This window comes from Macaca thibetana, chromosome 11, assembly GCF_024542745.1.
Source record: "Macaca thibetana thibetana isolate TM-01 chromosome 11, ASM2454274v1, whole genome shotgun sequence".
Lineage (NCBI taxonomy): Eukaryota > Metazoa > Chordata > Mammalia > Primates > Cercopithecidae > Macaca > Macaca thibetana.
The window spans coordinates 97,586,750-97,808,569 of NC_065588.1; the positions used below are offsets into that span (position 1 = coordinate 97,586,750).

A 221,820-nucleotide genomic window follows, 5' to 3' on the forward strand; every position below is an offset into this window, starting at 1 on the left:
GGTGACACAGAAAATGTTGATGCTATAATGCCAACAACAGTTTGAAAGTGTTCTGTCCACTTTCTCAACTCTGATTACCTCCTCAATCCATGCATATTTCGCTCCTTTCTTCCAACTAGACTGTACTTATCAAGGTCACCAGTGACCTTCACCTTGTCAGATCCAGCAACCACTTCTCTATCCTCGAACTTGCAGTATAGTTGGACACTAGCTCTGCTTCTATGCCATAACTAGTCTGTTTCTACCTTACTGGCTCTCTTTCCCAGTCACAAATGCCTCACACTTGAGGTATTTAGGTATATTTAAGTCACATCTGCAGCCCAGACTGCTACAGTGACCTCTGTACAACAATGTATCCAATTGTCTACTTAACATCACTCCTGGACAAAAATGTAAGCATCTCAGACTAAGTATTTCCAGTCTGGGTGTAGTGGCTCACCCCTGTAATCCCAGCACTTTGGGAGGCCAAGGCAACAGGACTGTTTGAGTCCAGAAGTTTGATACCAGCCTGGGCAATGTAGCAAGATCCCATCTCTACAAATAACAATAATGATAATAAAAGAGCCAGGTGTGGTGGCACATGCCTGTAGTCCTAACTACTTGGGAGGCTGAGGTGGGAGGCTCACTTTAGCTCAGGAATTGGAGGCTGTGAATACTTTCAAATAATTATTAATACTATTATTGCCTTTCTTGTTCGGCTCCCAGAACAGTACCTGGTCCACAGCGGACTCTGAAGAAATAGTTGTTGAATGAATGAATGAATGTAAAATGGGGGAAATAATTATATTTTTAAATTATTTTTTAAAATTGTACATATATATATAACTGTACAATTATGCTTAACAATATGCTATGTGTAGCCATTAAAGGCGTGGGAAAAACACCAAACATTAACAGTGGTTGTGTGTGAAGTTAAAAGATTTTTCTTTAAAACTCCTTCTCTATTTTTCAATTTTATTTACAGCATAGTGGTTAAGAATACCAAAATTTAGAGTCTGAGTGAAGACTACCAGTTACCAGCTGCACAACCTTGGTTTCCTCTTGTGTCAAATTGGCTTAAAAACATACACAGTACCGGCCGGTTAGTGGTGGCTCACACCCGTAATCCCAGCACTTTGGGAAGCTGAGGCGGGCGGATTGCCTGAGCTCAGGAGTTCGCGACTAGCTTGGGCAAAAAGGTGAAACCCCGTCTCTACTAAAATACAGAAAAATTAGCCGGGCGTGGCGGCGTGCGCCTGTAGTCCCAGCTACTTGAGAGGCTGAGGCAGGAGAACTGCTTGAACAAGGAAGGCGGAGATTGCAGTGAGCCGAGATCGCGCCACTGCACTCCATCCAGCCTGGGTGACAAAAAAAAAAAAACAAAAAAAAACAAAAAAAAAAACTATCTATCTCTCTACATATAGAGAGATAGATATAGATATATAGATAGATGCAGTGCCTGCTTTGTATTAACATCCCTAATAAGCTTTACTGTGAAATTATGGATAAAAGGATCTTTGCACGGTGCAGGGTACATAGTGAGGGACAGTAATGATGATGGGACAGTTGATAATGATGACAGGTATGCTTTATTTTATAATGAAAATACATTTATCTTCTAAACCTTTACCAATGGGTGTGAAAAGAACACCTCCCCCAAACGCCCGCCCTTATGTGCGCAGCCCCGCCTCCTGTAGGCCCCTGCCAAAGGCTGCGCCTGCTCCGTTCTTTTTTTCCGTCCACGTGACCCACTCAGGCTCCTCCTTGTCTCCAACATGGCGGCGCCCAGGGGCTCAAGTCGCACGTGAGAAAGTCTGGGCATTTGGGAATCGGAGAGTACCGCCTGTGAGCCTCTTTCCCCTCCTTACTGTCGGTTGCATCCCTTCGACCCTCCCGAGGCCGTCGCGGGCCACTGCCCCTCTGCAGCCATGAAGACAAAGCCCGTTTCCCACAAGACGGAGAACACCTACCGGGTGAGCGCGGGAGGTTGGGCAGGGAGCCGCGGGTCTCCGCTGCTTGAGTCGTGAGACAGGCTTAGAGCTAGACTCCAGGGGCCTCAGACTTCTGGGCCGAGTGTGCCATTTGCCCGGAGGCTCCGGCGAAAGAGGGAGACTCTGGATGTAGTAAACATGGGTTGAGGGAGGAAAGAAGTTTGGACAGCAAGTTTCACCCATATTTTATGGTGTCTGGCCAGTCCTGGGAATTTCTTGTGGTCCAGAATTAAATTCACTATTCCAGGAGATTGCTTAGGACAGATTCTCCCCTGGTCTTTTATCTTTAAAGACCGAATTGGGCGAGCTGGCTGGCAGTGAGTGATTCCCAGCTAAGGGCAACTATACAGCGCTTTCTCTGTTGGCCCCTTGGTAGATAGCTTCCAGGTCTTCGTTAGGATACAATCACAGGTCTGTATATGTTTAAAAACACTTTTGTTGCAGCGACTTTGCTAGGTCCCCATGCTTATGGGAGGGTATGAAACCTAACAGATCTAGCGAGACTAATTGCCAGCATCCACCTAGGCTCATCAGTCTAGCAATGGAAATTTTATTTGAAATGACATAGCTGAGAGAAATTATGCAAACAGAAGTATTCATTATCTTTGAATGGTGCAGTACATTTGTTTACGGCCCTATGTTTTTCAGTTTATTTTTCCACTTATCCTTTGTGATTAGAGATGCCTACATGCAGCATTCAAATAGATATTAAATATCTGATAAATATTAAATAATTATGTATCTTAAATATACTTTCCCTTCCAGTTTCTTACATTTGCTGAACGACTGGGGAATGTGAATATTGATATTATTCACCGGATTGATAGAACTGCAAGCTATGAGGAGGTAAGAGAATGTGATACTAGCCAATCTTCCAAGTGTTCATGGTGTTTTAGTTTCTTCTGTTAGTAGAAGTGAATTGTTTTTCAAGGTATTCCTTTTTGGGCATGAAATGCATTAGACCTGTGCTGTTTCATACAGTAGCCACACATGACAAATTGGATTTAAAGTAAGTTTAAAATGTGAGTGCTCAAATGTGGCTAGTTGCTAACATATTGAATAAATACAGAATTGGAACATTTTCATCTTTGCAGAAAGTTCTGTTGGGTGAAGCTCTATTAGACAAGTGACTTGACTTTCAACTGACTTTTGTGATTCTAGCCTCTCCCTTTCCCATATGCATTCCAAGCACTGCTGCAGATCCATATTCCTGAAACTGTAACTTTAAAGTGATTTTGAGCAAGCCCTTTTCCCGGGACTTAATTTTCTCCTTTATAAAAATAAAGGGGCTAGACTACATAATATTTTCCAGTTCTAACCATACTCTGACTCTGTCATCCCTTTATTTTATTTTTATTTATTTATTTATTTTTATTTTTATTTTTTTTTTTGAGACAGAGTCTCGCTCTGTCTCCAGGTTGGAGTGCAGTGGCGTGATCTTGGCTCACTGCAATCTCCGCCTCACAGGTTCAAGCGATTCTCCTGCCTCAACCTCCTGAGTAGCTGGGATTACACATGCGCACCACCACACCCAGCTAATTTTTGCATTTTTAGTAGAGACTAGAGATGGGGTTTCACCATGTTGGCCAGGATGGTCTCACTTCCTGACCTCGTGATCTGCTCGCCTCGGCCTCCCAAAGTGCTGGGATTACAGGTGTGAGCCACCGCGCCCGGCCTTGTCCTCCTTTTATGCAGAAGTCTTTTTCTGCATCATGTCATTATTCCTCCTAGCCTTTTAAGGTCCTGTGTAACATGCCTATGCCTTGGAGGTCCAATCTCAGTTCTTACTGTTCTTCACTTTACTATAATCAGACTCCACTCACTGTGTCTTTGAATGCATTATCTCCACCATGTAAATTCAATGTGTTAAATGATGTTGTCTAGGTGAGCACATTGTGCTTTGGGAACTCATAGTAAAGGGAACCTAACCTACATTCTTTAGGGGTGTAAAAAAGGTGATCTAGATGAGGTGACACCTGAATTGAATCTTTTTTATATAGGTTTTAGCATGGTAAAGAGGACAGGAAAGGCTCTTCCAGGCTGAGGGAGAAGCCTATATAAAGGAACAGAAGCTAGAGAATGCATGTCACATTCAAGAAACTGCAAAGCAGTCCAGGCTGGTTATAGGTGTGTATAGGGTGTTTTTTTTGTATTCATGGTGACTGGGATGGGGCAAGGAGGCAGCTGGTGAGATAAAGCTGGAGAGGTAGGCAGGGATCATAAAGGGCTTCATATGTCAAGCTAAGTTGGAGTTTTGTCCTGAAGCTGTAGGGACTTAGAGTTCTAGGACTGTAAGCAGGTCAAGCTAAGTTGGAGTTTTATCCTGAAGCTGTAGGGACTTAGAGTTCTAGGACTGTAAGCAGGGGAATGAATGACATGATCAGGTTTAAATTTTCAATCTCTCTGACTTTAGTGTGGAGAAAAGAGCAGGACTGCAGTCCTGCATCATGTCATGATTCCTCTGCTAGCCTTTTAAGGTCCTGTGTAACATGCCTTTAACTTGGAGATCCAATCTCAGTTGTCCAGTTGTGAGGTTTTGACTGTGATCTAAGTAAGAAATGATTATGGTAGCAGCAATCAAGATAGAGAGAAGAGAAGGATTCCAGAGATACTGAGGAAGTAGAATGAATGGATAGGACTTGTGACCTACTGGGTTTGCAGCAAGGAAGACAATGAGGTTAAGGCTGAATGGTTGAGGATGTTACTCATCAAGATATATTTATAGGTAAAGGAGCACAAGGTTGTAAAGATAAGATAATTAGTTCCATTTGGGACTTGAGTTTGAAATACCTGTGGCCATCCAAATGATAGTGTCCAAATGATAGTGTCCAAATGATAGTGTCCAAAAGATGTTTGTATATATGGATGTGGAGTAAAGATGTTTGTATATATGGATGTGTATATATGGATGTGGAGGTGAAATTACAGATTTGGCATTTAGAATATGGTTAATAGTTTAAGCTGCAGGAGAAGTTGAAAATATCAAGAGGTAGAGTGTTAAGGAGGCAGAGAAGACAGCCTGAAATTAGAATCCTGGACTGGATAGTCCAGAATGGCCTCTGTCACCTGTCTGACAGTTGGCTGTGGCTTGTTGATCTTGGTTCTTTTCTTTTCATGGCCTCCTATTCCCCGATAAGCTAGTCTAGGCTTCTTTTCATGGTGGCAGAATCTTTTCAATAGACTGAAGGCAGAAGCTGTCAAGGCCTCATAAAGTTTCGCTTTGGTCATCACAGAGTCATTTTCATTGCATGTTATTAGTCAAAGCGAGTCAGGAGGCCAGGCCAGATTCAAAGGGTGAGGAAATAGACTCCGTCTCTTGGTGAAAGGAGCTCCAGAGTTACCTTGCAAAAGGACGCAACATGGTCTCTCACACATCGCTGACATGTGCCAGGTCTGTGCTAGGGTAGAAATGCGTTCTGCATTTAAGTTTTAAACTCTGTTGCATATTTTCCTTCTGCCTTAAAGGACATGAAAACAACAACAAAAAATTTCTGTTATTTTTACTTTTGAAAAATAGAGACAGGATCTCATGTTGTTGCCTAGGCTAGTCTCAAACTCCTGGGCTCAAATGCTCTTCCTGCCTCAGCCTCCCAGTGTTGGGATTACAGGCATGAGCCATCGTCCCCATCCTAAAACAAAATTTAATGGGATTCTCTTTCTTTTCTGCCTTTTTTTTTTTTTATTTTAGTTTCTAATTTTTGTGGTTACATAGTATCTATTCTGCCTAACTATTGATTTTAAAGATTTCCAAAGAACAGTTTAGGATTTTTTTTTTTTTTTTGAGATTGTAGATTTGGCATGCTGTTTGCATATGTGCTTATGTGTTTATTATCTCTTTTTCTCTCTCTCTCTATAAACACATATTTTTATTTTTATTTCAACTTGGATTTTAGATACAGGGGGTACATGTGCAGGTTTGTTACATGGGAATATTGTGTGATGCTGAGGTTTGGAGTATGGATCCTGTCACCCAGGTAGTGAGCATAGTACCCAACAAGTAGTTTTTTTTAACCCATCCCCACTTACTCCACCCTCTAGTAAATCCACAGTGTCCATTGTTCTTATATTTATGTCTATGTGTACTCAATATTTAGCTCCCACTTATAAGCGAGAACATGCAGTATTTGGTTTTCTGTTCCTATGTTAATTTGCTTAGTATTATGGATTCCAACTGTATCCACGTTGCTGCAAAGGACATGATTTCATTCTTTTTTATGGCATATAGTATTCCATGGTATATATGTACTGTATTTTCTTTATACAGTGTACTATTGATGGACACCTGGGCTAATTCAATGTCTCTGCTATTGTGGATAGTGCAGAGATGAACATACGAGTGCATGTATCTTTTTGGTAGAATGATTTTTTTGGGGGGTATGCATTTATTTATATATCTATACACACACACACGTATACATACATGTCATACGTGTATGATAATTTATTGGCTTTACCTTTCAAAGTACAAAGTAATTGATACCATGTTAACAAGTTAAGTAACAGTGGTAAACTTATGAAAAGCCCATTATCTCACTCCTCCCACCCCTAATTCCCAAGGAAGCCAACTCTGACAGTTCAGTATAGTATTCTTCCATACTGTCCACTCATGTTCATACGTGCAAACATTTATAGAGGGTTTTGTTTTTGTTTTTGTTTTTTAAGGAAAATTGAATCCTACCATACCCTCTCACTGCATAACTTGCTTTTATCGTTTTGGGGGCATATCATCAGTGTGGTTCTAGTTCAATAGAGATATAACTCTTTTTAGTAGCCACATAATACACCTTAGTATATATAGACCACAGGATATGCCAACCATTTTCCTATTGTCAGATATTTTAGGCTGCGTAATGTTTCCCCACACTGTAGTTAAGCTGAATAAACATCTTTTACTTCTAGGCTTGCAAACTTTATAAGAACTACCTGGGTCAAAGAGTATAACTCTGTTGAATTTTATTAGGAATGCCATATTACTTCTTTATAAGGTTGTAGTAATTCATATTTCTAAAAGCAGAATGAAGAAACTGTAAAGAACCAACACCTTATTCTTTGCCTAAAATTATAAAAAAACACAGAAAATAATTTTCCCTTACTGGACAATATATATAGGCTCCAGAAAATTATTTGCTGCAACCAAATCAACAAAACAGTATTTTATAAGTGATCTATTGATAACTTCTGATTGCTTTTTAAAGTGTGTTACTTAATGGCATTTTAAAAAACTAAAAGGAGTTTTTAAACTCTTCAGTATCATTGTCTTAAGATATTAATGTATCATTATTCTACTTACCTTGATCATTGCTTTCTTAGAGTTATTTGATTAATGGACTGCTTTAATCTTGACAGGAGGTTGAAACCTACTTTTTTGAGGGTCTGCTGAAATGGAGAGAATTAAACCTCACGGAGCACTTTGGTATTTTCTATTTTGTTTCTATTTTATTCACCCATAGTTTGCACTTTATATGTTCCTTACAGCTGAATAGTTGTGTGATAGAAAAGAACGTATTTTTTTTTCCCCCACTCAGGAAAATTTTACAAAGAAGTTATTGACAAATGCCAATCATTCAATCAGTTGGTCTATCATCAAAACGAGATAGTTCAGAGTTTGAAGACTCACCTGCAATTTAAGAACAGTTTTGCCTATCAGCCCCTTTTGGAGTAAGTAGCATCTTGAGAGAAAGCTCATAACTCTATTTGTCTGATTTTTCAGATTGTGTTTCAAAGCTACATATGCCTCAGATCAGGTGTTCATAATTTAGAAACAAGAAGGATGTTCCTTTTCTGTTAGGAATGGGTACATTACCATAAAGTAGAATCTTGGGGTATAATTTTGCTTTTGTTATGTACTAAAATAATCCCATTTTTCTTTGACATTATAGGAACAGTTGGCTACAACTTGTGATGGAATGTAACTTCTTGCCTGATTTCTTTGCTGAGGTCTTAAGATTTAAAGAGTTTTATAAATTTTCAGACTTGAATTAGAATTATTTTTATTTAATTAATCCTATGATCGTAGGCCACCTAGTATCGTTAAGTAGATTTGCAGCCTTTTAAAAAAAAATCCACATAATCAGTTGCTTCTTTTTTTTAATCCAGTTTGGTTGTACAGTTGGCACGAGATCTGCAGACGGATTTCTACCCACACTTTCCAGAGTTTTTTTTGACTATCACCTCGATCCTGGAGACTCAGGACACAGAGTTGTTAGAATGGGCTTTCACCTCGTTGTCATATCTTTATAAGTACCTGTGGAGACTGATGGTGAAGGACATGTCCAATATATACAGGTAACCGCTTTCTCTCTCTAGTACGTTTTTTAATTGCCTGCTTCTTTTTCTCTGGCTTCTCTCTGACTCCAAACCACTTTGCCAGCTCAGTGCCTAATTGTTTTCATGTACAAAGTTGATGCTCCAGCCAAAGTGGTCCACAATTTTGTCTGCCATTCTGAGTTGCCATAACCATCTCTCCTCTCCAGCTACTGAAAGTTTACCCACCCGTGAAGGCCTGACTTGGTCCTTACAGCCTCCACAAACAGGCACCTTCGCTAGAAGTATTAAAAAAACTTTATATTCTCTATCCTTTTGGCATTTTTTAACCACCTGTGTCACACAACTTTTGCCAGAATTGTTTGGTTATAATGTATTGCCGTCCTCTCTACACCTGGTTTAAGCGAGGTTTAAGACAGGCTAAGAACCTTTTTTAAACATTGACATTTCCCCAGCCACTAATACTTCCTAAGCTGAAAGAGACACTCAGTATTTGTGAGTAAACGTGGACAAGGAAAGAGAATGAATTTCGTAGTAGCCTTTTGTTTAAAGTAAGCAAAGATCGTCTTACTATCTGTTTAAGTCTGGGGTTTGGTGGGATTTTCCACTCGGTCTTCTGGTTGTTTTCATGTTCTGTAATTGCCACAGGAATGTTTAATATCAGTCATCAGCTTCTTACCCCCCAAAAAATGGTGTGTGTATTGTATGGTATGGGACAATAGACTTTGTTTTATGCCACCCCTTTCACTCAGCCCACCCTTCTCTTTTAGGAACTTTGAATGAAGAAAGAGAAAGAAATCTTTTTCCAGCTTTTACTAGTTCCCAATGAAGCTTTTGGTAAAATATGTTAGAAACCAATATTATCTCATTAAACAACCAACAAAGTCTTTGGGGAATAATTGATTTAGTTTTGTGATTTCAGCTGTCATAAAAACTGCCACTTTTTATGTCTCCTAAGTCAGGCTCTTCAGTTCTAAATTTATTTGCTTTTGGTATGACAACTTCAGTAGCTTGGCTATTTTCACTTGCATATTACTGAAACTGAACTCAACACTTATTGTTAAATCAACTCCTCTTATCTGTACATTCATTCATGTGTTCAGTAAATAGGTGTTGAGTGTCTACCGTATGCCCGGCCCTGTTTGGTTGCCCATTTTCTATCATTAATACTAACATTCTTCCTGTCTCCGAGTTTTGGCATATCAGAGACATCATTGACCCAGTTGTCTTCAGAGGTGTCCACATCCTCTTGATTCTGTCATTCACGCATTTGCTCAGTGAATATTTATTGGACACTGTCTGTATGTCAGGCGCTTGAGATGCAGTCACAGGTAAAACAGATAAAAATCCCTCTTCTCACAAAGTTTACATTTTAGCAGGGGGAGAACATCTTGGGCACATACCCGGCAAGAAGTTGTAGGTGGCCAAGCAGCCTGTATAAGGGCGAGAGTAGCTAAGCGATGTCAGAGAAGCAATAGTAAGGGGCCAGATCATCCAGGGCCCTGTGGACCGCTGTAAGGTCTTCAGCTTCATTGCAGGGACTTCTGAAATGTCTACTGAGTTCATTCCTTGCCATTTCCCTCTCCTTCCAGTCTCTTTCATGCCTGTTAGCCCAAGCTTGTATGACTTGAGCAGCTTTCTGATTGAATAACCAGACTCTTTCCTCCTTTATTTTATCCTGTATGTTGCTGCCAAATTAATCTTTCTGAAAATAGTCCTTTCTCATTCAGCCAACATTTATTAATACCTGCTGTCAGCAAGGAACTATTAGGTATTGGGGTTATGGCAAAAATTGGAGAGATATATTCCATACCCTTCTATCATTAGGGAGACCAAATTTAACAATGTGATTACATATAAGTAATTATTTAGTTATGGATGCATGGCTGCTTGACCTTGAGCAAGTTGCTTATGCTTTCTGCCTCACTTTCGTTATCTGTAGAATGGGGGGATTATAATAGTACCCATCCCATAGAGTTATTGTGCTGACTAAATGGAGTAACACAGAGTAAGTGCTTACATAGACGTAAGCTAGACCTGTCTACCTGACCAACTTTATCCACAGCTGCCCTCCTCTGCTGTATCATATTTTCTCTTTTAGATGGACCAGCCTCCTTGTCATGACCATGATCATTTCCGCCTGCCCCATCTTAACTCTTGCTTTTATACCAATAATATGGATTGTGGTCCCCACCTAATTCTTCTTTCATTCAGAGCTCATTACAAATTGCACCTTTTCATGGAGTCTTGTTCGTAAAACCAGTACCGCCAGTCCTAGGACTCTTAATGTCTGTGGTCAAGTCTTCCTTTCAACATGTGGGTGTCTCCATAAATGAATGAGATTTTAAATTTGTTTGATACCTGCTGTGTATTCCTGGCATACTTAGCACATTGTTGCCCATATTGTTGACATGTAGTATGTATTTATAAAAATTATATGATTAATGAAACATATCATATTTTTTTTTCATGTATAGCATGTACAGCACACTCCTGGCTCATAAGAAACTACATATAAGAAATTTTGCTGCTGAAAGTTTTACTTTTTTGATGAGAAAGGTTAGTCTGATATTTTATGTTTGTTGCTAATCATCAAGAATCTGATGAATAGGCCTCACTTTGGGAGGTCGAGGTGGATGGATCACCTGAGGTCAGGAGTTCGAGATCAGCCTGACCAACATGGCAAAACCCCATCTCTACTAAAAATGCAAAAATTAGCTGGTCATGGTGGCGTACACCTGTACTCCCAGCTACTCGGGAGGCTGAGACATGAGAATTGCTTGAGCCCAGGAGGTGGAAGTTGCAGTGACTGATATCACACCGTTGCACTCCAGCCTGGGCGACAGAGCAAGACTCCATATCTCTCTCTCACACACACACACACACACACTAATAATAGTAATAATAATCTGATGAATGGAAGTAGATATCTTTTAAAAATGTGGTTAGTATGGGCTAATTTTATCTATGTATCTGTATATTACTTAACAGAAATCTGTTACTATTTTGAATTTATCTCACAGTAAGACTTATTTGTTGCTCACAAATTGATGTGATCTAATTTGGGTCACTATTGTTATTTAGGTTTGTGATAGCTTTCAGTGTGTATATGTCAAAAGTGCTGTCTAATTCAAGTCAGTAAATACATGAACTGTGACATTAATAAGAACTTTTCTAATAGTTTCCTGGAAGTAACTGGTAGCATGGTGTCATTTGTGTTTGTATAAAATGTTCATAGTAAATTTTAGAGGGTTTTTGTAATAAAAACATTAATATTTATTTTATTTCATAAAATACAAATACTTTACTGTATACAATACAAAATACAAATTTATTTACTTTAAAAGATAGAATGTTGACTTCTGTAGTTTTTTGTAGTACATATCTTCCCATAATACCAATGAATTCACTCTTTTGTGTGACATTCCAAGTGAGAATACACTGTTAGAGTAGTTTGAAATCATTACAAATGTCTGTTCCTTTGACAATTTTTTCCTACGTATATTTAAATAAGAATATGTAGAATAGCAAATGAGAGTTCTTCATTTGGATATGTTTATGTTTGTGAATATAATTTTCCATTTCTACTTTACATTTTAGGTCTCTGATAAAAATGCACTTTTCAATTTAATGTTTCTTGATCTTGATAAACATCCAGAAAAAGTCGAAGGTGTTGGACAGTTGCTCTTTGAAATGTGCAAAGGAGTTAGAAATATGTTTCACTCCTGTACAGGCCAGGTACACAACGGGGAGGGGTTCTTAGAATCTATGTGGATGGTTGAAACAGAAAGTAGAAAAGAATGAGGCAAATGATGTGGAGGGAGGACAACCTAGAATAGATAGAAAGCCCTGGATGGGGAGTGTTGGGTGTTCAGTAACAATGCTTACCCAATGTAGGCCTTGGACAGTGAGATATTACTTACAGAGTCATTGATGTCTTCTTTATTTTGGATGCTAGGGGGTAAGATAAATTGATTAATGGGCAAGGGCAGGTGGGGAGGGAACAGTTGTAATGATAAAATTCCCATCCTAGTTTAGAAGTTCCTTTTGGGACACATTATTAACCATCAAAGTTGCCATATCCTTGACTATTACAGGCCTGATTTTTAGCTAATGTAATCACAATGGTGACTCACAGAGCAATACTTGAAAATAAGAGTTTATATATTAATGTTAATGACTTGTATTCCCACAGGCAGTGAAGCTAATTTTGCAAAAGCTAGGACCTGTCACTGAAACAGAAATTCAACTACCATGGATGTTAATTGGAGAAACACTCAAAAACATGGTCAAATCCACTGTATCCTACATCTCTAAGGAACATTTTGGTACATTTTTTGAATGTTTGCAAGTGAGTTCTAATCTTTAAGGGTGGGTTTTTGATAAGGAGTCTAAGAATTTACCCTTTCTGCTCTCAGTTTTGCAAAGCACTCCTAGAAGTTATATTTTATAATTGTTTTATTTATACTTCTCTACACATACTAAAATTTTCCTTCCCTCTGCCCTCGTGCTATTTTTTATTTGATACGATATCTTGAAATGCAGTAGAAGACTCTGGAGCCAGATTGCCTATTTGAATCTTGACCCTTCCACTTACTGCTAGTGTGACCTGGGAAAATTATTTGAAATCTAGATTTCCCAGTCCCTTCATCTAATAAATGGGGGTAATAATATTCTCTCCTTCGGGGTTGCTGTGAGGGTGATGAGTGAATACTTGTAAAGAACTTAGAACGGGCCGGGCACAGTGGCTCAAGCCTGTAATCCCAGCACTTTGGGAGGCCAAGGTGGGTGGATCACCTGAGGTCGGGAGTTTGAGACCAGCCTGACCAACATGGAGAAATCCTGTTTCTACTAAAACTACAAAATGGCACATGCCTGTAGTCCCAGCTACTTAGGAGGCTGAGGCAGGAGAATCACTTGAACCCGGGAGACAGAGGTTGCGGTGAGCCAAAATTGCGCCATTGCACTCCAGTCTGGGCAACAGGAGCGAAACTCTATCTCAAAAATAAATAAATAAATAAATAAATAAATAAATAAACAAACACTTAGAACAGTGCACTCAGTCAATGTTAGCTGTTACCATTAGTGACTCCTGGTAAATGTGGCTTTTTCTTCCAAAGCAAAAGAATGGGAAAAGTTGAACTGTCACACAGTTTTTATTATTGTATTAACAGTTGAGTTTGATACTTTATAGTTACTCTCTCTGTTAAATTCTTTGTTTGCAGGAATCACTCTTGGATCTACATACAAAAGTAACAAAAACTAACTGTTGTGAAAGTTCTGAACAGATTAAAAGGTTGTTGGAAACATACCTTATACTTGTAAAACATGGAAGCGGAACAAAGATAACCACGCCTGCTGATGTCTGTAAGGTGAGTTCCCAACTTGATATTCTCAAGAGTCTGTTTTTTAAAAGCTGATTACTGAGTATACATTGTTTTATCTTTCTGCAGGCGTTATCTCAAACACTGCAAGTAGCCAGTCTCTCCACATCTTGCTGCAAGACCCTCTTGGATGTAATTTCTGCTTTGATCCTGGGTGAAAATGTTTCCTTGCCAGAGACTCTCATCAAAGAAACCATAGAAAAAGTAATTTACTTCCACAAATATTAATTGAGCAGTTAATAATATGTTTAGCATTGAGTAAACCTTCTGAGGGATACAAGTGAAGTGTGACAAAGGCTCTGCCCTCAAGGAATTTATAATCTTGTTAAGGAGATGGGAATTGCATGCAGTAATGTAAATAAGCAAAATGTGGCAAAAGCTAAATCTATACATATTCTGCAAATATGTAGAGCTTACCGTGTGCTGGGTATGAGCTGGGTAATCCAGGATGAACAGTGATGCCTGTAGGTTTTGATAGTTGTTGGAGAAATGGAGCCTGGAACTGAGTAGTTATAGTCTAGCCAATGTGTCTATTAGAGATATATTGAATTGTAACTATTACTTCTGCCTGGGGTTGAGGAACAGAGAAAGCTTCTCAAAGGACTTGTGTTTGGGATAGTCCTTGAAGGTTGAAAAGCAGTCTGCCAGTCAGAAGCAGGGTTAAAAATACTGGGAGAGGGAACAGGAAAGACTTGTGTTCATAAATGTTTGCAGTCTGGGCACATGGACACATGATATGACATGATATCAGCAAAGCTCTGGCTTGGCTTTGAAAAGTTAGGTTGGGTTTTATCCTGCATTAGTGGAGGACCCTGAAAAAATTCCAAGCAGGGATATGATTTGATGAGATTTGCGTTTTAGTGAATTTGGAAGTGGGATTGAAAATAGAAAGGTTGGTGATGTTCTTTCTAGCTTAATGGAGCGCTGCAGTACACTTTGAGGGAAGATATACAATCATGCTGTTTGCCCTTTCATAACTCACTGTAGCTGCTTAAGAGTTGAGCAGCCTTTAGGCAGAGCCCTGTGTAATCAGCAGAAGCCCTTTGTATCTGTGGAAGCACCTTTGGAGAAGGCTGGGCGATTGGACAGAGCACTAAGTGAAGTGTGCCTGCCATTCCCTTCTATAGCTGCTTGCTAGGGGGATGTAGAAGTACTCTCTGTGTGCTTACATTAATATTTTTTACCTTGGTCACAGATATTTGAGAGCAGATTTGAAAAACATTTAATTTTCAGTTTTTCTGAAGTCATGTTTGCCATGAAGCAGTTTGAGCAGGTAAGCAAGATACTAAGTTCAGAGTATTTTTAAAAACAAATCTATCACGAAAAAATGATCAAATTTGAAATCCTGTTATTTGTTTGTTTTTTGAGAGGAACAGGATAAGTGCTTGATGTTTTAGTCAATATGTTTTTTAAAGAAATTATATTCAATTCTAGATTACTTGTTTTTTAAATAATCCTTTAGGTAGTTACAGAACCATGTGGTAAAATTGAAAAAACAGTTTAAGAAACTTCTATGTGATTTTGAAGCATAGAAAATAGTTTGTGAAACAATTTGCACTGGCGGAAGTTTGCAAATTGATTTCATTGCTCCAGTTATAGTTTCCCCCACTGAGTGTGGGAGAAAACGTTCTTATCTAAACCTGGATTTATTTTATTTTTTTCTCTCCCTTCTCATCAAACACTTGCCCCTCCTCCTAACTAGTAACCCTACAGTATACTTCATGGAAACATGTCTCTGTATCTGTCCTCTCAATATTCTTCCTTTTAGCCTTTGATAATATATATTCTCATTTGCCTAAAAAGAACACTTTTGTACCTGTCTAAGATCTGTTTCTTTCAGCTCCATGAGAACACTTCAGCTGACTCTGTTTAACAACTGTGTTTTTCCTTTCTCCCCTGTTCCCTTTGGTCTTTTTTTTTTTTTTTTAATCTTATTTTTATCCAAATACTACATGTATGTGTGTAGTTTAGGAAGTCAAACCAGGTTAAACAGCAGTCATTTCTTTTCTGTTCCCATTTTATTAGCAGCCATTGGATCTAATGATTTTTAGCTATTTTTTTCTTTTCTTCCTTTTTTTTTTTTTTTTTTTGAGACAGTCTCTCGCTCTGTCACCAAGGCTGGAGTGCAGTGGCGCAATCTCGGCTCACTGCAACCTCCGCCTCCCGGGTTCATGCCATTGTCCTGCCTCAGCCTCCTGAGTAGCTGGGACTACAGGCACCCGCCACCACGCCCAGCTAATTTTTTGTATTTTTAGTGGAGACGGAGTTTCACCGTGTTAGCCAGGATGTTCTCAGTCTCCTGACCTCTTGATCTGCCTGCCTCGGCCAGCTATTTTTTTCTTTTATTTACTTTATACTTTTAAATCATCTGAATATTCTGCTTTACCTTGGTTTGCCAGTTTTAGTTCTCATGTGCAGACTTCCTTGTATGGCAGATGGACTTTAGTTCCTTTATACCTCTCATGCTCCCAATAGAATTATATCACAAATTTTGGTTGAGTCCATATTCAACACATACTTATATAAACAAGGAGTATTTTATGATTACATGACCTTTTTGTATACATTCTCATTTTTCTTTCTTTTTTTTTTTTTTGTCAAGACATAGTCTCGCTCTGTCACCCAGGCTGGAGTGCAGTAGTGCCAGCCTCCACCCCCCGGGTTCAAGTGATTCTCCTGCTTCAGGCTCCTGAGTAACTGGGATTACAGTTTTGCGCCCCCACGCCTGGCTAATTTTTGTATTTTTAGTAGAGACGGGGTTTCGCCATGTTGGCCAGGCTGGTCTCGAACTCCTGACCTAGGTGATCCGCCTGCCTTGGCCTCCCGAAGTGTTGGGATTACAGGCATGAGCCACCACACCTGGCCTCATTTTTCTTAGAGTTTATAATTACCTCATTCTTTAAAAACTGGAAATTGTTTTCTTTGAATAGCGGGCCAGCGAGTCTGTCTTCCAGCAGCTTTGTAAATGTCCTTCACATGACAAAACTGTCAGATAATTTAGCAGCTCAGTTTTTCTTTTTCTTCCTTCTTGGAGACATTTCTCCTGGAGCAAGTCCAGTCTAAATGCATTGCTTTCTCTGCCCACTGCACAAATGTTGTACTGGGACTTCCTTTTGCTTCTCTCTCGTTTCCTGGGTTCCGTGTTTTTCTCTTGTTATAGTTTAGTCTCTAATTTTGACGGAATTTATTTTTCATAATTTCCTGGGGCTGGGGAGGGTTCATGGAGATAAAATATTGAGATTTAATACATCTGAAAATGTCTTTAGTCTCTCCTCACACTGCATTATTGGTAGGCAGGCTATAGAATTCTAGATTCTAAGTCATCCCTCCTCAGAGTTTTTAAGACATGGCTGCACAGTCTTTAGCTTCCATTGTTCCTGCGTAGAGGTCTAATGCCATTGTGATTCTTGATCCTTTGTTTTTGGTCCAGTTTTTTGAATTGTTACAATCTTCTCTTTATTATATCTGTTAATAAGTGTGTGTTTTTTTTTCTTAAATTTAGCTATTTCTACCAAGCTTTCTGTCATATATTGTGAATTGCTTCCTAATTGATGATGCTGTAGTCAAAGATGAAGCTCTGGCCGTTCTGGCCAAGCTCATTCTGAACAAAGCGGCACCTCCCACTGCTGGCTCGATGGCAGTTGAAAAGTACCCTCTGACTTTCTCACCGCAGATGGTGGGGTGAGTGCTAAGTTTTTATTCCTGGAATGATGATCAGATTACCCATTTAAATATAATATATCAAAAATACTGTAAAAAAATGAAGATCTATATGTAACTGGAAGGATGTCCGTGATAAATTGTGTGAAAAAAGCAAGTTGTAGAGCTACACACATAGTATGTATAGTATGATCTCATTTTGCAAGGTAAAGCAAAATGTGTGTATGAACATAGAAAAACACATAGAAGGATACACAAACCTCTTAACTTTGTTTACATCAGAAGGATGGTAAGGGAAAGATAGAGGTGACTTAATTTTTTAACCATTTATTGTAAAATTATTGTAGATTCACGTACAGTTGCAAGAAATAGTACAGAGAGGTTTCATACACTCTTCACTCAGATTCCCCCATTAGTATATCCTGCATAAGCATACTACAATATCACAACTGCAGAACTGACATTGGTGCAATCCATAAATCTTAATCAGATTTCATCAGTTGTATGTGCACTCATCTGAGTTTGTATACATATATAGATATATAGCTGTATGCAGTTTTATCACGTGTTGATTTATAACCATCACCAGAGTGAATATATGGAACTGTTCCCTCACCTTGAGGATTCCTCATGCTACTTTTTAATAACCACACTCCTGGCCAGGCGTAGTGGCTCACACCTGTAATCCCAGCACTTTACGAGGCTGAGGCAGGTGGATCACGAGGTCAGGAGATCGAGACCATCCTAGCTAACATGGTGAAATCCCATCTCTACTAAAAATACAAAAACTTAATGGTGGTGGGCGCCTGTAGTACCAGCTACTCGGGAGGCTGAGGCAGGAGAATGGCGTGAACCCGGGAGGCGGAGGTTGCAGTGAGCGAGATCGCGCCACTGCACTCCAGCTTGGGCGACAGAGCGAAACTCTGTCTCAAAAAAAAAAAATTATATACCTTTATATTGTTTCAGTTGTTAAGTGTCATGGATTAATTTCTTAATTTCATTCAAAATGACACCCTTTAGAAGTTAAAAACAAAGCTTATTTACACACATGAGAAGATTTATAGTATCATGTCTCAAATAGTTAAGTGGGTATGTGTCTAGAAATTGTAGCTTAGGAAACCAGTTCCCTTGTCTTTTCTTTGTTTTTATAATTAATCTTCTTATTTATCTTGGAGTAGTTAGACCTGTTGTTGAGTTTTTGGTTTGCTCTGAGGCAGAATTGATGGGCATTCCTTGAGTTTGTGCTGAATACTCGACTTTGAAACATCCATGGAGGTGGGAGTAACTGTCCCACAGTCATACAGCAGAGCTAGATTTTGAGTTTGATCAGCTTGAGATTCTGGAGGAACCTATTTTCTTTTTTAAATGTTTTATTTATTATTATTATGATTTTGAGACCAGGTCTTGCTCTGTCGCCCAGGCCAGAGTACAGTGGCACAATCACGGCTCACTGCAGCCTCGACCTCCAGGGCCCAAGCTATCCTCTCACTTGAGCCTCCCAGGTAGCTGGAACCATAGGCACGCACCACCATGCCCAACTAATTTTTTAATTTTTGTAGAGACGAGGTCTCGCTGTGTTGCCAGGCTGGTCTCAAACTCCTGGACTCAAGTGATCCTCCTGCCTTGGCCTTTCAAAGTGTTGGAGTTATAGGTTGAGCTGCTGTGTTTAGCAAACTCATCTTAACACTTACTTATATCTTCTGTCTACCTTACAAGTTGCTTCTCTATTAAAATATGCCAACAGCATCTTGTTGGTTTTTAAATGTATTGAATTCTGATTCCTGAGGAATGGGTAGTGAGTGACTCCTATAGAATTATTCCTTTGAAACTTTCCTCTTGATTTGTCAACACACAAGCCCATCTCCAGCAGGCAGATTCCTTGCACCTGCCAAAACTGGGTTCTGTGCAGGGGCAGTGAAGCTGCTTTGTTGTTTGGCTTCCATGAGGTGAAGCTAAGGTTCTAACTGAGACTGGGTGTCAGACTTTCTTACCTCAGCATCTCAGCCATCTCAGATCCTCCCAGGAAGGTGGCGTGTTAAAATAAATAAATAAATTTAGACGTGCTAACTCACGGCAAGTACTCCCACTTCTGTGTTTCTTTCTCTGCAAAAATACCCTCTGCTATACCCCACGGAGATACGGCATATGTGAATGGTCACCTTTGTTTTGATTCCTTCTGTGAAGATTTTAAAATCATAGTTTGAATGTTACTAGTAACACTCCATCTACTCATCTCACCAGTTTGCTGTGAGAAAAAATAAAGATAATAAATGTGAAAAGACCCTTTAGAAGATAAACTTATTGTCATTTGACAACTACTTAACAGTGTCAGGCACTGGACACTGGGGTACAACAAAGAATAAGAAAAAAGTTCCTCCTTTGGGGGAAGAGGAATGTGGTGAGACAGGTAAGCAAATAAGCGAGATGATTTCAGATCGTGGTAAAAGAAGACAAAGCAGTATTGAGAGGGAGAGTGAATGCAGAGGGGTCACTATTCCTTTCCAGGGGACGTTTGGTCCAATTTTAAGCGGGGAAGGATCCAGCCTTGCAACGATCTCGGTGAGAGACTCTCCAGACAGAAAGAAAAGTTAACTGCAGAGACTCTGGGACAGAAATAAGCTCAGCATGTTTGAAGTACAGAAAGAAAACCTCTGTGGGTAAAGAGCAAGGAGGAGAGTGGGATGAGAGGAGATGGAGGTGGGCAAGGGTCCGATCACAGAGGGCCTTACAGGATGACGTAAGGAGTACGGACTTCATTGGTGGAGCCATTGGCAGGTCTGGAAAACGGGAGTGACGTGGCAACTAATGACTCACTTTTGTTTTTTAAAGCATCTCAGTATTTCGTAAGATTTTTGCAGATTGTTGAGTCATGATTATTACTAAAAAGACTATATATATCAAGATGTGGTGACTTTAAGGAATTGATAATTAAATTAACTTAATTATCTATCATGATTTCCAAACACTAAACATTCTGGTAAGTATGAAACAAAAGAGAATGTAGCTTTTTGGTGAATTTTTTTTCTTTTTCTTTTCTTTTTTTCCTTCCTGCCCTTACCTGACTGTTTTTTGATGAATTTTAATGATGAAAAGGGCACAAGAGTAAAAACCTGATATTCCACTTCTATTGCATAACAAGCTAACCAAACTGGAGTTGGAGGATAAATTGTAAAACAAATCATTTAACTTATGATTTCTGTGATTTTTCTTTTGATTAGATTTTTGTCTTTCAAATAGGACCGAGGTATAGCACACTGGCAAAAATAAAAAGAGGCTAACAAGAGTAGTACCAGAGTCACAGATATTCAAAACAGAATGTCATGTCGGAAAATGTCATTGAGCGACTGTGTATCTGGTCAAAGCAGCAGGAGAAAATTACTTAGATATCATAATCATGTTAGTGGCGTTCGTCAACTTCATCACAGTAACTCTGCAACATCATTCTACATTTGTGGATAGTAGTAAAATTCATGTCAAAAAGGAAAGGGAGAATGGACGAAGTCAGTTCATTCCAGTGAATTGCCAATCAAAAACATGCCCAGGAGCACAGAATTGAGAAATCATACTTAAAACTAGAAGAAACTTGGTTTCAGTTATAAAGCAAATTAAAATAGAAGTGAAAGGAAGTAGAGCCAGTGGAGCTGAAAAAGCCTCTTACTGAAAACTCAGTAAATGACTCACATTTATTTAGCTCAACCACCACCACCAGTTCCTTCCCTCTAATGCGCCACAATGGTAAGAATCCAATTTTATTTCAGACTTCAGAGGGCAACAGCGATTACATTCTCTGTTATTTTAAACATATATGTTTTTTTTTAACCCTTCAGGTCCTATATAAAGCAGAAGAAGACTAGATCCAAGGGAAGAAGCAAACAGTTTCCAGTATTGGACCATCTTTTATCTATAATTAAGTTACCCCCAAATAAAGATACTATTTACCTTTCACAATCTTGGGCAGCCCTGGTGGTGTTGCCTCATATTAGGTAAGAAAATAAGCTATGTTTAATTTTGAAAGAGATAACATGCTGATTAAAATATGTTAGCCATTCCTTGCTGTTCTCTGAAACAAACCACTGAATGCCACTTTGAACTTTTCCCTTTTTCTCCCACTTGGACAGACCTCTTGAGAAAGAGAAGGTGATACCACTCGTCACCTGCTTCGTAGAGGCACTCTTCATGACTGTTGATAAAGGAAGCTTTGGGAAAGGTCAGTTACAATCATCATGTGTTTTCTTCTCTTCTTTTCTGGCGCACTCAAAGTAATTGTAAACACATGGGCTATTAGAGAATAATACTTACATTGTGTTCTGGCATAACCCCCTGGATGATAAATCTGGAAGAAACGAGGATATGGTGGGTGTGTCTCACTTTTACCACATAATGTGGTGACTGGGTCACGGTGGCTTGAGCATAAGGAAGGGGACATATCAAAAGGATGCCATGGCTTTGAAGGCCATTTGTTTTAGAGCCCCATACCAGATCCTATTTCTCATCTCCCACGTACATCTGACTCCTAGTATGCACCTTATGCTCCAAGCAAATCCATTTGCTTACCCTGAGAAAGATACATTCTTTTACAACTGTGTGGCTGCCTTTGCCTATGTGTTTCCTCTGCATGGAGACCTTTCTAGGTCTTTGTCATTCAGTGAACTCTTGCTTATCTTTCAAAACTCGGCTCAGGCACAACACCTCTAGGAAGGCCTTTATGACTCTTCAGACAGAATTAGACTACCCTGCCCAAAACACCATTTCCTATTGGATACTTACATGTCTCCCCCACTAGCCTGCAAACAGCAAATCAAAAGCAATTATTTAATATTTTGTTTTATTCTAATGCAGAATTTTTTTAAAAATCACGCGTACATAGTGGTCATTCATTCACTTAAATATTAATATTACTGTGCTGCATTCTGTGTTAGATACTAAGCAGATGTATTAGAGAATAAAGTGAACTCACCACATGTCAAGTGCTCTGTAGCCATATGTGACTGGTGGCTACTGTACTGGATTGTGGCGACATATTAGGACAAGTATTTTTATCATTGTAGAAAATTCTGTTGTACAGCGCTGATCTAGAGCTTAGAGCAGGGACTGGTAAAATCTTTTTGTACAGGACCAGACAGTAAATGTTTTAGGTCTTATGGGCCACATTCAGTCTTGGTGGCATATATATATATATATATATATTTATTTATATATATATTTATATATATTTGTATATATTATATTATATATATTTATATGTATTATATATATTTTTATATATTATATTTTATATATATATTTTTTAAACAACCCCTTCAAAATGTAAAGATCATTTTTAGCTTGCAGTCCATATAGAAACAGGCTGCCTACCAGATCTGACTTGCAGACCATAGTTTGCTGACCTCTGGGCTAGAGACATAGTTTGCTGACCTCTGGGCTAGAGACTAAATGAGTGTTTAATTATCATTAATTATGCTGGATACCATGGCTTAGACCTGTAATCCCAACACTTTGGGAGGCTGAGGCAGGAGGATCACTTGAGGCCAGGAGTTCAAGACCAGCCTGGGAAACATAGTAAGACCCCCCCGCCCCCACTCTCTTTAAAAAAATAAGGCTGGGTGTAGTGGCTAACGCCTGTAATCCCAGCACTTTAGGAGGCCAAAGTGAGTGGATCACTTGAGGTCAGGAGTTCGAGACCAGCCTGGCCAACATGGTAAAACCCCATCTCTACTAAAAATACAAAAATTAGCTGGGTGTGTTGGCACATGCCTGTAATCCCAGGTACTTGGGAGGCTGAGGCAGAAGAGTCACTTGAACCTGGGAAGTGGAGGTTGCCGTGAGCGGAGATCACACCACTGCACTCCAGCCTGAGCGACAGAGCAAGATTCTGTCTCTAAATAAATAAATAAAATCATTAATTGAGTGTATTATAGGTAGTAGCCATTAAATATGTGACTTCTCATAAACTTGAAAAATAAAATCAACAAGTTTTATACCAAGATAATTTCTTAGCTATTGATAAATCCAAGCCTGTACTCCTCAAAAGTCCTAGTTTTGATAACGTCAGTGAGTGGGACCATTATACTTGGTACTTATTTTGGTTAATGGAACATACATACATACATTTTTATTCTCTACTTCTGAGTATTTATTTATTTATTTATTTATTTTGAGACTATCTTGCTCAGTCACCCAGGCTGGAGGGCAGTGGCACGATCATGGCTTGCTGCAGCCTTGACCTCCCAGGCTGAAGCAATCTTTCCACCTCAGCCTCCCTGGTAGCTGGGACTATAGGTGTGAACCACCATGCCCAGCTGATTTTTAATCTTTTATGGAGATGAGGACTCACTGTGTGGCCCAGGCTGGTCTTGAACTCCTGGCCTCAAGTGGTCTTCCCACCTCAGCACCCGCAAAGTGCTGGGATTACAGGTATAAGCCACCATGCCCAGCCTTATTTTTCTCAAGAAAGGTAAAATATAGGATTTGGAAACTTCTCTTTTCTGTTTCTTTCTGTTATATTTAGATGTTTGACAGGTAATTCTTTGGAAGGCACGAATTCACTTTAAGAACTTCCCATAAGTAGCAAGTATTTGATAAATAAGGTATTTGATAGTTACAATGTCAAAGAAATAAGTAATGTGGTTTCTCCTGTTTTTCTGCCCTTAGGGAACTTATTTGTTCTTTGTCAAGCTGTAAATACTCTACTAAGTTTGGAAGAATCTTCTGAACTTCTTCATTTGGTTCCTGTGGAACATGTGAAGAATTTAGTATTGTAAGTAAACATCTTCCAACTGGCTTAGTGATGAATAAAATATAAAAGCCTCTATTGTGAAATCTTGGACACGATGAAAATCCCCTTGATCTATTTTATACCTGAGTTGTATTCACATAGTGAAATTTAATATTGATTTAGATCCTCCAGTTAAAATAAGTACATTTGACACAGTCTTTAAATACAGATTCATCTTTGTAAAGGGTGTTTTACTACGTGTGTAGATTAATGTGGTCAAGTTTGAAGGGTTTGTAATTCTGATCATTCCCAGCTGTAACAAGGCATGGTGTTGACCTTTTATAACTTATCTAATGGTTCCAACAGGAACATTCCCACTCTTGTTCGGCCTCAACTTGGCGTGATCAGCATTTCCAAAAACTTCCCTGTGTTCTTTTTACTACACACAGAAACCATCCAGTTTCTTTTTTGTTGTTGTTGGTTTGGTTTCTGTGTTTGCTTTTTAAGAATAGTTCAGCCAGCCTTTGATTTTGGTAGTAGCACAGAACCATTTGGGGGGAGTCAACAATGTATCTTTTCTAAACTGTCAAGACTTGCTGCTTTTTCCTGAAGTCTACTCCATTTTATTTCAAAGTGTTTTAAATATTTATTCATGCACTTTGTTCAGTAGTTAATCATTTGCTCTTCTCACATGCCAAGCCCTGTTCTAGGCACTGTGAAACATAGTGAATAAAACAGACAAAATTCCCTGCCTTCTTGTAGCTAGTGTTGTAGCCAGAAGAGGCTCTAAATAGAATAAGTAAACTGTATAGCGTGTTAGGAGGTGCTAAGTGCTGTGAAGAAAAACAAAGCAGGGTCAGGGGACAGGGAGAGTCCAGAGGTGAGGGGAGCGGTTGCAGTTTTAAATCAAAATGATCTTACCAAGGAGGAGACGCTTGAGCAGAACGCGGAAAGCAGTGAGGGACATAGGCCATGAGGATACCTGTGGTCTGGGCTGCTCCCTGGGTTCCAGACCTGGAGGCGACATGAGTGCCAACGCTTTGTGGGTGTGGTGGATACCTGGCTCGAGCAGCAAGGAGAGGTCATGTTGGCTGAGCAGAGCACAAGAGTGGGGGTAGGAGAAGAGGACGTAGAGGTGGAGGCAGTAGACCTCCTTAGGTCACCACAGGGCCTTGGCTTTTACTCTGAATGAAAGGGGAGGCCATGGGAGGATTTTTGGCAGTGGAGTGACTTTGACCTAAACAGAATCACTCTGGCTGCTATGTTAAGACGAGACTGTAGGGGAATACTATAATAATCCAGAATCTCTTTGCCTTTCCAAATCTGGGTGAAGTTGGCATTTCTCCATGGTTAATTGTATTGGTTTAAATTAACTTCCTTTAGAGAGGATTAGTTCTTTGACATCACCACATTTACCGTATTACATAGTCTCCCTTTTAAAATCATTCTGTTTAAACGTCTCGTACTTTCACCCTTGGTATAAACAATTGAAGGTGGCTGTAGAAGTTGAAACAAAAGACACACATAGCACAGAATGGGGCCCATGTTCCCCCTGGGGAAGGCCAGCTTGCCTCCCAGCCAGGTGGCTCTTAAGCCTTGGAGACACAGAGATGTCCAACAGGAGTGGCTCTGGTTTTGAGGGCAGGGGCATAAGCTTGCAGAGTAGACACAGGATTCTGTTCTCTTTGCTATGCTAGTGAACTGATGAGCACCTAGGTTTCACAGCCAAGACGCCTGGTTTTGAGTCTTGAATCCACCACTAACTAGCTCTGTGGCCTTGGGTGACTTAGTTAACCTCAACTTGATTATCTCTCAAAAAGGGATAGCGAAGAAAAAAAGGAAGGAATAGAAATCTCACCTTGTAGGGATTAAGTTGTACAATGCATGCAATAATAGTAATAAACAATTGCATTGATTATGTCCTTACGCGCACGTTATGTACATTGTTTAATCTTCACAACAACTCCATTATGTGTGGGTACTGTTATCAGTATAGATGGGGGAACTAAAGTTTCAAAAGAAAGCCGTGGTCTGAACTCCTGATGAGTCTCCTTTCTTCCGCTCTTGCCCTGCTGCTTCTAGGTGTAGGACGTGCCACTCTTTTGCTCCCCACCCTCTAATACAGTGCTTCTCAACTGGGAGCAACCCTGGAGACTTTCTGGCTGTCACAGTGGGGGCAAAGAGCACTGTTACTGGAATCTAGTGGGTGGAGGCCAGGGATGCTGCTGAGCCCCCTGCAGTGGGCAGCACCGCCCTCCACCACAAAGAGTTCTCTGGCCCAAAATGTTGGTAGTGCTACTGTAGAGAAACCTTGCTCAAGAGGTATCCCGTCTCACTCTGTATAAAATCCAGCGTCCTCATCATGTTCCTCGGGGCTCTGTATGAGCTAACCCCTGGCTACTTCTGACATCTTCAGGCACTCTTCCTTAGCTCAGTTCCAGCTGAGATGGTCTCCTCGATGTTGCTGCAGACAAGCACACCTCACAGTTGGCATTGCAGTTCCCTCTGCCTAGAATGCTTTTCCTTCAGATACCCTTTTAGCTCACTTTTTCACTTCCTTCGGTCTCCTCCTTTTAGGAGCACCCCTGTATCAAATGGTGCTTCTCTTCAGCCCCACACCATCTCCCCACAACTCCCTGCATGCAGTCTTTGTCAAGCCTTTTTCCCCTGGTTTACTTTTCTCCATGTCACTCATCACTGTCATAGTACTTATTTATTGGCTGCTTTCACCTACTAGAGTATAAGTTCCAAGAAAAGAACTTTGTCTTTTGTTAACTGCTCTATCTACAGTATCTAGAAAAGTTACAGTACATAGTAGGTATTCAGTGAATATTTGTTGCATAAGGATGGTACTAAGAGGTTAAGCAACTTGCCTGAGGTTACACCGCTCATGAGTGATGGGGCTAGATTCAACCCTGGGCTGCCCTACCCCAGAGCTCGTGTGTCAGACCACTTGTCTCTACTACTTTCCTCATTAGCTTGGTGCCTGGCACATGACAAACACTTAATAAATATTACATATATATTTTTTTTAACAAAGACTCTGTGTGTGTGTGTGTGTGTGTGTGTGTGTGTGTATATCTCATATGGCTGTCATTTACAACTATGTGGATTGAAGAGGCAACATTGGAGTCTAGCATATTCTACTCCCTCCTCTGCCTGCAACCAGCTGTGTGTCCTTGCATACGTCACTCATTATTGCTAGGCCTCACATTCTTCATCTATGAAGTGAGCCAAATGTCCACATGAGACTTTTGCCTGTTACCTTTTACATTTTCTTCATCAGTGATCATTTTCCGTGGCTTATACTATAGTCTAGATACTCTGGGTCATATGGTGCAGTTTGGGTCTAATGAACGTCTCGTTGCAGAACCTTTCCTCTGGAGCCATCTGTGTTGCTGTTGGCTGATCTCTATTATCAGAGATTATCCTTGTGTGGCTGCAAAGGGCCACTTTCCCAGGAGGCTTTAATGGAATTATTTCCCAAGTTACAAGCAAACATTTCAACTGGTGTATCCAAGGTAATGGTGTTTTGCGGTAGTGTGTCCGCAGTCTCTCTTCTCCTGTTTCTATATGGACTGCAGTGATTTTCAGAGCATCTTAGTTAGAAAGTGTTGCTGTGGAATGATTTCTGTTTAAAGCAATGATTCTTAAATGTTGGCCTGCAAACTGATTGCAGTAGGATTAGTTAGAGAGATTAATAAAAATACAAATTCTGGGTCCCTACCCTCAAAGATTCCAATTCAGTAGGGCTAGGGTAGAACTGAAAAATCAACAGTTTTTTTTTTTTTAAGTCTTCTAGGTGGTTCTCCTGCTCATTTAGGTATGCAGAAATACCTGAATATTGTACATTACTTAGGAATAAAAATCACTAACTTTAATTGAATTGTCAGCTTAATCAACTTCTTAGTACTTATTTACAGACATGGTTATAGTGTCATAGTTCAAAGAAACTACTAATTGTTCCGTGTACTATTTTAACTAGGTGTTGGTTGGTGTTGAATATGAAATAAGGGCTAGAATAGGCACGTATTACTCTGGTCAAGTGGTATTTTTTTTTAATAGTGTAAAACTTAAATCTTGCTGACTATGAATCAGTTTCTTTTTATGGTAAAACTTTGGAATTTGAAAGATGCCTTTTACTTTCTCCAGATTCGGCTTTTGACAATAAGGATCCTAAATCATTTTGATGTCCAGCTTCCGGAATTAATGGAGGTATTTTAACTGTTTGAGTGGATAGGTTTTAAAAAATATATAGTTTTACATATTATTGTAGTTTCCAAAATGATACCTTTGCAGAAAATTAACACATATATATCTATCATAAATTTTTTTTTTTTTTTTTGGTAACTCTTACTCCTGTCTACCCATAAAGTCACCACTGGAAATCCACTGTTAATTGGTGAATATTCTTTCAGACTTTTTGAATACACACACACACATAATTTAAACAAATGATATCACGGGGTTTTTCCATATGATTACCTCTTTATCTACCTTATACCTCATTTCTTTTCTTTTTACGGGGTCTCACTCTGTCACCTAGGCTGGAATGCAGTGCGTGATTTTCGCTCACTGCAATCTCCGCCTCCCAGGCTCAAGCGATCCTCCTGGCTCAGCCTTCCAAGTAGCTGGGATTATAGGTGCCTGCCACCACACCTGGCTAATTTTTGTGGTGTTAGTAGAGATGGAGTTTTGCCATGTTGGCAAGGCTGGTCTCGAACTCCAGACCTCAAGTGATCTGCCCACCTCATCCTCCCAAAGTGCTGGGATTACAGGTGTGAGCCACTGTACCCAGCCAGTGTCTATCTCATTCCTTTTGAAGTTTGAATACTACTCCACAATTGAAAATGTCTTATTTAGCCATTTGCTTGTTGATGGATGGTTAGGTGGGTTTTGCAGTTTTTTAGGGTTTCAAACAATACTACAGTGAACATCCTTATACAGATATGTTTATGTAGGGAAATAGTTCCATAATGCAGTTTACTAGGAGTAAATTTGTGAAGCGAAAGCATGTATATATTTTTATTTCAACAAATGTTGCCAATCAATTTGAGTGACTTGAGAATGATTTTCCTGTTTTTTAGTTGTCATTTATGCACTAGACACTAAATTATCTACCAAGAAGGAAATGGTATGGGGAGAAAAGAATCATTTACCAAAACAAAAGTGTTGCTTATTTCATTAAAAATATTCACATATTCCAGTTTTTCTGTTTTTAGACCTTCGGTCACATTTAATGTTCGTTTTGGAAAATCAAAATACTGACTGGTCTTCTCCATGGTTTTCTCTGGTTATTCAGGATGATGGGCTCTCAGAACGGCAGTCTGTCTTTGCTATATTACGCCAGGCAGAACTTGTTCCAGCAACTGTGAATGATTATAGAGAGAAGCTTCTTCATTTAAGAAAACTAAGACATGATGTGGTGCAGGCTGCTGTCCCTGATGGGCCGTTACAGGAGGTAAAAATAGTGTTCTTTTTTTTTTTTTCCTTTTTAATTCATGCTTTAAATCCTATTTTGGGAAGCATACCAAGTAGTCACCAAAATAATAATAATAATTTAAAAATAATAAGGGAAATCCCCAGTTCTCTTAGATGCTTTGAGTTAAATAGCTCTGCCAGCTTTTTCAGTAGTAGGAATAATTTAGTATTCTCTGTTTCAGGTGTGAGCCACCGTACCTGGTCATGTTAGTACCTTTTTAGGAATGAGTAAGCAGGGGCTCATTGAACCTGAGTAATGCAGATAGGTAGGTAGATAGGTAGGTAGGTAGGTAGGTAGGTAGTGGCAACAGGAGGACTCAATGTCAGGTTTAAAGCCTGTTCTTCACTAGATTTTTTTTGCTGCTGCAGAACATCAGCCCTCTATGTATTTTTGTTTTTGTTTTTTGTTTTTTTTCTTTTGAGACAGAGTCTTGCTCTGTCACCCAGGCTGGAGTGCAGTGACACGATCTCTGCTCACTGCAAGCTCCGCCTCCCAGGTTCACGCCATTCTCCTGCCTCAGCTCCCGAGTCACTGGAACTAGAGGTGCCCGCCACTACACCCAGCTAATTTTTTTGTATTTTTAGTAGAGACGGGGTTTCACCGCGTTTAGCCAGGATGATTTCGATCTCCTGACCTCGTGATCCGCCCTCCTCAGCCTCTCAAAGTGCTGGGATTACAGGTGTGAGCCACCACACCCGGCCCAGTCTTCTATGTTTTATATCAGGGTTTTCATTCCGTGACCCTTGAAGATACATCGCAGACCCCTTTGGGAGTAAGGCCAAAAGGAGGCATTCTCCCTTCAGTCAGAGCAGTTCTTCTCTTACCTGTTTTATGTGTTAGGATCTTCTGTTTCATTTGGAAAAAAGACTGCTGCTAGAATATATACAAACACCACACCCCTAAATAATAATAAAACCACCAGTCTGGATGGTGCCTCCCTAGCACATTACTCCCTAGTAATAATGACCCTTATTCCAAAAGGTGACTGGGAAACTTTGGACTTTCTGACTGAACTTGCAAAGCCTCAGTCATTCACATCATGTTTCCTTGCGTTCTTTGGCATGTGTGCATTACTGACTACTGTTAAAGTTTTGTCTTAATCTGGCGACAGCAAGATTTGTTAGAAGGGAATTTAATCATTAATCAAATCTGTACATTTAAATGAATGAACACCTGGAGTGAATTTGAATACTGTATTTGCTGCAGCGATTCTTTATATTTTAAATAGTGAGTGACATTTTGGGGAGAAGAGGAAAATTAGTATACAGTGAATTTTGGATTGGTGCCTGCAACTTTTTTTCTTATCGCATAGGCTTCTTTCCAAACCTCAGGTTGTCCAACTTGGGATGTTTGCATTTCAGTACTTCTGTATTGTATTTCATTACCCACTATTAAACTAGTCTCCTGTAATTGCAGGTGCCGCTTCGTTATTTGTTAGGCATGCTGTATATTAATTTCAGTGCACTCTGGGATCCTGTTATTGAACTCATAAGGTAAACATGGGTTAAATGGGATGAAACTATTATACTTTAATTACTGCAGAATGATGGGGCCCAGATTATACTCCTCCTAGGTATGATTTAAATGAATGGGTATATATGGTATTTACAGTACTTTAAATCCTTTGTGAGACAAGGTGAATTAAAAATAAACATGAAGAATTCTCTCTTATGCCACATCTTCAGTAGTTCCATTGTTGTATGTGTGTCTCTGTGTGTGTTGAAATAACTTTGGAGGAGTTTCTCTTTTTGCTTTTTATGATACTTTTGTGTTCTTAAAATTTGTTACAGCAAGGAAGTATAATAGTTGCATAATTTTATTTCTATATATTGAGTCACTGAGCCATACTTTAAAAATAAAGACTTTTTCAAAACCTTGCTGTCTAGCATCCAAAATCCCTTTAGCCCCAAAAAGCCTTCAGTGGTCACGTAGAAAATACATGTTATAGGCCGAGTGCGGTGGCTCATGCCTGTAATCCCAGCACTTTGGGAGGCTAAGGCAGGCAGATCACCTGAGGTTGGGAGTTCGAGACCAGCCTGACCAACGTGGAGAAACCCCATCTCTACTAAAAATACAAAATTAGCCAGGCATAGTGGCGCATGCCTGTAATGCTAGCGACTCAGAAGGCTGAGACAGGAGAATTGCTTGAACCCGGGAGGTGGAGGTTGCGGTGAACCGAGATTGCGCCATTGCACTCCAGTCTGGGCAACGAGCAAAACTCTGTCTCAAAAAAAAAGAAAAAAAGAAAAGAAAATACTCATTATGGCTCGTGTAGAAATCTGTCTTCAGACATTTGTCTTCAGATAATACACACTCACTTTTTTATCAGATTGGAAATATATCATGTGAGGCCTTTCAAAACCCCAACGATTAGTTATTCTTATTTGACAGAATAGGAGAGTTAACATTTATAGACCAATCCCTTTACAATTTGAAACCAATTTGTCTACCTTTACTACCCTTGTCTACCTTTTCCTACACTTTGTCTACCTTTTACTACCCTTCAAAGCCATCAAAACCAATGTGCCAAAAGCAAGATTCTCCCAACATCAGCTTCATTATTTTGTTTATTATACTTTCAGAAGAGAGAATTTGACATACGTGTTACCAGTAGCACACTGTCAACAGCGTTGGTTCTTCAATTACTGAATGTCATGAGGCATTCTCCCTAGTGGCTGGGCTGTCTTCCTGTTGGGTACCTCTTTCTGTTTGGAAGGACAGAAACAACAACATACCTGTTGGTTTGTTTTCTGAGTAGAGTCAGTCTGCAACATACACAGTTCATGTCACATATAAAGTTTATGCATACTCTTAGAAAATTAGTGACAGAATATTCGAGAGTATTGTTGCTAGGATATCAAACTACATAAGCACTTTATGTGATCCATCTAATGTCTCCTTTTAAGTTCTGAAAAGTATGTTTCATGTAGTTAGTAAATGTTTATTTTGCCTTTGTGTTAATAAGTGTATTTACATTTGGTGGAGGGAAACTCACTATTTTTAAGTTAGTTTTGAACAAACTGACTTTTCTCTCCAGAGGGCTCCTTCTTTTCTTAATGGATCTTATTCATGCCCCATGCCCCAGTTTTAAAACTGTGCCTTTAAAAATTATTTTCTCTGGCCGGGCGCGGTGGCTCAAGCCTGTAATCCCAGCACTTTGGGAGGCCGAGACGGGCGGATCACGAGGTCAGGAGATCGAGACCATCCTGGCTAACACGGTGAAACCCCATCTCTACTAAAAAAATACAAAAAAAAAAAAAAAAACTAGCCGGGCGAGGTGGCGGGCGCCTGTAGTCCCAGCTACTCGGGAGGCTGAGGCAGGAGAATGGTCTAAACCTGGGAGGCGGAGCTTGCAGTGAGCTGAGATCCGGCCACTGCACCCCAGCCTGGGCGACAGAGCAAGACTCTTGTCTCAAAAAAAAAAAAAAAAAAAAAAAAAAAAAATTATTTTCTCTTAAGGATCTACTTATATTTTTAAAAATACTCTTTAGTGCTTTATGACTATAAAAATAATTTGTGCTCAGTGCAGGCATTTTGAAATATATAGAAAAGTGCAAAAGGTGTTTAGGACTCCACACTGAGGGATAACCTAATTAACATTTTAGTTATATCCTTTCACTCTTTTTTTTTTTTCCCGTGAGCAATCTTAAAATGACCGTTCCACACTTTTTGTTTTGTGATTTTTTTTTTCCATAGTTCTCATGCACACGAAATGGAAAATAAGCAATTTTGGAAAGTCTACTATGAGCATCTAGAAAAAGCAGCTACACATGCTGGTATGTAAGGGGTTGTGAGGAGGCTGCAAAGAAAAATGGTTAACTGTTTTGTTTTTACTGCTTAATTACTCACGAAATTGAAAAACAGAGATGAAACGTATATTATCTTGATAACTTTTGGGAGTGACATTGTTTCCTTACATTATAGAGAAAGAAATATCCTCTCTTGAGGAAATACTTAAGATAAATGTTGATATTTGTTCTGGTGGTTTTGACAACTTTCTTGCAGAGAAAGAACTACAGAATGATATGACAGATGAGAAGTCCATTGGAGATGAAAGTTGGGAGCAGACCCAGGAAGGAGATGTTGGAGCTCTTTATCATGAGCAGTTAGCATTGAAAACTGACTGTCGGGAAAGACTTGACCACACCAACTTCAGATTCCTGCTCTGGAGAGCTCTGACAAAATTCCCAGAAAGAGTAGAGCCACGGTCCAGGGAGCTTTCCCCGCTTTTCTTGAGATTTATCAAGTAAGTTTCCTCTTCTAAGAATATGTCCCTGGTGGGGCATGAAGAAGAGAACATGAGAAGCATTAACCTCCCAAAATGGGCTGAGTTCTTGTTTTTTTGTTTTTTGTCTTTTTTCTTTCTGCTTCCAATCCATTAGGCTGAGTTATTTATACATCTGTCACATTTTCAAATCATTGGCGCAGCTATAAATCACTGGCTCTATCAGATAACGACTAAACCAATTTAGTTCACCATTTAATTTTGATCTGAATCACAATTTAACCAGCACACCAATGGTATTAATAAAAACGTCCAGGTTACAGTATAAGAAGGGCCACATTGACTTTGATTCATGTAGAAAGGCCTTATTGTTTCTTGCCCTGTTATTCATTACTTTATTGCCTGCCTGGGGCTTGAGGATATTTTCCAGTGACCCAGCACCAACACTGCTTGGGGCCTCTTGGTGTTTCTGCCTATGATGCTGAGGAATAACAAGAGTTTTCTGGAGCATTGTTTTGTTTCGACTGGATATGCTATGTGAGAGTCTGATTGTATTAAAATTAAAGATGAGGGGTGTGGTGTGCAGCACATTACTAAGTAATACATAAAAAGCATGTTTTACTATAGTAGTTTCCTGGGAAAATGCTGTAGGGTTAGGTCAAGCAGGCCATAAACCACAACATGCCTGGCTTGTTCAGAGAACAGCAAGATCTGAGTGGTTCTAGCAGAGTGCTCCAGGGAGGACATGGTTGGAGGTAAGGGCAGAAAGTCAGCAGGACACGAAAGTGTATAGGCCTTTAAGTGAAAGGAAGGACTTTGGCTCTTACTTTCGGTGAAATGAGAAGCCATTTGGAGGTTTAAGCAGAAAGCTGACCTGACCTAAGTTTTCTTAAGGATTTTTATGGCTGCTGTGTTGAGAATAGACTGTAGAATGACATTGGTAAGAGTAGAGAGACCAGTCATGAGGAGATTGCAAGTCCAGGCAAGAAGTGATGGCGACTTAACCAAAGTTATAGCAGTGAAGATGGGTCTTTTTTGAATGATTTCAATTCGATACATTTATGAAAGGTTGCAACTAGATCAGCCTGTGAGATTTGCCGCAGATGTGGGATGGGTGTGCGTGGTGGGGAGTGGGACAGGAAGGAGGGAGGGAAGGAATGGGGGAGCGACAGAATCAAGGTTGTTCCCTAAGACTTTGGCCTGAGCAACTAGAAGAAAGTTCCCATTTACTGAGATGGGAGGAATGTAGGAGTTGCAAGTTTTTCAGGGAGAATTAAAAGTTCATTTTTAGATGTTTTAAGTTTGGGACACTGAATAAATAACCAAGTAGAGTTGTCATGTGGAAAGGCATTTAATTTAGAAGTTCAAACCTCAAGGGAAAGGTTTGACCTGAAGATAACAAATTGGAAATTATCAATATATGGATGGTATTAAAGATCAAATAGGGGAATAAAGTCATCTAGAGCATAACTGTAGGGGGAAAAGACTTTCGGGGACTGATACCAATATTTCGAAGTTGGGAGATACGGAACCAGCATAGGAGGCCAGGAAAGAGTGATAGAAGAAGAAACACCACTTGGTATCCTGGAGACCAAGTGAAGAGACTAAAGGCGGCCGTAATCAGTTGACTCACATGTGTCTGAGAAATCAATCAGTTGAGGAATAAAGTGACCATTGGCTTTGGAGTGACCTTAGAGTGACCCACATGAAGGTGACCTTACTGAGTTGTTTTGATTAATCTGATAGGGATGACAGCCTGATTAAAATAAGCTGGGCCAGGCACAGTGGCTCATCATGCCTGTAATCTCAGCACTTTGGGAGGCCTAGACAGGTGGATCATGAGGTCAGGAGATTGAGACCATCCTGGCTAACACGGTGAAACCCCGTCTCTACTAAAAACACAAAAAATTAGCCAGGCGTGGTGGCGGGTGCCTGTAGTCCCAGCTACTCGGGAGGCTGAGGCGGGAGAATGGCGTGAACCTGGGAGGCGGAGCTTGCAGTGAGCTAAGATCACGCCACTGCACTCCAGCCTGGGTGACACAGTGAGACTCCATCTCAAAAAAAAAAAAAAAAAAAAAAACCTCAAGAAAGAGGAAAAGAAAAATGAAAACAGCAAGTTTTTGTAGTGAAAAAGAAGCAGAATAGGGATGTAGGTGGAGGGAAACGTGGGGGCAGAGAGGGAGCTGTTGTTGTTGAGGTTAAGACAGTGTTGGCTGGGCACAGTGGCTCACACTTGTAATCGCAGCACTTTTAGAGGCCTAGGTGGGCAGAACACATGAGATCAGGAGTTCAAGACCAGCCTGGTGAAATCCTGTCTCTACTAAAAATACAAAAATTAGCTGGGCATGGTGGTGTGTGCCTTAAGTCCCAGCTACTTGGGAGGCTGAGGCAGGAGAATCACTTGAACCTGGAGGCAGAGGTTGCAGTGAGCTGAGATCGTGCCACGGCACTCCAGCCTGGGCAACAGAGACAGAATGAGACTTTGTCTTTGCTCCCAGAAAAAGAGTTAACAGTGTGTATGTATGTGATACCAGCGTAAATGATCCAGATGGGAGGGGAAAATTGGTAATGCAAGAAAGGGTAAAAGGGCTAGAACCAGCCAGGCACGGTGCCTCACACCTGTAATCCCAGCACTTTGGGAGGTCGAGGTGGGCAGATCACAAGGTCAGGAGTTCAAGACCAGCCTGGCCAATATGATGAAACCCTGTCTCTACCAAAAATACAAAAATTAGCCAGGCCTGGTGGCCTGCACCTGTAGTCCCAGCTACTTGGGAGGCTAAGGCAGAAGAATCGCTTGAACCCAGGAGGCGAAGGTTGCAGTGAGCTGAGATCGTGCCACTGCATTCCAGCTTGGGTGACAGAGTGAGATTCCATCTAAAACAAAAATAAAAGGCTAGAATCATGTCTTCAAATAGGTAAGAGGAGATGGATACAGTGCATAAATTCAAAGGTTTGCATGAATAATTCATTCTGGCAAGGCACAAGCAAAGATGTAGCAGGTCAGTAGATATAGTGGCAGAAGAGCAATGATTTTCTCTTTTTCAAATAATTCTTTGGGCATAAATTTATAGAATAAGAATGATGTTTAGCTTTTTTTGCTTTGTTTTGAGGGTTATATAAAATAACGTTTATCAGTTTTTTGAATTACAAGGGCTGTACATATGCCAGCTGGCATTTGTGGTATTAGTAGCATATAAACTTCATACCGTGTTAATTTTCCAAGTTTTTCCCTAAAGAATTAGTTTACCGCATAACTTAAGGATAAGATCTTACTCTAACGGTACGAGATGCTGTGGGGTAGAGGTAGAAACAGGAGCCTGTAACAGGGAGTGGGTCTCTGAGTTTAGAAATATTTAGAGACTAAAGATACACAATTCTAAGAAATGTTTAAATTAATACTGGTTGGCATGGATTACCTGTAAATAATACATTTATAGATGATCTGAACTAATGAAAAACCCAAATGTCACCTTGAATTATGACTTTGAAGTATATTATAGGCTTTTTATTTTTTGGCTAGCAATTTATATTTCTAAATATGTTTCAACTAATTTGTGAATCCCTTGCAAACATTCTCTGAGATGAACCAAACCAGGAACAAGAACAAATGACTAACAATGGCAACAGCATGCTAATAAAAGGTTATATTTAGTGAGTACTTACTGTGTGCTGGGCCCTCTGATAGATGCTTTATGTGAATTGTTTTATTTAATAGATGAAAGAGTGACATGCTGTTCATGGAGATAAAGGTTACAGAATGTAATATATGGTTGATTAAATGTTGCACGTATAATAGGTATGTTATTAAGTGGATGATGGCGTAGTTTGTAACTTGCAGAAACTTTACTTTTTTCATTCATCCAGTTTTTGATTTATTAAGTGCTAGATTCTGCTAGATGAAAATACCCAGTACCATAGTGTCCCAGCCCTCAGATTGTAGTTTAATGTTATTGATCTGGAGGTTAACTTAGGCTAAGCTAGAGTTTCTTTTAGGAGGGTTGGTAGGGCGCTATCCTATTTTATCAGTGTGTTTTTGAGTGAGGACTTGAAAGCCATCCAATCAGTTTCCTAGCATCTTTAGCCCAGTGCCCTGCATTCAATAGACAACAAAAGGTTAATTGTTTGGATGAGTGAATGAAAGTGACACAAACTAATACATTAAATGACAGACTTCAAGATAATATTCATTAATTGCAACATTGGACTAAAAATAAAGGATGAAATTTAATAAGAACAAAGTGAATACTGTATTAAGCTTAGCTGCACAAGCTAAGAAGAGATAAAACATAAAGACTCATTGATTTTCATTACATGGACATTCAGTTTCAATCTTTGTCATGTTGTGGCTGCTCAAAAAATTTCTGGAGATGGTAGTTCCATCTGTCTTATCAGTCCATACCTGGAGGACTAAGTTTTGTGGTGCTATGATACTTTCAAGAGAACTTTGGCAAAGTAGAATGTATCTGATGGAGAGTGACCAGCACAGTCCTAATGCTATACGTTAATCATTTAATATCATACATCCCTAACTCCTCATCCCCCAGTGATGGTTCCAGAGACAGGGAGGCTGATTTCCACTTAGTCCGAAATAGACATTTCAAATATTTTCAATAGTATAACAGTGGAATGGGCTATCTTCTACAGTTAGTGATTGGCTTGTCAAATAGCATACTAAAGAAGGGCCAAATTAAAAAAAAGAGTAATATTGTGGAAGCTTGACTAAGGTGCCACTGATGTCTCTTCAGTGTGGGAATCTGTGAGCTGTGGACATCTCTCATGAGCAGAATCAGGACCTTTCAGATTGGTGTGCATTCTTTATCAGTCTCCCGTGACTTTCTTTCCACGGTAGCAATGAGTATTACCCAGCAGATCTGCAAGTTGCTCCAACTCAGGATCTGCGGAGAAAAGGCAAAGGGATGGTGGCAGAGGAAATCGAAGAGGAACCTGCCGCAGAAGATGATGAAGAGTTGGAGGAAGAGGCAGTGCCCCAGGATGAATCCTCACAGAAGAAAAAGACAAGAAGAGCCGCAGCAAAGTAAGTTCACCATTGCTGAAAGATCACAGATCCACAGTTCTAGGAGGAACAGGAAGAGGTCTCTATGGCTTTATACAAAATCAACTACTCAGATAATTATTTACATAAGCACTACATCTTCCTGGGATTTTCTTTAACAGCCTAAAACTGTCAGTCTTCCAAGTTTTTTTGTTGGTTACTTATTATTAGTTTTTTCTTGGTTAACCACATAATGTTAGTTTGGGGGACTTTTGAGAGTCGTCTAATTGTAGCTCCTTTTTATAGATGAGAACTTTGGGACCTGGAGTGTTTGGATATTCTTTTGACCTTTGTCGTTCACTTTCCCAGCATGAGGGTATTGTGTTTGCATCCTAGGGGACCATGTAATGGAACATCCTTTTTCTTATAAATAATCATGTTAGCGCTTTTTTTTTTCCTTCCACCTACCTTCCCACCATCCTGTTAGCACTTTTCTCTGCTTTTTAACTTGTCTCCTACTGATTACTTTTTTCTCATGCTGTTGTTATACTCTCTTTCTTATTCTCTTAGTTGTTCTTTTACCTAAATTGTTAGAAACCTAGAAGAAGTGATCATGCTTTTAGAAGTTACTTCAGCTTAGTTGATGATTGAGTTGACTGTCTCAGGTCTCCTGGATTGGTGCAAATGTTATTTTAACACTTTAGATCTCAATCTGATATGCCCATTTGTTGCGTATTTCCCTCGAGCCATTTATTAGTTCATCCATTCAATAACTGTATTGAGTACCCTTTGCTAAGTGCTGGCGTGCAGGGATGAATTGTACAGAGCCACTGCAATGCAGGAGTAATAGTCAATCCTGCCTGGGTGAAATATTTTTATAGGAGAAATATTTTTAAAGAAGGTATTGGAGCGCAGTAAGGAATTCCAGGCGTGGTGGCTCATGCCTGTAATCCCAGTACTTTGGGAGGCCAAGGTGGGTAGATCACTTGAGGTTAGGAGTTTGAGACCAGCCTGGCCAACATGGTAAAACCCTTTCTCTACTAAAAATATAAAAATTAGCCAGGCGTGGTGGTACACGCCTGTAATCCCAGCTACTCGGGAGGCCGAGGCAGGAGAATCACTTGAACCCAGGAGGCAGAGGTTGCTGTGAGCTGAGATTGTGCCACTGCACTCCAGCCTGGGCCACAGATCGAGACTCCATCTTGAAAAAAAGAAAGACCCAGGGAAGGCCCTCTGATGCTGAAAGATGAAAGTTTGCCAGACAGCTAGAACAAAGAAGGTCTTGTCCACTAACAGAAATAGTGTATGAAGCACAGGGGCAGGAAAGATTACTGCCAGCCTTCATGTCACTATACAATACTCTCCCCTTATCCATGGTTTCACTTCCCACGATTTCAGTTACCCATGGTCAACCACAGTCTGAAAATACTCAGATATATTTCTTCTTCCTTCTGGTGAGCAAGAGCCATTGGTTGCCTAAACCTGGACCTCTGTTGCCTGACATCTGTATTTACGTTATGTGAAAGTGAGGGAGAATATATTCTACTACTTTTTGTCTGCCACGTAGAACCTAGACGAGGAATAATTCCAAAAATCATCTGAGTTCAATTTTGGAATATTTTACTATTTTGGTTACTTTCTAATTTTTGTTCAATTTAAACCATTCTGAGCATACACTGAATGATTTTTTTGGTGTGGAGAACCTGAATTTTAGGGACAGGACTGCCCGAAATATGAGATTTCTGGAGAATAATTTCCTAAATGTAAATAACTAAGTCTTGTTTGTATAATAGTGAAACTATAGGCAGGGTGTTTGAAGTTCTATTCAGAATAAAATTGTAGATAATGTCAGTTTAAGAAAATGATGTCAATTCTTTAAATCTGTAACACTCTGTTTTGTTTTTGTTTAGGCAATTAATTGCTCATTTGCAAGTTTTCTCTAAATTTTCAAATCCACGGGCCTTATATCTGGAATCCAAATTATATGAGTTATATCTTCAGGTCAGTAAAGTAAACTCTTGGCACTATAATTCTTTGTGAACTTTTCTCTATCATTTTCTTTGTCAGAGTAGCTTAGATTTTCAATAATTGCTGAATAGGGCCTATGTCTACATTTTAAGTATTAAAGGCTTTTTTTTTTAATTAATAGACATATTTTCTGTTATCTTGAGAAACAATTTTAGCACTTACTTAGCTGATTTTAAAAGCATTTTGGGTGACTAAACATTGACTGGCTGTGTTAACAGTGAGAATAGCAAACCATGAATTATATCATGGAAATTAGCTCTTAGAAGGGAGTAGGGTTTATACAAAAAAACAAGTGACTACTTTTCCCTTCTAGTTTAGTGAGACTTCATAAAGGACTGGGATTTCAGGATCTATTATAGTCCATTGCAGTCATAATTATGTGGCCCTGAATTTCAGATAAGCTTGCAGAAAAAAATTAATGTTGGGCCGGGCACTGTGGCTCATGCCTATAATCGCAGCACTTTGGGAGGTCAGGAGATGGAGACCATCCTGGCTGACACGATGAAACCCCGTCTCTACTAAACATACAAAAAATTAGCCAGGCGTGTTGGCGGGCGCCTGTAGTCCCAGCGACTTGGGAGGCTGAGGCAGGAGAATGGCATGAACCTGGGAGGCGGAGCTTGCAGTGAGCCGAGACCACGCCACTGCACTCCAGCCTGGGCAACAGAGCGAGACTTCATCTCAAAAAAAAATTAATTAATTAATTAATTAATGTCAGAAACGAAGTAAGCATTGGATGTCATTCTAAGCCATCTGGGGAAACAGATTCTTTTTTCATTTGGATGTTTTTCTTGGCATCTTATTGACTATCATTACCTTCATAGGATAAGAGATTTTCCTTAGTACATGACCAGCCCGGTTGGCTTAAATCCAGATTCACATAGAGAATTGGCCTCACCAGCCTGGACACAGATGCTCATGTCTGTAATCCCAGCACTTGGGAGGCCAAGGCGGGCAGATCACCTGAGCCCAGGAGTTCGAGATCAGCCTGGGCAACATGGTGAAACCGCATCTGTACCAAAAACACAAAAAATTAGCCAGGTGTGGTGATGGGCGCCTGTGGTTCCAGCTTCTCAAGAGGCTGAGGCAAGAGAATTGCTTGAACCCAGGAGGTGGAGGTTGCAGTGAGTTGAGATCGCATCACTGCACTCCAGCCTGGGCAACAGAGTCTCGGAAAAGAAAAAAAAGAGAGAGAGAGAGGATTGGCCTCACCCAAAAACTGGTACACCCCAGGGTATGACTGTGGGATGCAGGTGTCAGAGAGTTTTGTTTCCGTTTTTTAATTTGCACATATTCTGTTCATCTTTTTTTACTTCCAGGAAAATGTGAAGCTGTTGTTAGCAATCAGGTTTGGGTCTTGTCTAAAACTTTAGAATTTAGCAGATCTCATTTAGCAAATAACCACAAGTAAATTGCTGTCCTATGGTATATGTATGTATGACTTCATTAATTCTATAAAATATTGTTCTTAGTTGTTGTTACACCAAGATCAAATGGTGCAAAAAATAACCTTGGATTGCATAATGACATATAAACATCCTCATATCCTCCCTTACAGGTAAGTTGCTTGAAACTGAAAGAACTGCTATCTCTTTGGCTGATTTTTATATTTCTGCATAAGAGCTTCTTCTAGAATAATTTCTTAAAGGCCTAGGAAATTTCCCTTTTTTCTGAGGTCATCATATTTCCAAGCAAGAAATGAAAACGAGTAGTATATTTGTTGGGTTGTTCTCCATAGGTACTAAAATAGAGAATGTTAATTTTTAAAATGTGTTGTAAATATTATGTCATTTTCCTCTTCTTATTAATATAATGCCATAAAATCTTGGTGGTTACTTAGAGAATCAAAGTCACTCTAAGAACTGAAGAAAGCTTTTTGTATCATGCTTTTTTGAACAGCTGAGTTATGGACAGAATCTAATCTTCTCTAATCCATTATACCTTTTGAAATGTGAAAATCTGTCATTTTAGGAGGTTTTTTTTAGGATTTTCCTTTATGGATATCAACCAGAATATGTACTATATACCTTATTTTAGTTATTACTCTGTGTACATATTTCACTCTTTCATTATTCAAAAGCACTGTTGATAAAATGGTGATGTGTGCTATTCTCTGTTTTTAAAGGGAAAACTTACAAAGGTTGCTCGAAGACAGAAGCTTTAAGGAAGAGATAGTGCATTTTAGCATTTCAGAAGATAATACTGTAGTGAAAACAGCCCACCGAGCAGATCTATTTCCTATTCTGATGAGGTATTTATGCTGTTTAAACACTGATTTTTAAAAAGTTAATAACAAACACAATTGTGAGTGTAGTATTATGGTTCTTTCAACAATTGTAATAGAATATTTCATTTTATATTTTCCTTTGATTGCATTTTCTTTGGAGATGGGGTCTTGCTCTGTCACCCAGGCTGGAGTGTAGTGGCATGATCACAGCTCATTGCAGCCTTGACCTCTCAGGCTCAAGTGATGCTCCCACCTTGGCCTCCCAATGTGCTAGGATTACAAGTGTGAGCCATCACGGCCAGCTGCTTTTTTTTTGAAATGTACTTTTGGGAGAAGTCAAATTGTTATAGAGACTAATTTTTGTTCCTAACATAAAGAAAGATCTTTATTTATTTATTTATTTATTTTAGAGGGAGTCTCACTCTGTCACCCAGGCTGGAGTGCAGTGGTGTGATCTCAGCTCACTGCAACCTCCACCCTCTCAGGTTCAAGCTATTCTTGTGCCTCACCCTCCTGAGTAGCTGGGATCACAAGCGTGCTCCACCATGCCTGGCTAATTTTTGTATTTTTAGTAGAGAAAGAGTTTCACCATGTTGGCCAGGCTGGTTTCAAACTCCTGATCTCAGGTGATCCACCTGATCTCAGAGATCCCGCCTCTGCCTCCCAAAGTGCTGGGATTACATTCGTGAGCCACCACACATGGCCCCTAATATAAAGAAAGCTCTTACCATAGTATTGTAATAATAATATTAAAATTGAATTTAATATTTTCCTAAATTTTACTGTTGAGATACAGTAGAAATAATTCACTCCATTTTCCAAATATCATGTGATATTTAATGATGTTATTATTCTGTTAATTATAAATGGTAGAGCACAAAGATGATCCATAAATAATACAAAGTTTATATATGCTGGGTATAAAGAAAAATGAAGCTTAAATCTTTCATCTCACCAGCTCTGGAATGATAGGAATTGGAAAGATCATGGGATTGGGATTTAACAGAGATTTGCTTTTGTTCCAACCCTGTACTGTGTAGTTCTATCAGATAGGGAAAGTTTTTTAGATCCACTGGGCTTCTGTTTCCTTAATAGGAGCTGGTTCAGTTGTGCTCTGGAGACTCTGCTAGTACTTGTCTAATGGCTCTCTTTAGTTCCATTTGTAGCCAGCATCAAGATTCCATTTATAGCAAGCTTTAAGAACTTTACTATAATAGACATAAAAATATTTGAGTCAGTGAATATACAAAATTACAATTATTGGTGGATTACAGAAACAAAAATAGCAGAAATCATCTTATATTTTATAAAATGTTTTATAACCTTTTTTCACTTAATATTTTACAAGAATTCTCTTAGATCATGAAATGTTTCAAAATGTGATTCTTCATCATATAGACAAGCCATCATTTACTTGTGTCGAGCATTTTGCCTGTCTGTAGTTTTTGTTGTTTATTTTGTTTTTTTCAAAATAGAAAATCTTACATTGAATACCTATAAATCTTATTTGATTGATGGATTAGAATAGATTCTTGATAGGAAAATTGATGAAGATTTTTAAACTTTTTGGTGTCTATTACCAAATTGTTGTTCAGAACTACTTCTTTTCAACCACAAGTTTGAACCACTTTATATTCCTACCGGCAGTAGAATGCCTGTTTCATACCATTCCAACACTAGGCTGTTGTTTGTTATTATTTTTTGATTGTTTTAATTCTTGCTAATTTGTTGGTGATAAAGGATATCATGTTGTATGACTTCACATATTTTAGATTTACTAGTGAAGATGAATTGTTTTAAAAGATTATGGGTCATTTGTGTTTATTTTCTCATGAATTTTTTTTTTTTAAATGTCTGACAACCTGTATTTTCTAAAAGCAGGTAAATGATATTCCTCTCTGTTTTCATCTCATTCTGTTTGTTTTAATTTGATTATTTTATTCATCTGGAATTTATTTTGATGTATGAAATGAAATAACACCAACATGGTGAAACCCCGTCTTTACTAAAAGTACCAAAATTAGCTGGGTGTGGTGGCACGTGCCTGTAATCCCAGCTATTTGGGAGGCTGAGGCAGGAGAATCACTTGAACCCGGGAGGCAGAGGTTGCAGTGAGCCGAGATTGCGCCACTGCACTCCAGCCTGGGTGACAGAGCAAGACTCTGTCTCAAAATAAATAAATAAATAAATAATATTTTTTTTAAAAAGTCCAACCTTTCTCTGCTGATTTGAGAGCCATATGTATTTATTTCAGAGACAGGGTCTGTCTTTGTCACCCAGGCTGGAATGCAGTGGTGCAAACACAGCTCACTGCAGCCTGGATCTCCTGGGCTCCAGCGATCCTCCTGCCTCAGCTCCCCAAGTAGCTGGGACTACAGGCACATGCCACAATGCCCAGCTAATTTTGTTTCACTATGTTGCCCCGGCTGGTCTCAAACTTCTGAGCTCAGGCTGTCCACCTGCCTTGGCTTCCCAAAGTGCTGTGATTACACGCGTGAGCCATCATGTCCAGCCAGAGTGCCACTTTTTTTTTTTTTTTTTTTTTTTGAGACGGAGTCTCGCTCTGTCGCCCAGGCTGGAGTACAGTGGCGCAATCTCTGCTCACTGCAAACTCCGCCTCTGGGTTCACGCCATTCTCCTGCCTCAGCCTCTCGAGTAGCTGGGACTACAGGCGCCGGCCACCACGCCTGGCTAATTTTTTGTATTTTTAGTAGAGACAGCGTTTCACCGTGTTAGCCAGGATGGTCTTGATCTCCTGACCTCGTGATCCGCCCGCCTTGGCCTCCCAAAGTGCTGGGATTACAGGCGTGAGCCACCGCGCCCGGCCCAGAGTGCCACTTTTAATATGCACTAAATATCCATGTATAATTGACTCTTTCAATCGGCTTTTGATAGCTTTACATTGATCTGCCTTGTTCCAATTCTGCACTGGTTTGTTTATAATAATAATCATAAAGGACTTAAATGCATTCTTGTATATATCAGAGGAAGTCATCTCATTAGTCCTTTCTTTCCAAAATATTTTGTTTTTTTCTAGAATCTAGATGAGCATTTGCTTTGGTTTTCCTAATTTCCCCTTTTGATTTGAGGAGAAGTTGCATTAGTGTTTGTCTTCATTTATTCAAATCATTCCTTTTTTGTAGTCTTTCAATAAAGTCTTTTCATTTTATAACGATGTTTCGTTGCTGTAGAGGGAATTTTCCCTCTTACATTTTCTAGTTTATTTTTGCTACATAACTGATTATATATAAAAGCTATTGATTTTTGTGTTATTTAGCCATCCACATGACAAAACTTTCATTAGTTTTAGTAGCTTTCGTTGCGTTTTCTTGTATTCTCTCTAACCAAAAAATCACAAATGATAATAACAGTCACAGATTATGTTAGTCCCCTGTTTACAAACCTTTTGACATCTCATTTTACTCAGAATGTAATAGAAAGTCCTGACTACTCCCTACAGGGCTTGATATGGTAGCTTCAAATGATATCTATAACCATATTTCTTCCTGTTTGCCACCTCTCTCAGAACCCACTTTAAATTCTTAGCGCTTGCTCATCCGCCTGCATGGAAGACATGACAGCTGACACCTCTTACTCATTTGGTCTCATCTCAAATGTGTCATTATCAGTGATACCTTCTTCAAGTGCTTTGAGCCTCTGTGACTGGCCAAAGCTTTTTTATACTGCTACTACTAAGACCTTATCTTTTTTCACTGTGTTGACATATGTACTGACAAGGCAAAAACAATGGTGGGTAAGACTCCTAGTACCCTAGCACATAAATCAAGACAGTGGCACCAAATTCTACTAGTCATTCTTCATTGCCACATATTTGGAGTTATTTAATAAACAAACAAACAAACACAGTTGATGAATCTTGACCCTGAGTACATGTATTTGATAAAGTGGGAAGAATGCATAAAATACTTTTGCTGTGCATGGGCTGTCTCAGTGAATGGCACCTGTGTGAGTATTTGATGTACAAGCTGAACTAGCTCCTTTTCTTATTTGTAAGACGTATACACTAGGATTCTTTTCACAGGCATTTTCTTGAACATGAACGCAGTGAGCCTGCCACTTCAAGGAAAACAACTGACAGCGTTTATTTCCAATAACTGAATTCTAGCATTCAAGTGGAAATTAGGATTGGAGAAAACTTTTATTTGGTACTGTGAACCTGACATCTTCCCAATGCTTAAAGACTTTTCTGATGAGATGATTAGTAATATTAACAAATGTTAATAAACAAATTTCTTTTTTTGGTTTGCAATGAAATGTGTCAACATTTGACATTTCTGCATAACTTAGTAAACCAGTATTTTCCAAGTAACTGATGCATGTAATAGAATGGTGTATGGGTAAAAGATTCATTCAAAGTGCAAGATACATGGATTTTAGTGTAACAGAGTTCATCAAGTTTGTTGATGGGGTTTCAGATTCCACATGGCAGCTAATCTTTCAACTTGTTGAGCTTTGATGTAGTATCAAAATGGGATATCTACAATTATCTGAAAGTTTAAAAAATATTTCTCCCTGATTCAACTACCTATCTATGTATGAGGCTGAATTTTTTTCAACCCCAATGTATTATAATAGATTGAATGTAGAAGCACATATGAGAATCCAGTTATCTTCTGTTAAGTCAGACGAAAGAATAAATAAAACAATGCCACTAGTCTCACTAGTTTGCAGGAGTAGGGTGGACATTTGGAAAATATAATTATTTTTATTACAATGTTATTGATGTTAACATGTAATAAGTTTATTGTGAATATTTTAAAATGAATTAATAAACCAATGTACACTTTTAATTCCTCAGTTTTAAATTCTAATACAATAACTATCAAATAGGTAAAATTTACATACACAAAGTCTTTGGAGACCTCATTAATTTTTAATAGTGTAAAGAGATCCTAATATCAAAAAGTTTGAAAACTATTTTTGATTTTTGAGTATTAAGTCAGTAAGTTTTTTATCATGTTAAGAAAGTAGCTTTTATTGTTCTTTGGAATTTTATCAGTAGTGGATGTTAAATATTATTAGAGTGCCTATTGAACATGTATTAAAGTTATTATGTTAACTTTTTCCAGGAACCATTCATCTGTATTGATCTAGTAGATTTTACTAATGACTCTTCTGGGGCAATCCTTATTTGGTTTTAGTGCAGCACTGGATACTATAGTTACAAATGTTGTGTTTTATGTTTGTAAGCAAGATTGGCATGTAGTTTTATTTTTGTTCATTAACCCTTCTCAATATCACAATTATGCCACATTCATAAATGAGAAAAGACTGTTTCCCACTTTCTCTCTGCTATGAAACTTCATAGCATAGAAATTATTTTCTTCCTTGAAAGTTTAAAAAGCCCACCTGTAAACTGTATTAGCTTCAAGTTTTCCAATAAGTATTGGTCTCTGTGGGTTTTTTTTTCTTAAGTTCCTTTTGTTTATTTTTGTGGTTTTTTTCCTGAAAAGTAGCTTTTTCATCGAATTGTTTCCAGCTTCCTTAATAACTTACAATTGTCTTCTCTTATTTTATTCCCTTTTAATCTATATATTCTCATTTTCATTTTTTCATGATTAGACTTACCTTTGATTTGCCTATTTTTTCTCCCATAACAAACCACCTTCTGGCCTTTGTCCTTCCTGCTTCCCTTAGCCTTGTTTTTTCTTTCGTTTTGTTTCGTTTTGTTTTAATTTTTGAATTTTTTTATAGAGACATGGTCTTACTAAGTTGCCCAGGCTGGCTTTAAATTCCTGAGCTCAAGTGATACTCTGGCTCAACCCCTCAGGTAGCTGGGACTGCAGGCACCCATCACTGCATGTAGCTCTCTTAGCCTTATTCTGTTGTTGACTTTTTTCATTGTCTATGTTAAGTATCCGATTTCTGTTTTCATGTTTCTGTGTTTCATAGTATATCCATTTAAATCGATTGAGTTGCTCTTCTAGCCTTTTAGGCAAACAAAACAACTCATATTTTAGAATTAATGTGCAAATAAATAATGTGCTTTTGTCTTTTCAGAATTTTGTATGGGCGAATGAAAAATAAGACTGGGAGTAAAACTCAGGGGAAATCTGCTTCAGGCACCCGCATGGCCATTGTCCTGCGATTCCTGGCTGGGACCCAACCTGAGGAGATCCAGATATTCTTAGACCTGCTGTTTGAACCTGTGAGGCACTTCAAGAATGGTAACTATCAGCTACCTCTCACTCTAATACCTGTTGTCTGCGGTGGACTTCTCACATCTCAGGCTACATTCCCCACGCTCCTGGGCATCTTTCTAACAGGGTTGTTCCTCTCAACCTTGATGGCAATCTTTCTGCTGAAGTGCAGTTCATTTTAAACTTCGATTGAATTGCATGAAACTGACCATTGGCCCTGTGGATTATCGGCACTCTTGTGTTAGAGCCCCTGATGAGAAAATGTGTATTTTTATTGCATATTTAGGCTGTTTGAAAAATGGTTAATACTTACTCCTATAGTACAAAGAATAGGTTTCTTCTAAGAAATTCAAAGCATACTGCAAGTTGGTGTTAATTGTTTGGCATTTATTCATTCCCTGAGTCATTCATCTATTCAGTAATGATTTATTGAATACCTCCTGTGCCCTGGACACTCTGTTAAGTTAAAAATAGAAAAGTACAATCTCTGCCCTCAACCTCGTAGTTGAGATGAAATGGATGTAATCGTGTATACATTGAGCTAGAGTGCTCTGTGCTATGTTCTTTGGTATGGAATGTCAGTAATTATTAATAACAGTAATGACTAACATCATTTTGAGTACTTACTTTATGCCAGACATTATGACAGACTCATTTACTTATAACTCAGTTGATCCTTCAGACAACCAACCACATGAGCTGTCATTACTTGACTGTCCCCGTGTTACACATGAGGAAACTTAGGTTTAGAAAGGTATTTCACCCGTGGTAACTCAGATGAAAAGTGGTAGAGTTGGGATTCGAACTCAGACCTTTCTGGTTATGAAAGCTCTGTTCCAGTCCCCAAATTGCTTTGCTTGAGGCCAACATAGAAAATTATTTATAGGGTATTCTGTTGCATTTGTTTTTGTATTTTTTCTATGATAATAGTTCAGCTGTTAACAGGTTTTTCATTCAGTATAATATTGCCCTGTAAAGGAGGTTGGCTCTGATGAATGCCAAAAAAAAGTTTCCATTCAATGTATAACTCCCATTGTAGGAGGATAGGTATAGATGCTACTCTTATGGATGGCCCATTTGGGTGTATGAATCCATAAGCTCATGACCTCATATCAGATGGTTTGGAGTAAAGGTCAAGCAATAACAATTTGTATCTTTTTAGTAAGTTTTGAAATTAATATGGCAGCAGCTGTTTATAAGGGACTCTGATTTTATTTATTAACCAGGGGCTATAAGAGAAATAAAACTTGATTCTCAGCCTTCAAGGAACTTGTAATACAGAAAGGTACTTTTAGTGAAACTGCCAAACTCAGCAGAGCTGAGTGAAACGGAGAGTAAGAAAAGTGTATAGAAAGTTACCAGATGGAGGGCCGGGTGCGGTGACTCATGCCTATAATCCCAGCACTTTGGGAGGCTGGGAGGCTGAGGTGGGTGGATCACCTGAGGTCAGGAATTCGAGACCAGCCTGGCCAACATGGTGAAACTCCAACTCTACTAAAAATACAAAAACCAGCTGGGTGTGGTGGTGGGTGCCTGTAATCCCAGCTACTCGGGAGGCTGAGGCAGGAGAACTGGCTTGGACCTGGGAGGTGGAGGTTGCAGTGAGCCGAGATCGCGCCACTGCACTCCAGCCTGGATGGCAAACTGAGACTCTGTCTCAAGAAAAAAAAAAAAAAAAAAAAAAATTGCCAGATGGAATAAGAAACTTAATTCATAACTCAGGTTTTGAGGGATAGTGTAAATAAGTTGGATGAGAATTAGGCTTAGAGACTTAGTTCTGTTGCAGATTTGTTACCCTCTTATTCCTTAGTCTCTTCTTCTCTAAAATGGGGGTAGTTAAACCTGTCTTATGTGGCTCATTGAATATTTGGTAAGAACCAAAAGGAGATAATATAGAAGAAAAGTGCATTGTTATCTATAAATTATGACAGTAGAAAATACTGTATTATTAAGGGAAATGGAAATAAAACTACAATTATAAATAGTAACAAACTAATATGTTACCTTACATGACCTCTCCTCTTTGTTTCACTAGGTGAGTGCCATTCTGCAGTCATTCAAGCAGTAGAAGACTTGGATTTGTCTGAAGTTCTTCCTTTAGGTCGTCAGCATGGTATCTTAAACAGCCTTGAGATAGTATTGAAAAACATTAATCATCTGATCAGCGCATACCTGCCAAAGATTTTGCAGATACTGCTCTGTATGACGGCAACCATATCACACATCCTTGACCAACGAGAAAAGGTGAGAGATTCGCTATAGATGCTTTCTTCTTGGGCTCATGGGTGTCTATGTTGTCTTGGGCATTGAGTTGGGCCTGATTTACTAACACTCTCCCAAGTTCAATCCTTATACAACCCTTTGAAAGTATCTTCTTAAAACAGTCTTCCACGTAGTGGGACTCTTTGCTGTTATAAATATTTACTTATGACCAGAAAATGCAAATTATATCAAGTGTATATTTTAAAAAGAGATGGATTCGTAGTGAGTGGGTTAGTTCTCTGTTTCTTAGGAATCCAAGTCAAATGCTTGAGCTGATATTTCTTAGATTTTAATTCTAAGAGCCTAGAAGTATAAGGTATCTTCCAACTCTCATTTCTCCAGGATGGCTGGAAAATGAATAGACCACTGTTACCATCAGCACTGTTATTTTGAGAGTTGCGTGGAAGTCTTTAAAAAGTAGAGATGCTTACCTACAATAAGTGCAGTGTTTTGAGTAAATATAAATAGTAAGATGGGGCAAAACAAACCAGCTGGCCAACTGCCAAAAGGTGCTCAGGAAGTGTGTTCTAATTATATTCAAGACAATTTATGTTCTGTTGAAATAGATCCGTGGACATGAGTGAACTCTTTGGAGTTTAGGGAAATAGTCCATAATCTTTTTTTTTTTTTTGAGACAGAGTCTCACTCTGTTGCCCAGGCTGGAGTGCAGTGGCATGATCCCGGCTCACTGCAACTTCCGCCTCCCAGGTTCAAGTGATTCTCCTGCCTCAGCTTCCTGAGCAGTCCTTAGCTGGGAGTACAGGCGCCCGCCACCACGCCCGACTCATTTTTGTATTTTTAGTAGAGACAGGGTTTCACCATGTTGGCCAGGCTGGTCTCAAACTCCTGACCTCAGGTGATCCGCCCACCTCGGCCTCCAAAAGTGCTGGAATTACAGGCATGAGCCACCGTGCCCGGCCTCATAATATCTTATGGACTGAAGGCTTCTGGGAGAAAATGCAACTTGAAGTAGAGCTCCAGACTCAGATTTCTGCTGTTGACTCTCAGTTAATTCCAAATAGGCACAGTTTTAATTTGGCCAAAATTTATTTCATTTGATTTCTAGATATGCCCAGTGAACTGCCTGTCAAATATGATCATGATAAGTGAAAATTGACTGCCAAAATTTTAGGCTGCTGGTTTGGGCTATGCATGGATGTGAATCTGTTTTAGCAATGAAATTATATTCTCTGATAACCAAGATGCAGAGATTTAGAACACTTCTTCCATTTTGGTAGTCACATTTTGTTTTTCTCGTTCTTTCATTCATTTCTTCAGTAAATATTAATTGAGCCTCTACTATGTGTCAGGTACTGTACTAAGCACTGGGAATAGTCAGCAAAGCACACAGACATTTATGTTCTTTTATTTGTTCATTAAGTACTTATTGAGCACCTACTGTGTGCCAGACATTGTTCCAGGGAAGGAGTGAGACATGTGAGGACTCAGTATATGGGGAGAAAAAGAATGAATGAATAAATAAATAAATAAATATACACATAATTAAAATAATGTCAGAGGCAAGTACATTCTGGAAGGAAAATAAAATGAGGAGACCCTTCTGCAGGGTCCTGAGGCTCATTCTCGGTGTAACTCTCACCTGTCAGTACTCTGCCCTGTGAGTTCTAGCTGCCTTTGCCTCCCCAAGTTGCCCAGCTCTGTCTCTTTATCTTGGGGTCAGTGGACTCTGCCTGGGCTCTTGCTTCCTGCACTGAGGCCTGAAAACTCTCCAGGCAGTAAGCTAGGGAAATCACAAGGCTCATTTCCTTTGCTTTCCGCCTCTCAGGGATCACTGTTCTCTGCTGCCTGATGTCCAACGTCTGAAAATTATTGTTTATATATTTTGTTTACTTCCTTAGTTGCTTAAGAGAGGAGGGTAAATCCAGTCCCTTTTACTCCATCTTGGTTGGAAGTGCAAAACCACTATAAAGGAGCAGGCAAAACAGTCCTCAGACTAACACAGGACTGGAAATAGCCTACATCCCCAACAGCCACAGTAGAAATCCCGTAATACACAATACACCGGGGGAGAGTCTTTGGAAGATGTTGCCTCAGTCATGGATCCAAATTAGCACTAGAATAGAGGCTGCTGTGGGCTCACTTTAAAAGGTCAAACATTTTTCAAGTTTGATCCCAGAACAAAGCCCAAAATTTTAAATGATTAAGTGAAAATAAATTTCACAATGTCTGACATGCAGTCAGACATTACCAGGCATACAAAGTAGGAGGAAAATTTTACCCATAATGAAGATAAAGGGCAATCAATAGAAGCAGATCCAGAAATGACACAGATAATAGAATTAGACAAGGAGGTTGATGCCACCACTTTGGGAAGCCAGGGTGGGAGGATCACTGGAGGCCAGGAGTTTGAGACCAGCCTGGACAACATAGCAAGACCCTATTTTTGCAAAAAGTAAAAAATTAACCAGGCTCAGTAGCACACACCTGTACTCAGGAAGCTAAGGTGAGAGGATCACTTGATCCCAGGGAATTGAGGCTGTAGTAGGCCAAGATCAAACCACTGCATTCCATCATGGGCAACAGAGTGAGACTCTGCCTCTAAAAAAAAAAAAAAAAAAAATTAGACAAGGACATTAAAATAGCTATTATAAAAACACTCCATATATTAGAGAAAGTAGAAGAAATCATGAGCATGTTAAGGAGAGACATGGAAGATGTGCAAAATTTAATGTAAGATGAGGAAATATTATAGAAAGTGACTAGTGTGGGGGTGGATAGGTGCTTCATTTACTAGGATGGTGAGGGTCCTCTATAAAAAGGTGCTCTTTGAGCTTACACCTCACCATGAGAAAAACATTTCAGGCAAAGAAAATGACTAGTGCAAAATCCCTGGTTGGGAATGGTCTTGACATGTTGTAAGAATAGACAAGGCTGTGGTGGCTAGAGCACCAGGAGCAGGAAGAGTCATGTAAGGTGAGGATGAAGAGGTAGGTCGTATGGGCTCTGTAGGACCTTGTAGGCTATGACGAGGGGGTGAATTTACTTCTAAAGATAATGGAAACTGCTGAGAGGCTCGAAGCAGGTGAGTGATAAGGACTGTGTAGTGTTTTAAAAATACTGCTTTGGTGGCTTTGTGGAAAAGGGACTATGGGAGGCCAAGAATGGAAGCAGAAAAGAGGTCTTAGAAAGTTCTTTCTCTGTTAAATGAGAGCATAATAAGGGCCACGGGAAGAATTAAGTGAGAACCTGTTTATGCCTTGTAGCAAGTGATAGTGACTTTATCTGTATATGAATATATTAAATTTTGAAAGGTTTGCCTGTGTAGTGCCTTCACATTTTTGGTTAACTTAGAAGTTACTTAGTAATACAGCCTCCCTCCCAAGTCAATAATCAGTAACTCGAAGGATCATTTATGCAATATCACAGTTCATTAGTTAATGAGATTTTAAGCTTGTTGACAGATATGAGCTTTCTTATATTTTCCTTTGAAATTCTTGGACCCATCTGAGGAATTCCTTAGTGAGTTATTGCACAGTAGTTTTGCTTAAGTGAGTTAATGTTCTACATTTATGTGCTTCAGCTCAGTTATATATTTACTTTTTTGTGTCTTTCCTTCAGGGCATTGATCGGCATTGAAAGATACTTGAAAATTGTTGGTTTTGGGGTTTTTTTTTTTTACATTTAAGCAACAATGTAACTTGTAAACACACACAAACTCAATCATATTGACTGTTCCTCTAGGAATTAAAGTGTATGATTGCTCATTTTCAGGGTTTTTCTCTAGTTTATTCAACAATTATTGAGTAAATTGGGCAGCTGGCGCTTTAGTTACAGAAATGAATAGAACATGCAGATTGTACCCGATGGGAAGGGTGGTTGGTGGGAATGGGAGACGGGTGGGGAGTGTCTATTTGATACCATGTTTGCAGTTGTGAGCTTCATATTTCCTCCAGATACCATGTTTTTTTCAAATATCAGGGATGATTTTTATCTTTCACTAAACTTGATGCAGCTGATAAAAATATTGCTAGTTGAAGCAGAGCAGAATGACTTGTAACTACATCACCTGTGCTTGCTTACTGTCAATTCCTTTGTGACTTGTATAATAAGATAATGAGCTAAAAGTAGACCATATGTGAGATACCGTGATTCCTCAGGCTTGCTCAGCAAACTAATGACATCCTTGTTCATATTTACTTGAATTTAAAATGTGCTATATCAGATTCAAATACTTCTGTTGGTCAGATTATCAGATTTTCATGATACATAATTTTCCTATTAGTTTTCTTCATGTTATCTTGGCCGTAAGACTTGATATTCACTGTATGAGAGCATTTGTGTTGTCTTTATAAATTGCAAGGTGACTTTTAGGTTTTAACGTAGGTAATTAAGGTGATATATAAAAATAAATTATCACTTTTATGTCTAGAGCCCACAGTTTCCTAATCAAGTGGGAAAACGAGCAGGGGTTGAATCTTCTCCCTTTTTTTTTTTTTTAAACTTTCTGTGCTAGGGCAAAATCCCTCTGAGGCCCTTGTCTCTCCTCTGCTTGGCCTAAAGCTCTTCATTCTTTAGTACCCAGTAGAAATCTGCCTATTCCATGAAGCTCTGTCCTGAAATTTGTAGTAATTCCTCCTACTGAAATATCTTTGGGCCAGGTGCAGTGGCTCACGCCTGCAGTCCGAGCACTTTGGGAGGTCGAGACTGGTGGATCACCTGAGATGGGAAGTTCGAGACCAGCCTGACCAACATGGAGAAACCCTGTCTCTACCAGAAATACAAAATGAGCCGGGCATAGCGGCACATGCCTGTAATCCCTGCTACTCGGGAGGCTGAGGCAGGAGAATCACTTGAACCCAGGAGGCGTAGGTTGCAGTGATCCCAGATTGTGTCATTGCAGTTCATTCTGGGCAACAAGAGTGAAACTGCATCTCAAAAAAAAAAAAAAAGAAAGAAAGAAAAAAGAAATGTCTTTGGCATTTTCAGTCTCTTACATACATTCAATAAATTTGCCTTTAATAAGATTTTCAGTTGAATTGAGGTCACGACCGTGGCTGGCATGCCACTGGAGCCATTAGTAGGGACTCAATAAATTGTCCTATTCTGAGCCTGAACAAATTGGCTGTGAATTTGTGATTGTATAACTCACAGGGAAGGAGATGCCAGTGGAAGTAGCAATGTTCGTTATTTTAAAGGTTTGCTTTTACTTCACACTCATTCCAGCCTCTATGCCTCTAAACAGACAAATCATATTTCTTTCTAAATTGCATTTTTCTTTGAACTATGTATGCTGAAATCTTCCTATCCCTTGATTCAGTCACCTCATCCTCTTGCTGTACAAAGTATTTCACTGTATGGAAAAGTCACAAATTCCTCAACTAGTCCCCTAGGCTAATTTTAACAAGAATAATTTATAACTTCTAGTCTTATAAAAAGTAAAATAGTAAGTATGAAAATACATAGAAAAATGACTTTCATTTGAAATGAAGATTTAATTTTTCCCCAAGAAAAAAAAAATTTTTGCTTTGTTTAGAATTCTCTATTCGTGGGAAGAAATCAGGATTTTACTTGAATAAAACAGTAAAACAGTATAGACTACAAAACAACTATTCCAGTTGTAATAATGTTTTTTCTTAAGGATAACTAGTGTGACTACTAGGCAGTGATATTGTTTTAAGACTCTGCTTTCTTTTCTTGTTCAATGAGAAAAGTAAGACAATTTGCTTGGTTGGTGTTCCCATATAAATCAAGTCAACAGATTTAGTAATAGGATTTCCAGTTTAATTCTTAGCCACCTGAGTAAGAGTGCCTCTCTGAGGAATCAGGGATAAAAATGATATATATGTATTTTTTAAACAGAAGATCTTTGTTTTACAGATACAGCTGAGATTTATTAATCCATTGAAAAATTTAAGACGTCTTGGAATCAAAATGGTAACTGATATCTTTTTGGACTGGGAATCATACCAGTTTAGAACAGAAGAAATTGATGCTGTGTTTCATGGTGCAGTTTGGCCCCAGGTAAATCTCGATTTCTACATCTGCCTGTATGCCTTCTGCTTTTTCCTTTATTACTAACTCACCAACATAGCTACCACCCAGACATGAATGCTTACCTGGGTCTTTTCTTTTACATCGAGCCCTTCTTTCTGGAAGTTTTTAGAACACTTTTCTTTGCCTTCACTACCACCTAAAACTCAAGAGTTAGTTTCTGCTACACCATAGCATTTATACTTAAGGCTCAACTGAATATGAATGTGTCTCTTTAGCAACTGTAACATAACTTTTTTTTTGAGACAGAGTCTCGCTTACTGCAACCTCTGCCTCCTGAGTTCAAGAAAGAGATTCTCCTGCCTCAGCCTGCCAGGTAGCTGGAATTACAGGCATGCACCACGATGCCCAGCTAATTTTTGTATTTTTAGTAGAGATGGAGTTTCGCCTTGTTGGCCAGGCTGGTCTTGAACTCCTGACCTTAGGTGATCCACCTGCCTCGGCCTCCCAAAGTGCTGGGATTACAGGCGTGAGCCACTGCGCCCGGCCTGTAACATGATTTTTATAGCACCTCACATAGCATTGCCTCTGGCTTTTGACAAGCGTGAGGGAAAACACACAGGTGTTTCTATTACAGACTTCCTATTTTGATTTCTCTGGTTGTAATCCCTTGGTGATGATAACTGGTATAGGTGTAGACTGAAGGAGAGATTTGATTTTAGGAAATGTTTCTAAGTGTTGGAGGTCCCAGTCATTTTCAACACTCTGAAACTTAAAATACCATTTATTTTCTAGTGTCTAGTACTTCCATGCATCACCTTTGCCATTTTTCCTGTGTATATGTTCTTTTGGATCTCTTTATACTTTTTCTTATTCTGTCATTTGGATGTTAATCTCTGTCCCTTGTCTTTTTCATCCTCTGCTGTGATTTCTGTGCTTGTTATTTGTGGTTTTTCTATAATTTGGTATATGTATTTGGTATTCTGTTTTTTACTTTGTCTCCTAGATCAGCAGGCTTGGATCTGAGAGTCAATATTCTCCTACTCCTCTGCTGAAACTGATCAGTATCTGGAGCAGAAACGCAAGGTATAACCTTTCTTTTTTCCTTCTTTAAAAGGGGCAATGTTTTAGACAAATCTGGTTAAAGCAGTCCAGGGAACTAATAATGTAATTTATGGTCTTTCCATACAGTGAACTACTTTTGATACAGTTAAAGAGAATGAGGCAGCTGAGTAAAAGCAAGGAAAGATATGAAAATACATAGTTTAAAGAAAAATATAGCCATGCATGGTGGCTCACGCCTGTAATCCCAGCACTTTGGGAGGCAGAAGCAGGATTGCTTGACCTCAGGAGTTCGAGACCAGTATGGACAACGTAGTGAGGTCTTGTCTTTACTGAAAATCAAAAAATTGGCTGGGCATGTGGCACATTGCTGTAGTTCCAGCTACTTGGAGGCTGAGGTGGGAGCATCACTTGAGCCCACAAAGTCGAGGCTACAATGAGCCATGATCATGCCACTGCATTCCAGCCTGGGAGAAAGCGAGACCCTGTCTCAAAAAAAAAAAAGATAAAAAGATAAATTGCTAGACAATATATATAGTGTGATGCAGGAAGGTATGTGTCTGTGTATATAAATATGAAATGAAATAGAAACTGTCCAGAAGGACATATGAGAACTATTAACAATGTGGCCATAGCACATGGAGGTTTGGGTGGAACAAAGCAGGGAGAGGAGAGTTTTCATAATACATCTTTTGGACTGTTTGAATTTTTTATAATAATTAAAAAGTAAAAATAGGTAAAATAACATCTTACAAAGTAAAGAAAATTTTAGAGTATGTATTACAGCTAAAACTAATACTTTTTTGGTAATTTTTACAGTTTGATTAAAACTTGAAAATTTTAAGTATTAGAGTTGATAGAGATGTTCTTCTAATATATGTAATAATTATGTCAGCAGTTTGATTTGGCCTGGCATAGGGAGAAACAATGTGAAACACACCAGATAGTTATATCATCACATAAATATTATCATTTTCTGCATGCTTGCTTAAAAATAAATGCTGACTTGTAATTGGCATTCTATGTGTTTTTCCCAGTTCCCACTGAAAATCAGGAAAACCTCACAAGCTTTCTAGATTTTCTAGACGATTGCCTTCTTTGTGAAACTCCATCTAAATGTACATTCAGCTCTCATGGTCAGAAAAGGTTTTATTATTGATTCAGTGATGTTAAAATCATAGTCTTGGTTTTTACAAGATTGGAATCATACTGTATAACTGGCTTTTGATTTTGTTTTTTTCGTGTATCTTTATGTCATGAACATTTCTTCATGTTATTAGTCTTCAAAAACAAACCAAAAACCTTGACATTGTCTTCCTCAGGAAAACTTGTCTATTTTACTAATAGTACGTTGTCTACATTTATTCCCCAATTTGACACAGCAATTTTATATCTTTATCATTGGACATTTGTAAGGGACACTTCATAGGCATACTTGAGAAATGTTGTATGTAGTTTTGTCATTTCCATGCAAATAAGGCATGAAGGACTTTCATCCAGGAAGACTTTACAATAGAGATTCATTTTCATATTCATTGGGGCCTTATTCAAGGTATTGAGCCACATTGTTGGATCCACTTCATTCTTTTCTGCAATTTCTCATGTTTTGGTTGGGTAAATAGAAGCCACATAGCAATGGAAGAGAACCTCTTTTTCCTTTTATACTTAAAACTTACCTGAAAGAAATCTCTAAAATTGTTGACTTCCCTTGGAATCCACATAGCAATAGATATGCATATGACGTTGTGTGTGGAAGAATTAACGAATGAATATTTCAGAACCCCTTCAATGGGAATGTTACCTTTTAATAAAAAAAAAAAGATTTTGAAGTGTAGTTCCTGTTTACATAGTGTCAATGAGAAATTAAAACAGATTTTTCATCTATAGAGAAGTCTAGCATTTTACTAGCTTATAAGTAAGTTTAAATTTTCTCAGAAATTAGGTGAACTCAGGGCAGCAAAAACTTACTAACTAGGGTGAGCATATACTTTTTTGTCCACATTGAAAAACTCCTGAGGATGAAAAGAGATGTAATAAATAAGTCAAAACAGCCAGTGTAAACCGGGACTGTCCCAGACCCCTTTCTTAGCTGCTCTGGTTCTAGTCACTGCAGCCCCAGCATAGCACACAGTCTCTTCTTCTGCATGCTCCTTCCAGCTCTGTAAGGCCCTGTCATCACATACTGCCTTTGTTGTATTCATCTGTCTTCATAACTTATTATCCACAGCTCCTTCAGGGCAAAGAGGGTTACACATCTTCATCCATGTGTAGTTGATGATCATTGCATGTTGTTTGAGTGATTGGAATTGCTGATTGAGCCATGCACGTTAGCATGTAGCATGCTCATTGTACTGTGGCAGCAAGTTACGTTGGTCAAGGGAAAACAGTTTGGTCGCTGGGAAGTTGCATTGTATCCGAATGGGCTCTTGCTAGGACTTTACCTGCAGTTGAAAGCAGTTCTCTTCCCTTTTCTGCTGGAAAAAGTTTAAGACAACAAAACAACATAGTGATTAAGAGCACAGTCTCTGAAGTCACACTAACCTAGCTTCAAATCCTAGCACCACTGTGCGTTCTTTTGGTCAAGTTGGCCTCTGAGCCTCAGTTTCATCACCTGTAAAATGGGTATAATACCCATTTATTGGTGAAGACCCACTTCATTGATAATAGAGGTGATAATATATAATATAAAGTGCCTTGTGTAGAGCCTGCCCTTACTATGCACAATATTTGTTGGACAGAAAGATGTATGAATATAACCTCTTAGAACTTTTCTGTCAGTTTGTCAATGCTAAGTATGTTAAAGAGCTCAAGCTCTTCCCGCCCCCTGACCCCAGTGATGATGAATTGAAAAAGGCAAACTATCTGAACTGTTTCTGTTTGACCTTCCTAGTAATTGTTAGGATTGCATTTCTGACTGAATCAGCTGCTGGTTTACGCTTGGCTGGAAAGCCTTTGTCCCTCTGCCCTTGTTGGTGCATTTGCATTAGGAAGGACATTTATAACTTTCATGTGAGTCTTTCATTATTGGGGATGGATTCATCCCTGTCTCCCAACATTTTGAGTGTTCCATATCCTGATCAATAAACGTTTGTTTGGTCTGTACTCCTAACTCCTGTGTTCTAGTACATAGGGTTTTATGTGAGTGTTTAAACATTCACGTTCTAGAAAGCTTATAATTGAAAAGTAGTCTGTTTTCAGTAAGTCTCTTTTAGAAAGAGCTTAGACATTGGAGTTTGATTGTGATTCAAATTTCAGCTCTACTATTAGCTTAGTGGCTTCGGACAAATCTGTTTTCTCATCCATAATGTGGGAATAATGATACTACCACATAGAAAGGTTATGAGAAATGAGAAATATATGTAAAGTGCCTAAGTAATATGTTTGTAATGTAATACTTAGAATTTCTATTATCCATCGAATTTTAGATTTAATGTAATTCCCCTTTGAATAATCTTATTAATGTGGAAACACACACACATGCACATATATATTTGTTAAACTCATGGTGAAAATTCATATGGACATGTTTTTAGAAGTGAACACATTGAGAATAAGATGATTACTACAATGTTTTATCTTCCAGGTATTTCCCTTTGCTGGCTAAACAGAAGCCTGGGCACCCAGAATGTGATATCCTGACCAATGTTTTTGCAATTCTCTCAGCAAAGAATCTTTCTGATGCCACAGCTACTATTGTAATGGACATAGTTGATGACCTTCTTAACCTTCCAGATTTCGAGCCCACAGAAACAGTTTTGAACTTGCTGGTAACTGGATGTGTATACCCTGACATAGCAGAAAACATAGATGGTATGTATGATGACAAAGCAGATAATTCTTAGACTTCTGATGTAGCCATTGTTTCCTCAGAAGAGAAAAAAGATCAGTATAATCTGACTCACTTGAGAGCATGTGCTCATAAGTTTCTTTTCTCTGGGAACTAATACTAATTTATATAAACTGAATTTTCTTTGCAGTTATAAGAATAGATTATTTACTCTTCAAGAAGTCTCAACTCTCCTCCAGGAAATTATGAAAATGATTTCTACTGTCATGTCTCTACATTCTTCTTACCATATTATCCCAAATAATTCCCTTACTATTACCAAAAAATGGTTTAAATAAAGCCTCAAAGGTCTCTTAAATAAGTTCTTGATTTAACTAGTAATATAGCTATTTTGAGTAAGAAGAAAGTTGTTTATTTAGAATCAAAATTTAACTAAATGTTCATAGTGGTTGAGTGCTTTTCTTATCATCGTGAAGATTTTGTACAGTTATGCCTTAAGAGAGTTTATTAAAATCAAAACATTAATCATTATCTATTTCAGAGTCTATCACAATAGGAGGAAGATTAATTCTACCTCATGTGCCTGCAATTCTTCAGTATCTCAGCAAAACCACAATAAGTGCAGAAAAGGTGAAAAAGAAAAAGAATAGAGCACAAGTCAGTAAAGAGCTTGGCATTCTTTCAAAGTAAGTGATATGTTGATACTTAAAAGATAACATTACCATCCTTGGTTTTAACTTTTTAAAAAATTATTATCTTGGCCAGGCGTGGTGGCTCATGCCTGTAATCCCAGCACTTTGGGAGGCTGAGGTGGGTGGATCACCTGAGGTCAGGAGTTCAAGACCAGCCTGACCAACATGGCAAAACCCTGTCTCTGCTGAAAATACAAAAGTTAGCTGGGCCTGGTGGTGGACACCTGTAATCCCAGCTACTCGGGAGGCTGAGGCAGGAGAGTCACCTGAACCCAGGAGGCGGAGGTTGCAGTGAGCCGAGATCGTGCCACTGCACCCCAGCCTGGGTGACAGAGTAAGACTTTGTCAGAAAATGAAATAAAATAAAATTTTTAAAAATTACCTTGTTTTTCAGGTGTTTGAACCTGGCAATACAGAGCTAAAAAGTTTTTTAGTATTTTTGAATCCCCTTTACTTTTAAGTTAATGCAGAATTCCCTTTCTCTGCTGGAATACTTACTAGAAACCGTTCATAGCATCTTTGTTTAATAAAATTAAAGGGAACAGATTTTTCAAAATCCTAAAGTAGACTAATAGATTTGTTTGTTTAGCCTTTGTGTATTTTGAGTTTTGTGGAATTACGGTTTTTTACTCTTTAGTGTAATAATAAAAATAATTAACTTGAAAGAGCAGATTGTTCTGTTTTTTGTCAGGAAAATCTCACAAGGGTTTTTAAAGAATCTGTTTGGCAATAGACCTAGGAGTCTGTTGTGATTTTGGTAAAGGGAAAGGTTGATAAACCTGAATGCAAGAAACAATTCTATCTTAATTTTAAGTTGACCATTACAAGGCTTAGTTGTTGAAAATGTATTTTTTCTGTTATTTAAAACAGTATCAACCAAAAGTGATCTGTTCGAATCTTCTAGAAACTTCTTTGCAATGCTTTTTAAAATACTGTTGTATTTCTAAGTTATGCAGAATGGGAAATCATACTAAATACACTCATTAAATTTCATCCTAGGCTATGTGGTAGTAGAAAGATAATGAAAGGAGATTAGGTACCAGAAAGACCAGAGTTTGAAAGACCTGCTGTACTTCTTTCTAGCTGTGAGACGTCAGTTTCTCTGAGTTTCAGTTTTTCTCTGGGCATAATGAGGCTGACGATTCCTATATTGCAGGGCTATCGTGGGTGTTAAATTGAAATACTGTACATAAACCCTTAAGTCTTGGCACTTAAAAATGTTGTTTCTTTGCAAAATAAAGCAATTACTAATTGCCAGATTACAGGACTGGAGTTCACTCTAACCCACCTATTCACCTGTTCACTGTAACCCACACAATCAGATATTGCAAAATAAATAGAATAGTAGCCATGAGCTTGATGTTGGAGAGGAGTAAGAGTAGCACAGCTAAGTAACTGAGGTAAACTTTTTATACATGCACACATCCTTAAAAGCTAGCTGTGTATTGGAATGCTAAAACTGTGTTTTAGTCACTGATGTTTTTCTACAAAAAGTTTAACTTCTTAGAGAAATATTCCTGTATATGGTCCTTACATACTTGTTTTTTCCTTCTTTAGGATCAGCAAGTTTATGAAAGACAAAGAACAAAGTTCTCTACTCATTACGCTTCTCCTTCCATTCCTCCACCGTGGCAATATTGCTGAGGTACAAACTCGTAGGACACTTACTCTGTCTTTAGAGTAGCGCTTTATCTCTAGGTTTACTTGCGAGCAGCACTTTTACTGGCTAGATTTTGTGATGCATTTGTTCCAAGGAACTTAAAAGACTTTATAGAAATATAAAAATTAGGCCAGGCAGAGTGGCTCACGCCTGTAATCCCAGCACTTTGGGAGGCTCAGGTGGGTGGATCACCTGAGGTCGGGAGTTCGAGACCAGCCTGACCAACATGGAGAAACCCCATCTCTACTAAAAATTCAAAATTAGCCAGTGGCACATGTGGTGGCACATGCCCGTAATCCCAGCTACTCGGGAGGCTGAGGCAGGAGAATTGCTTGAACCCGGGAGGCGGAGGTTGCTGTGAGCCCAGACTGCGCCATTGCACTCCAGCCTGGGCAACAAGAGTGAAAATCCATCTCAAAAAAAAAAAATTAATTAATTAAATAAATAAAATTTTAAAATGAGAGGGAAAAGATTAGGACAGACGCTAGGAATGGGGGCAGGCAGGCAAGAAAGTGGAGACGTCATCATCTACAACAATAACAAAGTACTAGCCCCTTTGTTTCCCTTGTTTAGCTTCTGATTCATTTCAGGCGTTTTTCTTTCTCTAACAAGCCTGGAACCCAAGAAGTGCATTGTGTAAATTTTTTTTTTTTGAGATGGAGTTTCACTCTTGTTGTCCCAGGCTGGAGTGCCATGGCACAATCTTAGCTCACTGCAACCTCCGCCTCCTGGATTTAAGCAATTCTTCTGCCTCAGCCTCGAGTAGCTGGGACTACAGGCGCCCACCACCACCCCCAGCTAATTTTTTTGTATGTTTTGTAGAGACGGGGTTTCACTATGTTGGCCAGGCTGGCCTCGAACTCCTGACCTCAGGTGATCCGCCTGCCTCAGCCTCCCAAAGTGCTGGGATTACAGGCATGAGCCACCGTGCCCGGCCGCATTGTATAATCTTAATTGTAGATCACAGTGGCAAAACGGAATAAAAATCAGACTTTTAATATTCAGACACAGCTAAGTGTTTCTGGTATGATTTGCAAACCACAGTTCAGTCTTAGTTAAGAGTCCTCCAGTGGCTCATGCTCATTTGTCAGACTCAGTAGTGATACTAAACATTTCTCACCACACAGTTGTTCAATTTAGAAGACCACAGATCTGTGGACAACCAGAAGTGTATACAATTGGCCCTCTGTATTCACATTTCCACATCTGTGGATTCATCCAACCTTGCATGAAAATATTTGGAGAAATAACAATGTAATTATAAAAATGATGCAAATTTTAACCAGCTGGGCGTGGTGGCTCACGGCTGTAATCCCCGCACTTTGGGAGGCTAAGGCAGGCAGATCACGAGGTCAGGAGTTCATGACCAGCCTGGCCCATATAGTGAAACCCCGTTTCTACTAAAAATACAAAAATTAGCCAGGCATGGTGGCATGTGCCTGTACTCCCAGCTACTCAGGAAGCTTAAGCAGGAGAATCACCTGAACCCAGGAGGTGGAGGTTGTGGTGAGCCGAGATCATGTCACTGCACTCCAGAATGGACAAAAGAGACTCCACCTCAAAATGAATAAATAAATAAAATAAAAATAAAAATGATGCAAAGTTTAAAAATGGAGTATACAATGGAGTATACATATAAAAATGCTATGTAAACAACCATTTACATAGCATTTACATTGTATTGGGTATTATAAGTAATCTAGAGGTGACTTAAAACATACAGAATGGTGTGTGGGTGATATGCAAATACCATGCCACTTTATATAAGGGACTTAAACATCCTTGGAGTTTGGTATTTTTTGGGGTTCTGGAACCAGTCCCCCTTGGATACTGAGGGACTACTGTACTTCAGCAAGCTCATTTTCTTGTATCTTTTTTGATTAGACAATAGAAGAAATTATGTTTCAAAACTACATATATTGCTTATTAGAATTAAAGGAAGAAACTGGTTCACACATTCTTAAGGGTTTTACATTAAATTAAAATGCTAAAATCTTTTAAAAGATGATAAAATAATTTTTCCAATTACTACTTTCATACCTTATTTGTAATTGTTTTCTATGTTGTGATATATTAAAGTATAATTTGACCAGTTTATAACTTACTGAAATATGACTTCTCTTAACATTTCTTCTCAAGGATACAGAGGTCGATATTCTGGTGACAATACAAAACTTGTTAAAGCATTGTGTGGACCCTACAAGCTTCCTCAAGCCTATAGCAAAACTTTTCTCAGTTATTAAGAACAAACTGTCAAGAAAATTGCTTTGTACAGTTTTCGAGGTCTGTACTATTCATTTTTACTCCAAATCACCCTTTTAAAAAAATGTAATTATGACTTATAAACCATATTAGGGGCTTTCTTCATGCCAGGGTGATGTTTTTATGCGAATTTGAGTGGGGACAGGGAACTGAGGGGAGGAGGGCAGAAAAGTTAAGGTAATACACTGTTTTCTTTCCTTTCAGACTCTTTCTGATTTTGAGAGTGGGTTAAAATATATTACTGATGTTGTCAAGGTAAGAAAGAAGGGTTCTCTTTGGCTTCAAAAGTATTATCATTTTTGTTTACTTAAGATTTACATACCTTCATTTATATAATTTCAATGACATTTCTTATAGCTTAACGCCTTCGATCAAAGACATCTTGATGATATCAACTTTGACCTTCGCTTTGAGACTTTCCAGACGATCACCTCTTATATTAAAGAAATGCAAATTGTGGATGTTAACTACCTAATTCCAGTTATGCATAATTGTTTCTATAATCTAGAGGTAGGTTATTATAGCAAAATTCATAAATTATTTTTTATTGTTCTGGTAATACAGCTGCCTAATACAGTGACCTAATCTTTAAATTTGTTTTTTGAGGGGGGACAAAGGTTTTTAGGATTAAATTTCGTCATGTGAAGAATCTTTTGTCTGGCAAAACACTTATTCTTACGATTGGAAAGGCAAATATTGTGAATAAAATAACACATATGAAAGCATCTTGAAAAAAATCAAGAAGTTACGTATTAGAATAGGGAAATCCATAGAGATGAAGTACATTAGGTCACTAAAGGCTGCAGAAAGGGAGGAATGGGGCGTGATTTCTAATGGGTATAGGGTTTCTTTTGGGAGTGATGAAAATGTTCTGGAATTAGTGGTGATGATCACACAACCTCCTGAATATACTAAAACCCATTGAATTGTACATTTTTTTTTTTTTTTTTGAGACAGGATCTTGTTCTCAGCCAGGCTGGAGTACAGTGATGTGATCTTGGTTCACTGCAGCCTCCGCCTCCGGGTTCAACCAATTCTCCCACCTCAGCCTCCTGAGTAGTAGCTGGGATTACATGGGCGTGCCACCACACCCACCTAATTTTTGCATTTTAGTAGAGACAAAGTTTCATCATGTTGGCCAGGCTGGTCTCGAACTTCTGACCTCAGGTGATCTGCCCATCTTGGCCTTCCAAAGTACTGGGATTATAGGTGTGCGCCACAACAACCAGCCAAATTGTAAATTTTTTAAAAGGGTGAATTTTATGGTGTATCAGTTACATCAATTTATAAACACGTAACTATACTAATTGAAAATTATCCCTTTTTTATTGAAGTTATAAGAGAAATAAAAAGTGTTTGGATTATATTAAGTGCTATGTTGCTGAACTGAATTAAAATCCAAAAATGCAGAAAATGAAACCTTTGATTATTGTTAACTGTGTAGTGGCATCAGTGATCTCTTTGTGGCATTTATAGTTATTCATCTAATATTAAGGATTATGTAATATATGAAAAAATAATCTCCCCATTTTATGCTCATTCTTCATAATCATGTCAAAACTCAGCACAAAAAATTCTAAGTCACTGCCTGGCTGGCTGAGTCAAGGAGACCTTCCCTACACTCACTTTGACATTCTTCAAACCACAAACTCTAGAGCAGCCAATTCTGTCATTTTCAGTAATGACCTGATACTGAATATTGAAAACTGGCGGCCGGGCGCGGTGGCTCAAGCCTGTAATCCCAGCACTTTGGGAGGCCGAGGCGGGTGGATCACGAGGTCAGGAGATCGAGACTATCCTGGCTAACATGGTGAAACCCCGTCTCTACTAAAAATACAAAAAACTAGCCGGGCGTGGTGGCGGGCGCCTGTAGTCTCAGCTACTTGGGAGGCTGAGGCGGGAGAATGGCGTGAACCCGGGAGGCGGAGCTTGCAGTGAGCCGAGATCACGCCACTGCACTCCAGCCTGGGAGACACAGCGAGACTCCGTCTCAAAAAAAAAAAAAAAAAAAAGAAAGAAAACTGGCTTCTGGAGCAGCCAATTCTGTCATTTTCAGTAATGACCTGATACTGAATATTGAAAACTGGCTTTAGTGAACCTTTTAGACTGCCTGCTTTGGGAGGTAAAACTAATTAACAAGGACATTTCATAGTGCTCCCTGAAATTAAATGACACTTCTTGGGAAGCATGGTTTTTCAGCCATTTACAGTATTATATTCCTCATAGCCCCACATTTGGTTCTCCCTTAGGTATGAAGTATTTGTGGGAACTTGCTTAGTAGGCATTTTTACAAGCACGGTGACAGAATTTTGTAGATGCTTGTACTGGGAAGTAATATTCCATATTGTAGTTATTATAGAATAATTTGGGTTTTTTTTTCTCTTTTTTTTTGCAGTTAGGAGATATGAGTTTAAGTGATAATGCCAGCATGTGCCTGATGAGTATCATCAAAAAGCTAGCTGCCTTGAATGTCACAGAGAAAGACTATAGAGAAATTATCCACCGTTCACTCCTGGAGAAATTGAGGAAAGGTCTGAAGAGCCAGACAGAGGTATGTAACTTTGTCTTTTAGGCACTACTGTCTGAGGCTGTGTTTTGTTTTGTTTTCCCACATTTGCTACTGTTGTATAGAAAAGTAGTAAGGCATAGTGCATTTAATGAGAATACTTGATTGAGTAAATAGTCACTAGACTTTTAATGGGAGTGGCACTAGAAAGGAGAGCAGTCACGTTTTTCTGTTTTTGTTTTTTTTTTTTTTGAGATGGAGTCTTGCTCTGTTGCCCAGGCTGGACTGCAGTGGCGTGATCTTGGCTCACTGCAAGCTCTGCCTCCCGGATTCAAGTGATTCTCCTGCCTCAGCCTCCAGAGTAGCTGGGATTAGAGGCACGCGCCACCACACCCAGCTAATTTTTGTATTTTTAGTAGACATGGGGTTTCACCATGCTGGCCAGGCTGGTCTCGAGCTCCTGACCTCAAGTGATCCACTCGACTCGGCCTCCCAAAGTGCTGGGATTACAGGCGTGAGCCACCATGCCTGGCCACCAGTCACTTTTGATCTAATACAGCTGTCAGGTTTTTTGTTTGTTTGTTTGTCTTTTGAGACAGGGGCTCACTTTGTTGCCCAGGCTGGAATGCACCACCGCACCTGCCTGATTTTTGTATTTTTTGTAGAGATAGGATTTCACCATGTTGTCCAGGCTGTTCTCAAACTCCTGGGCTCGAGCAATCCTGATTTTTTTTTTTTTTTAACAGTGGAAATATTTTACTTTTTAAAATTTTATGTCTTTTTCTGTTTCCTCATATTCTCTCAGAAGCAAATTCTTTTTAAAATAAAATATTTTTTTCTTCACTTCATATTTACAGAGTATTCAACAGGATTATACCACGATACTTTCCTGTTTAATTCAAACCTTTCCAAACCAACTGGAATTCAAAGACTTGGTACAGCTTACTCATTACCATGATCCAGAAATGGACTTCTTTGAGAACATGAAGCACATTCAGGTAGAAGACAATTCTGCTTTTCCTACCTATGAAATACTTCAAACAGTTCTGCCTCATTTGGCAAGACGTGTTTTAACTTTCCGAAAAGGTTTAAGCTTCTCTTTCCTTAGCCTTTATGATCATCATTGAAATTTGTATTAAGATGATCATTTCCTGGATTCTGATTTCTTTGGTGGTATCACAAACCACAGTTAATAATAGTGTCGCTTTTCTCTGCCTTTTCCTAAGAAGTGTAAATACTTTGGGTTCACTGTTAAACAAATGCTATGGATTCTATCTCTGAAAGCAAATCAAGGCACAGGTGTTTGCTCATGTAACACATAGACTGTGCTTTTTTTTTTTTTTTTTTTTTTTTTTTTTTGAGGCGGAGTTTCACTCTTATTGCCCAGTCTGGAGTGCAATGGCGCGATCTCAGCTCAGTGTATCCTCCACCTCCAGAGTTCAAGGGATTCTCCTGCCTCATCCTCCCGAGTAGCTGGGATTACAGGCATGTGCCACCATGCCCAGCTAATTTTGTATTTTTAGTAGAGATGGGGTTTCTCCATGTTGGCCAGGCTGATCTCGAACTCCTGACCTCAGGTGATCTGCCCACCTCGGCCTCCCAAAGTGCTGGGATTACAGGCATGAGCCACTGCGCCCGGCCACTCCTTTAATCTTTTCATGAAAAGAGAATACAATACTAAAATGGAGCTGTTTGAAGGTGAGATTGTTCAGTAACTAATTCATATTTTATCTAACTCATAGATCCACAGAAGAGCAAGAGCCTTGAAGAAACTTGCAAAACAACTAATGGAAGGCAAAGTTGTTCTGTCTTCTAAATCTCTTCAGAATTACATCATGCCTTATGCCATGACTCCAATTTTTGATGAGAAAATGCTCAAGGTAGGTCATTAGATCTAGAAACCAAGGACCCTCTTCCCATACCATGACACCCTTTACCAAAATATAGATGGAGTTTGTGTTTATGTTGATGTCACCACCATAATTAGAGGTTTAGAGTAGTTCTAAAGCTCTTAGAACTGTTCCTGACACATAGTAAATGCTATCTAAATGATGGCTATTATTTGTGTTTTTTTCTATTATTAGCTCACAAAGGCCCACCACAAAATATTCTTCCTCCTAGAAATTATCACATTATTAAAATTGCATACTTTTATTTTTGTGTCATAGGACTTAAATCTGGTTAACTACCCTAGTGAGCAGTCATTATTTTCGCAAATGACTTACAGGAAGTGAAATGAAATAGTAGTTATCATTAACACCGTACCAGGTACCAGGCACTATTTCAAGTGCTTCATTCTCACAACAACTCAACCCTCTGGAGTAGGGTAGAGACTATTCTTCAAGTACTATTTTACAGGAGAGCAATCTGAGAAGAAGTGAGGTTATATAACTTTCTCAGAGACGCCCAGAGTCAGAACAGATATTCGAACTTAGGGCTGTTTTAACCTTTATATTATACAGTGCCTAGAATGGTACCTGGCACATAGTAAAGACTAGATAAGTAATTATTGATTAAAAAGATTAATGAGGTCAAGTGCAGTGGCTCACACCTGTAATCTCAGCACTTTAGGAGGCCAAGTCAGGTGGATCACTTGAGGTCAGGAGTTTGAGACCAGCCTGGCCAACATGGCAAAAATCCGTCTATACCAAAAATATAAAAATTAGCCAGGCATGGTGGTGCATGCCTGTAATCCCAGCTACTCAGGAGGCTGAGGCAGGAGGATCACTTGAACCCAGGAGGCAGAGGCTGCAGTGAGCTGAGGTTGTACCACTGCACTCCAGCCTGAGCAACAGAGCAAGACTATTTGGAAAAAAAAAAAAAAAAAGATTAATGAAAGGTGGTATTAAATGATCATAGAAATTCAAATCTAATTGCAGAAATGTCAGGATTTGGGACTTAAATTTATACTGTTGATTACATAGCCTTATACAATAGTAGATTTCCTCTGTTGTTTCAGGGTATTCAAAATGTTTAAAAGAATTATCTAAGTAGTTAAAAGATAGCTCCCTTATATTCTGGTTTAAAAAGCTAGTAAGCATAACCTAACTGTTTGATGCCATTAAAATATGAATGGCATGTAGACAAGAAAAAAAATAAAGTATACTTAGCTTTGGTTGGTGTTCACATGGTATCTCCTTTTTTTGAGATGGAGTCTCACTCTGTCACCTAGGCTGGAGTGCAGTGGCGCGATCTCAGCTCACTGTAACCTCCACCTAGCAGGTTCCAGTGATTCTTCTGCCTCAGCCTCCTGAGTAGCTGGGATTACAGGTGCCTGCCACCACGCCCAACTAATTTTTGTATTTTTAGTAAAGATGGAGCTTCACCATGTTCACCAGGTTGGTCCGGAACTCATGACCTTAGGTGATCCACCCACCTCAGCCTCTCAAGGTGTTGGGATTACAGGCGTGAACCACCGTGCCCTGCCAGTATATCCTTTTCTAGACTTATATTTTTAACCTAATTATGACTTTACATTTAAAGTTGGTTTCTTATTGGTAGCTTTTGACTGGGTCTTGCTTTTTATCCAGTCCAACAACCTTTTAATTGGTATTTAGACCATTCGCATTTAATATGATTATTTATAAGATTGTGTTTTGATCTGAGTCTTCTTATTTTCCATTTGACCCCATTTTTTCTTTTTTTCTCTTTATCTTTTTTTCTGTTGGATTAATTATACTTTTTTGAGATTTTATTTTATCTCTATTGGCTTATTAGTTATTGAGGGATTTTTGCCATAGGTTTTTGCCTCTCCATTCATTTTAAACTACACAGTACATTGTTGTCATTTTTGCTTTAAGTAGTCAATTATCTTTTAAGGAACTCTTTGAAAATAAAGAAAAGGTCTTTTATATTTGCTTACACATTTATAGTTTCTGGTGCTCTTTGTTTCTTTGTGGAGTTCCACATATTCATCTGGTATCATTTTTCTTCTTCTAATTATATTTTTAAAATTTCTTATTTATTTGTTGTGGCAGGAAACAAAGGAGAATTTTTGTTGTTGTTTGTTGTGTGTATGTGAGTTTTTTGTTTTTTTGTTTTTGTTTGTAGAGACAGGGTCTCCTTTGTTGCTCAGGCTGGTCTTAAACACCTGGCCTCAAGCAACCCTCCCACTTCAGCCTCCAAAGTACTGAAATTACAGGCATGAGCCACTGTGCCTGGACTTCATTTTATTTCTGACAAGAGGACTTCCCTTAATTTTTAGTCCAGGTCTACTAGCGATTCACTCTTACAGCTTTTGTTTGTCTTTGCTTGTCTTTGTTTTTGCAAGATAATGTTGCTGGGTATAGAATTCTCGATTGATAGGTTTATTGTGTTTTTGTTTTTGTTTTTTCCTTCTAGTACTTCAAAGATGGTGCTCAACTGTATTCTGGCTTGTATTATTTCCAATGAGAAGTCATTCTTAACTTTGTTCCCCCGAATGTAATGTGTTTGGGGGTTGTTTGTTTTTGTTTTGTTTTTTTGTTTGTTTGTTGTTGTTATTGTTTGGCCTGGCCCTTGTAGACAGTTTCTGGATTTTTTTATAGAGTTTTTTCTTAACTGCTTTTAAAAATGTATCTCTTTACCTTTGGTTTTAAGCCATTTGATTATGAGTACCTTAGTGTCGTTTCTTTTATGATTCTTGTGCTCGGGGTTCATTGACCTTCTTGAATATATAGATATGTAGTTTGCATAAAACTTGACAATTTTCTTTTCTTTTTTTTTTTTTTGGAGACAGAATCTCACTCTGTCACCTAGGCTGGAGTGAGAATGTCACTCTGCCACCCAGGCTGCAGTGGCACAATCTCTGCTTTCTGCAACTTCTGCCTCCCAGGTTCAAGCAATTCTCCTACCTCAGCCTCTCTGGTAACTGGGACTACAGGCATATGCCACTACTCTTGGCTAATTTTATTATATTTTTGATAGAGACGGGGTTTTGTTATGTTTTCTAGGCTGGTGTCAAACTCCTGACTTCAAGTGATCCATCCGCGATGGCCTCCCAAAGTGTTGGGATTACAGGGTTGAGCCGCTATTCCCAGCCAAACTTGGCAATTTTCATATATTATTTCTTTAAATATTTTTGGGTCCCCTTCTTGCCTTTGGAGACTCCAGTGTACATTATTAGGTCACTTGAAGTTGTCCCATAACTCAGAGGCTTTTATATTGTTTTGCTTTTTTCATCTTTTTTTTTTTTCTGGGTTTTATTTTGTTTCATTTTTCTGCTGCTCTGTCTTCAAGTTCACTAATCTTTTTATCTGCATTGTCTAATCTGCTGTAAATCCCATCCAGTATATCTTCCCTCTCAGAATTGTCTTTTTTATCTCTAGAAGTCAATTTCATCTTTTCAAAATATCTTTCATGTCTCTCCTTAACATTCTTATGCTTTTCTCTCACTTCTTTTATTTTTCTAAGTATTAAAGTTTTAACTACTTATAACCATATGAGAATTTTATAAATTATTGCCAAGCCTGCTAGAAAACTTGCACAGGGTCTCGCTCTGTCTCTCAGGCTGGAGTGCAGTGGTATGATCATAGCTCACTGCAGCTTCAAACTCCTGGACTCAAATGATCCTCGCACCTCAGCCTCCCAAGTACCTGGGACTCCAGGTGTACACCACTGCATCTGGCTAATTTTTAATTTATTTTTTGTAGAGATGGAGTTCTGGCTTTGTTGCCCAGGCTATTCTCAAGTGATTCTCCCACACTGGCCTCATGAGTAGCTGGGACTACAGGCGAGCGCCACCATGCCCAGCTGTAATTTCTTATTAGGTGCCAGACATTATGAATTTTACCTTACTGGGCGTTGGGTACATTAGGATGTCTTTAAGTATTCCTGAGAATTATTCTCAGATGCAGTTAGATTACTTGTGAATAGTCTAATTCTTTAGAATCTTGCTTTCAAGCTCTCTTAGGGCAGGAGCAGCCTTTAGTCTATGACTAATAGGGCCCTGGTACTGAGATACTACCATTCTAAGGACCTAAATACCCAATGCCCTGTGTAGCATGAGGTGTTTCACTCTGGCTGATGGGACTGTGAACTAGCCTCAACCTTATATGGTCTTTGATGATTGTTTTGCCTGTTCCCTTCTTTGGTTCTTTTCCCGTGTCTTCCTTACTCACGCTTACTGCTCAGTACTCAGCCGAAGACTCAAGGGGCTTGCTCTGTGCAGCTTCCCTCTGTGCAGCTCTTCTCTCTGGTGCTGTGCCCCGTGGACTCTAGCTACCGTAGCCTCAACCCTGTCTTCTAACTCAGGAAGACCACTGGGCTCTTTTTGGTTTCTCTTCCTGTGCTGCAACTTAACAGTTCTCTCCACAGAGTAAATTGGGGTAATTATAAGCCTCACTTTATTTATTTATTTCTGTCAGAGATCACTGGCCTGCAGTGGTTGATATCCAAGGTTTGGAAACTGTTGTTTCATGTATTTTTTTTTTTTTTTCCAAGATGGAGTCTCACTCTGTGGCCTAGGCTGGAGTGCCGTGGCATAATCTTGGCTCACTGCAACCTCCGCCTCCCGGAATCAAGCGATTCTCCTGCCACAGCCTCCTGAGTAGCTGGGATTACAGGTGCTCACCACCATGCCCAACTAATTTTTGTATTTTTAGTAGAGACGAAGTTTTACCATGTTGGTCAGGCTGGTCTTGTACTCCTGACCTTGTGATCCGCCCTCCTTGGCCTCCCAAAGTGCTGGGATTACAGGCGTGTGCCACCGCGCCTGGCCTGTTTCATGCGTTTTGCCTGCTTTTCTAGTTTAAGGTCTACAGGTAAATCCACTCTCTGTTTTTCATCATGGCCTGAAAGAGATGTCTCTGAGTCAGTGTACTTTTTTTTTCTTTTTTTGATAAAAGTTGCAGGGTACATGTGCAGGATGTGCAGGTTTGTTACATAGGTAAACATGTGCCATGGTGGTTTGCTGTACCTACTAACCCATCACCTAGGTATTAAGCCCAACATGCATTAGCTATTTTTCCGATTATCTTCCTCCCCTCGACCCCCACCACCCACAATGTACTTTTGAGGACTGAGTAGCACAATACATAATTTTTGTCATTTGTCGGTTTTTCTACATTGAATTTATTTCATTTGCTTTCTGTAGTCTTGAACCCATTAAGGAGGTCTGAGTGGAAAATAGTCCAAAATATGTTAATAGCCTTTAAAAGATGATATAATTCCTTTAAATGGATAACATGTTTTCCTAGGGTTAGAGGGGAAAATGAGCATAGTTTGGGCATTCTTTCTCTTCTGTAATTACCGAGAACCTACTAAGTTTTTCAATATACTGAGTTAGCCTTGCATTTTATTAGCAAATCCTTGTTCTGCATTGATACTCTGGATTTATTTTACAGCATGAAAATATAACTATTGCTGCCACAGAGATTATTGGAGCCATTTGCAAACATCTCTCTTGGTCAGCATATATGTATTACTTGAAACATTTCATTCATGTCTTACAAACGGGACAGATCAATCAAAAACTGGGTGTCAGGTATGGTCAAGCTTCTTATTTTTGTTTTGTTTTTTAAATGTAATTTTAAAAATATTTTCTGAATTAGTCTTTCTGTATCTCAATTTACTTTTATCTTGTATTAATAAGGTTATGCTAATACCTGTTAAAATTAAAAGTGCTAATAAAAATAATTTTAATGTTTATTAGTGTTTAAATTTCCTCTCCTTTTATAGTCCAATGATATTAATAATCAAATGAACATTTCTGTGTACTTTTTTTTTTTACAGTTTGCTAGTAATAGTGTTAGAAGCATTCCACTTTGACCACAAAACTCTTGAAGAACAAATGGAAAAAATTGAGAATGAAGAAAGTAAGTTTCTTAAACTTTTTTCGTTTTGTTGTTGTTGTTGTTGTTGTTGTTTTTTGAGACAGAGTCTCTCTTGGTCGCCAGGCTGGAGTGCAGTGGCGCGATCTCAGCTTACTGCAAGGTCCACCTCCCGGGTTTACGCCGTTCTCCTGCCTCAGCCTCCCGAGTAGCTGGGACTACAGGCGCCCACCACCACGCCCGGCTAATTTTTTCATATTTTTAGTAGAGACGGGGTTTCCCTGTGTTAACCAGCATGGTCTCGATCTCCTGACCTCGTGATCCACCCGCCTCGGCCTCCCAAAGTGCTGAGATTACAGGCGTGAGCCACCATGCCCGCCCCTTAAACTTTCTTAAACAAGATTTTCATCTTATTCTTGGATAGTTTATGATAATGAGTAAAGATGGTGACAGTCAACTTATTCCCTTTGTCTGCTCTTACTAGCAATGGCCAATTAATGAGTCAAGAGGGAAGCTAAAATGAATGGTTTAAGTATTCTTGGAAAACTATATAACAGAAGAGAAGGCTAGTCTAAATTGTATCAGTGAAAAAATGTGAGCTGTAGATTATTAATATAGAAATCCAATTTTATCACCTTCTTGTGTGAAAAGAGCATTACACAATAAATAGAAAGAAAGTGTAAGAAAATAAGTAATTAAAAATTAGAGCAGCAATTGGTGGAAAATCAACTGGATACAATAGAAAAAAATCAACAAAGTTAAAAATAAATAAGTATTTGAAAAGATTATAAATTGGGCGAGGGACAGTAGCTCACAACTGTAATCCCAGCTACTTAGAAGATTATAAATTGGCAAATGCCTGACAAGATTGATCTGTAAAAATAGAAGATGTAATAAACATTACTAGGAATTAAAAAGGGTCACAATTAAGTCAAAAGGTATCCTTGTATTTATAAATTTGAATACTTGGCTGAGATGTACAAATTCTTAGAAAAATATAATGCAAAAACTGACTTTAGAAGAAAATAGAACATCTAGATAGATTTCTAACCATTAAAGGAATTGAATGCACAGTTAGGCTGGGGCATGGTGGCTCACGCCTGTAATCCCAGCACTTTGGGAGGCCAAGGCAGGTGGATCACTTGAGGCCAGGAGTTCGAGATCAGCCTGGTCAACATAGCGAAACCCTGTGTGTACTAAATATACAAAAAATTAGTTGGGCACGGTGGTGCACACTTGTAATCTCAACTACTCAGGAGGCTAAGGCACGAGAATTGCTTGAACCCAGGAGGCAGAGGTTGCAGTAAGCTGAGATCGCACTACTGCGCTCCAGCCTGGGTGACAGAGCAAGACTCTGTCTCAAAAAAAAAAAAAAAAAAATTGAATCTGCAGTTAATCATCTGATGAAAACACCAGGCACAGATTGGTTTATAGCTAAGTTTTACCAACCATTCAAGGGGTAGATCATTTCAACCTATACCAGCTATTCCAGATGATTGGAAAAGAGGAATCCCCACTAACTTGTAAAATTCTTGTAATCGCATACCAGAAACTGACAAAGACTCTATGGGCAGTTGGCTGTCATTAGGATTTTCATGCTCATGAATGGAGGTGCTTTATTTGGTTAAGACGTTCCTGCCCCCCAAGCCTCCCAGTGGGTTCCCCTATTACCCTGTACTTGCTGTTCTGTGTTCTTTTATAATCAGCAGTTTATTTGTCTCTCTCATTAAACTCTAAACTGTGAGAAAGCAAAACCCATAGTCCTCTCATTTACTGCTCGTTCCTCAGCACTTACCTTGCCTGCCCACAGTTGCTGATTAGATATTTTTTATCGGAAGTTGGATGTTGGTGGGAAAAACTGCTTACCACAACTTTGTGGTTTCCTTATTTGATTTAAGGTGACTTTTATTGTTTATTAAACATAGATGCCATTGAAGCAATTGAGTTACCAGAGCCTGAGGCCATGGAATTAGAGCACGTGGATGAGGAAGAGAAGGAAAATACATGCAAGAGTTTGTCAGACCACGAACAGCCGGGAACCCCTGATCCAGCTGACTCTGGAGGGACATCAGCTAAAGAATCCGAGTGTATCACAAAACGTGTCTCTTTCCTTCCTCAAAACAAGGAAGAATTAGAGAGAACAATTAAAAATATCCAAGGAACCATAACCGGGGATATTCTACCCAGGCTACATAAATGCCTTGCATCTACGGTAATAACTTTATCTGGGGTCCAGCAGGTCTGTGTGAATTCTGGTGTTGGTGGAGCCCTGTCACACTGAGGCTCTTAGTGATTATTGATTGATTTCAGCTTTTAGATTTCCTTTTCTCTCAACACTTCACAATTCACCCCTCTACTCTTATCCCTTCAACTTCAGGCTTATCCTGCTGCAACTAAGCAGTAACACTCATTCTTTATGATTTTGATATGGTAAATAAATGCTTTTCCATCTCCAAAGTAGTTATTAAGAGACTCCCGTGTCCCAAAAAGGTTATTAAAAATTAGAATATGTTTCCCTTTCGTACTTTTTGGTCAGTTCTGCACTATTCAAAATTCATCTTTCTCTTAGTTAACAGAGATAATATTTAGCAGTGCGTTCTCATGAAGCCAAAGCCTTTCTTTCCTTCTCAGGGTGAAACACGGGTTGGCCAACAATGGCTCAGGGACTAAATCTAGCCTGTGGCCTGTTTTTGTATAGCTTTATTGGAACACAATTACCCATTTGTTTACATAGTGTTTAGTACTGACTTTTTATCACAACATCAGAGTTAAGTCAGAGCCCATAAAGCCAAAAATACTATCTGGCCCTCTTCAGAGAAAGTTTGGTAACTCCTGGCATATAATATTGATTTATATTTTTGTATATTTTGTATATTTGTAAATAAACTTTTATTTGAGGCCCTGTATTTATATATACTAACAGCGTCACTCAAACACTTGACTGTTCCAACTGATACACATTTTATATGAGTTTCCTATACTGCACAGCAGTGAAAATCCACACTGGTGAAAATTTGGCTTTATTTTTTTTCTGATGGCTTCTTTGAAAAGTAGAACATTCTTACTCCTGTTATTTTTATAATTTTTAGAGAGCTATCCTCAAATTAGAGATTTGGTTTATTTTTAAATAAACTTAGAAATGGGCTTAAGATCTATAGAAAGAGCTGCCTTTCTTTTCTTTCTTTTTTTTAAATGATCATCCATCCTTCTAGAAAAATTTGTCTTTCAAATACAAGGTTGCAGTGTTGGTAGATCACTGATCCATTTACTTTTATTTTAACTTAACCTAAATGTTTCTTGCAGACTAAAAGAGAAGAAGAACACAAGCTCATCAAGTCAAAGGTTGTGAATGATGAGGAAGTGGTTCGCGTTCCATTAGCGTTTGCCATGGTTAAACTAATGCAGTCCCTTCCACAAGAAGTTATGGAAGCTAATCTGCCAAGGTGTGTTTTGTAACAAATTAGAAGTTTAGTGAAACTCAGAAATTGCTGCTTTTCTTCCTTGTTTTTGAACCTCTTTTGTCAGGAAGAGGAAAAGTACTGTCATAACTTGCTGTGGTTTAGAGTCTTAACAGGGAAATTTGAGTTATGAGTAATTAAGAGACAAAAGGATATGTATATGTTTAATTGCTTCGTTTATTTGATTAATCATTTTTCAACTTCTCATTTTCTAGTATTTTGCTGAAAGTGTGTGCCCTACTCAAGAACAGAGCCCAAGAAATCAGAGACATTGCACGCAGCACTCTTGCGAAGATAATAGAGGATCTTGGTGTGCACTTCCTCCAATATGTTTTAAAAGAATTACAGACTACCCTTGTCCGTGGATACCAGGTAAATTGCATCTTGTGCTTTATATTCAAGTTCTGTTGGAGTTAAAATATTTGCAACTTGAACACTGCAAGTTATGGAACTTCGGGCCTGTCTTTAATCAATTTGATCCACTGAGACACTGAGCAGTAATATTCAAAAGTTTCTAATTAGTATTAAGGAAATCTGTTATTTGAATAGTTCCTATATCTGATTTTTAAAAGATCCTCATAGGCTTGGGTTACATGACCTATCTTTTTCTCTCAAATTACTTCATATCAAGCTTTATATTCTCTGAGTTCTTAATATAATTATTTTTGAATGTGTATTGACTGTGTTATCACTGGTATGAATAATAAAGAACATACACATTTGTTTAAGAGTTGGAATATAAAATGTAAGTTATAAAATAAGGGGCTGGGTACGGTGGCTTATGCCTGTACACCCAGCACTTTGGGAGGCCAAGGCAGGGAGATGACTTTAGGCCAGGAGTTCAAGACCAGCCTGGTTAACATAGTGAGACCTCTTCCCTACAAAAAACAATAATAAAAATAACCAAGCTTGATGGCACATGTCTGTGGTCCCAGCTACTCAGGGAGCTGAGGTGGGAGGATTGCTTGAGCCTGGAAGGTCAAGGCTGCAGTGAGCTGTGATTGTGCCACAGAACTCCAGCCTGGGCTACAGAGTGAAACCCTGTCTCAAAAAAATAAAATAAGAGCACCAAGTGGAATACGCAGCAGTCCGAGTGGTTATGTGGTATCTAGCCCCTTGCTGCTCCAACCATGGCGCCTGGACAGACAGTATTTGCAGCATCTGGGGCTTGTGAGAAATACAGGATTTAAAGGTCCTACACCTGACCTACAGAAACTGCATTTTCATATGATCCCTGGGTGATTTGAAGTTTGAGGAATGCTGTAGCTTGTTCTTTTCAAGTAAGCAGCCATGTTACTTGTTGGGTTGGGGATGAAGAATGATGCTTGAAGAAAACAATTTTGGTACCATCTATATGATTAAGACTCCTGGTAGTTAGCTTTACCTTGTACATCCTAGTTTGTTAATGGGTAAGGTTCCTAGTCTATAGACTGTAAATCTAACACACTAAGAAATGTCATATTCATTTTGACTATCTTTCTTTGTATAGATTTTTAGTAGTTGCTCTATAGATTACCATATATTAACTTAACTTTCAAGAGTCTACTGAGAATCAGTGTTTTACCAATTCAAGTGGAATGTAGAAACCATATCACCCTGTAGGTCCCTTTGCCCTTCACCCTTTGTATTATAGCTCTTTATGTATTAACATCTCTGTATATTGAAAACTTCATTAGGCAGTATTACAATTTTTACTTATAATTGTCACACAAGTTCTCAGCACTTAAGAGGAGAGTAGTCTGGGCCAGGCGCAGTGGCTCATGCCTATAATCCCAGCACTTTGGGAGGCCGAGGCGGGCAGATCACGAGGTCAGGAGATTGAGACCACGCTGGCTAACACTGTGAAACCCCGTCTCTACTAAAAATACAAAAAATTAGCCGGGCGTGGTGGCGGGCGCCTGTAGTCCCAGCTACTTGGGAGGCTGAGGCAGGAGAATGGTGTGAACCCAGGAGGCAGAGCTTGCAGTGAGCCAAGATCACGCCACTGCACTCCAGCCTGGGTGACAGAGCGAGACTCCGTCCCCACCCCCACCCCCCCCAAAAAAAGAGGAGAGTAGTCTGTTCTACCTAGAGATTTACTGTTTCTGCTGTTCTTCCTTCATTTCTGAATTTCCACACGTCTTTCTAATATCATTTTGCCGTAGTCTAGAGTGTGTCCTTTAGCAATGCTATGGAGCAGGCACGGTGGGAACAGATTCTCTTAGTTTTCTTCTATGAATGTCTTCCTTTTACCTTCATTCCTAAAACATATTGTTGCTGGATATATAATTTCACTTTAACGGTTCTTTCTTTTTAGCTGTTTAGTTCTTTCCTTTAAAAATATTGTTCTACTTCCTTCCAACCTGTCTTTTCTTTTTTTTCCACATCAGGCAGATAATGCCCAACTATTGTAACAAGGTTGAAGGAGACACATCTCACACATAAACACAAAAACCCCATCATCACACTTACAAATTATGAAGCATCCCTTCCTGCCTTTCTGATGAGTTATTCAATTTGTTGCCCCCTTCTTACTAATGTGCTGTTTATCTTGGGCTGCTTTAAAGGCTTTGCCATTATTTTTCAGCAGTTTGATCATGATGTGTCTAAGTGTGGATTTCTTTGGGTTTACTCTGTGTGGCATTTGCTGAGCTTCTTGGCCACATTTGAAGACGATTCAGCCAGTATTTGTTTGTGTTTTTGTTTTGTTTTGTTTTGTTTCTGGAGACAGAGTCTTGCTCTGTCACTCAGGCTGGAGTGCACTGGTATGATCTTGACTTACTACAACTTCCATTTCTCAGGTTCAAGCAATTCGCATCCCTCAGCCTCCCAAGTAGCTGGGATGACAGGCATGAGCCACCACGCCCAGCTAATTGTTTTTGTATTTTTAGTAGCTATGGGGTTTCACCATGTTATCCAGGCTGGTCTCAAATTCCTGGCCTCAAGAGATCTGCCTGCCTCGGCCTTCCAAAATGCTGGGATTACGGACATGAGCGACTGCACCCAGCCCCAGTATTTTTTAAAATAAATTTCCTGCAGTGCACTCTTTCTCCTCTCCTGGGACTCCAGTGAAATGAATGTTTGTTTTTCTCCCACTGGTTCCTGAGGCTGTATTCATATATATAGATACATTTTTTTTTTTTTTTTTTTTTTTTTTTTTGCTATTCTTCCACTCTGTTCCGGTTGGATAATTTCTTTCAGTCTATCTGCAGGTTAACTGACTCTTCCCTCTTTCATATCTTTCTGCAATTGAGTTCATCCAATGAGTTTCTTATTTCAGTTTTTGGGTTTTTCAGTTCTAAAATATTCATTTATTTTTTCTTTAGATCTTCTATTTCTTTGCTGACACTTAATTTTTGCATTCGTTTAAGTCTTTCTGCTAGAAAACTGGGGCTTTATTTTTCCCACTCTGCCATGTGCCTCCTGCAGCTGTGCCCATATCAGGGGCCAAGCAATGGCAAGACAGAAACAGAAAAGCAACTAGACTAGGCCAACCCTCTCAGAACTATAGTTCCAATGAATGTAGAGGAAACTTCCCCTCCCAGAGTTGTAGCTCCGCCCGTCCCCATTTCAAGGCCACTGCCACCACCACAGCATTGCGAGACATGGTCTATTGGGAACTGGACATACAAGGAGGAACACATCTCTGTTCTTGAGGATTCATGCACACATTTTTAAGGAACACCTGAGGTATTTAAATGAGTAGCCCTTTTTTTCTGTAACCATCTGTTCTTCAAATCTATCCCATTATTTGTTAAAATAACTAAATTAGAGTTGAGAGAACAACTGATTTCAGCTTTAGTATTGATCATGTAGACTGTACCAGAATTGTTCTCTTTGAGCATCACTCGTCATCCTCACCGCCACCGAAAGGATTTTTTACAGTTATAGGAAAGTTGGGCACAGTGGTGTGCACCTTTACTGCCAGCGACTCAGGTGGCTGAAGTGGGAGGTGAACACCTTGAGCCCAGGGTGTTCAAAGCCAGCATGACAACATAGCAAGACCCTGTCTCTCTCTCTCTATATAAGTTTCACAGCAAACATTTCAAATACAGATGCTTTTTGACTTTTTTGATGAGATAGTGTCCCAGTAAATCCATCATAAAGTTGAAAAATCATAGATCAAAACAATGTAAGTTGGGAACCTGTCTATATATAAAAGTACTTAAAGATCACAAGTAGAGGCCGAATGCTGTGGCTCACACCTGTAATCCCAGCACTTTGGAAAGCTGAGGTGGGCAGATCACTTGAGGTCAGGAGTTCAAGACCAGCCTGGCCAACATGCTGAAACCCTGTCTCTATTAAAAAATATGTATATATAAAAATTAGCTGGGCATGGTGGCACATGCCTGTAATCCCAGCTACTTTGGAGGCTGAGGCATAAGAATTTCTTGAACCCAGGAGGCAGAGGTTGCAGTGAGCTGAGATCGCACCACTGCACTCCAGCCTGGGCGACAGAACAAAACTCTGCCTCCAAAAAAAAATGAAGGATCACAAGTAAGTACATAAGAAACTATGCCTTTAAGACCCAATCTATGTTTTGACAACTAAATGTGTTTCCTTAGCCTATGACCATTATCTGATATTTACCTTGATAATTTCACAGCCCTAGAAGCAGCATAAAGAATTCAAAAAGCTTGAGAGGCAGGATAACCTGTTGTAGAGCCTGAGACTGGTTTCTAATCTTCACTCCACCAGTTCTTATCCATGACCTCTTTGTGCCTCAGCTTCCTCGTCTAAAAACTGCTCATAATGTAGTACCTACTCCATAGATTGGCTGAGTGAGGCTTAAATGATGTAATACATGCAAGGTATTCATACAGTACCTACCCTGTAGTAAGCGCTCAGGAAACATCAGCTTGGTTGCTATGGGGTGCAAAAACTTGTTTCCTTCATAACCTTTTATTTACAAGCTTTGATTACATTCAACATGGGCAAGCTCCTTAATTCACAGGTTGGTCTTCTTTTTTTAAAGTTCAAGACTCTTGGCCAGGCACAGTGGCTAACGCCTGTAATCGCAGCACTTTGGGAGGCTGAGGCAGGCAGATCACCTGTGGTCAGGAGTTCGAGGTCAGCCTGGCCAACATGATGAAACACCACCTTTACTAAAAGTACAAAAAAATTGGCCAGGCATGGTGCTGAGTGACCGTAATCCTAGCTCCTCGGGAGGCTGAGACAGAAGAATCTCTTGAACTCGGGAGACGGAGGTTGCAGTGAGCCGAGATCGCGCCATTGCACTCCAGCCTGAGCTACAAGAGCAACACTCTGTCTCCAAAATAAATAAATAAATAAATAAAAATAAAGTTCAAGACTCTTGTGCCTCTCTTTATAAATCACTGGCCTGGTTTAGTCCCAACAACAGATCTAAGAATGGTAGTGTGTTTCTGAACACCTTTGGTACGAAGTGATCATTCGGTTATAAGATTTTAGATAGTGAAATAACTGTGTCATTTGTGGAAGCTTCTCCTGGCAATAGAAGACATATAAACTCTGAGTGTGCTCTTTGCAGTGCTTCCTAGATCTGATGTTTTCCTAGTGTGACACTGTTAACATTCATATTGTTACTGTGCATCTTACCTTAGGTCCATGTGCTGACTTTCACTGTTCACATGTTGCTGCAAGGCCTCACCAATAAGCTGCAAGTCGGGGATTTGGACTCTTGTTTGGATATAATGATTGAGGTAAGACTTACAGAAATGAATTCTAATTTTTTTTAAGTGGGCAAATGACACAAAAAAATCAGTTCACAAAATAAGAAATAATAATAGCCCATAAAAATGAAAATAATGTAACACCTCATCTTTTAGATTAGCAGAGGTTTAAAAAGCTAAGACTAAAGCGAGATGGGCACTCTGTCACTGCAAGGAGCTCATCAATTGGTATGATCTTTCCGGAAAGTAAGTTGCCATTTTGTATCAAGAGCTTTTGAAATGAGAAAAGATTTTCAGTCACATCTAAGAATCTATTTTTAAGAAATAAATTATGTTCACAGGAGCTTTATTTATAATACAGTGGGAAATTAATAATAACTTTTAAAATTGGGCTGGATGCTATGGCTCATGCCTGTAACCCTAGCACTTTGGGAGGCTGAGGTGGGCAAATCACTTGAGGCCAGGAGTTCAAAACCAGCCTGGCCATCATGGTGAAACCCGTCTCTAACAAAAATACAAAAATTAGCCAGGCATGGTGGTATGCGCCTATAATCCCAGCTACCCAGGAGGCTGAAGCAGGAGAATTGCTTGAACCTGGAAGGTGTAAGTTTCAGTGAGCACAGATCATGTCACTGCACTTCAGCCTGGGCGACAGAGTGAGACTCTGTCTCAAAAAAAACGAAAAGAAAAAATTGGATAGTGTGCTAATTTGGAGGCTACAATTGTGAAGAGAATAAATTTGCCACATAAGTTTTTGTTCATTTATTTTAAAATGTAGACACTAACATTTTGAATCTCAATTTAAATATTTACATTAGACCAGGCACAGTGGCTCACGCCTGTAATCCCAGCACTTCAGGAGGCTGAGGCGGGTGGATCACTTGAGACCAGGAGTTTGAGACCAGCCTGGGCTGCATGGTGAAACCCCATCTCTGCTAAAAGTACAAAAATTAGTCAGGTGGGGTGGGAAATTCCTGTATTCCCACCTGCTTGGGAGGCTGAGACATAAGAATTGCTTGAACCCAGGAGGTGGAGGTTGCAGTGAGCTGAGATCACACTACTGCACTCCAGCCTGGGTGACAGAGTGGGACTTTGTCTCAAAAAACAAATAATTAATTAGATTAATAATTAGATTGCAAATATTTTTAATTTGTTATTAGAGTGTAAATAATTAATTGGATTGCAAAGATTCTGAGAACTTCTTGAAGGGAAATTAAGCTACTCTTTGGTGCATCAAAAAGAAGTAACTGTCTATACAGTCATACAATTATATATGTACATCTGTGAAGGATTTTTCTTTGTTTCCCATTAGTATCAACCTTTAAGTGTTTCTTATGTGTTTGTTTTTTAAGTAATTGATCCCTAAATTGCATTGAAAACAAGTGCATTCTAAAAGAAATTTCTTCCATCTAATTTGAGCCCAGTCCAACCTGCATTTCTTTGATTAGGACATGTCAGGGCCTCTGTTCAGTAACTGCTTATGTTGGCATATCTTGCTGAGTGCACATTATTGCCATTTGTCCTTTTTCTTCCAAAGATTTTTAACCATGAGTTGTTTGGTGCTGTTGCTGAAGAGAAGGAAGTAAAGCAGATCCTCTCCAAAGTCATGGAAGCACGAAGAAGCAAAAGTTACGACTCTTATGAAATCCTGGGCAAGTTTGTAGGAAAAGATCAGGTTACAAAACTTATCCTTCCCTTGAAAGAGGTAAGGACTTGAATGCAATTCGGGAGATCACAGCATTGGAATCTCATGAGTTCCTAAAAGGAATGATGCGGGGCAACCTGAAACACTGTTCTTGATCATGCATGATTTCCTTAGGTGCTAGGGCTCTAGGACCATATGGCCAGTGAGTGCTTTGATTCAAAAGTCATAGTCCCCAATGTAAACCATGAGATGAGAAAGAAAGGCAACAGGAATTGAGTGGAGATGAATATTATAGCTGGGTCGAGTCAGCAGCTAAGAACATGAAGAAATCCTGAGGCACACAAGCCACATAGTGCTTATCTCTGAGGTTGAGGTTATAAGTAACATTTCTTTATATGTTATGTCCGTGTTTGAAATTTTATTAAGAATTTATTTTAGGCCAGTCATGGTGGCTCACACCTGTAAATCCAGCACTTTGGAAGGCCAAGGCGGCAGGAATTGCTTGAGCCCAGGAGTTCGAGACCAGCCTGGGGCAATATAGCAAGAACCTGTCTCGATTAAAAATGTATATTTACATTTACCAAAAAATTCATTTTAATTATGAGTAAATAGATATTAGAAAGCCTTTGGACACAGGTTGCCACTTCCAGGTTGCCAAGAGGAAGAAAACTGGCATTTATTGACATATTATATTCTAAGCACTGCTACATTCTCTCTCCTAATCTGCACACCCTGTGAGATTGATGGTACTTCCATTTTACAAGTAAGAAAATTCAGGCTTGGCAGGCTTGGAAAGGTAGAAAGGAACATGGTTAAAGAGAAAAGTCAGGATTTAGTTCCAGATCTTTCTGATCCAAGTTCACATTCCTACCATGGTTTCATTCTGCCTCCTGAAGCTCAGGGACTGTAATTTACCCACCTTCCTGTTGATTTCTGTGCCTATTGCAGAGGTGAACGTCAGTAAATGTTATTGATTTATTGGTTTTGTGTATTAAAACTAGAGCAAAGAGCGCTATCTATTGACATTTATTACATTAGGTCTAAATGTTCTGGTGCTAGATGAACTCCATAATTGCTCCTAGAATGCATTTAGTTTTATCTGAGCCTTATCTAAGAATGTTAGATACATTTTGAGGATGAAAAAGAGTCAGCAGAGCACATATATCCGTGATGTATATTACAAAGTCCCTCCAAGGTATTGAGATTTATTAATACTATGTTTCATGCAAGATAATAACTCTGAAGCACCGAGTATTTCCTGAGGTTGCTGATCCTGGTTCCCATTAGGTTCCTCTGATTTGGCCCAATAATTGATATCAGACCCTTAGGCTTGGCCACGGCAGCACTTCATTCTCGTGGTTTCCTATGAGGATTGAATACATTTTGTTGATTTTGTGTGTGTGTGTGTGTTTGCCGCCTCTAAGTTACTCCTGTTAATGTACCAGGAGAGTTGATGTTAACTTAGAAGTCTCAGATCTCTGGCATTGTGCCCTGAGGCCTCACCAGCAGAGAACAGGGAGGGAGTGGAGGAAACCCCGAGGCTCACAAGCCTGCACAGTGGTTCTTCCTGGGGTTGAGAGTATAGGTCACTTTCACCTTATATGTTATATCTGTGTTTGAAATTATGTTAAGAATGTTTTTTAATTAAGAGAAAGCCAAACATATATTAGAAAGCCAATATGTAAAAGAAAACCACCATTATGACAAATCAAAATGCATTTCTGTGTCATCTCAGCATGACATTTGTGTTTTGCCTTTAGATCTTACAAAATACCACAAGTTTGAAACTGGCTCGAAAAGTTCATGAAACTTTACGCCGAATCACAGTGGGATTAATCGTAAATCAGGAAATGACGGCTGAATCCATTCTATTACTCAGTTATGGTTTGATCAGTGAAAATCTTCCCCTGTTAACAGAGAAAGAAAAGTAAGTTGGAAAAAAAAAAACCTGTCATTTAGGTCTCTGCGTCTGATAAGCCATTCTGTGGGTTGTTTTAATACTTTGCTTTAGTAAAAAATAAAATTGTATCCACCTGAGTTCTCAGATGGTACTTTATGGTGTGGTACATTTCAACATGAGATTTTCTCATAAATGAGGTAGCTGTGACAGCAGACAATTATGTTGGCATTTCTCTGATACCATTTTGTTTTAAAGATTTATTGGTTCAAAGATAGGATAGATTTAAAATCTGTATCTTGTATTCTGATTAAACAGAGATTGAGACCTTAAAAGATGTTAAAATATCTTAAAAGCCGAGTGCGGTGGCTCGTGCCTGTAATCCCAGCACTTTGGGAGGCTGAGGTGGGCAGATCACCTGAGGTCAGGAGTTTGAGACCAGCCTGGCCAACTTGGTGAAACCCCGTCTCTCCTAAAAATACAAAAATGAGCCAGACATGGTGCTGGGCGCCTGTAATCCCAGCTACACAGGAGGCTGAGGCAGGAGAATCATTTGAACCCGGGAGGCGGAGATTGCAGTGAGCCGAGATCGCACCACTGCACTTCAGTCTGGGCAACAGAGTAAAAAAAAAAAAAAAAATCTTATATATTAGTAAACTTCCTTTTGTTTCTGTGGTCTAAGAGAGACTCATTGGCATTTATTTTCAGAAATCGAACAAGGGAGTGTCCTGCTGTTGATCTTAATGTAAATATATTGTCCTAGTAACCTTAATCAATAGCCTAATAATCTTCTGTGTCTCATGGTTTGGGGGTTGGGGGGGTGCAAAACCCGAGCAAATGGCACATTATTTAGTGCTGGGCTGTCGTCACTTTAGAAGGGCCACTGTGACTTCTTGGAATGCAGCTGACAGTGTTCTTTCCCCTCTTCTCATGTCACGTGATTGACAGAAATCCAGTAGCCCCAGCACCAGATCCACGTCTGCCACCCCAGAGCTGCCTTCTGCTTCCCCCAACTCCAGTTCGAGGCGGACAGAAAGCTGTTGTGAGCAGGAAAACCAACATGCACATATTTATTGAATCCGGGCTTCGGGTAAGAATTAACCTTAAAATGAGGCTTGCTACTTTCAGGGAGTCTGCACCTTTTAATCTTCTGTTGAATTTCTTTTTTTTTTGAAACAGAGCTTCGCTCTTTTTCCCCAGGCTGGAGTAAAATGGTGCGATCTCGGCTCACTGCAAACTCCCCCTCCCGGGTTCAATCGATTATCCTGCCTCAGCCTTCCGAGTAGCTGGGATTACAGGCATGCGCCACCACCCCAGCTAATTTTGTATTTTTAGTAGAGACGGGGTTTCTCCATGTTGGTCAGGCTGGTCTTGAACTCCCGACCTCAGGTGATCCACCTGCCTCGGCCTCCCAAAGTGCTGGGATTACAGGTGTGAGCCACCACGACCGGCCTTCTGTTGAATTTCTAGTACTGCTCACTTCCATTGGAAATGCCTTACTGTAAATACATTTTAGATTTTTTTTTTTTTACAGGTGCATTGGTCCATTTACTATTTATCTCTTCCAGCACTTACATTAAAAGATGTAACTGTCCCAGAATTAATGATTCTGCTCTAATATGTATTAAGGTCTTACTAGTGCTTTGCCCATGAGCCCCTCTGAACTACTTTGAATTTTTTTAAAAGACGGTGAGTGGCCAGACATGGTGGCTCACACCCATAATCCCAGCACTTCGGGAGGCTAAGGCAGGAGGATCACTTGAGGAGAGGAGTCTGAAACCAGCCTGGGCAACGTAGCAAGACTCTGTCTCTACAAAAAAAAAAAAAAATTATTTTTTAATTTGCCAGGTGTGATGACATGTACCTGTAGTCCTAGTTACTCAGGAGGGTAAGGTGGGAGAATCACTTGAGCCCAGGAGTTTGAGGCTGCAGTGAGCTATTATTGCACCACTGCACTCCAGCATGGACAATATAGTGAGACCCTGTCTCTAAATAAATAACAGTAATAATAATGAAATAAAAGATGGTGAGCTTTTAAAAGAACAAATCTGATCATTTCCTTTTTAAAACCCTTCATTGACTCGCACTTTTCTAACACACGTTCCAGCCACCGTGGCTTCCCTCCCCATCTAGAAAGTCACCATACTCTTTCCTGCCCTAGGAGCTCACCACCCACTCTTTGCTCTACCAGATTCCCACAGAACTCTCAAAGCACCCTACCTGTACATGTCATTATTTCCTTAGAGTCTGCCTAAGATCCATCAAGGCAGAGACCATGTCCATCCTGGTTGTTGCCATGTCCTGCGTACTGAGCCAGTGCCTGGAATCACAGTAGATCCTGAGAAAATGGACTCTGGTAAACAGACGTAGCATCTCAGCTGCACAGCAAGCTCTCACCTTGACTTACTGAGACCCTCTCAGGCAGTTTGTCATTCCTTAAAAAAATTTTATCATTTCAAATAGAAGTATCTTAACATTTGCTTTTCTCTAAAGGTCATTTCACATTTACCTAACTCATCTGGTCTAATGGGCAACTAATGTGAAATATCTTTCTGAACCCTGTTAGCTGCTGCATCTGAGTCTGAAGACTTCCAAGATCAAGTCTTCAAGTGAGCATGTCCTGGAAATGCTGGATCCTTTTGTGTCTCTCCTCATAGACTGCCTGGGCTCCATGGATGTGAAGGTAAGCATCGGTTTGCACTCTGCACTGGAGCATTTTCTCCTTCAGAGGAACTATGTTTTGCAGAATACCTAATGGTTATGCTTGGGCTCAAGCTTTATGAGATGATTGAGGTTTTTTTGTTTGGTTGGTTGGTGGGTTTTTTGGTTTTTTTTTTTTGAGACAGAGTCTAGCTCTGTCACCCAGACTGGAGTGCAATGGTGTGATCTTGACTCATTGCAACCTCCACCTCCCAGGTTCAAGGGATTCTTCTGCCTCAGCCTCGCCTCAGCCTCCCAAGTAGCGGGGACTACAGGCGCACATCACCATGCCCGGCTAACTTTTGTATTTTTAGTAGACACAGGGTTTCATCATGTTGGCCAGACTGGTCTTGAACCCCTGACCTCAGATGATCCGCCCACCTCGGCCTCCTAAAATGCCGGGATTACAGGCGTGAACCACTGTGCCTGGCCGAGATGATTGAGTTTTTAAAGGGATTTATGACATCATGAACCACCACTATTTGCTACATTAAATCACTTCCCAATTTACTAATTCTATAAATTTGGATAGACTTAAGAGTTTTAAAAGCCCTCCTAGGTACATTAAGTATTTCATTTGATCCTCACAACTTCATGAGGGTGAAGGATTTTGTCCCCTTACCAGTCATCATCATTGTCACCTTTGTTACTATGACTGCTCCATGCTGTGAATCCGAAGAACATTATTTCTGATCCTCACAACCCTCCCTGAGGCATATATTCTTACTATTTCTGTTTTATAAATGAGAAAATTAGGGCGAGGGTCTAAGTACAGGTCTAGGCTATGAACCTAGGTCTGTCAGACTCCAATACCTACACAGGTCCCATTTTTCTCATATCACCTGCTTTACAGATGAAGGTGCCGAGAGGTTAAGTAACATCTCTAGAGTCATCAGTTGCAGAGCTGGGATGTAAGCCAACGTCTTTCTGACTGCCCAGCTCGCTCTTCTGTGTCTTAATCCAGCCTACTGAGGAGCTCTCAGCAGCCAGAGCAGCACAGGTATTATTAGATAGAGCTGAACTAGCTGATCCAGGTGCTTTCAAAGGTTTGGCCTTGGAGGTTCAGGGAGCTCAGCACACTTTTTCCATATCTTTTGCAATAGCACTGAACTATATGAACTGTTAGTCAGTTGTTCCTATGCTTAATTTCTGAGTTAACCATCTGCTGCGTAAGTGCAGAGATAGTATCCTTTTTATCTTTGTATTTATAATACCCAGTAGAGTGCCTTGTATACCTAATTCAAGCTTAGTAAGGGTAGATTACATTGAAGTACCATTCTAGAAAACATAAAAGTCATTTAAGATGTATTTTTCCAAAAAGAATTGTAAAATTGACCAACCTATCCAAATCATATAACCTCCATAAACCCCTATCAGTAGGTTAAAAATATGGCCGGGCTTGGTGGCTCGGGCCTGTGACCCCAGCTCTTGGGAGGCTGAGGCAGGAGGATTGCTTGAGCACAGGAGTTCAAGACCAGCCCAAAAATGTTTAAACAAAGATTAAATTATGAAAAGAATATGGTGCCTTTTCTTATTTCCTTATGATCTACCATCATAAGGATCCATTGTTACGGATAAGCAATAAATTCTTCTACAACCAGGAAATGGAAACGTCTTTGTCTTCTTACATTTTGGGCACAGTTCTTCCAGAGTGGGCTGGGCTTAGCATCTTATTTATTCAGCACAATCATTTAAAGAGTCTGCATAGCCTCAGGTGCTGGATTGTTGGATTCGGTCACATCACAAGTTGGTGGTGTTTTGTTTTGTTTTTTTCAGGTGATCACGGGTGCTCTACAATGCCTCATCTGGGTCTTGAGGTTCCCGCTACCTTCCATAGAAACAAAAGCAGAGCAGCTGACAAAACACCTCTTCCTTCTGCTGAAGGACTATGCAAAGCTCGGGGCTGCCAGGGGCCAGAACTTCCACCTGGTGGTCAATTGTTTCAAGGTGAGATGTCTTCACTTGCACTTGGAAAAAGCCAGGATGGAGCCGGATGCAGTGGCTTACACCTATAATCCCAGCACTTTGGGAGGCTGAGGTGGGAGGACTGCTTGGACCTAAGAGTTCAAGACCAGCTTGGTCAGCTTAACGAGACCCTGTCTCTACATTAAAAAAAAAAAAATTAACTGGGCATGGTGATGTCTACCTGTAGTCCCAGCTACTTGGGATGCTGAGGCAGGACGATCACTTGACAGGAGTTAGAGGCTGCAGTGGGCGATGATCACATCACTGCACTCCAGCCTGGGTGACAGAGCGAGACCCTGGCTCATAAAAAACTAGAACCAGGATTAACATCAAAGTTAGTTTTCCCCATTGCCCTTTGTGGTTATGGCCAGAATTTTTTCCAGAGCAATTTGCCAAGGCTAGAGGGCTGGCATCCTGTGTGGAAAAGCATACTTGTGTGTTGTGTTAAGTCCTTGTCATTTCACTGGATCCCAACTGTGGGATGTGCTGGCTGTTAACATCACTATTGTAACTCGCAGTGTGTGACCATACTTGTCAAGAAAGTCAAGTCTTACCAGATAACTGAAAAACAGCTCCAAGTTCTACTGGCCTATGCTGAGGAGGACATTTACGATACTTCAAGACAAGCCACTGCCTTTGGTCTTCTGAAGGTATGGTGTCACCAGAATGTTGACTGTTACAGTTATGAGCTTCACAGCAGGTATTTTGAACACATGGATCATGGTGTTTTGATTAGCTGTAGACTTCTGAAATTGAGTAATTTGTAAAGATTATTATGATTTTGGTGGGTCAATTACAGGCAAACATTTGCTTATGAAAAATGTTTAAATGTGAGCTCTGTATTAACATTTCCAGGGAATTCTGTACAAATACAGGTATTATCTTTTTATTTATATGTTTTTCTTCTTAGTGTAGTAAAATGTACATAACATAAAACTCACCATTTTTAAAAATTCACAATTTTTACCAATTTGAAGTGTGCGTTTAAGTGTTGTGTGTTCTTTGTGCTTAAGTGTGTATCCTTTTTCTTTTGAAGTTACTTTACTATGTTTGAAAATTTCCTGTGATTGCTTTAGCATCAATTCTGCTTCCATCCATCTGCAGCAGAACACATGAAATGAGTGTGTCTTTTGTGTCTTAGGCAATTTTATCAAGAAAGCTGTTGGTCCCAGAAATCGATGATGTCATGCGGAAAGTATCCAAGTTGGCAGTCTCTGCACAAAGTGAACCTGCCAGGGTCCAGTGCAGACAGGTTTGTAGAGAGCACTTATCCCCATAGCAAGGGCTGGGCCCTGCCGCGTCTGTCTGACAGAGGTGTCAACATTGGCTGAATTCTGAAGACTACCTTGTGTCATGTTGGTGCTTTATGCTGAGACTCGGGCATCCTGGTGCAGGAGGTTAGGGGAGGCTTTTCTGGGGACTGACAGGCCGGCCAAAATTTGAAGGAAGAAAAAGGCTTAGTTTTACCGGTGAGAGGGCAGTAGAGGCTTGAGGTGAGTGAGAGGCTAGCTTGGTTGAGGAGCTCAACACAGGTAAGTGAATTGAGGGGTGGGGAGCCAGGTTGGGCAGGCCCTTGTGGTCTTGTTAAAGATTTTGGGCTTTGTTTTTTTGGTTTTTTTTTTTGAGATGGAGTCTCGCTCTGTTGCCAGGCTGGAGTGCAGTGGTGTGATCTCAGCTCACTGCCACCTCCGCCTCCCATTTTCAAGCGATTCTCCTGGCTCAGCCTCCCGAGTAGCTGGGACTACAGGCGCCCGCCACCATGCCCAGCTAATTTTTGTATTTTTAGTAGAGATGAAGTTTTACCATGTTGGCCAGGATGGTCTCGATCTCTTGACCTTGTGATCCACCCACCTTGGCCTCCCAGCGTGCTGGGATTACAGGCGTGAGCCACGGCGCCCGGCAGGGCTTTTTCTAAGAATAGTAAGGAGCTATTTAAATCCTTAGGGAGAGGAGTGACAGGATCAGGTTTGTATCTATACATCTGTCAATATCTAATTTTATGAGCACATACTGTGCCCAAGGAGGTGGAAAGGTCTAAGTTGGAAATAGGAACTCAGGGTTGCAGGTGGATTTGGGCTGCTGAGGAGGCCAGGAAGGGAAGATGCATGTCTCTGGAAATAATTGCTTGGCTACTATTAGGAAGAAGAAGGGTCAACTACTATTAAGCACTAGCTGTGTGCCTAGCATTTTAAATGCATGACCTCTGTTTACAAGTACCCTTCAGAAGAAACAGTATCCCCATTTTATGGCTAGGGAAAAGCAGGCTTTGGAAACTTGAATGATGTCACTTAGTTCTCACGGTTTATTAATAAAGGAGGCTAGATACTACAGTGGTTTGAAAGTGCAGCCTTTGGACACAGACTAGGCATGGAATTCTGGCAGTGTCACCTGAGCAAGTTTCTTATTGTCTCTGTACCAACTTTATTCCCTTCAACTAGAAAGTGGGCTATTATCACGTACTTCCTATGGGAATGATGAGATTTAACTGAGAGACACTGAACGCAGTGCTTGGCACATAGAGGGTTTATAGTAAATGCATTATCAGTATTGATATTATCACCATGTTGTTACTCTTGTTGAAGGGGAGATACCAGGTTGGACCACAGTCCGTACTGTGGCACACCTGTCACCACCTGTCACAGAGAGATCAGCTTCCAACCTGTGGGCTTAGATTTGAAGTCTTAAACTACAGTGCCAGTGGCGGGCCAGGACTTGCCTCTGTCAGGCACCATAGGGCAGGACCAGATAAATGGTGGGAGAAATGAAAGGTCACAGCTGGTATTGACGTTATAGGCAGATTTAGCTGGAGTCCATTGGAAAGCCTGATTGATTGCCATTCTTGAAAGTTTTTATAACCTACCAATGAGTTCCAGAAAGCAGCTTAGGAAACAGGAATATTGGAGACGAGGTCCAAATAATCATCTGTGTGACTTTTGTTCCAGGTTTTTCTGAAATATATTCTTGACTATCCCCTGGGTGACAAACTGAGACCAAACTTGGAATTCATGCTCGCCCAACTGAAGTAAGCTTAGCTGTTAACAACGACGGGCGGAGGGCAGTTTCTTCTTTCACTTTAACATGGCGGCTGTCTTAAAAAGGACGAGGCCTAAGCATAATGGTGCATTCTCTGAGCATATTGTTATATGACTCATTAACTCGATAATCAGACATTGTGCTTGGCTTCATATAGCCTTTCTCTGAGTTGCTTTTCAACCTAGTTTAACTGTTGATTGTCCTAAGAGTCCACTTAGGAGAATGTTGAAATCTGACACAATTGCATTTAAAACTGCACAATGGTAGCTTAATGGATATATACAAGCATTAAAAGTAGGGAAACAGAACATTTTCCATTTTTTAAAGAAGTAAACTGACACCTTGATACAACATTTTACATTTTTTAATAATTATTGGTAAATTTAGAAGATACTAACAAATCCACCTAATGTCCTTCCTCTAGTTACGAACATGAGACCGGGAGAGAGTCCACCTTGGAAATGATCGCCTATCTCTTTGACACGTTCCCTCAGGTACTGTGACCCCAGAGATAAGCCCCGTGACCCCCGGAAGTCCTCAGTCCCCCTTTGCTAGAGCATCTGTAGGAATTCCGTTCTGAGTGCTCACACATGCCTCTTTTCTTTTAGGGGCTGCTCCATGAGAACTGTGGAATGTTCTTTATCCCTCTTTGTCTAATGACGATCAATGATGACTCTGCCACATGCAAAAAGATGGCATCCATGACCATCAAGTCCCTACTTGGTAAAATCAGCCTCGAGAAAAAAGACTGGCTGTTTGATATGGTTACCACTTGGTTTGGAGCAAAAAAGGTGTGCATTGCTGTTAGTCACAGTTCAGTGACAAGTATTAGCTTTGGGGATCATAGTTTAAGTAAGAATATATGTTATACACTGTTGAATTGGTTTTGTTCTCCACATAGTGTTATTTTTGTCTGATTATGCAAATAGTATATTCTTAAAGTTTCCCAAAGTGTAAGAAGTTATAGAAAGTAATATAAAAATCACCTGTATTCGTACTATGTTATTGTTAGGAAAGTATTCCGCTACATGAATGTATCATAAATTACTTAACCAGCTCCTAATGATGAATACCTTTGTTTCCAATTTTACATATTCGATTTCTGAAATGTAATTTTCATCCTTTTATCCACTTGGTACCTCTCCCACCATCATTGTTGGCCCATCTTTGTGAAACATAAACAACACATGCCCTGTGTTAATGAGTAACTTGTTGCGTACCCACTTAATGTGGGGTGGGCATGAGACTTCTTTCCATTTCCTTTTCATTGAAAATGGAAAAAAAAAATATTAAAGTACTCAGTGGATAATAGTAATGCCTCTTTTTAAAACGTTATTCTTGAGTGTAAAAATTTCCCCACATTTTGTATATTGGCCATCAAAGCCTCATAATTTACTGATTTCTGGCATCAGAAAGAAATGTATATTGTCTCTGAATGTTGAGGACAAAATAATGCCCACCTTTGTTTTACAGTTTCAGAAAAGGCCTCCCAAGTTCTCTTGACATTGTCTTGTGGTTTATTTTTGGTAGCGCTTAAATAGACAGCTTGCTGCCCTGATCTGTGGCTTGTTTGCGGAAAGTGAAGGAGTTGATTTTGAGAAAAGACTTGGAACGGTCCTTCCTGTGATTGAAAAGGAAATTGATCCTGAAAACTTTAAAGATGTAAGTAATTTGCTAGGGAATACAACTTTTCTGACTTAGAGTTTTACTTGTGGTGATGTAGCTAACAGATTAGATATTAGCTTATAGGTTAAATATTTATATTTATAGCTAACTGATTAAATATTTGTGTTCAAACAGTGTCTTTTATCCTAAAAGCAAAAATTCGGTGTAGTTGGAACTTAAATGAGCGCTATAGCCAGGCATGGTAGCGCATGCCTGTAGGAGGCATGAGGCAGGAGGACCGTGCCACTATACTCCAGCCTGGCTAACAGAGCAAGACCCTGACTCAAAAAAAAAAGGGGGGGGGGCCCGTTGGGAGATTAGAATTAAAGTATCTTCATGGTATATGAAGATCAAAGGTTCTCAACTCGGGCAATTTTGCCCCCCCAGGTGACATTTGGCAATGTCTGGAAACATTTTTTATTGTCACAACTGGAGGGTGGAGTTGCTACTGGCGTCTAGAACATAGAGGAGCTGGGATGCTGGTAACATCCTACAGTGCCCATGGCAGCCCCCACAGCAAAGGATCATCTGGCCCACAATGTCAGGAGTGCCAAGAGAGGTTCCGAAACGGGTGGATTTACATGCTGGAGTAAAAATGTCCATCAGATACTTTCAGATTGTTGTTTATATTGATTTACATCTGTCTTGTTTTTAGATCATGGAAGAAACTGAAGAAAAAGCTGCAGATCGCCTTCTGTTTAATTTTCTTACACTGATAACTAAACTTATCAAGGAATGTAATATTATTCAGTTTACCAAACCCGCTGAGACTTTGAGTAAAATCTGGAGTAAGTTTTCCTTTTTTATTTAAATCTAAAAACAAATACATTTGTTGTCATAGAATTACTGAAAGTAGATTTGAGAAATTCGAATATGAATACTTCAGAAAGTATACAATGTCAGGAAAAGAGTGCATGAGAAAAAACTTAAAAGGTTATTTCAGAGTGATTACAGTGAAAATATTTCCTTCTGAAAAAAAAAAAACATACCTATGATTTCATAAGTAATACTTTTCATTTATAAAAGAAAGAATATTTATTCTGGGGAAATAAAAGGAAGTGAAAAAATTCTCAAAGTCCTGTTTGGTAGTTAATAATTTCAGATATGTGTCTCTTTTTTTCCTATTTATTTATTTTCCCTCAGGTACAACTGAGAAGTAAAAACTATATATTTATGGTGTACAATGTATTGTTTTGATATATGCACTTGTGGTCTATATTTCCATCCAGTCTTTCTTTTGTTCAATAGGCATAGGGTTTTTTTTTGAGAGGTTGTTTAGTTCCATATAAACTTTGATATCCTGTTTGTACCTGAGTAAGCATATTACTATCTATAACACACCTAGTAGATATCTTTTTAAATAGCTATATAGTAGTCCGTTATGTACATATGCCATTATTTACTACATGATTTCACAAGTTGTCACACAATTGTGCATCACCTAACAATAGAGATACGTTCTGAGAAATATGTCGTTATGCGATTTTGTTGTTTGAACTTCCTAACAGTATACTTAGACAAATCTAGATGGTATAGCCTATTACACCCTTAGACTATGTGGTCCAGCCTATTGCTAAAAACCTGTACAGCATGTACTGTACTGAATACTGTAGGCATTTGTAACACAGGGTCTTTGTGTATCAAAATGTAGCCAGACATAGAAAGGGTACAGTAAAAATACAGTGTGTATTTTTTTTTTAATGAGTAGTGCCAAACTGTTTTATAATCTTATGGAACCACTTCTTTTTTTTCTTTTGTTTTTTTTTTCTTCGAGACAGAGTCTTGCTCTGTCACCCAGACTGGAGGGCGATGGCACAATCTCGGCACACTACAACCTCCTCTGCCTCTCAGGCTCAAGTGATTCTTCTGCCTTAGCCTCCCAAGTAGCTGGGATTACAGGCACATGCTACCACACCCGGCTAATTTTTGTATTTTTATAGAGATGGGGTTTCACCATATTGGCCAGGCTGGTCTTGAACTCCTGACCTCAGGTGATCCACCTGCCTCGGCCTCCCAAAGTGCTGGGATTACAGGCGTGAGCCACTGCGCCTGGCCAGGACCACGACTTATGTGGTCTGTTGTTAAATGAAATAAAGTATTCACCTGGTTTAAGAGCCAGAACTCAGATTTTGTGAGAAATAACAAGGTTACCATATGACCTACTCAGGTGTGGCTTCATTGCAACATGGCCAGATTATTACAAAGATTCGTATAGATCAAAAGTAAAAATATGTCTATGAAATATAGCAGCAAAGACTAAAACTGAGATATGACATGGTTAATCTATCCTGTTCCCCAACACCCACATTATAAAACTTTTTTTTTTTTTTTTGAGACAGAGTCTCGCTCTGTCGCCAGGCTGGAGTGCTGTGGTGCGATCTCAGCTCGCTGCAACCTCTGCCTTCCAGGTTCAAGCGATTCAACTGCCTTAGCCTCCTGAGTAGCTGGGACTGCAGGTGCGTGCCACCACACCCAGCTAATTTTTGTATTTTTAGTAGAGACAGGGTTTCACCATGTTGGCCAGGATGGTCTCCATCTCTTGACCTCCACCTGCCTCGGCCTCCCAACTAGGTGCTAGGATTACAGGCATGAGGCATGCATCCAGCCTAAAACTTTTTTCTTTTCTTTTTCCTTTACACAGAGGAGAGATACAGCAGGGAAGGGGAAGTTTGGGGCTCAGTGGAGTGGTGGTCACTGGGGAGGGGTCACACTCAAGGCCAGTGTTTTTTTGAAGATAATTTTTAGACCATTAGTGTAGTCAGACTTTTAATTTGCTTATTTAGCATGCCCATCTTTCATTATGTGTTTAAGTTCTTTATAAGCATTGGAAAATAAGATTAATACTGTCTGTGCTGCCTCCTAAGAACTTTGTTGATGGTTAAATGAGATCATGTTCATGAAAATGTTAGGGTCTGGGCTGGGCATGGTGGCTCATGCCTATCATCCCAGCACTTTGGGAGGGTGAGGCTTGCAGATTGCTTGAGCTCAGGAGTTCGAGACCAGCATGGGCAACATGGCAAAACCCCATCTCTACAAAAAGTACTTTCTGAGTACGGCGTATGGAGAATGGCCATGTAGCCAAAAATGCTGAAGAATTAAGAGTTGGAAGGTCAGATCAAGCTGGGGCCCAGGCCTGGCTCTGCCTGTTATAGCTTAGCATGTCACACAGCCTCTCTGGAACACTTGTTTCTTCATCTGTGAGATAGAAATTATAATTCCAACATCACAGAATTGTTATGAGATAATACATGTAACACAATTAGCCCTGTCCCTGGCATATAGAAAACCTTCAGTAAGTAGATGATAGCTTTACAGGCAGCTACTTGGAGCCACCAATTCTACTGATTAGAAACAAGCCTATACCTATATACATACTTATATTACCTTAGAAAATGTAACTGTTGGCCAGGCGCGGTGGCTCACACCTGTAATCCCAGCCCTTTGGAAGGCTGAGGCAGGTGGATTGCTTAAGGAGTTTAATACCAGCCTGGCCAACATGATGAAACCCTGTCTCTACTAAAAATACAAAAATTAGCTGGGTGTGGTAGTGAGTGCCTGAGTAACAGTTACTCAGGAGGCTGAGGCAGGGGCATTGCTTGAACCCAGGAGGCAGAGGTTGTAGTGAGCCAAGAGTATACCGCTGCACTCCAGCCTGGGCGATGGGAACGAAACCCTGTCTCAGAAAAATTAAAAAAAAAAAAAAGAAAATGTAACTGTTAATGTCACCTTACCTCCCTTGAATCTGAAACTAGTTCTTATGAAACTAGTCTGTTTGTACCCCAGTAGAGTCATTTAACCACTCTAGGAGTTGGTTTTCTAGTCGTTTCCAGTGCCTCTTCCACCTCACTTCTCTCTAGCTTCTGTGGGCTTTTGGGAAGCAAGGACTATTTGTCTTTTTCTAAATTGATGCCTAATTATACCTACTTATGGGGTATCTATGATATTTTGATACATGCATACAATGTCCAGTGATCCAATTGGGGTAACGAGAATATCCTTCCCCTTGAACTTATTATCTTTTTGTGTTGGGAACATTTCAAATCTTCCAGCTATTTTGAAATGTGCAATACATCAGTGTTAACCGTAGTCACCCTACTGTGCTGTCTAACATGAAACTTATTCCTTCTATCTAATTCTATTTTTGTACACATTAACCAATCTCTTTTCATCTCCTGCCCCCACTTCCCAGCCACTGACCTATTTTGTTCATATTTGGTTCCCCACTCCAAACACATAATACTCTGTAAATGCTTCACTTCGTCATATTTACCTCTAAACAATCAGGAAGGCCATTTGACATCCGTGAATGCTTTTTGGTTTCCTTAGGTCATGTGCACTCTCACCTGAGACATCCACACAACTGGGTGTGGCTCACAGCAGCCCAGATTTTTGGATTACTCTTTGCCTCTTGCCAGCCAGAGGAGCTTATTCAAAAATGGAATACCAAAAAGACTAAAAGAAACCTCCCAGAACCTGTAGCAATCAAGTTCCTAGCCAGTGACCTTGACCAAAAGGTAAGTTTTCTGTCAAACCTTTTCCTTCCCTCGTGACTGTAAGACGTTCCTTCTGGTTCATGTAACTATCTTTGAGCCAGCCCTTGGGAGAAACTCTTCCAACCAACAATTTGTTGTACAGGTGAATCAATAGGAATATTAGTCACTGGAGAGGGGCACTCTCAAGGCCAGGGTTTTTTCAAAGATAATTTTTAGACCATTAGTGTAGTTAGACTTTTAATTTGCTTATTTAGCATGCCCATCTTCCATTATATGTTTAGGTTATTTATTTATTTTTTTTTTCCTTTTTTGAGGTGGAGTCTCACTCTGTCACCCAGGCTGGAATGCAGTGGTGTGATCTCGGATCACTGCAACCTCCGCCTCCTGAATTCAAGGGATTCTTCTGCCTCAGCCTCCTGAGTACCTGGGATTACAAGCGCGTGCCACCACGCCCAGCTAATGTTTAAGTTCTTTATCAGCATTGGAAAATAAGATTAATACTGTCTGTCTTGCCTCCTAATAACCTTGTTGATGTAAATGAGATCACGTTCATGAAAATGTCAGGGGCCAAGCCAGGCATGGTGACTCACATCTGTCATCCCAGCACTTTGGGAGGCTGAAGTGAGCAGATCACTTGAGCTGAGTTTGAGACTAGCCTGGGCAACATGGCGAAAACCTATCACTACAAAAAATACAAAAATTAGCTGGGCATGGTGGTGTACCCCTGTAGTCCTAGCTACTTGGGAGGCTGACACAGGGGGATCACCTGAGCCTGGGGAGGTCAAGGTTACAGTGGGCTGTGATCATGCCACTGCACTCCAGCCTGGGCAAGACCGAGATCCTATCTCAAAAAAAGAAAGAAAAGAAAATGTTAGGGGCCATGATATATGTGTCTCTGGTTTCCTAGGTCCTAACACAATTTCTCACTCATAGTGGAACCCCATAAATATTGAATGAGTGGAGGGTAGAAGGGAAGAAAAGAGGAAGAAAAAAATATTGGACTGTTGCAAAGTGCCCTACTAGTAATGTAGAGGATTGGCCGGGTGCAGTGGCTCACATCTGTAATCCCAGCACTTTGGGAGGCCGAGGTGGGTGGATCAGCTGAGGTCAGGAGTTCGAGACCAGCCTGGCCAACATGGCGAAACCTCATCTCTACTAAAAATACAAAAAATTAGCCAACTGTGGTGGTAGACGCCTGTAATCCCAGCTACTTGGGAGGCTGAGGCAGGAGGATTGCTTGAACCCAGGAGACAGAGGTTGCAGTGAGCCAAGATCACTCCACTGCAGTCCAGCCCAGGCCACAGAGTGAGACTCTAAAAAAAAAAAAAAAAAAAAAAAAAAAAGTAGAGGATTATTACCTGTTTCTCCCCAGACTGTGAAACTATCCCATTTATTTAGGATGAAATGCTTAGGGCAGGTAGAAGGGAGCAGTTACACAATTTCTGGTCATGAACCTTTCCTCTCCAAATCTATACAGGTGGTCATTCAGAGCAAAATCCAGTACATTAGTTGTATTACAGTTATTTAGTTTTTTAAAAACAATCAGAAATGTCCTATGTCTGTCTTGTCTACCAATGTCCATTTTCTTTTCACAGATGAAAAGTATCTCTCTCGCTTCTTGCCATCAATTGCATTCCAAATTCTTGGATCAGTCTCTAGGAGAACAGGTAAGAATTGTAGTTCTCCTAGTTTAAAAGAACGGGCCAGCTGGGCACCGTGGCCCGCACCTGTAATCCCAGCACTTGGGGAGGCCGGGCAGCCAGATCACCTGAGGTCGGGAGTTCGAGATGAGCCTGGCCAACATGGCGAAACCCCATCTCTACTAAAAATACAAAAAAATTAGCCAGGCATGGGTGGCAGGTGCTTGTAATCCCAGCTACTCGGGAGGCTGAGGCAGGGAGAATTGCTTGAACGTGGGAGGCAGAGGTTGCAGTTAGCCAACATCACGCCACTGCACTCCAGCCTAGGTGACAGAGCGAGACTCTGTCTCAAAAAGAAAGAAGGGGCCTATTCTATCAACAGTCTAGGAATAGGCTTACATTTGTTATTTTGTTTTGTTTTGAACCTATCTTAATGCTTGGGGGATTAGATGAAATACAGACATACACTTATATATATGTTCAAATACACATATGTCTTGTCAACTCTGGGTCTGTGTTGGGATTACTCTTTTCTCCATTTAAAATTCCCAAATAGGGGTCTGGGTGCGGTGACTCATGCCTATAATCCCAGCACTTTGGGAGGCCGAGGCAAGTGGATCACTTGAGGCCAGGAGTTCAAGACCATCTTGGCCAACATGGTGAAACCTCATCTCTACTAAAAAGATAAAAATTAGCTGGGCATGGTGACACATGCCTGTAGTCCCAGCTACACGGGAGGCTGAGGCAGGAGAATCTCTTCAACTGTGGAGGCAGAGGTTGCAGTAAGCTGAAATCTCCACACTGCACTTCAGCCTGGCAACAGAGCTAGACTCCGTATCAAAAAAAAGAGAGAGAGAGAGAGAGAAATAGTTATTTCCATGTAGAATGGCTGAAGGAATTTAATGGAGGTAGAGGTGAAAGCTGTCATTAAAAATGTAAAATGGGGCTGGCGTGGTGACTTACACCTATAACATTAGCACTTTGGGAGGCCGAGATGAACAGATCTCTTGAGGCCAGGAGTTTAAGACCAGCCTGGCCAACATAGCAAAACCCTGTCTCTAGTAAAAATACAAAAATGAGCTGAGCGTGGTGGCCTGTAGTCCCGGTTGCTGGGGTGGCCGAGGCATGAAAATCGCTTGAACCCAGAGGCAGAGGTTTCATTGAGCCGAGATCGCACCACTGCACTCCAGCCTGGGTGACACAGTGAGACTCTGTCTCAAAAAATACCCAAAAAACAAAACAAACCAAAAAATGTAAATGGAGGGCTTGGAAGGAAATTGTTTACTTATTCTTTGTGACTTTAAAGGGTAGAACTAGTCCACATAGATCAAAGTTACATGGAAATAGGTTTGGATGCCCTATGAGGGAGAACTTAAGAATGATCTAGGCCAGGCGCAATGGCTCACACCTGTAATCCCGGCACTTTGGGAGCCTGAGGCGGGCGAATCACCTAAGGTCAGGAATTTGAGACCAGCCTGGCCAACATGGCAAAACCCCATCTCTACTAAAAATACAAAAATTAGCTGGACATGGTGGCGCATGCCTGTAATCCCAGCTACTTGGGAGACTGAGGCACGAGAATCACTTAAACCTGGGAGGGGGAGGTCACAGTGAGTGGAGATTGCGCCACTGCCCTCAGCCTGGGTGACAAAGTAAGACTCTGTCTTTTAAAAAAAAAAAAGGGGGGGGGGGCATGATCTAAAAATGGAGGCATCATCATTTAATAGTTTTTAAATAGTTGTAATACCTAGATTGTTTTTGTTTTCTAATTGTAGAATACCTATTTTAGCTTATGCTCTACTAAGCCTTATTTATTTCAAAATCAATGTCCAATTTCTTCCCCCACCCCGTTTTTTTTAAAGGTTGTTAAGAATTTGTTGTTTGTAGCCAAAGTCTTGTATTTACTGGAACCTTATTGTGAGGATAAGCAAAGTAAGATAAAAGAAGACCTGGAAGAACAAGCAGCTTTAGGAGATGGCGTGGCCTGTGCAGATGAGAAGGCAGAGTCTGACGGAGAAGAGAAGGAAGAGGTGAAGGAAGAGCTTGGCAGGCCGGCCACACTGCTGTGGTTGATCCAGAAGCTGTCCCGGATCGCAAAACTGGAAGCTGCTTATTCACCGAGAAACCCCTTAAAGGTGCGATGAATGCACAGAATGACTGAGAGTAGTCATTTCTCTGTAAAAAGTATTTTAACGGTATTAGTGATCCTAAGTCCCTAGAAACTTTACCTTTGAACCCTAAACTGCAGCAATAACATCCGTCCCAAAATAGACTGAGCCCTGTTTTCTAAATTCATGCTGTGTCTATGATTGAGTGCTAAAGATAAATATTTCAAATGAAAAAAAATTATCTGTATTTTCAGAGAACATGCATCTTTAAGTTCCTCGGCGCTGTAGCAATGGATCTTGGGATAGACAAGGTAAAGCCGTATCTCCCAATGATCATAGCTCCTTTGTTTCGAGAACTGAACAGCACCTATTCAGAGCAAGGTAACCCTGCCTCGTCTGTTCTCCTGCCTTTTGCAGGATTTCTAACTTCTCTCCTGAATGTTTCCTTCTTCCTTTCTGTCCTTCCTCCCTGCCAGAGATTTATTTTTATTTTTATATATTTTTTAATTATATATTATATACTTATATATGTTTATATTTTTATATATACACACACATAAATTTTTAAAAAAGAGAGAGAGAGATGAATAGTGGTCTCACTATGTTATGCCAGGCTGGTCTTGGTCTCAAACTCCTGGCCTCAAGCAGTCTTCCAACCTCAGCCTCCCAAAGTGTTGAGACTACAGAAGTGAGCTACCGTACCCAGCCAAAGTTTATTTTTAAAAAGAAAACTTATGAGATATCAAGATAATTAACAAATAGGCATATTTGTATTATATTTGATTGCCCTCTTCTGTATGCTTTCTGCTGTCCCAGAAAGAATGTTTCTCACATAAAAGATGATGCTTTATCCTTAACATAGATTAAATAGTCAAAGAAAACTATGGTTCAGGGTGGTTTTAAACCTCAGAGCACAATGAATAATAATGAACGATAAAATGTCATTACATTCTCATCTTAAAAATTGTGGGCTAGGCGTAGTGGCTCACACCTGTAATCCCGCACTTTGGGAAGCCAAGGTGGGAGGATCAATTGAGCCCAGAAGTTCAAGACCAGCCTGGGCAACATGGCAAAACCCCATCTCTACAAAAGATACAAAAATTAGCTGGGTATGGTGGTGTGCACCTGTAATTGCAGCTACTCGGGAGGCTGAGGTGGGAGGATCTCTTGAGGCTGTGAGGTGAAGGCTTCAGTGAGCCGTGATTGCACCACTGCACTCCTGCCTGGGCAACAGAGTGAGACACTGTCTCAAAAACAAAACAAAACAAAATTATAAGGCAAAAATATAAGTATTATCATTTTTATATGAAATAGTTTTAAAATATCATTTTAACATTTCTTCTTTTTCCTTGCCTGATAACATTTCCCTCACTTATTGTAATTGTTGGTAATAACAGGTAAAGAGGGAATTGGAGGCTGGAAGGAGAGGAGGTAAAGTGAATGTTCAGAGTTTAAAAATAAAACAAATGAAGCAAATGTCGAAGCAAGAGCTGTTACAGTCCTACAACCTTGAGAGAAAGTTTGCTCACTCTTCGAAAGGAAAAAGCAATGGTAAAGGTTGAGGCTGCTGACAAAATCAGGTTCAGGTGTGCTTTGGTTCAAGTCAGCCAACATTTAATGAGCACCTAATATCTGCCAGGCACTAGGGATTCAACAGCAGGAAAGTTTTCAAGAAGCTTGTGATCTAGAACAGATGTCCTGAACTCCCGTGAAATTGAAATTGGGGGTGAGTGGCAGAGAAGGGTGGGAGATACAGCTTTTTTGTCAACTGCACAAAGGAGGCTTTGACATCCCCCGCACCCCCAAAAAAAGGTTACTGTGGGCAGAGCTAAGCCTCTGTGATCCATCATGGATTAGAGAGGGAATCTCTTACTTTTCCCCCTATCTGCAAGAGCTCAGCAGGTAAACAGAGGTAATTCAAAACGTTTCTGTCAAGGTCCCAAGTTACTTTAACGTCTTCAGGGCCAGGTTTCCGTTGGGAAGTGGGCCTCGTGTTCTCTGATTTCTTGTTGCATCCTGGGTGAGGTGGTGGCTGGAGTGCTGTGTCTAGCATTGCTGGTTTCCCCATCCCAGGAACATAGAGGCTAGTTTTATATCAGTGTTTAATGTCGAAGTAATGGTGATAATGCTGCAAGAGTTTAAATTATTTTTGTTGTTTTATTTGGTTTCTTGCCAGATCAATAGCTGGATATAAATGTTGTACATATTGTTGATTTTGTTTGATTTTGTTGATTCTGTTGATGTTCAAATGTGTCCTTTCCTACCTGTCTTTACTCTGATCATTACTCTTTGTGTGTGATTAGATCCTTTGCTGAAGAATCTATCCCAGGAAATCATAGAATTACTCAAAAAGCTGGTTGGGCTTGAGAGCTTCTCATTAGCCTTTGCCTCTGTACAGAAACAGGCTAATGAGAAAAGGGCACTCCGGAAAAAGAGGAAGGCCCTGGAGGTAAGTTTGCTCTTTGAAAATATGGCATGTTCACTGGACTTGATAACTACTAAGTGTGCATGTTTGTGTCACACACTCAGGGAGGATCAAGGGTTTGAGTGGTTGGGGAAAATTTATAGCTGGGGCTTCAGATTTTCTTTAATGAGCATGTGTTTTTTACATTTATTTCTGTATTTGATTCTTACTGGTTTAACATTTACTTTAAAAGTAATATAAAATTTCTATTCTCTTTTCCAGTTTGTAACTAATCCTGATATTGCTGCCAAGAAAAAAATGAAGAAACACAAAAATAAAAGTGAAGCAAAGAAGAGAAAGATAGAGTTCCTGCGTCCAGGCTATAAGGCCAAGAGACAAAAAAGTCACAGCCTGAAAGATTTAGCAATGGTGGAGTAATGTCTCCCTGTGCTGATACAAGCATGAACTTTCTGGAATATTCTTCTAGTCTGAAATGACAGCAGGCTGGTGGGGGGGTTCCTTTCTTTTTTTTTTTTTTTTTTTCAAGACAAGGTCTCACTCTGTCACCCAGGGTGGAGTGCAGTGATGAGATCACAGCTCACCGCAGCCTCCACCTGGGTTCAAGTGATCGTGTCACCTCAGCCTCCCAAGTAGCTGTGCCCCCCAGGCACACACCACCATGCCCGGCAAATTGTTTGTACTTTTGTAGAAACAGGATTTCGCCATGTTGGCCAGGCTAGTCTTGAACACCTGGGCTCAACTGATCCACCTGCCTCGGCCTCCCAAAGTGCTGGGATTACGGGTGTGAGCCACCGTGCCCAACCAGGTTTTAATTTAAGTTAAACTTTGGATAGGTTGTATAATATATAGTTTAATGTAATCATGCTCATATTTTTTAAATAAATAAAACACTTTATACTACTACTGGGTCTTCACTGTCTAAAAAGCATGTGACACCAAAGAGTTTAAAATATAATTTATAAATAAAAAGATAAATTTTTAAATAGCAAGAAAAAATGTAGAAGTTAGCAATAATCAGACAAAAGATTTGCAAATACTGCTATATAGTATATTCTAAAATTTTAGGAAAAGGCAGTAAGAAAGATCTGCACAAATAGAGAACTATAACCATGTTCATGGCTAGGAAGATTCAGGACCATAAAATGCTACTTTTTCCCAAGTTGATCCCTTTGGTTAAGTGTGTATCTAAGCAAAATCCCAAGAGTTATTCACGTTAACCCAACAGGCTGATTCTAAAAATTATATGGAAGATATTAAGTCGAGAATAACCATGACACTCTTACAAAAGTAGAACAGGATGAGGGGCTTGCCCTTTTGGATATCAAAAGTAAGACACAAAAACTATCTATAGAGAGAATGTGTAGTAAATCCTTCTTCATTAAGAACTTCTACTTAGGAAAAGACACAAACTGGGACATGGCACACAACACATACTGTTAAACAATTAGTAGTACCAGGACACACAATGAATATTGATGAATCCACACAGACAATATAGTGGAAAAAGTGGCAAAAGAGAGAAATGAGCATTGCACAAAAGGAGAAACATAAATGGTCCTTAAACACTGTTAGCTGATATGGCTGTGTCATTTTTTTTTTAAGTATTATGGACTGCTTGGTAAGTAGTCATAACATTGAGACCCCCAAGTGCTACCCTGGCTACATGAAGTCGTTAGATTACATACCTTCTCACACCAGAAGTTAAAGAATACCTGGACTAGTCGGAGTCCTACTGTACTAGCTATGGCTAGTTGTTAAATTGTTTGAGTCACTCCTATATTCAGCCTCATCAGTAATTAGGAAAATACCAATTATCACCAGAATGAGATTCCATTTTGAAACCATCAGAATGATAAAGCTGACAATACTAAGTGCTGACAAGCATGGTGGAGCCATAGGAAATCTTATAAACCACTTGGGAAAGCAGTTTGACATTATCTTGTAAACCTGAAGACGGTTATACTCCCTGATCCCGAGTTCCACTCCTAGAGAAACCACGAACCATGGATCTGAAGAATGTTCATGAACCATTGCTAAAAGTCAAGAACTAGAAGCAATCCAAATGTCCTTCCACAAGAGAATAAATAAAATGGTATATTCATATACTGAAATACAGTAGCATAAATCAGCTAATTACATATATATCAATAAAGATGATATTCTAGAAACAATGTTGAGTGGGGGGAAAAGAAAAATAGTTGAATACCACTGTAATAAAATTGTGTGTACATATATGATAAATCTAGAAAAAAATTAACGATTTCAAAGTTGCAGGATACAGGGTACTTGTGCGAAGGAACAGAATCAAGGGAGAAGCACACGGTGGGGTTGGGGGACTTAAACTGTCCTCATAATGTTCAATGTCTTACATTTGGTGCCAGATTTCGAAGTTTATAATGCTTCATTACATTACTTTCTGTACATAAAATATTTCCTGATAAAAACATTTTCTAATGTTCGGCCAAAACCACATTTGTACTAAGTTATTAGTACAAAGAAAACAAGTGGTTTCTTTGAAACTTTACTTTTAAGGTTTACTATTTACAACTAAAATGGTAATAAGACATGCTTATTTAGAGGTGGCTAAAGTTGTTTCTGTTGTTCAACCGTATAGCATCTTTTGCCTCACTCTATACTTGGTGTGGAAGAAATATTCTTTAGTGCCCCACATACTTGGGGACATATGGAGTGGAAAATCCACCCTATGTGCCAGGCACTTTGGATACATTTTGTTTAATCCTAGTATTCCTGAGAGAGTCCTACAATTGGTTCCTATTTTACAGATGAAGAAACTGAGACTCAGAGTAAACAACTTGCCTAAGGGTGATACAGGATGTAGGTGGTACAATCAAGATTGAAAGTCCATGCTTTGAACTGGGCACGGTGGCTCACACCTGTAATCCCAGCACTTTGGGAGGCCAAGGCAGGTGGATCACTTGAGGTAAGGAGTTCGAGACCAGCCTGGCCAACGTGATGAAACCGTCTCTACTAAAAGTACAGAAATTAGCCGGGCGTGGGGGCACAACACCTGTAGTCCCAGCCACTCGGGAGGCTGAGCCAGGAGAATCGCTTGAACCTGGGAGGCAGAGGTTGCAGTGAGCCGATATCGTGCCACCACACTCCTGCCTGGGCGACAGTGAGACTCCATCTCAAAAAAAAAAAAAAGTCCATGCTTTATAATTTGTAATTATGGGCTAAGAATGAGATAGCATGTGGCATAGGAATCAAATGTTCATTCACTTAAGCACCTGTGCTTTGATATAGTGTGTATCTCAAACAGGAGTTCTCACCCTTCTAAGGGCTTCGTAATGTGTCAGAAGGAGGCCATCTTAGAAGACTGACTTTAATTCATCCTAAGTGACCTAAAGTAAATGCATGTATTGCTTTCGTAAATTTTTTTAAAATAAAACAAAATACCAAGGCAAAGATCAGAAAGAACAAATATATCTGGGATATTGAAGACGTCTTTGTTTTTAATCAATAAATATTTATTGAGTGCCTACTGTGTGCCAGGTGCACCTGCACCACACTAGATGCAAGGGATACTAACAGTAAATAAGATACGGTCCCAGCCCTCAGAGCTTACATTTCAACAGTTTAAAATGCATCTCAGGTATTTCAGATAACAGAAGTAATTCTACCACTCTCAATTTTTTTTTTTTTTTTTTTTTTTTTTTGTAGCAAGATACAACACAACCATAGGCCAGAGTTATAAAATAGCATGTCAGAAAGAAACATTTGGTATCATTTTTCCAGGTCCCATTTTACAGAAAAGAAACTGCAGGAGTGGCCATTTGCACCTATGTTCTAATTTCAAGTTTGGTGCTTTTCCCATTGCCAGGCCTCTCATAAAACAATATTCAGATTTGCCATGTAAGTATCAATATCCAAACACTGGTAGCATACCTGTGCAGTTGTCTCCTGCTAGACAAGGACCATATAATTTATGGCTTGTTTAAGTGTCCACTCTCTTTATCCCACCCTATTCTTTGTGATAAACCAGAGGGATGAGGCTTAATCAAGTGCTGACCTTTGGGGCAAGTTCATGCCCTGGGATTCAAGATGGCTACATGCCAGGTCTGCCTGCCGGACCTTACTTCCCATTTTCTGCAGTTTTCCTGAACTGCCAGGAGGCAGCTGTACAAGCTTTACAAGCCTCAGGCTGTAAGTGAACTTGTTTTCTGCATTTTCCAGCCATGTGCCACTGACCAGAAATGAACTCAACTATAAATTGCAAAGGGGCTACTTGTCAAGATGACAAATATCTATCGTACTATTTCAACTATGAACATACTTCTGAAATGCCATATGCCAGGCACCACACCAGATACTAGGGACATAAATATGAAAAAGTCTCTGCCCCTCAGGAGTAATACTGGTTGTACTGGAACACTTGTAGCTGAAAGAAAATCTCCAAAAAAGATTTCAGAGACTAAAGTAGGAATGGGTGCTGGAGAATGAGCAAGAAGGGTGAGAGTCCCGCAGGTGAAGGGAGAAAGCTGCAGAGAACGAATATAAGCCTGGAGAACGAACATAAATGTGAGGGGAAGAGGTCAGAGGCCAACACTGGAAGCACAGTGAAGGCCAAGAAAGGAACTAATGTTTCCGAGACCTGCGGGGATCCATGGTATTAAGCTCTCAATACCAGCACCTAATTCTTAAACGCTGGTTTTCCAACTTAAGTGAAAGAAATTCACCCGTTTTTAGCAATTATGAAGCACTATATTTACTTCTGTCACATTAGTTAATTCTGAGGTGGACTGGGTAATTTGAAAAGCTCCTTTGAACATGAATTGTTTTTAAACTTACAATCTAGCAATAAGCCTAATTTTTAAACCAGAATGCTTCATTTCCCCCTGTATAATCAGTAAGATTTTGATTTTTAACAAGTTTACATGTTTGAGTGTAACAAGTTTACATTCAAAAAAGACCAAATATTGGACATGGTAGATAAAAGGAATGAAAACCAGTAAAGACACCTTTTATAACCTGAAAATAGATTTTTAAACCTTCCTTTCCTTTAATGTGAAATTTTCTCTTTAATGTGTTATGAATTCCATCAAATATAACCATTTAGGATTCTTTATAGTATGTCACTGATCACTTCTACTAGTATAGACAAGTAAGTTTATAGACATTATTTTGAATGTAACTGCTTTAATTAGCGTAATTTTATTAAAGAGTTAGACTGTGTTGTCAATACTGACATTTTTGGGAATATATAGTATAGTTTATAAGTCAGGCTTCTGAACCAAAAGTTTTACTTTGAGCCTTATCCCCACCTTACTAGCTAGCAGGTGACCTTGGGCAAGCCAACCTGGGTCCATGTCCATACAGTGAAGAATCATAACCTGTCCTACCTACTTCACAAGCTTCCTGTACAGATCAGCTAGGTCAACATGAGATTTTTTTTTGACAACTGTAAAGTACTATAAAATGACAACTGCAGATAAGTCAATGAAGTTAACCATCAAAATAATATTCATGCCTAAAACCAAAAGCTTTTAAACAAAACAGCTTAATAAAAAGTGGTCAGATAAGCAAATAAAGATTATATTATACACACTATGTTCCTCACCTACTCTACTGAGTCTAATCTTTGGAAAGATAATTCATTTTAAGGGGGAAAAAATCTGTTAAGATATTTTTTAGTATTTATACAAACAAGCTGCAACTACTATTCAAAAATAGGTTTTTTCATCCAATAGGAGTACATTCTTTAATAGAACTGTATTTGAATAAGAATTCCATACAAATAGAATATATACCTTAACACAAGAAAGCAAGAAAAGAATATTTTACATTACATAGAACATTCAGGTGATTCGATCGAATTATCCCTCCAACCAAATATTTCTTTTCCCTATTTACCATAAACATTGCAGTCAGTCAGTATATGCCAAACAATCATATAGTTTTAACATCTAGTAGTGTGAAGTACACTTGTCTGTTTCCAAAGGGTGATGTAGTCTTCGTTTCAGGGGAGAAGAATGGACTGAATTACTGTCTGCTTTTTAATGTTTCAACTAACCTGTAAAGAGAAAATGAACTGTTTTATAAAATTAACTTTCAGGCATAAAGCATGATCATCTATAATAAACTTTGTATTAGAGGTGGATTCCAAAGTACTTAAAATAAACACAGCTAACATAGATGAGGTTATGCACTACATTTCCATAAGGTTCCTTTAAGCTTTGAATTTGTCTATGATTTGAATGAAAAATTCAAAAAAGACCAAATATCTATTTTCCAGGCTACTACTATTTCTGGGCTACATATGGATGACTCAGAGGTGAAACTAGTCTCAGTCCTCAAGGAGGTGATTATCTAATGAGTAGATGAACAAATCAAACAATTACAAGACAGCATAACAAGTACTATGTCACTAATCTGTGACAAGGGCATCTAACTTTAGGTGAGTGGTTAGGCAGTAGGAATAGAGATACATTAGGAAAAGCTCTTCAGAAGACAGCCTGAAGCTAATTCCTGAAGGATAAGGAATTGGAGGGTGAGGTGAGGCAAGGAAAAGGCTAAAAATTGGCAAAGAATTGTAACTGTCATCAGGTAGGTGTGGTTGAGAAGACGGATGCACCTGAAGACCAGTGGGAGAAAAGGCTGGAGGAACTTATGAAATAAACTGCTAAATAAATCAAAGTTTCATCCTCAACACTGGAGAAAAATTACACGTGGACGTGCATAGCTGCAAGCACACACAAATGCACAGATGGCTTCTGGAAACATGATACTTGCCATTCCATTGCCTCATCAAGGCCAGTGCCTTTGGTTGCTGATGTTTTGAATATCTGCCATTTTCGGTCCTTCAAGGCAGGTAACCCAAGTGAATTTGCCATCTCTGAGGAAGTCATGGCCTGTTCCATGTCCTGTTTATTTGCAAACACCACTAAAATGGCTTTTCTCAGCTCTTCTTCCTAAACGAAATTGAAAATATTTAATTTCCTTTAACCAATGTGCTCTCTCGAGTTTAGAAAATGTCCAAAAATACATTTTAAAAGTGTATTTTATAATTATTAATATATTATATTCATTATACATTATGAAATCATAGAGAATTATAAAGAAAAGAAGCTTCACCCATAATCCTACCTCCCAAATATGATCACTGTTAACATTTTGGGCGTTTTCTACTAGTACTTTGTTTTGCAGATACTTAAGAGCTTATTTAGTAAATACATTCACACATTTAAGATCAGATTTATATATAGTTCTATACCCTGCCTAAAAATTAAAAATTAAAATCATGTTTCTCCAAACTATAACAATGTTTTCAAAATAAAAAAATGGCTAAATATGCTCTACACTATGGATGCAGCCACCATAAACTGTGTTAACTATTTTCTAGTATTAGACTCTTATTAGATTCTTTCCACTGGACTATTATTAGATAAACCCAAGTGACAGGGTCTTTATACAAAAATGTTTGTTTGAATCTGCTTTCTTAACACAATATTCTAAAAATGGAGTTAAAGTATAAACAGCTTTTTTCAGGCTTTGATAAACTGAATACATGCATGAACAGCTTTCCAGAAAGGTTACCCTACCAACAGTGTATAAAAGTCTCCATCTTCAATGCAGCCTTTGCAGAGTTGGGAATTATTTACTTTTCCAAACACAGCATCTCATTATATATTATTAGGGTATTCGAAATGCAAATGGGTTGAGGCAGGAGAATCGCTTGAGTCCAGGAGTTTGAGACCAGCCTGAGCAACACACGGGTCTCTACAAAAATTTTTTTTAAAAAATGAACAAAAAAGGAAGCAGAGTTAGGAGCTCAAGGGTTATAATAAGCTTTGGTTGTGCCACTGCATGCCAGCCTAGGGGACAAAGGGAGACGCCCTTTTTTGTTTTGTTTTGTTTTTGAGACGGAGTCTCCCTCTGTCGCCCAGGCTGGAGTTGCAGTGGTGCAATCTTGGCTCACTGCAGCCTCCGCATCCCGGGTTCAAGCAATTCTCCTGCCTCAGCCTCCTGAGTAGCTGGGACTTCAGGCGCCCACCACCACACCTGGCTAATTTTTCTATTTTTAGTAGAGATGAGGTTTCACCATGTTGGTCAGGCTAGTCTCGAACACCTGACCTCGTGATCCGCCTGCCTCAGCCTCCCAAAGTGCTGGGATTACAGGCATAAGCCACCACACCCTGCTGACCCTGTCTCTTTAAAAGCAAATGCAAATGTTATTAGCAATGTTTTCCCCTATGAACTGCCTTTTGCTCATTTTGCAAAAGATCTTGCTATGATTAAGATCACTAATCCTTAGTCATTGGCTTCTGGTTAGGCCTGGTTTCTTATCGTAATCTTGTTTATATTTGCCATATCTGAGCTTTGGGGGGGACTGTTTACGTTAATTAAATCTCATCTTTTGAATTCCTTATATGTTCTTATAATTTTCATTTTTTACATTTAATTATTTACCCATTTAGAATACATTTTTGTGTATAAGAAAGTTGAAAGGCCAGGCACAGTAGCCAGGCACAGTGGCTCTCACACACCTCACACTTTGGGAGGCCGAGGTGGGTGGAACACCAGGTCAGGAGTTCAAGACCAGCCTGACCAACATGATGAAACTCACTCTCTACTAAAATTACAAAAATTAGCCAGGTGTGGTGGTGCATGCTTGCAATCCCAGCTATTCAGGAGGCTGAGGCAGGAGAATTGCTTGAACCCAGGATACGGAGGCTGCAGTGAGCCAAGATTGCACCACTGCACTCCAGCCTGGGCAACAATAGTGAAACTCCATCTCAAAAAAGAAAAAAAAAGTTGAAACCTAAACTGCTTTTGTGTCTATACTATATATTTTTAATTTTGTTTGTTTTGAGACGGAGTCTCACTCTGTCACCCAGGCTGGAGTGCAGTGGCACGACCTGAGCTCACTGCAACCTCCACCTCCTGGGTTCAAGCAATTCTCCTGCCTCAGCCTCCCATGTAGCTGGGATTACAGGTGTGCACCACTACACCTGGCTAATTTTTGTATTTTTAGTAGATGTGGGTGGCCAGGCTGGTCTCAAACTCCTGACCTCAGGTGATCCGCCTGCCTCGGCCTCCCAAAGTGATCGGATTATAGGCATGAGCCACAGCGCCTGGCCTGTGTCCGTGTTTTAACATTAACAGTCCTGACTCGCACTCGGCCCGTACTTAACATAACATGATATTTATTGATGAATTAAAAGTCACTTCCTAAAGAAAGAATCCAACTTTTACTTCTTTCTCTGTAAGACTTTATAAGTCAAATCCTAACACTGCAAGTAACCTAACAACAATCCTGCACAACTCAAGAATTGTAAACTGAAGTCAACAATCCATTCTTTTTAAGCAATACTTTGTATGATAAAAATATATCATGTGATTAGACCTAAATAAAGCTGTTCTTTAAAAATCCCATTATACCCAAGGCAATTAAATCTTATTCTTACATTTAAATTTGGTCTGAGAAGCTCTCATAATAAATATAATGCTATGACGTATTAAAAAAAGAAAAAATTCACCAAATGTTTAACTATTAAGTCTGCAATTTATAACTTGGAAGCCATTATGAAGTCAGTAGTTCAAGAAATCAAAAGTCCTGGGCTGAGCATGGTGGCTCACTCCTGTAATCCCAGTACTTTGGGAGGCCAAGGCGGGCAGATCAGGAGGCGGGCAAACTGCTGAGGTCAGGAGTTCGAAACCAGCCTGGCCAACATGGTGAAACCCCATCTCTGCTACACCATTTTTGTATAAAAATGCTATACAATTTTTGTATCTCTGCTAATACAAAAATTAGCCGGGTGTGGTGGCAGAAGCCTGTAGTCCTAGCTACTCAAAGGCTGAAACAGGAGAATCACTTGAACCTAGGAGGCGGAAATTGCAGTGAGTGGCGATCACGCCACTGCACTCCAGCCTGGGTGACAGAGCAAGACTCTGTCTCAAAAAAAAAAAAAATCAAAAGTCCATAGTCCTCTCTTCTGAGGATGCTTTTACCTAGGTATCAACTGGCCTAGAACTTATATTTAAACATCCCTTGATTAAACAATTCAGAATCACAGTTTTTGACAAGAGAAAGAAACTTATCCATCTAATTTTCCAGAGCAAGGGCAATTTTATTATTATCATAGTACATTTGATTATTTTTTCATTTTTAAAAAATGGATGATTTAATGCATCCTCTGAATTTGAGCAGTTAGCCAATATATGATCTTATTAACTTCAGTGAATAAAATGTATTGAATTCTTAATTAAGTGCTATACACTGTTCCTCCTGTCAAGGTAAACTCAAGGAACTTACATTTTAGAGGGAGAGATACATAAGCAAACAAATACATTTTTTTTTTAATTTTTATTTTTTGAGATGGAGTCTCACTCTATCACCCAGGCTGGAGTGCAGTGGCACGACCTCGGCTCACTGCAACCTCTGCCTCCTGGGTTCAAGCGATTCTCCTGCCTCAGCCGCCCAAGTAGCTGGGATTACAGGCACACACCACCATGCCCAGTTAATTTTCTTGTATTTTTAGTAGAGATGAGGTTTCACCATGTTGGACAGGCTGCTCTCGAACTCCTGATGATCTCTGGTGACCTGCCCGCCTCAGCCTCCCAAAGTGCTGGGATTACAGGCGTGAGCTACCACGCCCAGCCAACAAATAAATTTAAAAATAATGTAAAAAAACAGTAAGTGGGGTGCAATGGCTAACACCTGTAATCCCAACACTAGGAGGTCAAGGCAGGAGGATCATTTGAGGACAGGAGTTTGGGAACAGCCTGGGCAACATAGCTAGACCCCATCTCTAAAAAAAAAAAAAAAAGAAAAAGAAAAAGAAAAACAATATTGGTATAAATAAAGAAGGGTAAAGGATTAGAGAATAAATGAGACTTCTTTCTGGGGAAGAGATGTGGGAAGAAACATGTCAGGAAGGCACCCATGCAAAGATGCTGGAGAGAAGCAGAAGGATCAGCAAGTGCAAAAGGCCCTAAGCCAGGTGTGCAAGCTCGTGTCCAAAGAATAGAAAGAAGGTCCGTGTAGCTAAAGCACTGTCAACACTGGGAAGGGTAAAAAACGATAAACGTGAGGCTAGCATTGTGCCAGCAACCCAGAAATACATATTCCTCTGAACTTTAATCCTTCTGAAATAGCTAAAAATTTTTTTAGTCACATCAAATAAGTGACTTAGAATAGATGCTTTTGTTTAAGTGAGCTCTGAACCTCCTGGAAAATCAAGCAATCTGGCTTAAAGGAAGAGGAAGTTACAAGGTTAGTTTTTGTTGTTGTTGTTTTGTTTTGTCTCCAACCCTCTCCTCAACTGTATTTTTGGAATAGACAAGCATTTGCATAAAAGAAAATAATATTAAAAGAATGGAGAGAACAACCCCTGCATTCTTTTTAATTATTCTTCAATGTAATAATATGTACTGGAAATAGCAAATGTAAGTGATTTCCCCACATTTTAAAGTGGTTAAGTTTTCTTACCTCCAGCATGGCAACTAACTCCGATTTGGAAATGCCAATTCGGTCTCGGTCACAACTGTCTACTACATAAATGACTGCATCTGTGTTTGAATAGTAACATCTCCAGTATGGCCTAGAGAAAATTCACAAGGGGAGAATATATTGTTACGGTATTAAAGAAGAAACTGACAAATCAATTGCCAATTCTGTCCCACACATGTTAGAATCAATACCTTAATGATTCACTGTTTCTGGTGGATATATGTACCATATCCCTCAGATGTGATGGAGTCAAAAGAATGTTGATAAACATTAAATCACAGGACCAGGGAGTTTCAAAATGAATTCAGACTTCAGGATGACAAAATTTATTTATATAATCTATGAAATCACTAAATATACTGATAGAAAAGTTGTACACAGACCTGATCATTCATCTTCTTAAACAAATATTTAACTAGGTACCCCTTAAGAGGAATAAACTTTTAAAATGTGATTTCATTTAACACTCATGAAATTAATCACTGACATCAAGCAGTAGAAATGGCTAAAATTATAAATAAGCTCAAAAGTGATTCAATGGAGTCTCTCTGAGCCTACTCTGGCTTGGGAGGCTGCACGATTTAAAAAAAAGAAATGTGATTCAATAAATGAGTTATAAGAAGTCAGAATGTTTGGAGAATGCATTACTAATCTTTTAAGATGGTACCATCGTGAGCAACTACTGACAGTCACCAAACATTCACTGTTGCCATATCAAGCCCAAAATGCTAAGCAGAATACCTGAACTGCAGAAGGCATTTATTTTTTATTTATCATTTATTTTTTTGAGACAGAGTCTCACTCTGTAGCCCAAGCTGGAGTGCAGTGGCGCAATCTTGGCTCACTGCAACCTCTGGCTCCCAGGTCCCGGTACAAGCAATTCGCCTGCTTCAGTCTCCCAGGCAGCTGGAATTACAGGCACGCACCACCATGCCCAGCTAATTTTTGTATTTTTAGTAGAGATGGGGTTTCACCATGTTGGCCAGGCTAGTCTTGAGCTCCTGACCTAGTGATCTGCCCGCCTCAGCCTCCCAAAGTGCTGGGATTACAGGCGTGAGCCACTGTGCCCAGCCAATGGCATTTATTTTTATATTAGCCCTAAATGGTAGGCCTGCAAGGTATAATCAATTCCAAAACAGTGTGTTTCAGAGAGGAGAGACTGACAAGAACTAAATGGAGGGTCCTTTCTAGTTGAGAATAACTGAAGTAATAAGGTCTTCAGATTTTCATGAAAAGAGTTTCATTAAACAGATATCTAGAAAACTGGGCTCCTTAAGTTTTAACTCAATGGATTGGAAATAGTTCCAAATTTTACCTCATTTTAAACTAGGTGGCTCCATTTAAATCACAATAGAACACATATTCTGGTTTACTGATGTTAACCCTTAAAAGAACCAATAAATGTTAAATACTACCAAATAACCTGGTCTTTGTACCATACCTGATACTTGTCTGTCCTCCTAAATCCCAGACTTGGAATTTAAGGTTTTTGTATGTCACCGTCTCTACATTAAATCCAATGGCTGGAAGAGAAATCAAATCAGCGGTATGTGTACACTAATACATTCCACCTTCAAAATAGCCTATCTAATTGAGTTACAGCAATTAATGGTAGCTGTTATTAAAGTTTAAAATATATATATACATAATTTGTCTTAGGATTCGAATTAAAAAGAAATGGTAATTGTTGAATCACATTATTGGTTGAGATTTTATACCATTTAAGATGAGATAGTATGCTCTGCTCCCCCACACACGTGCACGTGTATGCACAAAACATCAATTAGCAAGATCAATACCATCTTCAGGATATTTTTTAAAAGCCAGCAGTTCTGTAAATAAAGTGTATAATTTTAGCTCAAATAAATTTAAAAAAGAATTTAAAAAAGAAATAAAAAGGAAAACATAATTTTTAGCTCAATGGAAATCCTATTAAACTCCCCTCATAATAGAGCAGTTAAAAGTGTTCGAAAGCTGTATTTAGAAAGTACAGTTGTGGATGTACTATAAAAAGTAGAATTTTCGTTGGTAGCAAATAAACAGACCAAAAGCAAGAAAAGCTAAACTTCAGTTCTAAACTTCAGCATGGACACAGCCATGGCTGCAGCTTTCAGTCTCACAGCCCATCTGCAGACATCCTCAAGAGCTCACTTGTAATCAGGTCATGGCTGGATGGTCAAAGGGCAGGTGTCCCATCCCTTTTCTCTGCTATCCTTCTTAGGTGAAAAATAGCTAAAAAATAACTTCCATGGCTGGGTGCAGTGGCTCACACCTGTAATCCCAGCACTTTGGGAGGCCGAGGCGGGCGGATCACCTGAGGTCAGAAGTTCGAGACCAGCCTAGCCAGCACCGTGACACCCCATCTCTTCTAAAAATACAAAAATTAGCCGGGCGTGGTGGTACACACCTGTCATCCCAGCTACTCTGGAAGCTGACACATGAGAATCACTTGAACATGGGAGGCACAGGTTGCAGTGAGCCGAGATGGCGCCACTGCACTTCCGCCTGGGCAACAGAGTGAGGCTCTGTCTCAAAAAAATAAATAAATAAAACTTCCGGCTATAACTGGACAATTAGCTTTTGTTTTATATTTAAGTTTGCAGTGGGAAGTGATACCTTTGAGTATTTGGCAAGTATGTCTATTACAATTAAAAAATAACAATACTATGACAAATTTGAGTGAAAAACTAAAATGCAAGTTCACGATGTCTCCCTTAGAATTAGGTAGGAGTGTAATCACAATGTTCACCAATAGTAAAAAAAACATCGTTTACACGTGCAAGCAAGAGAATGGCGTAGACTGGGTGCAATGGCTCATGCCTGTAATCCCAACATTTTGGGAGGCTGAGGTGGGAAGATGGCTTGAGCCCAGGAGGTAGAAGTAGAGGCTGCAGTGAGCTATGATTGCGCCACTGCACTCCAGCCTGGGCAAAAAAGCAAGACACTGTCTCAAAAAACAGTGTGGTGTAAAGCAGCACTCACTGAAACTCAAAACTATCCACGGTGGTGCACTGCAGGAGATGCCCAGACAGAAATGGGTGGTTTTGAGAAGCAAAAACTAATGGAACTAAAATTTGCTGAAGATAGCAAAAAGGAACAACAGACATTACAGGGTTCAAAACACTCTTATTTCTTAAAGGTTAGCCTCTTTTGTTTTAGTCCATAAATTTGAACAGCAACAATATAGAAATACCCTGAGTGACAGAGTAATGTTAGAGGCATAATTTAAATAATCTTGGGCAAACTGTATGAACTCTTCAATTTAATTTAAATGTATTAATCTTCTCCAAGTAAATTGAGGTCAACAAATGAAAAAGAATAAATAACAACAGTATTCTCATACAGTCAAATAAGACTGTTGGAGAATATTTTTGTAAGACAGCAATAATCGATTAAAATTGAGGTATTTCTTCTCTTAATAAATATATACATATATATGCATATATATTTTCGAGACGGAGTTTTGCTCTTTGCCCAGGCTGGAGTGCAATGGTGGGATCTCGGCTCGCCACAACCTCTGCCTCCCGGGTTCAAGTGATTCTCCTGCCTCAGCCTCCCGAGTAGCTAGTATTACAGGCATGCACCACCACGCCTGTCTAATTTTGTATTTTTAGTAGAGATGGGGTTTCTCCATGTTGGTCGGGCCGGTCTCGAACTCTTGACCTCAGATGATCCACCCGCCTCAGCCTCCCAAAGTGCTGGGATTACAGGCGTGAGCCACTGTGCCCGGCCTTCTTTTGATATTTTTAAGGTACCAAATTACTTCAACACTCAATCTCTACAACTCAGATCTTTAAAAAGAATCAATAGAATTACCTAGATAAACTAATCTTAATTAAAATAGTAACACATACAGAAAAAAAGGCACTTCACATGTAATATCACTTAACACTTATATAATTCTTTACACAGGTTTAAAAGGTACTTTTAACTACTTCATTTATTTCCCCCGAAAGCCAGTGGGTATTTATCTTACGTATTTTATTAGTGAAGATACTGGCTCTCAATAAGATTTAGTAATTTAAACAGCTATAAACAGCCAAACCCGTCCATAAACCAGAACAAGGGTCCTTAAATTACACTAAGCTGCCTCTCAGTTGATGAAAAAAGTGTTATCAATGTTTTGTTCATACCAGCAGTTTACAAACTTTATCAAATGCTTTATTATATGAATTAATTTATTCAGAAACAGGCCTGGCATAGTGGCTCATGCCTGTAATCCCAGCACTTTGGGAGGCCAAGGCAGGAGGATCACTTGAGGCCAAGAGTCCAAGACCAGCTTGGGCAACACAGTGATACCTGATCTCTATTAAAAAAGAAAAAAGAAAGAAAGAAAGAAAGAAACAAATAGAGTTATGTTAGATGGAGACCAGAAAACCCCTACAATTAGTTCATCATACCAACACTTACTAGGTATAGTAGTAACAACTTCTCCAACTTGTAATCTGTACAAAATTGTGGTTTTTCCTGCTCCATCTAATCCCAAAATTAAAATCCTCATTTCCCGAGTTCCAAACAGACTGGAAAATATACTTGAGAAAAAGCCACCTAAAACATAACAAAAGAAAAAACATACACAATGTCATTTTGTGAACTAGGTACACAAAACATCTAATCTTGTCCTTTGAAAGCTATATACCAAATTAAATATTATAATTTCCTGGATGCATAGGTGCATATTTTTGCTCCTAATGAAATATATTATTCAACATCAAACAAGTAATTAGTTATGTTACTATGTCCTAAATATTGTGTCATGCAGGCACAGAAGATAAACCAAAGAATAAGAGAAATATGGCCGCTGTCTTTGGGAATCTCATTTTCTAATCAGCAGAATAGGAATATTTTAATATGATCCCCTCACTACCCCCAAAAACCAAGGGGCCAGTAAGGAAGATAGTGGGACAATGTAATCCTCGCACAGGAAAAGTATTGTACAGCGGCAGTACCACTGTAACCAACTTCAATCAGAGTTCTCCATCAAGCAATGTAACTAGTACAAGAAATTGAGAAAGAAGCTGAAAACAACAATTTTTGACAGAAAACCCATTTTAAAAAATAATAAAGCTCTATCCAATGCATCACAAAATATTCCCAGAAAGCTTCCTGTACACCAAGTATTGTGTAGTATAAAAGCACAGTCCTTTTCCCATCCAGAGCCATTAGAGAAGATTAAAAACAAGTTACATTAACGATACAAAAAAAAAATCGTTAACATCAGAAGTGATGCCACACTGTTATTCGGCAAAGACATGGTATAACTAAGAGCTGCCAGTTGAAAAATGAACACCACCACGGGCTAGAGAACCTTGGGAAAGTTCAACAGAATGGGTGTGACTTGACAAAGTCCTTTCTACCATTTACAGGTAGAAGAGAGCCGGAACAAAACTGAAGCGGGTTATGGAAGACAGGACAGCGCCTGTGATGCTTGGGAGCAAGAAGTATGCTCCCCAGAAAACTGTGGAGGGATTTAACCAAGCCAAAGAATCTGCACCTTCATTTGGAGGGTGGGAAACAAGTTAAAGAACGTGCACCCTTATTTGGACCCTAGTGATGCTTGTGAGAATGCAAGTTCCCTCAATCAGTGGGCCAAGAATTGAGAATAAAATTTCATTTATCGACTAGAAATACCCGTATTATTGCATGAAACGCTACAGCAGATGAGCAGACAAACGCCAAACTGGCCATAAAACAACATAAGCAAAACCTGCTCTCGGATTTTTCAAACTGACGCCGTCCCAGCGCCCCTGGTAAAGAGAATAATTAAGCTTCCACTCTGGGGCCGCAGCTCATCTTTCATCAAGAAACCTCAGCGAACCGGCGACTGACGCGTTGCCAGCCTTCGCAAGAACAACTCTGCCCAGCAAGTGAAGCTGGGGATGAGGGAAAACTTCATGATAAGGGGAAAGAACTCGAACCCAGGCTCTGCAGACCCGCGCTGTCCGGGTCCCCGGACCCCGCGGGAATGAAGGGGAAACGAGAGACGGCGGAGGAGAACGCGAAAGGCCGGATCCACCCCTAGAAATGAAGATCCGAGGTAAGTTAAGTCCTCGGCGACCCGCCCCCTGAGGAGCTGGCTACTCTAGGGTTCCCCAGCCGGCCCCTCTCCTCCTCTGCACCCCAGCCCTCGGCCGCGGCCGCCTCGAACGCGCCTGGGTGCCCTTCTCGAACCCCTCACCCATGATGAACCGCCTGTCCTCCCTCGCCGATCTTCAGTGATTCCTTGGCCTTCGGCTGCAGCTCCGAGGCGGTTTCCTCGCAAGCCCACTCAGCCAGCAACTTCCACGTCGGACTCCAGGCGGGGGCGGGAGCGAGGGGCAGCTGCGACTGCGCGCCGGGAACTGTGGCCTGAGCATCCACGTCGTCGTTTTCGACTCACGGTCCCCGCTCACTGGATGTAGATACTGTGGACGCCAGAAGAGAAAAATAATTCAAAAGCCTGAAGTATCTCCTGCTTCTGTTTTTCTGTACAGAAAGAGCTTCTGAAATAGAGAAACTGGAATTTTTCTTTTAAATTCTGACAGCAAAAAGTGGCGAATCTGACAACTAAAAATGCGAGTCGGGCCTCGATGAGACGTCCCTGTCCGACGCTGGCGCAGGCTGCGGCGTTACAGAGGACGCGTGTCCCGGAGCGCCCGGAGGGGCCAGCCCAACTCTCCCCAGGTGCTTTCTCCCAGAAGGAAACAAGACTACGTAATAATGATAGGAATGGTCCCGCACTGCCAATGCGGAGCAGCCTTACACCTGAGGCCAGTAACTGGAGGTTTTTGTCTTCGCTGTGGCCTGCAGAACAAGGACCTCGCCCGCTTTTCTTCTCGCTGACCGAGCACTTGAGACTGCATTTCTGGGGTCGGCAGTGTGGACTGGCTGGTCACGATCGTGGGGACCAGGGACTTATTCCCTCGAGGGTCGACTGTTGGAAGTAATGTAGGTTTTGATAGTGAAGTGTGTTGAGAGGAGGAAGGAAGCACACCTAGAGGATGTGGAGAAGGAATTTCCCCTAGAGTAATTTCTAAAGGTTGAGCATGTATGTTTTAAAACTTCCCAAAGATCCATTGAAAAGCAAACCTTCCGGCAGGGCGCGGTGGCTCACGCCGGTAATCCCAGCACTATGGGAGGCCGAGGCAGGCGGATCACGAGGTCAGGAGATCGAGACCATCCTAGCTAACACGGTGAAACCCCGTCTCTTAATACAAAAAATTAGCCAGGCGTGGTGGTGGGCGCCTGTAGTCCCAGCTACTCGGGAGGCTGAGGCAGGAGAATCGCTTGAACCCAGGAGGCAGAGGTTGCAGTGAGTCGAGATCGTGCCACTGCACTCCAGCCTGGGCGACAGAGCGACACTCTGTCTCAAAAAAAAAAAAAAAAAAAAAAGGAAACCTTCCATCCCTAATACTCTGTATCTCGGTGATCCCCAGTAGTCACTACTGTTAACACTCTCTTAGGTTTTCTTCCCAATCTTATTAATACCTTTCCATATTATGTTTTTATTTATAGTACAGATTTTCATCCATTCAACAGAAGCTTATGGACTGCCTTTTTAGTTTATTTTTAAAGAATTCTTCTGCTTTAAATAAAAATTATATGTATTTATAGTGTACCATGTGATGTTTTCATAGATGTATATGTTGTGAAATGATTATCACAATGAAACTAAATTAACATATCCATCACATCACATAGTTGTGTGTGCGTGTGTGTATATGTTTATTTTGTGCTAAGAATATTTAAGATCGGCCAGGTGTCGTGGCTCAGGCCTGTAATCCCAGCACTTTGGGAGGTCGAGGTGGGCAGATCCCTTGAGACCAGGAGTTGGAGTCCAGCCTGGGCAACATAGTGAGACTCCATCTCTGCAAAAAAAATAAAAAAATTAGCCAGGCACAGTGGCACCTGTAGTCCCATCTACTTGAGACGCTGAGATGGGAGGATCACTTGAGCCTGGGAGGCAGAGGTTGTCATGAGCCGAGATCCTGCCACTATTCTGCTTTCTAATTCTACGAGTTACACTTTTTTTTGACTCTACATATAAGTGGGATCATGAAGTATTTGTGTTTCTGTGCCTGGCTTATTTCCCTTAGCATAAATTCATCCATGTTATCACAAATGACAGGATTTTCTTCTTTTTAAAAGCTGCATAGTATTCATTATGTATATAAATATACATATATATACCACATTCCTATATTTCACATTTTCTTTGTCCATTAGTTCACTCTTAGGTGAGTCCATACTTTGGCTATTATGAATAATGCTGCAATGAGCATGGTGATGCAGATAGCTCTTTGACATAGTGATTTCATTTTATTTGGATATATACCCAGAATATATGGTATATATGTATATATTGTATATATGGTATATATACATATATGATATGTAGTATATACTATATGGTTTACACTGTAGTTCTATTTTTAATTTTTTGAGGAGCCTCCATACTGCCTCCCATAATGGCTGTACCAATGTACATGCTCACCAACCACGCCTATTTTGGTTTTGACTTGTTTGCAGACCCCTCTAGTTGTCTAGGTTCTGAACTAGGTTTGCCTGTTGTTCTCACCCTTGCCCCCAAAACCACAGGTTCACGGAAATTTTCCTGCAAGGAAAAGTTTGTTTATTTTTATTTTTGTTAATGGTTTGAGAAGGGGAGAAGAGCTCTTTACCTAAACACCCAAACCTTTCTAAGCCTATCCTTTGCAAGCACTGTGTGGTCTAATTATTGGACCTCTGTGCTTATGATTCTATAATACCTCCTCTTAAACAAGATTAGTTTGCTGCTACTTGAAAGATCTTGGCCATTACTACTTCAAACTTACGTCGATGTCAGATTTATATTTGAGTATGATGTATGTAATTCTTGAAAATAGAGATTCCCTTTAAAAGAGAACTAAGGCCAGGCACAGTGGCTCATGCCTGTAGTCTCAGCCCTTTAGGAGGCCGAGGTGGGTGGATCACCTGAGGTCAGGGGTTCAAGACCAGCTCGGGCAACATGGTGAAACCCCATCTCTACTAAAAATGCAAAAATTAGCTGGGCCTGGTGGCAGGTGCCTGTAATCCCAGCTACTCGGGAGGCCGAGGCAGGAGAATCTCTTGAACCTGGGAGGTGAAGGTTGCAGTGAGCTGAGATTGCCCCACTGCACTCCAGCCTAGGCGTCAGAGCAAGACTCTGTCTCAAAAAAATAAATAAAATAGAACTGAAAGGAAAAATGTGCTGTAATATAAATTTGTATTCAAACTACATATTCTGAACCAGATAAATGAGATATATATCAGGATGCTTTGTAAACTGAAATACTATATACAAATTTACATGTATTGACAGCCTTTCAGAATCTATATTAAGCACCTAATTACAAGTCACTGTGGAAATGACAGTGTGATAAAGACTAAAAAAGACCCATTAGGCATTTTGATTAAAAAAATCTTATTTTTCAAAATTTGACCATATAATGCTTTGCTTTGTTAGTAAAGAACTGACCTAATTCCCTACAGGCATTGAAAACAAAACAAAGGCCAGAGCAATGGCTCATTCCTGTAATCCTAGCACTTTGGATTGAGGCGGAAGGATCGATTGAGGTCAGCAGTTCAAGACCAGCTGGGCAATATAATGAGACCCCCTGTCTACAAAAAGAAAATTTTTTTTGTAGTTAGCCTGGCCTGGTGACACACACCTGTGGTCCCAGCTACTTAGGAGGCTGAGGCAGAAGGATCGCTTGAGCCCAGGAGTTCGAGGCTGCTGTGAGCTATGATCAAGCCACTATGATCTAGCTAGGGCAACAGAGCAAGATCTTTTTGCTAATAAATGGATAAAGTGTTGAGACATTGAATAAGGAGATTTAATGAGCCAACACACACAAAATAGAATAGTTATCAACACATAATACTCAAGGTTTTTTAAAAAAGTGTTGAGAGCTTGTTTCAGCAGCACATATACTAAAACTGAAGAATACAAGGAAGATTAGCATGGCCTCTGCACAAGAATGACATGCAAATTGAAGCGTTCCATATTTTAAAAAAATTTTTAAAAAGAATAAAAGTGTTGAGACAAATGTATAATTAACAAAGCCATAAATAGCCAAGAGAAACTTAGCTAATCTTTATTGGTGATTACATCCTACCTCCACCACTGCTTCTCTCAATTTATGACAAGAGCAAAGTTCCTACTTTTATAGGAACGCAAATGCATAAAGGTCATGATAAGGTGTTGAAAAATAAAATAAAACTGTTAGTTCCTGTATATTTTGTGATTCTAACTAACGACAGCCATTACTCTGTAGGAAAGATATAAGTCTTTAGGGCAATGTTGCTTTTCAAAATGTAGTCATTCCTATTAATATTGACCTAGCAGCTGGCCGGGCACGGTGACTCACACCTGTAATCCCAGCACTTTGGGAGGCAGAGGTGGGTGGATCACGAGGTCAGGAGATCGAGACCATCCTGGCTAACATGGTGAAACCCCGTCTCTACTAAAAATACAAAAAATTAGCCGGGCGTGGTGACGGGCGCCTGTAGTCCCAGCTACTCAGGAGGCTGAGGCAGGAGAATGGCGTGAACCCGGGAGGCGGAGCTTGCAGTGACCCGAGATCGCGCCACTGCACTCCAGCCTGGGTGACAGAGGGAGACTCAGTCTCAAAAAAAAAAAAAAAAAAATTGACCTAGCATTACAGTTTCTTGCTTATTAAAATGAAGTCTTTGAGGAAGTAGAATTATAGCATCATACTAGAATTAAAACTAAATGTTTGGTTTTCATTTATTTATGTATTTATTTATTTGAGACAGGGTCTCACTTTGTCACCTACGCTGGAGTGCAGTAGTGTCATCATGGCTCATGGCAGCCTCAACCTTCGGGGCTCAAGCGATTCTCCCAGCTCAGCCTCGCAAGTAGCTGGGACTACAGGTGTGCAAAGCAAATTAAAAACTTTTTAATTTGTTAGTAGAAATGGGGTCCCATTAGGTTGCCCAGGCTGAGCTTGACTTCTTAGACTCAAGTAATCCTCCTGCCTCAGCCTCCCAAAGTGTTAGGATTACAGGCATGAGCCACTGCACCTGGTCAAAACTAAATGTTTAGATTGTAAGTCTTTGGAATTTTTTTCTTTAGACAACCATGTAGAATTGATCTCACCTCAAATGTCATCCTATTTAAAAATTGCAACCTACCCTTTTAATACAACTTCTCACCAAACAGATTATAATTTACTTGCTTATTATGCTTATTATTTATTGTCTTACATTCACTAGAATGTAAGATCTATGAATGCAAATATTCTTGCCTATTGGTTCACTATTTTGTTCCTGTACATGGCCAATAAACAGATATTTAAATTCCAAAATAAGTTTTTGAGGCCAAGGCCATAAATATTAGTTTAATTCTTGAGCATATATTCTGCAATATGATTAAACTTGTTTCCTAGGATAGTCATAACTGAAGCACTTGTCCTAATTTGATACAAGAGGCCAAACCATCATCTTCAAGGAAATTGTGATATTTGAAGAGAAGCCACCAGGTGGTGGTGTTGTTTCAGACTAATTCTTACTAGAATCAGGTCAATTGGTCAGTTTACTAAAAGATGAGTGGGCAGTTTCATCCTTTTCAGATCTTATGGTCCAGGAATCACTAAATTTTAAAATGTGAATGTTTTAATGCAGTTCAAGCAAATAAAATAATTCAAAAACTCCTCTGACTAAAGTCACAATAAGATCAAATAAGCTCAGAATTTTAAAGCTAGAAAAATCCTCAATTTCAGCCACCTCAATTACACATAGAGAAGTAAAAACAAGCTAGACAGGACAGCAAATTTGATCATTTAACCTAGCCTGGAATAACTAGATTATGATGTCTTTTGTAAATGAGCCATGATCTATACATTTCATAAATTTCTCTTCAAATACATGACTATGCCTCAAGTATTTGCTGTAGTTTGGGGAAAGGATTCCCTATTTAATAAATGGTGCTGGGAAAATTGGCTAGCCATAAGTAGAAAGCTGAAACTGGATCCTTTCCTTACTCCTTATACGAAAATTAATTCAAGATGGATTAGAGACTTAAATGTTAGACCTAATACCATAAAAACCCTAGAGGAAAACCTAGGTAGTACCATTCAGGACATAGGCATGGCCAAAGACTTCATGTCTAAAACACCAAAAGCAACGGCAGCAAAAGCCAAAATTGACAAATGGGATCTCATTAAACTAAAGAGCTTCTGCACAGCAAAAGAAACTACCATCAGAGTAAACAGGCAACCTACAGAATGGGAGAAAATTTTTGCAATCTACTCATCTGACAAAGGGCTAATATCCAGAACCTACAAAGAACTCAAACAAATTTACAAGAAAAAAACAAACAGCCCCATCAAAAAGTGGGCAAAGGATATGAACAGACATTTCTCAAAAGAAGACATTCATACAGCCAACAGACACATGAAAAAATGCTCATCATCACTGGCCATCAGAGAAATGCAAATCAAAACCACAATGAGATACCATCTCACACCAGTTAGAATGGCGATCTTTAAAAAGTCAGGAAACAACAGGTGCTGGAGAGGATGTGGAGAAATAGGAACACTTTTACACTGTTGGTGGGATTGTAAACTAGTTCAACCATTATGGAAAACAGTATGGCGATTCCTCAAGGATCTAGAACTAGATGTACCATATGACCCAGCCATCCCATTACTGGGTATATACCCAAAGGATGATAAATCATGCTGCTCTAAAGACACATGCACACGTATGTTTATTGTGGCACTATTCACAATAGCAAAGACTTGGAATCAACCCAAATGTCCATCAGTGACAGACTGGATTAAGAAAATGTGGCACATATACACCATGGAATACTATGCAGCCATAAAAAAGGATGAGTTTGTGTCCTTTGTAGGGACATGGATGCAGCTGGAAACCATCATTCTTAGCAAACTATCACAAGAACAGAAAACCAAATACTGCATGTTCCCACTCATAGGTGGGAAATGAACAATGAGATAACTTGGACTCAGGAAGGGGAACATCACACACCGGGGCCTATCACGGGGAGGGGGGAGGAGGGAGGGGGGAGGGATTGCATTGGGAGTTATACCTGATGTAAATGACGAGTTGATGGGTGCTGACGAGTTGATGGGTGCAGCACACCAACATGGCACAAGTATACATATGTAGCAAACCTGCACGTTATGCACATGTACCCTAGAACTTAAAGTATAATAAAAAAAAAAAAAAGAAAAAAGTGAAAAACAAAATATTTTGTTACAACAGGACTATATGGACAATAGAGTTAATTACAATCTATTTTTAAATATTATACAAAGTTGTTGTGGTTTAAACAATATACTACTGGCCAAAAAATAAAGACTACTGGAATAGGAAAAAAAAAAAAAAAAGAACTTAGCATTTATGTGTGTTCCATTGCCTATTGGAAGTTACATTCTGTTGTTCAGATTTTATTCTACAAAGAAGAAACCCATAAAATATAATAAGTGTAAATATATAAGTATAATAAATATAGGCTTCATAAGGGCTTATAACTATGTATATTTATAATTGTATTTTAAATTTAGGAGCAATTTGAGATCATAACTAGGTGTGTGAGTTTCACAAATCAGGATATTTATAGTGTTTCAAACATGTTTCCTTTTAAGGACATGTATTTTGCCAACAAAGCACAATTTCTCTTTAGACTAAAGGTTGTTATTTTTTCAATTAAGATACAATTCACATACCATAATTCACCATTTTTTAATGTACAATTCAGTGGTTTTTAGTAGATTCACAAGGTTTGTAACTGTCACCACTATCTAATACCAGAACATTTTCAGCAGGCTGAATAGAAAGTCTGTACCCATTAAGTAATAATTCTCTAGTCCCTGCCCCAAATTCCTGCCTCTGGTAACCTCTCATCTACTTTCTTTCTCTATGAATTTGCCTAATCTAGGTAGTTCATATAAGTAGGATCATACAGTATTTGTTCTTTTGTGTTTGGTTTATTTGGCATTATGTTTTCAAGGTTCATCCATATTGTAGCATGTATCAATATGTCATTCCTTTTTATGGCTGAATAATATTCTGTTATATGAATATACCACAATTTGTTTATCCATTCATAAGTTAATGGACATTGGGTTGTTTTCACTTTTTGGCTATTTGAATAAAGGTGCTATTAACATCTCTGCACAAGTTTTCGTGGGCACATATGTTTTCAGTTCTCTTGGGTATATACCTAGGAGTGGAATTGGTGGGTCATATGTGTGTTTAACTTTTTGAAGAACTACCAAACTATTTCCCATGGTGGCTATGCCATTTTACATTCACACCAGCAATGCATCTGGGTTCTGTTTTTTCCACATTCTCACCATCACTTATTTTCCACTTTTTAAATGATAGCCATCCTACTAGGTGGTTTGCATCATGGTTTTGATTTGAATTTTGCTGATAAAAACTAATGATGTTGAAAATCTTTTCACATGTTTATTGGACATATGTATATCTTCTTTGGAGAAATGTCTATTCACATGTTTTGACCATCTTTCAATTGGGTTATTTATCTTTTTATTGTTGAGTCATGAAAGTTCTTTATATATTCTGTGTACTAGATCCTTATCAGATTTACGATTTACAAATATTTTCTCCCATTCTGTGAGTTTTTTCACTTTGTTGAGCATGCCCTTTGACACACAAACTTTTTAAATTTTTTGTTTGTTTGTTTGTTTGTTTGAGACAGAGTCTTGCTCTGTTGCCCAGGCTGGAATGCAGTGGCGCAATCTCGACTCACTGCAAGCTCCGCCTCCCAGGTTCACGCCATTCTCCTGCCTCAGCCTCCCGAGTAGCTAGGACTACAGGTGCCCGCCACCACGCCTGGCTAATTTTTTTGTATTTTTAGTAGAGACGGGGCTTCACCATGTTAACCAGAATGGTCTCGATCTCCTGACCTCGTGATCCACCCGCCTCGGCCTTCCAAAGTGCTAGGAGTACAGGCTTGAGCTATCGCACTTGGCCAGAAGTTTTTAATTTTGTTGAAGTCCAGTGCTCTGGTTTGAATGTGTCCTCCAAAGCTCATGTGTTGGAAACATGATCCCCAATGCAACACTATTGAGAAGTGGGACTTTTATGAGGTGATTAGATCATAAAAGGCTTTATCTTCATGAATGAATTCATGTTGTTATCAAAGGAGTGGGTTTGTTATCACTAGAGTAAGTTTGTTATGAAAGCGAGTTCTGCCCTTTCTCTCAAGAGTGCTCTCTTGCCCTCCCACCTTCTGCCATGGGATGACAGAGCAAGAAGGCCCTCACAGGATGCAGGCACCTTGATGTTGAACTTCCCAGCCTCCAAAATTGTGAGAAGTAACTTTTTCTTCTTTATCAGTTACTCAGTCTGTGATATTATGTTATAACAATATGAAATGGTTTAAGACATACAAGTTATCATTTTTTTCTCAGCTGGGTGTGGTGGCCCACGCCTGCCTTCCTAGCACTTTGAAAGGCCGAGATGGGTGGACCACCTGAGGTCAGGAGTTCAAGACCAGGCTGGCCAACATGGCAAAACCCTGTTTCTACTAAAGATACAAAAATTAGCCACGTGTGGTGGTGCACACCTGTAATCCCAGTTACCCGGGAGGAGGCTGAGGCAGGAGAATGGAGGTTGCAGTGAGCCCAGGAGGTGGAGGTTGCAGTGAGCCAAGATCGCGCCACTGCACTCCCGCCTGGGCAACAGGGCAAGACTCTCGCTCTCAAAAAAAAAAAAAAAAAACAAAAAAGTTACCTATTTTTTTTCTTTTGTAGCTTGTGCTTTTGGTATCATATCTGAGAAACCATTGCCTCACCCAAGCTCACAAAGATTTACTTATATTTTCTTCTAGGAGTTTTTTAGTTTTAGCTCTTACATTTTGATCTTTTTCTATTTTGGGTTGATTTTTGCAAATCATGTGAAATATGGATCCAAATTCATTCGCTTGACCAGGCTCGAGTGGCTCATGCCTATAATCCCTGTACTTTGGGAGGCCAAGGCAGGCAGATCACTTGAGGCCAGGAGTTTGAAACCAGCTTGGCCAACATGGTGAAACCTCTCTCTACTAAAAATACAAAAATTAGCCAGGTGTGGTGTTGCATGCTTGTAATCCCACCTACTTGGGAGGCTGAGGCAGGAGAATCACTTGAACTTGGGAGGTGGAGGTTGCAGTGAGCCGAGATTGCACCACTGCACTTCTGCCTGAGTGACAGAGCAAGACTCTGTCTCAGAAAAAAAAAAAAAGCCCTGGCATGTGAATATTCAGTTGTCCCGGCACCTTTTGTTGAAAAAAGTAGAGTACACTTCCTCCATTAAATGGTCTTCACAACTTGTCAAAAATCAATTGATCATAGATAATATAAATGTCTTTTCTTTTATTTTTCTTTTTTTTTGAGACAGTCTCACTCTGTCACCCAGGCTGGAGTGTAGTGGCACAATCTCCACTCACTGCAACTTCCACCTCCTGGGCTCAATTGAGTCTCCTGCCTCAGCCTCCCAAGTAGCCGGAACTACATGCGTGTGCCACCATGCCCGGCTAATTTTTTTTGTTGTTGTTGTTGAGATGGAGTCTTACTCTGTTGCCCAGGCTGGAATGCAGTGGTGCAAACTCGGCTCACCACAACCTCCACCTCCCAGGTTCAAGTGATTCTCCTGCCTCCGCCTCCCGAGTAGCTGGGATTACAGGCACCCACCACCATGCCCGGCTAATTTTTTGTTTGTTTAGTAGAGATAGGGTTTCACCATGTTGGCCAAGCTGGTCTTGAACTCCTGACCTCAGGTGATCCGCCCACTTTGGACTCCCAAAGTGCTGGGATTACAGGTGTGAACCACTGCGCCCAGCATCTTTTTTTTATTTTCTTTCTTTTTTATTTTTTCTTTTTTTTTTTTTTTTTTTTTTTTTTTTTTGAGTCTTGCTCTGTCACGTAGGCTGGAGTGCAGTGGCATAATCTCAGCTCACTACAACCTCTGCCTCCCGGGCTCAAGTGATCTTCCCACCTAGGCTTCTGAGTAGCTGGAACTACAGGTGTGCACCAACACACCCAGATAATTTTTGTATTTTTAGTAGAGACAGGGTTTCAACATGTTGCCAAGGCTGGTCTCAAACTCCTGTACTCAAGTGATCTGCCTGCCTTGGCCTCCCAAAGTACTGCTGGCATTGCAGAAGTGAGCCACCACACTTGACCCATCTTTTTTCTTTTTTTAATAATTTTAACTAATTTTACAAAAAAGTCAGTATTCATTTCAAGTTACTACATTACAAATTTATTTCTGAATTCTCTCTCTCTTTTTTTTTTTCCTGAGACAGAGTCTCTCTCTGTTGCCCAAGCTGCAGTACAGGCACACAATCTCGGCTCACTGCAACCTTCACCTCCTGGGTTCAAGCGATTCTCGTGCCTCAGCCTCCCCAGAAGCCGGCATTACAGGTGCACACCACCATGCCTGGCTAATTTTTGTATTTTTAGTAGAAACGGGTTTTCACCTTGTTGGCCAGCCTGATCTCAAACTCCTGGCCTCAAGTGATCCACCCACCTCGGCCTCCCAAAGTGCTGAGATTACAGGTATGAGCCACTGTGCCCAACCTCTGAATGATCAATTCTAGTCCATTGATGTATATGTTTATCTTTGCGCCAGTACCACACACACTGAGTTGATTTTTTTTTTTTTAATTTCGAGACAGAGCATCACTCTGTTGCCCAGACTGGAATATGGTGATGCAATCATAGCTCACTGTAGTCTCAAACTCCTGGACTCAAGCAATCCCCCTGCCTCAGTCTCCTGAATAGCAAGGACTATGAGTGTGCGACACCATCCCTGGCTAATTTTTTAATTTTTTGCAGGGATGGAGCCTCACTATGTTGCCCAGGCTGGTCTTAAACTCCTGGCCTTGAGTGATCCTCCCACCTTAGCCTCCCACAGCAGCTGTTGATTGTTGTAGCTTTGTAGTAGATTTTAAAATTAGGAAATGTGAGTCCTCCAACTTTGTTCTTTTCCTACTTTGTCTTTGCTATTCTGGGTCGGTCCCTTAAATTTCCATGTGAATTTTAGAATCAGTTTATTCATTTCTGCAAAAAAAAAAAAAAAAAAAAGGCAGTTGGAATTTTTATAGGGATTACATTGAATCTGTAGGTTAATTTGGGAAGTGTCTTAGTTTGTTCCTGCTGCTATAACAAAATACCTTAGACTGAGTAATTTATAAACAATAGAAATTTATTTATCACAGTTCTAGAGCTGGAAAGTTCAAGATCAACACACTAGCAGATTTGGGCTTGGTAAGGATTGCTGTCTGCTTCCAAGATGGTGCCTCTTGGTGCATTCTCATATGGTTGAAGGACAAAAGGCATTGAGCACTCCTTTCGACCTTTTTTTTTTGAGATGGAGTCTCACTGGAGTGCAATGGTGAGATCTCAGCTCACTGCACCCTCCGCCTCCCAGGTTCAAGGGATTCTCCTGCCTCAGCCCCACAAGTAGCTGGGACTACAGGCACGTGCCACTACACCTGGCTAATTTTTGTACTTTTAGTAGAGACAGGGTTTCACCATGTTGGCCAGGATGGTCTCGACCTCCTGACCTCGTGATCCACCCGCCTCGGCCTCCCAAAGTGCTGGAATTACAGGCCTGAGCCACCACGCCCGACCACCTTCAACCTTTTTAAAAAGAGTACTAATCCATTCATGAGGTCAGAGCCCTCATGAGTTAATCCTTTCACTAGAAGTCCTACCTCTTACTGCTATCACATAAATAGAGTAGTTTCCCCTTATCTGTGGTGAACTTTTCAAGGTTTCACTTACCCATGGTCCACCTCGGTCCAAAATATTCAATTGAAAATTCCAGAAATAATTCATAAGTTTTAAATTGCTTTCTATTCTGAGTAGCATGTTAATATCTCACACCATCCTGCTCTGTGCTGTCCTGAATGTTAATTTTATCTCTTTATAAAATTTATTTATAAGGATATATAGCATATCCCTGCTATATATGCTACCCACCTGCTAGTCACTTAGTAGCCATCTCAGTTATCAAATCAACTGTCACAGTATTACAGTGCTTGTGTTCAAGTAACTCTTGTTTTACTTAATAATCACCCCAGGCTGGGTGCGGTGGCTCATGCCTGTAATCCCAACACTTCAGGTGGATCACCTGAGGTCAGGAGTTCGCGAACAGCCTGACCAAGGTGGTGAAACCCCGTCTCTACTAAAAATACAAAATTGGCAGGACACAGCAGCTCACGTCTGTAATCCCAGCACTTTGGAAGGCTGAGGCGGATGGATCATGAGGTCAGGAGTTCAAGACCAGCCTGGTCAACCCGATGAAACCCCATCTCTACTAAAAATACAAAAATTAGCTGGGCATGGTGGTGCGTGCCTGTAATCCCAGTTTACTCTGGAGGCTGAGTCAGGAGAATCACTTGAACCCCGGAGGCAGAGGTTACAGTGAGCCGAGATCATGCCCTGCACTCCAGCCTGGGCAGCAGAGCAACACTCTATCTTGCAAAATAAATAAATAAATAAGCCATGTGTGGTGGCACATGCCTGTAATACCAGGTACTAGGGAGGCAGAGGCAGGAGAATCACCTCAACCCAGGAGGCAGAGGTTGCGGTGAGCTAAGATTGCACCATTGTACTCCAGCCTGTACCACAAGAGCGAAACTCCGTCTCAAAAAAAAAAAAAAAAAAAAAAAGAAAAGAAAAGAAAATCACCCCAAAATGCAAGGGTAGTGATCCTGGCAATTCTGATATGCCAAAAAGAAGCCTTTGCTTTTTCCAACCCTCTCTTCCATACTACTTGTTTTCCAACTTCCATGCTTTATACTCTGATGCAATACTAGTAATCAGCAGTGAGGAGATCTAGTCCTGGGCGCTCCAGAGCATTGTCATCATATAAGGTTTGATACTATCTGCAGTTTCAGGCATCCACTGGGAGTCTTGAAACATATCCCCCATAGATAAGGTTGAGAGGAGGGTACCGGGTTGAATTCCAACATATGAATTTTGGAGGGATACCTATATTCAAACCATAGCAGGAAGTGGTGTCCTCTTAACAACATTTATGGGCCAGGCACAGCAGCTTATGCTGGTAATCCTAGCATTTTGGTAGGCCAAAGCAGGTGGATCGCTCGAACCCAGGAGTTTGAGACCAGCCTGGGAAACATGGTAAAACCCCATATCTATTTAAAAAAAAAAATTAGGCTGGGTGTGATGGCTCACACCTATAATCCCAGCATTTTGGGAGGCCAAGGCAGACGGATCATGAAGTCAGGAGTTCAAGACCAGCCTGGCCAACATAGTGAAACCCCATCTCTATTAAAAATACAAAAATTAGCTGGGCGTGGTGGCACACACCTGTAGTCCCAGATACTTGAGAGGCTGAGGTGGGATAACTGCTTGAACTTCGGAGATGGTGGTTGTAGTGAACCGAGATCATGCCATGGCACTCCAGCCTGGGTGACAGAGTGAGACTCCCTCTCAAAAAAAAAAAACAAAAAAATTACAAAAATTAGCTGGGCATGGTGGCACACACCTGTAATCCTAGCTACTCAGAAGGCTGAGGTGAGAGGATCGCCTGAGTTCAGAAAGTCAAGGTTGCAGTGAGCTGTGATCGCACCACTGCACTCCAGCATGGGAAATAGAGAGAGACTGTGTCTGAAAAAAAAAAAAATTAATTAATTAATTAAAAACCATAAAAAAGCAATATTGTATAGGCCAGGAGTGGTTGTTCACACCTGTAATCCCAACACTTTGGGAGGCCAAGGTAGGTGGATCACCTGAGGTCAGGATTTAGAGTTCAGCCTGGCCAAATGGTGAAACCCCGTGTCTACTAAAAATACTAAAATTAGCCCGGCATGGTGGTGTGCGTCTGTAGTCTCAGCTACTCTGGAGGCTGAGGCAAGAGAATTGCTTGAACCAAGGAGGCAGAGGTTGCAGTGAGCTGAGATTGTGCCATCGCACTCCAGCCTGGATGACAGAGTGAGACACCATCTCCAAAAAAAACCAAAAAACAGAAAAAAACCCACAATATCATGTCTTCCAATCCATGACTATGTGATGTATTTTCATTAATTAAAATATCTTTTGCGTAGCACAGTGGCTCACACCTGTAATCCCAGCACTTTGGGAGGCTGAGGCATGTGGATCACCTGAGGGCAGGAGTTTGAGACCAGCCTGGCCAACATTGTGAAACCCCATCTCTACTAAAAATACAAAAATTAGCCAGGCATGGTGGTGTGCACCTATAATGCCAGCTACTCGGGAGGCTGAGGCGGGAGAATGGCATGAACCCAGGAGGCAGAGCTTACAGTGAGCCGAGATGGCACCACTGCACTCCATCCTGGGTGACAGAGTGAGACTCTGCCTCAAAAAAATATATACACATATATATATTTTTTTTCAATGTTTTGGAGTTTTCAGTAACAGGTATTATAGTTCTTTGGTTAAACTTATTTATTTTGTTGAGACAAATGGTTCTTAACCTGACATTCTGTTAATTCACAGTAGACTTCTGGGAGCCTGCACACCTACTAAAATTATTTTCAGAATTTTATCTCTGTGTGGCATGCATTTTTTTTTTTTTTTTTTTTTTGAGATGGACTCTTGCTCTGTCACCTGGGCTAGAGTGCAATGGCACGATCTTGGCTCACTGCAACCTCCGCCTCCTGGGTTCAAGCAATTCTCCTGCCTCAGTTGCCCGAGTACCTGGGATTACAGGCGTGCGCTACCACGCACGGCTAATTTTTGTATTTTTAGTAGAGATGGGGTTTCACCATGTTCTTCAGGCTGGTCTCAAACTCCTGACCTCGTGATCCACCTGCCTCGGCCTCCCAAAGTGCTGGAATTACAGGCATGAGCCACCGCATCTGGCCCATGCATTCTTTTCTCAGAAAGACAGTCTGGAACCTCTATCAGAATCTCAAAGGATCTGTCTGTGACCTAAATTTTTTGTTTTGTTTTGTTTTGTTTTGTTTTTGAGACAGAGTCTCACTCTGTTGCCCACGCTGGAGTGCAATGGCACGATTTCGGCTCCCCGCAACCTCTGCCTCCCAGATTCAAGTGATTTTCCTGCCTCAGCGTCCTGAATAGTTGGGATTGCAGGCATGCACCACCACACCTGGCTAATTTTTGGTTTTTTTACTAGAGACAGGATTTCACCATGTTGGCCAGGCTGATCTTGAACTCCTGCGCCTGGCCTGTGACTTAAATTTTTATTTTTGTTTTTATTTATTTATTATATATAATAAACAGAAATGTATTGGCTCAGGATTCAGGAGGCTGGGAAGTCCAAGACTGAAGGGCTGACATCTGGCAAGGGCCTTATTCTGTGTTATCCCATGGTGGAAGGGCAAAGAGAGGGCAAGAGAGAGCCAAAAGGTGGCCAGACTCATCCTTTTATAAAGAAACTTTGATGCCTGGGAGCAGTGGCTCACATCTGTAATCTCAGCATTTTGTGAGGCTAAAGAGGGTGGATCACTTGACCCCAAGAGTTTGAGACCAGCATGGGCAACATGATGAAACCTTATCTGTATAAAACATTTAAAACTCGTCCAGGCACGGTGGCTCATACCTGTAATCCCAGCACTTTGGAGGCTGAGGTGGGTGGATCATGAGGTCAGAAGTTCGAGACCAGCCTGGCCAATATGGTGAAACCCTGTCTCTACTAAAAATACAGAAATTAGCTGGGCATGGTGGCGTGTGCCTGTAATCCCAGCTACTTGGCAGGCTGAGGCAGGAGAATCACTTGAACCCAAGAGGCAGAGGTTGCAGTGAGCCAAGATTGCCCCACTGTACTCTAGCCTGGGCAACAGAGCGAGACTCCATCTCAAAAAAAAAATTTCCTAACGCAGTGGCTCATGCCTGTAATCTCAGCACTTTGGGAGGCCAAGGCTAGCGGATCACCTGAGATCAGGAGTTTGAGACCAGCCTGACCAACATAGAGAAACTCTGTCTCTACTAAAAATACAAAATTAGCTTGGTATGGTGGCACATGCCTATAAGCCCAGCTACTTGGGAGGGTGAGGCAGGAGAATTGCTTGAACCTGCGAGATGGAGCTTGTGGTGAGCCAAGATTGTGCCATTGCACTCCAGCCTGGGCAACAAGAGTGAAACTCCGTCTCAAACAAACAAACGAAAAAAAAGTAAAAAAATCCTTTCTGGCAGTGATGACCTACCCACAAGAACATGCCTCTTGCAAAGGATCTCCTTCATTCCTCTTCAGAAGAGGAGAAGAGGAAACACAAGAGGAAACGCCTGGTGCAGAGCCCCAATTCCTACTTCATGGATGTGAAATGCCCAGGATGCTATAAAATCACCATAGTCTTTAGCATGCACAAACAGTCGTTTTGTGTTTTGGCTGCTCTACTGTCCTCTGCTAGCCTACAAGAGGAAAAGCAAGGCTTACAGAAGGATGTTTCTTTAGGAGGAAGCAGCACTAAAAGCACGCTGAATCAAGATGAGTGGGAAACCATCTCAATAAACAGGTTTTGGATCTAAAAAAAAAAAAAATAGCTGGGCATGTTGGCACACATTTATAGTCCCAGCTATTTGGGAGGCTAAGGTGGAAAAAATCACTTGAGCCTGGGAGGTGGCTCATGCCTGTAATTCCAGCACTTTGAGAGGCTGAGGCAGGCGGGTCACTTGAGTCCAGGAATTCAAGACCAGCCTAGGCAACATGGTGAAACCCAGTCTCTACTATTATTATTATTATTTTTTTTTTTTTTTTGAGACGGAGTCTCGCTCTGTCGCCCAGGCTGGAGTGCAGTGGCCGGATCTCAGCTCACTGCAAGCTCCGCCTCCTGGGTTCACGCCATTCTCCTGCCTCAGCCTCCGGAGTAACTGGGACTACAGGCGCCCGCCACCTCGCCCGGCTAGTTTTTTGTATCTTTTAGTAGAGACGGGGTTTCATCGTGTTAGCCAGGATGGTCTCGATCTCCTGACCTCGTGATCCGCCCGTCTCGGCCTCCCAAAGTGCTGGGATTACAGGCTTGAGCCACCGCGCCCGGCCCCAGTCTCTATTATTAAAAAAAAAGTTCAAAAAATTAAAAATTAAATTATTTGTTACATAATTTTTAGAGGAATTTATTAACTACCCAGCTAGGCATTAACTATAATAACTATTTATATAGTTGGTCAAATTTTGTAGGCTATAGGACAGCTGTTGTTTCTGAAGTTGAAGTTAGTTAATATATTTTAAAAAGTGAACACTTGCATGATAAAATATACTACAATAGGACTTGGAAAAAATGGAGTGAAAAAAAAAAACTTGGTTACTGGCATTTTTGCTGTTAATGTTGCACTGGCAGGAAAAAGAAATTAGGTGACTTTTTTGATGTAGGGTCCAAAGGAAAGGTTCCTTTTGGCCCTCTGAAGAGTACTGAAAAATCAATCCACAAAAAGGCAGATTAATTGAAGAAAATACATACAACAACTGGGGACAGTTGGTGCACATCTGTAATCCCAGCAACTCAGAAGGCTCAGGCAGGAGTATTGTTTGAGGCCAGGAGTTGGAGACCAGCCTGGGAAACATAGAAAGACCCAGTCTCTAAAGAATAAAAATAAAAATGAAAAACAAAAACAGAAAAGACATATGGATTTATTTAACATGTATACACAGGAGCCTTTAGAATGAAGATCCAAAAATACAGGGAAAATTGTCCTTTAATGTTTAGGTTTACAAACTAGAAAAGCGGTGTAGAAATGTGATTGGACAAAAGGGTTATGACCTAATGCTAGTAGCCTGAGTAGGACACCCAGAAATGCCTGTGTGTCTATATTCTTTTTGGCCTCTCTGGGTATTTTTTTTTTTTTTTTCTGGTTATGGGGCAGGACCCTCTCTGAAATGGAGAGTCTTAGGATCAATAATCAAACAAGACAGGTCAGATAATTTTTTTATGGCCAATTTTTACACAGAAGGGTAGAAGGAAAATAAAAGTAATATTTTTAGGTTTTATGGTTGGCTTTGGGGAAAAGGGGTTCTGGTTTCTATGATCTGCCTTGGGAAGAGGGATTCTGGTTTCTATGGCTAGGTTTTGGGGAGAATGGGACTGTAAGAACATCAGGAGAAAGAGGAAAAGTTTTGCTTCTGAGGCCTTCATCTTGGGGGTATTGTGTTTTTCTAAGAGACAGGGTTTCACTCTGTCACCCAGGCTGGAGTGCAGTGGCATGATCTCGGCTCACTGCAGCCTCAGCCTCCCAGGTTCAAGTGATCCTCCCACCTCAGCCTCCCAAGTAGCTGAAACTACTACACCACCACACCCAGCTAATTTCTAAACTTTTTTTTTTGTAGAGACGGTGTCTCACTATGTTGCCAGCCTGGTCTCAAACTCCTGGCCTCATATGATCCTCCTGCCTCAACCTTCAAGTAGCTAGGATTACAGGCACATGCCACCATGCCTGGATATTTTGTTTTTGTTTTTGTAGAGACAGAGTCTGCTGTGTTACCCAGGCTGATCTCGAACTCCTGGCCTCAAGCAGTCGCCCGCCTCAGCCTCCTAAAGTGCTGGATTACAAGCATAAGCCACTATAATCAGCCGGATATTGTTTTCTGAGTCCCAAAAGTGAGCATAATGATTGTTATAATTGAACATAACTGTGTTAGTTGTAGCTGAGAAAGCAAAGGCTTTGGAATTTTATTTAAAAGCAAACAAAGCCATGCGTGGTGGTGCATGCCTATAGTCCCAGCACTTTGGGAGGATGAGGCAGGAAGATTACTTGATCTGGGGAGATTGAGGCTGCACTGGTGAGTGATCATGCCACTGCACTCCAGCCGGACCAACAGAGTGAGACCCTGTCTCTAAATAAATAAATAAATAAATAAATAAAAGCAAACAAAATATATCTAACCAATCAACAACTTGAAACTGCCCAATCAATCCTATTGACTTACCAGTGATTAAAATGAACTGTTGGCTTTTTTTTTTTTTTTTTAAAGAGACAGGGTCTCCTGTCACCCATGCTGGGATGTATGGCACGATCATAGCTCACTGCAGCTTTGAACTCCAGGTCTCAAGCAATCCTCCTGCCTCAGCCTCCCAAAGAAAATGGATTATTTTGAACAAAAACATCTGATGAACCCTTTTTCCAGACCTGATTTTCTGTCAAGCTTCTATTCTGAATCTCCAACTACTTACTAGAGAGTTCTTTATGGGATATTCACTCAAGCTTCATATGTCTAAAACCAAACATATCTTTTTGCTAACTAAAAAGTAAAACAAACAACTCTAAAAATCTGATTTACTCTCCCAACTTTCTTATTTCTCTGCTCAGTGAGCCAAATTCTACCTCTCCTTGCCATGTATGAGTTAATGCAGAGGGCCTTTCTCTGGCCTCACAGTGACCAAATCTTATTCATTCATCCTTTATCTCCTACTCTTGGACAGCAGCCTATTTCTCCTCACCCTCAAATACCTTTGAACACCACCACTTTGCATCTAAAGTCTGTCCTCTACTAGGTACTGAATAAAAGTTCACAGAATATATCATGTTAGTTTCTTTATTAGAAACCTTTAAAACTTGTTGCCCAAGGATGTTCGTAATTGTTGGTTACTATCTTAGTCAGTTTTCTGCTGCTATAATGGAATACCACAGGCTGGGTGATTTATAAAGAAAACAAATTAATTTCTCACAGTTCTAGAGACTGGAAAGTCCAAGAGCATGGCATTGCTATCTGGTGAGGCCTTTATGCTGTATCATAACATGGCAGAAGGTTAAGCAAGCTTGTGAGAACAAGAGGAGAAATAGAACTGAACTCATCCTTTTATCAGGAGCCCACTTCTGAGATAATAGCATTAATCCATTTATGATGGCAGAGCTCTCGTGACTGAATTACCTCTTAAAGAAAGCACCTCTTTTTTGTTTTGTTTTGTTTTGAGGCAAGGTCTTGCTATGTTGCCAAGGATGGTCTCAAACTCCTGGCCTCAAGTGATCCTCCTGCCTCAGCATTCCAAAGTGCTGGGATTACAGGCGTGAGCCTCTGTGCCCAGTCAATAGCACCTCTTAATACTGTTATAATGGAAATTATATATATATTTTTTGAGGTGGAGTCTCGCTCTGTTGCCCAGGCTGGAGTGCAATGGTGTGATCTCAGCTCACTGCAACCCCCTCCTCCCAGGTTCAAGCAATTCTCCTGCCTCAGTCTCCCGAGTAGCTGGGATTACAGGCACCCACCACCACGCCCAGCTAATTTTTGTATTTTTAGTAGAGACGGGATTTCACCATATTGGCCAGGCTGGTCTCGAACTCCTGACCTCATGATCCCCCCCCTCAGCCTCCCAAAGTTTTGGGATTACAGGTGTGAACCACTGCGCCCAACTGGCAATTACATTTCAACATGAGTTTTGGCAGGAACACTTAAATCATAGTAGTTACTTACTTGTTTAGAAGGCTAACTTTTTAAGGGCAGCGTCTTTCTTCTTCTTCTCTGTATCCCTAGTGCTACCATACTGGAGTTCAATAAATGTTTGTTGAATTCATGAAGGATGAGGCTTGACTTTCTTAGCATTCAAATACTCCCATAATCAGATCCAACTGATTACCTCCCTCCAGTTCAGTCAAACATTGTGGAATTGCGGGGAAACTCACTGTTTCCAGGACTCTGTAGATTTTGCTTCTAAAGTGAGGTTTGCCATTATCATCGGGAAAGCCATCCAGCCACTCTGTGGTTCAGATTCCTCTGCAAAATGAAGGATTGGTCAAGAGTGAAACCTCTTAGACTAAATGCATACAAAGCACCAAGGCTGGGTGCGGTGGCTCACGCCTGCAATCCCAGCACTTTGGGAGGCTGAGGCGGGTAGATCATGAGGTCAGGAGATCGAGACCAGCCTGGCTCATATGGTGAAACCCCGTCTCTACTAAAAATACAAAAATTAGCTGGGTGTGGTGGCGGGCGTGCCTGTAGTCCCAGCTACTCGGGAGGCTGAGGCAGGAGAATGGCGTGAATCTGGAGGCGGAACTTGCAGTGAGCCGAGATCGCGCCACTGCACTCCAGCCTGGGCAACAGAGCGAGACTGTCTCTTAAAAAACAACAACAACAACAACAACAAAGCACCAAAGACCTTGAACATGCAGAATCAGACTGTGATTCTGCACCTCTACAAGCTCCCAGGGGATGCTAATGCAGCTAGATCCACAGACTATCCTTGCTATGGTCTGAATATTTGTACCTTTCAAAGATCATGTTGAAATTTAATCCCCAATGTGGCAGTATTGAGAAGTGGGGCCTTCAAGAGGTGACTGGGCCATGAGGGCTCTGCTTTCATGGTGGATTAATCCATTTCTGGATTCACGGATTAATGAATTAATGGATTGTTGTGAGAGCAGGACTGGTGGCTTTCTAAGCATACTCAGTCTCCTTACCATGAGACATCCTGCACAGCCTTGGGAGCCTGCAGAGAGCCATCACCAGCAAGAAGGCCCTCACCAGATATGGTCCCTTGACCTTGGACTTCTCAGCCTCCATAACTATAAGGAATAAATTCCTTTTCTTATAAATTACCTGGTTTCGGGTATTCTGTTTTAAGCAACAGAAAGACTAAGACAACCGTTTAATTACGAAGTTCTATGTTCTCTGGCTTATTTATTGTCTTTTTCATGACTGACGCTATAAAGTTCTGTATATTGCTTCTCTTCCCTGAGATGCTTTCTCTATTCATTTCCCTCCATATAAGTCCAACTCATCTTTTCAAGCTCTTTCTCCTGGGCAAAGCCTTCCCTGACTACTCTAGTTCCCCAGTTCCTCCCATCTTTCTTTTTTCTATTATAGTATCCATTGTTGGCACTTGGAATGTTACACTAATCACCTACAACTATTAATTGTTGCTTATCATTATGTATACAAGTAACCAGTTATATAGTTATATACATTTTTTCTTTCCTGGGAGGCTTACCACAATGCCTCAGGTATAGTAAGTTGCAAGTTTTGTTGAATAAATGAATGAATGAATGAATGAATGAATGAATAACTTACTACAGTATTGGTGCTCCAGAGAGATATCAAATGTTTCAGTATTTTATAAAATTGTTTTCCAGAACATGGAGGAAACTGCCAATTTGGAATTTCCCCAGCCTATTCAAATGAGGCAGTCCAAGCTAAGCAATAATTTGATCCATTCAAAAGTTAATGACATTAAAAATATCTTAAATATTGATATTAAATTTCAAATTTCTCTTGAGCTTCTGAAACACTGGCATTTGCTACTGCTGTTTTTGTCTCACTTTTCAAAGCCAAATATACACAATATATTATGCATGAGAAATTAGCGTCATATTGCATAAAAGATTTGTCCATAGAGTATGATTTGTTATTATATCATGATTTCAACAGCCTGGTCAAACAATCTACTTTATACTAAATATCATGCTGCATATCAAATAATGAAGTGGACTTTCTGCCTGTTGAAAGACAAAGAATCTTTATTATTGATATAGAGAAGTTGTTTTAAATCTTAAAGTTAAAATAAGGAAGTTCTTTGAATATTGCTTAACTCACTACTGTGGGAAAAAATGTAGAAGCATTTCAGAACCTACCACTCTATTTTGCATTTCTATTGAACAGTTGCTTTTTTAACCACCTTGCAATATTTGTTTTATAAAATATACTTTAACTCAAATATCAATTTGTCATTTTTGACAAGAGTAAATAACTATATTACATATTACCAAATTTTTGATCAGATAAATATTTTGGATGTAAGTCATTATAATTGAAATTTACTGTAAAATCTCTTGGTAAACTTGTAAAGTACTAGCTCCACAAATGTAAAGCTTTATAATCATTACTATGCAAAACATATAATATTTCTGCAAATGCTGGAAAATATAAGCTAAATGAGTACACCTAGTAAAAGTAATGTATCACTTGAATAGGAGCTATAAAGTATAATGGATCTTATTCTTAACAGATTTTAGCCATTTAAGTTTGTTTTCTTTACATGCTAAAGAATTTCTGTTCTTAGTTTAGTTTATATACTTCTGATGGAAACTTCTCGTCACAAAGTAAAGTGCAAATTCTCAGAAGACAGACGTTAATATTCACTTTTAACCAGCTTTTCATTTATTTAATTCTCTAGCATCTGATAAAATAGTTATGAGAGGAGGTCATCTTTAGTTCTGGTTTTGCAAAGCTCTCTGTCACCTCTAATCTCAGTTCTTCAGAATAGAGCAACACAGAATACGGAATTCATAGAGACCAGAAGAGCTGACTCCGACCTGGCATTTTTATAGAATGCTTAGGGCCAGAAGAACCTTGGAGATCTCTTTGTTTTACAATTGGGGATGCTGTGGCCTTGAGGTCACCCTGCTCATTAACTTGAACTCTTCTCTTCTTCAGTCCATAGTTCTTTCCATCTTGTGAAGTGAGACATGGGAAAACTAAGAATATTAAGAGCATCAGAAAACACAGGTAGGTGAAGGAGGGAACAAAATCTCTTCCAGACGGCTGGGAAGCTCTACCATTTGCTGCTTGCATCTCCACACCTGGCTCAGTTCTCAATGGCTGCCATCCTTGGGAGGCTTAAACTTCAACCAGTGACTGGCACTTACTAGACTGTTGATTAGACAAATGGAATATCTCTAATTGGGGTTTATTATCTGTATCTGTCACAAGATAACCACATTTTTCAAAAAGGAAAACAAATGTTTACTTTATCCCACAGATTCTTATTGTGTGTGCACTGAATGTTCATTACATGTACTTCCTTCTAACCTTTATCAAGTGCTTACTGTGGGCCAGTCAGTATGCTGTTTGCTTCAACTGCATTGCATAGTCCCTGCTTGTCTGCAGGGGATACGTTCCAAGACTCCAGTAGGTGCCTGGAACTGCAGATAGTATCCTGAACCCTATATATACTGTTTTATCCTATATATACAAACCTATGATAAAGTTCAACGTATAAATTAGGCACAGAAATAGATTAACAACAATAACTAATAATAAAATAAAATATAGCAATTATAACAATACACTGTAATAAAAGTTATGTGAATGTAATCTCTCTGTCTCAAAATGTCTTACTGTACTGTATTCACCTATTTTCCTCAACCAGGGTTGACCATGGGTAACTGACGTCAAGGAAAGCAAAACCACAGATGAGTGGCAACTATTGTACTTCATTAAATCTTTATAGCTGAGTGCGGTGGCTCACACCTGTAATCCCAGCACTTTGGGAGGCCGAGGCGGGCGGATCGCCTGAATTCAGGAGTTTGAGACCAGCCTGGCCAACATGGTAAAACCTCGTCTCTACTAAGAATACAAAAAATTAGCCTGGCGTGGTAGTGGTGCCTGTAGTCTCAGCTACTCAGGAGGCTGAGGCAGGAGAATCACTTGAACCAGGGAGGCAGTGGTTACAGTGGGCTGAGATTGCGCCATTGCACTCCAGCCTGGGAGAGTAAGACTCCCATCTCCTAAATAAATAAATAAATAAATAAATCTTTATAAACAACACTATTAAGTAAATACTATTATTCTTCCATATTTTAAAGGAATGAAATTGAAGCTTAGGTAAGTTAAACAATTTACCCAAGGTGCATAGCTAGTAAGCAGCAGAGCTAGAATTGGAGTCCTAGCTGTCTGACATCAGAACCAGACCTCCTCAGCACTATTTCTGTGCTCTGCCTCTGGGGAAAAAAAACTGGCCTACCCAAAATAAGAAATTTCCTTATAAAAAAACACACACACACACATACACACATACACATATGAAAACTGAAAATATTTACAAATTATTCTCTAAATGGTGTGTTCTTCTTTTCCTATTATTTGGGAAGAGTAAGTACATAGTCAATACTATGAGAAACTTCAGACTAATTCACCAGTCTTCTTTTTTTTTTTCTTTGAGGCAGGGTCTTACTCTGTCACCCAGGCTGGAATGAAGTAGTGTGATCCTGGCTCACTGCAGCCTCAACCTCCAGGTTCAAGCAATCCCCCCACTTGGGACTGCAGGCATGTGCCACTATGCCTGGCTATTTTTTTTTTTTTTTTATGTTTTGGTAGAGATGAAGTCTCACTATGTTGTCCAGGCTGAGTCATTTTCAATTTCAATTTTATTTTTGCAATGCATCATTTTAAATATATATATATATTTAAAATTTGTGTGTATATATATACATATATATATACAAACCTAACTTCTTCACCCAGAATCACCTTCTCAGAACGAATCACTTTTTTTTTTTTTTTTTTGGAGACAGATTTTTGCTCTTGTTGCCCAGGCTGGAGTGCAGTGGTGCGATCTCAGCTCACTGCAACCTCCACCTCCCAGGTTCAAGCGACTGTCCTGCCTCAGCCTCCCAAGTAGCTGGGATTACAGGCATGCACCACAACACCCGGCTAATTTTGTATTTTTAGTAGAAACAAGGTTTCTCCATGTTGGTCAGGCTGGTCTCGAACTCCTAACTTCAGGTCATCCACCCGCCTTGGCCTCCCAAAGTGCTGGGATTACAGGCGTGAGTTGCTGCGCCCGGCCAAACTAATCACTATTAATGGTCTTGTGTTTCTTTCTAAATGTATTATATGCATATACAGATGCATGCATATTTCCTTTAATATAAATAGCAGCATAATATTTACACTGTTCTGTACCTTTTTACACTTAAAAATAACATATCTTGGCAAATATTCTGTATCAATACACGTAGAGTTACTTCGCTCTTTTCAACAGCTGTAAAATATTCTGTTGGGTAGATACTGGGAAGAAGATGAACTGAAAAGGTAGAAATTTATTAACAATAATACATAGCATTTCTCAGTCTCTGTTTTCTATACATAAAACCGTAAGACTCCTAACCCCCATGCAAAGCCCATGTGTGTATGTTCTGTCAGCCTACAATGGGGAGATATTCAGGTGCACTCTCCGATGTGCCAACACACAGAAAGGTTCAAGCCATGTGGGGTAATCCTTTCCCCATCACGTCTCATAAAAACCTCTGTGTCAAAAGAACTTACTCAGCTGGGTACAGTGGCTCATGCCTGTAATCCCAGCACTTTGGGAGGCTGAGGCAGGCAGATCACTTGAGGTCAGGAGTTCGAGACCAGCCTGGCCAACATGGTGAAAACTTCTCTTCTAAAGATACAAAAATTAGCCGGGCTTGGTGACACATGGCTATAGTCCCAGCTACCTGGTGGGCTGGGGTAGTAGAATTGCTTGAACCGGGAGGGGGAGATTGCAGTGAGCTGAGATCGAGCCACTGTACTCCAGCCTGGGAGACAGAGTGAGACGCCATCTCCAAAAAAAAAAAAAAAAGAGAGAGAAAAAAAGAACTTAGTTCTTGGTTTCAACATGATACATAAACTCTTCAAATCAGAGGGAGTAGCAACATGCAACATTCGGAATTGGCTTTCTCCTACAGTAACTGATTCCTTGGAATATGAATCTTCTTAGAAGGCTCCTGGTCTTTCATGCAGATAGACCTCTGGTGGGCCCTCTCCGGCTAACCTCCCAACAGTCCCATTTGGCTCTCAACCATTTAATGAAACTATAACCATTGACTCAAGATGAGTGATTCCAGTCTTCCCCGCCACCCCCTGAATACACATAATGAGCTGCTCCTGCAGAGTCAGCGCCCCTCCTGTAAGCCTCATTGGCGTGCGTGGAGAAAAGTCACTTCCATTAATGGACACCAAAGTTGATGTTATTGCTGTCATTTATAGCTTAGGAAAGTGAGGTTAAATACTAGCTAAGGAAAGAAGTGGGGCTGAAGTATTCATGCAGGGGACTGTTATTAGTCTTCTGTTCCCCGAAACTGCCTCTCCAGAGCTGGAGAACCCCTGTCTATCCATAACCATTTGAAGCACAACCTGTATTCACACTCCTATTACATTCTGAGTTTATCATGTAGAGCTGTGTGCCCTTGGTCACTATGCATGTTTGATCATTCATTCATTCATTCATTCAATAAATATTCATCCCAACACTTTGGGAGGCTGAGGCAGGTGGGTCACTTGAGGTCAGGAATTCAAGACTAGCCTGGCCAACATGGCAAAACCCTGTCTCTACTAAAAATACAAAAATTAGGTGGGTGCAGTGACTCCTGCCTGTAATCCCAGCACTTTGAGAGGCCAAGGTGGGCAGATCACCTGGGGTCAGGAGTTTGAGACCAGCTTGGCCAACATGGAAAATCCCTGTCTTTACTAAAAATACAAAAATTAGCCAGGCATGGTGGTGGACGCCTGTAATCTCATCTACTGGGGAGGCTCAGGCAGGAGAATCACTTGAACCCAGGAAGCAGAGGTTGCAGTGAGCCAAGATCGTACTGCTGCACTCCAGCCTGGGTGACAGAGCAGACTCCATCTCAAAAATAGATAAGGCTGGGCATGGTGGCTCATGCCTGTAAACCCAGCACTTCAGGAGGCCAACGCAGGCAGATCACCTGAGGTCGGGAGTTTGAGACCAGCCTGACCAACATGGAGACACTCTGTCTCTAACAAAAATACAAAATTAGCCAGGTGTGGTGGCACATGCCTGTAACCCCAGCTACTTGGGAGGCTTAGGCAGGAGAATCGCTTGAACCTGGGAGGTGGAGGTTGCAGTGAGCCGAGATCACACCATTGCACTCCAACCTGGGCAAGAAGAGTGAAACTCCATCTTAAAAATATGCATAAATAAATAAAAATAAATAAAAAATAAACAAATAAATATTTACTGAGACCTGGCCATTGAGCCTGGGCATGCTTGCTCCTGGGGCTTTGTCCCAAAAGAGGCACAACTTGAAGCTTTCAACACGTAAACAAGTAGGTAAGTAAGATATACACAGATCGCAATAAATTCTCTGGAGGAGAGAAAGGGTAAGGCGATAAATTGTAACTAGGAAGAAGAGGCTGTTTTAGAAGCACTGGGAAAGGGCTAAAAGAAGGTGATGTTCCAGCTGAAGCCTGAATTGTGGGAGTTAAGAAGGAGCCAGTCATGCAAAGACTGAGGATAAGCATATAGGCACAGTGGAGAGCAGCTGTTGGACCCATTTGGCTCATTTCAGCATAGTACAATGTGTCACTCAAAATATACCTCTCAAATAAAAATAAATCCACATTGCTTTGCCAAGGGCTAAAACATACTTTAAGGCCAAGTATTACCATAAAATTTTACTTAAAATATATTGAAATAGGCCGGGCGCAGTGGCTCACGTCTCACGCCTGGAATTCCAGCACTTTGGGAGGCTGAGGCAGGTGGATCACCTGAGCTCAGGAGTTCAAGACCAGCCTGACCAACATAGCAAAACCCCATCCCTACTAAAAACAACAAAAATTAGCCAAGCGTGGTGGCATATGCCTGTAATCCCAGCTACTTGGGAGGCTGAAGCAGGAGAATCACTTGAACCTGGGAGGCAGAGGTTGTAGTGAGCTGAGATCGTGTCTGGGCAACAAGGGTAAAACTCTGTCTCAAAAAAAAAAAAAAAAAAAAAAGATATTAAAATAGTTTATATTATTACATTTATTTATTTATTTATGTATTTGCAACCTCCACCTCCCGCCTCCTGGGTTCAAGTGATTCTCCTGCCTCAGCCTCCCAAGTAACTAGGATTATAGGCGTGCGCCACCACACCTGGCTAATTTTGCATTTTTAGTAGAGATGGGGTTTCACCATGTTGGTCAGGCTGGTCTCAAACTCCTGACCTCAAGTGATCCACCTGCCTAGGCCTCCCAAAGTGTTGGGATTACAGGTGTGAGCCACCATGCGCAGCATTACATTACTTTAATAAATTTTTTAGTGTATATTATAAGTGATGACCTGGGCTAGGCGAGATGGCTCACACCTGTAATTCCAAGCACTTTGGGAGACCAAGACAAGCAGATCGCTTGACCCCAGGAATACAAGACCAGCCTGGGCAATATGGCAAAACCCCATTTCTATAAAATTTTTTTAAAAAATCATTTAAAAAATACATATATAAGTGATGATCTCTATTTGATATTGACTGAGTCAGCCTAATATATTCTTTCAAGACCCTATGACATGTGCCAGATCCTGTGTTGAACTCTGGTGATAAAATAGTGATAGAGAGAAAGTTTATTTTAAAATGAATGCTGGGGCCAGGCGCGGTGGCTTACGCCTGTAATCCCAGCACTTTGGGAGGCCAAGACGAACGGATCACTTGAGGTCAAGAGTTTGAGACCAGCCTAGGCAACATGGTAAAACCCCATCTCTACTAAAACTACAAAAATTAGCCAGGCGTGGTGGTGCATGCCTGTAGTATCAGCTACTCAGGAGGCTGAGGTAGGAGAATCGCTTGAATCTGGGAGGCAGAGGTTGCAGTGAGCCGAGAGCATGCACTGCAGCCTGGGTGACAGACCAAGACTCTGTCTCGAAAAAAAAATTTTTTTTTAATACTGGGTTGAGAATCAAAGACCAATGTTCTAGTACCAGGTTCTCTCTCTCTCTCTTTTTTTTTTTTTTTTTTTTGAGATGGAGTCTTGCTCTGTCAGCCAGGCAGGAGTGCAGTGGCATGATCCCAGCTCACTGCAACCTCCACCTCCCGGGTTCAAGAGATTCTCCTGCCTCAGCCTCCCAAATAGCTGGGATTACAGGCACCTGCCACCATGCCCTGCTGATTTTTGTAGTTTTAGTAGAGATTAGCTTTCACCATCTTGGCCAGGCTGGTCTTGAACTCCTGACCGCAACTGATCGCCCACCTTGGCCTCCCAAAGTGTTGGGATTATAGGTGTGAGCCACCATGCTGGGCCCCAGATTCTCTTTTAAACCAGCTTTATGTTTTGGGACCAGCCAGTTAACCTAAGTTAGGCAACATAGTTTTCCTTTTTGAGCAGCATCAACAGCTTGGGATAGATCAGTGATTTTTCAGACAGTTCTGATGCCTTTGGAGGGTCAGATGCGAGGCGCAGTCTCAGTTACCTTTCACTAGGGTAACTTTCCTGTGTTTTATCTGTTGACATTCCATGTGACAGTCTGTTGTAAGAATATGTTCCACTGGTTGAAAAAGAAAAAGATTTGAAAACCACTGGATCCCCAAATTTCCTTCTGTAATACAACATATGGATATAATTGTGAAGAATTTTTTTCTCTTTTCTTAGAATTCCTTGCAAACTATATGTGTACATCATGTTTGAGACAACTCAAGAATAATATGAAATATTGGAACTAAGCTATGAGGATGCAAAGGCATAAGAATGATAAAATGGACTTTGAGGGCTACACATTGAGTACAACGTACACTCCTCGGGTGACAGGTGCACCAAAATCTCAGAGATTACCACGAGAGAACTCATCTATGTAACCAAAATCCACCTGTTCCCCAAAAACTATTGAAATAAGAATAGTTAAAAAAATAATAATTTCATTGACCAACAAGAGAAAAGAAGGCTGGGCGCTGTGGCTCAAGCCTGTAATCCCAGCACTTTGGGAGGCCGAGACGGGCGGATCACGAGGTCAGGAGATCGAGACCATCCTGGCTAACACGGTGAAACCCCGTCTCTACTAAAAAAAAATACAAAAATCTAGCCGGGTGAGGTGGCGGGCGCCTGTAGTCCCAGCTACTCGGGAGGCTGAGGCAGGAGAATGGCGGGAACCCGGGAGGCGGAGCTTGCAGTGAGCTGAGATTCGGCCACTGCACTCCAGCCTGGGCGACAGAGCGAGACTCCGTCTCAAAAAAAAAAAAAAAAAGAGAAAAGAATAACATGAAATAAAGTGAATTGGCTGGGCGCAGCGGCTCATGCCTGTAATCCTAACACTTTGGGAGGCCGAGGTGGAGGGATGTCCTGAGATCAGGAGTTCAGGACCAGCCTGGCCAACATAGTGAAACCCCGTCTCTACTAAAAATATAAAAAGTTAGCCAGGCATGATGGTGGGCACCTGTAATCCCAGTGCTTGGGAGACTGAGGTGGGAGAATCACTTGAACCCAGAAGGTGGAGGTCGCAGTGAGGTGAGATCGCACCATTGCAGTCCAGCCTGGGCAACAAGAGTGAAACTCCATCTCAAAATAAATAAATAAATAAATAAATAAATAAATAAATAAAGTGAATTGCTTCACTTAAATGAATGCAGAAAATATATTTACTTTTAATATAAATATGACATTGTCCTCTAAGAATACAGAATGTTAACCAAAGCTCCTTGCCCTTTCAATTAAAAAAAAACATATTTAATTGTTTCTGATTTAAATTCTCCTTGTTCTATCAGAATTGTTGAGAACAGTCTACACACATTGGAATGGACTTCTTTTCTCCTTTCAAAATACTGACAATCTTTAACAATAAGGAAGGAAATACCAAACTGGCAAAATGCGGGATGTGAAAATGGTGCTATGGGCATGAGAAAACTCCTCCTATTAAGTTAGCAAGTTTCGAGTCCTTTACAAAAAGAAGAACTGACTTATTAATACCAGCTTTGCTTAGTCATGTCATTTTTTTAAAAGTTATTTTGCTGTTATGTATTGACTTTTTCGCTGGCATCAATGTGGGAATCAATGTCACATGAATTCGTGTCATGCTAATTTTTTCTTCTTCTTTTTGTCTTTGACAGCTATCTGGGGTATACAGATGTTATGGATCTGGTAGCAAAGACGTTCAGTCATTCGAAAAACTTCACACCCCTTTCTTCTCGTGTTTGAAATACTTAGGCTATGCTTCTTTCTTTAGACTATGCAAGACCATTGTTGCATGATATAGTGCTTGATAATAGATGGGGAACTTATTTGGTCATGAACATGTCAGGCACTCATTGTCATCCCCTGAAAACACTGTGCAGTAAAGTTGTTTTTCCTTGATTTTTCTTTTAATTAAAAAAAAATTTTTTTTTTGAAACAGGTCTTGTTCTGTCACCCAGGCTGGAGTACAGTGGCTCAATCACAGCTCACTGCAGCCTTAACTTCCTGGACTCCAACAATCCTCCTACCTCAGCCTCCCGAGTAGCTGGGACCACAAGCGTGAGCCACACATACCTGGTTAATTTTTGTATTTTTTGTAGAGATGGGTTTTTACCATGTTGCCCAGGCTGGTCTCAAACTCCTGAGTTCTATGACAGTGTCCAGCTTGATCTCTCATTTTGGGTAGTCTCCTTGGCCTGGCAGCCAGGGTCTTCCTAGGGCATCCCTATTTCTGGACCCCAACCTAAGTCTGCATTCTCTGGACAAGTCCCTCAAGCTCCAGGTCTTTCTGAACTCCTTCCTTAGTGTCCAGTGACTTCAATATGAGCAAAACTCTGTCTCAAAAAAAAAAAAAAGAAAAAGAAAAAAAAGAAATTCGCACTCAAGTATTAGGGAAAAAAAAAAAGTGGTATTGTTTGCAAGTAAACACATTCATTGTGATTCAATAATTTTCTGAAGAGTTATGAATACCGCGGGATTTCAGGTAGTTAGAAGGAGAGATGGTTTCCCATTGCCAGCTTTCTTAGCATTCTTTTCAAACGCCACCACAGAGAGGGCCATCGTTGCTAAATGAATGTAAGCTGCCTTTTTCTCATTCAATGAAACTTGCTTACTCATAGCTCACAAAGTTCCTCTGAAGATGATTAGTAAGCAATATTTCAAAGTTTCAGCAAAAACACTGAAGGAGGCTACCCATGACTATTGGATTTACATTAGCAGTGTGAAAAGAAGTCACATTGCCATATCAGCTAGTCAATGTTTCTGCTAAATTTTTTTTTCCATTAAAAAACTGCTTACACACATAAAGAGAAAGAGGACTTCACAAAGAAATGTAGAATATTAGAGCTGGAAGGGAGCTTTGTGATCATCTAAGCCTGTGTACTTACACAGAAAAAAACTGAGGCTATTAAGTTACCAAAGATCATCCAGCTGGTGGCAGATCTCATTTCTCAGCTACAGGCTCTCATAGCACCCTTTAGAGCATGACACCAGTAACACTTCTTTAAAAATTAATACATAATAGTTGTACATATTTTGGGGGTGCATGTGATATTTTTATACGTACATACAATGTGTAATGATCAAATCAGAGTGATTGAGATATCCATCTTCTCAAACATTTATCCTTTCTTTATGTTGGAAACATTCCAATTCTTCTCTTCTAGCTATTTTGAAATATATAATATATTGCTGTTAGCTATAGTCATCCTACCTACTGTACTATCAAACATGAGATCTTGTTCCTTCTAACTGTATTTTTGTACCCATTCACCAATCTGTCTTCCTTGTCCCCTGCCTCACTTCTCTTGCCAGCCTCTGGTAACCACCAATCAACTCTCTACCTCTATGAGATCCACTTTTTAAGCTCCCATCTATGAGTGAGATCATGTGGTATTTGTCATTCTGTGCCTGGCTCATTTCACTTAACATAATAACCTCCAGTTCCATCCATGTTGCTGCATTTTACGGGGTTTTATTCTTATGTATGGCTAAATAATGTTTCATTTTCTATGTACCACATTTTCTTTAACTATTTATCCATTGGTGGACACTTAGGCTGATTCCATATCTTGGCTATTGTAAATGGTGCTGCAATAAACATGGGAGTGCAGATAATTCTTCCATACTATGATTTCCTTTCTTTTGGACATATACTCAGCAGTGGGATTGCTACATGATATGGTAGTCCTATTTTTAGTTTTTTGAGGAACCGCCATACTGTTCTGCATAGTGCTTGTATTAATTTGCAATCCCACCAACAGTGCACAAGAATTTCCCTTTCTCCACATCCTCATCAGCATCCATTATTTTTTGTCTTTTTGGTTATAGCCATTGTAACTGGAATGAGATAATATCTCAGTGTGGTTTTGATTTGCATTTCTCTGAGGATTAGTGATGTTGAGCATTTTTTTATATATACTCGTAAGCCATTTGTCTTCTTTTTGACAAATGTCTATTCACACCTTTTGTTCATTTTAAAATCAGATTATCCTTTTTTTGCTATTTAGTTGTTTGAGTTCCTTATATATTTTGCCTATTAATCTCTTGTTGGATGGCTGGTTTGCAAATACTTTCTCCCCTTCTGTAAACTCTCTCTTCACTTCGTTGATTCCTTTGCTGTGCAGAAGCTTTTTAGCTTGATGTAATCCTATTCGTCTATTTTTGTTTCTGTTGTCTGTGCTTTTGAGGTCTTACCCAAAAAGTCTTTGCCCAGACCAATGTCCTGAAGCATTTCCCAAGGTTTTCTTCTAGTAGTTGCCTAGTTTCAGGTCTTAGATTTAAGTCGTTAATCCATTTTGATTTGATTATTATATATGATGAGAGATAGGGGTCTACCTTCACATTCTTCTGCATAGGATTATCCTATGCAGTTTTCCCATCACCATTTATTGAAGAGGCTGTCCATTCCCCAACATATCTTCTTGGTGCCTCTGCCAAAAATGAGTCCGCTGTAATTTTGCGGTTTTATATCTGAGTTCTCTATTGTTTTCTATTGGTCTGTGTGTCTGTTTTTATGCCAGTGATACGTCCACTTGTCATTATTTGATTCATGCCTATCTCCCCCACTATTCCTTCTTGATTGCAAGAACCCTGTCCTGGCCGGGCGCAGTGGCTCACACTAGTAATCCCAGCACTTTGGGAGGCTGAGGCAGGTGGATCACTTGAGGTTAGGAGTTTGAGACCAGCCTGGCCAACATGGTGAAATCCCATCTCTACTAAAAATATAAAAATTAGTTGGGCATGGTGGCACATGCCTGTAGTCTCAGCTACTCAGGACACTGAGGCAGGAGAATTGCTTGAACTCGGGAGGTGGAGGTTGCAGTGAGCCGAGATCGAGCCATTGCACTCCAGTGTACGCGAGAGAGGGAGATTCTGTCTCGAAAAAACAAAAAACAACAACAACAAAAAACCCTGTCTAGTTTTCCTTGCTGTTGTGACAGTACAGTGTCAGACATGTAGTCAGTGCTCAGTAAATATGTGTTGAATGAGTATCAGGAAACACAGAATAAACTATCAATAAATTATCGATAAACATAAAATCAATAGTATATTTAGACTGGGCGTGGTGGCTCACATCTGTAATCCCAGCACTTTGGGAGGGTGAGGTGGGAGGATCATTTGAGCCCAGGAGTTCAAGATCAGCCTAGGCAACTAGGCAACAACAAGACCCCATCTCTACAAAAATTTTATTTATTTATTTATATTTTTTGAGACAGAGTTTTGCTCTCATTGTCCAGGCTGAAGTGCGTGGCATAATCTTGGCTCACTGCAACCTCCGCCTCCTGGGTTCAAGCGATTCTCCTGCCTCAGCCTCCTGAGTAGCTGGGACTACAGGCGTGTGCCATCACACCCAGGTAATTTTGTATTTTTAGTAGAGACGGAGTTTCACCATGTTGGCCAGGCTGGTCTCGAACTCCTGACCTCAAGTGATCCATCCACCTCAGCCTCCCAAAGTGCTGGGATTACAGGCATGAGCCACTGAGCCTGGCCTTATTTATTTATTTTATTTTTTGAGACGGAGTCTTGCTCTGTCTCCCAGGCTGGCATGCAGTGGCACAGGGTCTCAGCTCACTGCAACCTCTGCCTCCTCAAGTGATTCTCCTGCCTTAACCTTCCGAGTAGCTGGGATTACAGCACCCACCACAATGCCCGGCTAATTTTGTACTTTTAGTAGAGACAGGTTTTCGCGATGTTAGCCAGGCTGGTCTCACACTCCTGACCTCAAGTGATCCGCCCGCCTCGGCCTCCCAAAGTGCTGAAATTACTGGTGCGAGCAATTGTATCTGATCCCCCAATTGTTTTTTTTTGTTTTTTGTTTTTGCTTTTCTAATTAACCAGTTGTGGTGGCATGCGCCTGTAGTCTCAGCTACTTGGGAGGCTGAGGTGAGAGGATCATTTGAGCCCAGGAGGTTGAGGCTGCAGTGAGCTGTGATTGCACCATTGCATTCCAGCCTGGACTATAGAGCAAGACCCCGTCTCAAAAAAAAAAAAAAAAAAAAAAAAAAAAAAAAAAAAAAAAAAAAGAATGAAAAAGAAAAAAGGAAAACAACAACAAAAAGTCATATATTTAGTCTGTGGAATAATTGTCAAACTCTCATTCACACCTTATATGGACATGCTAGTTAAATTAGTCGAGGATATGTTAGATTCTACTACAGTAAAATATAAACCTTGAAATCTGTGGCTGGAGACAAAAAGATTTTCTTTCTTTCTTTCTTTCTTTCTTTCTTTCTTTCTTTCTTTCTTTCTTTCTTTCTTTCTTTCTTTCTTTCTTTCTTTCTTTCGTTCTTTCTAAGAGAAAGTCTTGCTCTGCTGCTCATGCTGAAGTGCAGTGCAATCTCAGCTCACTGCAACCTCCACCTCCCGGGTTCAAGCGATTCTCCTGCCTCAGCCTCCTGAGTAGCTAGGATTATAGGCGTGTGTCACCATGACCGGCTAATGTTTGTATTTTTAGTAGAGATAGGGCTTCACCGTGTTGGCCAGGCTCAACTCCTAACCTCATGGTCCACCCACCTCAGCCTCCCAAAGTGCTGGGATTACAGGCGTGAGCCACTGCACCCAGCCAAGATTTACTTCTTATTCATTGAAATTCTATATGTGCCAGGCAACCTATCTCCATCTTGTAGCTACTTCTTCTGGAGCATGCATCCTCCAAGGTCCTTGTAGCAGGAAAAGTGCCAGATAGAGGCAGCATATGGCACTTCCACCTATAGTCCTTTGGCCAGAATGAATCATATGGCCCTATCTGAATGGCAAAAGAGGCTGACAGTCTTAGGGAGAACGAGCTGTCTCTGCTTGATCTTGTATGCATTAATTATAATAATAGGCCAGGCATGGTGGCTCATGCCTGTAATCCCAGCACTTTGGGAGGCTGAGGCGGGTGGATTATGAGGTCAAGAGATGGAGACCATCCTGGCCAACATGGTGAAACCCCATCTCTACTAACAAACGCAAAACTTAGCTGGGCGTGGTGGCGCATGCCTGTAGTCCCAGTTACTTGGGAGGCTGTGGCAGGAGAATCGCTTGAACCTAGGAGGTAGAGGTTGCAGTGAGCCGAGATCGCGTCACTGCACTCTAGCCTGTTGGCAGAGAAAGACTCTGTCTCAAAAAAAAAAAAAAAATTAATAATAACAATCATGCCCCTAGCAGTCTAGTGGCTAGGATTTTTTTTTTTAATCTTGAATATTTATTGAGCACTTACTTTGTGCCAGGTCAAGTGCTAGGTGCGTGGCCTCCCAAAGTGCTGGGATTACAGGCATGAGCCACTTCACCTGACGTGTACATTGATTTTGTACCCTGAGAATTTACTGAATTCATTTATCAAATATAGAAGTCTTTTGGAGGAGTCTTTAAGATTTTCTAGGTATATGACCGTATCATTGGCAAAAAGATAGTTTGACTTCCTTTTCCAATTTGGATGCCCTTTATTTTGTTTTCTTGCCTGATTACTCTGGCTAAGACTTCCTATTTATTTATTTACTTTAGTTTTCAGAAAACCAGAGGTAAAAAGCTAACTTTCAAATTTCTCTTTTTTTGCAGGCATGCTTCTTTTTTTTTCTTTTTCTTTCTTTCTTTCTTTTTTTTTTTTTTTTTTTTTTTTTTTGAGATGGAGTCTCGCTTTGTTGTCCAGGCTGGAGTGCAAAGGCATGATCTCAGCTCACTGCAACCTCCACCTCCTGGGTTCAAGAGATTCTCCTGCCTCAGCCTCCTGAGCTGGGATTACCAGTGCCCGCCACTATGCCCGGCTGATTTTTGTACTTTTAGTAGAGATGGAGTTTCACCATGTTGGCCAGGCTGGTCTCGAACTCCTGACCTCAGATGATCCGCCCCCACTTGGCCTCCCAAATTGCTGGGATTACAGGTGAGCCATTGTGCCCTGCCACAGGCATGCTTCTGCAGACCAATACAGAAAACACAGAATACGGCCACGTATGGTGGCTCATGCCTGTAATCCTAACACTTTGGAATGCAGAGGCGGGTGGATCACCTGAGGTCAGGAGTTCGAGACCAGCCTGGCCAATGTGGTGAAACCCCGTCTCTACTAAAAATACAAAAATTAGCTGGGCGTGGTGGTGCATGCCTGTAGTGCCAGCTACTCGGGAGGCTAAGACAGGAGAATCACTTGAACCCCGGAGGCAGAGGTTGCAGTGAGCCAAGATTGGACTGCTACCCTCCAGCCTGGGTGACAGAGCAAGATGCTCAAAAAAAAAAAAAAAAAAAAAAAAAAAAGAAGGAAAGAAAAAGAAAAAAAAGCAATACAGAATAAATGATTTAATGTATGTGAAATGCTTAAAACAATGCTAGACACATAGGACATTCTCAGTTAAGGATAGCTGATTTTTGAAAAGTGATAAAATATAAATATTAGTGGAACAGAGTTGAAGTTGACCCTCGCTTAACCTATAGTTATCTCAGAACAGGTAAGGATCCATTGCAAAGTGTTCTAGGGACCTAGAACTTCATTCAATCCTAGAATTATTTACCTGGAAGGGCATGGAATTGGGAGACTGGTAGACCTAGCTTCAAATCAATCTGATTAGTAACCTTTTGAATGCTTTAGTTGTCAAGTTGGACTTTGTTCTGACATTTCTGGGTAGTCTAAGATCCTTAGAACAAACCACAGCTGATTATTTTTATTTTTTCCATTATTTTTTATGTTGTATTTTATTTTGAGACAAGGTCTCATTCTGTCGCCCAGGCTGGAGTGCAGTGACGCCATCTTGGCTCACTGCAACCTCTGCCTCCTGGGTTCAGGCGATTCTCCTGCTTCAGGCTCCAGAGTAGCTGGGATTACAGGTGCACACCACCATGCCTGGCTAATTTTTGTATTTTTAGTAGAGATGGAATTTTGCCATGTTGGTCAGGCTGGTGGCAAACTCCTGGCCTCAAGTGAGCCACATGCCTTGGCCTCCCAAAGTGCTGGAATTACAGGCATAAGCGACCACTCCCAGCCTGTTTTATTTTTTAGAGGCAGTGTCTTGCTGTTGTCCATGCTGAAGTGCGATGACACAATCATAGCTCACTGCAGCCTCAAACTCTTGAGTTCAAGCCATCCTCCTGCCTCAGCCTTCAGAGTTGCTGGGAGTACAGGCGCACCACCACACCCAGTTTCAATAGCAGGCTATTATTATGTGTGCCCAGAAGGAAAGAACAATGGAGAAAAGCGTGAACTTTAGAAGGTCACTGTGCTTGATTCCACCACCTCCTAGATTTTGACCTTGAGAATCTGTGTAACTTGATTTCCTTCATTGCATAATGGGACTGATAATACTGCTTACCTGGAGGTAAAATTGTTGGGCAGATTAAAAAGAGCTAATACATCCAAAGTGCTTAGAACAGGGAACACCCAGAATATTCTAGATAATTGATGAATGCTAGCCCTCTTGTTATGGCTATGCTGAGTATGCCTGTGGTGACCAAGTCTTCCTGGTTAACCTGGGACTTCTTTTTTTTTTTTAGATGGAGTTTCACTCTTGTTTCCCAGACTGGAGTGCAATGGCATGATTTCGGCTCACTGCAACCTCCGCCTCCCGGGTTGAAGCGATTCTCCTGCCTCAGCCTCCCAAGTAGGTGGGATTATAGGCGCCCGCCACCATGCCTGGCTAATTTTTTGTTTTTTTAGTAGAGATGGGGTTTCACTATGTTGGCCAGGCTGATCTGGAACTCCTGACCTCAGATGATCCACCTGCCTCAGCCTCCCAAAGTGCTGGGATTACAGGTGTGAGCCACCGTGCCCGGCCTAAAATTTGAGGGTTTATTATTGTTATTATTATTTATTATTATTATTATTGAGAGAGGGTCTTGCTTTTTTGTCCAGGCTGGAGTGCAGTGGTGCGATCTCGGCTCACTGCAACCTCCGCCTCCTGGGTTCAAGCGATCCTCCTGCCTCAGCCTCCCAAGTAGCTAGGATTGCAGGCATGCGCCACCATGCCCAGCTAATTTTTGTACTTTTTGTAGAGAAGAGCCTTCACCATGTTGACCAGGCTGGTCTCTAACTCCTGATCTCAAGTGATCCGCTCGCCTCGGCCTCCCAAAGTGGTGGGATTACAGGCGTGAGCCACTGTACCCCACCAATTTCTCTATTACTATTATTTTATTTATTTATTGAGACAGAGTCTTGTGCTGTTGCCCAGGCTGGAGTGCAATGGCACAATCTTGGCTCACTGCAAACTCTGCCTCCTGGGTTCAAATGAATCTCGTGCCTCAGTCTCCCAAGTGGCTGGGATTACAGGTGTGCACCACCACACCCAGCTAATGTTTTTGTATTTTTAGTAGAGACAGGATTTTGCCATGTTGCCCAGGCTGGTTTCGAACTCCTGAACTCAAGTGATCTGCCTGCCTCATCCTCCCAAAGTGCTGGGATTACAGGCGTGAGCTGCCCTGTCCAACAAGACCAAAGCACTTTTTTTTTTTTTTTTTTTTTGGAGACAGAGTTTCGCTCTTTGTTGCCCAGGCTGGAGTGCAATGGCGCGATCTTGGCTCACTGCAACCTCCACCTCCCGGGTTCAAGATTCTCCTGCCTCAGCCTCCCGAGTAGCTGGGACTACAGGCATGCGCCACCTTGCCCGGCTAATTTTGTATTTTTGGTAGAGATGGGGTTTCTCCATATTGGTCAGGCTGGTCTCGAACTCCTGACCTCAGGTGATCCGCCTGCCTCGGCTTCCCAAAGTGCTGGGATTACAGGCGTGAGTCACCGTACCTGGCCAGCACTTTTAATATTAAACAAATAAATGGAAGCTATGTACTCATTTAAGAAAGATAAATAAAAACAAGTAAGAAAATTATTTATCTGATTTTGGGGGAATCAGTGATGAAGGCAGTCACAGTGGCCATTGGTTAAATCAAGGAATACATGTTTGCAAAGCAAAAATTGTTGAAAGCTCCTCCCCTCACCCAAAGCAAACACTGATTAAAATGGTGGCTCTCTGAGCACTCTTGTGTCACATCACTTATTGTCATGCATTTGTATAATTATCCTATACTTTACAAACTTTTATTTGACAATAATTTGTATAAATTTCTTCATTCCTTTTCCAATCTGCTTATACCAGTTCCAGGCTGAAGGTGTCCAGAGTCTCTCCAACAGCTAAAGGACCAGGTGGGAAACAGCCCTGAAAGGACACCATCCCATCTCAGGGTGGGTCCACACCTACAACCACACCTACACTCACTCAGACTGGAACCATGTAGACATCCCAATAAACCTAACATACCCATCTTTGGGATGTGAGAGGAAAGTGGAGTACCAAAACAAATCCATACAGACTATGGAGAGAAGGTGCCAACCCCACACAGGAAGTGCCAACCCCACACAGGAAGTGCCAACCCCATACAGGAAGTGGCCCAGGCCAGGAATCCATTTGTTTTCTCATCAAAGTTAGAGCCAAAGGACAAAAGAAGATGGTCTGAAAGGGTGTGTTATTTGAGGGCTTGATGTATGTTCTTTCAGTTTGTGGCTTGGGTTTTAATTTTCTTCACAGCGTCCTTTGAAGAGACAAAGTTAAATTTTAATGAAGTTCAGTTTTTTGAGCCTTTTTTTTTTTTTTTGAGACAGAGTCTCATCTATCACCCAGGCTGAAGTGCAGTAGTGGGACGGCTCATTGCAACCTCCACCTCCTGAGTTCAAGCAATTCTCCTTCCTTAGCCTCCCAAGTAGCTGGGATTATGATATTGGTATATAGAAATACCCTTATATTCTGCAACCTTTTTGTGAATTTCTTAGGATTGTAATCATAACCAATCATATCATATTCAAATAAAGACAGTTTTACTTCTTCATTTCCAATCTGAATACTCATTCCTTTTTCTTGCCTTATTACATTGGTTAGGACCACCAATACAATGTTAAATAGAGGGATACACAGAGCCTCACTCTGTCACCCAGGCTGAAGTGCATTGGTATGATCATGGCTCACTGTAGCCTCAAACTCCTGGGCTCAGGCAGTCCTCCCACCTCAGCCTCCCAAGTAGCTAGGTTTACAAATGCAGGCCACCACACCCAGTTTAACTTCCTTTTAAAAAGAACTAAACTTTTCTGGAACCTGGACCATGGATATGGGGCAAAAGGTAATCCTGCTTAAAATGTAACTTTTAGGCTGGGTGTGGTAGCTCACGCCTGTAATCCCAGCACCTTGGGAGGCTGAGGCAGACGGATCACGAGGTCAGGAGATCGAGACCATCCTGGCTAACATGGTGAAACCCCGTCTCTACAAAAAATACAAAAATTAGCTGGGCGTGGTGGTGGGTGCCTGTAGTCCCAGCTATTCAGGACGATGAGGCAGGAGTATAGCGTGAACCCGGGAGGCGGAGCTTGCAGTGAGCCGAGATCGCGCCACTGCACTCGAGCCTGGGCAACAGAGGGAGACTCCATCTATTAAAAAAAAAAAAAAGGCCGGGCGCGGTGGCTCAAGCCTGTAATCCAGCACTTTGGGAGGCCAAGGCGGGTGGATCATGAGGTCAGGAGATCGAGACTATCCTGGCTAACATGGTGAAACCCCGTCTCTACTAAAAATACAAAAAACTAGCCGGGCGTGGGGGCGGGCGCCTGTAGTCTCAGCTACTTGGGAGGCTGAGGCGGGAGAATGGCGTGAACCCGGGAGGCGGAGCTTGCAGTGAGCCGAGATCACGCCACTGCACTCCAGCCTGGGAGACACAGCGAGACTCCGTCTCAAAAAAAAAAAAAAAAAAGTAAGTTTTAGCATGTTCAGCCAGTGTTTAAATGCATGCTGAAGGTTTTGTTTTTCATTTTGTCAACACCTAGGAGGGTTTCTTTATTCTATTGAGGCTATGTATTGATGGAATATTCCTGTGTTTTCAAAGCACATTTTATTCCTGTGAAAAATTTCTTCCAAACGAGGAACATATATATTAAATTTGTGTTACAAGAGAAAATTTTAGCTTTTAATTTTTAAAAGGTTTTATATTTTTATTTAGTTAGTTGTTTATTTATTTATATTTTGAGATGGGGTCTTGCACTGTCACCCAGGCTGGAGTGCAGTGGTGCTATCTCAGCTCACTGCAACCTCTGCCTCCCAGATTCAAGTGATTCTCCTGCCTCAGCCTCCCAATTAGCTGGGACAACAGGCGTGAGCCACCATAGCCAGTTAATTTTTTGTATTTTTAGTAGAGACGGGGTCTCTCCATGTTGGCAAGGCTGGTCTCAAACTCCTAACCTCAAGTGATCTGCCCACCTTGGCCTCCCAAAGCGCTGGGATTACAGGCATGAGCCACCGCACCAGCTTTATATTTTTTAAAACTAGATGATTAAAAAATTCAGAGTACCAAAAGGTATATAGTGAAAAATAAGTCTCCTACCTCTGGTACCCAATCTCTAGTCTTGCCTAGAGACACCCATTTTTAGTAACTTATTATGAATCTTTGCAGGCTATTCCATGTATACCATGTATAGATAAGCACATACAATATTTAATGTATCTTTTTTTTTCTTAGAGAGACAAGGTCCCACCATGTTGCCCAAGCTGGTCTTGAATTCTTGGGCTCAAGTGCTCGAGTGATCCTCCCGCACTGGCCTCCCAAAGTGCTGGGACTACAGGTATGAGCCACCCCACCTGGCCCAATATATCCTTTAAAATATAAATTAAATTAGGCTACACATGGCATGGCTCCTCACGTTTTTTATTTCATAATATAATATACCTTAGGATTCCATATTGATATAAATAAATGATTCATTCTAATGGCTACACAGCATTCCTTTCAGGTGGATTACCATGGTTTGCTTCATAATTCTTTATTGATGGACATGATTTCTTTCCTATCTTTTGCTGAAATGAATACTTTTTTATTTTTTACTTTTTTTTTGAGACAGAGACTCTCTCTGTTGCCCAGGCTGAAGTGCAGCAGTGCGATCTCATCTCACTGCAATCTGTACCTCCCAGGTTCGAGCGACTCTCCTGCCTCAGCCTCCCGAGTAGCTTGATTATAGGCATGCACCACCACACCCAGCTAATTTTTGTATTTTTAGTAGAAAAGGGGTTTCACCGTATTGGCCAGGCTGGTCTCGAACTCCTGACCTCAGGTGATCCACCCACCTCCGCCTCCCAAAGTGCTGGGATTATAGGCATGATCCATCATGCCCATCCAATGAATATTTTTAAATTTTACTATTATCATTATTATTATTATTATTATTTTGAGACAATCTCACTCTATCACCCAGGCTAGAGTGCAGTGGCGAGATCTTGGCTCACTGCAACCTCCACCTCCTGGGTTTAAGCAATCCTCTTGCCTGGGCCTCCCCGATAGCTGGGGTTACAGGCATGTGCCACCACACCTGGCTGATTTTTGTATTTTCAGTAGAGATGGAATTTCACTATATTGGTCAGGTTGGTCTCAAACTCCTGACCTCAGGTTGTCTGCCTGCCTCGGCCTCCCAAAGTGTTGGAATTACAGGCGTGAGCCATTGCACCTGGTCTGAAATGAGTACTTTTATATACATATCCCTGTATATATTATTTGTGAGTGTATCTGCAAAAAAAAAACAGAAAGAAAAAAGAAAATCCTAGAAGTACTGCAGGTAGAAGGGATACAACATGCTGTTTGTAATCTTCTGAGACTTGATTTTTTATTCAACATTGTGTTACTGAGATTCCATTTCATTGCTGCATACTATTCGGTTATGTAAATATACTTTACCCTTATTCTGTCAATGGGCATTTGAATTATCGTCTCCTTTTTGCTATAATGAACAACACTGGTTTGCACACATTTATCTATGTCCCTTGGTATACATTAGCCAGAGTTTCTCTTGAATGTATGCACACAAATGGTATACATATTTGTGAATGTCCAAATTTGACAGATAATACTAAACTATGTTCCAAAATGATTGTGCCAATTTACACTTCTGCCACCGATGTCTGAGTTTCAGTTGGTTATCTTCTCCTAGTTGCTTGTCTTTCCATTTTCTTTAATTTTTTTTTTTTTTTGAAACATAGTTTCACTCTTGTTTCCAAGGCTGAAGTGCAATGGCATGATCTCGGCTCACTGCAACCTCCGCCTCCTGGGTTCAAGTGATTCTTCTGCCTCAGCCTCTTGAATAGCTGAGATTACAAGTGCCTGCCACCACGCCCAGCTCATTTTTTGTATTTTTAGTAGAGACGGGGTTTCACCATGTTGGTTAGGGTGGTCTTGAACTCCTGACCTCAGGTGATCCACCCTCCTCGGCTTCCCAAAGTGCTGGGATTATAGGCATGAGCCACCTTGCCCAACCTCATTTTCTTTAAATTTTTTAAAAAATTGTTGTTTTTAAAATTTAAATTGGCAATACTTCATTCCATAAAACGGAATACGTGGTGGCTCTTTTCATTTTATTTAAGACACTTTTTAATTATTATGAGTCATGTTTGCCCCTCTAGATTGATTTCTACCTCCCCTCTGTCCCAGAAGGCCTACCTATATGAAGCTCATCAATGGGCTTTAAATTTCCTACTTTCTACTGGAGTTTGGCCAAAAAGAGGAACCCCAGCGGGAAGTTGGAGGGAACAGAATGAGGTCAGGGTTTTTTTCTTCCTAGCCCTTTCCCTGCGAGGTTGCATGAGGTACTGCATTTCCTGGCCAAAGGATCCCTGTCTTAGAGGATTCTCCTTCTCTTCCAAGTTCTGTTTACCTCTCCATCCCTCCTGTTGGTGGTGGGAGCTCCTTTACTGCTAACCCTGGCTTCTTGCATTGTTTTCTTGATAGTTCCCCAACACTCTGTTCCTCTTGTTATAATTAATCCCTTTGTAAATAAACTCTAGTTGAATCATCTCCACCTGAGTTTGTCATCTGTTTCCAGTTGAAACTTGGCCTGGGCCAGGCACGGTGGCTCAGGACTGTAATCCCAGCACTTTAGGAGGCCGAGGTGGGTGGATTACCTGAGGTCAGAAGTTCGAGACCAGCCTGGCCAAAATGGTGAAATCCTGTCTCTACTAAAAATAAAAAAATTAGCTGGGTGTGGTGGCGGGTGCCTGTAATCCCAGCTACTTGGGAGGCTGAGGCAGGAAAATTGCTTGAACTGGTGAGGCAGAGGTTGCAGTGAGCCGAGATTGTGCCATTGCACTCCAGCCTGGGCGACAGAGCAAGAGTCTGTTCTCAAAAAAAAAAAAAAAAAAAAAAAAAGAAGAAGAAGAAGAAACTCTGCCTGATACAGAAGTTCTTCACAGTAAGATTAAGGAGAAATGTTTGAATTTTCATTTGATTAGTATTTGTTTTGTATTTTCTTCTCTAAAGAAGTTCTTTTCAGCCAGGCTCAGTGCCCTGTAATCCCAGTTACTCAGGAGGCTGCGGTAGAAGAATTGCTTGAACCTGGGAGGCAGAGGTTGCAGTGAGCTGAGACTGTACCATGGTGCTCTAGCCTGGGCGACAGAGTGAGACTCTGTCTCAAAATTAATTAATTAATTAATTAATTAGCCAGGCATGATGTGCATGCCTGTAATCCCAACTACTTGGGAGGCTGAGGCAGGAGAATCACTTGAACCTGAGAGGCGGAGGTTGCAGTGAGCCGAGATTGCACCACTGCACTCCAGCCTAGGTGATTTTGTCTCCAAAAAAAAAAAAAAAAAAAAAACACAAAAAGTGCTTTTCTACTTTGAAATGATAAGGATAAGGATATTTACCATCTTTTCTCTTAAAAGTTTAAAAGTTTTGCTTTTGCATTTATGTTCTTAATCCATTAAAATTTGATTCTTATATTTAGTGTGAGGCAAGAAAGTAATTTGGTTTTTTTCCGTGTCAATAACCATTTTTCTTTGGCTCCAGATTTTGGATATTATTTTTTTTTCCTAAGTGACTGACTTTGCCATTTCCTCCATATTTCAAAATATCAGTCAGTATTAGTCAAAGAAAGTTGCTGGAGTTATAGCAATCAGGGACAAAATGGCTTAGTGTGCAGATGGGTGAACCAAAAAAATAAAGAAAAAAGAACAGACAAAATGGTAAAAACAGTTTTTACTTTTTTTTTTTTTTCTCTCTTTTTCGAGATGGAGTCTCACTTTGTTGCCCAGACTGGAGTGCAGTGGCATGATCTCAGCCCACTGCAAGCTCCGCCTCCCGGGTTCAAGCGATTCTCCTGCCTCAGCCTCCTGTGCAGCTGAGACTACAGGCGTCGGCCACCATACCTGGCTAATTTTTGTATTTTTAGTAGAGACGGGGTTTCTCCATGTTGGTCAGGCTGATCTCGAACTCCTGGCCTCGGATGATCCTCCCGCCTCAGCCTCCCAAAGTGTTGGGATTACCGGCATGAGCCACCACAACCCGGCTGATACACACCATAATTTATTAATGCATTCATCCATAAAAAACACTTTATTTGTTTCCATATTTTGGTTATTGTGAATAATGCAGCAATGAAAATGGGAGTGCAGATACCTCTGCAACATACTGGTTTTCTTTCCTTTGGGTATGTAACCCGACGTGGAATTGCTGGATCATGCGGTAATTCTGTTTTTAATTTTTTGAGGAACCTCTGTACCGTTTTCCATAGTGTCTGCACCAATTTACATTCCCACCAATAGTGTACAGTGATCCCTTTTCTCCAACTCTATTTAATGCATCAGAAGAGATGGAGACAAATAGGCATCCAGCTGCAAATTTGGTGAACTCTCAAACCTACATTCCTTAAATATCAACTTGATGTTTAAAGCATTTAGGAGTGCATCCAACTACAAGAAGGGTGAAAAAAAGATCCTTTCTTTTTTTTTTTTTTTGAAAGGAGTCTCACTCTGTCACCAGGCTGGAGTGCAGTGGCGTGATCTCAGCTCACTGCAACCTCTGGCACTTTGGGAGGCCAATACCAGAGGATCACATGAGCTCAGGAGTTCAAAACTAGCCTGGACAAAATGGCAAAACCCCATTTTATCAAAATCACTTGAATCACAGTTTCAAGCGATTATCCTGCCTCAGCCTCCCAAGTAGCTGGGACTACAGGCACACGCCACCACACCCAGCTAATTTTTTTGTATTTTTAGTAGAGATGGAGTTTTACCATGTTGGCCAGGATGGTCTTGATCTCTTGACCTCGTGATCTGCCTGCCTCGGCCTCCCAAAGTGCTGGGATTACAGGCGTGAGCCACTGCGCCCGGCCTCTTTCTTTCTTTTTTTTTTTTTTTTTTTTCTTGAGACAGAGTTTCGCTCTTTTTGCCCAGGCTGGAGCGCAATGGTGCGATCTTGGCTCACTGCAATCTCTGCCTCTCTGGTTCAAGCGATTCTCCTGCCTCAGCCTCTCAAGTAGCTGGGGTTACAGGCATACGCCACCACGCCCAGCTAATTTTTGTATTTTTTGTGGATACAGGGTTTCATCATGTTGGCCAGGCTGGTCTCAAACTCCTGACCTCAGGTGGTCTGCCCATCTTGGCCTCCCAGAGTGCTGGGATTACAGGTGTGAGCCACTGCACCTGGCCAAAAGATCACTTTCATCAGTGCCCCCAAGCAACCAATATAGTCCTCCAATGAACTGGGACCCTCCCTCCAGAAAGGCACTCAAACCCTCAGCTCTCATGTTCTCAGAACACATGAGCTGCTAGCTCTCTCTCTCTCTCTCTTTTTTTTTTTTTTTTTAAACAGAGTCTCATTCCATCACCCAGGCTGGAGTGCAGTAGCATGATCTCGGCCCAATGCAAACTTCACCTCCCCGATTCAAGTGATTCTCCTGCCTCAGCCTCCTGACCTCAAGTGATCTGCCCATCTCAGCCTCCCAAAGTGCTGGGATTACAGGCATGAGCCACCGAGCCCAGCCCTCTCTCTCTTTTTTTTTTTTTTTTTTTTTGAGACAGGATCTTGCTCTGTCACCCAGGCTCTGTCACAGCAGCCTTGACCACTTGGGCTCAAGCAATCCTCCCACCTCAGCCTCCCAGGTAGCTGGGACCACAGGCATGTGACACCATGCCCAGCTAATTTTTGTATTTGTTGTAGAGATGGGGTTTTACCATGTTGCCCAGGCTAGTTTTGAACTCCTGAGCTCCTGTGATCCTCCAGTGTTGGCCTCCCAAAGTGCTGGGATTACAGGCGTGAGGAGCTGCTATTTCACTTGCTGCTCTCTTGCCTGAGTCACCTTCCCACAGATGTTCACACGCTTAACTTCCTCACCTCCTTCAAGTCTTGGCTCAAATGCTACCATCTTAATATGGCATGGCTTGATCACTCTGTATAAAGGGGGACCCTCTCCCATTCTAGATTCTCCTTACTCCGCTTGGCTTTTTATTCTTTCACAAATTATTCATCTTCTACTATGGATTCTAATTCATGCATCAGACCCATGCTTATTGCAGAAATGATACAAAGACAGGAATCTCTGTCTGCTTTGTTCATTGATGTATCCCAGCATCTAGAGCAGCAGCTATTGGTGCTCAGTAGATGTGCATGAGACGAATAAAGGAAGACATCCCAGGGACTATCATGGAGACAAGAGCAGATCCCTCAACTCCTCCATGGTTTATCAAACATTTTTTTCCAACCCATATAATCCAGTCCTCAGAAGGAATTCTGCTAAATAGACTTCGCCAATATCCTTACATTTGTGGTAATATTTTAGAGCTCATGGTAAAGTGTTGTTCTGGATCTTGTCTATCTGGTCCACTTTTCATCTGTCTCTGCATCTCACAAGGGGGCTGGTCTCCTTGAACATTTCTGAAATATTCTAAAAATCACGGCCTATCACACCCTGCATCCATCTTCACAATAGTGATGACATTTGTTCAGAAATGGATTGCTTCCTCCTCCTCACTTGGGAGGCTGAGGTGGGAAAATCACTTAAGCTCAGGAGTTCGAGACCAGCCTTGGCAACATAGTGAGAGCCTGTCTCAATCAAGTGTTTCTTCTTTCATATTTACCCACATTGGCACACCAAGAAACATGAATTGAGACAGTCCATATGTTAAGTATAGTGTTATCTGATGGCAAAATTATTCCCATTTGAGTATAGGAATTTATTTTTTTTAATTTTCTATTTTATTTTATATTATTTTATTTTATTTTTGAGACAGAGTCTCACTCTGTTGCCCAGGCTGGAGTGCAGGTATGTGACCTTGGCTCTCTGCAATCTCTGCCTCCTAGGTTCAAGGGATTCTAGTGCCCCAGCCTCCCGAGTAGCTGGGATTACAGGTGCATGCCACCATGCCCGGCTAATTTTTGTAATTTTAGTAGAGACAGGGTTTTGCCATGTTGGCCAGGCTGGTCTCAAGCTCCTGGCCTCAGGTGATCCACCTGCCTTAGCCTCCCAAAGTATTAGGATTACAGGCATGAGCCACTGTGCCCAGCTAAGCATAGGACTTTAAATAAGAAAAAACTCTTGCAATTGAAGGGAGCAGAATAAGTTTCCAAAATGTTTTGTTGTTGGTCTCGCTCTGTCATCCAGGCTGGGATGTAGTCGCATGATCATAGCTCACTGCAGACTGGACCTTCTGGGCTCAAGTGATCCTCCCACCTCAGCCTCCCAAGTAGCTGAGACCACAAACACATGCCACTATGCCCAGGCTATGTTGCCCAGGCTGGTCTCAAACTCCTGGGCTCAAGCTATTCTCCTGCTTTGGCCTCCCAAAGTGCTGGGATTAGAGGCTTGAGCCACCATGCCCAGCCTATTTTCCAAACTTTCATAATTTATTTCTGTCACAAATTTAAACTATTATACTTAGGCAAGAATTTTCACATACTGAAAACTAATTTTACAATACTGAATGATGAATGTTTTCACTCTTAAAAGCAAAATCGTGTCACTGTACTCCAGGCTGAGTGACAGAGCAAGACCTTGTCTTAGGAAAAAAGAAAAAGAAAAAAAAAAAAGAAGAAGAAGCAGGAAAATTGTTTCCTTAGAATTTTTTTTGAAACTTCACTTGCTTTGTTAGTTGACCTTCTCTTATCCCTTGTTCCTTTTGTCTGTCATTGTTTATTATTATTTTAGTTGTTATTTTTTGTCTGTCATTATTATTTTAGTAATGTTTATGATTAGTTATGTTTTTTGAAACATACAAACCGTATATGTAATACTTCAGTGAAATAAACACCCAGGAGCCCATCTCCTGGCCCAAAAACAATTTTTTTTTTTTTGAGACAGAGTCTTGCTTTGTCGCTGATGCTAGAGTGAGGTGGCATGATTTTGGCTCACTGCAACCTCCACCTCCTGGTTCAAGTGATTCTCCTGCCTCAGCCTCCCAAGTAGCTGGGACTACAGGCATGCACCACCATGCTCGGCTAATTTTTATATTTTTAATGCAGACAGGCTTCGCCACGTTGGCCACGCTGGTCTCGAACTCCTGACCTCGGGTGATCTACCCACCTTAGTCTCCAAAGTGCTGGGATTACATGTGTGAGCCACCACGCCGAGCTAAAAAAAAATTGTTTTGATAAATTATGTGCCACACCTAGACCATCTATTTCCTTGTCTTTCCATTCCTAAAAGTATCCATTGTCCTAAGTTTTGTGCTTATTATTCCCTTGCTTTACTCACACACACACACACACACATATACACACACGCGATTGGTGATAGATAGATAGATAGAGACAGATAATATATTGTGTAGTTTTGTTTATTTTTGAACTCTATAGAAATCTTATCATATTTTAAGTGGTTTTCTAGGTTTTCCTTTTTTCCCTGAATATTATGTGTTCAAGATTCTTCCATGTAATTGCACTTGGCTATAGTTTATTCATTTTCACATTTCTATATTCTATTATGTGAACATACCACAATTCACACATTCTCTTGTCACTATGTATGTGAGTATATATTTATCAGACCTACATATGTTTGAGTTTATCTGTCTATACTTATATATCTATAGATAGATATAGATATATAGTTTGTAGTTCTTTCCCCTTATAAACAGGGCTGCTGAACCATCTTCTTTCCACATATGTCCTGATGCTTGTATACAAGAGTTTCTCTTATATATATGCCTGAAAAGGATTTGTGAGCTAAACTTTGCTAAAGACTATTTTCTTAAATGGTTGTCCCCATTTAGACTCCTATCAGCAGTGAATTCTCACTGATGACAACTGGAACCAGAAACGTATAGCCAGTTATAAGCACGTAGCTAAAACTTGGGATCCCATTAATGTGCCAGTTTCCTAAACTTCTTTGAGTTTAGAGGACTCCCCCACCCTTCTTCTCTAGTCCCAGTTAACCAGCTGGCTTCTGTAAGAACAGGATGCTTCTTCTCTGTAAAAAGGACATTATTACCCCGCTAATTAATTTTGTTAAAACAGGGAGAGTTGCCACTCACAAACTGCTAGAAAAAAAAATTCTTAACCAAAAGGACATAAATTTAAAGCAGAATCAATTGCAAGTCTGTCTTCTTAGTAAACTAGAAAGTGAAAATAGGCATTACAAACCCACTAAGAGATGAAGGGAGGAGTCGTTTTCCTCTTCCCTTTCCCAGGCTGGTAAATGGCTTAGGTTTAGAAACTTCTGAGGCCAAAAGGGAAGAAGCAGAGGGATATGTGTTCTTCAGGCTTAAGATAAAGATGTATAAAGAATTTGGTAGACCAGCCTGGGCAACATGGCGAAACCCTGTCTCTACAAAAAATACACAAATTAGCCAGGCGTGGTGGTGCGCACCTGTAGTCCCAGGTACTAGTGGGGCTGAGACAGGAGGATCACTTGAGCCGGGGAGGTCGAGGCTGCAGCGAGCCGCGATTGCACCACTGCACTCCAGCCTGACACAGTGAGACCCTATCTCAAGAAAAATAAAAAAGAGGCCGGGCGCAGGGGCTCATGCCTGTAATCCCAGCACTTTGGGAGGCTGAGGCGGGTGGATCACGAGTTCAAGAGATCCAGACCATCCTGGCCAGCGTGGTGAAACTCCGTCTCTACTGAATACTAAAATTAGCTGGGCGTGGTGGAGGGCACCTGTAGTCTCAGCTACTCGGGAGGCTGAGGCAGGAGAGTTGCTTGAACCCGGGAGGTGAAGCTTGCAGTGAGCCGAGATTGCGCCACTGCACTCCAGTCTGGTGACAGAGCGAGACCCCATCTCTCGACCCCCCACAAAAAAAGTCTAGTATACTCTGGTTTCTCTTCAGATTATATCAAATTTTCACCTTTTCCTAAAGATTTATGTGGAGAGGAACAATTGTGAGTCTTAACCCAATTTTTTGAGGCCTTGAATCTTCAAGGCGATTTTATTTTATTATTATTTTTTGAGACGGAGTCTCCCTTTGTCGCCCAGGCTGGAGTGCAGTGGCGCAATTTCGGCTCACTGCAACCCCCATCGCCTGGGTTCAAGCAATTCTTCTGCCTCAGCCTCCCAAGTAGCTGGGTTACAGTCGTGCACCACCACACCCAGCTAATTTTTGTATTTTTAGTAGAGATGGGATTTCACCATGTTGGCCAGGCTGTTCTCAAAATCCTGACCTCAGGTGATTTGCCCACCTCGGCCTCCCAAAGTTCTATGATTACAGGCATGAGCCACTGCGATTCAGGGCTAATTTAAAAAGAAAAAAAAAGAAAAAGAATTTAGCTGAGATTTAGCCCACCTCTCTGTGCCTGGAATTAGAATGCAGTAATATACACCAGAAGATCCTCAGAGTTTAGCTGCTTCAGAAAGACTAGAAAGTGCCCTTTCACCATCAGTCATGGTTCAGAACACACCACTAAAAAAATCACTACCTCGGCCGGGCGCGGTGGCTCAAGCCTGTAATCCCAGCACTTTGGGAGGCCGAGACGGGTGGATCACGAGGTCAGGAGATCAAGACCATCCTGGCTAACACGGTGAAACTCCGTCTCTACTAAAAAATACAAAATACTAGCCGGGCCAGGTGGCGGGTGCCTGTAGTCCCAGCTACTCGGGAGGCTGAGGCAGGAGAATGGCGTAAACCCGGGAGGCAGAGCTTGCAGTGAGCTGAGATCTGGCCACTGCACTTCAGCCTGGGCGGCAGAGCTAGACTCCGTCTCAAGAAAAAAAAAAAAAAAATCACTACCTCGCTGGCACCCCATTGGGGACCATGAGAAGGGGTCTGTAGTCTCATCTTTCTCTGTGTAGCTGTGCTGTTCCCTACTAGTTCTGTGTCAGAGAAGTTTCCTCTGTTGGTGTAAACACTGGTAGGAGCCATTAAAGTAATTATGATCAATACACACAGCCTATGGGGCATAGTTGTGCAACTTGATAATCAGGAAGAGGTACCAGACATGGCAAGGGAAGAACTGGGTTTGAGCCCTGGTTCTGTCACTTACCAGCGAGGCTGCAGGTCCCAGACATGGTAAAAGCAGAGCACTTTTGGTGCTAAAACAGCTATCATGATGTGTGTTTACTCCTGTTCTCAAGCACCATAAAAGCTCTCAAGATCAGGTGCGGTGGCTCACGCCTGTAATCCTAGCACTTTGGGATGCCGTGGCGGCCGGATCAAATGAGGTCAGATGTTAAAGATCAGCCTGGCCAACATGGTGAAACCCTGTCTCTACTAAAAATACAAAAATTAGCCAGGTGTGGTTGTACACGCCTGTAATTCCAGCTACTCTGGAGGCTGAGGCAGGAGAATTGCTTGAACCTGGGAGGCAGAGGTTGCAGTGAGCCAAGATCGCGCCACTGCACTCCAACCTGGGCGACAAAGCAAGACTCTGTCTCAAAAAAAAAAAAAAAAAAAAGCTGTCAAGAGCCATAGGACATAAGGCCATTGTTATCACATTCTTCTTCTCATCCTCACTCCATATAAGGAAACAAAGTCAGACAGAATGGTTAAAAACCTTTGGTTAGAGTCAGGTAGAACCGGTTTGAAAACCTCCACCTCTATCTTTTCCTAGCTGTATGACCTTAAATATGCTACTTAGCCTCTCTGAGTCTCTGTTTCTTCATCTGTAAAATGAGCGTAGTTAAGAAAGCAAGACCTAGGCCTTTTTTTTTTTTTTTTTTGATACGGAGTCTCGCTCTTGTCACCCAGGCTATAGTGCAATGGTGCAATCTTGGCTTACTGCAACCTCTGCCTTCCAGGCTCAAGTGATTCTCCTGCCTTAGCCTCCCTAGTAACTGGGATTACAGGCATGTGAAACCACATCAGGCTAATTTTAGTATTTTTAGTAGAGATGGGGTTTCACCATGTTGGCTAGGCTGGTCTCAAGCTCCTGACCTCATGTGATCCGCCCACCTCGGCCTCCCAAAGTGCTGGGATTACAGGCATGAGCCACCACGCCAGGCTGAGCATGTATTAAAACCAGGACTGTCCCAAGCACATTACATAGATTCCCTGGGATAAATTTCACAGTAACCTTACTTGTAAGTAAAATTATTATCCACAATTTACAGAAGAAGAAACTGAGAGATTAAGTTATTTGTTCAGGTTTACACAGCTAGGAGATTTAGAGTCCCAGATAGAACTCAGGGACAATAATACCACCTCACATCATTACGTGAGGTTTAAATAATCAACTGTGATAACATGTGGAAGTGAATAAATGACAACAGTGGCACAAAGAATGGGAGGTGACATAAAGGGAATTATCCTTCTTCCAGCATACATAAAGTGGTATAATATTAACCCAAAGTAGACTGTGATAAATTAGAAATTCATATTGTAATCCCCACAGCAACCACTAAAAAAAAAAATCTACAAAAGTATATCATATAATCAGGCCAGCCGCAGTGGCTCATACCTGTAATTCCAACACGTTGGGAGGCTGACTCAAGAGGTTCAGCCCAGGAGTTTGAGACCAGCTTTGCCAACATAGCAAGACTCCTATCTCTACAAAAATTAAAATTAAAATTAAAAAAAAATTAAAAATCCACACACACACAAAGAAAATAAAAATATATAATCACATTATAAAGAGATGATAGATGAAATAAAGTGAAATAATAAAAATATTCAATAAAAAAGAAAGTAAGAAAGCAAGAACAAAGGAACAGAAAATAAATGGGATCAATAGAAAACAAATAGCAAAATGGTAGACTTAAACCTAGCTATTTCAGGAGTTACTAAATTGGACTAAACACTAAAAAGGCAGAGATTGTCAGACTAGATTAATAAGCCATATCCAACTATATGCTGCTTAAAGCGACATACTTTAAATAGAGACACACAGACAAGTGGGACAGGTTGCAAGTGAAAATATAAATGATATATACACTAAGGAGAAGAAAGCTGAGGTGGTTAATATCAAAGTAGACTTCAAGACAGGGAAGATTACCAGAAAAAAAAAGACGGAAATTTTATAATGATAAAAGGCTCAGTTTATCAAGAACACATAGCAATTAATTCTGAGTATGCAGCTAATGAGAAAATTTCAAAATACATCGTGCAAAAACAGAACTAAAGAAGAGAAATAGACACACTCAACAATTATAATTGGAGATTTCCCTTACACTAATGTATAGACCACGAAGACAAAAGAAGTCCCTCAAAATATAAAAGATTTGAACAATATTATCAGCCAACTAGATATAATTGATATTTGTCAGCCACTGCATTTTATAGCTGCAAGGTATACATTCTTCCAAGTGCAAATTCAGTCAAGATGGACTCCATGTTGGGCCACAAAACATGTCTCAGTAAATTTCAAAGAATATCTATTGCAAGTAATTATTATTAAAATGAGAGTGAGGTTAACTATTTGTCTCATAATCTCTGGTTCTATGATTCCTCCTACTCAAATGTGAGGATTTTTTTTTTTCTTTTTCCTCTTTTTTTTTTTTTTGAGATGGAGTTTCGCTTTTTGTTTTGCTTTTTTTTTTTTTTTTTTTTGAAACAAGAGTCTCGCTCTTGTTGCCCAGGCTGGAGTGCAATGGCGCGATCTCGGCTCAGCGCAACCTCCGCTTCCTGGGTTCAAGCAATTCTCCTGCCTCAGCCTTCCGAGTAGCTGGGATTACAGGCATGAGCCACTGCGCCCAGCCAGAGTTTCGCTCTTGGTGCCCAGGCTGGAGTGCAATGGCGCGGTCTGGGCTCACCGAAACCTCCGCCTCCCAGGTCCAAGCAATTCTCCTGCCTCAGTCTCCCGAGTAGCTGGGATTACAGGCATGTGCCACCACGCCCCGCTAATTTTGTATTTTTAGTAGAGATGGAGTTTCTCCATGTAGGTCAGGCTGGTCTTGAACTCCCACCTTGGCCTCCCAAAGTGCTGGGATCACAGGCATGAGCCAGCGTGCCCAGCCTTCTTTTCTTTTTTTTTTTAAAAATTGAGATGGGGGGGGGTCTCACTATGTTGACCAGGCTGGTCTTGAACTCATGGCCTCAAGCAATCTTCTCACTTTAGCCACCCAAAGTAATGAGATTATAGGCGTGAGCCACCGCACCCAGCCAAGCATGAAGAATTTTCTAGCACCTTCTCCCCAGTCTGCTAACAATCTTTATTATTTGCTTATTGGAGTTTCCAAAGATCTTGACAAGATTAAGACACAATTCTGTAGTCACTTCAACAATTAAATTATTTAAGAAGAAATTGTGAAGAATGATAAGAGCTTGAACTTGATCTCCATTTTTGGGTTCTGCAGTTCTCTATTCTCAGAAAACACAGTCTTCCACCTGAAGTGTGTCACCATATGATTTGTGTGCCAGCACATGTGTTGCTTAAGATTTTCTAAAATAATCTCCATGGCCACTGAGGACAATGAACTTCTGCAAAAGTGAATCTGTCAATCAGGGATCCTCTCTTCAGAGCCCTTAGCTTATTACTCAGCTCATTTCTGGAGTTGAGGGAAACACTGGTGTCCATATATTAAATAAATATACTGCAGGGGCTCCCAAATTGGAGTTCACTGGCCCTACTGGGAGGGTTTGCCTGAAAATGTGCGCTGATGGCATTTTCCTGGGAAAATAACTGCCAGCTTTCATCAGATTCTCAAGAAATAGGAGTTTTGACTTCTCAAATGCTAAAAATCTATTGCGTTATCTTTTCCAGTTGCCAAAACAACTTCACCTCTTAACCCCACAGAGAACTCTAAAGCTGCATTTCTGTTTTCTCATCTGTAACGTAGGGTTGTATCCAATAGGCTGTATGCAGTGTCTCACACCTGTATTCCCAGTACTTTGGGAGGCTGAGGCAGGAGGATGGCTTGAGCCCAGGAGTTTGAGACCAGCCTGGGCAACAGTGTGAGACCCCATCTCTACAAAAAATTTAAAAATTAGCTCAGCATGATGACATCTGCCTGCAGTCTCATCTACTTGAGAGGTTGAGACAGGAGGATCACTTGAGCCTAAGCCTAAGAGGTTGAGGCTTTAGTGAGCTATGATTGCACCATTGCACTCTAGCCTGGGTGACAGAGTGAGAGCCTACCTCAAAAAAAAAAAAAAAAAAAAAAAAAAAAAAAAAAAATTCAACACACTCATTGACTTCACTAAGGAAGTTCTAGGCAGCAATCCTAGCTTCCACTGAACACTTTTGCAAGGTTTGTTTATTAATATCCTGCATAATCAAACTCTAGAGACAATAGTTGGGGAAATGCTAGCTTAGATAGTTCACTTGTTGGCTGGGCGCAGTGGCTCATGCCTGTAATCCCAGCACTTTGGAAGGCTGAGGCAGGCAGATCACTTGAGGTCAGGAGTTCGAGACCAGCCCGGCCAACATGGTGAAACCCCATCTCTACTGAAAATAGAAAAATTAGCCAGGCGTGGTGGCAGGCGCCTGTAATCACAGCTACTTGGGAAGCTGATGCATGAGAATCACTTAAGCCTGGGAGGTGGAGGTTGCAGTGAGCTGATACGATGCCACTGCACCCCAGCCTGGGCAATAGAGCAAGGCTCACTCTCAAAAAAGAAAAAAAAAAGTTCACTTTTTTATGGCCATAACACCTTGAACAGGCCTGACCTCTTCTGATTTTGGACACCCAGGAGTATAGGGCCAGTTTAGTACTTGGATGAGATCCCGCCTAGAAATATCAGAGTTTTAATTTATTTACATTAAAACAAACAAACAAAAAAATCGGCCAGGCGTGGTGGCTCATGCCTGTAATCCCAGAAATTTAGGAGGTTGACGCAGGCATATCACCTGAGGTCAGGAGTTTCAGCCCAGCCTGGCCAACATGGTGAAACCCCATCTCTACTAAAAATGCAAAAATTAACCCGGTGTGATGGCATGGGCCTGTGATCCCAGCTACTCAGGAGGCTGAGGCAGGAGAATCACTTGAACCCAGCAGGCAGAGTTTGCAGTGAGCCGAGATCAAGTCACTGCACTCCAGCCTGGGCGACAGACAGAGACTCCATCTTGGAAATAAAAATAAAAATTAAAAATTAAAAAAAAAAAAAAAAGAAAGTTCAGGCTGGGTGTAGTGGCTCACGCCTGCAATCCCAGCACTTTGGGAGGTTGAGGCGGGCGGATTACCTGAGGTCGGGAGTTCAAGACCAGCCTGGCCAACATAGTGAAACTCCATGTCTACTAAAAATACAAAAATTAACCAGCCTGAGTAGCTGGAATTACAGCCTGGCCTATATGGTGAAACCCCGTCTTTACTAAAAATATAAAAATTAGCTGGATGTGGTGGTGGCCTGTAATCCCAGCTACTTGGCAGGCTGAGGCAGGAGAATCTCTTGAACCTAGGACGTGGAAGTTGCAGTGAGCCAAGATCGCGCGATTGCACTCCAGCCTAGGGGACTGAGGGAGACTCTGTCTCAAAAAAAAAAAAAAAAAAGTTCACTGTGTCTACATCCATTTCAAATACTCACCACACCTGTAGTATTAATATATGACAAGTATGGGCTGGGTGCTGCGGAGTTTGCCGTTGGGACTGAGCACCTGGTCGAAGGCAGCCTCAACTGCACACACAGGGCTCCAGGGCTGAGAGCACGCACGTGAAGTGGAATTAACCCAAATTTGAATCTGGCCCAGCCCACCTCACTAGCAGTTGAAACTTAGGGAAAATCACAAAACATCTTCGAACTTCAGTTTAGATTCCTCATCTGTGACATGGTGGTGCACAGGTAACCACTGCCATACATGACTTTTGATTATTTTAGGACTTGATGTGTATGTTGATCTGGATCCTGCCTCTTCTCCAACTTTGCTTCTTAGTCTCCAGGAGCATTTCCTGCAGCCTCCTCTCCTCCTCCTGCTTTTTTCCCGTGTCTTGAATGCCAAGCTCATTTCCATCCCAGGCTCTTCGCACCTGCTGTTTCCTCTGCCAGGAGGTGCTCCTCCAAATATTTGCATCTCTGCTTTTTGTTTTGCTCACTCCTTCATTTTTTTGAGACAGGGTGGGGAGGCAGGGCTTGGGGGTTTCACTGTGCTGTCCAGGCTGGTCTCGAACCTCAAGTCATCCTCCTGTGTAGTTGCTTAGTGGGGATATAGGCACCAGACACCCTGCCCGCCTGCTCACTCTTAAGTCTTCTTGGGTTTCAGCTCACACCAGTTTCCTCCTCAGAGATTTTTCCTGGCTATTCGCACACTCCCTTCATAATCTTTCTCTTTTGTATTGTTGTTTTTGACACTTCTTATGTAACACTTTTCCAATGTGTATATTTTTTTAAAATCATTTCTTCTCATAAGGATTTGTTCAGGGCTGTAGCTCCTGGACATGGGGCAGTGCCCAGAAGAGTGAAGAGCTCAGTAAAATGTTGAACGAATGAACCAAATAAGGTGGCTTGAAAAGGGTGTAGACTGGTATAGATTAAAAACAAATCAACATTAGTGATTACCGTTTTATACTTGTTATTATAAGATCTACATATGAGAAGAAGGGCTGTGTGTTTACATTTGCATAACAAATTGGCTCAAAGAAGCAATTGGTCCAAAACAATAGTCCCATATCAAAGGTGAGGTCAGGCTCCACAATGCAAAATTGAAATTACTGGCAGCTTTGATCACAGGCTCTCTTCACTCTCCCCACCCACAAGGTTTACAAAAAATTCTTAGGCGGTTTTCCCCCTGGCCAAAAGGTGACAGCTATTAAAATGGCAGGTTTCAGGTGAGCCAAGTGAGAGGCAGACATGTGTTTCAGGGCACAGGAAGGTTATTTCCACCGCGTACAAGTGGATGCTGCTTTGGACACTGATGGACAGGTAACATAAAAAGGGTGTATCTGCAGGGGGATGAACTGGGAAGAAAGTATTATAGGTGGAGGGAGCATCTCATAATTTCCATCAGAGCCACCCCAAATAAACCTTCAAGCCAAGTAAGAGAACGGGACCTGCATTAGGAATGCAGCAGCCTCAGGTATGTCCAACCACATGGCCACCCATAAGCTTCTCCTAACCATTTTGGAGCCCCTACTGAATTTAGATGTGGAGGAAAGCAAGAGCATGGATTCCATTATCCCCACTCAAGTGAGTGGCAAGACATAAGGCTAAGGTTCAAGAGCCTTGAATGTCAGGGCAACGGCCATAGGCCTTTAAGCTCTCTAAGTCAGGTGATCGGTGAACGGCAGTGTAAGTAAAGGGGTTTAGGAGGAAAGACTGATTTGGAGAGTCCAGAGTGAAGGCTGTTGACAGTACAGGCAAGAAAGAGAGTATAGAATCCAGAATTGGGAGAGAAGTAATATGCATTAAAAAAAAAAGAAGGGTGGGCCTGAGTTGCGTGGGTTAGAAGTTTCCAGTGGGGCTATGAAATCTGAAGAGCTACAACCTAAGTTGGGCGGGGTTTCATGGGGTTTGTTCTAATGCTTTTTTGCTTTTTGGCTGATGGGGTGCAAACTACTATGTGTCTCTTCAAAATAATAGCCCCTGGTGTCTACTGGTAGTATCATGAAATAGAAATTGTGAAGGCACTGTATCTTTTAAAAAAAATCCCCTTTTGAAGAACTTCCTTAAAAACAGCTATTTAATGCAACTCTGCCAGTGTGTTCTTGATGGTTGTGTCTTAACAATTCTAATTTTAAAAAATATTACTATTTTTTTCGTCAGAGCCATCACACTGGAAAATAATTTTTTATTTTCACGATAGCCTTCCGTTGAATTTACCATTCTAATATTAATGAAACATCTCTATAAAGGGTTGAAGTGTCTTCCCGGTAAGTTCTCAGCTTATGTTTTTGTAAATATCTTCTAATCACTGTTCATTTTTTCCTTTGGCCTAATGAGTGTTTCTCATTGTCTGCGTGTTCAGATGCAAGAAATATTAAGCAATCGTGGTAATCAATAATGTTTTTGAGCTTTTTCGTCCCTTTAGATTTGCTACTTTTAATAGTTGTGATAGTCTTGTGAAGCATTTTAGTCAAAGAGAACATGTTCATTTTTAAGCATTTAATTCAAAATACAACATTCAGTGCTTCTGCACTTTTGAGTCAAAGCAAGTAGTTGAAAATCATTGACATGACTTTTAAAAAATATGTACTACTGATAATATTCACTAAAGACCATGAGCCAAAGAGTGATTTCTGGATTTTCTTCTATTTTCTTTTAACTGACATGATGTAGTGATTTCAAAGAGCCAAATAGAATTTTGATGTTTAACATGTTATGTTGATATATGATGGATATGTATAATATTGGCATTAGATTACATCATCTCATTTTATTATTCAGCATTAAATACTAAAGAGTAAACACATTGTGTTTGCGGGAAAAATACTAAGAAGATAAACACTTATATAAAAAGAATCGCTGGGTTTACTTAATGGAATGATAAACAATTTTGGACCCACCACAGTTCTTTTTATTATGTGGGTTGGTTTTTGTTTGTTCCTTGTGTTGTTCTATAGAATGTACAGTTAAAAGCATTTAATTGTGGGTCTGTGTGATAATTGTTTATCTAAAGTAAAATCAGAATTACTTAGAGATAAGAAAGTAAATAACAAAATTCTAGACCCGTTTTCTTAACCTAGGATTCAAACAAGTCCAAGATAGTCTTCATAGGCTAAATTTTATTTGCAATTTAAGCCCAATTTTCATGGGAGGAAAAGGATGGCTTTTGCCAGATTCTCAGAAGGCAATATAACACCAAAGAAAGGTTTTAAAAAAAGTCCTACTTTTATAAGGCTATGCTAAGGTAAAAAGGATTTTGATTTTCAGAATTTTAGAATATTTAAAGTAATTTTGAAATACTTACATATACTTTTGAGTTATTTCCAATTTCTCTTATCAATCAAACAGCTTAGATAATTAACTATAAAGCTATTTTAATATTTAAAACATTTTGTAATCATGGAAAAGCAGAAAGAATTGTCTGTAGAAAATTTTGTAGAAAAAAATTTGTACTCATCAAAGAGAATTCAGGAGGTACTCTTGGTTTATGTAAGATATTTTCAGAAAATATCTTTGAGCAAGATCTTATTCAGAATAAAATTAGAGACTGCATTTAATTTTGCTTTTTAAATATTAAATTTTTTCAGGATTGTCAATTTTATTTATTTTGTTTTATTTTCTTCAAGCAACAACTGCTAAGGAACAGAATTGTCAATTTATTAACGAAATATGGTAAGTTGACATTTTAAAATTTTCTTTACTCTGTCCACAGAGGATGTCTATAGCATAATAATTAAAAATTTTTTTTCTTTACTGTCCCTTCATTTTAAAAGTAAAATATATCGATCATATTAATAAGGATATGAAATAGTTTGCAAAGCAATTCAATTTTAGGTCTTGGAGACATACTTTAGAAAATAAGAGCATTTCACTTTTAAAGAACAATTCACAGGTTCTGTTCCATTGAAGATATTTCCTTGACCCTTTTTTCTAAATCACTCTCCTCTGCTCTACAACTCCTTGCTAAAATTTTGCAATAATGTTAAATACTATACTACAGAATGAATACCATTCTCTAAATACTATACTATCATGGAGTGGGTTTCACCTGTGATTGATTTTGTGCCTCAGGGTTCATTTGGTGATGTCAGAAACATTTTTGATGGTCACATCTGTGAAGGTGCTACTGGCAACCAGTGGGTAGAGGCCAGGGAAGCTGCTGAACATCATACAATGCATAGGCAGCCCCCTGACAACAGAGACGGCCAGCACCAAATGTCCATAGTGTCAAGATTGAGAAACCCTCCTTTAGACTAAATACTATTTTAAATCAGGGAGATTCAGTTTAACTGGTAATTCTAAAACTCCAGAATTCTATCATTGTTCCAATAGACGTGTGTTGAACAAGACAAGCTGGGTCAAGCATTTGAGGATGCTTTTGAGGTTCTGAGGCAACATTCAACTGGAGATCTTCAGTACTCGCCAGGTAAAGATAAGTCATTTACCCTCTTCTGCTGGTACATCAAATGGCTTGTTGGTCACATACACATATAAGAATAATGATCAGCTGACCAGGTGTGGTGGCTCACGTCTGTAATCCCAGCACTTTGGGAGGCCAAGGTAGGCAGATCACTTAAGACTAGGAGTTCAAGACCTGCCTGGCCAACATGGCGAAACCCTGTCTTTACTAAAAATACAAAAATTAGCTAGGCATGGTAGCATGCTCGTAATCCCAGCTACTCTGGAGGCTGAGGCTTAAGAAGTGCGAACCCGAGAGGCAGAAGCTTCAGTAAGCTGAGATGGTGCCACTATATTCCAGAATAATGATCAGAACAGAGAAGACCTTTTCTTTGTTTTTTTCCTTTTTTTTTTTTTTTTTTTGAGACAGAGTCTTGCTCTGTCACCCAGGCAGGAGTGCAGTGGCGTGATCTCGGCTCACTGCAAGCTCCACCTCCCTGGTTCAGGCCATTCTCCTGCCTTAGCCTCCCAAGTAGCTGGGACTACAGGCGCCCACCACCACGCCCGGCTAATTTTTTCTATTTTTGGTAGGGACAGAGTTTCACCATGTTAACCAGGATGGTCTCGATCTCCTGACCTCATGATCCGTCCATCTTGGCCTCCCAAAGTGCTGGGATTACAGGCGTGAGCCACCGTGCCCGGCGACCTTTTTTTCTATAATTTAATTTTTTTTTTTTTTTTTTTGTAGAGAGAGAGTCTTACTATGTTGCCCAGGCTGGTCTGGAACTTCTGGACTCAAAAACGAGAAGATCATTTTCATTTTTACCTGAAGCATCCAAGATTAATTCTAGCAAAGGCAAAATATGCCCAGGAGTATCTAGCCTAAATAAAACTAAAGTCTCACATACAAAAATGCAGAGAATATAGAGGATGACATTCCACACAGGAATACAAAGATACATAATTATCTGCTATTAGAAATATCTGGTTGACATTTATTTATCTAATAGACAGTTCATTTTAACTATTCACAAAAGGCTTTTAAATTGTTCTAATAAATCTTATAGACCTTCCACCCACCCAACAAGATATATTCTACCTGGAAGAATAAGTATTTTTAAACTTCCTCATCCATTATCCTATGGACTATGTAGTCTAAATAGAATGCAAATATGTTGTGTATTAAGTTTACACAGGGTATTACAGAGTGTTCCAAGATAAGAGAAATCATGTGAGCTGGGCATGGTGGCTCACACATGTAATTCCAGCACTTTGGGAGGCCGAGCTGGGTGGGTCACTCGAGCCCAGGAGTTCAAGACCAGCCTGGGCAACATGGCAAAACCCTGTCTTTACAAAAAATACAAAAATTAGCGAAGTGTGGTGGTGTGAGCCTGGAGTCTCAGCTACTTGGGAGGCTGAGGTGGGAGGATCACTTGAGGCTGGGAGGCACAGGCTGCAGTGAACCAAGATAACACGGCTGCACTCCAGCCTGGGTAACAGAGAGAGACCCTGTCTTAAAAACAAAAAAAAAAAACAAAGAAAGAAAGAAAAGAAATCATGAGGTCTCAGCCGACAAGGAGCATGTTCTCCAAATGGGATATGTATAACAGTATCCATAATAGCAGCGTAATGAGATAAACACCACAGGAGAAGTGCAAAGTGGCAAGAAAACAGATAAAAGCAATTGCATCTGTAAGTGCATATATGTACACACACACACACACACATATATATATATATGCACAAATACAAACTTTGACTTTTTTAGTTTCTTTCTCTGATTTAAAATTAGATTACAAAAATTACCTGGCTTTAATCAACCATCGTCCTCATGTCAAAGGAAGTTCCAGCTGCTATGGAGTGTTGCCTGCAGAGGAGCCTGTCTATAATTGGAGAACGGTAATTGTAAGTATCAGACCATCCGTCAGTAACAGTCAAATATCCTATTCTTGCCAGGCTTCCATTTCACATACACTGCCTGAAACCCAGCTTAAAGACAGCAATGACTATGAAAATGGTTTCTTCTTTCTTTTTTTTTTTTTTTTTTTTTTTTTTTTGAGATGGAGTCTGGCTCTGTCACCCAGGCTGGGGTTCAGTGGCTCAATTTCAGCTCACTGCAACCTCCGCCTCCTGGGTTCAAGCGATTCTCCTGCCTCAGCCTCCCAAGTAGCTGGGGTTACAGGCATGCACCACAACGCCCAGTTAACTTCTGTATTTTTAGTGGAGACAGGATTTCCACATATTGGCCAGGCAGGCTTCAAACTCCTGACTTCAGGTGATCCACCCGCCTTAGCCTCCCAAAGTGCTAGGATTACAGATGTGAGCCACTGTGCTCTGCCTGAAAATGCTTTTTAAGGACCATCAGCTGTAGTCTGAAATTGACAGTCAACATGGATGATCATATGCTGTTAGGAAGGAAGTGACCCTTCATCATTGCTCTGTTTAGCCTCAGACTGGTTTGAATGACTTCTGTAAAAAGGAGGTGTTTTCAGGATGTTCACATCAATTGCTTCTCCTTAGTCCATCTGGGAAATTGCAAAAAAGTTTCCCCTAAAAGCCACAGGGCAAAGGTCCAAACTGCCCCTGCACTGGCTTTACCTACAGTCTTGTATTAGCCTGCTCTGTTTTCCTTCTCAAACTCAGTGTTATCTGTATGTATTGGACCAATTCATTTATATTTTATTAATAGCAGCACCTGCAAAGGGAAACGTCCTGCTATCTCCACATTCATGTATTCTTTTCATTTTCCTCACACATCCATTTTATCAAGCAGTCTTCATGGGATGAGGTATAAATGTGAATTGGTTTTTATTTTTCTTCCGTCATTACCTTCAATTATGCCATGTCAAATGTCCTTTTTCTGTTTCTATAAATTGTTCCCTTGGGGCCTCTTCACAAGACATTTTATTTTAAGAGAGTGCTTCGGGCTGGGTGCAGTAGCTCACGCCTGTAATCCCAAAGCTTTGGGAGGCTGAGGAGGAAGGATCACTTGAGCCCAAGAGTTCGAGACCAGCCTGAGCAACACAGCAAGACCCTGTCTCAAAAAGAAAAAAAAATTTAAATAAAAATTTTAATTAGAGAGTGCTTTGGTTCCAGCTTAACCTCTTCCACCTCCACTTAGGATTCCCAGGTAAAATGAAAGATGCCCAATATTTTTATTTACTAAATCTAGCAGCCCTACTTCTTTCTACTTCAACTCCCATTTTCTAGCACGCACCTCACAACCTCTTATCCCTGGGGACTCCTTGCTTGCTGGTCAGTCTTCTTGACTGGGGTGTGGAAAGACAGCTCAAGCCCACCCCTTCCCAATGTTTAACCCTTGGAAACCCACATATTCTTGCCATATGTAAATAGTAGGAGCTTGGGCTGCTTCTTCCTGTCCCCTTTCTTTATTCTGCCTTCCCTTGGCTGTCATCTTTCTTTCTTTCCCTCCTTCCCTTCCTCCCTCTCTCCCTCCCGCCCTCTCTCTCTCTCCCTCTCCCTCCCTCCCTCCCCCCCTTCTTTCTTTCTTTTTTTTCCTTCCTTCCTTCCTTCCTTCCTTCCTTCCTTCCTTCCTTCCTTCCTTCCTTCCTTCCTTTCTTTCTTTCTTTCTTTCTTTCTTTCTTTCTTTCTTTCTTTCTTTCTTTCTTTTTCTTTCTTTCTTTCTTTCTTTCTTTCTTTCTTTCTTTCTTTCTTTCTTTCTTTTTCGACAGGGTATTGTTCTCTCATTTAGGTTGGAGTGCAGTGGTACAATTGTAACTCACCGAAGCCTCAAACTCCTGGGGTCAAGAGATCCTCCTGCCCCAGCTTCCTAAGTAGCTGGGACTATAGGCATGTGCCACCACGCCTGGGTAATTTTTAAATTTAAATTTTTTTGCTCTGTTGCCCGGGCTATAGTGCAATGGCACCATCTTGGCTCACTGCAACCTCTGCCTCCTGGGTTCAAGCGATTCTCCTGCCTCAGCCTCCCAAGTAGGTGGGATTACAGGTGCACACCACCAGCCACAGCTAATTATTATTATTATTTTGAGACAGAGTTTCACTGTTGTCACCCAGGCTGGAGTGCAATGGTTCGATCTCGGCTCACTGCAACCTCCGCTTCCCAGGTTCAAGCAATTCTCCTGCCTCAGCCTCCCTAGTAGCTAGCTGGGATTATAGGTGCCTGCCACCATGCCCAGCTAATTTTCGTATTTTTAGTAGAGACGGGGTTTCATCATGTTGCCCAGGCTGGTCTCAAACTCCTGACCTCAGGTGATCCACCCACCTCGGCCTCCCAAAGTGTTGGGATTACAAGAGTGAGCCACTGAGCACCCAGCCAATATATTCTTTTTTTTGTACTTTTTTTAGAGATGGGGTTTCACCATGTTGGCCAGGCTGGTCTCGAACTCTTGACTTCAGGTGATCCACCTGCCTCAGCCTCCCAAAGTGCTAGGATTACAGGCATGAGCCACTGCACCTGGCCTAATTTTTAAAACTTTTGTAGAGTTGGGGCCTCTCTGAGTTGCCCAGGCTGGTCTTGAACTCCTGGGCTCAAGTGATTCTCCTGCCTTGGCTTCCCAAATTGTTGAGATTACAGGCCTGAGTCACCGTGCTGGGTCCTTTCTTGTCTTATAAAATTTTTATTGTTTTCATTACTTAATTTATCTTCCTAGCTGCCTACTGACATCTTTCTTATCTCCCCTTGCCTACATGGGCATCCAGCACAGGAATGGAAGCCCATCTTCCCTTTCTGCTGGTACCACGGGCTTTAAGCAATCCCTTCTTTCTTGTAGGGAGGGTAGGACATGACACGACTCACAAAGCCAAAGATTACCCTCTGTCCCCTGGTCCTCTCCTTATGTGGGTTTGATGTTAGTGCTGCCCTGGGAGCTATCTGGCTGGCTGCAGTTGGGGGTAATTCCTTTAACAACCTGGGAGGGGCTTAGCCTCTTTTTCCCCTAGCTTTTGACTTCAGCCTATAATAGGCCACAGGGAAAGTCTCACTTAACATCCTGCTACATTATTTATATAGAACAGTGCTGCGGACTTCTATTTTGAAGGAAATATTCATCAATCTCTGCAGAACATAACTGAAAACCAGCTGGTACAACCCACTGTTCTCCAGCAAAAGGGGGGAAAAGGTACGTTGATCCATCATTCATTATCTAGGTAAAAGAACCAGATCTTCCTCATAGCCACTTTAAAGGGAATTTATAACTGAGTTTGGAATTGTATTTGCAAAATATTCTCTTATCACAATTGAGAGTAATTTAACTCTGACTTCTTGAACCAGTCCAAGCCATTCATCTTGGGTGAGACGTCATATGTCTTTTTTTTTGAGACAGAGTCTCACTCTGTTGTCCAGGCTGGGTCTGAAACTCCTGGATTCAAGCCATCTGAAATGCTAGGATTACAGGTGTGAGCCACCACACCCAGCCTCCTATTTTTAAACTTTTCAATTTTTATTTATTTTTCACTTTTTGAACTTATTTTGTTAAAAATGGAGACACAAACACACACATTAGCCTAGGCGTAACAGTGTCAGGATCGTCACTGTCACTGTCTTCCACCTCCCCATCTTGTTCCACTGGAACGTCTTCAGGGACAATAACACATGGAGCTGTCATCTCCTATGATAACAGTGCCTTGTGGAATACCTGCTGAAGCACTTGCCTGAGGCTGTTTCACAGTTAACTTTTTATTTTTTTAATTTTAATTTTATTATTTATTGATTGTTTTACAGTTAACTTTAAAAGAAAATTAAGTAGAAGGAGTACAATCCAAAATAATGATAAAACGTATATATAGTAGATACTAGGTGATAGGAATTTTTCAGCTCCACTATCATCCTTTTTTTTTTTTTTTTCCTCTTGTTGCCCAGGCTGGAGTGCAGTGGCATGATCTCAGTTCACTGCAGCTTCCGCCTCCCTGGCTCAAGCAGTTCTCCTACCTCAGCCTCCCGAGTAGCTGGGATTACAGGCACCCACCATCATGCCTGGCCTATTTTTTGTATTTTTAGTAGAGACGGAGTTTTGCCATGTTGGCCAGGCTGGTCTCGAACCTCTGGCCTCAGGTGATCCAGCCTTCCAAAGTGCTGGGATTAGAGGCATGAGCCACCATGCCCGGCCAGATAATTTTTTAAAAATGTGATTCAGGCAGCCCCCCTGAACCAAAATAGGTTCAGAGAGACTCCCTCACCAATACATTTTATTTATTTTTATTTTTATTTATTCATTTATTTATTTTTTAATTTTTCTGAGACAGAGTCTAGCTCTTTTTATTTTTTTAAATAAAAGTATTATAATACTCATGGTAAAAGACTCAAACTAAAGTACAAAGTGAAAGTAAAAGTTCCAGTGTATTTTACATATTTTTAGAAAAGCTTTTTTTTTTTTTTAATTTTTCACATGTACAAGTATATGCATATCCTTTGAAATTACAAAGGGGGTTATACTCTTGCATTTTTTCCTGTAAATAATATATCTTAAGTAAATTCTGGGCACGGAGGCTCACGCCTGTAATCCCAGCACTTTGGGAGGCCAAGGTAGACAGATCTCTTGAGGTCAGGAGTTAGAGACCAGGCTGGCCAACGTGGTGAAACTCCGTCTCTACAAAAAATACAAAAAATTTAGCCGGGCATGGTGGTGGGTGCCTGTAATCCCAGCTACTGGGGAGGCTGAGGTGGGAGGATCACTTGAGTCCAGGAGGTTGAGGTTGCAGTGAGCCAAGATCAAGTCACTGCACTCCAGCCTGAGTGACAGAGTGAGACTTCAACTCAAAAAAAAAAAATTAATTAATTAATTAAAATAAAAATAGATAAATAAATAAATAGATAAAATATATAGCTGAGGGAGTCTTTCTGAACCGCTTCTGGTTCAAGGAGGCTACCTGATTCACTTTAAAAAAAAATTATAGGCCGGGCATGGTAGCTCATGCCTGTAATCTCAGCACTTTGGGAGACCGAAGTGGGCAGATCACTTGAGGTCAGGAGGCTGAGGCAGGAGAATCACCTGAACCCGGGAGGCAGAGGTTGCAGTGAGCTAAGATTGTGCCACTGCACTCCAGGCTGGGTGACAGAGCAAGACTCCGTCTCAAAAATAAATAAATAAATAAAATCTAAACATTAAAAATATATGGAAAACTTTAAAAGATGATGATCCATTAAGACTGACTTGATCACTGAATGAGAGGCAGAGAGTTTTGTTTAAGTTGTGACTTTTATTCACGATGTGTTTTTTGGTAAGTCCCTTTTTTCATTTCTCAATTCATAAACTCAAGATAATATAATATAAAAGATAATCTTTGTAAAAATGTTTGAGGTCTTTGGATGAGTGATAAATGTATCATACAAAAGTACTATTCCCCAGAGACTGTTTAAAGAGTTTGGGAATCCACTAGTATACCTCCTCGAGGGAAAACAGAATTTGGCTGCAAATTTTTAGCTACTGATAGATCTGGCAGAGCACGGTATTTACAGACTAACTCTGAAGTCACAAAATGGGCTGTCACTTTTGTTCTCCTGGGCTGTCATGCAAAAGAAATCCTATCAACTGAACAAACCTCACACAGATTCTCTCAACGTCCTGCCTATTTTGAAATATAAATGGCCATGTTCCTAAAAAGACAAAACTTCTAGTGGTACCATTTTATTTCACAACAATGAGAAATATCACAGTGTCCACTGCATTGTGAAATAAATAAAGTGATATAAAAACATTTTTGGCATTTCCATTTGAGTTTTTCTTTTTTATTTTTCAAGTAATTGTGCAGACCCAGAGTTAGCATTTTTGCCTAGGTCTTTAGTATTAATTTTCTTAATATTACCTTATATTTGCACTTTACAAAGTGCATTTACATCCCTTAACTCATTTGAATAAAGCCCCTTCAAATGACTTGCTTTCTGGAAATGGCTTTTTGAGGCTTCTCTTCAAAACCGCTAAACTTTGTGGGCCATTTTGCTCAGTATTGTTCTGTAGAAAGTTTTGTTTTGTTTTGTTATTTGAGACAGTCTCAGTCTGTTGCCCAGGCTGGAGTACAGTGGCTCACTGCAACCTCATTCTCAAGTGATTTTCCTGGGTTCAAGCGATTCTCCTGCCTCAGCCTCCCAGGCGCGTGCCACCACGCCTGGCTAATTTTTGTATTTTTAGTAGACACGGGGTTTCACCATATTGGCCGGGCTGGTGAACTCCTGACCTCAAAGGATCCGCCCTCCTCGGCCTCCCAAAGTGCTGGGATTACAGGCGTGAGCCACCGCGCCTGACCGGACAACATTCTTAACCTCTCCACCAAAGAAAGATCCAGCTGAAACTTCAGTAGGCCAGATAGATCCTTGACCTTCGAGTCCCGTAAAATGATGCCATCATGCATGTGATGGCATGTAAGGGCAGTGAGTAGGAGAAAAACCAGTCTCGATGCAGCTTTTAATTCGGTAGTCGCTGAACAAACCCTTCCTGAAGATGTTCTTGGTGTATAGCCACGGTGGAGTCTGACCTTGTTTCCCTTCATTTTAGGCAGGAAGAAGCTGCGACTGTTTGAATACCTTCACGAATCCCTGTGTAATCCAGAGATGGCATCTTGTATTCAGTGGGTAGATAAAACCAAAGGCATCTTTCAGTTTGTTTCAAAAAACAAAGAAAAACTTGCCGAGCTTTGGGGGAAAAGAAAAGGCAACAGGAAGACCATGACTTACCAGAAAATGGCCAGGGCGCTGAGAAATTACGGAAGAAGTGGGGAAATTACCAAAATCCGGAGGAAGCTGACTTACCAGTTCAGTGAGGCCATTCTCCAAAGACTGTCTCCATCCTATTTCCTGGGGAAAGAGATCTTCTACTCACAATGTGTTCAACCTGATCAAGAATATCTCAGTTTAAATAACTGGAATGCAAATTATAATTATACATATGCCAATTACCATGAGCTAAATCACCATGATTGCTAAATATACGCTCATATTTCATGGTTTACTGGCATCAGAAATACCTACAAATTTTAAGGATTTCTCCCTCTGTCTCTTTTTTCCCTCTTCTGAAGAAATTTAGAATTTTTTTCTTAAAGCAAATACTAAAGAGAAAAAAATTAACTTTATTGTTGCTTTTATCAAAGAGCATGTGATCTATACTAACTTGTTGGGAAATTCTACCAATGAAAAAGCTTTTTTATAATACTTTGTGAAGATTCAATGAACAACTTTATTGTTTCTTTTTTTTTTTTTTTTTTTGTGACAGAGTCTCGCGCTGTGTCACCCAGGCTGGAGTGCAGTGGCGTGATCGGCTCACTACAAGCTCCGCCTCCCAGGTTCACGCCAATTCTCCTGCCTCAGCCTCCGAGTAGCTGGGACTACAGGCGCCCGCCACCACGCCCGGCTAGTTTTTTGTATTTTTAGTAGAGACGGGGTTTCACCATGTTAGCCAGGATGGTCTCGATCTCCTGACCTCGTGATCCACCCGCCTCGGCCTCCCAAAGTGCTGGGATTACAGGCTTGAGCCACCGCGCCCGGCCAACTTTATTGTTTCAAATGATCAAGCCCATTTGAAAGTATAGATTAAATGTCCTTGCTCTGCTCTTACTATTCTCTCTCTTTTTAACATTTTTATTTTTTTATTTTATTATTTTTTAAAGAGGTCTCAGCCAAGATAATTTTTTACTTTTATGGATTTAGGAGTACAAATGCAGTTTTGTTGCTTTGATATATTGCATAGTGGTGAAGTATATTGCATAGCATCCTCATCACCAGAATAGTGAACATTGTACCCAATAGGTAGGATTTCATCCCTCATACCCCTGCCATCCTCCCACCTTTTGGAGCCTCCCGTGTCTAATACTCCATTCTGTATGTCCATTGCTAAGCTCCCAACTTACCCACTTCATTTTATTTTAAAAATTGTTTCTTTTTCTGCATACTTCAGTGGATGCAAAGTCTTTTTCTTTTTTCTTTTCCTTTCACAGACAATGACAGCTTTTTCTGTTTGTTTGTTTGTTTGTTTGTTTTTGGCTGCTGACTCCCAAACACAACACTGACAGTGACTTATATTTTTAATTTTTGTAAGAGGCAGACCCTACCTCCGAAGCTCTTTGATTTGGCTTTTCCCACTTCAATAAGCTGGTCTAAATTCTTGCTATCTTCTATGCAACCACCTTCTTCTAGATTAACAGTGCCAGTACAGATGATTTGACTTATATATTGATTTCAGCATTTTCTTGTCATGTACTCAGGTAAGGAAATTCACTCTTGTATATCTGATGGCTTTATAAAAAATCATTTACAAAAAAATGACTGCATATGATAAAGCCTTTGTGCCAAAATGGGTTCATGGCTTTAAAAACATCACTAGAAATGTCTATTCAGGTTCCTTAGCATTTTTTTCTTTCGTTCTCTTTTGATCTTACCCATTTTTACAACTTAAAGCTTTTTTTTTTTTTTTTTTTTTTTTGAGACAGGGTTTCATTCTGTCACCCATGCTCAAGTGCAGTGACGCAAACATGGTTGAAGCCCAGCTAATTTTTTTTTTTTTGTAGAGACTGTTTTGCCATCTTGCCTAGGCTGGTCTCTAACTCCCAGGCTCAGGCGATCTGCCCAACTTGGCCTTCAAAAGTGCTGGGATTATAGGTGTGAGCCACCGAGCTGGCCCCAAAACTTTTTTAATGTTTAAATTTTACTATTATGCTAAGGAGGAGTTACCCATTTTTTAATTGCCTTTTTTCTTCCTTATTAGAGAGGGGTAAGGAAGAAGACTTGGTCAGCAGAAAGCAGGTCTTAATTGCTTTTTTTTTTTTTGCAGGGGGGGAGTTTGTTGCTATTGAGTTGTTTGAGTTCCTTATGTGTATTGGATATTAACCCCTTATCAGATGTCTGGCTTGAAAGTATTTTTTCCCATTCCATAAGTTGTCTCTTTACTCTGGTGATTGTTTCCTTACTTTTTAGTTTGTTTGTTTTAACTACACATCATAAACTAAGGAACTTTTTAGTTTGCTGTAATACCATTTGTCTATATTTAATTTTGTTGTTCATGCTTTTGGGACCAAATCCAACATATCTTTACCCAGACCAATGTCTTGTATGTTTCCCCTATGTGTTCTTCCCTCCCTCCCTCTCTCTCTCTCTCTCTCTCTCTTTCTCTCTTTCTCTTTTTCTTTCTTTCTTTCTTTCTTTCTTTCTTTCTTTCTTTCTTTCTTTCTTTCTTTCTTTCTTTCTTTCTTTCTTTCTTTCTTTCTCTCTCTCTCTCTCTTTCTTTCTTCTTTCTTTCTTTCTGAAGGCTGTCATCTGACCCCCCTATGTTTTCTTCAAGTAGTTTTAGGGTTCTTGCTCTTTCTTTCTTTCTTTCTTTCTTTTCTTGTTGACAATTTTCCTGAGCAAACTAATGAAGGAATGTTTAAGTTTTTAATCCATTTTGAATTGACTTTGGTATATGGTGTTGAAATAAGGGTCCAATTTTATTTTTCTGTGTGCCGAAATTCAGTTTCCCCTACACCATTTATTGAATAAAGCTGCCTTTTTCTTCTTGGCATATTTGTTGAAAATCAGTTAGATTCATCTTTGGGCTCTCTAATCTGTTCCATTCATTGATATATCTTTTTCTTTTTTGCCAATTCCATGCTGTTTTGATTAGTATAGCTTTGCAGTATAGTTTAAAATCAGGTGGTGTGATACCTCCAGCTTTGTCAACTTCAGAGATCTCTGAAACAAATACCTCCAGCACTGTTCTTTTTGCTCATGGTTGCCTTGGCTTTTTTTTTTTTTTTTCAGTTTCATATGAATTTTAATTTTTTTTCTTTTTTTAATTTAAATTTTTATTTTGCTTTAAGTTCCAGGATACATGTGCAGAATGTACAGGCTTGTTACATAGGTATACATGTGCCATGGAGGTTTGCTGCACCTATCAACCTGTCACCTAGGTTTTAAGCCCCACATGCATTAGGTATTTGTCCTAATGCTCTCCCTCCCCTTGTCCCCTACCTCCCGACAGGCCCCAGTGTGTGATGTTCCCCTCCCTGTGTCCATGTGTTCTCATTGTTCATCTCCCATGTATGAGTGACAACATGTGGTGTTTGGATTTCTGTTCCTGTGTTAGTTTGCTAAGGATGATGGTTTCCAGCTTCATGTCCCTGCAAAAGACTTTTTTTTTTTTTTGAGACATAGTCTCCAAGGCTGGAGTGCTGTGTCACAATCATGGCTCACTGCGGCCTCAACCTCCTGGGCTCAAACAAACCATCCTTCTACTTTAGCCCCTAGAGTAGCTGGTACCACAGGTGTGCATTGCCAGGCCTGGCTAAGTTTTTTTGTGTGGAGGTAGAGATGAACTCCTCAACTCAAGCAGTTTTTCCACTTTAGCCTCCCAAAGTGCCAGGATTACAGGCTAGAATTTTTTTTTTTTTTCTTTTTTTGAGACAGGGTCTCTTTCTCTTCCCCAGGCTGGAATGTGGTGACACAATCATAACTCATTGCAGCCTTGACCTCCTGGGCTCAAGCAATCCTCCAACTGCAGTTGCCCATGTACTTTGGACCACAGGCGCACACCATGACTGGTTAATTTTTTGTAGAGATGGAGTCTTTTTTTTGTTTTTTTGATGAAGTCTCACCCTGTTGCCCAGGCTGGAGTGCTATGGTGTGATCTCAAGCTCACTGCAACCTCCACTTCCCAGGTTCAAGTGATTCTCCTGCCTCAGCCTCCTGAGTAGCTGGGATTACAGGCATGTTCCACCATGCCCAGCTAATTTTTTGTATCTTTAATAGAGACGGGGTTTGAGAGCCAGGCTGGTCTCAAACTCCTGACCTTGTAATTCATCCACCTTGGCCTCCCAAAGTGCTGGGATTACAGGCGTGAGCCACCATGTCTGGCCAAGTCTCACTTTTTTGCCCAGGCTGGTTGGTCTTGAATTCTTGGGCTCAGGTGATCTTCCCATCTCACCCTCCCAAGTGCTGGGATTACAGGCATGAGTCACTGTGCCCAACCAAGAGCTGATTATTGAAAAGATCCTGGCACCTCCTGCCCCTCTGTCTTGCTTCCACTCTCTTATCATGTAATCTGCACATTCTGGCTCCCCTTCACTTTCCACCATGAATGGAAGCTACCTGAGGCCCTTACCAGAAGCAGATTTGGCACCACGCTTGTATAGCCTGCAGAAACATGAGCCAAATAAACCACGTTTCTTTGTAAATTACCTGGGCTCAGATATTTTATTGAGCAACAGAAACAGACTGAAACAGTATAAATCCTTGTCTTGCTCCAGATCTTACAGGAAAGGTTTTGAGTGTAATGTTAGCTGTGGGCCTCTCATAAATGACCTTTATTGTGTTGAGTTACATTTCATTTCATTTCTTTTTTTTTTTTTTTTTTTTTTTTTTTTTTTTTTTGAGAGTCTCACTCTGTCGCCCAGGCTGGAGTACAGTGGCACGATCTTGGCTCACTGCAACCTCCTCCTCCCGGATTCAAGCGATTCTCCTGCCTCAGTCTCCCAAGTTGCTGGGATTACAGACACATGCCACCACACCCAGCTAATTGTTTATATTTTTGGTAGAGATGGGGTTTCACAATGTTGACCAGGCTAGTCTTGAACTCCTGACCTCAAGTGATCTACTCACCTCAGTCTCCCAAAGTGCTGGGATTACAGGCATGAGCCACCGCAATTGGCCTTACATTTCTTTTTAAAAATTTGTGCTCAAGGGTATCCTCAAAGAGGTATATGCCCTTTATATCTAATTTGGTGAACACTTTTTTGTCATCTTTCTCTGTCTTGCTCTCTCTTGCTCTCATTCTCTGCTTAGAGAGTGGAAGATAAGAGAGTTTTTATCATAAAAGGATATTAAATTTTGTGAAATGATTTTTGGCATCTAATAGATGATTATATGGTTTTTGCCTTTCATTCTGTTAATGAGGCATGTCACATTTATTGATTTGCATATGTTGAACTATCCTTGCATTCCAGTGATAAAAATATTTCTCAAAATAAGACATGCAAGTAGCCAACAGACAATGAAAAAATGCTCAGCATCAGTAATCATTAGAGAAATGCAAATTAAAACCACAATAAGATATAATCTCTCACCTGTCAGAATGTCTTAAAATGTTTATTATATTTTTAATTGTCCTGTACTTTATTTTAAAACAATGTTTTCAGGAGAAAACAAAAGATAAGTGTTGGTGAGGATGTAGAGCAAAGGAAACACTTGTACACTGTTGGTGTAAATGTAAACTGGTGTAGCCATTATGGAAAACAGTATGGAGCTTCCCCCCCCCAAAAAAAAACCTAAAAATAGAATTATCATATGATCTAGTCCCACGTTGGGTATTAATGCAAAAGTCCTGAAATCAGTTTGTCGAAAGGATATCTGCATTCCTATGTTCATTGCAACACTATGCACAATAGCCAAATTAGGTAATCAACCTCTGCCCATCAACAGATGAATGGATTAAAAAAATGTATTGCATATACACAGTGGAATACTATTCAGCCTTTAAAAAGAAGGACATCCTGACCAGGTGCAATGGCTCACATCTGTAATTCCAACACTTTGGGAGATCAAGGTAGGCAGATCACTTGAAGTCAGGAGTTTGAAACCAGCCTGGCCAACATGGTGAAACTCCATCTCTACTAAAAATACAAAAATTAGCTGGATGTGGTGGTGCATGCCTATAATCTCAGCTACTTGGGAGGCTGAGGCAAGAAAATGGCTTCAACCTGGGAGGCAGAGGTTTCAGTGAGCTGAGATGGTACCACTGCACTCCAGCCTGGGCGACACAGACTCCATCTCAAAAAATAAAAAATAAAAATAAGAGAAGGTAATCCTGAAATTTGTGACAACATTGACGAAATTGGAGAACATTGTGCTAAGTGAAATAAGTCAGGGCCAGAAAGGCAAATACCACATATTCTCATTTATATGTGGAGTTAAAACAATTAACTTATAGAAGTGGAGAATAGAATTGTGGTGACAGAAGCTGGAGGAGGGGGAAATGGGTATGTGATGAGCAAAGGGTACACAATTTCAAACAGGGAGAATATGTTTTCTCTTTTTGTGCATTCTATTGCACAGCATGGTGAATATAGTTAATAGTAAAGTGTTGTACATTTCAAATTGCTAAGTAAACTTCAAATGTTCTTGTCACACAAAAAAGTTAAGTATTTGAGGTGATAAATATGTTGACTAGCTTGACTTAATTATTTCACATTGCATTCATAAATCGTAACATCATTATGTACCCCATAAATTTTTCCCCACGCAACTCCCTCTTTACAGAACCCACAAATCTATACAATTATCAACTGTCAATTTACAATAAAAAAAAAACTTTAGTGGATACCTTGAGTCTATATTTTCTCTGCATTTCCACTCATGGTCTGTAACTGTGTGGCATTCAACAGATGACAGCCTAAGGAAAATGCCACTTTCCTTAATGATAATAAAAATCTAAAGCTTACACCTCCTACAAATCCCCTTCGTAGTTGACCTTTTTCTTGGGTAGATCCAGGTGCTAATGTTTCTTGCTATCCTGCCATGAAGCCATAGGGAGGTGCTGTTGCCCTGATATCTATCTGGCACATGGTCTCTTCCCTTGAACTAGCCCAGCGGAAACAGGCTAGAATAGAATGAAAACAAAAAGACTTTATAAAGGCTAGAGACCAGCAAATAGTAAACTCAAGAAGGAACCAGGATATAGGCAGTCTGGCTTGAAAGCTATGGCTTATTCTCCACATTTCACAAGGAACCCTGGAAAGAAACCCTTTGTTTCTTTCTTCATGCTTGGCAGGTGAGTGTATATGCCATCTGTATTACCACAAGGCAGGAAAACTTTCTAGACTACATGGGCCACTTCAGTCCAGGCCAAGAGCTCCCTGGGCCTGACCTCTGAGAGTTTAAGAATGCTCCAGTGTCCTCTTTTCCTTCATGTCCCTCTCTCTGGTGGTCTTGGGTCCCTTCCCCAGGGACTCTGAGGAAAAGACATGATCAATCCAGAGTGACTGAGGGAAGGTGGACTTGATATTGGCCATCTCCAAGTGTAGTCTATTTCAATCCCTGCTAACCTCAAAGCAGGACTGAGATTTACACCCATGCCCCCACAAAGAAAACACCTTATAAAGCATTAATAAGAAACACAAATTTTGGCTGGGCGTGATGGCTCACATAGCACTTTGGGAGGCCAAGGCAGGAGGATCACTTGAGCACAAGAGTTTGAGACCAGCCCAGACAACACAGTGAGACCCCATCTCGATTTAAAATAGCAACAACAGTGAAGTTAAAAAGAAACATAAGTTTTACCAAAGATTGAAAGGACAAATGGCCCCTGGGCAATGGGAACTTAAAAAATAAAAATAAAAAAAAGAAAGGAGAAAGGGTAAAAAGGGTGTATCACACAAATCATTCAGCCAACAACTTAATACAATTCCATCAACATTTAGTTCTCCCTTAGCTCCTCCCGTAACCCATGACAACTTGATGGGTTCATCTTGACATTTCTTCCCCAAAGCCCCCAGTCAGCTCTAATTCTCTTCCCTACATTACACAGAGTTGCTTTCTCTCAGGCAGAAGCCTGGACTCTGCCTTCAACGCAAAAAGCGCTGACCAAAGCCCATTTCTGCAAGCGGGTTCCTCCTTATAAAGACATGCTCATACCAGTGCTCAGAGATTAAAACCCTCTTCCTCTATTATGAAAAATGATGTCCTATTACAAACAGGGTCATTCTTCCCTGCCATGGCGTGTGCACCCATCTGCCAAGGACAAGGAAGGAAGACTTCTTAGTTTTATTCATGGCCCCTCAATCTCTAGTGTATGGTACTCCATCCTCCATTTTGTCACTTTCATCTGGTTGAATGGCTCAGTTAAACTCTTCTCCACTGAGCTGGAGGTCTGAGAAGCAAACTTGACCTACTCACTGTGCAACCCATGGGCAGCTTCCCATTGCTAGTTTTCTTGGCCCAGGTATTATGCATTAAACTTCTGCTTCCATGTGCTTCCTGTCAGTGCTTCCTTTATTTTATTATTTTTGTAGACCTTATTTTATTTATTTTTTAAGAGCTTTATTGAAGTATAATTGATATACAATAAAAACTACACATTTAGTGTATACAATTTCATAAGCTTGATATATGTGTACACCCATGATACCATGACCACTATCAAGGAAATAAACATATCCACCACCTCCAAAAGTTTCCCTGTGTCCCCTTGTGTGTGGAGGGTGGGTCAGGGAAGGTAGGTAGGTCAAGGGCGTCCCAGTAGTAAGAACTCATTCTTTTTTTTTTTTGACACAGAGTCTTGCTCTATTGCCCAGGCTAGAGTGCAATGGCGTGATCTTGACTCACTGCAACCTCTGCCTCATGGGTTCAAGCAATTCTCCTGCCTCAGCCTCCTGAGTAGTTGGGATTACAGGTGCCCACTATCATGCCCAGCTAATTTTTGTATTTTTAGTAGAGGTGAGGTTTCACCATGTTGGTCAGGCTGGTCTCGAACTCCTGACCTCAGGTGATCCACCCACCTCGGCCTCCCAAAGTGCTGAGATTACAGGCATGAGCCACCGGGCCTGGCCTAGTAAGAACTCTTAACATGAGATCTACCCTCTTAACAAATTTTTAGGAATACAATACCATATTATGAACTATAGGCACTATGTTAGTCTCATGCTGCTAATAAAGACATACTCGAGACTGGGTAGTTTATAAAGGAAAGAGGTTTAATTGACTCACAGTTCCACATGGCTGGGGAGCCTTCACAATCATGGTGGAAGGCAAATGAGGAGCATAGTCATGTCTTATATGGCGGCAGGCAAGAGAGTGTGCAAGGGAACTCCCCTTTTTAAAACCACCAGATCTCGTGAGACTGATTCACTACCATGAGAACAGTATGGGGGAAACCGCCCCCATTATTCAATTATCTCCACCTGGCCCTGCCCTTGACATGTGGAAATTATTACAGTTCAAGGTGAGATTTGGGTGGGGACACAGGCAAACCGTATCAGGCCCTATGTTTTATAGCAGATCTCTAGAACATTTTTGTCTTAGCATCACTGAAATGTTATATACCTTGAGCAACAACTCTCCCTTTCCTCCTTCCCCCCTACCCCTAGCAGTCTCTGTTCTAGTGTCTGCTTCTGAGTATGACTATTTTAGATATCTCATATAAGTGAAATCATGCAATATTTGTCCTTCTTTGACTAGCTTATTTCATTTAGCATAATATTTTCCAGGTTCATCCATGTCATCACAAATTGGAGAATTTCTTTCTTTCTTTTTCACAGTGAATAGTACTATACACACATACACACACACACCACACCACACCACATTTTCTTTATCTATTCATCTGTTGATGGACATTTGGGTTGTTTCCATATCTTGGCTATTGTGAATGATGCTGCAACAAATGTGGGAATGCCAATATCACTTCAGTATTCTGATTACAATTCTTTTGGATTAAATTATTTTGGAGTGGGATTGTTGGATCTCATGGTAGTACTCTTTTTAAATTTTTGAGGAACCTCCACGTTGTTTTCCATAGTGGCCATGCCATTTTACATTCCCACCGACAATGTACAAGAGTTCTAATTTCTCCACAGTCTTACCAAGACTTATTCTATTTTGATAAAAGCCATCTTAACAGGTGTGAGGTGATACCTCATTGTGTTTTTGATTTGCATTTCCCTGATGATCAGCCATAGCACTTCTTTTAAATCACTGGATGCTCCTCTGAGCTCCACGCCATTGCACTCCAGCCTGGGCCACAGAGCGAGACTCTGTCTCAAAAAAAAAAAAAAAAAAAAAAAAAAAAGAAATTAAATTAAATTAAAATCCACTAAGAATGGCTTGAGGTATATGCTACTTTCATTTTTTTATTATTTTAATTTTGACTGCGGCCTTGCATTTCTTTCTTTTTTTATTTTAATTTTGACTGCTTCTTTCTTTTTCTTTTTGAGACAGAGTCTCACTCCATCACCCAGGATGGAGTGCAGTGGCGTGATCTTGGCTCACTGCAATCTCTGCCTTCCAGCTTCAAGTAATTCCTGTAGCTCAGCCTCCCAAGCAGCTAGAATTACAGATGTGTGCCACCATGCCTGGTTAATTTTTGTATTTTCAGTAGAGATGACATTTTGCCATGGTGGCTAGGCTGGTCTTGAACTCCCATCCTCAAGTGATCCACCTGCCTCGGCCTCCCAAAGTGCTGGGATTACAGGCGTGAGATCCGCCTGGCTTTTTTTTTTTTTTTTTTTTTTTTTTTTGAGACAGTGGCTCTGTTGCCCAGGCTGGAATGCAGTGGCACAATCTTGACTCACTGCAGCCTTTACTTCCCAGGCTCAAATGATCCTCTCGACTCAGCCTCCCAAGTAGCTGGATTACAGATGCCCACCACCAGATCTGGCTAACTTTTATATTTTTTATGGAGACGGGATTTCACTATGTTACCCAGGCTGGTCTCGAACTCCTGAGCTGAAGCCATTTGCCTGCCTCGGCCTCCCAAAGTGCTGGGATTATAGGCATGAGCCCCCGTGCCCGGCCTGCTACTTTCATGTAAACAATTTCCTATGATTTCCCAAGATTCAAGTCCCCTAATTCTAGGTTTTTAGAGGTAGAAATCATTCTAAGACTCCTGCTAGTTAGCGTCACATGGATAACAGCATGGTTTAGCTTCTAATTTTTTTCAAGGGATATAATAAATGTAAAGTGCACTAATATTTACTGTATGTTGTGATTGATGTATACACCCATAAAACCAACATCCAGACCAAAGTACAGAATATTCCCAGCACCTTCTAATGTTCCCTCATGCCCTTTCCCAATCTATATCAACCTTCCTATCACATAAGTGAATTCATATAGTATGTAGCACAAGACTCCCTCTCAAAAGAAAAATCTTTAAATATCTGGTAGAATTCAGTGGTGAAGTCATTTAGTTCTGGGCTTTTACTGCTGTTTTGTTGTTGTTGTTGTTGTTTTGGTTTTTTTTGAGACAGAGTCTTGCTTGGTCATTCAGGCTGAAGTGCGGTGGCGCGATCTCGGCTCACTTCAATCTCCACCTCCCGGGTTCAAGCAATTCTTCTGCCTCAGCCTCCTGAGTAGCTGGGACTACAGGCGCCTGCCACCGTGCTCGGCTAATTTTTTTGTATTTTTAGTAGAGACTGGGTTTCACCATGTTAGTCAGGATGGTCTAAATCTCCTGACCGTGTGATCTGCCTGCCTTGGCCTCCAAAAGTGCTGGGATTACAGGCATGAGCCGCCGCGCCTGGCCTTTTTTTTTTTTTTTTTTTTTTTTAATTACTAATGCACTCTCTTTACTATCATAGGTTGTGGTATTATATTTTTATTTATTTTTTATTTCTGTATTTATTTATTAGAGACAGGGTCTCAGTTTGTCACCAGGCTGGAGTGCAGTGGCGCCATCTCAGCTCACCCAAATCTCTGTCTCCCAGGTTCAAACAATTATCCTGCCTCAGTAGCTGGGATTACAGGTGCACGCCACCATGCCCGGCTAATTTTTGTCTTTTCAGTAGAGACGGGTTCGCTATGTTGGCTAGGCTGGTCTTGAACTCCTGACCTCAAGTGATCTGCCCGCCACGGCCTACCAAAGTACTAGGATTACAAGTGTGTACCACTGCGCCTGGCCTTATATTTTTAAAAATTGGTCTTTGTCCTTTCTTGGCATGCAGCTCCTAAAACCCTTCAAATTTCCCCGAGTGATAGGAGTATCTTTTTTATTTCATTTTATTTTTAGAAAGATCTTGCTCTGTCATCCAGGCTGGAGTGCCATGGCGTGATGACGTCTCACTGCAGCCTGCCTTCGTCTCCCAGGTTCAAGCAATCCTCCCACTTCAGCCTCTTGAATAGTTGAGACTACCAGCATGTGCTACCATGCCCAGCTACTTGTTTATTTTTTTAGTAGAGACGAGGTCTTTCCATGTCGCCCAGACTGGCTTTGAACCCCTGGCCTCAAGCAATTCTCTGGTTTCAGCCTCCCAAAGTGCTGAGATTACAGGCATGAGCCACCACACCCTAGCAAGAGAGTATCTTTTACTATTTTTAACAAGTCCCCTTTTATCACACTGAAGTTTATGCTAATGAGATGACTTAGGGTGGGGCCTCTAGATAGCCTAAGGATGGGGCGTGTACCAGAAAGAGCCAGTGATTAAAGGGTGTGAATTTTCAGCCCCACCTACAGCTGTGGAAAGGAGATGGAGACTGGAGATTGAGATCTTTTTAAATTTTATTTTATTTATTTTTATTTTTTTCTTTGAGATGGGGTCTCACTCTGTCACCCAGGCTGGAGTGCAGTGGCGTGATCTTGGCTCACTGCAACCTCCGCCTCCCAGGTTCAAGGGATCCTCCTGCCTCAGCCTCCTGAGTAGCTGGGACTACAGGTGCCTGCCACCCCGCCCGACTAATATTTGTATTTTGCTAGAGAGGGGGTTTCGCCATGTTGGCCAGGTTGGTCTCGAACTCCTGACCTCAAGTGATCCATCCGCCTCGGCCTCCCAAAGTGCTGAGATTACAGGTGTGAGCCACTGCGCCCAGCCAGAGATTGAGCTCTTTAGAAACTCTTGAACATTGAGATCGGGAAAGCTTCAGCTTGGTGAAGACATGGACTTGCTGGAAGGGTGTTGTTAAATTAAACAGCTGGTCTCTATTGTTTCAGGTGTCCCAAATTCCTTCTAGATGTCCAGAATAAATTATAGGAATTTGGACCAATTGAATAAGTGGGCAGTGTTAGTGCTTGTTCATACACCTGGTCTCTTTGAGGATTTAAGTCACAGTCAGGTCTCCAGTTGATGTACGTGTGGGTTGGGGTACCTTCTTAAGGTATGAAAACATGGATCCAGGAGTCTATTACAACTCCAGGCTTCAGTGGGCACTGAGATCCCGCATTAAAACATTTTTAACAACTGTATTTCTTGACGTTTCTTGACCACAAATCTAAGCTCAAGATACCTTAGATTTGCCCTTGCAAAGTGATGAAAAAGTGTTTTGAGTGGTGGATGGCTGCCTCTCTCATTTAGGTCTGGGTGGATTTTAAGGGCATGGATAGATTCAAGAGAGAAAGAGGACTGCAGGTAGGGATTGGCTGTGCTTTGCCATGGTTGTGTGAAATAGAGTACTTCAATAATTTTCTGGCCAGGCTCGGTGGCTCACGGTTGTAATCTTAGTGCTTTGGGAGGCCAAGACCAGCCTGGCCGACACGGCAAAACTCTGTCTCTACTAAAAATACAAAAATTATCTGGGTGTGTTGATGTGTGCCTATAATCCTAGCTACTTGAGAGGCTGAGGCACGAGAATCACTTGAACCCAGGAGGCGGAGGTTGCAGTGAGTGGGGTTCATGCCGCTGCACTCTAGCCTGGGTGACAGAGCAAGACGGTCTCAAAAATACAAAAATAAATTTTCTGTCAGGGGCAGTCCCAACTTACTCCAGCCATGAATAAAGAGCAGAAAGTGGAAGATGAATCTGTAGCATCCAGTTTTCTCAGTTGTGGACCACAAGATTAAAAACCCAAAAACGGAGTGCCACATGAATCTGTTATGTAACATATTCATGGTGATCTTGAGCCAATAATTGGTGCCAGAGAAGTAGACGTGGTTCAAATAAGAGATATTTGCAATTTGTGCAAGAACAAAGCTTTGCAAAATGTTTGGATTAGCTGTCAGAGGTAGCTTTATTCTCTACAGCTGTAGGAGCTAGGGAAGATTCTCTTTGACAAGTAAACCCATCTGGGATCTGCAGTGGTGAATTAATCAATGAGAGGTTGATGAGTCCATATGCAACTCAAGTAAGCAAATGGAATTTCTTATAATAATTTTTTTTTTTTTTTTTGGTTGTTTGGGGGGGGGGGTGTGTGTGTGTGTGTGTGTGTAAGAGACAGGCTCTCGCTCTGTTACCCAGGCTGGACTGCAGTGGTGAGATCATAGCTCACTGCAGCCTTGAATTCCTGGGCTCAAGCGACCCTTTCACCTCAGCTTCCCAAGTAGCTGGAACTACAGGTGTGCACCACCACATCCAGCTAATTTTTAATATATATATATATATATTTTTGGTAGAGACTAGGTCTCCATATGTTGCCCCTGTTGGTCTTGAACTTCTGGCCTCAAGCAATCCTCCCACCTTGGCCTCCAGAAGTGTGGGATTACAGGTGTGAGCCACTGTGCCTGGCTAATAAACACCTTATGATGTAAGTGAACCAATAAGATTTTATATAACCAGCATGTTTTACATAAGCAATTAAATTCTAGCAAGTCATGCAGTGAAAGATCACATTTACAAGCTTTGCAGTCAGAATGCTATTTCTCAGAATACTTTGTTTCTTCTCATTAACTGAGTAAAAGCAAGAAAATTGATTGGGATACTGTGAGCATCAAGTAACCAAAAAATTCTGACATGAACTGGTTTAAACAATAACATTTATTATTGCCACTGACCAAGAAGTCCAAACTAAGAGTGGGCTACAATCATGATACATTCTTGCTGTGGCTTCAGTGTTAGTTGAGTCTTTGGTCTCCTATTCTTGCCACTGGCCTTCACACTGCAGTTCCAGATACATCTCAACACAGCAATGTTCAGAGGCAGAAAGGGTCATTTCTTTTTTTTCTTTTTCTTTTTTTTTTTTTTTTTTTTGAGATGGAGTCTCGCCCCGTGGCCCAGGCTGGAGTGCAGTGGTGGGATCTTGCCTCACTGTAAGCTCCACCTTCTGGGTTCACGCCATTCTCCTGACTCATCCCGAGTAGCTAGGACTACAGGCACCCGCCACCATGCCCAGCTAATTTTTTTGTATTTTTAGTAAAGACGGTGTTTCACCGTGTTAGCCAGGATGGTCACGATCTCCTGACCTTGTGATCTGCCTGCCTCGGCCTCCCGAAGTGCTGGGATTACAGGCGTGATCCACCGCACCCGGCCAAGAAGGGTCATTTCTTCCAGTGTCTCCTTTCTGGTCATGAGGAAACTACCCAGAGACCCCCAGAACACATCTCCTCATGTCTTAGTGACCAGACCTGGCGCTCATGCTCAGCGCTGAATCAATCACTGGCGAGGAGAAGGGGACAGCTGTGACTGATTCAAACCAAATAGAATCTATCTCTGGAGGAGGAGAAGGGTCACTGTAGGAGAGAAGGACACACACCTAAGTAAAATGAGTTTTTCTTGGAAGGAGAAAGGGAGTAGTGAATATTGAGTAGGAAACCAACAACTTTTGCTCTAGTCCACCTCTTCGACTGCTCATGTTTTCTGAAAACACTTAAAAAATGTTCATGCCTTTGTGGAAATTATTCAAATACTCTTTAAGGGATGGCAACCCTAAGTCTCATCAGGTCACTACCTCCAAGCCCAGGATTGCAGTGAAACGTTCAGTCGTCTCCTCTGATCCATGACTGAATTTGCTCTTCCAGCAATGCAGCAGTCCAGCAATAGACAACAATATAAAGTCTGATCTGGAAAGGAGAGGAGCAGAAAGCAACTCCCACTTATCTATAACACATATTAACACGTATCTTATCCAAGAAAATGTGGGACATATACACCACGGAATACTATGCAGCCACAAAAAAGAAACAAAATCATGTCCTTTGCAGCAACATAGATGCAGCTGGAGGCCACTATCCTAAGTGAATTAACCCAGAAACAGAAAAGCAAATACCGCATGTTCTACTTCTAAGTGGGAGCTAAACAATGGCTACTCATGGACATAAAGATGGCAACGGTAGCCACTGGGGACTACTAGAGTGGGAGGCAGGGAAGGGGGTAAGGGTTGAAAAACTACCTATTGGGAATTATGCTCACTACCTGGTTGACAGGATCATTCATTCCCCAAATCTCTGCATCACACAATATACCCCTGTAACAAACCTGCACATGTAATGTACCCCCTGAATCTTTTATTTATTGTTTATTTATTTATTTATTGAAACAGAGTCTTGTTCTGTTGCCCAGGCTGGAGTGCAGTCCAGCTAATTTTTGTATTTTTGGTAGAGACAGGGTTTTGACATGTTGGCTAGGCTGGTCTCAAACTCCTGAGCTCAGGTGATCCACCTTCCTTGACCTCCCAAAGTGCTGGGATTACAGGTGTGAGCCACTGTGCCCAGCCCTGAATCTCAATAGAAGTTGAAATTATAAATAAGCAAGCAAGTAAGTACATAAAACACGTGTCTTGTAAGTAAATAAGTAAAACACGTCTTTTCCAACATCACAGGAGTCGTGAGATTCCTGCCTGAGAGCGGACATTCTTTGGTCATGCCCTCAGGCTGGCCCTATTTCCACCGTCTTCAGGGAATACTCTTTATCATATCCTCCATAGGCCCTGCTTCTGCCTTTTGAGATAATTTTCCTGTTTATGTTTTTCTGTGGCACTGTCTGAGATGGGCATTAGAAAGATGTTTTTTCTTGGTGCTATATAGCAATATGTTCATATGTGTTCAGAGGTCTGGGATTGCCAGTTCTACATTTTGGCATTTGCTACTGACAACACCCTTCTTCCTAGGTGCTGAATTTTGCAGTAGTAAACTTTCCTGTTTGTAACTAACTGAAATTAGCTTTGCCTCACTTAGGTGCAAAGGGAACTTGCTGAATGGTATTAGATAGCCTACGGAATCTCCAAGAAGGCTAGAGAACATGCGGTCAGACAAAGCCCTGAACCACACCAAAGATCTATTCAAGAGAAGACATCATTGTCACTGTTACCAATCCCTACTTACCTCTAGTTTATGTCACTCATACGTCACTGAAAAGAACCAGCATAGCATCCACAGTATTGTGGCTGCCCCCAGAAACTCTCCGCCTGCAACTGCCATTGTGTTCAGAGATGGTTCTCCATCATCCCTGCCTCTTGACATCCCTAACCTCCCACTGGAATTCTTGTGGAGGGGGTTTCTTATTGGCTGAGGTTTCTCTGCTTCTTCTTGATATCCCTATCCCCCTATTTAAATTCTAGGGGAAGGGGTTTCTGATTGGCTGAGGCTCAGTCAGGACCCCATGTTTGGCTGTGAAGAAAACTAGAAAATTGATTATCTGGAACTCTCAACTCTTATACTGGGAGACTGTTTCTTCTTCCTACCAAGACACAAGATCAAGAATTCCCCAAACATAGGAAGGAGTTCAGATGCTGGGCAGCCAAAAAAATGACAAACGTTTATTAGATTTTTAAACCATAATAACAAGGATCACAGCATGTATAGTTTAATTCTAAAGACCTTTGCCCCACCTGGCTAATCTCCAAAAATACTGTTTGTTCTTAGTACTTCTGTGGTCATAGGAATTTAAATAGCTCCTAAACAACTTTTCCTTATCTTTCTGAGAGGGCAACTTCAGCACAGAATTTAAATTCTCCAAATATCAAGTAAAATTGTAACTTACATTACTATAACTGAAGCTAGTCTAAGAAATTAAAGTCTGTAATTTCTAACTTTCTCAATATAGAGGCTTTCTTTATATGGTTTCCTTCTTTCAGGAAGCTCTTATAATATTCCAGTTTTATGATTTAATTTCACTGAAATTAAGTTTGAAGAGCTTAAAATAATGCAATCAACCAGTTACAATTATAGAAGATAATTGGTGCTGCCTCTTTGCCCAGGAGCACTTTCTGGCCGCCAGAGCTCACTTTGAGGACTTGAGGGGTACCTTGGAAGTACTCAGGTTTTAATGTCCCCTTGGGAGTTGTTCTTAATCAATGACAACTGGGAGTGGTAGACACATACTCTGTTTCTTCACTCTTAGTTGGGATAATTCTGAGACATGTTCTACACGGTTTCCCCAGAATTACCCAGTAGGACTGAGTTCCAGTAACCTGCTGGATAACTTGCCTTCAACTGGCTTTCTTCTCTTCTCTGTCTTACTTCCCTACTCTCCTACTGATGCTTCCTGGACCACCTCTTAAACAACTAACATTCACATTCTTGTCAGAGTGTCTGCTTCTGAGGGTGAAGGAGAACCCAACATAAACCATTAACTGAATCAAATTACTTATGATACTCAGTTGATCAATTATAAATAAGAGCAGTGGTCAGGTAGTCAGAGCTTACTAGAATACTAGTATGTTTGCTAACTGACTCTCTCTGTCTCTTTCAGGCAAGCTACACCATAAGTCAGGGTGGGTGTTAACAGTTCCATTTTATAAATGGAGAAACTGGTGCTGGAAGAATTTTAATATCTTTTCTAAATTCATACAGCTAATAAGTCCATTTGAACTCAGGTCCATCTAATTCTTTCTACCATTCCACACTACTCACTGACTGAGGACTATCTAAGGAATGCATTCCTACAGATTCTCCACCTGCGGCAATGTTAGATCTCTATAACGTTATCATTTGCCAAAAAGCGTTTGCTAAGTTTATTCAATGTTATTAGCAAAAATCATATGCAAAATAACTCCCTCTTCTCTGTCACTGTTAATGGGAGTATACATTAGTACAACCTTTGGAGGACAACATGGCAATTATTTTTTAAACTTGTATTTTAGGTCCAGGGGTACATGTGCAGGTTTGTTATATAGGTAAACTTGTGTCACAGGGATTTTTTCTGTCTTCTCATTTTGAAACTTCTAATTGGTAGACCTAATGAATTGACTCTAGAAGTCTTATCATTTTTATTCTCTTTTTGTATTTCTACTACTTTCTGGGAGACTTTTGTCAACTTCCTCTTCCAATTCCTCACGTACAGTTTATTTTAGCTATTATATTTTTAACTTCCAAGTGTTTTCTTGTTTTCCGATTGTTTCATTTTCATTATATCTTGTTTTTATTCTACAAATGCACTATCCTTTGTCTCTGTAAGATTATTAATTACATATGTAGCTTTAAGTTTTCTTCCATTTCTGGTATAATCTCCTTTCTTTCCAAGCCCCTCCTTTACTTTATGTTTTTCCTACTTGCTTTCCCCTCTCTTTTATGTTTGTTACTTTCTTCGACTGTCTATTGATTCTTGTCTCTTTACTAATGTTTAAGTGTGAGGCACTGAAAAGCATTTATGGATAGAACTTGCTGACTATGGGGTCCATTTTAAGATGATATAGTTGGGAGCAGGATATTTTGGGGGGAACCCAAATATCATCACATGGAGAAAATCTTTCTTAGAAGAATATTCCAGTCTTCTGACTGGAGGGGCATATGCTTTGCCCTCTAACCTAAATTGGAGCCATTCTGATTCAAGTTATCTACATAATAAAACTGATCTCCTAGGAGAGGAAATAGTTACTTTTTTGGATAGTGGACTCAGGGATGTATTTGTTCCACTTAAAGATTTACAACCAACTACCCTATTTTCAACACTACGTTGACCTCTGTTTTCCATGATACCTGGTGCCCTCAAATTCCAAACTTCTTAAGTAGAGGAAAATCCACTTTGCTCTTAAGTTTCCCCTTCTATGAACACATAGATTGAGGTTTTCTCTTCTTAGCCAAGACAGTTATTATACCTCTGTTGTATCAGCTGTGAGTCTGTTTCTTTTTCCTTTTTCCCTTTTTTTTCTTTTTTGAGACGGAGTTTTGCTCTTGTTGCCCAGGCTGAAGTGCAATGGTGCTCTCAGCTCACCACAACCTCTGCCTCCTGGGTTCAAGCAATTCTTCTGTCTCAGCCTCCCGAGTAGCTGGGATTACAGGCATGAGCCACTACACCTGGCCAATTTCATTACTTTTTTTTTCACTTTTTTTTTTTTTTTTTTTTCTGAGATAGAGTTTTGCTCTTGTTGCCCAGGCTGGAGTGCGGTGGTGCTATCTCGGCTCACCACAACCTCTGCCTCCTGGGTTCAAGCAATTCTTCTGCCTCAGCCTCCCGAGTAGCTGGGATTACAGGCATGCTGCCCGGCTAATTTTGTATTTTTAGTAGAGACGGGGTTTCTCCATGTTGGTCAGGCTGGTCTTGAACTCCTGACCTCAGGTTATCTGCCCGCCTTGGCCTCCCAAAGTGTGTGAGCCACTGAGCCCAGCCCAATTTCATTGATTTTAAAGAGAATGTTAGATATTGCAGATGTAAAATTATAGGCTGTGAATGATATTATTTCCTCCAGAAAAGATTTATCTTAGCTTCAGTTGAGGATAGATTAGGAGTAGATCACCTTATTCAGTCAGAGACCAGGCTAATTCAAGACAGTCTTTACATTTTATAAAGACTACAACCTATTTCCCTTTTTACACTATCTCTTGGGGGGAATCCCTGCCCATATATTATATATGAATTTCAAGATTCTATTTTTAAAAGTCTGTTATATGACTTTTTAAAATTTTTCTTTTTTTGAGACAGTCTCACAGTGTCCCCCAGGCTGTAGTGCAGTGGCAAGATCTTGGCTTGCTGCAACTTCTGCTTCCTGGGTTCAAGCAATTCTCCTGCCTCAGTCTCCTGAGTAGCTGGGATTCCAGGTGTGCACAACCACACCTGGCTAATTTTTAAAAATATTTTCAGTAGAGATGGGGTTTCACCATGTTGACCAGACTGGTCTCAAACTCCTTACCTCAGATGATCTGCCTGTGTCAGCCCCCCAAAGTGTTGAGATTATGGGCATGAGCCACTAAACCTAGCCTGGTTTTTAAAAATTAATAAGATGAGAAATTTGTAAACTTAGACTTCTAAAATTATATTTACTTCCCAGGGATAAGAGGAAATGTATCATATTGTGGGAACATGGTGTAAAGCTATAGAATTAACATGGTACTTTATTTTGGAGAACAAATTTTACTCCATGGAATAGTTTGGTTCTGTGTCCCCACCCACATCTCATCTTGAATTGTACTCCCGTAATTCCCACGTGTTGTGGGAGGGACCCAGTGGGAGATAATTTGAATCATGGAGGTGGTTTCCCCCATACTGTTTTTGTGGTAGTGAAAAAGTCTCATGAGATCTGATGATTTTATCAGGGGTTTCTGCTTTTGCATCTTCCCCATTTTCTCTTGCCACCACTGTGTAAGCAGTGACTTTCACCTCTTGCCAAGATTCTGAGGCATCCCTGGCCATGTGGAACTCTAAG

The 221,820-nt window shown here is 40.5% G+C and overlaps 3 protein-coding genes, 3 non-coding genes and 1 pseudogene across 7 annotated transcripts; 5 read left to right on the plus strand and 2 right to left on the minus strand.

Annotated features, from left to right (window-relative positions):
- The first annotated feature begins 1,729 nt into the window (after window positions 1–1,729).
- Window positions 1,730–110,601, plus strand: UTP20 (UTP20 small subunit processome component). Its single transcript, XM_050750205.1, has 62 exons — window positions 1,730–1,952; window positions 2,736–2,816; window positions 7,317–7,383; window positions 7,496–7,628; window positions 8,067–8,255; window positions 10,712–10,793; window positions 11,835–11,972; window positions 12,430–12,585; window positions 13,460–13,606; window positions 13,688–13,822; window positions 14,814–14,891; window positions 17,121–17,299; window positions 21,106–21,261; window positions 21,397–21,485; window positions 23,930–24,035; window positions 27,364–27,514; window positions 28,146–28,208; window positions 29,296–29,454; window positions 30,892–30,968; window positions 33,172–33,251; window positions 33,481–33,721; window positions 38,550–38,735; window positions 40,604–40,694; window positions 42,194–42,279; window positions 42,847–42,972; window positions 48,970–49,136; window positions 51,145–51,353; window positions 57,210–57,353; window positions 58,330–58,409; window positions 61,969–62,195; window positions 62,714–62,858; window positions 64,422–64,509; window positions 66,664–66,807; window positions 66,991–67,041; window positions 67,144–67,296; window positions 69,182–69,337; window positions 70,150–70,290; window positions 71,035–71,172; window positions 76,615–76,754; window positions 77,003–77,085; window positions 78,966–79,252; window positions 80,344–80,483; window positions 80,714–80,870; window positions 86,060–86,158; window positions 87,666–87,833; window positions 89,534–89,700; window positions 90,619–90,760; window positions 92,237–92,353; window positions 94,147–94,317; window positions 94,854–94,985; window positions 95,477–95,587; window positions 97,278–97,357; window positions 97,793–97,862; window positions 97,977–98,159; window positions 98,899–99,030; window positions 99,689–99,821; window positions 103,360–103,547; window positions 105,122–105,193; window positions 107,029–107,301; window positions 107,529–107,655; window positions 109,578–109,723; window positions 109,961–110,601. The coding sequence occupies exons 1-62, from the start codon at window positions 1,908–1,910 to the stop codon at window positions 110,114–110,116; spliced, it is 8,358 nt and encodes a 2,785-aa protein (XP_050606162.1). The 5' UTR covers window positions 1,730–1,907; the 3' UTR covers window positions 110,117–110,601.
- Window positions 82,862–82,963, minus strand: LOC126931934 (small nucleolar RNA U13). The gene has a single exon (XR_007718038.1). It is a non-coding gene; the product is annotated as a small nucleolar RNA U13 (small nucleolar RNA).
- A 4,790-nt stretch (window positions 110,602–115,391) lies between the features above and the next one.
- Window positions 115,392–128,549, minus strand: ARL1 (ADP ribosylation factor like GTPase 1). The gene is made up of 6 exons (XM_050750243.1): window positions 127,348–128,549; window positions 125,580–125,717; window positions 122,611–122,692; window positions 121,149–121,260; window positions 116,450–116,628; window positions 115,392–115,730 (listed from the first exon to the last, which is right to left on the minus strand). Exons 1-6 carry the CDS (start codon window positions 127,349–127,351, stop codon window positions 115,700–115,702), a joined length of 546 nt encoding a protein of 181 aa, XP_050606200.1. The 5' UTR covers window positions 127,352–128,549; the 3' UTR covers window positions 115,392–115,699.
- A 2,526-nt stretch (window positions 128,550–131,075) lies between these two features.
- Window positions 131,076–131,178, plus strand: LOC126931854 (U6 spliceosomal RNA). The gene has a single exon (XR_007717968.1). It is a non-coding gene; the product is annotated as a U6 spliceosomal RNA (small nuclear RNA).
- A 13,147-nt stretch (window positions 131,179–144,325) lies between these two features.
- On the plus strand, window positions 144,326–144,585 carry LOC126931781 (40S ribosomal protein S27-like; annotated as a pseudogene).
- Window positions 144,586–180,954: 36,369 nt separating this feature from the next.
- On the plus strand, window positions 180,955–181,070 carry LOC126931958 (U5 spliceosomal RNA). The gene has a single exon (XR_007718053.1). It is a non-coding gene; the product is annotated as a U5 spliceosomal RNA (small nuclear RNA).
- Window positions 181,071–189,656: 8,586 nt separating this feature from the next.
- On the plus strand, window positions 189,657–201,637 carry SPIC (Spi-C transcription factor). 2 transcript variants are annotated; one of them, XM_050750233.1, is made up of 6 exons: window positions 189,657–189,817; window positions 191,177–191,222; window positions 191,883–191,976; window positions 193,741–193,853; window positions 196,939–197,047; window positions 200,417–201,637. In XM_050750233.1, the coding sequence occupies exons 2-6, from the start codon at window positions 191,220–191,222 to the stop codon at window positions 200,842–200,844; spliced, it is 747 nt and encodes a 248-aa protein (XP_050606190.1). In that variant the 5' UTR covers window positions 189,657–189,817; window positions 191,177–191,219; the 3' UTR covers window positions 200,845–201,637. The 2 variants fall into 2 exon arrangements, with proteins under 2 accessions (XP_050606190.1, XP_050606191.1); XM_050750234.1 differs by having other exon boundaries at window positions 193,789–193,853.
- Window positions 201,638–221,820: the final 20,183 nt, after the last annotated feature.

Excerpts from the sequence above, each read along its gene's own strand:
- ARL1 (XM_050750243.1), bottom strand. Across the intron at positions 122,693-125,579 it reads AGTTGTTACTACTATACCTA|CCATTGGATTTAATGTAGAG; the intron begins GTAAGTGTTGGT and ends TTTCTCTTCCAG. Across the intron at positions 116,629-121,148 it reads AGTTAGTTGCCATGCTGGAG|GAAGAAGAGCTGAGAAAAGC; the intron begins GTAAGAAAACTT and ends AATTTCGTTTAG.
- SPIC (XM_050750233.1), top strand. Across the intron at positions 191,977-193,740 it reads AGATCTTCAGTACTCGCCAG|ATTACAAAAATTACCTGGCT; the intron begins GTAAAGATAAGT and ends ATTTAAAATTAG. Across the intron at positions 197,048-200,416 it reads CCAGCAAAAGGGGGGAAAAG|GCAGGAAGAAGCTGCGACTG; the intron begins GTACGTTGATCC and ends CCTTCATTTTAG.
- UTP20 (XM_050750205.1), top strand. The coding sequence starts at position 1,908 with ATGAAGACAAAGCCCGTTTCCCACAAGACGGAGAACACCTACCGG. Across the intron at positions 24,036-27,363 it reads CATGTGAAGAATTTAGTATT|AACCTTTCCTCTGGAGCCAT; the intron begins GTAAGTAAACAT and ends GTCTCGTTGCAG. Across the intron at positions 64,510-66,663 it reads ACCGTGGCAATATTGCTGAG|GATACAGAGGTCGATATTCT; the intron begins GTACAAACTCGT and ends TTTCTTCTCAAG.